The sequence below is a fragment of the Brachyistius frenatus genome, unplaced genomic scaffold (genome assembly GCF_029030835.1).
Source record: "Brachyistius frenatus isolate BFR_SWC_R1_liver_20210118 unplaced genomic scaffold, ASM2903083v1 Contig_22, whole genome shotgun sequence".
NCBI lineage: Eukaryota > Metazoa > Chordata > Actinopteri > Embiotocidae > Brachyistius > Brachyistius frenatus.
Window position 1 is genome coordinate 339,965 of NW_027210621.1, and position 284,926 is coordinate 624,890.

General features: G+C 42.4%; 19 protein-coding genes across 33 annotated transcripts; 10 read left to right on the top strand and 9 right to left on the bottom strand.

Moving 5' to 3' along the window:
* Positions 1–5,227: 5,227 nt before the first annotated feature.
* fgf20b (fibroblast growth factor 20b) lies at positions 5,228–8,066 on the bottom strand. Its single transcript, XM_069696770.1, has 3 exons — positions 7,115–8,066; positions 6,738–6,841; positions 5,228–6,549 (listed from the first exon to the last, which is right to left on the bottom strand). The coding sequence occupies exons 1-3, from the start codon at positions 7,398–7,400 to the stop codon at positions 6,304–6,306; spliced, it is 636 nt and encodes a 211-aa protein (XP_069552871.1). The 5' UTR covers positions 7,401–8,066; the 3' UTR covers positions 5,228–6,303.
* A 92-nt stretch (positions 8,067–8,158) lies between these two features.
* micu3b (mitochondrial calcium uptake family, member 3b) lies at positions 8,159–29,141 on the top strand. Of its 2 annotated transcripts, XM_069696768.1 has the most exons (15): positions 8,159–8,484; positions 10,938–11,085; positions 12,881–12,912; positions 13,084–13,162; positions 16,189–16,236; positions 16,336–16,418; positions 16,508–16,576; positions 18,133–18,174; positions 20,028–20,123; positions 20,689–20,777; positions 20,982–21,153; positions 22,987–23,095; positions 25,603–25,760; positions 26,514–26,582; positions 28,054–29,141. In XM_069696768.1, the coding sequence occupies exons 1-14, from the start codon at positions 8,230–8,232 to the stop codon at positions 26,580–26,582; spliced, it is 1,449 nt and encodes a 482-aa protein (XP_069552869.1). In that variant the 5' UTR covers positions 8,159–8,229; the 3' UTR covers positions 28,054–29,141. The 2 variants fall into 2 exon arrangements, with proteins under 2 accessions (XP_069552869.1, XP_069552870.1); XM_069696769.1 differs by lacking the exon at positions 20,028–20,123.
* A 2,573-nt stretch (positions 29,142–31,714) lies between these two features.
* On the top strand, positions 31,715–42,442 carry zdhhc2 (zinc finger DHHC-type palmitoyltransferase 2). Its single transcript, XM_069696771.1, has 13 exons — positions 31,715–32,244; positions 34,649–34,675; positions 35,869–35,963; positions 36,684–36,804; positions 36,973–37,042; positions 37,153–37,185; positions 38,265–38,385; positions 38,730–38,862; positions 39,491–39,617; positions 41,063–41,155; positions 41,390–41,508; positions 41,626–41,693; positions 41,773–42,442. Exons 1-12 carry the CDS (start codon positions 32,118–32,120, stop codon positions 41,664–41,666), a joined length of 1,107 nt encoding a protein of 368 aa, XP_069552872.1. The 5' UTR covers positions 31,715–32,117; the 3' UTR covers positions 41,667–41,693; positions 41,773–42,442.
* A 767-nt stretch (positions 42,443–43,209) lies between these two features.
* On the bottom strand, positions 43,210–52,389 carry cnot7 (CCR4-NOT transcription complex, subunit 7). Of its 2 annotated transcripts, XM_069696772.1 has the most exons (7): positions 52,231–52,389; positions 50,080–50,203; positions 49,797–49,990; positions 47,824–47,985; positions 46,595–46,739; positions 46,320–46,430; positions 43,210–44,881 (listed from the first exon to the last, which is right to left on the bottom strand). In XM_069696772.1, exons 2-7 carry the CDS (start codon positions 50,194–50,196, stop codon positions 44,750–44,752), a joined length of 861 nt encoding a protein of 286 aa, XP_069552873.1. In that variant the 5' UTR covers positions 50,197–50,203; positions 52,231–52,389; the 3' UTR covers positions 43,210–44,749. The 2 variants fall into 2 exon arrangements, with proteins under 2 accessions (XP_069552873.1, XP_069552875.1); XM_069696774.1 differs by lacking the exons at positions 49,797–49,990; positions 52,231–52,389 and having other exon boundaries at positions 50,080–50,167.
* A 1,362-nt stretch (positions 52,390–53,751) lies between these two features.
* On the bottom strand, positions 53,752–65,147 carry mtmr7a (myotubularin related protein 7a). The gene is made up of 14 exons (XM_069696775.1): positions 64,948–65,147; positions 64,552–64,674; positions 64,156–64,318; positions 63,782–63,939; positions 63,567–63,695; positions 61,165–61,299; positions 60,647–60,779; positions 58,433–58,542; positions 56,904–57,029; positions 56,545–56,594; positions 56,268–56,468; positions 55,877–56,011; positions 55,573–55,699; positions 53,752–55,463 (listed from the first exon to the last, which is right to left on the bottom strand). Exons 1-14 carry the CDS (start codon positions 64,969–64,971, stop codon positions 55,125–55,127), a joined length of 1,953 nt encoding a protein of 650 aa, XP_069552876.1. The 5' UTR covers positions 64,972–65,147; the 3' UTR covers positions 53,752–55,124.
* A 5,207-nt stretch (positions 65,148–70,354) lies between these two features.
* On the top strand, positions 70,355–82,669 carry slc7a2 (solute carrier family 7 member 2). Of its 2 annotated transcripts, none has more exons than XM_069696784.1 (12): positions 70,355–70,607; positions 71,933–72,310; positions 72,395–72,550; positions 73,937–74,102; positions 74,656–74,792; positions 74,876–75,098; positions 76,433–76,569; positions 78,486–78,588; positions 79,112–79,323; positions 79,447–79,613; positions 79,718–79,826; positions 81,032–82,669. In XM_069696784.1, the coding sequence occupies exons 2-12, from the start codon at positions 71,941–71,943 to the stop codon at positions 81,202–81,204; spliced, it is 1,953 nt and encodes a 650-aa protein (XP_069552885.1). In that variant the 5' UTR covers positions 70,355–70,607; positions 71,933–71,940; the 3' UTR covers positions 81,205–82,669. The 2 variants fall into 2 exon arrangements, with proteins under 2 accessions (XP_069552885.1, XP_069552883.1); XM_069696782.1 differs by lacking the exon at positions 76,433–76,569 and adding an exon at positions 76,033–76,172 and having other exon boundaries at positions 70,358–70,607.
* An 869-nt stretch (positions 82,670–83,538) lies between these two features.
* Positions 83,539–89,463, top strand: pdgfrl (platelet-derived growth factor receptor-like). Its single transcript, XM_069696786.1, has 6 exons — positions 83,539–83,767; positions 84,543–84,816; positions 85,023–85,174; positions 86,699–86,992; positions 87,490–87,626; positions 89,094–89,463. The coding sequence occupies exons 1-6, from the start codon at positions 83,713–83,715 to the stop codon at positions 89,280–89,282; spliced, it is 1,101 nt and encodes a 366-aa protein (XP_069552887.1). The 5' UTR covers positions 83,539–83,712; the 3' UTR covers positions 89,283–89,463.
* Positions 89,464–90,560: 1,097 nt separating this feature from the next.
* mtus1a (microtubule associated tumor suppressor 1a) lies at positions 90,561–116,103 on the bottom strand. Of its 6 annotated transcripts, none has more exons than XM_069696778.1 (15): positions 115,662–116,103; positions 111,877–113,861; positions 111,361–111,592; positions 109,197–109,442; positions 107,721–107,816; positions 107,270–107,386; positions 101,616–101,821; positions 96,317–96,383; positions 94,191–94,405; positions 93,836–93,941; positions 93,591–93,664; positions 93,385–93,480; positions 92,582–92,698; positions 92,390–92,487; positions 90,561–91,885 (listed from the first exon to the last, which is right to left on the bottom strand). In XM_069696778.1, exons 2-15 carry the CDS (start codon positions 113,749–113,751, stop codon positions 91,651–91,653), a joined length of 3,780 nt encoding a protein of 1,259 aa, XP_069552879.1. In that variant the 5' UTR covers positions 113,752–113,861; positions 115,662–116,103; the 3' UTR covers positions 90,561–91,650. The 6 variants fall into 6 exon arrangements, with proteins under 6 accessions (XP_069552879.1, XP_069552878.1, XP_069552877.1 ...); XM_069696777.1 differs by having other exon boundaries at positions 107,721–107,813; positions 111,856–113,861; XM_069696776.1 differs by having other exon boundaries at positions 111,856–113,861.
* A 2,465-nt stretch (positions 116,104–118,568) lies between these two features.
* sybl1 (synaptobrevin-like 1) lies at positions 118,569–123,344 on the bottom strand. Of its 2 annotated transcripts, XM_069696787.1 has the most exons (8): positions 123,207–123,344; positions 122,614–122,795; positions 122,316–122,373; positions 120,772–120,909; positions 120,526–120,616; positions 120,056–120,123; positions 119,841–119,933; positions 118,569–119,614 (listed from the first exon to the last, which is right to left on the bottom strand). In XM_069696787.1, the coding sequence occupies exons 2-8, from the start codon at positions 122,757–122,759 to the stop codon at positions 119,546–119,548; spliced, it is 663 nt and encodes a 220-aa protein (XP_069552888.1). In that variant the 5' UTR covers positions 122,760–122,795; positions 123,207–123,344; the 3' UTR covers positions 118,569–119,545. The 2 variants fall into 2 exon arrangements, with proteins under 2 accessions (XP_069552888.1, XP_069552889.1); XM_069696788.1 differs by lacking the exon at positions 123,207–123,344 and having other exon boundaries at positions 122,614–123,199.
* Positions 123,345–123,924: 580 nt separating this feature from the next.
* Positions 123,925–131,949, top strand: polr1d (RNA polymerase I and III subunit D). The gene is made up of 6 exons (XM_069696789.1): positions 123,925–123,965; positions 125,583–125,622; positions 126,786–126,883; positions 127,261–127,337; positions 129,241–129,323; positions 131,623–131,949. Exons 2-6 carry the CDS (start codon positions 125,584–125,586, stop codon positions 131,668–131,670), a joined length of 345 nt encoding a protein of 114 aa, XP_069552890.1. The 5' UTR covers positions 123,925–123,965; position 125,583; the 3' UTR covers positions 131,671–131,949.
* Positions 131,950–136,521: 4,572 nt separating this feature from the next.
* Positions 136,522–147,462, bottom strand: LOC138619950 (endothelin receptor type B-like). The gene is made up of 8 exons (XM_069696785.1): positions 147,332–147,462; positions 142,958–143,478; positions 141,771–141,883; positions 141,416–141,620; positions 139,291–139,440; positions 139,044–139,177; positions 138,835–138,943; positions 136,522–138,639 (listed from the first exon to the last, which is right to left on the bottom strand). The coding sequence occupies exons 2-8, from the start codon at positions 143,345–143,347 to the stop codon at positions 138,499–138,501; spliced, it is 1,242 nt and encodes a 413-aa protein (XP_069552886.1). The 5' UTR covers positions 143,348–143,478; positions 147,332–147,462; the 3' UTR covers positions 136,522–138,498.
* Positions 147,463–170,697: 23,235 nt separating this feature from the next.
* Positions 170,698–174,481, bottom strand: cysltr1 (cysteinyl leukotriene receptor 1). Of its 3 annotated transcripts, XR_011310842.1 has the most exons (4): positions 174,452–174,481; positions 174,093–174,278; positions 171,266–173,024; positions 170,698–171,199 (listed from the first exon to the last, which is right to left on the bottom strand). XR_011310842.1 is itself a non-coding variant. In XM_069696689.1 (3 exons), the coding sequence occupies exon 3, from the start codon at positions 173,016–173,018 to the stop codon at positions 171,972–171,974; it is 1,047 nt and encodes a 348-aa protein (XP_069552790.1). In that variant the 5' UTR covers positions 173,019–173,024; positions 174,093–174,278; positions 174,452–174,481; the 3' UTR covers positions 171,236–171,971. The 3 variants fall into 3 exon arrangements, 2 of the variants coding, with proteins under 2 accessions (XP_069552790.1, XP_069552791.1); XM_069696689.1 differs by lacking the exon at positions 170,698–171,199 and having other exon boundaries at positions 171,236–173,024; XM_069696690.1 differs by lacking the exon at positions 170,698–171,199 and having other exon boundaries at positions 171,236–173,027.
* Positions 174,482–199,152: 24,671 nt separating this feature from the next.
* lpar4 (lysophosphatidic acid receptor 4) lies at positions 199,153–205,645 on the top strand. 2 transcript variants are annotated; one of them, XM_069696791.1, is made up of 4 exons: positions 199,153–199,352; positions 199,422–199,498; positions 203,568–204,351; positions 204,463–205,645. In XM_069696791.1, exons 3-4 carry the CDS (start codon positions 203,776–203,778, stop codon positions 204,949–204,951), a joined length of 1,065 nt encoding a protein of 354 aa, XP_069552892.1. In that variant the 5' UTR covers positions 199,153–199,352; positions 199,422–199,498; positions 203,568–203,775; the 3' UTR covers positions 204,952–205,645. The 2 variants fall into 2 exon arrangements, with proteins under 2 accessions (XP_069552892.1, XP_069552891.1); XM_069696790.1 differs by having other exon boundaries at positions 199,153–199,498.
* A 6,013-nt stretch (positions 205,646–211,658) lies between these two features.
* On the top strand, positions 211,659–217,912 carry p2ry10 (P2Y receptor family member 10). 2 transcript variants are annotated; one of them, XM_069696792.1, is made up of 5 exons: positions 211,659–213,127; positions 213,316–213,528; positions 215,473–215,737; positions 215,827–216,007; positions 216,596–217,912. In XM_069696792.1, the coding sequence occupies exons 3-5, from the start codon at positions 215,562–215,564 to the stop codon at positions 217,523–217,525; spliced, it is 1,287 nt and encodes a 428-aa protein (XP_069552893.1). In that variant the 5' UTR covers positions 211,659–213,127; positions 213,316–213,528; positions 215,473–215,561; the 3' UTR covers positions 217,526–217,912. The 2 variants fall into 2 exon arrangements, with proteins under 2 accessions (XP_069552893.1, XP_069552894.1); XM_069696793.1 differs by having other exon boundaries at positions 213,468–213,528.
* A 688-nt stretch (positions 217,913–218,600) lies between these two features.
* On the top strand, positions 218,601–224,133 carry gpr174 (G protein-coupled receptor 174). Its single transcript, XM_069696794.1, has 3 exons — positions 218,601–218,770; positions 221,269–221,701; positions 223,257–224,133. Exons 2-3 carry the CDS (start codon positions 221,498–221,500, stop codon positions 224,058–224,060), a joined length of 1,008 nt encoding a protein of 335 aa, XP_069552895.1. The 5' UTR covers positions 218,601–218,770; positions 221,269–221,497; the 3' UTR covers positions 224,061–224,133.
* A 276-nt stretch (positions 224,134–224,409) lies between these two features.
* Positions 224,410–230,978, bottom strand: LOC138619958 (integral membrane protein 2A-like). The gene is made up of 6 exons (XM_069696796.1): positions 230,603–230,978; positions 230,002–230,139; positions 227,707–227,886; positions 227,492–227,602; positions 226,269–226,413; positions 224,410–225,815 (listed from the first exon to the last, which is right to left on the bottom strand). The coding sequence occupies exons 1-6, from the start codon at positions 230,672–230,674 to the stop codon at positions 225,721–225,723; spliced, it is 741 nt and encodes a 246-aa protein (XP_069552897.1). The 5' UTR covers positions 230,675–230,978; the 3' UTR covers positions 224,410–225,720.
* A 16,531-nt stretch (positions 230,979–247,509) lies between these two features.
* tbx22 (T-box transcription factor 22) lies at positions 247,510–253,733 on the top strand. The gene is made up of 8 exons (XM_069696691.1): positions 247,510–247,648; positions 248,101–248,314; positions 249,634–249,735; positions 249,812–249,986; positions 251,640–251,804; positions 252,634–252,698; positions 253,016–253,101; positions 253,189–253,733. Exons 1-8 carry the CDS (start codon positions 247,510–247,512, stop codon positions 253,731–253,733), a joined length of 1,491 nt encoding a protein of 496 aa, XP_069552792.1.
* Positions 253,734–262,717: 8,984 nt separating this feature from the next.
* Positions 262,718–268,258, bottom strand: LOC138619960 (charged multivesicular body protein 1b-like). 2 transcript variants are annotated; one of them, XM_069696799.1, is made up of 8 exons: positions 268,144–268,258; positions 267,774–267,871; positions 267,538–267,684; positions 265,420–265,488; positions 265,217–265,324; positions 265,040–265,083; positions 264,638–264,710; positions 262,718–263,530 (listed from the first exon to the last, which is right to left on the bottom strand). In XM_069696799.1, exons 1-8 carry the CDS (start codon positions 268,148–268,150, stop codon positions 263,483–263,485), a joined length of 594 nt encoding a protein of 197 aa, XP_069552900.1. In that variant the 5' UTR covers positions 268,151–268,258; the 3' UTR covers positions 262,718–263,482. The 2 variants fall into 2 exon arrangements, with proteins under 2 accessions (XP_069552900.1, XP_069552899.1); XM_069696798.1 differs by having other exon boundaries at positions 267,774–268,258.
* Positions 268,259–269,813: 1,555 nt separating this feature from the next.
* On the top strand, positions 269,814–278,210 carry LOC138619959 (mucin-5AC-like). The gene is made up of 3 exons (XM_069696797.1): positions 269,814–270,241; positions 272,785–273,099; positions 273,468–278,210. The coding sequence occupies exons 1-3, from the start codon at positions 270,227–270,229 to the stop codon at positions 276,825–276,827; spliced, it is 3,690 nt and encodes a 1,229-aa protein (XP_069552898.1). The 5' UTR covers positions 269,814–270,226; the 3' UTR covers positions 276,828–278,210.
* The last annotated feature ends 6,716 nt before the right edge of the window (positions 278,211–284,926 follow it).

Consider the following 284,926-nt stretch of genomic DNA (forward strand, 5'->3'; position numbering starts at 1 on the left):
TTCCAGTATGGCTGCAGACTCTCGTTTTCCCTCTGTGGATTAATAAAATAATCTAATCTAAATTAATATTTCTATACTGTATATGAGTATGTTTCTGTGTATATGTGTTACGTAAACTCCTGGAAGAATATCTGCTGCCCTGCAAAGTGGTTTCTGATTCATATGTCAGATTAAGCTAAATGTTTATTAGACATTTGTTTTACACACAACATTTTGTATTTGATTACCTCGTACATTATTGTGTCCACATAATTTTTTTATGAAGCCAATATATACAATTCTAAAATAAGTCTCATCTCCCCAAACAAAAAAAAGTGTGAAATCCTCATCACTCGTATATTACGGTTGCAGTGTTTAAAGCTTTTTATTCAATCATAGCCAATCTTCTAAGTGAACATTATATCCATTTTGCCCAATATCATTCAGCACTGAAAAACATCCAACTCATATCTGAAAATGTTTCAGTGCTGCACACAGTTAATATTGTATTTCTCTGTGGGATCCATCCATCTTGTTTATGAGTGCGCTGCATCGTTAACGACTGCTGGTAATTTCAAACGGCTCGCCAGTGTTTTCACTGCTGATTGAATTGCTTCCAAAGTCTACAAGAATGTTAAAAGTGGAAGCTATGGAAATGAACCAATTGACCTTTTTTCTGACCCTAAAGATCTCCACGCCCTGTGGGATCACAAACTGCCAGGCAGCACCAGAGTCGGGAAATCAAAGGGATCTATGCTGTTATTTAGTGCAGCGGCTCCCTCAGACTTTCTGCCACTCCCCCAGCATGGATTCACACACATTATTGTCACACAGCTGTCATGTATAAAATTTAATGAGAATTATAAACCACATTGGCAGATTTGATGGCCTATCTTGGCATGGCTGTGACCAAAACCCACCAGTGAACTATATATATTTGTGAGTTTGTTTGAGTGTGTTTGAGTGTGTTTTGCATGTGCCCTGGTAGAACGGTCCAGCTGAGCAGTCCAGCATGGCTATTATGTCCTGTAGGGATAACCTGTCATGCTGCTGAGAGCCTAATTGATGCCTCATGCTTTTTAGGGGGCAATTATAGCGTCCAAATGTCAAGACCTAATTTGTGACTCTGTAATGTGGACACATGGGCCAGAGGAAGGGGTGACACGTCTGCTCCGGAGGGACTCACACCCCGGTTTGGTCAGCAGATGTGAGGGACGGAGGGGGTTGGAGGAAGAGGCTGGTAGAGACGAAGAGGAGGTCGTTTTCAAAAACCTAAACTGACAAAATGATCAGAAACACATAACACTTTAAGCTCAATCAGTGGTGGAAGAAGTTAACAGTTGTTTTTCTCCCTGCATTTGACACGTAAAGATAAATGTATAGAAGTATAATCAGGAGAAGTGTACTTAAGTGCAGAATGTAAAACGAGTCATCATGCATGATGTCTCATTAAGAATCGATAAAGTAATATAAATTAACCATCTAATATTATTACTGATGAATTAAATTACATGGAATCTTAATGCACTGTTTTTTTTATGATCTACAAAGAATTTTGATGTCTTTCAGCAGATTTTTTGGGTTTAACAATCTGCAGCTTTGTTTTGGTTCACTCTCAAAGCTTTTTTTTCTCACTTGGCTTCAAGAAGCAGCGAGCAGCTGCTGGATCTCTAAAACGATTAACTGCAGGTGGAGCTAGTTTGAAGTCCTTCCTTTACAATTTTATAGCCAGAGACAGCAGATAAATGTGAGGGGTCGTCAGATGATTACTGAGAGAAAAAAGAACAAAAAACAAAGTTCTGATTCACCAAGTTATTTCAGTATTTGGACATTTTCCCTCATATTTGACTTTTCCCAGGATATTTGGATTATTTGAATATCCAGAGAAATGAAAACATATGAGGTTCAGATTGAAAAATCACTATTTGGCGGAGCTGTTAACAACTCATAGTCAACGTCTGAAATGTGACCCTGACTTTTGGAGACCGTTGGTTTAGTCTTTAACAATGTGATGTATTTTAAAAGCTCTTTATATTATCCATTGTGTCAAATCTTCATCTGAAAAGTTACGAAAGTTGTCAGATAAATGTTGTGGACCAGAAAGAACGATATAGAGTTGAAGTACAAAGTAGCGTGAAATGGAAATAAGTATCTCAAAATTGTACTTCAGTACAGTACTTAAGTAAATGTACTTCATTACTTTCCTCTACTGGCTGGTGAACACAGCGGAGCATTTTGTTTTGTCTGCTGGATGTGTAACATGTGAACAACATTGTAGCTGGCTGAAGTGAAGCTATAATCTTTAACAAATCATGACATTTTATGAACTGATTATTTGTTTACTATGCAAACATCTTAATATGCAAAATGACTACAACTGTTGAATGAAGGTAGTCGGACAAAAATGAATATATTTAGCATAAAAATGTAGCAGGTAGCAAGGTATACTATAAAATGAAAAGAAAACCCAGTCATTTCTTTGAACATGCAGCGTGTAATGTGCAGCACACTCCCCGCATGTCTTTTATAGCAGCTCAGATTCTTCGGCTCAGCCTCCTCCAGGTCTTCTGTGTTCACATCCCTTTAGTTAAACACAACACTGTCAGTCACTGGCGGTGACTGCGAACGCACCACTGTTTTGTTCACGATGGGTGTCTTGTTAACTGAGAGACTAAACTGTGCAGAAATGACAGTGCCCTGGTTTCCTCTCTTTTTGTTCCACACAGCATCTAAACATGGCTGTTTTCTGCCCAAGTCTCCATGGAGATGCAAACAGAGGAGCATATTTTCCACTGGAGCTGACAGCTTGCGATGTTGGGTGTCAGTAAACCAGGTATGCTGCTCTAATTGCCGCTTACAAACAGTAGACCACAAAGTCCTCTCAGCTATGACACTAAAGATTATTGAACTTAAACAAAATATAATACAGGAAGTGAGAAAGATTATTTTTTATATCAGGCAACAAAACATGAATGATGGATGGATGACAGGTTGTTAGATGAATGGATGATATTTGGGAACACTGGCTGCAGATTTTTCCAGGATGCCTCCCTCTCTCTCTCTGGCCTCAGATAAAAGCCCAAAAGTATCAAGTGGATAACGCTATACTTACACTTCTGCTGTAATCCCTATAAACACACATGCAGCTAATAATTTGTGCGCACAGCAATTTACTAAGGAATAAACAAACAACAAAGAGCCTGAAATCAATAGTTGCAGGATTGAAATGACACAAAGCTGCAGACACCATCCCTGCGCAAACACACTCTTAGAAGTGGCCACAGCTTTAAAGCAACAGGTGAGCTTCTCGGCACCTCCCCTGTCTTCCCCGAACGCAGCCTTCTAAATATAGAAATTATGCTCTCTGATAATTCGGGGCAGACAACAAAGCCGGCTATATTTCCAGCCTCCTTCTCCTCCTCCTCCTCCTCCTTCTCCTTCTCCTCCACCTCCTCCTGCTGCTGCTGCTAAGTCATATCCCCAGCTGACAAACAGCAGGGCTGAGATCAGAGTGTGAGAGCTTGAGTGCTGAGGGAACACCTGCGCTGTCTGACTGGACTGTGAAGATAGACAAGGAAGATCACTGACTTCCACACCTGCCCGTGGACCTATGCCATACACACACACACACACACACACACACACACACACACACACACACACACACACACACACACACACACACACACACACACACACACACACACACACACACACACACACACACACACTTGATTTGGTTTCCTCGAGAGCCCTTTAAGGCCGCCGCTGAGGAGGTGATGAAAGTCAGGGAGCGTCCATTAAGCGTGTGAGACGCCCCTCCAGAGTGGGTGCGGATGAGGGGTTTAAGTGTTTTCAGCGAGCAGCCACAGACCACCTGGAGGAGGAGGAGTAGTGGGAACAAAAGCATCTGTCTCAGGGCCAAGTAGACTCCAAAAACATCGGTTAAACAAGTGCCAAAGAACACTTCTGGGCATCAGGTATCACAAGCCAGGATTTCCAGCGTGTTTAGAGAGATGACCTTCAAAATGTCAAAAGGGGGGTGGGGGGTTACGCTCTTAGATTTGCACAAAGTCTGCTTTTCATGGCTACAAAGGTAATGGCGACGAGCCCGGTGCTGAAACTTTAGTCTTGTTGCAACAACAGAAACAAGAACAAAAAAAAAAGTGCAGGTCAAAATCATGGACAAATTATTATGACAACATTCTCTTCAGCTCGGAAAGATGGGATGTAACAGGCATGACTCACGCCCGGCCTTCATTTTTCTGCTTGTTAACTTTTCTAGGAAGCCAAAGAAAGACAGGCAGAGACAGTCTCGCTCCAAAAACAAGCAGCAGAAATCTGTTTCATGTTGTAATAGGCCTGCCTGCGTGTGTTTACTCAATGGACAGGGGATGTCCATGTGTGCGCAGGTTATAATACACTCCGGGATGCTGTCATTAATCGACAGCAGAAGCGTGTTGATGTTCAAGGTGTGAAGGTGGGAAAGTCCCACAGTATCATGCTGAAGACAGGAGAGAGTTGGCAGTAGGGTTGACTATCCATATTGAGACACCCCCATTAGCTCACCATCACACACACACACACACACACACACACACACACACACACACACACACACACACACACACACACACACACACACACACACACACACACACACACACACACACACACACACACACACACACACACACACACACACACACACACACACGCTCAGATCACAGACTGTGCTTTCATGCTTCAACACGGATCTGCTCCCAACCGTGGAGGAAACTGTGCACAGATATGAGATGGTGGCTTCTTACAAATAAATCCCAAATTCAGCTCCCAGTTAAAATATAGCTGAGTGGTTAATGTTTCTTTGGTTTAAAATGATGAGTAATAAATAAAGACAGTATTTCCATTAAATATGTTTAACATAAAGACACAAAAAAGAATAAGACACCACCTGAAGACATCTTGGCCTCATTGACTTCCATTGTTTATGTCAACAAGTCTGCAGTCCTCAAATTGTCAGCAGGGGTTACTTCATCCTTATCGCTGCGACCTCTACTTTTATACAGCTGCTAAACTTGCAGGGCCTGAACTGAAGGTCAGATTTTATTTGGCCCTGATCGTGTTGTTGCATTCACAGCGTTCAGGAGGGAGGCTTTGAAGTTTTATACCGTGCATCAGGTCTACGATTCGTCTCCCGGCCTAATGGTGTCCATAAAGAAAGACAACATTGATCTCGTAAGCGGGTTTATATGTTTAAACTCTGAAAGGCAAAGTCAACCAGTAAAGTACACATCTTTACAAAGTTATTTTTAAAACGAATATTAATCATATGTGGACACAGTGAGAAAGAACAAAATACCTTCATCTCTGATCCTATAAACTGATAAAAAAAAATAATAAAAAAAAATCATTGTGATCAGATTTTGATAAATTTATTGTTTGTATTGTCAGTTTGTTGACTTTAGATTTTTCCTTAGAAAACATGTAACAGTGGTTTGGTTATGTTTACCACATCAAAAAGACAAATCATGTAAAAAATTGATTCATAGTTGCCACATTGTGATAAAATGCATCTCAAATATGTTTTTTTTTTTATTTTTTTTTTTAAAAGGTTTGCCAATATATTTTATATTTTTGGTCACATTACAGTACATCAATGGCTGAGCTTTTTTTGTTGTTGAATAAAAGACATAAAAGTACAGTGTCTCAGTTTTTATATAATTGATACAGTTTCTAGTGGTTTTTCTATATTATATGATTCTAACTGTAAAAATATATTCTCAAATAAATAAATATATAACATAAATATATGTATCTAAACTGAATAAATAAATTTGTACACTTTGTTCCTTTCAAACAGGTCGAGACACAGGTAAGAAAAAAAAAATACAGAATTCCTTCAAAGTCCTTCTGAACAAACTACATCTTTCTGACACAAACAGAAGGAGCATCTTGAGATGTTACAGACTCCCACAGACTTCTCGCTCGCTGACATCTCTGTCCGACAGACAACAGAGGAGATGCTCCACGACCATTCGGCTGCGTTTCCTATTTGCCTCCAATTCCACACAGGTACTTTTAGGGTCGCCAGGCCTCTGAAACAAACGACCCCCTCATGCCGAGCGTGCAGACATTCTAGCCCGTCTTCCTGGCTGCTGAGAGATGGCCCGTGCATTCCTACAAGAGGCCCCGGTGCCTTTATCCCTGCTGCTCGGGCTGCTGTCCTCCAGCCTGCGCCGGTCACATCCCCGCCTGCGTCCCTCTTCCTTGCCTGCCAGGGCTTTAAGCAGCTATTCCTGATCTGGACTGAGCATCCAGGTCTCAGCTGTGTCCCAGGATATCCCTGTACAGCTCTGGCACACGATCGGGGTCCACAGGCCGGGGCAAGAAGTGGGTAAATTTCTGGTGCCGCCTGGATTTAGTCCCGTCCCTTGGAGTTCCATCTTTATTTAATGCCACAAAGTAACGCGTCCCTTTGTCTCCGTGTTTGTAGAGGTTAGACGAGTATGTGTTGTACCAGTTCTCCTCAAACTGCTCCCTGAAGACACATTCAGCTGTGAGCTTTTCCTGGAAACAAAAGGTACGGCACAGGAGAAGTTGTAAGCATATCATATAGAAACAGAAAAAAAAAAAACATTTAACTACTTATTTGTCTTAAAAATGAAATTCTCCAAATGTTAAGAGTGGGGAAAAAAAACAAAAAACCTCTCTGTTAGTCATTACAAGGTTTAAAATGAATCAAACCTGGTACTCACAGAGCCGTACAGCTCTCCTTTGTCGTTCATCCCCAGATAGAGTCCACTGTCCACCCCTCTAATGCTTATCAATCCAACAGCAAGGCTTATGAATTCCAAAATACCTGCAGAAGAATAACACAGTTGTTCTGTACAGACTTCAACAAAGATGAAAGAGTCCGATCAAAGAAGCTCAACAATCCAAATTCAACTCTGTCAGCAGCAGTTTACTGCAACAATCAAGACTTTTAAGGAATCAGAAATAGACTATAACTTTCCTTCGACTCTTTCATTATTTCCTCCTTCCTCCTATTTGTTTTATTATAACTGTTGGTTTATATATATATATTTTTCTTTAATATTTGAAATATGTTAAAAATAATAATCTAAGTATTTACCAAAACGACTGTGGTCCTTCCTCGTCCCCTGCACTGTGCCATCCGGAAGTATTTCCAGATGAAATCCAGTTCTGCAGTATAACTGTCTTCTCCTTAGAATCCCTTTTAGGTGCGTTAAATCCGCCGTGGTGCTCCGGGAGAGCCTGTCCCCAGGTATGAGGTGCTCCCCCAGCAGCGTCGGACTGTCCCCGAGGGGGGTCAGGAAGAAATGGGACCCGAACTGCGCGACACCGTCAATGCCGTGCAAGACGCCTCCAACTTCCCCCAGAGCAGCAGCAGCAGCCATCGCGTCAAAGCTCAGCGGGTAAAGTTCAGCGAGGAGGTCCGGAGGGAGCGCTCTTGCGTAGTAGCCTACCTGGTTTCCACTGTCACTTAATGCATGTTTACGTCCCACTCCTCCGTTACTTAGCACTTGTCCAAGGACACGCGGACGCGCGGATTTCTCTCCCCTGACATGAAACACTCACCAAAATCTCAGCTGCTGGATGCAACGATTGTCTTTATTTCACCGCTGCGTCTTCATCAGTTTGAGGTGGTCTGCAGTTGCTGCTCAGATAGCCCTCATGTTGCATACCTGTCCACAGTGGACGGTGATGGAGCCGCTGTGGAACCAGCAGAGGAGGATTGGGGTCGTCAGGGCTCAGTCAGCGCTGCAGTGCAGGTAAAGGAGCTCCTGGAGGTTTTGCGCTCAAAGTGGCAGGAGTGGTGAGGCAGGTGCAAAACCACAGGACTATAGTAATGGGCGGGGCTGTCACAGTTGAGACGTGCCCTGGCAGAGATTTTTTTTTTCTTCTTCTCCTGAGGCATAAAATAAGAGAGTCACAGGGGGAGAGAATTGTTGGTGGGCCGGGGGGCTTAAACACATCACGTAAAATTCAAATGAAACCTGCAAACATAAAACAAAAGGCACTTTAAATCTGCCCACTAGAGATGAGATTTAATTCAGCGTTTATTTCTGTGTTTAAATCACAGATTTCAACAGTTCTTTCACTCCTGCGAGTTTGTCGCCCTTTAATCCCTGAGCTACTTGAAATTACCCACGGCATTTCTCGCGAGCTCGGAGCAGCTCTGCCCCGCTGCGTGCTCTCGGTTCCAACACCTCAGCGTGAACAGCCATGGCTGCACTGCGCAGGCTTATCCCTTCATTCACTAACAGCTCCAGAACAGGGACGTTTACGCCGCGGAAACAGCAAACGTCCTCAAAGGCGACAAAAGCGCTGAAAGTTGTCGCGGCTGGAGCCTGCGTCACCGCCGCGGCCGGTGCTGCGTGCTACTGCTGCTGGTCGGTCGGCAGGCGCCCCGGACTCACGAGCCACGTCGAGGCTCGGCTCGTGCATCTGGCTTTGCCATCGGTTTCCGCCACCGATAAGGTACAGTGGGACTTTCGTCGAGCCGTGTGCGTTTAGTGACAACATTCAGCTCACGACCATCTGACTGAAACACCTTCAGTCGTGTAAAAATGCTTCAGGCTCAGTTTTCTCTTCTATAAATAATAATAATAATAATAATAATAATAATAATAATAATATCAAACAGAACCACTCGTTGTTTCGTGCACGTGACATTCCAGCCATAATTACTGTATGTGGCGTCACCACAAGGAGCTATCCGCGACCTTTGGTGCTGAAATGGCACAAAAAAAAAAAAAAAAAAAAAAATGGTCAAAGGCGTCTCAGATCACGTGACGCGGTCGCGGTCATAACTGAAGGTTTGGCCTTCTTTTGATGTGTATGGAGCCTATCATAACGAGTGCTGGCTTATTGTTGCTTTATGTAAATGAAGAGGTGCATAATTATTACAATTTACTTTTATACATGCATTAGTCAGTGTTTGCATGCTTTAGGGGGTGGACAGAATAACATGAACACCTGTCTACATATGGCAACTAACTATTTTTAATATTTTGGACATTCTCATTGGATGGTATGAAGACAGACCGGAAGTGAGGGGTGAGAGAGGGGTAAGGCATGCAGTAAAAGGTCTCCAGATGGTAATTGTATATTTATTAGGTTAGGTTAGGTTAGGTTAGGTAGTTACTTTATTAATCCCCGAGGGGAATTTTTTTTTTCGCTACAGCAGCATACAGAAGCAATAAGATAATAATAGAACAATAGAAAAGCAATAAAATAGCAGTAAAATAGCAGTAAAAAATATAAATATAAATATAAAATGCACAGTATATATAGTATATACAGTACAGTATATATATATATATTATATACAACAATATACAATTATGTTTGAGGTCATACTTTATCATGATGTTCGTGTATTTAAAATGTTTCCTTTCTTTACTTCAAATGTCTACAGAGATAGGCAAAATATTGCTCAATACACAGCATGGCCAGAGTTCAGTGATAATCTTACATTGCTGAAAAATGTAATGGTATAAGTGGGACTGCAACTAATAATAATTTTCATGATGGTTAATCTACTGAATAAAATTAATTAACGGAATAGGTTTTTACTTCACTGACATCACTAATCCACAGAGCTTGAAAAGACGGCTTCAGATTGTCCCAAACTTAAATATATTCAGTTTACAATGATATGAAATGGATAGATAACAAAGTGGAACAGCAGGAGATCCTCACAGTTGAATTAATCAATAAGTTGATCAACAGGAAATTGATTGGCTACTAGGGGATGTGGATCATTTGCAATGTACATGAAATTCAAATTATTCATCAAGCATAACATTTTTATTTTTCATTATAAAGAAAATTTTTCACAGCAACTTTTAGACAAAACAAGGAAACTGCAGGCTTCTTTCTGTCTAGAAACATGTGAGGAGCACTTTTCACTATTTTCTGACATTTTAAAGACATACTTATTATTCATTAAAAAAAAAACCTAAGAAACAAACAAATGTTGCCACTTTAGCTTGATAAATACCTTTTTTCAGTTCATTGATTATTCAATGTTTTGCTGATTGAATATCTGTCCCTATATTAAATTCAGCATTAATTATAAGCCTCACACAGGTTCTTGCAGCACTGTTGTAGCTGTTTGTAAATCAGGTGTTCATGTTATTTTGTCTAACCCTTTTACATTGTGCCCATTGCCCTTTTACACACCAGCACTTGTAAATCTCTTCAGCTCAGACACATGTTAACACCGCTGACATGTTCACAGATCACAGGGCACATAAACAAACAAGTAAACCATGTCTGATTTGCACACTTCACTCCTCGCAGAGAAAAGATTGCTCGTCTGACGTCGGGGGGTTGAAGGGAGGTAAAGTTGACTGGTGTCCACAGAGAAGAGGAATCCAGGGACACAGGAAACTGGACACTGGACACTGGGGCTTGGCGGAGGGGCTGATATTTGATGAGAAGCGGGGGTGGTTGGAGGGGGTTTAATGGTTAAGCAGAGGGGGGCACACATTCCCTGGGTGTTTGCTCTGTGCCCAGTGGACCTGGCAGTATGCCACCTAACAGAGAGATCCACTCTGTCCTCACCAACCCGGCCTTCTGATCTGGCTGGGTCTGAACAGTTGTAGGGATATTATCTGCCGTGCAGGGATGAAAAATAGGGCTGACATAACATGCACCCCATTACTGAATTAAAGCACGGCCCTCTTTGTTGTTCCATGTGAGCGCGGCTTTTCATGACAAGAAAAGCTTCTGTGGATTTCATAAAGAGCATCTTTCAGAAAGTATTATCACTGCTAGTATTCGCAATATTTCACAAAGCTGTGTGTGTGTGTGTGTGTGTGTGTGTGTGTGTGTGTGTGTGTGTGTGTGTGTGTGTGTGTGTGTGTGTGTGTGTGTGTGTGTGTGTGTGTGTGTGTGTGTGTGTGTGTGTGTGTGTGTCTTTCCAGACGAGGACCTACGGACTGGATGATGGAGATGTGTACATGTCGTCCCATGAAAACAGATTTCGTCTGTTCAGTTCAGTGGAGGTCGAAGGTCAGCTCTACATGACGCCGCTCAACTTCATCGAGTCCCTCACTCTGAACGAAACGAAGAGTGAGTCAGCCTCTAACACTCAACTCATCTCCACAACAATAAACATCCTTTAGAGGAAGAAAGGAATCATTGTTGATGTTCAGGACTTAAACAGTCATTTAGTCTATTAACTTAATCAGTTAATTATTCAAAAGTTTTAGGATTTGCTTGTTTTTCTGTCTTTCTCTGAATGTTTTTGTGATTTCACGCTGACTCAAGCAAATTAAATACGTCTCCATGGGCTTTGAGACCATTATAGACGTTTGTTTGTTTTTCTGTTATTTTAGATTTGTGAAAATAATCGGTAGATTTATCAAAAATGAAAATAATCACTGGTTTCAGCCCTATTTTGCCCTTTCTTGATATCAAGGAAATATCAAGGAACTCTGGAGCCACAGGAACCAAAAACAAATTGTTATTATGCAAATTGGCACAACAACAGATTAGAAAATGACAGGAAAAGCGTTTATTGTTTGGTACGCAATTGTCACACAAGAAACATCGACACAGAGTCATCGAGTCAAGTCGAGACATATTTCCTGGTCCACTGAAACGTACTGTCTCCAGAGAGCAGACTTCTCAGAGGTCAGGAGCTGTAGCTGACAACTTATATCGATTCTGTAGGATCGTTCCAGAGTTCCTGGTCCAGTTCCTGTGGTGGAAACGAGCTAACTCAGTGTGTCTAAAAGCAGGTGATTTCAGTAGTCAAAGCCTAAAGTGGCCTGAGTAAGGACAGTTGATATCAGTTAAGGAGTAGTTGGCTGCCATTTCCTTCACTGCAGAAGCTACACTGCCTCTGTAACCTTTACTGCTCTGTGATTGAACAGTGTCATTTGTTTTATTACATACCTGTGAAGTCATCAGATAAATCCCTACTCCTTCATCCTCTAATTACTTTGAATTATGCAATGATTTAAAGCAGTTTTAACAAGTCCTGGTGTCCTGATATGTTCTGTTTGCTGAGGGCCCGTGAAGTGTCATCGGACAATAAGTCACGGCTTGCAGGGCCTCAGTCATAACACCTGCATAAAGATAAACATCTTTGCAGCAACCTTACTTTTATGGCTCATTTATGTGGCAACAAACTTCCAGCGACCCACAAGAGACCAAACAACTTAGCATGGATGCCATAAATGTAACGATAAGACAATCCTCCGATTACTGTGATTGATCGTGGTGTAAAGTGTGTGACCTGCTGTAATGTTTTGGATGTGGCTTCACTGCCATGTAATGAGGAAGGTAAACGGGACACGCTAATTCAAATAGCACACCGTTGGTCTTTATTTTGTAGCTGCTAATTGCTAATTTGTTTCAATATCGTAATCGTGGTGTTTTATGATTACAGTGTGGCTGTAAAAAGAGACATGTTGTGATGGTTTACTGGCAGAGCCTGAAGTGAACCATTTGAGTTAATTATTCATATCTGATCCATGAGGTTTGCGTGTCATGAAACATTAATTGAAGGCATTAAAAGCATGATGTCTGCGTTGAAGATGATGTCTCCGCTCTCTTCGGGCCACTACATGGTGATCATAATCCAGACTCAGGCTTGGAAATGTGTCAGTGGAGGTATTATCACTGCTATCGAAGTGATTCCCAGCCAGGTGTTTTTACGACACGTCCGTTTTATCTCCTGCTTTATTGGCCGTCGGAATGCGTTCATGGAAATACACAGCTTTTGTTTCTGTCCACATAAACAGCTGTTTTTACTTTTGTTTCCCACTTCTATACTCCTGACACAGAATTCATCAGGACAACAAGGTTTTAAAAGTTGAAAGGTAAATCATCTACTAACTGTTCATCTTGTTTTGTTCAGGCAAGAGAGGACAGAAGTCCCTCACGCAAAAGGTGAGTCGCGCTGTCATTGAAGCACTTGATGCTGTTTTACAGAATCTCCTCCTTGTCTGTGTAAAACCTCTGTAATTACTGTAACGCTGGCAGACGCTGTATTATGTTGATAGTGATTACTCAGGACTCAGAAATGAATGAGTGATCGGGGATTTTCTTCTGTTCTCGCAGGAGTTAGACAAGATGCTGGCTGATACCCCGCCTGTTTGGAAAGGATCATCTAATTTGTTTAGAAATCTTCGTGAACGAGGTAAAGAAGCCGCTTGTTGTACTCCAGCTCTCCACATGAATCTCTTGAATGGAAGTCATTCCCTTTGTGATCTTGTTTTTTTTTTTAAAGCGTTCATATTAAAGCCCTCCCATGTCTTGTTCAGAGAGTGCTCTGTTTTGTGTGTCGTCTCTAATCCTGAACAGAAAGTGTGGGCTGTAAATGGTATCTTATCTTTACATCGGTCTGGTAACCTGTTGATTGATTCTCAGGTAACCTCTGCGGGAGGGAATTGTTCATTGATAATATACAAAACGGTCCGTGTGTGTTTCTCTCATAAAGAATCCTGTAACTATGAAGTTCCTGGAAACTCACAGATAAACTATAATTTATGCTAATTGTAGGGTTAGGAGAAACTTCTTTGAAAGAAAAACTCCTTTAAAACCCAAGTAAATAAATTATGAATCCTCCATTTATTTTTGGAAGTTTTACAGTCCACATGTTGAATTATGTGCTTGTCTGAAGACAAACTTCACATTTTTGCATATTAAGCTGCGCTAAAAGACTCGCTAGGTTACACTAGCAATTGATTGGAATTAAGTGATGTGATAATTAATGATGAGTATGTGTATTACAGTTATTTCATGAGAAAGAAAGGCTAACAATAGTGCTGATAAAACTTGAATTAGACTTGTTCTAGCAATTTTGCATCACAAATTTCTGTCAAATGTCAGATTGGAAAGGTAGAAATGCTTCCTACAGCTAATGACAGTATGTTTTCCACCTTTTTCCTAATTGTATACCATCCACATTTAAAACGTGCAGATAAATAATCTACAGCTCTTTTTTGTAACCAGTTTTTAAGCAAAATTGCCACATCTTCCGGGTTCAGCTACTCAATTGCAATGACGTTCTGCTGGAAATTGGCCCATAAGATGGTTAAGTGAATATTCTTAGGTTTGACACCAACAAGACAACAATTCAAAGATCTCACAGACGGCTCTGGAAAAAGTTGTATGTTCATATTTTGCTCATATCTGACATTTTATTGGCAAAAAGATAAAATAATCATGTGATCTAAAAGTTTTAACAGATGTCCCTTACAGAAAAAACACTTGAATTTCACATGCGCAAAATCTCATGTGACCACATTCACATGTGATTGTGCACATGTGAAACATGTATGTTGCTCGTGGGAAACGTGGTTTTGGAACATTTCCGTGGTGTAATGTGTGAAGCCCACGTATATTCCCCTGTGAAAACTTTTCCAAATATTTTCTCCATATTATCATGTGCTGCAACATGTGTTAAACATGTGTCATACATGTGATCACATGTGTCCCCCATGTGGGAAACATGGTTTACATACTCGTGTTTTTTTCTGTATGGTCTGTTATGTGTAGTCCACGCTGGTGCTCATCGAATCCAGTCTGCTCAAAGAAGCCGGATGCAGATTCAGAACTTCAACATTCAGACTCCTTGAGCTTGTAAACAGTTTGCGCCGTAAATGAGCGCCGACTCGGCACATGTGGAGCCTACCTGGACTTGTTTCAAACGCGAATCTGATTTCACCTCATGTGGGTTGTGAAATTGCTGCACACCTCAGTTCATGGTAACATCGCATGAAGGCAAACTGAAGTTGTCAGTGTGAGTGAAACTCTTTTAAATGTTCCCACCTGGGCCTGCACACTCCCGGCTCAGTAGGTCAGACGAGCCAACGGAGCATCAGATCTGACTGTTCGGCTCTCCCCTCTGTTGCTTTAGCTAAGTGCCAACGCTGGGATTTGGGGCTTTTAATCCTGCTGTTAAACGTTGCAGCTTTGTCAGGGAAAAAAAGGACGGGATTGATCTGTGAACAAAGCGTTGCTTTAGAGAATGAGGGAGCTTTTTGAACCCAGCTATGTCGAGACATGTCCCACCGGCCACCCCCCTGATCACCGCGGACATTATGAAGCCTAAGAATGGCATTGGATTACATCTCCGGGACTGCCACTCTGTATGAAGTGTTTCTGTGGAATTCTTTGTATTGTCTAACAACATCTACTTGAGCTCAGAGGCTGAACTGTGGAGGGGGGGGGGGGGGGGGGGGGGGGCTCGCTTCAGGAGTGAAGGTGTGTGGTATTGGTGAGACATGGCAGGAATCTTAAAAAGTTTTTTTCTCTCTTCAACCCATTTAAGCCTTAAAGGCTTTGAAGGTAGAGATCTGTTGTCATTATAGGGCCGTACCTGCCACACTGAGAGAGCCGGGTGAGGCCATGGAGCACTTTGTCACGGGGAATTTTTAGATGAACTTAGAATCGTAAACACAACTAATTATCTTTTCACACCTCACTTTTTGAGGTATTAGCAACATAACTCCGGCCTCTAGAGAAAATGTAAGACAGTAAAAATGATATCTTTGTATGCTAGTTTTGTTTTTTGTTTCCCCTTCTGTGTTCTTCTCTCTGAAAATATCTCCCTGCAGCAAACCTGAATTCTTTTCCCATAACACCCGAAGCAGTCACCCAGAACTATCTGTGCTCGATTCTCTATCTTCCCGAGCAAACAAAAGCTTGGGAATGCTTTCAGAGGCAGAAGGGAGAAGCCTCCCGAGTCGGCTGAGATGTCGCCTGACACTTATTCTTCCTGTCTCCATGTCACACAACAAAGGGAGCTGAAGGACGCGACACAAAAACCTGAATCGTCCGTTTTCAATCAGTGACAGATCACTTGAGAATGTATTACACCTTGTTACCCAAACACGATCAGAAGCCACAGGCCTTAAATTTGTTTGGGTTTGTGTCCAGATAGGTCAGCTCAGTTGTAAAGCTTGTGTTTGTGTGAGGGGAACACCAAGCATGAAGTAAAAGGCACCTTTTAAGATGTTATCAGTGAGTGCAAGAAGATTACTTATGTCTGAAGGCGTGCCCTGTTTCTTTGCATTGGCTTACTCATCTCGGCAGCTTGACTTTGAACATCTGTAAACACCTCGAGCTAACTGGTTGATGCTATTTGATGCTGTCTTGGGTGTGAAAAGGAACATTTGGTTTTTGTTTCTTGGCTTGACTCGTTTTTTTTCTCTCTTCCAGGTGTCATCAGTTACACTGAGTACCTCTTCCTGCTCTGCATTTTAACAAGTCAGCACATATTTGAACTAACTTAAACAAAACAATCTTAAGATGATTTAAGAATTAAAAGTTTGCTGTCCAATATCATAAATCTTTGTTTGATTTCAGAGCCCCACGCAGGCTTTAGGATCGCCTTCAACATGTTTGATGCAGATGGGAATGAAATGGTGGACAAAAGGGAGTTTTTAATGGTATGAATCTCATGTTCATCTTCAGATATAATAACATTCATTTGATCTGCTGTGTTGTAATATCCACAATTACGCCTTTTCTCTTATAGCTGGAAGAAATCTTCCGTAAGAAAAAGGACAGAAAAGAAGTTACTGAAGAGCAAAGAGTGGACCAGCAGGTATGAGTTTCAACTGCATTTTTTTTTTCATCTTTTTGCTCATTGTTTTTGGTTTTCTGGTCTTTAAACTTCTTTCACTGGTTTTAACAAAAACACTCATAAACATACTATATTGTACATACCAGGGCTGGGCAATGTGGGCAAAATCCCATGTCACAATATTTCTGAGTTAATATTGCACCTTGATATTGCAACAATATTGTTGGGATGACTGTTGGTGGTTTAACACATTTTTACACAATGAGAATTTTGATAAATAAATGGATGTGATGGCTGAATGGGTAAAAGCAGATAATAGAACAGCTAAAACAGTCTGGTAAGTTCAGAAAATTATATCTGTAATGCAACCTTCAAAACCAGGAAAAGACAGCTCTTATACCTTATCAGGACATTACTGTATCTAGTCTCTTATCACCATATTAACATACAGCAGTATTAATATGCTGTCCAGCCTGACTGCCCAGCCGCACATAGACAGCCAGCAGGTAGCATGTTCATTTGTAGTCCGAGATGTTCCCCAACAGTTTCGGGGGACCAAAACAGAGCGAAAAGGAGAGTAACTATTTGACTTACATTACAGGCATCAGGCGCTCATAACACTTCATATTACTCTTGTACTGCTTCATTTTAATTGAATTTTAGATGTTTGTTGGATTGCAACAAGGTGGTAAAATGTCCCAAAAGTTATGCGTCCAGGCTGTTCTGCTGCCTCCAAGAGGCAAATTCCAAATTATAAAAGGCTTATGCTGATTTAAAACTGCACTAATCGATTGTTGCCATGAGAATTGGGACCACAGAATTTTAGCTAAGCTGTTTTTTTTTTTTTAATGGATTTTACTTTACTGTTTTGGTTCAGTCTCGTTTCAAGGAACATTACAAATGGACGCTAACGTGTCTTTGTCTCTGCTTGTGATGTTCACTAAAACCATTACTGTTGTGTTCTCCTTCCCCTGTTAGCAAAAAACAGTGTGAATCTTAAATTCAAAGTTAGATCAAACATTGTTGGTTTGAGCTGGCAACACTTGCTGTAGTCCCAGAGAGAACAGCGACTGCACAGAGGTAAATGTGGTCATACAGGGTAAAACATGCCTGAGGCTTTCATCTCTGTAGGGTTGTCTTATGCTGCATGCAGGTGGATGTAAACAGGCAGAGCTGAATAGAGCGATAAGAGCGACTCTTTGAGGTTCTTATCACATGGAGGAGCTTATTCTGCTCTGGGACAAATGTTAGCATCTCTGGACGGTCTTGAATTAATCTTAAACCCGTATAACTATCAAAAAGATCATTAGAATGGGCACTCTAGATTGGGACATGTAATGATGCTTTGCAGAAAGACAGAGTTTAGGACGAAGACTCTGCATTCATAAGCTTAAGAATAAGAATAATCTTGGCTCATTGCAAAGTCAAGTCATATAAAATTGAAGTCTTTGACTTAAAAAAAAAATCGATTGATAGCTTGTAAACTAATTTCCAACCGTCTTCCTGTTCAAAAATACTTTGTTGATTGTGAGCGAGTCCTCCGTCGTGCATACACCTTTTTCTCTTTTGCATTTCAGAGCCTGCAGCTTTACGGTCATCGCAAATCCCAGCCACACAGTGTAGGTATTGTTCTTTTTCCCTGAAGGAAAATGAACAGTTGTGCTTGTTGCATGTATTTTTTTTTTTTTGGAATGTGGTCTTGCTAAACCGAGTCAGCATAGAAAACATACATGTATCTGAGGGGCTGACAGCACCCACATTTGTCTCTGTTAACACCAGATAACCTCATTCACTGAAATTGAAATGCATCACTGTGTACTCCAACATTATCTGACATATTGTCTGTGTGTATGTGGTAGTGCAGGGAAAGGAGGAGGGACGGGGTGTGTGTGTGTGTGTGTGTGTGGGGGGGGCCGCAGGTGATTTATGTACTTGCCTTTTGTCAGTGTTCGGCCGCAGATTCCACCTCATACAGCTCCTTTCCTGAAGACTGACAACGCTTCTGCACCCAGAGCCTCATGTTTTATTTTTACAGTTTCTTGTGCAGTGGTATTTGGGCTCAGGTTACCTTTTGAGATGGGTTTGACCATGAAGATACCAGTCAGGGAGGAGAAGCAGCAATGTGAAAGCCACTCAACACACACATCGAAGAGCCTACAGCTAACAGAGGGACAGGCCCCGCTTTTCAGAGTACTGTTTGAAGACTTTACCTTTAGGTGTGTCTTTTTTTTTGTTTTGATTCCCTCTGCCTTTCTGGAGATTTCTTTCCAGAAACAAGTTCAAAAGTTAAACCTTTCAATAACATTTGAAGACAGGCATGTCTTGAGTGCTGTGGTTGGGCTTTCCCCCAGCATATTCTAATTACAAGCGTATCAGGATCTTTTCATGGGATGAGATGGGAACAGTGCGGTGCATTAAAGAGTTGTTCCGTAATTAGCTGTGGGATTATGCTGTAAATCTCCCTCTCTGGTATAAAGAAATGAGGCGCAGAGGAAAAGCTGTTTCATCAGCTGTGTCACGTTCCCCCTCAGGCTCGGGAGATGAAAAAAATAAAACTGAATAGGATAAATAAATATTATGAAATGAAGCAAGCCATACTTAAGAACACGTGTTGGCAGCAGCTGGCTGTTCCTGGTTGGTTGTGCCCAAGTGTTACTTCTGAATGAGGTGATGTCGAGACTTGAGAAGAAATGATAGGCTGAAAAAACACAACGAGTGAGAGGCACCAACACAGCTTGGTTGAGAACCGGGAGTTGAAATCATAGTTTTACTTCACTGCTTGGACGTCAGATTTCCTCTGATCTTTTTAGTGCAGATGACACCAATTACAAGCAAATTGTTTTTTGAGAGTTGTGTTTCAGTGTAGCTGTAGTTATAGTAGCTCCACAGCAGCTGGAAAAGTGAAGGGAGCAGTGTAAACTGCAATAATAATAATGATGGTTAATCTGAGATCAGGATGACCTCATTGAGAAAAATAGCACAGAGCGGCTTCCAGACAGCATCAAGCAGCCAACACACAAACCACCGAAAATGGATCAAATAAAAATCTTTTGCACAACAGTACTGTGATGGAAGGTGTTTGATAATCTGCATTTAGGCTGGATTCAGTTACATAGTTGACCTGACATGAGTCCTCCGTCAGGTCTCACGCCTTGCAGGCTTTGGACATGTATTTGCCGTGTTGGCTCATGTCATGCCAAGAGGCTACATTGCATGGCTGCAGAGCAGGCTCATGTCAGAGCGGAAGGGCCTCTCACATACACTGCTGTCAGCCTGTGCACTGTGTCTGCATGTGTGTGTCCCTCTGTCTACGTGGGCTTTACGTTCACCCGACTCTTCCTCCTCTTTCTGTTCGGCCCTCCTGCCTGTCTCACTGTCGGAGTTTGTTCACCCGCCTCTCTCGCGCTAATCTTGATAACATGTACCAGATGTATTTTGTTGTCTAACAGCTGTGCTTCAACTGCTGCCACAGGTTCTTAAAAAAGACGGTCAGCATGTGGCGGCCCGAGGCATGTGGGATGTTCTCAGACGTGGCACGAGTCAAGTTCTGTTTTCTGATCTCACTGAGGTAGCCAGGCTCTCTTGCTTAAATGATCATATGACAGTCCTACACGCCACTGTATCACCCTCACTGTTATGTTTCTCCAAGAAAGTCCTGCTGGTCCGTGTTAGTGAGAACATGGGAACATGTTCTCTTGTCTGTCTGGTTAGTGAGAGTGAATACTCAAAGAGAACTACGCTAATGCTTCCTCTAACAGAAGCAGCATCTACAGGAAGATGTGTAGCATGTTCAACCATCCTGTTGCATGGCGCGTGTTTGTTACATGCAGAAATGAGAAATGCCAGCCCACTGTTTGGTTTCAGTCATGCTGAAGAATGAAACATTAACTCGGAGTAATTATATAATAGCAGAATGTGGGTATGGCCATTAACTAACATCTTAAAACCTTTAGCATGTAAACTTTGTTACCGTGACATCTTGTATGTTCCAGAACAGCTGGATTTTTAGGTTTAATCATTGCTGGTTAGTTGTATCACTGTTGGTTTTACAGAATATATATCACATCTGAGGTGGATATTTATTAAAGCTCTAAGGAGTCACAAGACTGTCAACTTTTGTTCCTCTTTTATAGAATGTGGATGATAAAACCGAGACGACGCTGTTGGTGCATTTCTTCGGGAAAAAAGGCAAAGCGGAGTTGAAATTTGAAGATTTTTACAAGTGAGTAAAGAAACCTTTTGCCTGCTCTGTGATTCATGATAACGTCCCTGAGAAAATGATTATTTCTCACTGTAACATGGCCATTAATCACTGTGACTGTCCAGCAGCTAAACCTTTAGTGACTGTGTTAAGTGTTCCTTTGTGCGTGGAGCTTCTGGTGGTGGCGTTTCCTGTCAGCAGCTGCCTTCTGTCTCACTCCTCCAGGTTCATGGACAACCTGCAGACAGAGGTGCTTGAGATAGAGTTCCTCTCCTACTCCAAAGGCATGCCCACCATCAGTGAGGAAGACTTCGCCCGGATCCTTCTTCGCTACACCAATGTGGACGACGTCAGTGGGTATTTGGAGAACGTACGTCACAGTTTGCCAGATGAAAAGGTGCGCTTTTCCCTTCAGCTTCGCTTTGTCATCACACTCTGACAGTCTGAAGCTCAAAGTACAAGTGGTGGAATAAATAACAGCTCACGATATGATGTAATCTAATTCAACTTCAGATACTAAAGCTTCAGAGAATACAGGAGATTCGTGATCACTTCTCACCAGTGTTATGAGATTCACAAAGGTTGTAGGACTCTTAAATTGGACCATATTATATTGAAGTTATTTTGTCCACACCTGTCACATTACCTTGCTCTTACATCCTATAATTCTTCCTTCAGCCCACAATCAGCTAACACGCAAACACAGACATCATTCCTTCCTGAACATATATGTTATATGTTGTTGCTAACTGACAAACCACTGCAGAGTCTACAGCTACAGTATAGAGTGCAGCAGCTCGGTGGTACCACACCCTCGCTGACACACCAGCAAGTCACTGCACCCAGCCAGGAAGTGACTCCAGGAAGTCACTCTGTCCAGCTGAGACATCATCCCAACACACAACTAAGAATGAAATAACAAAATGTTGTTTTTACATTTTGTTTTTATACACATTAAACAAACAAAATATAAAACGTTAATTATTGTGCATTAAGGGTGCCACTAGGAAGTTTTTTTAAATTGTTTTTTTTAATTTGTATTACTACTACTACTACTACTACTACTGGTGATTACTGCCTGTAGTTTCGTATTTAGAGTACAGACATAAGAGAGGTATTACTTTTCTTGTCTAATTCCCAGAATGAAAGTGAAGACATGTATGATTTATAATATTAAACTGTTCCTTGAAATGCCACAAATCAAATAAAGCCCCAAAGTTTGGAATTTGGAATTTTTACTTTTGTCGTAATCCCACTGAAAACAGCTGAAGAAGACACAACAATGCACAGAGTACATGAACTGCAGCGGTCCCTGAGTCTGTGGGGGGTTTCCAAAGCTATTCAACTTTTTAAGGAGACCTTCTGAAAAAGCAAACTGGAAGCTTCATTTTTCTACAAACACGAAGTTTACATCCTCGCGTGGCTACATGTGGCTTTAAGTCTGACACCATCTGTAATAATTTAGTTTTATGTGACTACAGGAGCATTCCTCTGTTTCTTCTGTGAATTAGCTGTTGAGTGAAGCAGCCTCATTTTGGCTTTAATTTGTTTTTCCTCTTGGCACGCTGACCCGCATGAAAAGGTGCCAGCAGCTCCTCAGCTGCCTCGAGGAGCCTGTTGCTAGATCTCCATTGATAATCAAGTGGGTCTCATCATTAGACTAAGAGATATTTTATGGGTCTCACCTTGTTAAAACAGCAAAGCATCACAGATTAGTCATTACTCCATTTGTCAGGGCTGTGTGTGTTGTCTGTTCGGCTGGGCCTCCGGCGAGAGAAGCAGCTAGTAGCCCCAGGACGGTTGAGTGGACATCAATAGGCTCAGTGTTTGAGTCATCAGCCAAGCCTGAGATGTTTGGGGATTCGTCACTTTTGTTTTTGTTTATTCAAGTATCAGGTTAATCTGCCTTAGAAAAGTCTGCAAACGTCCTGACTTCTTCCCAAAAGCTACAATCCTCCCCCTGCTGCTGACAGCTCAGCGTGTCCATACTGCGCAGGGACAATCCAGCCGTGTATACTCTGCGTTTGGGTGTGTTATCTATCTGATGGCTTCAAGGTCCCACGCACACTAAAGGATTCCCCGCAAGATGAAAGGAAGCAGATTATGTATTGTGTGAATTTTAGCACTATGCTTGGCTGGATTGTTGACACATGCATCCTTCTTAATGTGGCTGTATAATATTATATTCATACATAAAACCATTGTTTTATTGCTGTCCTGTTATTTGCAGGGGATCACCTTTGAGGAGTTCAGATCCTTCTTCCAGTTCCTCAACAACCTGGAGGACTTTGCCATCGCCATGCAGATGTACAACTTCGCCAACCGCTCCGTTGGTCAAGGTAAAGACTCAGTTTGGTGTCAGACAAGTTTCACAACACTTAATGCTGAAGTAGTGGATCGTTCAGTTTGGAAAGTATTTGACTGTTTTTCCTTTTCATTGCTTTTTGTCACAATATCTGCAGAGATGGCTGCCTGGACGAACCGTTCTGTCATTTCCATGCTCTGTTTATAAAGTCAATAATTTAATTTTCACAATTAATATGTACAGTACATTATGTTGCACACCAAACTTCAAATTTTCTAATTGTTTACCAAACTGTTCAGACCTCCTACCACTATGTACCAAACCATATTTCCCAAGTACCACTTCCCACTTCACTTCACGTTAGAAATGTCGACACTCTGTGACCCAACTGCCGATTCAGCATTATAATGGCTTCCTGTCAGGTCCAGTGTTGTCACATTTCCTATCAACTGTTTTTTGGACGTTTTGCCATTTAAAAATACCACTTTGCTCAAATCAGATGGAAGAGTCCGAATCTTTCTGTGTTAAGCTAACATTAGCGTTATCTTGTGTCAGACGTGACATGACGTCACCTCACGAGGCTGATCATAGGGAAGTTTTATTTCTGAAATATTTAAATGATCAAACATTCATTTTTATATGATTTTCATGAGTAGTCTGTAGATGAAATGAAATGACAATTTAATGTGCAGTTCCTGTAGACCACCAGGTGGCGCTTCACCCATCACCACAGTTTGAGAATCAATGCTTGAATGAATTTATAAATAGATGCACTTTGGAAAACATCATTCCAACAAGACCTCTGTATGTGTTTGTGGAAACATTTGCTCTGAAAATGACTCTAGACAAATGTGTGCAAAGTTAAAAATGTCATTTTGTTGTTCGATACCTGACAAACCTCTTTTAAACAAACTGTTAAAGATATTGAGTTTCTTTTTAAGTGTCTAATTTACTTCCTTAATTAATTTCTCATTTTTGGGAGTATCATCCACATGTCTCCTGTAGAAGTTACACTACGGGACCAAAAGTATGTGGACATCAGAACATTACACTCATGTGACTGCATGAACATCTTACAGCAGCCTCCACTACTGTAGGAAGGTTTGTTACCTGCCTGCAGGGATTAACTCCCATTCAGCTACAAGGATCATTAGTGAGGTTGACCAGACATGTTTGGCAACAACGCTTCTTTTTAACACAAAGGTGTTAGATGGGGTTGAGGTCAGGCTCCATGGAGGCCAATCAAGTTCTTCTACTTCAAACTTCAAAGAGTCTCCGCCAACTGTTGCCACAAAGTTACCTTCTGTGAGTTACCCTTACAGAAAACCACATGAATTTCTCGTGCAAAAAGTCAGATCACATGTAACCACATACACGAGTGTGTAAATGTGAAATTTCACCAGTATGGTTTTGGAATATTTTCATGGTGAAATGTGTGAAGCGCAAATAGTTTCCCATGTGAAAACTTTTCCACATATTTTTCCTTTATGTTGCAACATGTGGTAAACATGTGTCATCACATTTGATTGCGTGAAAAATGTATGAAACTCGTGTGTTTTTTCTCTAAGGGTAGAATATTCATGCATGCTGATGCATTAAGTTGATTGGAACAATAGTCTTGTCCCAGATCAAAGGAGTGTAAAAACAACATGTATCTACATACTTTTGGTAAAAAAAAAAAAGTGTGGATTTGGGTGGTTTGAGTGGCTGTGACTCAGATGGTGCAGCGGGTTGCCCACTAATCATAAGGTTGGTGGTTCAATCCCCAGTTCTTCCTACCCGCATGCCAAAGTGTCATTGGGTAAGACGCTGAACCCTGAGTTGCTCCCGATGGCAGGCGAGCACCGTGCAGCGGTCAGTGGTGTGTGTGTGTGTGTGTGTGTGTGTGTGAATGGGAGACAAACTGTAAAGCGCCTTGACCTTCACTAACAAGTGGAGCCTTTGAATATTTAATGAAGTTCTTTTTACATCCCGACAATTGTCATTCGATCAGGAACAACGTTTGGTGTCTTTGACCGTCCTCAACCTGTCAACAGCAGGTGTTATTATACTACCTACAGTCCAGCAGATTGGACTTGAAACTCTTGGTCATCACTGCACACGTTACCCACCTGGACTGCCCTCCTTCATCTCCCAGTTTGAACAAAAATGGCCTTCTCTTCTGTTTATTCTTTTCTTCTCTGCATGTGCTTGCATTTGTTTGGTCTTTGCTTTTGGTCCTCATTTCAGGAAGATTTAGGAAACACTGTTCAGAGTCTGATGGTTTCAAAACAGCAAATTAGTTTGCAAGAGGCAACATTTCTCATCATTAAGGAGGGTGTCGTTTCCTTCTTTAGAAAGAATCTGCCTCTTGATCTCAAATCTTTCAGTCAGCTGCACCAAAAATGGGCTTTTATGATTTTGTCTTATACCTTCAAATGTTATATTATTCAGAGTACTAATGTTATTATTGGTACCAAATACATGACGTCCTCTCCTCTTGAGGTGTTGATTTACTCTTCACTTCTCACCTGATCAGTTTGTTTTTATCTTCCCTTTCAGAGGAGTTCACCCGAGCGGTCTACGTGGCCACGGACATCAAGCTGACCCGCCACCTGGTCAACACCGTCTTCAAGATCTTCGACGAAGATCACGATGATAAACTCAGCCACAAGGAGTTCATTGGCGTCATGAAGGACCGGCTGCTCCGTGGTGACGGGGTGAGACAGCTGACAGCGTTTTAAACGCCATTCATCTGTTTTATGACACAGAAGGTGACAGAAGAGATGCAGCCTCCCAGTCCACTCTCCTCCTTAGTGGGCCTCGGAGAGCAGCTCCTCGATGGACTGACTGATGTGAAACAAACTGGCATAATAAGTCTTTCTGTTGGCCATTTGTTGATGTGTAACCTGTCAGTGTAGAAGGGGCTCATAGATGGACACATGGATGCAAGTATAAAGCACAAACAGGCAAATATGGGTTGAAGCTGAGCTCATATAAACATGTTTATCGTCAAAACAGTACTTTTAAACAATTTGGCCTACTTAAGCATCTATTAGCAACAAAACACCATGTGTCCTGTTTAATTAGGACTTTGAGTAAAGACTAATTATGTATCTTTTTTTCTGTAGGCAGTGGTATACTTAAATACCTCCACATCATCATACCTAAATTACACTTCTGCCTCTTTCTGTCACTGAAACACATCTGAGCTGAGTTGAGACTTTTGTGGCGTTATACTGCCACCTAGTGGGACATCAAGAAAACCGGACTTCTCATAAAGGGAAATCCAGTTTGACTTTCTCTCTCTATCTCTCTATCTCTCTTTCACACACACACACACACACACACACACACACACACACACACACACACACACACACACACACACACACACACACACACACACACACACACACACACACACACACACACACACACACACACACACACACACACAAATATATTTACAGGGCGTGAGAGGGGAGGAAAAGTTCATCTCTTTCAAGTCCTGCATGAAGAAGGAGCTTTCAGGCAAATAGGTAAAAATCTTTTCTCACACCGTCAGCATTTTCTGTTAAATGGGACAAGAGTAAAAATGTTTCTGTTACTGCAAAGTTGAAAAGTGCAGGGACTTCTTTTTTTTTTTTTTAAACAGCTCTCTAACAGAGTTTCTTAGGCACACTGTAGTAGTATGTAATCAGTTTTTGGGACGTGTTTGAGGCCCACACTCTCCTCATCTGCAGCATTAAGTTACACTGTAATATTAACGCCTGAACAACTGCCACCAGATACCAGCTTAGACCTGCATACATGAGCAGCGAGCAGTGCAGTTTAAAGCCCCATAAATGTTTCAAAGGAAATGCATCTCTCAGAGGAGAGGAGAGGAGAGGAGAGGAGAGGAGAGGAGAGGAGAGGAGAGGAGAGGAGAGGAGAGGAGAGGAGAGGAGAGGAGAGTTTGATATTCTTCCCTGATAAAAACACTAACAATGTCTATGTGGAGAAATTTGAGAACTTTGAGACAAAAGAGAAAATAACCTCTATTTAGCTGCTTTATTGTGCGGTTTGATCAGAATGAAAGAACAATGAAGAGTTAGTATTTCACTTTTGAATGCAACCTCAGCAGTGAAAGGAGTAATTGGAATTTTGTTTTATATATATATAGATTATAAGATTCATACCACTCCCATATTTTTTTTATAAGAAAGTTGAACCTCCAGTAAACAGCCAGTTAACTTAGTTTAGCTTGGCACAGAGACTGTAAACAAGAGGATGAGCTGGCCCGGCTCTGTCCAAAGGAAACAAAATCGAACCTCTAGAGCTTTTTAAGTAACTTAATAAATCGTGTCTACACCAAACCAAAGTGTAGAAACGACCATTTGTGTTTTTATGGTAAGCAATGTGTTTTTATTGTCATGATTATACATAGGTTTTAGCGTATGCTAAGCTAACCAGCTGCTGGCTGTAACTTCATAACTACTGTACAAACACGAGTCGGTATCTCCTCATCTAACTTGGGCAACTAAGTGAATACATGTATATACACTTTGTACTATTTCAGCATTTTAATGTTCACAGTAAATTATTTTTTTCCTACTCTGTGCTCCCATTTTCAGTAGTCGTATTGATGGAACATTACAAGGTATTTGCCCCCAGTGATATTTTTATTTTTAAGTTAAAGGAAATAACTAATTTTATAACAGGTTTGTGGGAGTTGTCAGTTTTTAACTTTAGGTATGTTCACTGCAGAGGACCCAGATTTTTTTGCAAACTTGCAGAACTGCAGCTGCAGTGTGCACCATGGCTGTTCAAGAGTTGCAGGAGTTTTTGTTTCTTACTATTCTAGTTTTTCAGGATCTAATTTCTGCCTCATAAAATGCAGGAAAATCAAAATTGCCTTAAGCTCCAGGAAGGAAATAGATTATTCATCCCTGTTTGTCTTTCTAATGACAATGCAACTCACAATGTGTCCCACTTGTCTTATTTATCATTGTCTCTCTGTTTTGTCTCCAGGTGAAGATCCCAGCACCAGTGCATGTCTTACAGTGTGGATCAGCTGTGCCTTTTTTCTACTCTCTACCAGGACAGAAGGGTTCGTGCATGCCGAAGCATCTTATTGTGCTGTCTTACAAGTTTGAAACTAAACAGGATGTGGCTCAAACAGGAAGTTGTCAGCTTAATGGAAATCTGTTGGAAGTGGTCAAACAAACATGTTCGGTCCATGAAGGACGGACAAAATCCACTTAACTCTGTTACAGGACTCTGAATTGCACTAATTATTTTATCTAAATGCTTTTGCCTGTTCCAGCAGATATTGAACTATTTATTGTTTCTAACTGTTATTTATTTATGGGTGAACTCCAGGTTGTGTTACTACTGCTCTGCCAGTATGTTGTGTTTGGTGTGATTGACTTCCTGTCCCGAGCCTGACTCGGTGGCAGCATTGCTTGCATTCTTTGTCCTTTTGTCAGCTCTGCAGCCCCCCCCCCCCCCCCGCACAGATCAACTCAGGACAGCGCCTCCCCTCCTCCTCTTATTTCATCCCCAAAGCGCTGTAGCTAAAACCCTCCAAGACCCTCCAGAGCCAGCAGGCCTGAACACACTCCCTCAGTATGTGGCTTTTTCACTGTTTAACTACAGGCAGCTGAGAGTGTTAATCATTTCTTGGCTCGTAAATAGAAGCGCTATTATGTCACTGGCAGGGATGACCTCTATATCAATAAATATGCAACATATTGAAGCCATATGTCTCTCTTGGGACACTAAGTCTAAATTATCATTGGTTTTAAAGGCACATGTTAAATGACTTTTAGACTCTGTATGGATACACTCACTGTGTATAACTGAGAAAATCTTATTGTCATAATATTTGCTTTGGGGCGAGTTGTGTACTGAAAAAAGACTGACTATATCAACATGTGTCATACTTTGATATTAACCAGACTAATGTGTTTGTATTTCAGGCTACTTTCTGTTTGAATGTTGGATGTTTGGATTAGTTAGTCTACCTCGTTCTTTTAAATCAGGCCTCGACTGTTTCACTGATGTTGGACAGCAGATGCATTTTTCATGATGCAGTGCAATAAATATCAGATCAAATATTTGGTTATTTTGTCTTCCTCTTTCTTTCACAAGAAACACACCTGTCAGTCATTTCTTGCATCGTTGCAGCTGTGACAAACCTCTGTTACCTTCTTTTCTTCAATTACAAAATTACAATGGACTGATGGCAGGACCACAGCAGAATAAATTAGCTGCTTTAATCTCAACCTGAAGGCAAATCATTAACAGTATTAATCATCAGGAACCTGGGGCTGTGTGGGTGTTTAAGACTTTAATCAGGGACTTTTTTTTTTTTTTTAGCTTTAAATGATTCATTCAGCAGGGTAATAATTGGTTCACTTTCATCCTGAACTTCACAAAGTAACATGACGGGGGTCCTTCAAGGATTCTGTAACAGATCACTGAAATAGAAAGAAAAGTGTCATTACAGTGTTCATCCATTCATTCTCAGCCAGTCATCAGTATTGTTTAACCTCTCAGTGAATAAGCCTCAGTGTATCTGGTAAAAGAAGGATCTTATTTATCCAAATGATCCAGCAGTACTTTGTATTTTTCCTGGTTGATAGTAAACTAAGAATATTATAAATTGTTTGACTTTACACCATTTGATGATCGTGATTTTTGGAATCCTTAAACATTTTCTGAATTTTTTTGTGAAGTGAAAGGAAACAACAAATGCAAATACTTGCTTGCCCATTATATCTGTGCATTGTTAATGATCTTCCTATGGACAGTGGGAAAGTAGAGGTAGTTTCACCAAATATTTCCCTCTTTAGTCTGTTTTAATACAGGGCTTCATTTCCTTTCATGTTCAGATAAACACAAATGGTGCAGCCTTTGAATCTTTTGGCCTTAAAGTTGCAATTGCACAAAGTTGGAGATATGAACATATGAAGAAAAACATCATTTAAATGGAAGCAGAAGCTGAGATTTCCTGACCTTGTCCTTGTTGAAGCTAAAAAAAATTACTGGTTTCTACAATTCTTATCTTTTGTCATACACTGCACCTTTTGTACCTTGTAAATGTCCACATCTTTCATACACAAGTTTGTAAATCTACTGTAAGTCTCAACCCCTGAAATAACTGATGACATAATCAGGGTAATTTTCGCAGCCTTTGAAAATCAGTTTTAGAGCTGCCATGGAGATTATACAGCTGTTTTCATGGCCTGGCACTTGTCATGTCAAATAAATCAATCTTTAAAGTGTGTTGTAAAGTCACAGGGGAATATTCAAATGTTTCCCCCCCTTGTTTTACGGAAATGAGCCACACTGAAAGCTAATTTTTTTTTTTTTTTTTTTTTTTATTTTATTCACTTTATTAATCCCCGAGGGGAAATTTCTTCGCTACAGCAGGGGGGCTCTCAGGGGGGAGCTGCTGCAGCAGGCTGCCACTAGCGCGGCGCCAGGTAACCTGACCTGAGGTGCATGTTTTTGGATGATGGGAGAATATTTCCTGCCTCCCAGGACTTTCTCCATAGAGATTTTAATATTCTTCCATCAATACAGGGGTTAGAGAAAAACACAGATACATGCTTTCTTCCATCTTCTCATCAGCTATTCAAAAAAAATGTGATTCAGTCTGTCGTGACTTGGAGACGCGATACAGTGTCCTTCGGTGTCAGGCTTCTTCTCTCTTGCTGCTTTTCTGAAGGTTTTGATGACAAATGACAACAACAACAGTGATGTTGGCCTTAACCTGTGTACTTGAAGTGTTCAATTGTCTGTGTATTACGAGCACATTCATTCAATATTATTGTCTGGAAAACTTGATTACTTTGACGTGTAGTTTTTGAACAACATCTAGTTTAGTTTGGTGACTCATCAGTCCTTCCTCTCGGTGTGCATATTTTGGTGCATATTGTCAGTTTATTGCAGCATACCACCCACAAACCTGGAAACAGGCATTGAACCAAAGATAAAACATTTCTCACATTCTTACAGGATTTGTGAAAAAAAATCTCTTCAATCTTAAATGATTCAGTAAAATATGATGTCAACTAGCACATAATACAGAGCGCAGTCTAGCAGGAGGGTTTGGTACAATAAATATTACTGCAAGACTGCAAAATGTTTTGCAGGTGCAGATGAGTATGAAGCAGCAGACACAGGTGGATCCTGCAGACTTCCACTTTTACAGTGAGGGAAGGAAAATACACAAGAGCAGTGTGGGAGGATGGTAGGAGTAGTACTCAGAAATATCAAAACAAACAAACAAACAAACAAACAAACGATGGGGGGCTGACTCACATCACTTAAACTTGACAGACTGCAGTGGTACAACTGACCCCTTTGTCTTGTGGAGGTCTTTGTGTGTGTGTGTGTCTGTCTGTCTGTCTGTCTGTCTGTCTGTCTCTGTGTGTGTGTGTGTGTGTGTGTGTGTGTGTGTGTGTGTGTGTGTGTGTGTGTGTGTGTGTGTGTGTGTGTGTGTGTGTGTGTGTGTGTGTGTTCAACACCCGGGAGTTTGAACTTATTGAACCCATCTTCTGCGCGCGCTGAAAAATGTGCCAGGCTTGCAGCATCCCGCGGACGTCATGGCAACCTGTGGGGAGGCAGCAGGGGCGGCGCTGACTCTGAGTGCTGAATGTGTGTGTGTGTGTGTGTGTGTGTGTGTGTGTGTGTGTGTGTGTGTGTGTGTGTGTGTGTGTGTGCGTGCGCGCGCGCGCGTGTGTGTGTGTGTGTGTGTGTGTGTGTGTGTGTGTGTGTGTGTGTGTGTGTACGCGCGCGCATAAGCGTGCATGAGCTGTCTGATATTTTGTTGTAGTCTGTACTAGTGGCTGAGCAGGACGATCAGAGGGGAAAGCAGTGCAGCAGCAGAAGAAGCGGCGGCGGCGGCGGTGGCAGCATCAGAGGCGGGCGGAGGCTGGTAGAATGTTGCGTCTGAGCTGCCGATTGGGCTGATCAGAGCCGGAGCTACGATGCAGTGACAGTCTACAGGAACACACGGACACACGTACCCGCACCAAGGGAGAGTAGCACACGAATGCGCACGGGAAATGATTCGCTCCTAGACTATGGCACCGTCGGGCTCGCGTAGTATTAAGCGGGGCTGTCAGAGAGTTTTGTACTGGATCCCGGTCCTGTTCATCGCTCTCATAGTGGCGTGGTCATACTACGCATATGTTCTGCAGCTTTGCATAGGTAAGAACTGGCTGTCTGGGTACTATGAGGATCTGCGTGTGTGTGTGTGTGTGTGTGTGTGTGTGTGTGTGTGTGTGTGTGTGTGTGTGTGTGTGTGTGTGTGTGTGTGTGTGTGTGTGTGTGTGTGTGAGAGAGAGAGGAGAAATGCCTCCTCTAACTGGTGTGGGTTTTTTCTGTGATGGGGTGGAGAGACATTTGTGTTTCAGCAGTTTGTGGACCAGGATGATTGTTTTCGGGGGATGCAGAAGACTGGCTGGTTGTTTACGCAGTGTGTAAACAGTCACATGACAAAAACACTTCAACCAATTGACAGCATATTGTTACAGGGAAGTGCCAATTCTGTGGGTTTTTTTTTTTTTTTTTTTTTGCATGACATACAAATAACAGACAGAAATAGAAAGATTGTGCAGCCTGCTTTTATTATGAAGGAGCTTTAAATGAATTTTCATGACATATGCATTATCACTGGATGTAAGAATGGGATTAGACCCTCTGATTGCACCACTATGACTCTATCAGCACTATCTTAAAGTCTTACTGTAATAGCTTCAGCCTCATGCAGTTGGTGAGCATCATTATCTGAATTTATGTCCTCTAACACAAACACCAGCAGTATTATTGTTTGGCAAGAAGTCTGACTGTGAAGGCTTTTGAGTCGGGCCTGTCTTCCTCCTTTACTTCCCTCCGGCTGCTGAACGCTGGATGGTGCAGTAACAGACTGAGAGCCTCCTCGGTGAACAGTGAACACAGAGTTGACCTGGATAGTGAGTAATGGTTTCTTGGATGTCTCGGAGGAGTCTCAGCAGCCTTCTCTTGTGCTCCATTTGGCAGCTTGTCAGACCACTAGGAAAGAAAATCTCCTCTGTCAAAAAAGGGGGGTGAAACGGAGACGGTTTAATGAGACATAACGGAGGAAAACACAGGAAGAGGGTTTGATGTTCTCTCCAAGTTTAGCCGCAGGTGTACATCTTTAAGTTAGATTTATAAACTGCAGGTGTCACACTGCCATGTCATGGGCTCATCACAGAGAAACTGGCCAGCGTCTATCCGAGGATGAACCTTTTCTAGAACTACAGATCACCTCGCGTCTGCTGCCACCCACGAGATATTAAAACCTCTCGGATTACTGCAGGGTAACAATCAAGCAAAATCACATTTTGATCAGACTTTTCTGAAACCGTGTTGTTTTGTCCTGTTAGAACAAGAGGGAAATTGTGATGCACTCAGGTCACACAGGACGGCCAGATGAAAATAACAGCAGCAGGGCAGGACGGCAGCTGCTGAGGGCCAGCATGTGCTCTGCAGACAGACACAGAGGCAGTTGTGTGAAAGTATCGTCAGATGATACTTCTCGCTCGTCAGCTCAGTTAATCCCATTGTCTGGCTTATATAATTCACCCCAAGCAATCTGCCATTGACCCACTTTCTTTGAAAGCACCGAACATCAGACTTTGAACAGTCGCTCCTCTTTTTAAGATTGTTAAAAATCAGGTGGTGTGTGACTTCTTGGAGGCATTGAGTTGTTGGAAATGTTGTTCCTCTGTAAAGAGGAGAAGGGAAAGCTGATGTGCATTATAGGTCTGACCATAATGCTTTCATAGACACATTAATAAACATCCTTGCACATGCCCTTAATCACAGACGCACTGCCAGACTCTGGGGCTTTTATTTTGGCAAGGCAGCATGCTCACGAGTTTTGGCTGCATGCCTTGATTCAGCTCCTTGGCTCACCTTTTCTCAGTTGTGTGTGTGTGTGTGTGTGTGTGTGTGTGTTTTACAGGCTAATCGCTGAAGATGGATGATTCTTTTATCCTCAGCTAATCATTTCTTAGATATTGGGACAACAAATATAAAAACAGTGTCAGCTGCTCTTCCAACAGGTCACTGTCTCTTTTCCATGTTGAGTTCAGGTTTGCAGGTGTGTGTTTGTGTTTGTGTTAGTGCAGGTTTTAGTTGATGTTCATCAAGGTGCTGATGTACAAAGGTGCTGCATCACCCGCTCCCCACTGTGGGAGTACACACCCACACACACCTTTTGTCTGTGAACAGTAATGCTTGGCTGTAGAGGAACAATGAGTCAAACTATTTGACTGGGTGCGTGTTGGTATATTGATTTTGTGACTGTGATGGCATTGGACACAGGAATGAAGGTTTGCAGAGTCAGCATTTTTCAGTTTTGCTGATTTAAATTCAGACTCTTACTCGCAGTCAAACGTATTGACAGGCGCAGTCAGATAAAACCACAGGCAGGTCGTCCCTGGGTGTTTTTTTTATTTATTTATTTTTTTTAAACCAAAACAAAGCTTTCATTTTCCCATGTTAACCTACATTTTTTTTTTTTGGTAGTTCAAATTATTTAATTCAACACAACCCTGACCATGTCTTTTTATTTTTCATTTTTCAGAATCAATTGAAGACACAGGAGAAAAGGGTAAGTGTTTTATAATGCTGTTTAACATCAAGAAGAATCACAAGTATCTTCAGCCTTTCTGTATCTGTTAGATAATGAGCTGCGAGGAGGCCAGAGGAGGGTCAGCCCGTGCAGAGGCAGACCCCATCAAAACATTATAATCAGCTCGTATCAGCTGGAAGTGTGTCACAAGATTTCATTAACTCAGCTGCTCGGCTGTGTGTTTGAAGGCAGGCTTTCATTCAGCCTGCATTTTGTAACCAGACTGTAGAGATGAGTTAAAAGAGACCAGATCAGGACAGCTATCTTTCATTTTTAGCCATGCTAGCACGCAGCTTCAGGGACTGCTCGCCACTTTGGTCTGGACAAAAATATCTCCACAACTACAGCAGGGATTGTACAGAGTAGACATCTAGAGCCCCAACAGGGTGGATCCTACTGACTATAGTGATGCCCAGGCTTTTCCTCTAGAGTCACCAACGGATCAAATGCAACCTATATTTAGCCAATATGGTTCAGTTTATGACCAAATGTTTACAAAACTAATGACACTCTCATCAGTTTTGGATGTCTTTAGTTTTTATTCGCAAATGTTAGCATGCTAACACATTATACTTAGATGGTGAGTGCATTCGACATTACACCTGCAGCATCTGGATGTTAACGTGGTCATTGTGAGTGTGTCTCTGTTCAGGAAATATGAAGAGCTCCCTTGTCGAGCAAGCTAATGATTAAAATATAATATCTAAACTTCAATGTCATAGTCAGAAAAATGCAGTTTTGCAATGTAATGCAAATGCAGTACACAAAACCAAGTCAAAATCAACAAGAATGATAATTAATTAGAATTATGCCATGGCTGCTTAGAGTCTGAGGTACTTTGGAGGTGTATGTACTACATGAATATTTGCCCCAGCAAACACTTTAAGGTATTAATGAAAAGTGTTTAGATGCTGAAGTCATGAGTGAGTAAACCTTGTGTATTTGGTTTGATTTCTTTTCCTAGTTTTTCCTTCATGTCTACATTGACCCATTGACTAATAATCATTGAATATTAATCTTCATAAAATGATTATTTTCCAATAAAAAGAATATAGCTGACTTTGAGTCACGCCAACGCTTCTGATATTCAGTGAAGCTGCAAACTGCGAAGAAGCGGTTAAATGCACTGAAAACCGATGATGATGACGTTATTTCTGTTGTTTTGCTTGCAGTTGTCTACTTGCTGGTGTACCATGTCATTTTCATCATGTTTGTGTGGGCGTACTGGCAAACTATCTTCACTACGCCCATGAACCCCCTGAAGGAGGTGAGTGTGTCTGACTGTGACGCAGTGTGACCGGCTGGGATGATGAGGCATGGTGGGAAGCAGAGATGTAGGTTACAGCTTCCCTGTGTGATTGAATGCTGCATTTAGACTGATAATACTTTCCAGTGGAAGTGCCTGGAGCTGCACTCTAATGGCTCTGATCCTGACCACAGCACTTCAGCTCTGCAGGCTGAACACATGCATCTATCTTCGAGAAAAGGAACCTCTGCATTTCAATTTTCTCTGAGATGAAGCACACATACAGGCAATAATCACCTCATATAAAAGCTTTCTGTAATGAGATGCGATCGATGGATCACTTGAGGTTTCGGAGATTGTAATAAAAGTCAAAATTCATGTGTGCTGTGCTGTTTGTTATCATCACAGTTATTTGTTTCCAGTGTTCAATCATAAATCGCCTCAGTCGCTGAAAGTAATATCGCAGCTCTGCGCTGCTTTGCTCCTATTTGCCCGCTGGGGCAGAAAGAGCCAAAACAAATGGAAGAAACAGAGATACTCTTCACTGCTTACTCAGTTGAGATCCGTAGAAACAGACGTCCCTGCATTGCTGATTCTCACACAGCACACAGCTTCTCTGGCAGAATAATTGAATCTGTTTTGACAATTGCAAAGACATGGTAAAGTGCACTGATCAGAGATTGAGCCATTGATAAATCACAGGTGTGGTTTGTCTTTCCCTCTGTGTTCTGCCCTACATAGTTTCACCTGTCACACTCTGACAAGGAGCTGCTGGAGCGTGAAGATCGGGGAGAGTCTCAGCAGGAGATCCTGAGGAGGATAGCCAAGGATCTGCCCATCTACACCCGCACTAACTCCGGAGGTACAGTACAGTACACAGAGCTGCTGGTGCAGGAAAACTGGAGCAGTCGAGACTGACACGCTGCTCTCAGAGCTCATCTCAGCCGCCGTCACCTTGTTAGTCTGTGGTCAAGAGTTAGGAGCGGCTGCTGCTGATGGCTGTGTGATTGAATTGACTGTGTTCCCTCAGCAATCCGTTTCTGTGACCGCTGCCAGCTGCTGAAGCCTGATCGATGTCACCATTGTTCAGTCTGTGATAAGTATGGCTCTCTGCTCATGCACCTTCAGAGAACAGACCTCACGATGTATTGCACTGAGGCAGATAGAGTTAGATTGAATTACACTGACGTCTCCACCTGCTGTGTTACAGATGCATCCTGAAGATGGATCACCACTGCCCCTGGTGCGTAGTGATGTTTTTTTTTTATTCACCCGGTGTAAAGATTTTAAACAAATACGAGTGACACTGCATTAATGTACCATTGTAAGCACATGGTGTTGTTACACTCCTGCAGTTATATAAATTCAGCTTCTTGAAAGCCCCTCTGTATTCAAGCTTCACAGTTTTCTAATCCAATGCGTCACGTTCACCACACGACCCAGTTACACTCACGATAACGAGGTTCTGTAAACAGGCCTCATATACACACACAAACACAGTGTGGTACTCTAATCTACGAGAAGAGGGAGTGCCAAAGCACTGATCACAGTGAGACAAAACCATTCTGATTTCAGCCTGTGTCATTTTTGTTCAACGTGATCAGCCTGTCTCATCTCTTTGCAATAATGTATGAAATCAGGTGTTCAGACCAGGAAGAAAAATATGAGAATCAGGGATAATCTCATTTTTCATTAAAGCAGCATTATTTAGCTGTCTTATTTTATTGTGCTCTTCAAAAAAGTCAAGTGTGAACATGTCCTGAGAGAAAATTGTATGTACAGTGACGATCCCTGATTGGCTGAAAACACCAGGTCCTCTATTTAACATGAAACAAACCTACCGATCGAAGGCTTTCTTGTTAGGATCGAGACTAGTCCACAGAGCAGCAGTGGGATGGGTGCCGGAGAACAAGAAAAGCAATTTGCATACAATAAGAAGCACCTGCAAAGTAGAATCAGGCAAAATACATGAGGAAAATGAAAACCTCTTGTTGGGTTAAAATATTGCTAATAAAAGCTTAAGAGATTCCAACATACGTTTACCTCTCATTTGTATTTATGTTTTATTTTTATAATTTCCAACAAATAAAGCAGAAAAATGGAGACACATTTATTGACCAAGTAAACGAACAATCACTTTTAATATGCTTCATTTCATTGTCTAAAATCAATAACCATGCTACTTTAACTTTATGGGGGAAAACACCGTCCCTGTGCTCAGCTAGCTGCATTAAAGAATTTATAAAAATCGGTGTGTGCATGTACATTTACTGCTGATAACATTTTCCATCACCAACCTGCATCCTCTTCTTTTCTCTGCAGGGTGAACAACTGTGTGGGATTCTCCAACTACAAGTTTTTTATGCTCTTCTTGTTATATTCGCTACTTTACTGCCTTTTTATAACTGCTACAGACCTTCAGTACTTCATTAAGTTCTGGACAGTAAGTATTATTAATCCACCACAATATCAATCTTTCATTATATGATGTCGTATTTTTTTTAGTTAGCACAAAACATCTTTAATCACAACTGAATATTTATGTTTATATGTGCTGTTTGATTTTTTCACAAGGCTGGAGGTAGAGCTCATTTCCGTCTGAGAGAATACGTGGTATGGACCCAGCAGCTAGTTAGTGTCACCACAGTAGAAACAGATAACAAAGCTTCCCTTAGAATAGTTAGTTGAACTTTTTCTCAGATCCTATCGAGTAGCCTAATTCGTAGATGACACCGGGTGACCTTCCTTTGTTGCTGTATCTGTATTAATGTGTTGTTTCGCCCTCAGAAAGGACTCCCAGACACTCAGGCGAAGTTCCACATCCTCTTCCTCTTCTTCTCTGCCTCCATGTTTTCCGTCAGCCTGGCTTCTCTCTTCACCTATCACTGCTGGCTCGTCTGCAGGAACAGATCCACCCTCGGTAGGTGGCGTGCTTCATGCCTGCGCGTGTGTGTTTGTGTGCTCTGCGTTTGAAGCGGTGTTTGAGCAGCCTCAGTTGGACATCAGCTCCCTCTTCTGTGACTGTCTGCCTGCAGGCTGCTCACTGTTTGCACAATGTCGTCTTTTCACTAATGATGAAGGATGTTTCATTGCATTTTTGCCACCGTCAGTCACCATCCTCATCAGCAGCGCAGTGATTTGATGAGCCTCTTCGGGCCGTTATCAGACGGAGCTCTTTCTCATTACGTGTGCACAGTGGCACACTTTGTCTCTGTGCGTTGAGGAGAGTGGATTATCCAGAGGAGTATGTTACAGTGCAACGCAAAGACACAAGGCTCAGAGCAGTAAGCAGCTTAGTAACAGATACTGATATGCCGTTCAGAAGGAGAAGTCACACCTGGTGAAACAGTCTGAGATCTACTTCTGCAGAACAAAGACACTTTCATTCACAGTTGATACAGTTCGGCAGGAAAGGCTCCCGTGTTGATCTGTTGTCTGAATGAGCTCCTGTTATCAGTCTAAATAACAGACTGACTGAGAAGGGAGCGCTGTATTTATTCACCTTCATGCCAGACTGACTCTTCTACTCCATATGTCTGTTGTTTCAGAGGCTGTGCGTGCTCCAGTGTTTCGTCACGGCACAGATAAGAGCGGCTTCAGTCTGGGCTTCAGTAAGAACTTCCGGCAGGTCTTTGGTGATGAAGTTAAATACTGGCCTATTCCCATTTTCTCCAGGTAAGATCATCGGTTAAAGGCAGGTCTAAAAGTACTTATAAGAAATAAAAGATGATTAAATTCCAGCAAAACATGGGCAAATCATTTTTTTTTACTGTATACTGAAGTATAATCAGGTCAAAGACTTCAGGCACTGCTTCAAGATGCACTGCTCTGCAGTGTGCTAATCTGCAAAATTATAACCAACTCATGACCTGTTGAGATGCTCACATTTGGATTATATGGTGCTGTAAATCTGCAGTTCGGTCCTTGTGCTGTGTTGCTGATTAAAGCATGACTGAAATATGTCTAAACATGTTGTCATGGGGATTATTTAGTCTTTTTACTGCCAACTCAAGTAAGGGTGTAAAAACAGACTCCTGAAAATCAACTGTGAATAATGACGTACATTTTTACTTCTATGAGTTAGTATGAGTTATATAATGCATTTATGTCTATGGAGGACCTTTCGGTCCCATTGTATTAATAACACAGCATCTGTATACAGTACAATTACATTCCTAAATGGTGACAACATCTGTAGTACATAAGGTCATTATGATGCCTGGTACTGTTATTTGCAGCATAATTCAAAAATGTCCCATCAATTCCCATATTTCATATAAATTATAAAGTCACAATTTAGTCATTTTCCAACATAATCCAACTCAGCCCGTCAAATCAGTGTTGAATGAATGAAGTTAGTATTCAGGTCAGGGATTAGAGAGTTCTGCCACTTAGTTAAAAACAAAATGGTTCAAAAGACGGAGAGTCCCAGAGGAGACAGGAGAGCATTCAGCAAACACAAACATCACTGCTGTGAATTTGTACAGAATATTATGCAATATTACCAGTTCATTCTGACAGAATGAATGATATTATGAATGTACAGCTTTTTTTTAACAGTCATAGCCACATTTTAAAAACATAAAGTCCAGACTTTTCATTTTTTTAATCTATAAACAAAAGATGCTGATGATGATTCTTTCCATGCTGGAGAACAATTTCTTCTGAGGACCAGTGACATTTAGGTGAAACTATGTAACTTTTGAAATGACGTAACACAACGTGTGACATAAGTGAAATGTTAAATTCAAAACCCTCACATATATCAGTACAATCAGAGGTTTCACTGCTTCTGCTTTACTTATTCTGATGGTTAATGTCAGCTGTAAAATTGCATAACTTGCATTGCAGAATAATTTTGCTGACTTTCTGACTCGTCTCTACCTGTGCTACCATTACACTTCATTTTAGCATTTACGATTATCCCATAATAGCCACTGGTAGCCACGGTGACCGCTGTTCAGCTTCCTACAGCTTTAACATTAACTACAGTCTTTATTAACTATCATTTCCACTTACATGACACATATAATCTACTTATAGTCTTGCATAAATTGAACAGATTATTAACACTTATTGGATCGTAAAGCTTCTTTCTGTCTTTTCTGCTGACTCCTCAGTTTAGGCGACGGCTGCTCGTTCCCAACCTGCCTGGTGAACCTGGACCCTGAGCAACCCTCCTCACCCACAGGCTCCGACCCTGCCAACAAGGGGTGAGGAACCACAAGAACACACACATCCATTCAAAATACTGCACAGAAACCAGAGTCTGTACTACTGAAGGTCAGCCACCATTAACTGTGTAGTTTTACTGAAGCAGGAAAATCACCTTGCAGCAGTTATATTATGGGCTTGCAGTTTAAAAAAAAATACATGATTTCATTAGAAAAAGTAAAACTTGTTTATTAATTCTTGTTTACATGGCCGGTTTTATTTGTGTTTTTTAGTGCAGCAGCAGAGGGCCGCCAGTTCCCCTCCAAACCTCTCCGAGAGAGTCAGAGTCGGCTGCTCAGCAGCACCCCCTCCTGGTCAGAGAGTGACGGTGCAGCGGACAAGGACAGGAAGGGCAAGATCATCTTATATTTCTTCTGAATTTCTCTTTAGCTTGTTTGCTGACATTACATAACAGCAGATGTTTCATGACTTTAATGATGGATTTTCCTTCATCTGTGTGTTTATTCAGGTGCAAGTAACCCGGGGATGACCATAGAGAATGAGGCGTGACCACTGTTACAACATCAAACCAGAAAAGTAAGTTCACAATTATACAGAAAATATCCACACGACCAGGTTTAAAATCCACATCTGTACGTTCTGTTTCACCCTGCAGGTCTATGCTGCCCCCTCCTCTGTGTTTGTGCCTATGCGAACGTGACGTGGTGGTGACATCATAGATATTTGTTGTTTTTATACTGCACCCTATTTCTGAGAGTTTTACATGACTGACATCACAAACAAAACCAGAGAAACAAGAAGGATTATTCACATTTATTAGTTATTATCTGCTGCTGTCTGAAACATGTGGATTGAAATTAAAATTGCATTCCAATAATAAGCTGATTTAATTTTATTTGTACATAAAACAAGCACAGAGCAGCAGTGGAGGAGTCGGTGTTTTGTATCAGTCTGAGCTGCTTTTGTATGTTACAGTTTCAGAAACTCTCAGAATGATCTACAAGTTTTATGTTCTTGTCATAGCTTAGCACTTCAGTAAATGCTTGTATGAGTTTGCCAAATGTTTGCACACAGAGTATAGATTAGTAGTGTTGTTAATGTGCTGTATAACTTACATTCCTTTAGCCACTTCTTATGTTGTTGTTCGGTGAAGTTTTTTTCTTTGTAGGTGGGGCTGGTTTTCCACCCACCGTGTTGAGTATCGTGGAGCTTCAGATGATGCATGCGCTCATCTCAGGATGTCAACACACACACACACACACACACACACACACACACACACACACACACACACACACACACACACACACACACACACACACACACACACACACACACACACACACACACACACACACACACACACACACACACACACACACACACACACACACACACACACACACACACACACACACACACACACACACACACACACACACATTGATGTGGTGAACAACATGTTCTCCACCTTTTTGCTTGGGGAAAAAAAAAAAAAAAAAAAAAAGTGTAGTCATTAGTAGTTACATTTCAATAAGGGCTCTTCTAACTCTTTAAAGCATGAGTGAGGATGTTGCTGTCCCACTGAAACGCCTGAAGGTTAGTGGTGCTCTGTGCTGCGACAGCGCCCCCCCCCCTCCTCCTGCCAAATATCTGAACTGCTGTCTGGTACACGTCAAACTAAAGGCAAACGCCTCCTGACTGTTTGTTCTCTGGAGGCTGGGCAAAAAGACAAGAGAAAAAGAAACAAGCCTCTGTGTGATGCTGCTGCAGATCTGCTCACCATCAAAAATCAGACACTGTAGTTTTTTTTTTTTTTTTTTTATCTCACAACGCCGATGTTGTGGAAGTAATAGAAATGATTCAACATTCAACATCACTGCGTTTAAAGAATGTATGCTTGTCTCATAAAAAAAAGCTTCATGGTGACAGTGGTGTCAATCTATATTTTTCTATTCTTCTATCTGTATGACTCGCGAGACGACATGGATGTTCGAGGTGATGTACTGTACAGTTGTGATGCCTTATAAAAATAAAATGAGCTCATCTTCTGTCTCATTCTTTTCTACGGAGTCATTAAAAGATGTAAAGATCAAGATGGTAGAAAAATGTCAAGCCTTTATTTACAAAATAACCTACAAACATTACTCTTTTTTTTATTGCATATTCTTCTTAGACTCCTTTACAGTGTGAAAAGATGTGCTGCAGAGAGAATAAAGTGTTTCAGTTGTCAGTTTCTGACGCTGAGGGAGGTTAAGAAGTTGCGAACCTACACTTCAACACACACCTATGCAAGTCCAGGATGCTATTCAACAACACTGCATTTATTCAAATGTTCTAGTACATGCGGCCGTTCTACGCAGCATGAATGAACTGGAAGGAAATACAGGAAAAAAAAGCACTCCGGTGTCATTCAAAGGCCAAAACTACACGTGAAATGAACTCTGCCAGAACGAACAGATGCCTCTTTAAAAGCAATCTTATTGTTTTTTCAACAAGTAAAATTTTCTTCTTCTTTTATTATAACACAAAAACAGTACACAACCTTCAGCTCAATTAAAAGTGAATGTTTACTCTCAGCAGAGTAGGCTGACCTCAGCATGTCCCACAGCTGGTGACTTGTTGTCTTACTATATCCTTATTAATCGTGTCTTTAGGGTCTGATGAGTTTGATTGGTCGACCATGTAGAGTGGTGATGCATCTGTTCGTGTGTGCTTGTGTCGATGAGGGAGTTTACATGCACAACTAATAAACATCCCTCCAATGTAAAGCGTTCGTCTGCTTCTAGGTACATACTCGTAGTATTTAGTATGCGAGCATTCGGAGCATTATCATAAATGCAAACAGAAAAACAGTAAATAATAGTAAAGAAAAGGCGTTCCTTCACGTCAGCATCCCATTCAGGAGCAGAATGTTTGATAGTAAAGGCTTCTCACAGTGGGACTGGAGCATCTTCACGTCATTATAAATATGATCTTTATAGGAAAAGTGCACATAAACACACTCAGTGAGAGTTCCCTTTCTCATTATCTGACAGGAAATGCAGCGACACTCATCTTAGTGTTGAATGGGGCGGCTACTCAAAGTCACATGACCAGCACAATAAATTAAAAGTTTAAAAGATACGAAAAGAATGCTGCTAATATTAAGGCTGAGCGTGGTGAGAATGAAGATTTACATGTTCGCAATGTTAAATGGGAACATAGAGAAGGCAACAAAGAGGAGAGACACCAGAAACATTTTCAGCTTTCCATATAAAATCAGGTTAGAGCTTTAAAGTGCAAAACATCTCTACAGAACACTTTAGGAAAACTAAAATCCCATCTTCTCAAGCATGTTAAACTGAACTGAACCAACCACACTTTCTATGTGCTGCCTCGTAGGAATAAAAGACTAAACTCACACATGCTGCATGTGTGAGGACAGCTGGGATTCTCTGACCGTCGTCTTCAGTCGTCTAAGGTGAGCAGAGCCTATGAGAAACAGCTTGCTAAACGATGCATATGTATGTGGGTTTTTTTTTTTTTTTTTCTTCTTCCGTTATCGTTGACACCCGGCGGTCGGAGCTCGGCCGCAGCGCCGCACCGACTGTGGATGTGAACCGCAGGATGGGAAGAGTTTCAGAGAGGTGTCACGACTGCTGCTTGTTCGCCTCCTCTTCGTACGCGTTTCCCGTTCCGTTCTGGACGTAGGCGGAGCCCGAGCCGAGCCCGTACAAGTGACCACAGTACTTTGCATCGTCAATATGATCCTCAAAGAACATCTGTGGGAAGACGCGCACACATTCATTCAACATGTTTACACAATGCTTCATGCATTTCTCTTTAAATTAGAACTGCAACAATTAGTCAGATTAATTGATTAGATATTTAACAAGAAATTAATCTGCAACTATTTTGATGATTGATTTATTGTTTTAGTCACAATAAAAACGTCTAATATTTTCTGTTTCAGGGCCTCACGTGATGATTTGCTGCTTTTTTTTGTCATTTCAGACAGTAAACCGGATATCTTTAGTTGAGCCTGTTGTCCGATATGAAAACCTTTTTTTTTACAGAACAGAATGCAAAAAAAAGATACCCGGGGTAATCTACAAATTGTTTGATTTGCGTTTGTTTTATATTTACAGTTATTTATAATTATTTAATTTCCTGTCCTGTTTCAAAGCACTGATGTCGTTATGGACAATAAAGTTTACATATTGGATCTCTGTCACAAGTGTTTTGATCCATGCAGCATTTTGTTTTTTTACATCCTAATATCAGTAACGCCTTCAGAAATCTAAGATCGATTGGGCTCTAATCTTTTGGTTTTCAGGTGTTGGTCGAATAAAATCTACAATATATTTATGATATTTTCTGACATTTTGTGGGCAAAACGATTCCTTTAAATCAGTGAGTTTTATCCTTTGGAAACATTGACAGATTCATGCCTATGACATCATCATCTGAAATACAGGTACTGATGTGTTGACCATCACTCTGTTTGTAGTATGTTACGCTAGAAAGTGATCTGCACAGGGGTTACAGGTTTATTATCACAATTTCAGCTTTCACAAGGAGATTAGCACACAGACACTTCAGAGGAGAGTTTCTAGAGGCCAAGAAGAGGTGAGTGACGGGCTCATTAGTTCAACTGCATCAGTCAGTCTTTTTTCAATAAAAAAACTAAAATGTAACAAACTTTAGTTTAACATTCAAATGTCAAATGAGTACGTTTAAAAATAGAGGACACATTAATTGCGGCCCTCAGTTCAGATTTGTGACATGTTGAAAGAAATACGGAAATGTTTAAAGCTTTGATCAAAAAGATCAAAGAGACAAGGTTCTTATTTTGACTATTAATGGCTCATGATTTAGCAATATTCGAATAGCCGTTTAAAAAACAACAACAATTAGCATATGTGACTATTGTTCTTCCTTATTTCCACTGGTTTTACCAGCTCCTGGTTGTAATGTGTTACTCCCATCAGTAGGTGTCAGCATAATGCACCAAGAAACTGTTTGCCCGCCACCATTAAACAACATGAGGAGAAGAAGAATTCGTTGCTATTAGACTGCGGAGCTTTGCAGGTCAAACTGTGTGAACAGTTGGTTATTAGTCGATTAGTTCAGAGGAATTTTCTAATCGTACTTTTACTTGTAATGCCCATCAATAATTCAGACAACCTCCATAAATCCTCTCTACCTTGAGGCGCCTACCTCTCTCATCTTGAAGAAAGCCATGCCTGTGAGTAAAGAGTCGGAGCCGGCCTGGTGCTGCGGTCCGATCCTCTCCAGCTCCAGTTGCTCAGCGACCTCCTGCAGCCCGCCCTGAAGACGAAACACCACCAGTCACTCCGGATCAACGCTTGTAGGCAAAGTAAAAGCTGAGGGCCGAACTCATCAGAGACCACAAAGGAAATTAAGGAGTGATGCTTTAAATTAATCAAGCAGGAGAACCTCTGTGCTTCCTGCTGTAATATTCATCAAAGTACCTTCAGGTTCTTACAGCTCTTCATGAGGTACTTGACATCGTAAATGACTGGGAAGTACAAGCGCAGAATTTCAAAGAAGTCCACTTCCTCATGAGGCAGGTTTGCGTTGGACAGAATCTTGATCAAGTATCCAAAGTCGTAGCCGCTGTAAAAATAAATACATATAAAATACATGGATACAAACACATGCACGCGTTTTTAACAATGCATTAAAGAGCAAACAGCAGCAAAAGATTCTCTCACCTCCAGTCTGCCATGACACCAAAGACTGGCTGACTTTTTGTGTCTCTACATCCAGTATGTCAGACTACTATCCATGCTGGGGCAAATATCCACACAAAGCCGCTGCACTAATAAAGAGCATGTGTTGTTGGAAGTTGACTTTACAACAAGTGTCCTACTAATCTATGACTAAAACTGAAAAAAGATGAATAAGATGATCAGTTCATTCACAAGAGAAAAATAATCCAAAAGGAAAAACACCAGATCACCAGACAATGCTGAAAAATAGATATTCATCCAATTATCAAAACAGACAGCCAACAAAAACACAAAGGATAATGCCAGGTCGGAGATGTGTTCTAACAAAGGACTGACGTTTCAAACATGAACTCAGTTCGTCATGGAGACGCAGCAGGAAACTGAGCACGAAATAAAGCTGATCGGCAGCAGATTGTAGAAAATACTGGGGAAAAAAAGGCTTCGTCACGAAGACCAATAAACTAAAACAAAAAAATGTATTTACAAAATTTCAGTATATCATGATATTTACTAGTTTTAACATGTTTTTAGCTAAAAAAAAAAAAAAAAAAAAACAAACACTTCTGTGTAACATGTTATCTTCCTTACAACTAGACACAGATCGAATACAAAGAAACATTTGCCTGCTGAGTCAAATTTTCCGGTTACAAGCTGAAACACATCAATGTCTGTGTAGATGTGACAATAATGTACATCATACACTGAAAACTCATATGCTTTCAAACACGTAACACTGACGAGCTTGGACTAAACATATCATATGTCTTCTACAGTATCTGGACAGTCATGAAACCGGAGGTACAACAGTGTGTTTCTGATCACGGCTCGGTTCAATGACTAAGGAGATGCTGTACTTAAGACAGGCAACTTGTCACTTCTGTAAGCGCTGCTCTGTAACCATCTCCAGTGAAGCTGAGTAAAATAACGGACTGCACACAAAATAGCGCCCGATTGTGGACGCAGCATACCTGTGAAAGGACAGCCACTTGACCCCGTCACACAGCACCACTCCTGATGTCATCAGCAGCTCGGCAAAGTAGAGCGTCTCGATGCCTTCGTCCTCGTGCTTCTTGAACTGAATCCCTGAAGTGGTCAGGAGCTCGATGGAGTCCTGTGCGTACATATCTTCTCTGATGGGAAAGACACACACAAAAACACACTGTTATTATTTGTACCACAAACGACAATCAAATAAACACGAGCTCAGTAATAATTATATAAATAGTCAGCTGTGTCTGACATATTCAGTCGGTGTGTTCAGTTGGGAATTATACATTTTACCCTCAAACATCTGAACTGACAATATGCAATTTTACAAAGGGGTATGAACAATAATCACAGTAAAGTTTGTAATCTTTTTGTGTAGCTTATCCCTTAGCGTGTCTTATCTGTGTCTGCTGTAAACAACCTGAGACACTCTCACGCCTAACGGACAGTTTTATTCAAAATACAGTCCAGACTGTGATTACCTGGACAGTGACACATTTCGGTTCTTCAGGCTCTGTGCTTTAGTACGTTCAATTAATAGATCAAATAAAGTGATGCTACATTAAAGTGGGAAGTCTCAGCTTTAATTTGAGCAGGTTTACAACAATACTGGCAGAACTGTGTGGGAGATATAACCCGACACTTAGTGACTAAAATGCAAATAAAGAGAGGACCATGTAAGTGAGGAAGATAACAATGAAGCTACAAAAGCAGAAATAGTATTAAGACAAAAACAGTTGTTTGGAAAAACAAAAAATCAACATTAGGATTCATATAAAAAAATAAAAAAAAGCTTGTGTGCATGAAAACTAGAAATTGGGAAGTGATCCAGTAGACAGAGGAACACAAATCTTCAAAAACAAAGTGGTGCAATAAAGTTTTGCAGATGGATGAAACAAACTCCATCAGTATCAAAATGATGGAAAAAGCAAAGTGTGACGACAACAATAATCAGCTCACGACACAAAGCACCACGTCATCTATCACACATGGTGATGCTTCTGTTATGACTCGCACATGTATGACTGCCAGTGAAATGGCACAGTGGTATTTATTGATGATTTCACTGCTGATGGAGGCAGGGCAGGAGAATGAATGCAGAGGTTTACAGGAGTGCGCTCACACTCGGCCAAATGCATCAAAACTTAAAGGACAACCTTTCATCGTTCAGCAGGAAAAATGTAAATGTACAACCAAAGAGCTCTTCAGGGTGGAAGAGGTGGAACAACCTCGACTGGCTGAGTCAATCACTTCATTTCAATCCAACCGAGCTGTATTTTATCTGCAAAACAGGCAGGAACTGTAGGCGGCTGCAGTGGAGGCCCGAGAGAGCATCACCACGGAGGATACTGAGTGTCTGCTGACGTCCGTGGGACTTCACAGTCTCTGACTGCAAAGGATTTCCCACAGAACACCAAATACAAAGAATTTGTTTGACTTCATGTGTATCTGTTACTTTTCAACCACTAAACTCGGGGCACTTTGAGTTGAAAGAGCTGCATCTCCCACACTTCTTTCTGTAGCGATACAAACCTGTTAAAAGTATAAGATAAGACATGGCACTTGAATGTCGTGTCCATAATTATATGTCAAACTGAACACACTGAAGAACAGAGCCTGAAGACCAAAACATGTGTAACTGTCCAAATAAGGTCAGCGCTGTCCTGTAGCACCTCAAGCCACGCCCCTTTTCAGTCGAGTCTTTTATGATTGGCTGTGGGAACGCCCACTTTTCTTCTCTCCTGTGCATCGTTTTTATAACTCAGATAATTACAGTCTGGCCTGTATGATCATACGGTACAGACATGTTCCTCTGGAGGTTGCGCTGCTAAAACCATTAATTCTCCGTTAACTGCATTTCTCTCAAGTCTGAGCTACTTATTGACATGCCAGAGATCCATTTGATGCCATACAAGAAAAGAACAAAGTGAGAGAGACAGGAGAGCAACCTTACGTGAGGTTGAACTTAAAATTGAACTGCCATGTTGATGTTCCTGGAGGGTATTCCCCTTGTTCGTTCATAAATGTGAGGCCCAGCTGTATTATCTTGAGCAAATCCACATTGCAGCGCAGTAATTGGTACTGATAGTCAGCGTTGCTTCTGAACTCTCCGATTGGTCTGGCTACAACACCTGGAAACTCTGTGTCCTGCAAGAAGACAACTCATTGTGAACAGTGGAGATCTGGGTGTGTCAAGAACTGCAGGGTCGGACAGCGTCTCTCAGCACGTCACTCACCATAGCAATGTAGTTGTATTTTCGGATGACATGTCGGATCCTCTTCAGCTCCTCCTCCAGGTTGTTGGCCCAAACCTCACATATTCTTTGGCTGTGATCCACAGTAGCTGCGGGCATAGTGCCACTTCATGCAGGAGAAAAATGCATCAAGTCAGAGGGTTTAAGAAAACATCTGCATCTCCACAGAGTGGTGTGATGGATCGTTTTCCTGAACACAAGATAATATATGAAGGTGTCAGGACAACGACACCTGAACACACCATCCGAAGACATTCAAGAACTGCTGACAAACCATTTGGCTGGCAACATGCAACCTTATGATAATAATAATAATAATAATAATAATAATAATAATAATAATAATAATAATAATAATAATAATAATAGAAAATAAATGCAAACTGCTGTGGGTTTCAAATCACATTATCCTTAACACTGATGAATCTAATTCAAATCCCAAGGAGCTGTTTGTGCTTTCTGTCGGTCAAATGGGAAATTAACAAATGACTTGAATGTAAGCACGCAGAGCGACATGCAGCTGTCTGGTCAGGACGGTCAGGACGGGACGGTCAGGACGGTCAGGACGGTCAGGACCAGGACGGTCAGGATGGTCAGGACGGTCAGAACCAGGACGGTCAGGTCAGGATGGTCAGGATGGTCAGGACGGTCAGAGTCAGGACGGTCAGGACCAGGACGGTCAGGATGGTCAGGACGGTCAGAACCAGGACGGTCAGGACAGGATGGTCAGGATGGTGATGGTCAGGATGGTCAGGACGGTCAGGACAGTGATGGTCAGGACGGTCAGGATGGTCAGGATGGTCAGGACAGGATGGTCAGGATGGTCAGGACAGTGATGGTCAGGACGGTCAGGACCAGGATGGTCAGGATGGTCAGGACGGGACGGTCAGGATGGACAGGATGGACAGGATGGTCAGGACGGTCAGGACGGTCAGGATGGTCAGGACAGTGATGGTCAGGACGGTCAGGACAGTGATGGTCAGGACGGTGATGGTCAGGGCGGTCAGGACGAGCTCAGGACAGTCAGGACGGTCAGGACCAGGACGGTCAAGACCAGGATGGTCAGGACCAGGACGGTCAGGACAGTGATAGTCAGGACGGTGATGGTCAGGTCAGGACGGTCAGGACAGTGATGGTCAGGACCAGGACGGTCAGGACGGTCAGGACAGTGATGGTCAGGACGGTGATGGTCAGGACCGGGATGGTCAAGACCATCAGGACAGTGATGGTCAGGATGGTCAGGACCAGGACGGTCAGGACGGTCAGGACAGTGATGGTCAGGACCAGGACGGTCAGGATGGTCAGGACCAGGACGGTCAGGACGGTGATGGTCAGGACGGTGATGGTCAGGACCAGGACGGTCAAGACCAGGACGGTCAGGACAGTGATGGTCAGGACCAGGACGGTCAGGACAGTGATGGTCAGGACGGTCAGGACCAGGACGGTCAGGACGGTCAGGACAGTGATGGTCAGGACAGTGATGGTCAGGACCAGGACGGTCAGGATGGTCAGGACCAGGACGGTCAGGACGGTGATGGTCAGGACAGTCACGGTCAGGACCAGGACGGTAAGGACCAGGACGGTCAGGACAGTGATGGTCAGGACCAGGACGGTCAGGACCAGGACGGGTCAGGACCAGGACGGTCAGGACAGTGACGGTCAGGACAGTGACGGTCAGGACCAGGACGGTCAGGACGGTGATGGTCAGGACCAGGACGGTCAGGACAGTGATGGTCAGGACCGGGACGGTCAGGAGCAGGACGGTCAGGAGCAGGACGGTCAGGACCGGGACGGTCAGGACCAGGACGGTCAGGACAGTGATGGTCAGGACAGTGACGGTCAGGACCAGGACGGTCAGGAGCTCAGCCGGCTGCTCTTTAACATTAGCTCTCTGCAGCACTGGGGCTAGCTAGGTAACAGTTAGCAGGTGACAGACGTAGCATTGGTTGACACGCGCAGCGGGGACAGCAGCGCGGGCTGTCCCCGCTCCCAACACCCCCCTCAGGTGGACAGCTCCCTCGACACATACAGAAAAGTGCGCGCAAGACATGAAAGAAATGAGTAAGTAGCAGCACAGACCCTCTCGGTGCCACTTTGATCCTGCAGAGGTGAACGTAGCTCCGTTAAACTCACCGTTTCCACAAACCGGGCGCGCGTGTGTTTTCAGCGCGAGCTGTCTGAAAACTATTGATCTGCTCTGCGTTATTGTGTCGGGACGTTTTCCGCTAACTTTTAAATAGTTTATATTCAGCCTCGTATTGATGTCAACTCACAGCTGCCATCATAGCAGTGCCTACAACACGACGTCATCACGTTAAAAGAAAACGTCATATGCGTATGTACGTATGTATGCAGTCTTCTGCACCATAGACATCTATACATATATACGTATATATGTATATAGACATAGACATATATACATATGTATTTATATATGTCTATACACACAGACATATATACATATATACATATATACGTATATATGTCTGTGTTATGCACTCAGTCCAATTTGTTGAGTTTCAGTATTTTCCATTTCAGCATCCTCAAAAAGAGAAATATTTGCTGGATTGGAAAGAAAAAGAGTTCAGTTTAGATTTCATATTTAAAAACGTTTACATTTACAAACCTAGATTAAAGTAGCTGCCTTGGGTTGCTGTTTGAATAATTATTTATTTTATTTTATTTTATTTTATTTTATGTATTTTGATGTCTGTTGTTTAAGGTGTATGGAGAGCTGCTGCATACTAAATCTAATTATCCTTGTGTCTAATAACATACTTGACCTGATTAAAAAAAACAAAAAAAAAAAAAAAAACAAACAAGAAACATTCATTAATCTTGACTTTAAAAAACTGGACCAGAAAAGTACTTGCTCTTGTTTTCCCGTATTTATTAGGTGCACACTATTATTCTTGTCCATATTAATTAGTCTATTCTTGCAGTTTTACCTTCAGTAAGTACGTTGTTAAACACTAATATATTTTGGAAAGACTACGATGACAAACAAAAAGTCCCACTGTCAAAAAAAACAAAGAAAAATCCAAAAAGTAGAAATCTTTTTACTTGCAAATAATAACTGAAAACAGACAAGTGGATGAACCACAGAGTTGAACTGTTGGCTTTAAGGTTTGGCTCATGGCAGCACAGCTGTCCAGATGTTCAGCAACAGGAATTGGAGTGCTGATTCCTGAAATAAGGGACACTGAGTCCCTTTGTTGCCACTGACTGAACCGGATTGATGATATAATCAAATTCTGGTGTTGGGTTATAAATTTGAGCATGAAATGTATTGTTACTTTCAAAAATTAGCTGATATTCAGATATTGTTTGACATAGTTGCACCTCTCTTGCGTCGCGGTGTGTATTTGAGCTCTACTGTATAAATACATGTGTGGATCTGTCAGGAATGTCAGACTGTGCAGCCTTTTGGTCAACCTGAAGGAGTTTCTGACTGGGAAAGGAGAATTATTGAACTGAATTTGTACAGTGTGTGTGTGTGTGTGTGTGTGTGTGTGTGTGTGTGTGTGTGTGTGTGTGTGTGTGTGTGTGTGTGTGTGTGTGTGTGTGTGTGTGTGTGTGTGTGTGTGTGTGTGTGTGTGAATAGACCCTTTCAAAGGTCAGGCAAGAACGCAATCAAGAATTATTAGAAGAATATGACAGACAATAATGTTTTTATTTATTTCACAAGAAAACTGACACAATTAGTTTGACAAATTTGGCTCTTATTCCAAATGAACTCAGCATTATAAAGCTATAAAGCTTTTTTTTAAGGACAAGAACAGAATACATTATGACTCTGACATTTAAGACCCTCTGACAAACATAAAAACAAGCTTTTCATAGTACAAAAATATCTTAACATGCTTTGTCTGATAATCTTTGCATTGTTCATTTGCAGAAGTGCAACTATATTAATGTTTACTACATTATTAAAGAGAGAAGTTTTAATGCTAATGGTAGAGTTGAGATAAAACAAATATTCAACGCTGGTAATCTGCTGCCCTGAGCAGCATTATATTTGTATAGTCACATGCTTCAGTCTGACGGTTCGGTGGTCCAAAATTATTTACTCCATGCACAACAACTAATCTGGTGTAGCAACATTGTATAAAGTCACTCTGTCTTAGGTTTTCACATCCCTTTGTGTTAATATCTGATGATATCTTGTAATCAGTTGAAATGTGCAGGTGTGGATTGAACGGTGTCAATCAGTGATCACTCACCACTGCTGATTATAGTGTCGTGACTCCAAACCTCAGTTGTGGTGAGCTGAGTGAGTTTACCTCACTTCATAAATGAAACACTGCTACACTGACATTTAAACACAATTTTGGGAAGAACAGGATTAGTGCTACGTTTTAAAGCCAGACTGAAAACTTGACTGTCGGATATCCGCAGCATTTAAAACGAATTCCAATTAGCACCAAGTGTCAGCAGCGTTTTCTGTACAATTTTCAACCGGAGTCTGTTTTCCCCCCTACATTTAATTTATTGGTTCTTTTATCTCGTGTGATTGTTTGATGTTGTTCTAATTTCCCTGTTTATTAATCCATTTCTCAGTCTTCAAGATCATTGATTCTACTATGATGATTTGATGTCTTTATACCTCGTTGATAACGCAGCTTAAAAACTAACATACCCAAGAGCTTTTTGGCAGATCTCTGCGTAGCAGCGGCTTAATGTCTTTTTATCCATGGAGTTTATATTGGAAAGCCAAATGCTTAATGAATAAATTAACTGTATAGAAGACCATAATTCAAAGCAGGCACATTAATGTCTCATTCACACACTCTGTTTGGATGTACATTAAGTTGTTGGACGTAAAATGTGTTCAGCTACAGTAAACAGCTACTAACCAGTATGTGTCGCCACACCACAAATAAAAGTGCAAGTCAACTGTGTAACCGAAATACGACTCTCACAAAAATTAGCCAACAGTCTGGTTAACCGATGAATGTAAAGGTAGTGTTTGTTCGGTGTCGCTCAGTGGACGGCTGGTCAGTGCTGCACTAACATGCCACATTTGCTCAGGCAGCAGAGTAGACAGCCTCATCTGAGTCTGGGTCCCTGGTGCTGTCCTCGCTGAGAGGCGAACGACAGCTCAGGTCAGCGATCCCGGACTCCTGGTCGCTGCCGTTGGAGAAGTTGGGGTCAGATGTTTGGTTGGAGTCGAGCGGGAGGATCAGGCTGTCGTCAGGTGCTGTCGGCTGGCAGGGGCTGCTGCTGGTGAAGCTGTCGGTGTAGTCCTGAGGAGTGTTGGCCAGACCGAGGTCGTTACCGAGAGCCCACACTGTGGGGCTCTTATCAAAGATAGTGGCTTTCCAGCTCGCACTCCACCCCTGCTCCTCCTCCAGATGAGCAATTTTCTAATGATAATGTAAGATATAAAGACCACAGTCATCTTCTATAACCAGAAAAACAAACCAAAGATATATTTTCTCATGAGAAATGATTTGAATGATGGCCCTGCTGCACCTGTTTGTGTGAAGCCAGCTGCTCCTCCAGCTGCTGCGTCTCCTCTTGGATGGCCCTCAGGTAATCTTCCACAGACTGTCGAGGATGCATCCCGCGGTCAAAGCGGTTGTATAACCCTCTCCAAAATCTACACGATGGAAAAATGAGTCAGTGAAATTAACCTTCAATTAAGCTCTATATTTTCCCCCACAATAGTTAGACTTTTAGACCATGAGCATTTTTTTTGTATTACGTTGCATATTTAACATGTGTATAGCAGGATTCAGACAATGCAGTGTTGTTTCTGCTGTTTGTGAGCACCTACTTAAAACAGTAGGGGGCAGTAGAGGGCCGGAGGAGCCCTTGAGTCTGGCTGTGGTCCGGCCTGTACAGAGGGTTGATGAAGTCTGCACGGTTGGTCCACAGATAACTCCACAAAGAGGGCGTCCTCTCACGCACTCTGCATGGATGTTAAAGGGCCGTCAATCCAAAAAAGAGCAGCAGAGAAAAGAAATGTTCATTATCTTTTTTATTCAAAAAAACACAACTGACATGTGTATTTTTGCTTCTAATCAGTCGTCTCCATTTGCATGAGCCCAGTGATTTAATGGACCTCTGTCTGTCTCCTCTGTTTAGCAGTAAATCTTCTCTCCCACCAGATGTCTGTGTGTGAAAAGAAAGCAGAAACTGATGGCGGCCGCAGGTTGAAATCTCACCCCAGCTCTGTCCTCTCCCGCTGGTTGTTGCCAATGAAGTTGCCGTACTGGCAGGAATAGATGTGGCTGTGAATGGTGATGAGGAACCTCTCATTGAACTCAAAGGCACAGGGGAACTGCTCCATCAGCTGCCACACACACTCCAGGAACTGATCGACGACGGGGGACACCTCTTTAGGGTCGCCAACCAAGTGGTTGCATCTGTAGAGGAGGTGGATACAATTACATCAAAACATAACATCCAAATCACAGATGTCATGAATGCAATGAGTCCAACCTGTGGGAGAACTTGTGCCCAAAAGTGACCCAGTCTTTCTCGATGAGAACCTAGGTACAGAAAAAAAAAACACAAGGAAGATGATTAAAGGTTCAGACCTCTTCACCCCGTGAAGTGAGTTTCCTCTCACTTTAGGGGCAAATCTCAAAAGCAGGCGTCTCTATTATATATATATATTTTTTTTTGTTGTTGTTGGTGTAATTCAGGTTCAAGTGGATCAGAAGGTTTTGTGACATTCATACTGCTGCTTCTGAGGTGTAATCCTACACCGTGACTTAAATTAAAGATCAAATGGTTGAGTATTTCCCCTCGGGGATTAATAAAGTAACTACCTAACCTACCTAACCTAACCTATTTACCATGAGTCCTCGGAGGGTCCTGTAGTAAGGATCCAGCAGCACAGAGGCCACTGAACACACCTGGGCTGTACGGTCCCAACCGTCCGAACAGTGAACCAGGACACTGACACCCTCCTCTGCAACAGCCTGCGTGCATGCACACACACACACACACACACACACACACACACACACACACACACGCACGCACGCACGCACGCACACACGCACACACGTAACAAATACAAAACACCATAAATGAGATGTAGTTATTTTCATTTTATGCTGCTAATTCTTTTTCTTTGTGATTATATTGTGTTGCATTTTTACTATACATTCGTTTTATACATGTAGAGCAGTCTGAAACAATAATGTCTGAGTAATTAAAGGTCCTATATTATACAAATTAAGATTTCCATGTCCTTTCTGATTATACTGTAAACCAGGTCTAGGTGCTATAAGAATGCTGGGAAAGTTTTAAAACACAGAAAGGCACACAGCCCATATTTAGCAACTGTGCCTTTTGAACTTCTGTAGGTTTGTGATGTCACACACTCATGTCATATGCGTGCTCTCAACAGGAGAGCTGTCTAACCTTTAAAGTTAAAGAAAATACAGAGTCTCAGAGTTAGCAAGTTACCGAAATAAACCTGTGGTTGGCCTGGGTGTGTGTGTCACTCAGAAGAGTCAGCCAATCAGGAGAGAGGTTCATTGATATCAATGCACCTTAAAGACAGACTCAAAACAAGACTTTTCTTGGTAGAGCTCCAAGCTGAAGTTTAAAAGAGAGATGTAAAATGACCCATTGAAATGGGTTTTGGTACTTAAAACACAGACATATCTTTTTCAAAACTGTAAATGAAACACAGGAAACGTGTAGAATATGGGACCTTTAAAAGCCTTCTGGTGAATATCATCTACGAGAAGAAGAAACATTCAGTCTCCTGATCAATGCAAATCCTGCCTCAGTCAGTTGAAACTCAGACTGACTTATCCCCAAACTCAACTGTACTACTTTGAGTATTTGATTGGTGGAACCTGAGAGCCAGTACCAGTGTCTAAGAGGCACAATGTAGGAGGTTTACTTCCATGATCCAGCCAGAGGGGAGTGATATGAATAATCACCAGAAAGACTCCTTTTCATCTTTTTCAATAAACAGCAGATGATTGGTAAAATAATGTCTTTCTGTGCTTAACCTTAAAAGGTGCAGTTCAGTTGTATTGTCATTACTGATGCTGCTGTTTTCACTACAGTTGAATTGTACTATGCAGCTCTGAGAGGTGTTTCTATATCCCGCTTTTATATCTATGAGGGGTACACTTAAGGATTCACTTAAGGGCTTTTCTATCAGATTTCATCGCTAAACAGACAAACAATATTTGTATCCCTCTCTCTCTCTCTCTCACACACACACACACACACACACACACACACACACACACACACACACACACACACACACACACACACACACACACACACACACACACCAAAGCTTATATTGAGTGCGGCGGTGAGACAGACAGTGGGGATTAGCCTCCAGACTGACCTTGGCGATGAAGATGCCTGCATCCAAAACAGCTTTGATGTGCTTGAGCCAGCCTGAGCTCTCCAGACCCTCCAGGAAGTCGGACATGGACGGGGAACGCAGCTCACACACTGTAACCACAACACAGCTGTCTCACCCGCAGGAAACACGGAGCATACCTGATCACTGGACTTTATTAAACCTCAACATTCACTTTACAGCAGCAGTGACAAATGGAAACAGTCTGTGCATGGCGTGAGAGAATAAGGGTCACATCAGGGTGTTTTGTTGTTCTTGTCATGTTTTGGTTCATGTGGTTCCTCAATCAATTGTTTTATACACACATTAGTGGCAGCAGCTCGGAAATGGACAATGTCAGTCTGTCAGTCGTCAACCACTTCGCTCCAGAATGAAATATCTCACAGTGTAAAATTTTGGACAGACATTCATGATCCCCAGAGGATGAATCCTATAGACTTAGCTAATACCCTGATTTCATTCTCTAGCACCACCAGCAGGTTGACTTTTTATATGCATATCCACTTCTGGGCTTACTGTAATGTTTGTGTTGTTAAAATTACATTACATTACATTTAGCTGACGCTTTTATCCAAAGCGACTTACAATTAGTACATTTCAACTATGAGGGTACAAATTCAGAACAACAACAATCAAGAAAGTACAATTTTCTTCAAGATAGCCAAACAAAAGATTTCCCCTTGGGGATTAAGAAAGAGAAAGAAAGAAAAGAAAGAAAGAAAGAAAGAAAGAAGTTTATTGTATATACTGTGCATTTTTATATTTAATATTTTTTACTGTTGTTTTATTGCTTTCCTGTACCTATAATGCTGCTGTAGCGAAATATTTAAAAAACTACCCTTGTGGGATTAATAAAGTATCTATAATCTATCTATCTATCTAAAAATCTATCTGTGGGATTAATATCTATCTATCTATCTATCTATCTATCTATCTATCTATCTATCTATCTATCTATCTATCTATCTATCTATCTATCTATCTATCTATCTATCTATCTATCTATCTATCTATCTATCTATCTATCTATCTATCTATCTATCTATCTATCTATCTATCTATCTATCTATCTATCTATCTCTAAGTGACATTTTAAGTGCTACTATTCAAGGTAAAGTCTGAAGAGGTGTGTTTTTAGTTTGCGGCAGAAGATGTACAGACTTTCTGCTGTCCTGATGTCGTTGGGGAGCTCATTCCCATTCCACCATTTAGGAGCCAAAACAGCATGATGACTGTAAAGTTTATTTTTCCATCTTCAGAGTTCAACATAAATATTTGCGAGTTCACTCAGGGGCAGAGTGACATGAACCCATTTCTGCACGGTTGACTTTTCTTTTTGGTGATGACAATTTATCACCCCAATGCTCATAATTCACTTTTAGATGAGTGAAAACATCTGCTCACTCGTTACTCATTAAGGTGTCGGCAGAGGTGACAACATGTTTTGTGCTGACTCCACATCAGCTTGCTGACCTGTAAGAGCACTCTGTGGTGACTGATAGCAGAGGAGCAGGTGAGCGGGTTCATTCAGCCTTGGGTTTTATAACACCTAGGAGAGTGGACTTCCACTTAGAAGAAATGTTTGAGTTAATGCTGCCAGGCGGGGAGGGGGCTTAGAAATCCGACTGAAGTGTGCAATCGAGCAGAGAGAAGCAGGCAGACTCTGAAGGGCGAGTGCGGTCTCCAGCATTTAAAAACTCGCCTTGTTCTGCCAGGGGGCAAAGAGTTATCACAACTAAGAACAGCTATAACTTTTCAGACTTGAAATCACATCATTCTCACGCCCTCTGTCTCTCTTTGGGGGATAATGTCCGGGGATTGTCCACTGCAGGAAACCAAAATAGCTCTGAAATAAAATCCAGATGGATTCAAAGTCTTCCTAGGAGCACCCCTGCACAATACCCAGAAATTCTCCTGTGGGCTCATTTGAGGCCTGATTGCAGCACAGTTCAGTCTGCATGACTGCATATGAAAAACCACAGGGGAGCGTGGGGTCCCGCTCTGCTTCAGCAATGTGAAGAAGCAGCCGATTTAAACAGACAATGCCAGAAAATATATGTTCTGCTCCGCAGACACTGATGTGGTGGCACATTTGTGACTTTAATGAATGCACTGCTGCGGCCTCCAAAACTCAATCTACAGCAAATAAATCTATGATCAGTCTGAAAAATCCTTTTAAGAGGACGTGGTAATTACCTTCGAGCATTTTTTGTTGGCTGTTCCTCATGACGTGGATGTTCTCGATGCCGAGGAACTGGAATTTAATGTTGGAGTAGTTGTCTTCATTTTCGTAGCCTTTTCCTGCAGCTCGGTTTGCAATCGCATTCAACTAGAAAAGACGTGATTGTCAATCCATTTCATTTCAGTTCACACACATGACCACACAGCCAGCTGTCATAAACATATCCACAACATACCACATTAACGTAGATTTACAGAGTGATACATGATCAATATTCCAGGAAGTTTAATGTCTGTAGTTGAGTTTCAAGAGCAAAATCATTTCTTTCTTTTTAAATGATGGTTTCACAGACATGCCTGTGGATATTGATCATGTTGCAGCCAGCACAGAGCCAGGATGTTTTTAAAGCCTTTGCTGTGAAGACAAGCAGCAGGCAAAACGCAGGATGGACAATAAAGCCCACCTGAACATACAGCGCAGTACTGTAAGGTTTGTATTTTTGCAGGCCGTTCCTTCGACACAAAGGGCTCACCTTAGGCCTGGTGTCCACCACATACATGAAGTCGCTGCGGGAGTTGGACCTCAAGATGGCCTCCAGCATCTGCTCGTCCTCCAGGCAGCGAGCGCTGAAACCTGACAGGGGCTGGCTGCTGCGGCAGATGGCAGCCTGGGAGGAGGCGAGAGGCACTTCATACAGAACCTTTCCGCATCAGTTGATTTTGAGGGAATTTTTGCTTTGCATAACATTTCGTGCAAAAAAAACTCAGAAATGTGAGAATCAGGATGAATACAAATTCACATTACTTTTTCTTTCCCTGCACATTCAATTTAAATTAATCAACCACAAGGTTTCTCATATCTCTGTTTAGTAGCCACAAGGGGAAAGCACAGAGATCGTTGTGTGATTCTCCCTCCTGGCTCATGAACCCGAGTGGAGCCCTTTGTATGAACTGAGCTCCACAAACAGGACCATCGACCCTGGGAAGCTGACCTCACACACACACATACACACACACATAAAGCACTCCCAACTGTCAATTCAAAGATTAATAGGATACATTATGAAAGCTCAGGCTCATTCCTCATTCAAATCTGATATATGGCTTTTGTAAACATGAATAATTGAAGCGAAGTTGTAGGGGATGGCAATGATTCATGTTTTTATTTATGATGAAAAAAAGATATCTGTCTTCATTCAAGACAAACAGTCTTGTGTTGCCCAGCTGTGTTGTAGGAGAGGTACAATATCAGAAAGAATCTCCTAACCTACATGATCACTCTCAACCGAACCAGTACTGAGCGATAGTGGATGTAGGTCTGAAAAGTGAAGCCAATGCAAAGTGCAATAAAGCTCAATACCACTGAGGGCCACTAGGGGCAGACTGCAAAACAAAATTCTGACTCCGAAAGACTCCCACTCAAAAAAGGGTAAATTTCTCCCATGAAGTCAATATATTTTTTCCCACATGTCATTAACTAAATTCTCTTTCCGATCCTTCTGATCAGTGTTCTGGGGGTCCCTTCAATAATAATTCCATAATGAATTAGTTATTAGGCGTCGAACAGCGCCATGTTTGGGGGGCGTGCCTGAGGTGCAGTCAGGTTTTTGGTAAAAGTGGGCAGACATAGTGACCTCGTGTTCTTAACAAGCAGAAAGCGACAGTGACGTCACCAATTGGTTTGTAAACAGCTGTTATGAATCCTTAAATTTGGATTTGGATATTGGCTGCAGCTGTCTTGCTAGTTCAGAGTGGTTTGGAGCTGGAAGTGACCACATTTGGACGAGATGGTGGGGCGAGTGCGGATCTGACTCCGTCTGATTGGAAACCTGATGACACTATGTTCACCGATAGCCGTGACCTGACTGCACAACAGGCCTGTCAATCAAACAGACACGCCCACAAAAACACAACTTTTTGAAGCTTATTTTCTAATAAATGACAGGATTATTTTCACTCCCAGTAAAACTAATTAGAAGGAGTGACTTTAGCTAGCAAACCAAAACTAACTTGTGGAAAATATTTTTTGACTTCAAGAATCATGGGACTAGTTGAATGGGAGTCTACCAACCTCTCGGTGATATTGCAGCTTAAAGCACTTCTGCATCGGCCTCATTTTTCAGACCTTGAAACTACGTCCACCTTTATATACAGTCTATGTTCAAAGTCAGGTCCCCCTTCGCTCCTCCCCAGCTGGTCTATATATGATAACCTTTGGCTTCAAAAAAACAAGACGGTAACGGCCAAAATACCAGACCGTCGTCTTTAAAGCAGCAGATCCCAAACCAGTGGATGACGTCACGGTGGGTCACCACTTGCACTAAACCAGCAGCCTGATATGATGTTTAGAGAACACATTTTCTAGGAATGTTATGTTCTATATCAGACAGACAGATGATATACAGATACAGAACCTGGAGCTATTTCTTTACCATTAGTTTGTGGATGGATTTGCCTCTGTCAGATGTACAGATGGAAGTTGGGATGGAAAACTTCCTGAATGTACAAAAATGGCAAGAATACATCTGCTGTCAGCGAATGTTTACCGTGGGGGGTTCGGGACTTCCAAAACTCCCTTTCTGGTTTGCATCTTTTTGTGAAACAAAAACTTTTGGCTGCTTGAGGAGGGAGCAGGGCCCAAACCAAACTTTCTTACAATAAGTCATTTCTGTAACAAAAACTGGGCTGAGCGACAAATCATTTATAAATTAATAAATCATTTTGAGCAAAATATTTCCCCCCTACGAGCTTCATGTCATTACTGTGCAGGACCAAAGTTGGAGAGATTGGTTGTGTTGGTGTAGTTGCAATCCCTCTACTGGCAGTCTCAGAGACACCACAGACACGTCATGCCCCTTGAATTAATATGAGTTGACATAGTAAGTCTGCGGGAAAAAAAAAAAAAAAGAAAAAAAAATTGTGCAGTCTCACTTACATGATTTTCTTTGGCGAAGTATGACAGGGCAGGAAATCTGCCTCTGCTTCTGAACTTGGAGCTCCCCACGATGACCGCAGGTGTGGCAGACTCGGGTACAAACAGGTCAGCGGAGTAAGTGTCACTCACCTTTAAAAAAACGGCACAACACAACTCCAAGCAACCGCGATGTCCATATTAGGATGAAATGGTACAACTGAAGTCAGCTCACTGACCTTGTAGTGTCGGTTGACGGGGGAAAGTTTCCACAGAGAGTTTGGGAGTCCCATTCTGCTGTAATCAGCCTTGAGGTCCAACAAGTCCCATTCCTGTCGTCTCTCCTCCTCATTAACGTTAGGCTTGTAGGAGAAGCAGTACAGCTCCTCATAACTCTCTGCAAGGCACAACACAGGCTGACAGCTGAAGTTTGAGTAGGTTAGGAGTAATACATTTCTCATGTCAGCAGGATATTTGTTATTGTACAGTGTACATTTAAAAAAAGCCACATTATAGACAGACAATTTCAACGCTGTGACTAATGTTTAAATGCTGTCTGTTGTGTGACTACGTTCCCAAACCAAGCCTTTGCCGGCATCATGCCACAGCTCACCTGGCTGGGAGAGACGCTGCAGGGACAGGTGGACATCGTGACATTCCCGCTCTCGAGGGACGATGAAATGAAGAACCTGGAAGTTCTTACAGTGGATGAGCAGCGGACATCCCGAGGCAGCGGCAACTTGTTTCTCCACACTGCACACCAAACTGTGAAGCACCTGATGGCAGTAAAACAGAAATGTCTTAAAGTATGTTTTGTGTTGTAAACACAGTGTGCAGCACAAAGTATGGATGTACACAGTGACAAACAGAAGTCAAAGTAAAGATGTATTGTATTTGTGTCTTTCACTGTTCTGGAGGTCAGTGTGGAGGAGGACAACACCTCAGCTGAACACTTCCTGTATTGGTCCATTTGATTTATGGTCCCACAGTGCCTGGAGATGACACCTACCCATGTCTCATTGCGCACTCCACCCTCGCTCTCCACGAAGATGCTGTGCGTGGCTGTCAGGTACAGGGTGCCCACCCTGCTCCTTCTGGGGGAAACTCTGTCGAGCAGCCTGACATTCTCCACCTGGAAGAGGAAGGACAGCATGAACCAGCCTCATCCTCAGCTGCACGTCCAAATCAGGTTTTGACACAGCTGCACTGACAGTGAAACACACCCAGCTCGTCATATGTGGCAGCACGAGCCCTGCTGCCAACGTGGCCAACGCAACACGCCTTTTAACATGAACCTGTTTGTTTAATTATCGCACTTCACAGTCTGTCATTGTGAGTGAACTGAGGCTGAAGTGAGGCTCAGTGCGGAAATGGAGCTAATCACTGCAGTCAGGTCCTCGGTTACCTTTGGTAGTCTGATGTGCTCCATCAGCAGCTGTGCTTCCTGCGACTGCTCAACGTGTCACAATACAACTAATCACAGTACAACATGTGTACAGCAGTGTTACAATCATAGACTGTGTGTAAAAGCTGTGGGTTAGCGGAAATGGTTAAGGCTGCTCGTCAGAGGCTCTCAGGTAAAACAGCCATAACATTTCCTCAGCTGTCTTCTTCACTGGCGCTGCACCGCTGGGTCCTAAAGCCCGCCTCATGCCGAGCCGTAGCCGAGACCAAATGATAAAGGTTTGTTCTGGCTGCTGATAAGAAAATGATCTTTTTCAAGTCATGTAAGAGTAAAATGTGTCATAACTGCTCAGCTTCTGACATTGCTAATCAGATATAGTGGTTCATTATTTTGTTTATAGAAAAATATAGTTTGACAATTTTTTTACAAACATGCATAGGTGCAAAATATCTTAACTAAAAATATTTACTCAAGTACTGTACACAAGTACATTTTTGAAGAGCTCATAGTTTGATTATTTTCATTTGATGCTACCTTATACGCACAACATTTCTTTTGACTTCTTTCTACTCCATTACATTTATTTGACAGCTTTAGTTACTTTTCAGATAAAGATTTGATTCAATGGATAATAGTAGGCTATTACAAGCTTTTCAAATATAACCCATTGTTAAAGATGAGCGCAGTGATTTCCAACCCGTCTGGCTTCAGACGTTTTATAAAAAGCAGTGTGTAGTTGGAGTCACATTTCAGATGCCTATGAGTTGTTAACATCTACACCAAATAGTTATTTTCCCCCCCCCATTATAGTTCTCACATGGTTTTATTTCAGTAAATGTTCAAATGATCCAATATCTGTTGATGGAGTAGTTTTAGACTGCTGTATTGGTTTTTCAACTAATGTAAAGGATCTGATTACTTCTTCCACCACTGCAGAAAGGACACTTAGTTACAAAGCATATTTAAAGGATTCATCTAAAATTATAATAGAATTAATAGATCTATTGGTATAGTAAAGAAGGTTAATCATCTAGTCACCACAAACTGTCTTCACACTCTGTATTGTAATCTAATTTATCCTTATTGCTCATATTGTAACATAATTTGGACAATCACTTTTCCTACAACCCTCAATCAAATCATGATCCTCCAAAAACGTTTTGTTAGGAATGCAAACTGATCAGATTCACACAGTCCATCTCTCCTTTTTTTCTTTTTTTTTCTTTCAGAAACCACAGATTCTTACCATTTACAATATAAATGTTTTTCAAATATGTATTCTTATCTATAAAATATACTCAAATGAAGGAAATATTTCCAAACAGTTAGACGTACTTTAAAGCAAATTCACAGGCTGACTCTTACTCTACCTGTCAAGTCTCAGATCTTCATCCGCCTAAATGTATCACCTGCAGAGGTCAATTTTCAATTGGATACAGGGGTACCAAATTATGGGATGACCTCTCCTATCTGACAAAAAGCTCTTCCTCTATTAAATGCTTGAAAAGGTGCTTTAAAAAACATTTTACTTCTGTTTTGTAACTGCAACATAAGCATATACTGTACACTCTTATCCATCACTATACTCATATCTTTTTGCTTTTATATTGACTTTATTCTTTTTGTTGTGATTGTTGTAACTTATATTCTGTTGTTATTTGTTTCCATTATTGATATATATATAACTTTGTATTTTCTATAACTGTGAATTTTTAACATTATCGGGCGGAGGCTTTAAATAAGCCCACTGTTGTTGTTGTTTTTTGCCTCGCCCTGCACTGAACAGATTTTTTTTAATTTTGTAAAATCTTGTGTGTTTTTAATTTGTGCAAAATAAATCAAATCAAAATCAAATCAGAATAAGCTGGTTTGGACAGGCCCTGTGGCAGTGGACTGGTTCCAAAAGTTTCTGATTAATTTATTTTGTTTGCATTACTATTTTGATCATGTTGGGTGAACCTTGTTGCACTACACATTTTGGCATGTCATGGCAGGAAAAGCATAGATGCAGTTGATAGAGTTAAAAACGTTTGCATTCTATTTAGTTGAACCAGTTCCAGCGTCCTGTACAGCACCTACTGACTCACCGGTATAACTTACTGAAACACTTGATAAAACTGACCCATGTAAATGAATGTAATTGCAGGTTGGTCAAGTTTTAGGCATAAAATGAGTCCATATGTATATCTTTTTTTACAGTGAAATATTGTACCGCCTGGCTCTGAGTACCAAATATGGGGAGTTTGCTTAAGTGATTGTTGCACTGTTCAACAGAGCGTGACCGTATTTTGAGAAGCTCCTCAGTACAAACACAGACTGGATCCCATATGATTTAAAATGGGATGTAAGCCTACACACCATATTATTCATTTCAGTTCATTAAGTTCTTCAGACATCTTTATAGTTTTGTGGAGTTACACCAAATTTCAATGTGCTATTTTGTATTGTATTTTTTGAATCTTCAGCAGCATTTTTCACACCATTGAGCAGAGCAACCATCCGCTGCAGACCAGGAGCCAGAAAAAAAAGAAAAAAAAAAGTAGTTAACTGAGCAGAAGTGATTTGTGACTTACCGACTCCTGGCAGTCCTGCTGCACGCCTTCTCCTTGTGGGCTTCCTTCATGTATAAGGAACCAAAAACAAGCTTTATTGTCCAATAATAAAAAATAAAAAACAAGGAAAAAACAACAACTCAGTCCTGATGATATCTCATTGAGCTGATATCTCACCTCTGCAGAGCTGAGCAATCACATTATGTACATATCATTAAGAAAATCTAGCCCTGATGACTCAACTCATTTGCGTATGATTGATATTTGTTTTATCACTGATTCATGTCGAGTGAAGATAATTCCCAAAAAGATATAAACGTAGGAGGGTTTGAAATTAAGTATCTGTTTAAGGTTGTAAACCTGCCATATAATAGCGTCCACTTTTACCATAACCCCCCATAGTGTGGAATTAAGTTTTGGAAATCATCGTGAGGGATTTGAGGCGAACTCACAATCCACAAAATACTTCAACATCCCAGATCATTTTCAAAGGAATTCACTACTGTTGCCAAATGTGTTGACACAAATAATTGATAGCATTCAATATAATTTATATTACTCTCAGATTAAAGTCATTCATCAAGAGAGTGTAAATGTGTCTTTCTTTCTTTCTTTCTTTCTTTCTTTTTCTTTCTTTCTTTCTTTCTTTTTCTTTCTTTCTTTCTTTCTTTCTTGTCAGATCTTCACTTAGTGAACTGTACGGACCTTGCCACTGACCCACATGTAGACAGGAAATCACTGTTAGCAGAGGAGGGAGTGATTCTCTTCAGCAGTAGTCTTCACATATAATGCTTTATCCTCCTACCTAATAAAAAGAGAATTAAGTCAAACTAAGAACAGGTAATGTCTTCAGGCTTTAGTCCCCAGACGGTTCCTGAAATGTAATATGAAAAGGCTTTGTACAATTGCATTAAATTCAGCATCTAACCCATGAGTTGCTGAAGTTGGGACCTGGAGTTCAGGTCTGTATGTTCAGTCTGGCAGCATCTCAACATTGGATTTGTGACATTGAACCTTTATGACTCTTATTTCTTGATTTTCTATATTAATTTAACCCATAATGCTTTGTATAAGCTCTCAATAGATCAGGAGTAACGGAAGCACTTGTTGTCCATTAACTCGAGTCATCTGTTGTGTTTTCCTTTATTTGCATCCTGTATCGTCCATCCAGTTAACTTTGGCATGTCCACATAAACGTATTATTCTTTTGTACAGTTAAGATCTTAGTGTTTTTAATGTTCTAAATCTGAATGTCAGTCTCACTATTGTCTGCCATATCAGTAATTGTTCACTCCAACATTTCCTGGTGACAACAGTGTTAACTGGAGCGAGCAGTCCCGGTGTCTGCAAGGCAAACACCACTCAATCTGTTGACCATATCCACGTTTTTGAAGCTAGGTCACTCAGCCATTGAAGGGCAAATGCATTCAATTGGTTTCACACAATTAGCACATGTCAACAATGAAATACGGTGAGCCAGTGACTCTTTTCCAGCATTTCCATGGTTACAGTGCAAACTACGTGTGATGAAACTTCATGTCCATTCTAAAAAGCAAGTACAGTTGTTTTTTAGTAGGGGATGGAGGCTTGATTGGATCAAAGTAAAAATACAATGTATTTCTAAAAATGCTGTTTTTACAAGTGCTAAAAATGTAATAACAGGCTGTATGAAAGTTTGCTTCAAACTTACAGTTGATATGCAGCACCAAATACTGTCTGGTCCTTGATTTAACTTAGTCGTATAGGAGGGCTCTTACAACCGGCATAAACAGTTGTGTCTCCAGTCAGACCACCACTAAGGAAAGCATTTGCTTTCCCATCAGCATGCAGGTCAGATAATCAGCCCCTGCAGCCAGGGTTTGGTGGGCAATCGTCCATGATATTTAGCTGCTTGGCTGGATGGACAAACTCAGAGAGAGTTGGCTGTTGTCATGCCGTCGACTCTCTGGTCTGAGGGCTGGATGGTGTTTCCAGGGGCCAGCTGCCACCTTCCCACTGAGGTCTTAAGCTGGTTTGAGCTGGTCTTGGCAGAAGTGCTCTCCTCTGCAAAGTCAACCTTAGTTGTAATTCTCAGGTCATGTTTGATGGAAAAATTAGACTTTTTTCCCCCCTTGTAGAGCTTGTAAGCCGGTGAAGTTGCCGTGGCAATGCCAGGCTTTTTGGTGGTGTACCACAGTGAGCTGTGGTATTGATTTTATTATGTTCATGGGTCCAATAGCTCAGGGTACATTGAGCAATACCTGCCTTCCATTAAGAGGACTTAACCTCCTCAGTACTATCCACCCTTCATTGACCAATCAGCACCCATGCTTTTAGCAGCAATCCTGTGGGCTGCACTGGGTAAACAGTGTCTGTCTCAGTGTTTGTCAGTGAAAGTTGCCTAACCATTTATCAGTCATCAGAAGCATGTGGACAGCTGGGATCTATTTAGCCTGAGTATGCATTAGAAATAAAAATTTAGACCAAAAAGATTCCTCCCCTCTTTCCCTGTCTGTCTTGCTGTGTGATCTCAGGATGAGAGCTTATGGTGCAATGTTGCCTCCACAGAGTTTCACTGCCCCAAACCACAAGCATGGAGGTAAAATGCCCTCCCCCCTCTCCACACACACACACACACACACACACACACACACACACACACACACACACACACACACACACACACACACACACACACACACACACACACACACACACACCCTCGCCCCCACCCTAATTCCTCTGGGTCCCTTCCTCCCCTGGTGCCTCCCTCCTATGGGGACGTCACTCCCCTGGCCGTGGCGGGACTGGAGACTGAGTCTGGGGGCAAGGCTAGGGCAGGTCCTATTAAGAAACACTGGGGACAGAGGGGAGGAGTGAACGTACTGCTCTGCACAGTTTACGTGCCAGCACAGTGAATTAGTGTTGAGCACACTGGAGAGTTTAGAGACTGCAGTTCGTCGGATCAGTAGATGTGACCTGACGTTTTTACCTGCAGCTTCATGTGCAGCTGATCCACTGAGGCTCCCTGCACAAGCAAGCTGGAAGGAAAGCAGTGAGACTTCCAGCAACCTCTGTGTTTTTGTGTCTGAACTTGGACCCGTCACATCCATACAGTGTCATTCTGAGGTATGAGCATAACTCTAATTCAATAGAAAATGTGTAAAGCTTTTGCTAGGATGGTTGTGTTTACATTTAGAATACTGATGCAGAAATGTAAAAGTCAAACTTCATATCAGTGAGGATTTTTGAGAACCTGAGGTCAGACAAGGTCTGCAGAGAAATCCAGCATGTTCAGTTTAAGATACTGAATGGTGCACATGTTGTCAATGTACAATGTGAAATATATGACATTTTCTGTGACAGGCTAAATTACTACAATTTGTTTTTCCTTTGGGCAAAGCTGCCTTTTTTACTTGCCAAAGTCTGCTCTCAATCTCCACTGTGTTCACTTTCAATGCACTGTATTTATGGAGCTGCTGTATTACACCCTACATTGTAATGTTAATGAGCTGTCAAACTCCAAACTCATTTCTCTTGGAGTAAAAATCCACACTGCAGTGGAGATCAATGCACATTTGGATGGTCGTCAGTGTTAATTTACTGTCACAATAATCAAAGTTTAGGTTCAAAGCAGGAGCCTAAACTTCAAAGCAAATGACTACTATAATGACCATTCACTGAGGAGCAGGAGTATTTCATCCTCATTCATCATATTGTATTTGTGCATATTTTAAGCAGCATCCCCATCAATCCTTTAAATGAAAAGAGACATTTTTATTTGCAAGACAAGAAGACTGCAGTTTCTCTTTTTATAGCCTTTATTTGTAATTAGTGCACACAGCTACTGGAATGCCTTTATTGTGTCATATCGGTGCATTCATGGTCTCATTATGAATGTAGCTCTTTCAGTACTTAGATAATACCATAATCCCAAACAATAGAGTTTAATGGGACCCTTACTGTATGAACTTTACCACACTACAGTACTTGGCAGCATTCCCTAAAATGCACGTTTGTTGGGTTAACATCCCTTTCAAACCTTCTAACATCTCACATGTTGTGCAACTGACTTTTCAAGAGAACGCGCTGCAAGAGCTCAAAATGCAAAGCAGGTGGAGCTAAATCAGACTGCACTGATAGATCTGACCTTTAGTTTCACAACTCCGGCACCGTCTGCTGAATTTTTTAAATGTGCAAATATTGATGCTGAGATAAAGAGTAGTGATTCAGTGAGATGTGCTGCCTGGTTTTGTTTCCTCTTGGTTGCACTATGATTTTAGAAGATTGATGAAAATATATATTTCTTCTCTGTGTGTCTGCAGTTTGGAAGCCTTCATACTGCATGCACACTGCACCTCTATATATACACATATCCATTCACATCACACGCTACAGCATGAGAGCACACTGGTATTTTCAAGCTTTTCTTCTCCCCTTCTCTCTGTCAACAGGTGTTAACATGCTGGAACAGGTTCTGTCATTCGGCCGCTCCTTGGTGCGCAGGAAAGTGGTCGATCTGAACAACCTGGAGGACTCCAAGCTCTGCCGCTGCCTGGGAACCGTCGACCTAATTGCTCTGGGAGTGGGCAGCACTCTAGGCGCCGGCGTCTACGTCCTGGCTGGAGAGGTGGCCAAGGGAGACTCGGGCCCCAGCATCGTCATCTCCTTCCTCATCGCTGCTCTGGCCTCCGTCATGGCCGGCCTGTGTTACGCTGAGTTCGGTGCCCGCGTCCCAAAAACTGGCTCTGCCTACTTGTACAGTTATGTGACTGTAGGGGAGATCTGGGCCTTCATCACTGGCTGGAACCTCATCCTCTCTTATGTGATTGGTGAGTTGGTTACAATCTTTGAAGTGCCTCTCATTGACAGAAGATACTTGCTCTCCACGGTGTCTGATCTTTGTTTTCTTACAGGTACCTCCTCAGTTGCCAGAGCTTGGAGTGGCACGTTTGATGAAATGATCGGAGGACACATCGAGATATTCTGTAAAACCTACTTCAGCATGAACTCTCCTGGTTTGGCTCAGTACCCCGACTTCTTTGCTGTTTGCCTGATTCTTCTGCTTTCTGGTAAGGCAGCAAATAAAGGCTGAAAATCCCCAAAATTCAAGTTGATATGTTGCTGCAGTTAATGAATGGAAAAAAAATAATTGGTGCATCTTGTTTTAAACGCCCAACAACTCAAACCGTGAGCCACAGCTGGCATAATCCAATAACAAGATGGCAGGATGTTGTGTTATCAGAGGTTAAGGGGGCAGAGCACAGCACCCAGGAGGGTCATGTGAGTCCACTGGGTGCCCAAATACACTCCAGTCCTTTTTAGAAAGGCCCCCATCATCCTGCTGGTCTTCAGAAGCCCCCTGGATCTCGTTCCCAGTCACACAGTCATAGCTCAGCAATGCAACAGCTTCTTGACAAACAGAGAAGGACCACTGAAGCAGCTCAGTGTCCAGATAGTATCTTCAGTAACTTGGGCAGCTCTGCATATTCATCTCCTGTGGTCCAAATTCAAATTGGATACATTTTTGTTACATCCCACCTTCATGACCCTCGGGCTGAAACCAAAGACTTTATCATGTGTTTCATCTCTTGGCCTGCCAATGCAATAATTACATTAGGTAAGTGTTACACAGAAACAAACCACTAGTGTTTGGTTGATTTTGTGAGGATGGCAAATGTAAAGCTTATGCAACAAAAAATTAAAGCCAAAATAAAAAAGTTTCTTTGAGAAGAAACACAACCTTTTATTTGCTGTGGTCTGGAACATCCCAAAATTATTTTCCATGTTTTTGGAGACATTTATTGTAGCTAATGGGTGTATTTATAACACATATTTCTGTTCACTATGAAGTAAGTATAGATAATGGATGGATGGATGGATTTCTATACTATTTGCAGATATGCAGACTTGTGACATGCTCAATTGATTGATTGCCATTAAATTTGAAACAGACACTCCTCGGGCTAAATTGCTTTACTGTAACTTTAGTAATCCTCCACTTTGACTTTCCATCAATAACAGTCATAAGTTTAAACATTTTGTTTCCCCTGTACACTGAGACGGTGATCGTGGTAAATATTACATTTGCTTACCATGCTGATGTTAGCATTTAGCTCAAAGTATCACTGTGCTCGGGCTTCACAGAGTTGTTAGCATAGTTGTAGACATTCATACTTGTTCACATGTGAGCTGTTGTAATTGAATTGATCAAGTGGGCTTTTTTATGAGCAGCATGATCAAATGTAAAAATATACACTTGGTGTGAGCTGGACTCAGCTCCTGAAATTACTAGGTTTTAGGGTTAAGTAATTTTAATTAATAATGGTATTTAAGAATCAATAATAATGAAGCAGGCATTAACTGATTAAATTTTTATTGAAGTAGTGACTGACATTTTAGTTAAACTACAACAAACAGCACATTACTGTCCTGAGCTCTGTTGTGTTTGTGTCCAGGACTCCTGTCGTTTGGAGTGAAGGAGTCAGCTTGGGTCAATAAAGTCTTCACGTCTGTCAACGTGCTCGTGCTCCTCTTTGTCATCATCTCCGGCTTCGTCAAAGGAGACACACACAACTGGAATATAACTGAGGAATCCCTTATAAATGTCACCGTAGTTACACGGTAATTCATTCATTTGATCTGAACAATATGTCTATGCAGCCATTCAAAAACAGGCACATGGCTGTGATGAGTGTTACTGTTCAATCCGATATCCTGCTGAAGTGTAATACACCATCAGTCCTCTAGAGGATACCGTGTCGGTGTCACATTTCGCCTCGTTAAGGCTTAAAAATAAGGCGCCTCAGGATTAGGCACCAAAAACTACGTGGTTGGGTTCAAGAAAAGATTCTGGTTTCACTTTAAATAAGTAATTTTGCAAGTTACTTAACATACATTATTTCAGTTAAATACATTACGTTATGTGACTAGCTTACTTACGTTACTTAAATAAATCCACTTTGACTTGTTTTTGTTCCCACTCCAACATCCACTTTACTTTATCATTTTTTGTACGGCCTTGTCATACATGCATGTAGTTTACTGGCCTCGGTGAGTGAAAACATGACACTGACACGGTATGTTGTAGTGGACTGACTGGTGTACTACATGCGTGAGCATGTGACGGGGCTGTACAGTTGGTTATTGTTATTAAATGACAGTGTTCGTGTTTCAGGAACTTGTCAGCGACGGCCAACGTGAGCAGTGATTACGGAGTCGGGGGATTCATGCCCTTCGGCTTCAGTGGGACTTTGGCCGGAGCTGCCACCTGCTTCTACGCTTTTGTTGGATTTGACTGCATTGCAACAACAGGTGAGTCATTGATAGCTTGTGATTAAGTGTGATTTATCAAAGCACAGTATAATAATATGTATTTGTGTGTCTCTGTGTGACAGGTGAGGAGGTGAAGAACCCTCAGAGGGCCATTCCCATCGGCATCGTGGTGTCACTGACGGTGTGTTTCCTGGCCTACTTTGGGGTGTCGGCTGCGCTCACCCTGATGATGCCCTACTACCTGCTGGATGAGAAGAGCCCTCTGCCCATGGCCTTTGAGTACGTGGGCTGGGGCCCGGCCAAGTATGTGGTCGCTGCGGGTTCACTGTGTGCCCTCTCTACCAGGTAACCACTTTGTTCTTATGAATAAAGCTGAGGACATTATAGCAAATATCAACATTTATGTTGTAAAATGAAAACATTTAGACAGAACATATATCATTTCTGATTGATGTAGCTGTTATAAATTGGAGATAATTGGAGATTGGGTCAAAAAATCTGACCACATATCTCTGTGTGTGTCTTGTTATTGGATTGATTCCTGTTGTTTCATTGGGCCGGTGATGGGTGCAATATTTATTCTCTCTGTTTTGAAACACCTGCATGTCTTTGTGTTTTAATATTTATAATTCAAGTCTCCTATATAATGAGCAAGTTTGTCACAGCAACATGTTGATGTGGTTTATTATTCTGAGGTCTTTCTTCCCTGGAGGTTTTATATTTCCCATCAGTTGTCTGTCAACGAGCCCTGTTTGATATCATTCATTCATTACCTCATCTCATTATCTACATTAACGTGAACGTTGTGAAATTGGACTTGAATCAAATAAATGTTGTATAAGTCAGTGGTGACAGTTGAAATTTATACAGTTACTGTGGAAACTGACTGCCCTTGGCAATTTTGCTAACTGTTATGCAAGACAGCCAGTTGTGAAAATGTTTTAATGCAGTTTTCTGCTTGAAGTGAATGTTTACCCAACAGGGAAATGTAATAACTCAAGGTTTCATAAAACCCCTTTATAATCTGTTGGAAACCTACTTTCAAAGTTGAAAAACAAACTATTACGAGATCAATAATCTAGTAAATTTTCCAATCATTTAAATTGAAGTAAATGAATGGAGGATGAATATGATATTACTTACAGGAAAGAAAGACTCTCATTGGCCTTTATCATACTTTGGTGCTTTGATGATGTGACTGTAGGTGTGTGATTGTGTGTCTGGGTTCGGGGGTCTTGACTAACGTGTTGGTCTTGCATGTCTCTGCTGTCTCATGCAGTCTGCTGGGCTCCATTTTCCCTATGCCTCGTGTAATCTATGCTATGGCAGAGGATGGGGTGCTTTTCAAAGCCTTAGCCCGAATCAATCCTAAGACGAAGACCCCACTTATTGCCACTATGAGCTCCGGTGTAGTTGCAGGTGAGGGGAGCATCCGAGTGAGATCACTCAGCTAATCTTTCTCCACCAATCAATTGTGAAAGACACAGTCGAGTTGATGCAAATGAATTGGTTAATTATTTTCTTTACAAAATTGGCCTGTTACACTTTCTGCTTTAAATGATCCAGTTTACTGGAGATTTTTCCTCCGTATACACCTGTTGTTCTTTCACAGTTGTGCCGGTGTCTTGTTTTCTTTCCCAGAATGCCCTGAACTTAACCATGAACCCTCTTCTCCCTAGCCTGTTGGGCTCCATGTTCCCTCTGCCGCGCATTCTCTTTGCCATGGCACGAGATGGTATTCTGTTCAAATTTATGTCCAAAGTGAGTAAGCGGCAGTCGCCTGTGGCTGCCACCATGGCGGCAGGCACCACTGCGGGTAAGCTCCTGGACCAGGACTCGCCTCTCATGGGGTTGTATTGTGGATTTGTTTTTGTTTTTTTATCTGTACACATGATCAGATGGTGGTGGTGGTGGCTGCATGATAAACGTGGTGACGGTGTTTCAGAAAGCATGTGACAAAACCATCACACTCATTACAATGAATGGTGAAGGATTTCTCCCTGTTCACCGCACAGGTCCACAAGTCCAACTGGTTTTTAGTCACTTTCTTGACAACAAAAGAAAACAAATTAGATACTGGAAAGTAACTTAATACATATACGCTTATGCGCATACTCATACCCCACTGTGAGCTGTGATAACTTTGGGGGTCCTCTGACCTTTCATCAAGTCACAATTTGATCTTGTCCAAAAACCTGCAAAATATTCCCATTTGCTTCAGCCATACATTGTGTTTATTGATACTAAAATTGTAAAAATGCTCAATATTCAAAACTAAAATGCTGAACATGATACACATTATAAGCATGAGCATGTCGGGATTGTCGTTGTGAGCTTGTTTTGCTGCCTTGAAATGGAACTGGTCAGCTTGAGGTTACGGCACAAAACATGATGTGCACGGTATGCTTGGAGTTCAAGAGGTTAAGTCTTGAGTAGACCGTTGCTAGGCAACAGCAACTTGGACGATGTCTAGAAGCCACAGAGGCTAATAATTCAGCAAGCCTGCAGGCGAGTAGCATAATGCAGGAAATGCAAAGGCAGAATGACAGAGGGAAAAAATGGTTCTGTTGGAAACTGACATCTTCCTCAGACATATTATTAAAGTACAAAGAAAAACCTGATGCACCTAAAATTGCCCTTCAGTAAGTGACCATCCAAAAATGAACTTCGATGGCCTTCGTCGTCAGACAACACATCACAATCCGAGAGCTCAGAGCTGTTCGATAGGGGCCTTCAGATTAGACTCTTCTCATGAACACAATCAACTCGACCTCATTTGAAGGCAGCATTACGCTAATGTGTATGCTAATGTTGGCTCAAAGCACAGACAAGTACAACGTACAATGTACCTCTATGCCTTCAGACTCTTAGTGTTGTTCTCAATACACAGGTTGATTTGGCTACTTTTAGCAAAGTAGTTTTCAACACAATCACCTCACTTCCATCTATAATACTCTTTCTACTCCTACACATAAGACACACACACACACACACACACACACACACACACACACACACACACACACACACACACACACACACACACACACTAGCGTACGTCATCTTTAAGGATAAATTAAAGAAGGATTTTGTAGTCTTTGTGGACGGATGTAGCGCACATACACTCTAAAGAATCTTTACTTCTAAAGCTCCAGGTGTACATTATGCTCACTGTGCTACAGGTGTTCAGACTTGCAGGGTGAATGACCTGGTACAGTGTCTGGCAGATGTGAGCCCAGGGAGGGACCTAACATACCACCACAGGCCATGCACTGAGCACCTGGCAGCACCGGGCAGGGGAGCTTTCACTGCTATTTTTGTTTTAATGTAATGTTGTGAGGAGCAGCGGACATACCACTGCTCTGTGTTTGAACCACGCTGCTGAGATCAGCTCCATACTGCAGTCTGGTGCTGAGATACACAACGGAGAACTGAGAGCAACGCCGCAGTGTATCTCACATCAAACGACACTTGGTATGGAGGTGGTTACAGCTGTCATAGCAGATCAGAGGAACACGATCAGTTTGGCTTCATTGTGAAAACTTGTCTGCATGAAATTTAATTTGCATCTGTTCACTTTGATGTGCATTTTTTGAATGATGCAGAAAACTTTTCTGTTTGTCATTGCAAGAACATTAATGTTGCACTAATGTATGTGGGTGTAAGTAACTGTGTGATGTTCTTATTTCTTAGGAGTGTTCTTTTAAAGGTGGTATTTTTTTCTTACTGCAGCCATCATGGCTTTCCTGTTTGACCTCAAAGCCCTGGTTGACATGATGTCCATTGGCACTCTGCTGGCTTACTCGCTGGTTGCTGCGTGTGTACTGATTCTCAGGTGGGTAACTCAAAATACACTCAGAAGAATATAGAAGTTGTGAAACATTGTACAAGACCTTCCCTAACAGCTTTTCCAAAAGCCCACAGGCATGATTACCCCGTTTGTTATTGCATCACACTAGTGATGCAAGAGCTGTGAATGCTCCCATTGTATGAATGTTAAGTGGCTGCTTGAGTAAATGAAGGTGTTTACTCAAGTTTCTTGCTAAACTCCGGACCTGCTGCACACCTCTGGTGCATACAGCACAGAGACTCATCACCACAGCCTCAGTAAACACAGACACAGTGTTCCTTTCCTGTTTTTTACATCACTTGTTTTGTAAAGTAAAAACAAATACCTCAAACTATTTCAGACTTCAAGTGGTTTGGTAGAAGGTATGGTGTTTATAGACATGCAGTATGCTGAGAACCTCAGATTTACTGACCTAGAAAACAACAATAACTGAGTTCTGTGCCTTAAAGAACAGCAGTGTGGCTTTAACACTAAATAAATCTCAGATTTTGATGTCTCCATCCTGCAGGTATCAGCCTGATTGGAGTCTGGGGCGGCAGGCAGGTAAAGGTGAGAAGGACTACCTGTCATCCAATGAGGGCGAGTCAGACTTGACAGAGTCCGAGTCTCACCTCAACATGCTGAAAGGTGGTAGCTCTACCCTGCAGGCTGTCCTGCATCCTCCTGTGTCGCCCTCCGAACATTCGTCCAGTGTGGTCAACATTTCCATCAGTGTGCTGGGTAGGTGGTCTGGGTCAAAAGCCTTTAACGGTTCTCTGTCTCAATTATTAGCTTTTTTTCCCTAGTCCATCTTTCAGGTGTCTATATATGTGTCACAATCAAGTGTGTATCCTCCAACCACAGTGCTGGTGGTGTGTGTGATCAGCTATCTCACCACATACCACATCAGCGGCATTTTGGCTCTGGAAGTGTGGATCCTGGTGCTGCTGGCCGTGTGTCTCCTCATCTTCAGCGGCTGCATCTTCATGGTTTGCAGGCAGCCTCAGACCAGCAAGAAGGTCACTTTCATGGTATGTAGCAGCTCAATAAGATCTCTGGTTTCACACCAGGTCCTGTTTAATGTTGATCAAACACATTAAAATTCATAGTTTTGGTGTGATTGTTGCCATCACAGGTCCCCCTGCTGCCCTTCCTGCCTATTCTGAGCATATTTGTCAACATTTACCTCATGGTTCAGCTGAGTGGAGACACCTGGATACGTTTCTCTGTGTGGATGGCTGTTGGTGAGTGGCTCTCAACTGCAGGTCCAAAAATGACTTGGAAATATTTAAAGTTACAATTTCGAGGATCCCTGTTTAGTTCTCTTTGGCGGCATCTATGGCGATCAGTAGTAATTGCAGCTGTGATTTTGGACTCAACTTCCCAGAGATACAAACATTGTCACCTGTGTGACATCATTCACTTGACAGCTGAAGTGTGTGTTGAAGAGCGTTAGCTTGCGTTAGCTCCACGTAGCCTTTCTGGCAAACAACCACTGCTGGAAGCTGCAAAACGCAACTAACTTTGTGTCACTTGTCATTTTTCCCGTAAATGTTGCCACAGCTGGTTCAGATCATAATAATCCAAATCCAAGGGCTTTAATCAGAGGGTCAGAGGCTCAATCACCATTGTGTTACCTCATTCAGTGATAGTAACGTAAAAGACATTTAACATATATGAAAATCTTTGAATTTATTACTTTAAAGAAGATATTTCACGTTTTGAAAAATTTGTTTTTTATAGTTCGATAAAAAGATTTTTCAACCTTCTCATATCTGTGCGAAGAATATGAAACTCCCTCTTTGGGACCAACATGTCTTCACACCTAAACCAGAGAAGCAGTTATTTAAATGTTGGCCAGTATCAGCAACAGGCCTGTTGGACGTTAGGGATCATTGTAACAATAATAAACATGTGGTTGAATTGTGAAACGGTCACCAGATTTAGGCACCAAAATTACTTGGTCGGTTTATAAAAAGATCATGATTTGGGTTAAAATAACTTTGTTATGTAGGTTACACAAAGTACAGGATGCAACTTATGTTTTGTATGTGATTGTGTACAAAAGCAAGATTACATAATTGTCTATGTGACATACATTAAATATTGTACATTAAATATGTTGAAATAAGTCAATGTTGACTGAGGAGTTGGGAAGTGCGGTGACTTCTGTGAGGTTGCTAGATGTTTTGACATTTCAGTTTTTGTGCAGTTAAACAAATTAGCAACGATATCTTAATCAGAAAGCTTTAGTGGAGCTGGTAAATGAAGTTTGTTACCTTCGAGCAGAGTGGCAGTGAGGCTGCTGGCTGATTTATATTTAATGGACAGATATGAGAGTGGATTCATTCATTACTCTCGCTATAAAGTGAATACAATTTTCTTCAATAACATAAAGTCTTGTTTTTTGTTAGTATCTCACATCTCTTTTAACATTTCTTCATCTCAGGTTTCTTGATCTACTTTGGCTACGGCATGTGGCACAGTGCGGAGCGCCAGCGCCAGCGCCAGCTCCAGGGAGCCCTGAGCAGCACCGCCCAGGAGAAGAACAAGCCCAGCAAAGCTGCAGAGGGAAAGGACCAGGAGCGCTTCATCTGCCCAGAGAAGACCAGCCAGTGTTAAAGTTTGCCAACTCATTCACAAACTCTGAGGCGACAGATGCATGAAAGCACACAGCAGCTATGCCTTGATGCACCTGTTCATACAGCTTCACCGCGTGTGCTTCACTCACGAGCACATTCAGCCTGCAAAGGCAGCGTCAGAATTCTGTACCAGCGGCCGCACGATGAGGAGCCGCTCCGTCACAGGGACGGGACCACATCCTGCAGGTCACGTTGTGCTTCATGGACAGCATGGAGGCAGAACTCAACAGACAGGTAACACACTGGAGAGTGATGTTCATTTCCCTTTACACTGAAGCAGCCAATGACCAGCTGCAGCAAAGCTTTTCTGTTTCTTTATGGACTTGAGTTTTTAGTGCATGACAGATATTTCATCTTATCGCTTGTTAATTTCTACGTTTTCGGCAGGTTTGTACAGGAAGGTTTTGAAATCTGTGCTAGATTTTGATTCACCAGTGTTGAGTGTTTGGTGCTAAAAAAAAGCACCAACATTATAGGTGCAAGATGTGTTGTCAGTCCACTTGTCTAAATTTATTTTAGAACTATTTTGCAATTATTGTTTCATACACATGTGAAATTGTCTTATTTGTATAAAAACAAATCATGAGTAGAATAATGTACAATATGTCAAATAGGACCTGAAAGTCATGTAGGTATTATGTAACAAATCCCATTAATCTTTCCTGTAGCTCCTGTAGCTGTTGTTGTGGTCTTATGTAGCACAGTTTTTTTTTTTAAATTTTGAGTTTGTTTTGACTATGAGCTGTTACAATCTGAATATGAAGAGTTATTTGATACAGAGCTCTTCTTAAAAGGTATTTGTGGTTTCTTTTTTCACTCTATCATATTATGAGACGCTGTATTTTCCTGTTTGTTACATATTTTGTGCTGTTTTGACACAGTTGCTGTTAATATAACCTTCATGAACTTGTTCTCTCATGACCAGAATGCTTTCACCACCTAACATGAAGCACAATAATTATTTACAAGTTACAGTATTATACACAGTAAAATAGATCTGTCTTGCGAAATCATGTTTTCACAGTCTGGAGTCATAACTTTCTTTAAAACTGGTTTGTGCTGAACTATGAAGATTTCATGTTTTCCTTCCTCCAGGCTTTTAGGAGCCACCACTTCTTTTTTGCTCAATGATTGAAGTAGAAATATATTTAGTGTCTGAGATCTCACCTACACTGCCAGCGTTTTACACTTTCTGTTGTGCAGAAATCCCACATTTTTCAATAGGTGAGACTCTGAGACTGTAGGTTGTTGGTAACCGGGAGATCAGCTCTAAATAACAATGGAACAAATTCAGGAGGGTAATCTGCTATACTGAACCTCTACTCTAGAATCTTCCAGCAAGGTTAAGTAAATACTGTAGAGGTACCCATGATGTAATGACGCAGTGTCACTTGTTACCAACAGCACAAACAAATACAAATAAATAAAAATGTATTTTCCTGTAATGAAGTGTTAGACGTTTTTTTTTCAGTCATTTTTTCCTCATGAAGATTTGGTTTGTGGTCCTGCTTATTTGGAGAGATATATCAAAAACTATTAAACAGATTTCCATGTTACAAAAAAAGTTGACTGAGCCAAGAAGAGGCTCATTTTAACCTGAATGTATTATCGCCATCTTGTGGCCATTGACGAGGAACTTTATATTTTCCCTCTGCTTGTTTGACCTTATCCATAACTGTTAACACATTATATATTAGTTGGTAGACTTGCACATATCAACATCAGGTGCACCATACATTTAAATATCTATGGCTCAGTGGTCATGATTCTTGCCTCCTGTAGTTTATGCAGTTTAAGTATTTCTTCCAGGATTTATACATTCTCCAAAAATCATACACAACACACGTACACGACATTTATGATTCATGAAGACATTCATTAAGGGCCTGCTGTTTTTTAAAGATAACTTTCTGAAGTCATACGTTAATGTGTGTGGTTTTTTTTTGTAAACTAAATTAAAATAAGAAAGTACAGAGTTATCAACCTTCAGGCATTTATTTGTAACACTAAACTGAATTGCAAATAGCAGAAAACACTGGGCACGCCTCTTTTAGTACTCAGTCTGTGTAAGGGGCGTAGAATGGGAGATGCATTAAAGTAGGTCTCACTCACATACTGCCCATACGTACATTGAAAGAGTTATTAGTAAGGAGGCACGACGAAAACTGTCTGTTTCAAAATGGATGGACTTGAACTGCTTATGAAGTCTTTAAAAGTAGTGTAATTCACCCTCAGGTCCAGCAGAGGGCTTCAGACTCCAACTTTCTGCTCCCTTGGTCTGAGGAGAGGGAGGAAACAGTAGAGCTCTGAACTTATTTTCCTTCTTCCTCTCAGTCTGTGAGGAGGATGGAGCTGGAGATCTAAACAGGGCAGCTGGAGCCTGCAGAGTTCCAGCGAAGCTCCAAGTCTGACCTCCTTTTTCTCACCGAGCCCTCTCATCAGACCTCCCTCACCTCTCCAGCCCTGCAGAATCCTCGCCCCTCTGACCATGAAGCTCTGGGTTGTACTTTGCCTGGCATTGCTCTGGGTAGAGCTCCAAAATGGTGAGTGACGCTTGTCCATGTCTGTCTCGTAGATCTGTAGATTTGTGAGTGAAGCAAAATGACTGTTAACATCATCAAGACAACTTGGGCTGTAACCTGGAAGTAGAGGGAGGATTAGATCATGTGAGGTAGTGTAAATACTGGCTGGAGGCACCAGTCTGTGTAAGAGGCGTAGAATGGGAGGTGCATTAAAGTAGGTCTCACTCACAAACTGCAAAGATTGTTTATTTAAAGTCTGTGTCGTTTCATCTGCTCTCTGGAATATGCAGCCATGATTTGCTATATTTGCATTTTAAGCATGTACAATGAAAAAGCGTTCATTAGAGTGGAAGTTGTGCAACTTTTTCCAAAGCGTTTTTGCAGACCAACTCAAACCAGCTGGGTATGAGGCATGCAACAGACGTTTCTAATTATCTGGCCCTTACTGCTGACCTTTCCTTGGAGCGCTCATTAATGCTGCTCTGAAGAATAAAACAACGGATTGTGAAAGTCTACACTACAGACTGATCTTTGTTCTGGTCTTTAACAGTTTTCTGTGCCCACCGAGGAAAAGAAAGCAGAAAGAGGCTTGATTTTGGACATTTTTGTGCCAGTAACACGGATTTCACACTTCCTGTTTCACTGTTGTCACAGCTGGGGAAAGATAGCAAACTTGAACACCAGCCTCTGCTGTTTCTTTCAGGAATGAGAGCTGCTGATACAACAGAAGTTGAGACCTATACGTGTTGTCTTTATTATTACTTTCTCATTTCCCTGTCTGTGTCTGTGCATGCAGGTGCCTGCCAGCAGATCAAGAGAAGAAAAGACGCAGGAGAGAACCACATCCGGCCGGGTGGGAAACGGGTGAAGGTGCGCCCCTCTAAAGTAAAAGATGGAGGAGGTAAAGGCCAGTCCCTGCTCACCCAGGTGTTGGACAAAGGTCGCTTCCTGCGTCTGGGCCAGAGCACAACTCTGACTCCTGGGAGGAACATGGAGCTGCGATGCAAAGGCAGCAACATCGGATGGTCCTACCCGACCTACCTGGACACCTTCAACGACTCGCGCCTCAGGTGCTGCATGAAACATAAGTTGTTTCATACAGTGAGTTGTTCCCAAATCCTGTGGGAACAAGTTATTATCTTATGCACACAAGATATTTAACTTGTTCCTGCAAGATAGTTGATGAAAAAAAAAAGAAAAGAAAAAAATCTCACCTTTTGGGACTTTAGTGCTTCCATAAGTTGTGAGTGTCTTATGTTTTGTTTTCCGCCTGCAGCATCAAGCAAAGTGACAAGTACAGTCAGCTGATCCTGACGTCGCCCTCTGCTGCGGACACGGGGATCTACAGCTGCTGGGTGATCCTGTGTGATGGCTCAGAGTGTGAGAAGGACCACGATCGCGCTTCTGTGTCCTACATCTATTTCACAGGTGAGTTTTACAAAGAGCATATTAAGATGCTAATTAATGAATGATAAATGATTTACCAATGAATGCTTTATTAAAAGAGATAAGATCAGCATTAAAATAATTCAGTGCAGGTTTTGACACTATTTAAAACTAGTATCACCTCTGTGGAGGTTTCAAGCTGAGGCTATACTGAAAGGTGTTGTTAAACCACTGCAGACCACTGATTGGTCAGAGAGAAACACTCAACACAGAACATCCTGCACGCGTCATCTTTAAAAAGCCAAGCTTCTACAGGGGCTGTAATTGTGTTTATTCCCTAGACTACGTGATCAATGGCAACCCACAGCCTCCCACCAGTCTCTTGTCTTGCTGCCTTCAGCCTCTTCTGAAACACATTTGTCTTCTTGTTGTGATAAACAGTGATATACCGAGATTAAAGAGCAGCATCCCGTCCATATCCTCCATCCACTGTGTGCCGTGCTGATAATGACGTCACCACAGTTAAATGTGCCATTGCTAAAGTAATGTTGCTGTATTGATCGGGCACTATCTAGAGTGGAAAACTAAATCTAGAAAAGTACCTACAACCATAAGGGAGTGAATGGAGTCGAGCTGGTGGGGAAAAGAGCTGTCGGTGGCCAGAAACATGACTTCCAAAGCTGCTGACATTTCTCTGAGTGCTGCGCAGCAACTTAACGAGGTGATTTTACTGTATGTTCAATTACTGTTTACTATTTTGCTTTACAGTTCAAGTGGTGCTGTAATAGTGGATGAGCAAAGAGCAGTGTAGTAAAGTGCATAATTGCCGTTCTTGTCGCTTATATGCAATGGAGAGGAAACGGTCGGCTGATGTTGACCTTTTCCGCAGGAAATTTTGACTTGTGATAGCAGGAAAAGAAAAAGTGAAAAGAATTTAGTTAATAACAGTTAACTAACATGATGGTTAAAAGTTCAGTTAAATGCCTTCAGTAAGCCATCATCTAAAATACCAGGACTATAAATGAAATGTATTCATTTTTATATCTTGAACTATATTTTAATGTTATCAACTTGTCTCATTTTGTATTTTATTCATACTATTCCAGTTAACTCCCTCAGCAAGTGATGTTTTCTTCCCGTCTGTTGGAAAAAAATGCTTCTCAGTAGTTGGAGTCGTCAGCTGGAATGAAAAATTCTATCAAAATGATTTTAGTTGGCCAACCTTCATCTGTATGCAGTCATACCTCCAGGGTGCAGTGATTACTATCAAGTGGAATAAAACTGACCATTCCTGACAACCAAGACTAATTTAAGCGTTTGGTTTTTGCTGTCAAGCCTCAATGTTCTGTTTAAAAAAAAAAACAAACATGATTATTGTTGTTAGTGACAACTTAAAAACTATTAACACAAGTATGTCTTATTCAAGAGTGCTGCTGTGATTTATAACTGTAATTTTAAAACGGTCTTCATTGAGGTGTAATTAATCCAGAAGAACTGCACATCTGCACCTTTCCTCCATTGAAGAAATATTTACTGTTTGATGCCTCACATCTTTCCTCCAACCAGACAAAGAGAACCTCTTCGTCCCGTCTGCCATCCACTTTGAGATCGTCTACCTGCGTCCAGACAGGCCGGCGGTGGTTCCCTGTCGTGTGACAGATCCGCAGGCCAAGGCGTCCCTGCACAGAGAGGTTCCTCCGGAGGAAATCACAGCAAACGGGACTCTGTTGACCTTTGACCCCACCAAGGGGTTTGTCCTGCCAAACCCCAGCCCAGAGCATCAGGGGGTTTTCTACTGCAAGGCTGTGACCAAGGGCACCCCTCAGATCTCCACCAAGTACCAGCTGCTCTATGTGGAGGGTGAGGACTCAGACATCACTTACAGTAATACAGTAACGCTGACCATTTTCCTGTTTCTAGAACTGTCCAACCATTTACCTCGTCAACTTACTGAGCCTTCTTACCGAGAACTACCATGAGAGGTGTCCCACCAGGTCATGAATCAATTGCTGGTAACTTTGCTTCATCGGAGTCCAGGAAAAGGTTGGATTTCAGACATGTCAGAAGCCTCCTCGCTGCTGAGTTTAGTTTACGCAGACGTTCGCCAGCTGAGATGGAAACACAGTCTGGATTTTGCAAATGGGAGGAGGTGAATGCATGAAATGGAAATAGTGTGTGGTTTAGGTGGTGGTTTTAAACCGAAGCTGCTGTGGCATGTTTGACTGGCAGATGGAGCGAAATAAGGACTGGACCGATGATGGAAGTTTTACTTGTTTAAATACCACGAAGCTGCTGATTTTCACCAGGTAGATTTCACCGTCTGAAAGAGACACAGTAACTTCTCTTCTTGTTCCCAGTTCCCAGTGGACCACCGTTTGTGAGCCTTGAATCCCCTCCGGACTCCGTGAGAGGAGGTGACGATGTCAATTTAACCTGCACTGTGCTGGGAGAACCAGAGGTGGACGTGAGCTTCACCTGGTCTTATCCTGGTCAGGTAAGAGGAATACTGGACTTAAAAACTAAAACCAGATCTGATCCAGTTGATACAGGACATGTCACTTCAGTTCAATTATATTGTTCCAACAGAGAAATTTACTATATTTTGTTACCAGAAGTTTACAAAACCAAACTATATGCTAATATAGTATATCTAATACACATACCGGAAATGTGTAAACACACAGTATGCTCATTCAAAGTTATATACTACCACTTTGTCAGGGATTAATAATGATTACCTTATGCATTTCAAAACTATTTATCATAAATAATTATAGGTCATTGATGCTGTTAGAGAGAAGAGTCAAGGTCAAGCACAGGAGTTTTAAATTAAGAAAAGTGATCATTAAATGTGCTAATTGATAACTGATAATAGTTGTCTTAACTGTCTCACTATCTTTAAATACAGGAACAAATATTTGTTAATAGTAAAACAAAATAATGTTTAAAAGGTCTTCAAAAGGTACTTTTTGCTATTCTTCATATACCTATTTATTTTGTATTTTGTTATTTAGGAGAGAAGTAAGCAGAGAATGAATGATTTATTTTTACCTTATGTTAATTTTGTTTAAATCTATTTTGTATATCCATTATTTTAAACTTTATTCATGACTGATGTGATGTTTCAAGGACAGAATAATCATTTTCTAAGATATTCTTAGTAAGCTATCTTAAAGAATAATTAGCATGCAAACATAATCGTGCTATACGTGTTCACTGTATTCATTATAATGACAAAGAAATAAAAAAACAAAACATAACCGTCCTGTTGAAATCTCCAAACTCCAAAAAAAAACCCCGACTCTGTACTGTTTGTTATTTAATCAAGTCACTGCATTTATACTAAATGTAAGATGTGTCTGATAAGATTTAATCATCTGTCCAAAAGAAGTTAAAAAGCCCATCGAGGTGCTGCACTGTCGATGAAGAACCCCTCCCTGCCATAAACAATATTAATTATTAGGAATTAAACTTTTCTTCAGATGTTTTTTCCCCCCAAAATGTTTGATTATATTCTTAAAAAATTACATCTACTGAAAAAGTCAATTCTGCTTGAGGTTTCAGGTCAACGGTTGGCTCCAAGCTAGTTATGATGTCACAGAATCATGATCGTATGATTAATGTTGTTAGTGAAAACTTAACAACCCTGTTATTCACACATAAGTACGTCTTGATGAAAAGTGCTGCTGTGATTTATAACGTAAGAGCCGTATGGGTGTAACATCTTCACGCAAACATGCAGGACCGTTTTCACGGAGGTGTCATAAATCCAGAAGAACTGCACAGCTGCACATTTCTTCCGTTACATTATCACATATTAAAACTTAAGCAAAATACGGTTTTATCCAGAGGAAGGCTTCTCGTTGATGAATTACTCCCAAACCAGTGGGAATGATGGAGCAGTCATTTTATAACCAACACCTCACGTACTGGAACATAATGATGTTTGTTTAATGCGCAGGACAAGCGTCCTGTTCACATCCAAACCTCCTGGAGGCTTGTCAACAGAGGTACGGGCTACACCACGCGGGTCTCACAGAGCGTCCTGACCGTGGAAGACATGGAGACCATCGACTTCGGAAACTACGAGTGCAAAGCCAAGAACCAGCGGGGTGAGACAATCGTGGCGACCAGTATCACCTCCAAATAGCTCCGACAGTGAGGCCTGTGATATGGTTACGTTTGAGGGTTGAGTGTTTTTGACATGTTGAGTGAGAACTGTAACACACCAGCCAGTGAGAGCAGATTAATTCAACATGTATAGACTTCTAACGGTGTATTGTTAGACTGCAGATTGTGGCCAATAAAGATTTGCCGAGTGCTTTATTGAAGACTTCATGTGGATTTTTTTTTTTTTTTAAAAGCCTTCGGTTGCAGCTGAATTTAAAGTTTTAGAGCAGCAGAGCGATACGGGAAGGATTTCAAAAACAAAATATATATTTTGCATAAAGATTCCCATGCAAAACAAGACTCGAAGGATGTGACCACACCACGACGCTCCCACTGGCACCCGAAACATGAGAGGATCCATTCTGCAGCAGGACAATGAGTCCAAACACAAAGACGAGTGCTGAGCTGCAGGGTCACCAGACCTAAAATCTACTGAACATCTCTGGAAACATCTGATAAGTGAAAAGTGTTTCATAAAATGCTTCATGCGATGCTCTGCAGGAGCCTGGGTTTAACATTTTCTCAAAAAACTGCACAGCTGATGACCAAAAAAAAGAAAGTTATAATTTAGGTGAACACAAAATTGACCAAAGAATTCAAGTTTCATTTCAAATCCTAATTTGAAAATCAATGTTAATTTCATTAAACAAGAAACAAGAGTTCCCGGTAGTGGAGTCATAATTTCAGCCCGTCATTCTGGCAGCAGCAGACTGGTGTAAATCTGGCGCTGTGCTGTGTTGGACACCCGAGCAAACCGCTCTGACTGATCTCAGTGAGCCTTTACGCTACATTTATATAAAATAATGACGGTGGAAAAAAAAAAAAAGCAGCAGCAGCCGTCACGGACTCGCTCCAACTTTGTATCATGTTTGAAGGGGAGAGTGTAGTTTGAAGCCGAGTGCCAGGTTGACGTCTTAATGCTCTCCGTATGTGGAATGTGATCTGCGGACCCGCTGCTTATTTTGGTCCGATGCAGCACTTGCAGCAATTTCCACTTTGCTGAATAGCTGCTGGTGATTCTGAATTCGAAATATACTTTGGATTTTGAAATGAATGTTTGCGGCTCGGAAAAACATGAGCAGATATTTGACTCTAGCACAACAGACTGATGGTATTTTAACTCCACAGACTCTACAAGGGAAACCTGCAGAGTGGAAATGTCTTTGTTAAATAAAAAAAAAAAAGACTGAAATGTACCATTTTAAGAAAGCCGTGAGCAGAACTTCACTAGAACAAAATAATATGCAGATCTCTGACGGACCATTTTACAGCTTCCCAACTTTAATACAATACTTTATTCATTGCATATTTCAAACAGGGTCAACACACCTATAATTTCACTTCCACACAAACGACTCCGAGACATTAATGAGATGCCGTGTCTCTGACATGTACAAGTAAAGCTGCTTCTGGTCAACTATTTGCAAAGACCTTAGCTTTAAAGCTGCATTAGGAGACTTGAGTAAGGGATGATTGACAGACTCAAACACATGCACAAACACTTGGATTGGTCCCTTGGTCAAAAACAAAAACATAAAAACAGAGATGTTAGAGGCCACAATCCTTAAACGTTCAATGTCAACATAAAAAAAATACCATCCTTCACAAAAATAACAAAACTTTAAGGAGCTTCTGAACATGACCATCAGGGTTTTGGGCAGGAAAACGGCCTAAATATGAAAATGAACTCTTAAATAGGGGTGTGTACAGCCCCGGTGCTGACTAGCGGTGGGATGCTATGAAGATTATGACTGCTGCTCCTGCGTAGGTCGCAGTGAGAAATAACACAGGAATCCAACAGAAGTGGATCCAGATTCTTTAGACATTTCTAATGAAAATACACCCCGAGGAGGGACAGTCATCTGTTTTCATAGCTATTCTGATTTCAGACTTTCCATGGCCGAGGTCTCCAAAGACACAAAAAGCTGTCACTCCCACTACAAGGCTAAATCTGCACGTGTATACACATGCATGCACGCGTGTACGTCTCTCCACTGCATGTACTGAATGCGTGCGTGTGCTGCGCTTCAGGGAAGACGAGCCTCCGACGACACCCACAAATAACAAAAATAGTGTTTCATTAGATAGAAGTCCTGAGATTTCCTTTTTCTCCATCCAAAGTATCAGATGTGAAAGGCTAAGAACAAGGCGGCCTTGCTTATGAAGTGCTTCTGTGCAACATTTCCTTCCAGTCTGTAGCATCTCTGTACAGAAAGTGTCCATCCGACCCCGAAGGAGCCAACGGCAGACTGTTGTTTTGCTAAATGAACAGGAAACAAACATGGCTCTTAATTCCAGAGGGCTAACGCCAACATGACGGTCTGCTTCCTGGAAGCAGGAGCCCATCGTTATCTGGGCGAGACGGGAGGGCTGGAGAAGACGTCGGAGCTGCGAGGCGATTGGAGGCTGAAGGAGTGGGAGGGGGAGGCGGAGGGGGAGGTGGGGGAAACCTTGCGGGGGCTACTCAAGTCTCCATTATGGAGCTTCCACATCAGCTCCTCGTTCTCCATGGACAGACGCTTGTTCACCTTGGACTCCTTGTGAAGAGACTCCTGCAGCACGGCCTGCTCTGTGGACAGCTGTCTGAGGTGCAGCAACACAACAGAGGTTAGAAATGACCTGAGAACTACTGACATGGAAACGTTCACCAACTTCATTACATCACTGGTTATTTGATTTAACTGAAATCACACTGTACCAAATAAAATAAATAAATATCTCAAATAAAATTAGGATGACAGAAGCCAACAGATTATTATAGTGTCAACAAATCCCACGAAAGACCAAAATCGCCGCTCGATTAATCTTCCTGTCGTTCCTGACTTCAGCTGCCCGTCTGGTATTCTGTCAGGAGGAACCAGTCGGTCTGAGGCCATGTTTAAAAACAGAACATGTAACCCGGCGTAATACCGGGACTCAACGGTGAATAGTTTTAGCAAAATAATGGAGGTCTGTGGCACATAGTGGGGAGCTTGACGGTCAACGTGTTCCCTGAATAAATGCACTCATTCAAAAGTTGAGTTCGGTGGAAGCAGCGTGACTCGGCTCTCTAGACTCTGATACCGACCTCGATGGTGGTCGACTCACCTCGACAGAGCAGCGTGTCTCTCCATGCGAGCTTTGAAGTCTTCATTCTCCTGCTGGACCTTTTTAAGGCTCTCATCCAACTTCACAGTTTTCTCTGTCTGGAAAACATAAATTAAACAGACTCGTGTTTTTTTTTTTTTTTAAGTCAGTATCATTGCTTTTCTTGCTGGCGTCATCCGTCTCGGCTCTCACCAGTTTGTCGATCTCCATCAGCTTCTTCTCCTGCTGGTGCAGCTGTTTGTTCTTGATTTCCAGCACCACCTTGAGACTCTCCAGCTCCTGCTCCAGGTACAGCATGTGAGAGTCCTTCTGAGGGGACAAATAAAGAGTGGCACGATGTTCACGGTCTGTCATTACTCAGAAAGCCTCGTACACGTCACGTGGCCAGAGATCCAGACCACGCAATAGAGGGCGCCATGCAGCCCTTAGAAAACATGGACTGCTCTGAACTTGCAGGGACCGTGAATGTGCATGTCCTACTCAGCAGTGTTGTGTATGAAGGTGATTAAACCTTCTAAAACTACACACGATCGATATGTAACACCGATTTAATGCTTATGCTGCAATTCTTATTCATCTATTAATAACAAATACGGTAGTTACCTCGGTTACTGTGCCAGGCCAGCATGCTGAGTACGCGTGGCAGCCACTTAACACTAATGACGAGCGGCATGTACAGCAGCACTCTGGGAAAATTAAAATCTACACTGTGAGCAGGGAGGGAGGGCAGCGGTGGAGTTTAACCCACTCCTGATCACACCGTCGTACTTAGTAACTAAGGGTTAATAATTAACTTACCAAACACAAAACATGGAGTACTTAATGAAGTTTTTCAAGGGAACGTGTTGGTTTTTACTTAAATCATCTCTCTTGTAATCTCGTGTTTTTTTTCCACCTTTCATGCTCAGAGGTCAAACAACACTGGGGTCATGAGACGTGCGTAAAGTGGAGCTCTGAGTGCAATCTGTGAGTTTATTATAGCTTATTAAGAGTACCTGACTCTTGTCAGCCATTTCTCTCCTCCTGTTCTTCTCTGCCGTTAGCTTCTCCATCAGGATATTCTTCTCCACAGTCATCGCTTGAATCTGTCCCTGTGGATGCACACAGCACAACACAGCCGCTGAGAAAAGTCAAAGGTGTTCCTCTTGTCGTTACATGCTGCGTGTTGGAATTTCTTTAAAAAGCCCAAAAGAAAGCTTACAGAAAGAGCAGATTCAGCATCTTTTAAGCTCTGGTCCAGAGACTGCAGCTCCTGACTGTGGGCTTCCTTGAGCTCTGGAAAGTTTACAGGTGGCGTTAAAACATTTCTGAAAACTGAGGTCAAGACAGTTGATGCCATGATGCAATGAAAAAACTAAAAGGGAACAAAGATGTTTTGGGAAAAGTCGTTTCAAAAGAAACTCATTAAACTCAGCCGAGTGTTTTGGTCCTGAACTGTTCACTCACCTTCCAGTGACACTTCATACTGCTGTTTAACACACTGCAGCTGTTCTACGTGGCTGCTCTCGACCTCCAGCTTCACGGCTTCATGACTGGCTTTAAGCTCTCCCATCTTAAACACCACAACAAAGGATATCGTTCACTTTCAGCAATCAGGATTACTGATCTATTTCCATGCATTGGACAACAATAAAGACAGAATACTGCCGCCGCGCTCTTTGTTAGTGTCCCAACTTTTACACAGAAATCAGCATTTTAATGAAGGTAACAATTAAATGAATATTGGCTGTAACTCTTCCTGAATAATTGAAAAAAAAAAAAAAAAAACAAATCTGAGTTAACAGTAGACGCTGGGACAAACCTGCTGTTGCATTAGAGTTCTGCACTTGTCAGCTTCCTGCTGGTAGGTGACATGAACTTTGTCCCACTCAGCCTGGTAGAAGGCCTGCAGCCGCAGCTCCAGCTCAGCCTGGTCCTTCTGGTGCTGCTCCTGCAGTTTGTGCAGTGCATCTTCCAGAGCGACACGCAAGTCCTCCTTCTCCTTCTCCAGACGGTCTGATGAATGGACGGAGCAAACTGGAAATAAAAAGAGAAGACGGCATTTTGTTTTGGTCAGAGAGGGGGACAGTGTGCATCGTGTTCAGTGTCTGTATGCAGCTGTGCAGACTGCAACACTCACCAAACAAAGTCAGAGGAGGAATTTAATTAATAACGGCTTGCGTAAGAAACCTAATATGTCCACTAAGGAAACTGTTTAGCAACGTCCTCCTTGATGTAACTGTGTGACACCAAATGATCTCCAAGAAGGAATGGAAAAACTGACTTTCAGAGGGAGGTGCCTCTTGAACTTGACAACCTATGTCAACTACACTTCAGTTATTTATAGGCAGAATAAGATATAGAAACAACTCTCAATTCTTTCTTTTTATATCTATCTAAAATTGGTAATATAGGATAATGTAGAAGAGATTTCTTTCATCCGTTCAAAGCTGATAATTTTCCATTTTCATGATGTGCAAATTTTGTTTTGTTAGTCCAACTATATCCCAACTGTTTCCACTGCCAAGTGTTTATATCTGGTCTGGAGTGGGTGACGGTAACAACTCCATAACTTGTCTCCCGTTGAAGTGGCTGATATCCATCAGCTGCCAGTGAACTTACACTCACCAGCAGAGTAACAGCGATGGTGCTCAGTCTGAAGACAGCTGTGAAGAACAATAAAGTCTTCTGCCATGTCGAGCAGGTGATTTTCCTTCATATGTTTGGTCTCTAACGCGCAGTATGACAACAAACCACAAAGAATTTGAAGCTACGTATAACTTCAACAGCGGGTTTAAAATAATACGGACCGAGATGTTGCTCGGCTCTTTTCTTTATTCGGTGTTCTCAGGGCATCCGAACACACTGATGGTACAACTGACTATTTCCCAATGAAGGCTCTCTTACGATCAACAATAAGAAGTGAAAGGCAAATGAAGGAATTGAACTACATTGCCTGAGCATGAGGACTCACCTTACACAGAGTGGAATAATGGCAGCAGATCCAGGATCAGATGCCAAGCTAACATAGGGACTATCTATCAGGCTTTGGCACGCAGGGCTCAACAAAAGGAGCCCGGCATTCCATAACCATGTGCCTTCCTCGTCCAAATCTCCCTCACAAAACACCTCATGGCTCAAACGGTTTGGGAAAGGAGGACGTCGTTTATCTAAAGCAGGCTGCATTTTGATGTTGGGGGTCTGGAGGCATCACGGATAACGAAGCGGGAACATCCCTCTTTGTTTTTGGAAATGCGAGACCGACATTTATTTCTGTGCAACGAGTGAGATCAACGTGGGTCTCATAACCGTCGTGACGAATTTGTTAAAGCACAAACTTAACAGCGCTCGGCATATAAGAGCGGTCATGTGGAAGTCCCGAGGCTGTGAGGGAGGGGAGGAGCCATAACATCGTGGTGTCTTCAGAAAAAGAGATGAAAGCTGGAGCGTGAGCGTACGGCTATTCAGCACCGAGACCGGACATTAAACATGGTTCATTATACCCGAGTCTTCAAACAACCTCAGGTGAGGCAGTCCACGAGTGGGGTCGGAGGTCAGACTGCTACGATCTAGGGAACGGGCCGACACCACGCCACTCAGCAATGTGTACTAACACACACACATGGCTGTACAAACTGGTATCTGATTTTCAGTAAACAAAGCGGTTAATAAGGAAGCGGAGGAAGACCTGCAGGTGGGCATCGGCATGAAAGAGGAAGATATTTTAGTCACGAGATCATTTCGATACCACTTTCATTGACGGAGACGGCGTTGATCTTTCACGGCTCGCATTCCCATTTTATTAAATAAAGATTGAATCATTTTTTTCTATACAAGCAGGATCCAAAACAGCCCAGACAAGGGTGGTAAACCCTGTACCAGGAGTGTGTACGTTAGTGACGACCACTGTAGACACTGACAGCATGAGACCAGGTTGACCTGACTTACCCAGCTCTCCTTGAAGATTGACCAGCTCCTGGGACAGCTCCCTGCACTGCCTGGTGGCTTCATCGCGCTGCACAAACAAATGGGAAGAGTCATGCACGTGCTCAGTGTGTCAATATTACTGCAATCTTGTGGGATCGTCATTTCAACATAGCAACAAGCTTACATTGCCACAGTCAGGATTACAAATGGGCAACGCCAGTCATGCTATAATGACACAGCCATGAATCCAGTTATCATACCGAAATATTGCGGTGGACTGACAGCAGCTAAACAAAAGAAAGACCGTAACCAGCGATGATGTGATGAGGAGTGAACTAAAACTTCACATTCAACTAATGTTTGCAGTTTGAAACATGCTTTGTGTAAAGCGAACTCCCTCACTTCTTCCTTTGTGAGTCAGTTATGCAGTGGAAGCGGCTGCGCTATAGCTGCAGTGCTCCTGCCAGACTTCAAACTGACGCATAGATGATCCAATAACTGTTTCTCTCTGTCTTCCACTTTTTTTTCATTCTATGCTGATTCACATCAACAACCTGCTACTCTGCAAACTACATCACACAGCCATAACCTAATTATACACATGAGCAATAACAGACTAGAAAGACAAGACAAACTTCAGCTCACTGATCAGTTTACATTAGCAAACAGGTTTCCACCCTTCTGTTCTCCAGATCTGCATCTATTGCTCACTGCAGAGCACAACAAAGTAGAAACCAGTTACCCTCTCTGCAGCGCAGGGAGCACCGAGGCATGCCTTGCTGCCAGAACAGCCCATTGTCCTGCCTCAGCCCGAGGCTTCGGTGCCGGAGTTTCCCCCGGTAGCTATGGAGACCCAGTGCTCCAGGACAAACAGTGGTCCAGGTGGACACACCACCTCCACGCGCACCTCCTCCCAGACTGCTCCGACTACATCTGAGACGGGACTAAAAAAGCCACTGCACTGGCTGGAGTGAGTGACTGCAGAGAGGATTACCGTATTCCACCTAAAAGAAAAACAAAAGGAGGGAGGCTGCAGTGTGGAGAACAGCCTCCTCACCAGCGGGGTGGCGTCCCTTTAAGACGGCACTAATAGCAGCCGGAGTGGAGCAAACAGATAAATTGCAGAGCTGCCTGACATCAGGCCGATGGAAGAAGACATTTACTGTGCAGTGACCCACCCAAGGGAAACATGGAGAGACTTCACCATCCCCCCACTGCTCATCCAGGCCGACATTAAATCATCCCTTCACCCCTCTGCACCACTGGCTTACATCTGCTGTACAGAGACAGGCTGTGTTGGTACGGTTTCTCCAATATAAGATGATATAATCCTGTCACTCGTCAAATTTCCAGCTAGTAAGTGAGAAACACAATTTACAGTCGACGAACTGTCAGTGAATCCAATTTTGTTTTTTAAAACAGTCACTTGTTGACCAACCTCCTCCTACGTTAGTACGACTGCGTAGGAAATACCACACACCACTAACTGCGTTTGAAGATGGCCTTTTTAGTACATCGTTTTCATTTCTATATTTTAACTTTACGGAGTACAATATTGATTCCGTCATAAACTGCTTCTCAGTTTATGTCAATTAAAAGGTAACGGTGCACTAAAGATATTTGATCAAAAAAAATTTAATAACCATAAAATACTTTGCATCACAGTACCGAGCAAAATAACTTCCACATTGCATCCCTACAGTGAAAAACCTCTTCATAAAACCTCTTTCATTAGTCAAAGTCATTTTATTCCTATAATACATGAAATGGCAGACTGATGTGTGCATTTGCCTGCACATGTTTTAGCCATTTTAATTTGATCTCATTTTATCAGCTGGCAAAGCCTCTGCACCGCTGAGGTCGTCCGGCCCGGTGCAACGAGTAGAAATGTCCCCCGTGTGCATCAAGATGATACCACGTCAGGTGTAGAATAACACTTGATGGTGAACTTGGATCAATGAATAATTGCTGCAGATCGAGTTCCACTTTCTGGGAAATATCACAAATATCAGCGAGCAAGCAGAGCAAAGCAGGATTGTAAATTATGTTTCTGATATTGTGGATTGAGTTGACATTCCTACACCGAAACGAAACACATTTCACGGCATTTTCTCTTTGAGGAAGGTATGCAAACCAGGTCCAGCGCTTCGACACGACGTCCAAACAGATGATAAGAAACAGTGCACAGGCCTTGCTTGGTGTCTGGCTGCTGTTCATGACCACATCAAGGCAACAGCTGGGACATTCTCACACTATGATGATAAGGTTCAGCCTCCTATTCTTGGTATGACGATTGGCCACACACACATACACGCACGCATATATATATACACACACACACACATATATATATATACATACATATTATATATGTATATATATATATACACATATATATACATATACATACATATATATGTATACATATATACACACACACACATATATATGTATACATATATACACACACACACACACACACACACACACACACACACACACACACACGATTAACAAATCTGGTCATTTTGTATTTGAAATGATTCTTTTTAGACTGAATGCAACTTCTGGGTACGTGTCTCGCACACTGTAGGTATTTAGTAGAGTCATGGACAGCAGAGGGGTTTAAAAAAAGAAGCAGGACAGGCAATAGTTAAAGTTGAGTCGCTGGGAGGAGGCTTAAACAGCTGCTTTTCTGTCAGAGAGGAACAAGCATGAATATTTGTTGATGCATGCAGTTTCACAACCTTGCTGCCCAAACAGAGGAACGCGAGTCATCGCATAAACATTGGAGACTTTGGATCACACTCTGTTTTAGATACCAGCGGTTGGCATGAACATTCATTTATACACATTTTGCACCAAATTAGTTTTGTATGACAGCATACAGTGGGGTCCAAACATCCGAGACAACACGATTGAACGTTTTTATGGAAACTTTCACAAACCTTAACAATCAGAAACTCTGAGAATTTACAAACTTTTAAAAATACCAAGATTTATGATGAATAAAATTAAGATTTAAGATTCTGCACAATTTCAGCAATCAAACCGAAGCAGATTTGGAGTTGTCCAGATTAACACTCATGTCAAAAGGTCAGATTCAACTTTTCATTCAAATTTAAAAGTTGATATTATCATTTGTATCCAAACATTGTTTTAATCAAATTTGAATATTAAATTTGAAACAAATGCAGACAGAGTTATTATTACCAGAGGCCTCAGAATTACTTCACAGTAAGTAAAGAGCCCAAATGTTCCCAGCACTGAAGCTCCTACAGGTTCATACTGGACATGAACTCCGTCGGAGCCCCAGATATCCAGAACGCTGTCGCAAGATCTGTCTGGTGTCAAACTCTGTGGGGAGTTTTGTTGAAATTTAGGCCGAAACACACGGGGGACTTTCTTCATTACAGCTGAGAGAAGCAGTGGCTTCATTTTCTGAATTGGTTGTCAGTAGCAGACTGCTCAACAGATGCAGCCGTGTCTAAACTGTGTGACCCATTGCTCCACGCAGCTGGAAGAACTGAGGCAACCGTAGGGATTAAAACTGGGTCGATACTGTTGCGTTTTTCTCTGCATTACATGGTGTCTAATATATCTGCAGCACCAGATTTATGAGTTAATGTGCCTTATTTTTACGACCCGATATGTTTAATGGATTTAGCCTCAACACTCGGGGCTGTGTGAGGCCTACCGAGAGTGTCAGATAAGGTCCAGTGGAGATGCTGCAAAAGCAGGTTTCCAGCAGAGGAAAAACATGGCCTCATATGACAGAAATAAAATCTATTTATGATCACAAAATAAGAACGGATAGAGAGATAATTAAATAAGATAACAATTTAAGAATGAAATTGGAGGGCAGTGAATATCATCTTATGTCTTAGATAGTGTAGTATTTAGACAAAACATATGAGTTATATCACACTAATTATCTTCCATCATCAAGTACTGACAACACATGTGGTGTAATATCACACAGGGACATTTCTAAAGTTAACCAACGGCCTGAAGGAGCTTGTGACTATTTTTGTACTCGACTGTAACGTAACAGAATGTGTGTTTGTCCTGCTTGGGTTTACAGACAGATGAAAACATATAGCCATTTTCATTTGATTTTACTCATTTAGACCGAAGGACCTCTGAGTGCAAGTCCAAACATCACATGATTTTGCTTTGACAACAACTAAATGAGGGAGTATGAATGTTAGGGCTGAGTTAGCCGTGAGGATAAGACTGTTTGTAAAGCACTGTGGGAGGAATAATCCCTCCGGGCATCCAGTTCCTGGAAGCCCAAAAAAAAAACCAAACAGCAAGCTTAAACATCAATATTTAAAGAGTCATGCATGTCTAACTAAATAACCCTGAAAGGTGCAGCTTGTAAAACTGAAATACTTTTTCTTTTTTTTTTTTACATATTGGACCATAAATTCAGGTCTTCAAATGATTTTAGTTTTGCTAGGAGATCATGATGCACAAAACATTTAGATTTAAAACTGAGAAATCATGAAGACACGGTCAAACAGATGAATTTCTCTTCGACCCAGAGTTGCTGCAGTTGTTCAGGGGATGACAACAGCACGACTGTTTTGTGTTGGATAACGACCAAGTGTGTGAGCAGCCTTTCATACCATTACATAAATACACTCCCCATGCTGTTGGTGGAAATAGAAATACCATCTGGTTTCCCTCGTATCAACACGCAGGACTCAACGTTGTCACACTTGTAGTTATAGAACAAGGCAACGAGATAAACTGACGTCTGTGTAAATATAGTCTAATGGAGGATCCTTCTTCCACTGAGTACATGAACTCTGAGGGAAACCGTTTTAACAGTGCATGGCACTTTTTAATCTGCGTGTTTACATGCAAGCACTTTCTTACATACTGTTAAATATTAATTTTACTGTAATATCAAACTGAAATCTCCTTAAAATGAAGATGATAAATGTGTTTTTTTAATTTTGTAATGGACATGTCTTCCACTTGAATTGGACAGGTACTGAGAGTTCTCAGGTAACGTGCGATACCTTCATTGTCCAGGCTAATTTTGGGTGATATGTTGGTAATGTGAGCCATGTTGTCGACCTATCTGTTATAAATCACACGCCAACAGTTACCAACTGAACTAGAGCTGTAATCTCACAACTGACAGGCATATAAAATACAAGTCTTTGATGTTGAAAGACTTTAAGCTACAATACAGTTAATTATTTGTGCTCTTTGTGTCTATTAGATAATAAGAGTCCAAGTTGTTCAAATACAAATCTTAAAAAAAACAACTTAAAATTAATTCTCAGAGTATGTAAAATCTTCTTACCGCTGCCAAAGTTTGCTGCAAGACGATGGCGACTGCCTCAAACCTACAGTTACTGGAAGTCAGGAGTCCTTCGAGCTGCCCGATGTTGTTCTCTTTTGTCTCCCTCTGCGTGACACCAGCTGGTACCACACCCGCAGGTCCATTAGTCTGGTTCGGTTGGGATGCTTGCTGCTGGCAGGAGCTGGCCTTGGATTTGTTCTTGTTCACTGCCAAAGAACGCAAGTTGAGTGTTGTGAGAACATTAATCATAAACATACTCTCCTCCATAACACTGTATACAAGTGGCTCGACAGCGCTACCATCCAAGCCACACACTCCCGTCAGCTTTTTATATGCAGAAACCCCCAAAGCTTTTTGAATGTCTGTAGTCTAGAACGTCTTCATCCAATCAGCCCCTCTAATGAGTCTCTGCGCTGCTCCTCTGACAGCCCAGACATCAAAACAGATCCACTGAATGCAATTTGTTTTCCATATTCTCAATCTAGTGCTCTGCTGGTCAACAAGGAGAGCTTATTTTAGCAAGGCCGTGCTACTCTAGCTTTGATTTGCATCAGCTTTATAAATACATCACTGATATATAATAGCTACCATCAATCCTACTAATGAAGAACACATCGTTTCCTCCGCTGCGATGCTGAGATGTCAGAATAAAGGAACACCTCACTGCTACACTGTTCAGCGGAGAGGAGGAAACAAGGACATAAGATCCACACTGAAAACGTGTTGAAATGTTTCTCGAAAGCAAATTTTGCTCTGAAGACACCGTGTTGTGAATGTTACGTAACACAGCAGTGGGATTAGCCTGAGAAATATCAGGAATACCATCTTTAATTGAGCAGCATATAGTGTAGCACCGGCAGCCTCTGGGGACTCACGCATTTACATGGCAACTGTTACAGACATTAAAGATTTATAAGCAAAAAAACAACTTTTGATATACTGCACTAATTGCAGGCACATTTGTTACAGTAAAAGCAACGACCAATCTTCGTTAAAGATATGTAAATCTACTGTAATGTACTGCTACTATGAAGACTTAGAGACGCCCATGAAGTACACAGTCACGTCCTTTATGAAGCACAAAACATGGAACGCAGACAAGTTCAATTTAGATGCACTAAGCAGGTTATCATCCGGGAACATAACATCCCAGAATAACACCTGCATGTAACTATGAAATATAAACATCTTGCAATGTTAAATAATGCCACATGTACTCTGATGCCTTTCAAATTAAAAGTTTCTGTTGGCAATGAAGAAAGGGTATTCAAGTTAACAAAACCAATTGATAAAGTAAACAGTTATATACAAAACACGATGGCAAAAGACTCAAAACCGATATCCTGCATTAATGCCGCCAACTTGAGCTTTCACATTTCTTTATCTGGACATGCAGCTCTCCTTTAAGATCTTTTATCTTTGTGATTCATTGCCTAAGTAAACTCATCATCATAAAAGACCGGCACAGCCGGTAATACAAATATTAATATTGTACTGCAACTGGATCAGCCATACAACAGTCAAGACTAACCCACACGTTATCACTATTCAAGAGTTTAATTAGAATAATTTCAGTCGTTTAGTTTGGATCCTGATTCAACTGTTGCACAGAGTCATGCTTATAATAACACCTCTCTATTTTAAGACTGAAATATGGGACTCGGACTGTTCAAGAGCAGAAATAAATGCTCACAATCTCCTCATATCATACATTTACTTTGAAACTGGCAGTGATAGTTCCAGTCAAAAGTTTGGACACACCAACACATTCAAGGGTTGTTCTGAAAAAAAAAAAAAAAAAAAATAAAAAAGGAATTATGTAGAAAACAAAAAGTGTTAAGCTAATTATGTTTATAATTTTTGATTCTTCAAAGTAGCCACCTCTTGTTTTGATAACAGCTTTACATACTCTTGGCATTTCTTTTCAGAAGCACATTCCTGAGACTTGTCTGCTACTTGAACTTGTGGGGAGCATTGATGTGAGCTCTAATCTGAGGTGCTGTTCATTTTTGATTATGGAGGCTGGTAGATCTAATGAACATAGTTCAGTTGAGAGGTTCTTTCCATAATGCAGATTACAGTAATAAAACAGGGATATTTGCTGTATACCAACACGACTTCAAGACAACTGATGATCTTAAAAACATTACGATGACAAGAAATTCCACCAACTGACTGAAAATCATTTGAGTGACCATGAAGTGGGTGAAGATACTGTCAATAGTTTAAAAAGATGTCAAAATAAACAGTTGCTACTATGAGAAATGTAAAATATCAAATTAATTTAGCTTATTAAATACTTTTTTGTTTAGTACATATTTCCATGTATGTCACTTCAAAGTTTTAATGTCTTCAGTGAAAGTAAAAAAAACAACAAAAAACAACAAAAAACAAAACGGAATAATTTTGACACTTACATTTCTAATACAATTTGAGCTTTCAATCATTTTGATGATGCTGCAGTTCCATAAATCTGGGAGGTTTTTTTTAAATTATGATGCCCTCTGCTGGTTGTGCAGTGAGACACCTTCTGAAGTGCAGCAACATGCACCACAAACATGCCTTCATACATGTGACTTACTCAAAAAGCTGATCTACTGCAGAGTTGGAATACATATATATCCAAATATATCATGTTTGTAAAAAATAAGTAGCGTCTTATTCCACTGTGATTTAAGTGTAATGTGTTTTTTATTTATTTATAAATATTATAATCTTATACAAATTGAGGCAAATCATAAAAAATACAAGACATCATAGCCACGTTCACTGTTGCCCCTTTAGACATAAAGAACAGCTGGCTCTGCTTCTGCAGCCACGACCAGCAGTACTTCTGCTGAATATTAAAAATTCATACTCTCACCTATATAAATCATTCAAATTGAGCTACAGAGGTAGCCATGGTACAGACCTTTGATAATATTTGAGATATTGGTAATAAACTACAGATTTGAATACTGAATCAAATTAAATGTCAATTCTGTCTGATTTTCAGGCTATGAAAAATAATGTATTAATCTCATTCAGACATTTATTTCTGTGAATAAAAACCTGAATTACACCGAGTAACTTTAACAACCCGAAAATAAATATTCACAGTTAGGAATTAGTATCATTGCCTTTTGAAACATAATGTGGTTTTGTTTTCCGTAAAGACAAAAAAACTGCACTTTTCAAATGACATTCGACTTTACATAATCAAATCAACTCTCCCTTTGACAACAGGCTCTCTCAACTCTCTCCATGGCAACAGAAGACCTGCAGCTTATTTTCATCCAAGTGTCTCAGTACAGAGGTGATGGACACATGTTGCTCTCGTTTCCCTTCAGATATCCTCTCAGGCTCAAAGAATCATTTTGTACTTTGTACACTCCAATATGACACTTAAGGCCGACTACTGAGTGATTTAGTGACTCCACGGCTTTGTGCTCTGCTGCTGTAAGGAGATATCGCATCACGGCACAAAGCATGATGGGTGATGAGACTCCTCACAATCAAGCAATTGTTGTCGTGCTCACTTGAAACAATAACAGACATATAATTCCCAATGTAGAATGAGAATTACTCTGAGAACACGTATCTGCAACGTGAACAAGTGTTTTAATTAAGAGATGGATGGGACACGATTTAAATACGTCATGAAAACCTGTCAATCATGTAGACAATGGCATCTTTGTTTAGATTAATACTGAAGGCAAATAAACAATCTTACTTTTATTTAGACAGATATAATCCCATTTCATTATTAAAACCACTGAGGTCTTTGTAAAACTAAGTTACCATATTTGGTCAAAACATTTAGGAATGCTTGAAGTAATGTGGGACCTGCAGGTAGTACTGTACTGTACTGTATTCCCACAATACTGTTCCCCAATCACAACAAGGCTCCCACAGCTCAACCTAGAGACCAACAACCAAAATATCCTTGGACATTTAAGTGAAACAGGAGAACTGGATGTCCCACTTAGCAAGACTAAGTGTATTTTTGACACACATGTATTACAGATGTGGCCTCAAAACTAATGAAAGCCATCCTGAAATGTTTAGATGACTCCAAAAGAAACACTTCTGGTGTTTGTTTAAAATGTGTCCGAATTCAAGACTCGTATCCTAAAATAGTTGTGCCTAGAGTCACACGTTTTGGTAGTCAAGGTGAGTAAAATGAAAGCTGAACCTCCTGCTTTGCCAACAAGTAAACAGCTATACTAAAAATAGATTTCAGAGACAGCTAACTGCACAGATATACTTGAAAGACAAACACCGATAGCAGAGTCTGAAAATCATAACAAATGTCATCACAATGTTAGCAGCAATATTTAACACTGAAATAACTGACAGACCTGCTTGGAAAACCACAGTATTCTTCCTGCATCCCGACAGCAGCTGAAGGCTTCGGAGTAAACCTTTGGCTGTCAGACGCACGTGGATGTGTGAAAGGGAGAGCTTCGGAGACCATAACATCTCTCAGAAACGATGCGATAGCCAATGCTTTCAGCCAGCAATTACTTCATCAAAAATCGGTGTCCAAATGTAGACGCTCGCTGCTGGCTACAAACCCATAGTGCACCTCAGTGTATCGTGACATGGTGGCAGTAGCACTGACAAGGACTGGCAGAAAATAAATAAATAATGACATAAAAAGCAGTAGCAACAGTTACTCCACTGAGACGGCCACGAAAGAAGTGAGGGCACGCAGTTCGGCATGGCGGGTCTCCCAACTCAAAATCTAATTCCCAGCTGTGAACGCTCCAATATGCAGCAAGGGCCAAAGGCTGCCCGGTGGTTTGTAACACAGTCTGATAGATAGGATAGAGGAAAAATTAAAAAAAAAAAATCCTTTAATCCTCTTGGTAAAGCCGGCGCTTCAGCTATTCACCAAACACATGATGCTCTCAAAGCAGAGTAAAGCAGCATCTCCAAGCTTGATGATGGCGGTGCTGTAGCAGAGCCAGGATGCTAGGGAGAGAGCAGAGGGGGTGGGGTTGTGTGGGATAAGAGGAGTGGGAGGAGCAAACGGCACAACAGCAGCCAATGGGAATCTCTTCTGGCCCCTGACTCTTCCTCTTATTTACTCTTTCCTGCTGTCAGCAGCAGTGGGATAGCAGCAGATGATGGACTGCTCATGGCAAGGTTTGTCTGATAACTGAAATGAAAACACGGCTGGCAAAGGTTTCTGGGAAAATGTGTCCTCCACTACGACTGGGAAACATAATTTATGTAAAAAAATAAATTAATAAAAATCCTCATTTGTATTTACGGTTAATTTTTTCAAAATTTCCTTGATCAGTCAAAGAGGACGGTGCTCTGAGTTCATGAAAATACAATTTTATAATATACCAAGTTTCTATTCAGAAAAATAAACATTGATTTCAGTGTTTCAACAAGGATGGAGTTGTTGCAGCGGCGGTGAAGCACAAAAAATTGCTGGGGCGAGGACTGTTGGGAGAGGACTGCTTGAGAGCCATGCTGGAGAACTGCTGGGGGGAGCAATGCTGGACACCTCTCTTTGAGGGTGCATGTAGTTGCTCCTTCTTGCAAGAATAAAATGTCCGATGTGTTTGATTTTGAAAACAAGCCTCTTGAGTAATTTTTCCAACATTATTAGAAAAAAACAACCTGTATTGAAAACACAAATGAAAGGAGAAAGCTCTTACCAGGTCCACCTGAAGTTGGTCGAAGTCTTGCCGAGGCGGCTCTTTTCAGGGGACTGACTGTAGAATTTGATGCTCCTCTGCTCGTGGAAGCAGCAGACTTGCATGATGGAGTCAAAGCTGTTACAAGCAGAGGATCCAGGTGAGTGAATGTGACCCATGATTAAGCAGGAACACTGTGAATTGCTGACAGGTTTAAAGTGGAATTAATTCATGTGGTTTGATCAAAGGTCAATTGGCCAAAAAAGATCTAACTTAATCTCATCTAATCAAGCTCAAACAGCCCTCATCAAGTATTGTTACCACACAACACAAACATTGGGGAAATGAGATTTGAATCCAATCACAATTTATAACAAATGACTTCAAACTAAAAATAAATAAAGGAAGTATCAGAACTGCAAGGGTGTGTGTGTGTGTGTGTGTGTGTGTGTGTGTAGAGGTGTGATCTCACTTGGTCCAGTGTTTTTCCCAGGGGTTGCGATGAGCCTTGCTTTCAGTACAACAGATTTGAATGGGCTTGGTTTATGTGCCGCTCCTCCAGAAACTGCTGGACAAGTAAAGATGTGCTGGTTAAACCCTGCAAGTTATGGCATGAAATTCTGAATGTGTTTTACAGCATTTGAAATAACCACAATACCCGTCAGCTACTGATCCTGTACGGCTATCATCACCACTGACCTCAGGTAGTGGGTCACCAGTGGATTGTATGAAAGTCATGTAAAGCTACTTAAATGGGAAACGGACCATTTCTGATACTGCAAGTGCAACCTCGAATGCAACAGGGTAAATAAAAATATGAATGTGTTTGAATATAAAAATGAATGTAAAAGAAAATGATTTACAAAGGCGATGTTAATCTGGCCATTATTACAAAATGTACCAAAACACTATGCACCAAATATTCCATAGAAACTAATTGTCAACATCTACCAGGCGAAACAAATGGTTATGTCCTCCAAACTAAAAGGATTATAGTGTCCAAAACAGTAGATACTTCCTCACGGAAACCCCACTTATTAGTCAACTACCAGTTTCACTTACTTCTCCAGATCTTTCTATTGTATCCATTAAATGCAGCTAACAAAGGGATGATACAAAAGCGATAGGATCCAATGAGCAGGCAAGTCAAGAGGGTGAGATCACAGTTGGATGCTGCATTGCCGTGTGCGAGGAAAGAAGAGCTGTTGAAAACATGAGCTGGAAATTCAGTCCAAGTGCAGCTTCGAAGTCCAGTGTAACCAGCCATTGGTTTTAATTTGAAATTGGGAGATTGCTCTTTTTATCCACCGCGGACTACATCAGTGGTTGTGTCTGTCTGCTCTCTCTCCTCCAGGCAACGCTGTGTGTGAACTAGAGTGGAATGGAACCAGTTGCCGTGACAACAATGAGGGCGGGGTCCACAGTTGGGAAAAGAGGTCCTCTCAGCCAATCACAGACCTGCATGCTGTTGAAAATTCATGGAGGAAAAAAGCTCACTGTATACCAGTGGTCCTTTCTTTCATACAATACCCCAGCAAGTAGTAAGTTCTCTAGTCAACCATTCAAAGCTCAGTTGCAATACAGATGTATGTGTACAGAGTTTCTATTTCCTTTCAGATACAATTTATACTAAAGAAATCTATAAAATGTCTAGTTTTTGAGATGTCATGCTTTTATAACTTGGCAGATGTGGAGGTATTACAATCAAGAGGAAAATTTGCCTGAGGAAGATTTACATCCAAGACCAGGCCTGAAGTGGGTCACGATTTAAAACGCATCCCCTCCCCTCCCCTCCCGATCCAGATGTGACCTATAAAACCACAATGAAAATCACAGCCTGATCCTTAAAAACAGACTTCATAAATATGATTATAGCCTCATGTAATAATACCCTGTAGAGACTGAACATCCCATTTCTAAAAACTATGTCAATCCTTATTAGCCTCACCTTGTGTATTCCCGGTGCCCTGACCCAGCTCACGGGTACAGACACTGAGAGCATTGGCTTCAGTAAGGGCCCTTGATGGCCCCAGGGCTTTGCGTGGTTGTCTACAAGCAGGAGTAAGAGGAGGGCCCATAAGAGACGGGTGAGTGGGAGTGTGAGGAGGTCGACGTCCATTCAGCTGGGGCTTAACACTTGCTCCTGAGGCAGCTCCAAGGGATGGCTCTCCTGTTGCCTGCCCGCTGTGGCTGCCTGAGAAGCGATTGAGGACAATAAGTTCAGCAGCATGAACCTGTTTATTGAGGACAAGTTAAATGGTATGTACTTGTATAGCGCTATCACCTTACAGTCTCAAAGCGCTTTTACATGATTCAAAGATAAAAGTGTAATGATTCATTTCCAGTTGATATTTTAGATCTGTGAGAGCAGGAGTAGGTAACAAATAACATTTAAAAACACAGAAACTAGTTAAGATCCCTGAAAGATTTACCACGGAAATAGAAGTTGGACAGAACTTACCGATCTGCCTCACGACAGCAAACATTTCAGATATATCACAAACCAAAAATTGCAGTTTAAGCTAAATATTGTACCCGTGAGGAGTGCCCCCCGTTGCTGGAGCATGACTGCTACTGTATTTTACTGTGCTCAGGGCAATTGTTACAAACATTGTGCTCTCACTTTAAAACTACTGGCGAGTTCAAAACCTCCCTTTCCTTCCCCTGCTTTTTTCCATTCATACAGATGACTTCCCATCAGAGAAAGAGTCTCCCTTCTTCCCCACGACTTTCCTTACTATGGAGACCAGTAACGCAGAGGGAGCTGTCTGTTTATGCCAAAGACTTGGACAATAGACCGGAGGTGATATCTGTATCCAAATGTTCCTGTGGAACATGGCTGAGTTCAACAAGAGGGAGGCAACAGGTCCAATTAATTAACTGCTCAATGGGGGAATATGTGACAACAACCGATATCATTTTCTGAAACAATTGCTGCAGGCTAAATAAGTTAGAAATGTTTGATAGTCATTTGAAAGAGAAAGCACTATTATAACACTACAGTAGTGGCTTGATGAATCCGTCTGTATCTAAACTGGAGGACAAGATGTCCCCCTCCCCAAAAACATCAGGTCCGTTTTCATCCCCAAGTGGTCTTTCATGCGAAATCAAAGTCAGCGTCCCTGCTGAACTTGTGGGTGAAACAGCCTTATTACACCAGTGTTTCCAATACAAATATTTTACTTGGGTCCAGGTAAATTGACGGCCAGTCAGGTATATTTGATGACCCATTTTTGCATATTTTTTTTTTTTATTCATTTATTAATCTGTCTGAGGACAACGTGACATCTATGTCTGGAGGTAGCTGTCTGTCCCCGCTGCAGCAGACACTCAAACACAGAGACACACATGCTCTTCAGGCAGCGGCGGAGAGAATAAATGTCGAGACATCCAGAAGGTCCGTCACATACAGGTGGAGGAAATGAAAAATGTCCGACGAGCTCGAAGTTCATGTGTCAGTGCTTCAGTATGAAATCAGCCTGCAGCCACACAGAGTCAACTAAAGCACACCAACGTGGGTCAACTATTAAAACCAACCATTAACCAGCTGATGGTTAAGGAACTATCTCATGAACTCAATCTGAAATGGTCAGAGCGTCATCTAATCTGTCAGTCAGAAATTCAGTTTGAGTTTCATATCACTCAAGAGCAGAGCGGACCAATTGTTCAGTGATGTGGGGCCTGAAGGTAAATCACTGCACAGTAGAAACACTGTCAAATAAAAAGTCCTGTTTAAAATAATGCTGCTGCAGTCTGCTACTCAAGAATGTTAGTTTATATACAGAACATGATGTGGTGTTTTTTTCTCTAAAGAAGAACCAATGAGAGTCATTACAGTATTAAATCAATAGGCAGAATCATTAACATTTCCCTGTTCCTCACTTACTGCAGATACAGAAAACTCAAAAAGCAATTTACTTAATTTCAGCTAAAAAAGTCATGATTAAAAAAAAAAAAACAACAACAAAAAAAAACGGTTGAATCTTGTCTCATCTGTATGTTATGTATTTATTTTATTTTTTTTTTTTAATCAAATTATGGAGAGTCGTATCACTTGCAGTATCAATAATGCAGTATTGCAGAGTAATGAGTAAATGAAAGAAGAGTCCTACCTGTATTGCTCTTCTGCTTAGACTGAGGTGTCCCTACAGCTTTGAAGGTCCTCCAGTCATCCCTCACCAGGGTTTCCCGTCTCAGCCTGGGTGACAGCGTGGTTGTTCTGGGACTAGCAGTTGGAGGCTGAGAGAGTGATGCTACTCTTGCTTTTCTAGGGGATGGTCGCACTTGAAATCTACTCTTACTGTCCTCCCGTGGGGCTCCGACAGTTGTCCTGCTGGAGTCTCCCTGAAAAGACAACACTTTGTCAGTCTCTCATCTCTAAGAAATGGGCCGTCATTGTTCACAACACGCCTGTCGGTTCCAAATCAATTCTTTCTCTGTCCCACTCAAAGGTGTTGTAGCCCTTTCCTCCAAAATATTTAGATCTAACATGGCGTATATTCAAGTTTTTACAACATACTCTATATTATAATATGAACAGTGGTTTCAAATACGTAATTGGTTATTATGTTTAATCACTTCTATTCAAAGTTCATGCATCTTCTCACCAACAGGCTGATCTTCCTTACATCTCTTGAGCAGTTTTCAGTAGGTCCATTTGTTTCTTCAGCCTTGATGGCCCGTTTTTTCTGGGAAGAGCAGTTCAGGTTCCCAGCTTTGGGTTGGACCTGGACGTTGTCAGCTTTGGGAGTGGTAAAACTAGTTGAGAACCTGATGGTTGTTCTCTTCTCCTTGGATGGCCTAGATGTCGACGATGAACTCTCAGATAAGCTGATAGGACGTGTCTTATGGACAGGAGGCTTGTTCTGACCTAAAGCGGACCTGACCTCAATTTTTTTCGACTCAACCTTCTTTGGAGCTGGTTTGAGATCTATTTGGCCAATTCTACCAAGGGATTTTTCTAAAGATGAAAGGCACAAGGTCTGGCTGCCAGCATGCTGTGCTGAGGCGTCTGATACTTGGCTTGAAGCTGCCTGCTCTGTTTCAGAGCTGTCCTTACTGCATTGGACTGCTGAAGCCTGGTCATTCGCAGCCAGGTGGTGGTCAGGTGGGGAGGCTCTGCTCTTGTCCTCTCCATCCGCAGCAGGACGCTCACATGACTGATTCATTGTAACCCCCAAATTAGCAGCTCTCGTATTCACTGGTTGCCGAGACTCATTTAACACTTTAGTGGCGGCAGATATAAATGTCATGCCACTCCCTGGCACCATCAGTGAATGTGGAGCTCTTGTTATGACTTTTGCTTTTACAGTACTGAAGTCTGACTTGGGATACTTCTTAATTTCTATTTTCTTGATTTTGCTGGCTGAAGTTGGAACAACTGCAACCAAATGCTGTTTAGGAGTGACAGAGATTTGCTGCCTGTTAACAGAGGGGAGGCCTGGGTTGCTCCCATTTCCAATGCAGGGAGACTCTGAAAAGGAGAGAAGGCTGGGTATCTTGTTTCCACTGTTTTGTACTGGAGTGGAAGTATAAATATCTTTATTACTTTCCTGAATAGCTGACAAAGCAGACACAAAAACCTTGCCTTCTTCTGGTGTAATTGCTTCCGAACGATTAGGCAACAGCACCGTTTCTCCAGAAGCAAATGTATTCCCTTTTACGCAATCTGGGGATGTTTCACAGATAAAGGTCATCGACAGTTTCGCTTCATTCTCACTTGGCAGAGCAATAAGAGAGTTGGCTGTTGCCTTGTCATTTTCCTCAGGAAGGGGCTCCCAGTTGTCCCCCTGAGTGAAAGTCACGCCGAAACAAGTATTGCCCGTGTTATCCTCAACTGACATCCGCTTAGATTCACCAGGAGATGCTGGATGGCCTGCAGCTGGAGAGATGGATGGTTCATCCATGGAGGACATTACCAAAAGTGACTCGTCCTCCAGACAGAAGCTGTTGCTTCTCATTACCTTTTCCCCAGAGCTCACGGAGAAGCACTCATCCTCAATGGATCCTCTACAGGAAACCTCATATGAACTCAGTTGGCTGTCCCTCCCAACAGAGTCTGGAGACATCACTTCACTGTTACTTTCATCCTCTATGTGGTTTTTAAAAGTCTGGTCCTTCTCAGATCCAGCGTCTTCATTGCTCATCAAGCTCAAGCTTTCATTCCAGAAATTCCTGCTGCCATTAACGGGTGTGGCAAGAAAAGTTTGGTTCAGGTTTGTGGTTGCGCCACAGGACACATCACCCTGTGTTAAGGTGGTGTCGCAGAGGTTATCCACAGGGGGGCATTCGTTATTGCAGCACTCCAGTAGATTGATGTCCGGGGAGCTGCTGGCTTCGGTGTCACTCTGGTAGGAAATAATACTGTTGGATTCAGGTGATGCAGACATGGATGAGTTGCTGTCATTCTCAGGGGAGAGGGGCAAGAGCTGCAAGCCTCTGCAGGCCAGAGGGACTGTGCTCTCAACGTGGTCAGTGGACAAGTTAAATGTCTCGTTAGACATTTTAGAATTCAGATGGGATTTTTCTTACTTGGGGAGATTATGTTCTGTATAACCTTACTTTTGACTTGTAGCACTGAAATCCATTAAAATTGCTGATCATGGAAGAAGATCTGTAAAGAAAGGGAAAAGGTCGCACTTTTATAAATATACAGCTACAATCTATAATATAACTACAATCTTTGTTGATACCTTTGTAATTTCCAAAAATGTTACAAAAGAAAACTGAAAAGGAGACAAAAATGTAAGTTTCTGTATAGTCATGAGGATTTTCAGAAGGAAAGCGTATTTTAATCCTCCTTAATATGTCATTGAGGAGAATTGAAACAAAAAAATTAAAAATTAAACAATACTTTCTTTATCCGCACCATTGTCTTTCAGTATCATTTCAATATAAAACACATTTCAACAAATGCCAAGTGTGGGTTAGTCACTATAAAATTGTATCATAAGAGTTGGAGAATTGTCAAATTAGAGATCCAAAAAAAAGCAAACCTTAGTGGGATCAAAAAGGTAGCAGTTTTCAGTGAGTAAGAAGATTTTGGACAACGCTGTGTTACTGTGGCTTAGTTTCACAGCAACATAATGATGGTGAAGAGACTACTTTATAACTCCCCAATGGGGTATACTTTACATTCCAGCTGAGAGTGAGAGAATATTACTGCCATCGTTAGTGCTAATGTCTCTGCTGAATCATGGTTTCATAAAAGCCATGATTGTCCGGATGGACCACGGTCCACATTTGGTTTATATGAGGTAACCAGCTGTCTCACTGCTTTGTGCTGCACTGTTGTGTTTATTTAAACATGCTAGACTGCAAAGCTTGCCAGCCACTACTACTACTACTACTACAAAAGCACCACTGTGGTACGTACCGTCCGAGAGTAAGCTATCAAGTCACCAACAGCATGACAATGCTTCAGTATGCATCCCCTTGACATACAAGTGCATTTAAGAAAACTTAACACTGTTACACAAATGTAACAGTATAAACTTACACAGAATAATAAATGATCTAAACCGTTAAACGCTCAACAGTCCTGGGTGGGAATTCATAAAATGCAGCATGTAAAACTCGTGTTTCCATTTTCAGGTGGGAGCCGCCGAGCCTTTGGCTCGTCTGTGTTTTACTGCAAAGATCCATGTTGTTAATGCAGCATTATCAAAACAGAATCAAGCAACTGTATTGTCTGGGTGTCAAAACAAGCCTTTTTTTCACCACTGTGCATAGGAGGGCCAGACAAGGCTCTACGTCAAGTATGACATTACTTAAGAGTTAGAGAGTCAAAGACACTTGCAGTCACTAGAAACATGACTGTATTGTAGCTAAAGGCCTGAAGAGAAGTTCAATACGCAATATATCTGACTCGCCTTTACAAATTGATTTTTACTTTTCAACAAGACCTACAAATGGCACATTACATGTGTTAACTCAAATGTATCGACAGTTCTTCAAACAAGGGGAGTGAAAGCTACAGTTCCTTTTATCAACATTGCCAGTAGTCCAAATCTGGATGAATCATACATTTAACAACCAGAGACAACAAACACACCTTGCTGTACATAAAAATCTCAATGTTCAAATAAAATGTAGGGCCTTGATAAGTTGCTGTGAACATTGAACCTTGGCCAGAACTGCCCCTCCCAGGCCACTGCAGTATATTCTCATGTAGAATAACAGTAAAACAGCAGTCCTCCAGCTGGTTACAAACATGACTGGGCATGGTGTGTTATGTAAAGTACAGTTGCACCTGACACAATTCATGACTTGACAATGTTTATGGAAAAATAAAACCATGAGATTTAAGCTACGAGACACTGAGCCAACAGAGAGAAAGAAAAAAAAAACTGGTCTACAACACTTACTTTTCAATTGAAAGGTGTTCAGCTACATATGAAATAACTTATAATACCTTCAGCTGTGTCCTCTCCATCCAGTGTTTGCAGTGAGGAAGAAAATGCCTCCGCAGTCAGCTGCGTTGTACCATGTCAGAGAACACTCATGTTTTTGTAGGTTCACTTGGCTCATCTTAGCCTTTCAGAGACAATCCCATTACTGATTTCCTTCCAGGGCACTAAATCCAGCCAACTGATCAGACAGTGGTGGGAGAGTCGGGCCCCATCCCATCACTCCTCCCTCCTCGTGGTCAGAATCAACCGTGCGTCAGTAACATCACAGCCTGAATGAGGGTGCCCGCTGTGCAGGCGTTCGCTTCAGCTTTTTCCCTCCCCTTCCTGAGGTAACGTGACTTCAGGCTACAGGCCTGCTGCAGCAGTGGAGCAGCAAAATCTCTCTCACCAGCTCCTGTGTCAGACAATATCAGTAATTTGCACCGCCCTGCTCTGCCTGTGCAAACCTGTCAAGGTCCAGCTCGGGACTGTGCTCAGTGTAGAGTTTCCTTCCCGAGTTCCCAAATGGAGCAAGTGAAGAGGAAAGCAACATGTTACCTTATCCATGCCGAGCCCAGCGGAGGGGGAGTGGCCGTGGACTGCCAGACTGAGTTGGCATTCATTGTTGCTAAGCAGCCAAAGTCCCTCTTTTGTGAGAGAATGGATCAGGAGGCTTCTGTAATGGGATAAATGAAAAGAGGAGCAGAATGCCAGGGTGCCTTGGTGCAGGAGAAACTTGCACTATGTCCATTTAAAATGGCAAATCCCTGAAATACTTTATGTTGAAACTCACTATGAAATGGCAAGTCACGTTACAGTGTCAGCAGCTCGTATGTTTTCAAAGCTCTCCACTGACAACATCCCTGTTTGATGACATGGCCTCCTGCTGTACACAAACAGCACGACACCCGATCCAGGCACTACAGCAGTGATGTGACACCAGAGTCTAAGACCCCTAAGACCAATGCTATTTCTGCTTAACCTATACAGGGCCTGTGACCCCGTGACCACAGTCTAATCTTAACTGACACAAGATGTAAATCATGCTCCAGAGGAGACTTATCAGTGCCCCAAGAGTTAGTCTTATATCCTCTCAAATATGGTATTAAGTAAGGCTTGAAACATTTGAGCTTTAATCTTGACGTAAAGCAGTTAAACAAGAATGCAGATGTGACGTCCATTTTCAAAAGCAGCTTTGAGACTTCGCAAAACACCTCAGTGATGTACTGTATGCTGCCGCGTCAATATTTTATATCTCACTGTACATTCAAAACAAGTACGATGGCTAACAAAACTCAGTAAACTGCCAAAACTCAGTAAACTGCCAACCGCTATGCGGTCTACTGGACTCTGTGTTTTGATAACAATTCAAAACCATATCACCTTATCACACAACAAACTCAAGTTCTGTCTCAGATTATGTATCATCCACGAGGTCTTACAAAGTACCTCTGATTATCTTAGAAATAATTGAATGCAAGTTACACTCTTTTAAATTGAATCACATATTTAAAAAAAAGTTGCTGTACACGCAATAGTACAATGCTCTTCTATTTATGAAGCCCCTCAGGCACCGTGCAGAAAGCCTCAAATGACCTTTCCCCGCATGGGTGACTGGACATATCAGTGTCACACAGGGAGCAGTTAGGAGTAGGAGGGCCGGCGCAGCGCTGCCTCTCAAGGCCACAGGGCAGCAGGTCAAACTGGGGGACACCAGTCAGCATGGTGCAGTGACAAGGCTGTCCTTTGAGAGGAGAGGAACAAAACCACACTAATGAGCCTGGTCAGAAAAATGGCACAGAAGCATCTTTCAGTCAGTTAGCAAGAAAAAAAAAAAAAACCTCAAGACAAAGCTGCAAGCCTTTCTCCCTCCAAGTCAAAAACAGACACGTCAGCAGTTGTGCAAATCTAAGCTGGATTCATTGACTTTGTCCACTTGAACTAAGTCCATCCACTGAGGAAGGCCACGTCATCTGGTCGAAAGCTCTGCGTTGTGTTAATAACTATTCATGTTCAGCTGCTGTTTCTACCATCATGTACATCTCGGTATCAGTATTTGACCGTCACTTCAGAGACTCACGTTGGTCTTGTTGTGCTGCACAGCTCCGTCTTCTTACGAGGGAAGTTAACACGTCATGATTCAACCTGTGGGATCAGCTGGTCAAAACGCGTGCATCGTGAAGCCTTTGAACAACACGTGTCGTCGAGTATTAGTGTTTGTAGTACCTGACTCGTCCCCGCTCCGTGAGGCCTGGAAACAGGACAAAACACAGACAAATACTCGTTCGTGTCCTTGTTTATGTGTTTATGATCCGATAACAGGACACCGAGGAGCCTTAATTATCCGGAATAGTACAAACACCGCGGACTGCCGCTAAAAAAAACAACAACTTCAAACGTGAATCTCAACGGTTGAAAACAAACAACAACAACAACAACAAAAAAAACCGCCGCAAAACTAAGTGACGTGTTGCTAGCTCACTGTTAGCTAGCAGTGCTTGAGTTCACGTTACTTTCTATCGGTCGGAGTAACTTTTGGTACAAAGAGCAAGAGCACAACTTTTAATGTTAAACATATAAAACTGCCTTACCAATTGGCCGACATTTAAGGTCCCAACAGAGGACTACAGAGTAAACGAAGTGAACGAGATGACCGATTAGTTTCACCTGGTCGTTTCCGCCTTTTTCACAACATCCTCATCAAAACCACCTTCAGTCGGACATCCAGGAGATCCGACGGATCGACGGATCGACTGATCGGACCGGAGTTGGTCAAAGCAAGTGTTGAAGTTTGCTTGAACTTTGACCCCTGGGGATTCACAATGGTGGTGAGTTGGCGTCCACAATTGCTCTGAACAGCAGGAGTTAGTCAGGTGAACAAAGAGGTTTGTTTCCCTCCAAAACAACAATAGAAAACACGCCATAACACCTTTTTTTTTCTTGGTGTAAAGATCAATCACCATCCGAGTTTATTCATTTCAATCTGGATGTACAATAATTAAATAATTACATGATCATGAGCCATATGATGCCAGGAAGAAAATATATGTACAATATATATATATATGTATATAAAAAAAAAAGTGCATTGTGTTAAGAGAAAGAAAAAGGGATCACTCTGAAAGGGAAACAGAAACCTCCTACGGTGATTCTCAAAAAAACAACCCTGACTTGCTTTAAAGGAAATATTGTGTATCAGTAACCGCAATCAAATATACAATGTTTATTTAGATGATCATATCTGGTATTTTACAACATACATTTTAGGAGACACTACTGTGCTTGGTGATAAAACATGTAAATCAGAAAATCTGTATACTGCATCAGTTTTTGTCAAAAGTTAGTAATCAGTTATATAACAGATGACCAGACACTACATTGCGAGTCCTTCTTGAGGGATCTGTAACGCAAAATGGATGCTGCTTACACTTGCAGGCCCTCCACGTCTCTGTTGACATCAAAGATAAAGCAGCACAATAACAAATTAAACTTTGCTATCTTTATGGATCATTCTGGTACCAGTCTGAATGGATTAATTACATATATAGGTGCAGGACAGTATCACAAACTGAAACACCAGGCCACTAAGTGCATGAGACAGGATGAATGGAACAGACTAACATAAGACAGGGTTATTGTTCCACATCAGTTTTAGGCCACATGGCTGCTGTCCATTCGTTTGGGCACGAGGTGGGACTCCCGGTCCAAAAGGCAAATCAAATGTGCAGAAGAATCAAAGTTGGGCCGAAGAAGGAGGCAGGAGGAGGAGAAGCATGCGTCTTCCAGCGATGGTAAACCTAGAGGAGTTAAAGCAAGGAACGTTGCATTTCCTTTTGTGTCCATTGGCAAGCAGAGTTGAACAGGCACCTCTCCCCCTCGTCTCTTTTCTCTTTCGTCCCCACTCCTCTCATTTACTGACACACGAAGGCCAGTTGAGGCCTCCGCAGGCAGCAGAAACGATAATGTAAAGGACCACCTGAAAAGAGAACAGATATGAAGTTCACCTCCGGCACAACTGTCGGCTTCATCCCAAACCGAGACATACGGTGGAAACAACACGCAGGAGGAGCTTCTTCACTGTTAAAAACAAACCACTAGTAGCAAAGTAATCTGTGAACGATTTATGTCCATAAAAAATAATGATAGATGTACACCGTTTGGTTCCATTGAAGGAAGCAATTGTCATTTCTGTCTGCACTCACCAGGCACACCACCACAATGACAACAGTCAGCTTGAGGTTCTTCATACACATGGCTCGCGCAAGGTTACGACTCGTGGTCTTGAACGTGACCGACTGGAGGAGGAAGTAAAGGAAAAAAAGCATCAGTGACAATATTTGTGGATGAGTAGGTCACTAGATTAATTAAAAAAAACAAGAAGTATGAGCAGAGTGGAACGGCTGGTTTTTAAACTCACTGAATCAACCAGATTTTCTGTTTTGTCAATCAGCAGCTCAAGCTTCTCTCCTCTCTGAGCTACCAAGTCTGTTAAAAACAATCACAAGAGCCAACATTAACATGGGAGACACAAAGGTCCAGTGTAATGAGATGCATGTCAAAAGGTTGGTGAAATATGACTTGACATTTGAGATAATAATCCTCCGGTTTTCAATGGTTTTAAGTATTAAACGGTTGCCATAATATTTGCTTTGGGCTTGAATAAATAGCAGTCCTTCACAGGCACAACATAATGAGGAGGTCACTCACTGATGCAACCACAATCACACTGCATCTATTCAAGACTGGAAAAATTTCAGTCACATATTGAAAGCTTTGTCTGATTATATTTACTGCACACTTGGTTCCATTATCATCTCAATGACCCGTGTGAAAAAGAGATGTATTAAGAATCACTGTACAAAGAGGAAACTGAAGACAGAGGCTCACCTATGTTGCGAACCATGATGCCCTTCAGATCGTCGACTTGCATCTGAGTCTCAGTGACACGATCTGATCCCCGTGGGTCTGAGTGGTGTTTCTACAAAGAAGAGGAAAGACATAGAAAAGGATATCAAATGAGGATTTAATCTGTATGATGTGTCTGTTTTCCCAGACGACAGATATGAAAAGCTGTCACACAGCCCTCACAGGAAAACTCATGCTGAGCATACTGAGCATACTTGTTGAACTCACCATCTGAGCTGCCAGTGTAGAGGAGAACTCGCTGTTCATGGCGTAGGGGAGAGCTGTTTGTGCTCGTGACCCGTATGTTGTCTGGAAGCGCTTCTTGACTTCACTGAGGAAGCTGAATGCACGCGACCTCTCAAAGTCCTTTGGCAGACAAGAGGTAAATAAATACAAATTATAAATAAACAACAACTTAAAGATGTGTTAATGAATGTATTTTTGAGTGTGTAACTTTGCTAACTGCTTCCATTAAATGAAGAGCAGGTCCCACTTTTATCCTTCAGATAACCAGTACTGACAGCAGTAACACTAGTTATGGAAAAATAACACTGTGTACATCAATCAGCCACAAGATTAAAAGCACCAACAGGTACAGTGACTAAAATCGATCATCTTGTTACAATGCCATCTGTCAAGTGTTGGGATACACGAGGCAGCGAGTCAACAGTCAGTTCCTGAAGTTGATGTGTTGGAAGCAGAAAAAAAAATAGACGAGCGTGAAGATCCAAAGTCAGTGAACTGGTGACCGAGTGCCCAGGGCTCAGTGATATGCACGAAGAGCGATGGCTGGCCCGTTGCGGTCCGATCCCGCAGAAGAACTACATCAGCACAAATGGCTGAAACCCTTAATGCTGCCTATGATAGAAAGGCGCATTGCAGCTTGCTGCGTGTGGAGCTGTGTTGCTTCAGACAGGTCAGAGTGCCCACGCTGACCCTCATCTACTGATAAAAGCACCCAGAATGGACATTTGAGCATCAGAACTGGTTAGTGGAGCAATGGAAGAAATGTGCCCGGTCTGATGATTCACGTTTTGTTTTACATCAGGTGGCCGACCAGTTGGGTGTGCACCGCTTGTTTTAGGAAGAAATGGCAGTCGGATGTATTCTAGGAAGAAAGCAAAACGGGAGAGGCAGGTTGATGCTCGGCACAATGTTCTGCTAGGAAACCTCGAGTTGTGGCATTCAACACGTACCAACCAATTGAACATAGCAGATCCCGTACACACCTCCAGTATCCCTTGATGTTCAGCAAGATACTGTGCTCTACTACACAGCAAAAATGATTCAGGAATGATTGAAGGAGTGTGACGTTCAAGGTGTTCACTTGGCCTCCAAATTCTCCAGATCTCAATCTGATCGAGTGTCTGGGACATACAAGAAAAACCAGTCTGATCCATGGAGGGTTTGTCTCGCCACTGACAGGACTTAAAGGATCTCCTGCTAACGTCTTGGTGTCAGATACCAAAGGACGCCTTCAGAGGTCTTCTGGAGTCTTAACAGCTTCGAGCTGTTTTGGCAGCAAGAGGGGGATTTACACAGTATTGGGATTTTAATGTTGTGGCTGATCAGTGTATTTGTCCATTTTTTTTTTAAAGTGGCTGGAAAGCTTACATTTATGTCTAAGATCTAATTCATTTTCAAAATCTAAAGAAATTGCTTTGACTGAATGAATCCACGCCCCGTCATGTAATGCCATTTCAATGGTTTACGAACATTTTACAGATGACATCTACTTCCTGACATACAAATTCATGAATTTATATACTTACATCATCAGTGATGCACAGGTATATGATTCTGTCATGGCAGATGTAATGAAAGAGATAGCTAGAAAAGAAAAAGTTGGTCATCAGGTGTGAGTTATTTGAAACAGAGCATTTGGGTATTTTGTTGTAGTTTTTTTTTGTTTTTTTTTGTTAACAGTGGTGTACTTTCTATGACATTAAATACACTACCCGTGGTGCATTTACCAATATGATATAAAGGACCAACCGGAAAAGACATCAAAACAGATGTGATCACGTCACATTGAGGGCCGATGTCATGCAACACACACAGTCGTCCTACCTGCCGTGGCTGTAGGTCAGCTTGTTGTTCTCCGAAGGGATTTTGGCTAAAATCTGTTCAGTGACTTCCAGGAAGTTCCCGCCACACCAGGCATGCTTGGCCAGGATCGTGGTTCCACGAGCCACCACGGCAAACAGGATTGCCATGGCAACACCTGGGCTCTCGTCGGCTCTAATGTCTTGCTGACGTCACAAGAACAAAAACAGTGAGTTGTTAATGGCAGAGCCGAAGGCCAGCAGGAGAGAGGAGAGGAGGAGAGGAGAGAGGAGAGGAGAGGAGGCTGCTCAACACAGGGGGTCTGGGAACACCCTTTTTAGGGGGACGCCACAATTGCTGCATAAGAGAAGGAAATGAAGAACTCAAGACTTTTGACTAATCGCGTCAATTACTAATAAACTAATTACCACCGACATCATCCAGTTGTCACGAGAGACGTAAAACAAACGCGAGATTAACGACAAGCCAGCAAATAATGTTGTTGACCAAATGTAGAAAGCAGCGTTAAGAAGCCGTTTTAACGCGAGAGCGGTTCCGGTTCCGAGTGACTGAACTAACACGCTTAACAGCGATATATATATGAACAAATCCAATACCTCGAGTTGTCAGGGATTTTTTTCAAAATCGCTCATTAAATTCAGATTTTCACATCTAAAAGAGGTTTCAGCTGCTAGCAAGCTAGCTAATCCCTTTCGAGTGACTTCTGGTTTGCAAATCCTTCAGACCGGAAACGACTGCAGATGTCTTCTGGGTAATGTAGTTTTTACAACATGGCCGCCCTTCCTGCTCAATGCAATCGTTCCGCTTTTGGAACTACTTTTTTTTTTTTTTTTTCCCCACGACGTATGACGTCACATGTTTTCGTCCTTGCGTCTCACGGCGACACTGCGACGAGCCGCGTGACGGAGGGCTCATTCTGCCCCGGTGTTGGTCTTTCAGGTGACTCGTGAATTACACGTACCTCGCAAAAATAAAATTAAAAAATAGAAAATAGGTGCTTTTGAAAATGGAGACAATACATAACTGGTACCGCATTTACAGGCGTATCTAAACAAATCATTATATTTATGGAGGCTATTTGCACTGCTCTTATACACATGAGCGCTCTACATGTGCATTTGGATACTGTTTATATAAACATATTGAACAGTGCTGCTTTATCTTTTTTTCATGACGTTGCTCACACCTCACCTGGCAGAAAATCAACTCTCACTCTACAGATTAGTGACAAAGCGTGAAGACACATTAAAGCTGTGCATCCATACGCCTCCTCCTCTTCCTCCTCGTCCCTGCCAGACAGCGTTGAGGACTGAGATCTGACGTCATCCATTGACCTAACGTAGCAGGTAGTGATGGTGAGATGAAGCCTCATGAGTAGTGATGGTGAGATGAAGCCTCATGAGTAGTGATGGTGAGATGAAGCCTCATGAGGCATCGAACCACTTCAGTCAATTGGTTCGAGAAAGGGTTCATTACTCGAAGCTTCATGTGAACACGAAACCACCTACTGGCCAAGTGTATAATCACAGGCAGCTGTATCTGAACCACATGTGATGCATTGAATGTTTGTGTCTGTTATGGCTGTTGGGAATGACTGAATTACAAAAATGTATGACCAAATAATTTCTGTACATAAATTATCACATATGTGCATAATAAAATATTTTTTGAATGTATTGTGTGTGTAAATTTTCCCAAAATGGTAGTATCATATGATATGGCAGGTTGTGTAATCATGTTTTTCTGTCACTTTAGGAAAATGGCATGGGCTTAAGCAGGCAGAGGACAGTGGAAGTGCTTGTGGAACTAGGAAGAGGGGACTGAATATGCTTGTGTAACTTGGACAATGATGTACAGGACAGGGGACATTTTATTCATTTTTATTCAGAAATAACAGTTTCTCAACAGTTTTTGGTTTTATGGATGTCCACATGTCAGAAGTAAGGCTAACAGCAGCCACCTTTTCCACTTTAGCCTTCTCCTTCTCCTTAGCTGACTCATACTTGGCCTCCACCATGGCCTTCAGAGCCTAAAGGAAAAAATATATAGTGCTGAACTGTGAGACACAATAAAGTACTCATTTGTTTCATGCATGCACCCATACATACCTGCCTTGTAGGGAGGACATAATTAGGATCCAGTTTGGACACAAATGCCCTGAATCCAACATCATCCACAATACTGAAGGGCTGTGTGTCCATCATCACTATCATGGAGACGAGGGCTTCATCCAGCTCTTGTTTTCTGGTGGCTGGTTAAAAGAGAATAAATACAGTGTCTGTTACCTGTCTTTATTTGCACAATAAACAAAAGTGAACAGGGAAAAATGGTGATGGTGCATTTGTAATATTGTAATGACTTCCCTTGGCTGGGTGAAGCTCCAGTTTCCTCCTTATTCTCATGCAAGGCACGGTAACGCCTCAGCATGGATGAGGTGTTGTTATTGTACCCCAACTCCTTGGAGCACAATAAACACCTCACCTTTTGAATAAAATAAGAAACTGTGAAAAATACAGTTCTTGATAAGCAAACCTAATGTGTCTGAAATAGAGTTAGATTTAGCTTATTAGGAGTTATTAAATCAAAGTGTTCCCATACAGGGGAAATCCTCCTCTTCCCAGCTGGCTCCATCTTATCACCTCCTTCTCTCCTCACTCTCCTAAATCTCCAAACTATCTCTCTCTCTCTAAACTCTCCAAACTATATAAACGCGATCCAAACTATATCCAAACTCTCAACTGACCTCAACTCTCCACCAACAACCCACATTTTGAACGGAGCCTGAGGGGTTTATATTGCCGTCAAACCTCCCGGCAAAATCTGAACCACTTCCCGAAGCAGTCACGTGGTACAGCCGGGCAGCGAGGCTTCTGACGTCATCATTTTAGGCTCCTCCCCTAAATGAAGCAAGCCTCGACACGCGCTTCGAAGCGTCGGCTCATCTCTAACATCACTAATCACTCGTAGTGAAGCATGGCTGGGGAAGGAGAAAAGAAACCTGTCCTCGAAATGGTAAGAAACAAAACAAAAGCCTTGCGGTTTGAAGGTTACATGTCTTTACCATCGTTGTAACTCCTGTTTGGGAGAAAAATATTCAACCAAAGAAGCGAATAGCATCATGTCCGATGGCCTGTGAACTTCTCACGTGGCTAGCTTTCAGCAGCTAGCATTGAAAACGTTTGTATTTCACCCTGACGACACTAAAAGCTATTCTTTTTTAATGCAGCCTTAACTCTGGACTCAGACCATGAGCTCATATAATCAGGTGTATTGTGTAAAGCTCAGGTTAGCTGCTCATCTACTTCATATCTGCTGCTTTGTTAGTCCACAGCTTGTCCCAGAGTTTGTCCACTGGGGGGCATTAGGTAGGTAGGTAGGTAGGTATATACCTTATTAATCCCCGAGGGGACATTTTTTCGCCACAGCAGCATACATACAGAAGCAATAATAGAAACAATAAAATAATAGAATAGCAATAAAATTAAATAGCAGTAAAAAATATAAATATAAAATGCACAGTATATATACAGTACATTATATATCTATATATATTATATACAACAAACCAATAAACACAGTCAACATATATATATACACATATGTATGTATATATATATACATACAGTACAGTATATATCTATATATATAATATACAATCAACCAAGAAACACAGTCAACAGTGTTATTGTACTGTGATGGATTTTGCCAGAGGTGAGTTATTGTAAAGCCTTATGGCAGTGGGCAGGAATGATCTCCTGTATCTGTCCTTGTGACAGCGGAGCTGGAGGAACCTTTTAGAGAAAGTGCTCCTCTGTCCCTGCAGCAGGTGGTTGAGAGGATGGACAGGATTATCCAATATGGACAATAGTTTGTTCAGCGTCCTCCTCTCCACCGCCTTTTCCAGACTATCTAGTTTGTAGCCGATGATGGAGCCGGCCTTCTTAACCAGTTTGTTAAGTAAATTTGAAATTATTTGAACAGTCCTCAGTGCTCTGCTGGTCATGAAGCCATGCTTGTTGTCATTTTGTCTGTGAGACTGTAAGTATTGACTGTTTTGTTGGCAATGCATGATAGTTGTCTTGGTGTGACTGATTCTTCTGGGAGGGACTTGGGAGATGTTTCTGTTTAGAGTTGGCAGTGTGATGTCTTAATGAATGGTTCCTCTGCGTCTTAAGGTCCAGGCTGACGGAGGCGATGAGGGATGTGTGACTTTTGTGCTGCATGACGAAGACCATACACTGGGCAACTCCCTCAGATATATGATTATGAAGAAGTGAGTGGTTTGTCTTCCAACTAAATGTTGCGGATTCAGCATGTCTCGGTCACGAGCTTGTCCTGTTGTCCCTTCTTTTCTTTTTTTTTGTCCCGTTTTGCGTGTCAAATTCAAGAGTATGACCATAACCTTATTTGTAGTTTGGCCCCAGCGGGAATTTCCCCTCTTTAACTCACAGAGATGCTTATGGCAGTTTATAACAAGCTTTGTGACTCCTCTTTTGTTCTCTATGTTTTGCTTCTCTGTCAGTCTGCCAGGTCAGCTGGGATGAGTTAATGTTGAGAAAAATTTAACAATCGCACTTCCACCCATTTTTAAACAAAACATCGATAACAATCACAAATCTCACTTTCACTTTTCCTGTTTTGGTTTGTCAGTGTGGATGTGGAGTTTTGTGGCTACACCATCACCCATCCATCTGAGAGCAAGATCAACTTTCGGATTCAGACACGAGGTTAGAGACGATCCTTTAACAGACATCCGTTCATCTTCTTTTTCTTCCTCTTATAATGGCATTTTGATTATGTTCATGCTCAAGAATAAACATTATCAGACTGTCTTGCAAAGTAAACATGTTGATGGGAGTCTGGTGCCTTCACTTATTTCACAGAGATACATAAGATGAAGTAACACACATGCACATACCTCCTGCTAAAAGTTATAACCACTTGCCTCGTTAGAAAAAAAAAAAAACACTTTGCCAGCGGATTAAGCAGCCACATCACATGAAAGGACCCTGCAAGACTACGAAAACAACTTGTTTTTGTTGTTGAACTAAGTTTGTGGACGCCTGGAGCATCTTTCCTCATGGCCTCATCACAGCAACACAGATTTACCTTTCAGGCACGAGGAAAAACCCAAGTTTCCACTGACCTTTTAGGCAATCAGCTGTTTCTAAATTTATTCTTGTCATTACTGTCCTGCTCCATGACCACCGTGGAAATGCTTGGTGGAAGTCATCAATGTCAATCGATAAAAGCCAGCAAGACTGCAGCTAACAATTCTCTTCATTCATTTGTTTTTAGTAACACATTTTTTGGTTAATCAATTTGATTACCAGAACAAGACACTCCTGCAGGGTGTTACCACAAATTGTTCGCTTCATTTGATCCATGTCTAAAAGAGGATGCAGAAATATGCTTATTAAAGTAAGCATATTCAATTTGTAATGTTAAGAAACTGAACTTTTTTTTCAACTTTTGTACAGTTGAAAAATTAAAATGTGCTTTAAGCGCCTCAATTCAGTTTTAGAAAGACTTTTTCAGCAGGTGTTGTATTTTCATTTGCATACATGTTATTCCCCATGTTTATTCTATTGTTTCTATTATTGCTCCTGTATGTATGCTGCTGTGGCGAAAAAAATTTCCCCTCGGGGATTAATAAAGTATATACCTACCTACCTACCTAGTACGCACTATTACATATTATTGGATGCATACAGTGGAGACCACTAGTGATCACTAATATTTGGCATTTAATTTAATAAAAAAGACATAACAAATGATAATGCCAGTGTAACATTTGAGTGAAAAGTTGAACTAGTCTCAAAAATTGCAGTTTGTAGAATTTTGTGAATTCTTTTTCTTTTTCTAACTACTGCCAAGTGAAGAGAGTCATTTGCAATCCCTTCTTATTAAAAAAAAAGAAAAAAAAAAGCATACTGCACATCACATAAATAGCTGGAAACATTTCAGTTCTCATATTTTTTTTACTTTAAGACCCATACACTCAAATTACAAAATTCTTGAGTCATTAAAGTGACAAAGCGTCACAAAAGAGGCTGTGATGTGGGACAATCAAAAGGTTTTTAGACTGTTCCTACTGCAAATGGAGCCCAGCACAGTGATGCAGGCAGAGCAGGTGGAAGCAATGCCCTTCATCAGCAAGTTATATTGTTATTATATATATAGTCCAAGTCGATTCGATGCATATCTCAAATGAGTGATGTTTCATTTGCAATTGTCACTCAAATTATATATAAATTGGTCACTAGCTCGCATATGTTCATGCATCATATGGAAGTATGGCCTTTGTTTTGAAAGAAACACATTAAAATGAGCAAGAGAAAATGACTCCATTTGCAATTGTGTTGCCACAGCATCACTCTGCTGGGTTTTGCTCTCTTAAGGCGAGAGTTCCTCCTCATGGCTGCTTTCATTATCAGCACATGTGCAAAATGGAGGATGAGTATGAAGAGGGTGTGCTTAGACAGCTGTTATGGGACTTGTCAACATTCATTACGCTAAATGAAACCTAGCGACGATTGGCTCACTGACTGCGTGCATCATCTTCAGTTGTTTTTGTCATCACTGTTCGAGGTGGTCGTTTTCATCAGAGGTGTCTACTGTCTGTTTCAGGCGGACTTTCAGCCACAGAGCCACTACGGAGGGGCTTGAATGAACTCACCGATGTTTGCCAACATGTTCTCAACACCTTTCAGGTAAACCTTTGTCCTTTAATACTTCTTCACTACAAATAATCATTTTCCAATCTCTAGTAAGTGAGAAGATCATCACGGTTGTTAGTCTGTGTAGTGAACTCTAAATAAACTCCATATTTCTGTAATGAGGACATTTCTCAGGCAGTGTGGCTCAGTGTTGTGTTTTAAATAGTTTTTGGACAACAATGTTGCTCTATGGCACAGAGGAGAAAACCAATCGGGCTTTATATGCAGAAGAAGACTGGTTAGTAGGATTTATACATTGTTGGTTTTGGTGATTTAATGGGATTTGTTGACTGTAAGAAAAATATACAAAATTAAAACTGCAAGCAGTGATGTACGGGCCCTTGCACGCCGCCTGCCCGAAGCCGTCTCCTCGAAGCCGTCTCCCCGAAGCCGTCTCCCCGAACGTGCGGCGCGCGAGGGACCACGTATCCCTGCGTAAAGGTGCTATTTTTGTCTCGTTTTCTGTCTCCAGCAGGGGGCGCTGCCGAGCCGTTTGGCCACGCCCGCTCGCAAAACACATTTCAGATGTATCGTCTGACCACGCAGGATGTATGTGACACGTTTCGTGAGGTTTCAAGCATCCTTTGACCTTAAACATCAACTTCCTGTGTTACGGCGAGACATCAAAATTTGTCACAGCGACGCCCATTGATAAAGTCGAACGAATGTCTCAGTATATCATCAACTACATGTTCAGGTTATTGTGACCTGACTTTACGTTCATGGGATCAACCGGCTCGACGTAGAATGTGAAAGTATGAAAAGTGTAATTTCCGGTGGCCAACAGGGGGCGCTATGACTATGAGCGAATATTACCCCACAGGGGTCTTCAGGGCGGGCTGTTATCATACCTGTGATGTTTGGAGAAGGTCGGTCCGTGTACATAAGATTTAAAGCAACTCGTAGTTTCATGGCGAGACGCTCAAAATGGCCACCACTACGGGCACACACATTGACGAAAACAAATTATTTTAATAACTTTTAATCCCAAACATGTTTTCTATCTCTAGAACCTAAATTCAAGTCGGTCCGACAAAATCCCTCGGAGGAGTTCGACAAAGTACAACGTGTCAGAATCGCCCAAAATGGCGACTAAATTCAAAATGGTGGACTTGCTGTCAAGTTGACGTAACGGTGCAATGTAACTTTTTTTGTGCGTCCAGGTGTGATGCACCTGTCCACCGGATTTGGTGAATTTAGGTAAATGTGGCCGCCGGGGCATCTCTCCAGGGGGCGCTCTCGAGCCGTTTGGCCGCGCCCACTCGAGACTCCACTAGAATATGAAATTTTTCGCCGGGAGACATACTGTATGTGTGTCCACTTTCATGAGATTTTGAATATGATAAAGCCTCCAAAAAGGCAAATCACTTTACGTAAGGAGAAGAACGACCAAGAAGGAAAAGAAGAACATCTTTACGAAATACAATATGGCTTTCGTACCCTAAAAACCAGACTGGACTGTCAGACCACATTCCTTCACGACAGGCCCGCCTCATGAATGTGAACGTGTCACAGAGATGAAGTTCGGGTGGTGTCAGGAAGGCTCGTTTCACGCACACACATTTCCCTTTTAACAGCATGGTGTCAGTGTGCGATCAGGGTGTGTCGCAGCAGCACCTCCTCCTCATCATCATACTTTTCATACTTTCACGTTCTCCGTCGAGCTGGTTGACCACATGAACCTAAAGTCGGGTCACAATAACCTAAACATGTAGTTGATGATATATTGAGACATTCGAGCCGTTTGGCCACGCCCACTCGCAAAACACACATCACATGTATGGTCTCACCACGCCGGATGTATGTGGCACGTTTCGTGAGGTTTCAAGCATCCTTTGACCTTAAACATCAACTTCCTGCGTCACGGCGAGACATCAAACTTTGCCGCATCGTCACGGCTTGATATTTGTGGGAAGAGATCAACTGAAACCGGGTCGGATGTGGCTTCAGCACCTCCTGTTGTCTCGCCGGCTCTGCAGGACTTTTGCTCAGAGCTTCAGTTTTCTTCACTGTTATTATTGTTTATGTCTATTGTCTGTTGTTACATTGTTTGCATTGATGTTCGCTCAGTCTGTCTGAAGGACGGACCAATCAGCGAGTAGCGTTGGTGACTTATTGTGAAGTTCTAAATGTATTTGCAGCGGTGCCGATTGGTTAAAAGCGGCCGAGCCAGAGAGTCCAGAATACCAGACTCACTGGTTCAAAATGACAGCTCACAAACAAATGGAATGCCAGTGACCACTTGTTCTCAATGCCAGTTCTGACCACAACTCTTTTATTTATTTTTTTACAGGCAAGAGTGAACGAGTTCAAGGAGAGACAGGAACAACCAATGGAGTGAACAGCTTCACGTCTGTGGCACGGCAGAGAAGTTCCTACAAACTAGAAACATTTGTTCCATCAGTATTTCCCTTTCTATAAAGCTACCGGCTAAAGAACCGATCGGCAACGCCTCCGACCCCTCAGAAGAGTTTGATCATGACTCACTCAAACATTTGTACAGTTGTATTTTTTTTATATTGTGTTCAAAGAGATTTATGATGTATGGTAAATGTATATTAGTCTTGTGCTCAGTGTTCCTGAACTGTTGGAATCAGGGAAATAAATCTAAAACCTTAAACTGGACTGTTTATTTTCATTTTTCAGGGGAGTTCATGGAATCAAGAATCTCTTGCACTGTTCACTCAGCCATTTCACTTATGCTGTGATATTCCTTCTCAAAATAACTCGTATAAGACTGTTTTATAGGATGTCCAAACATAAATGATGACTCTCTCAAACACCAGATTGTCCTCATCTGTCTTTTGAAGCCGTGTTTAATGAAGGAAGGAAGACGTAGAAACTGGAATGTCCCTATTTTCAGAGGGATGTGGTGTGAGGGACTTCATGCAGTGCCAGGAAGACAGCGAAAACGAGGGGAGAGAAGTCTGAATAATAAAGTTGAAGTTATTTGAGGTTAATCCCTCTGTCAGTCACATGCTCATGCACGCTAATCTCTGGGTACGGAACATACAGTGGGTACGGAAAGTATTCAGACCCCTTTAAATTTTTCACTCTTTGTTTCATTGCAGCCATTTGCTAAAATCAAAAAAGTTCATTTTATTTCTCATTAATGTACACTCAGCACCCCATCTTGACAGAAAAAAACAGAAATGGAGAAATTTGTGAAAATGTATTAAAAAAGAAAAACTGAAATATCACATGGTCATAAGTATTCAGACCCTTTGCTCAGTATTGAGTAGAAGCACCCTTTTGAGCGAGTACAGCCATGAGTCTTCTTGGGAATGATGCAACAAGCTTTTCACACCTGGATTTGGGGATCCTCTGCCATTCTTCTTTGCAGATCCTCTCCAGTTCCGTCAGGTTGGATGGTGAATGTTGGTGGACAGCCATTTTCAGGTCTCTCCAGAGATGCTCAATTGGGTTTAGGTCAGGGCTCTGGCTGGGCCAGTCAAGAATGGTCACAGAGTTGTTCCGAAGCCACTCCTTTGTTATTTTAGCTGTGTGCTTCGGGTCATTGTCTTGTTGGAAGGTGAACCTTCGGCCCAGTCTGAGGTCCAGAGCACTCTGGAAGAGGTTTTCTTCCAGGATATCTCTGTACTTGGCCGCATTCATCTTTCCTTCAATTGCAACCGGTCGTCCTGTCCCTGCAGCTGAAAAACACCCCCATAGCATGATGCTGCCACCACCATGTTTCACTGTTGGGATTGTATTGGGCAGGTGATGAGCAGTGCCTGGTTTTCTCCACACATACCGCTTAGAATTAACGCCAAAAAGTTCAATCTTGGTCTCATCAGACCAGAGAATCTTATTTCTCATAGTCTGGGAGTCCTTCATGTGTTTTTTGACAAACTCTATGCGGGCTTTCATATGTCTTGCACTGAGGAGAGGCTTCCGTCGGGCCACTCTGCCATAAAGCCCCGACTGGTGGAGGGCTGCAGTGATCGTTGACTTTGTGGAACTTTCTCCCATCTCCCTACTGCATCTCTGGAGCTCAGCCACAGTGATCTTTGGGTTCTTCTTTACCTCTCTCACCAAGGCTCTTCTCCCACGATTGCTCAGTTTGGCTGGACGGCCAGGTCTAGGAAGAGTTCTGGTCGTCCCAAACTTCTTCCATTTAAGGATTATGGAGGCCACTGTGCTCTTATGAACCTTGAGTGCTGCAGAAATGATTTTGTAACCTTGGCCAGATCTGTGCCTTGCCACAATTCTGTCTCTGAGCTCCTTGGACAGTTCCTTCGACCTCATGATTCTCATTTGCTCTGACATGCACTGTGAGCTGTAAGGTCTTATATAGACAGGTGTGTGCCTTTCCTAATCAAGTCCAATCAGTTTAATTAAACACAGCTGGACTCCAATGAAGGAGTAGAACCATCTCAAGGAGGATCAGAAGAAATGGACAGCATGTGAGTTAAATATGAGTGTCACAGCAAAGGGTCTGAATACTTATGACCATGTGATATTTCAGTTTTTCTTTTTTAATAAATTTGCACAAATTTCTCCATTTCTGTTTTTTTCTGTCAAGATGGGGTGCTGAGTGTACATTAATGAGAAATAAAACGAACTTTTTTGATTTTAGCAAATGGCTGCAATGAAACAAAGAGTGAAAAATTTAAAGGGGTCTGAATACTTTCCGTACCCACTGTAATTTGAGAAATAAACAAACTGACTCAGATTTAACAAAATATGTACAATATGGCAGAGAAACTCAGTCTGGATGATGTTCATTAATCAAATCAGTGGTTCAATGTTTTGGAAAAAAAAGATATTAACTTGCAGTGAGTTAGTTGAGAAGATCAGTCTCATTATTATGTCTACGTCTTAAATATGAAGCTACAGCCAGTTTAGCCAGCAGTTGCTTAGCATAAAGACTGGAGATGGGGGGAAACAGCTAGCCTTTGTCCAAAATAACAAAAGGTTCACCAAATAATATGTTACATGTTGTTGGTTTCATCCACAGACTGTATAAATGTGGACGTAGCTTCAGGGTCTGAAAAATGAGGCCGATGCAGAAGTGCTTTAAGCTGCAATACCACCAAGGACCACTAGAGGTCGGCTCCAAAAAGCCTCCAGCTCCATAGACTCCCATTCAACTTCTCTCATGAAATTCAAAGTCAATACTTTTTTTCCACAACTTATCTTGGTTGTTGCTAACTAAAGTTACTCCTTCTTAGTTTCCTGGCTTTCCATCTGAAAATAATCCCGTCTTTAATTCGAAATCAAGCTTCAAAATGCTATGTTTTTTCTCATCTAACTCATAGCAAGACACCGTAAAAGCAAAAGTCAATATAGGCAGTGTTATTTATGAAAAATGATTTACTCAGTATTTGCAACATTAAAGTTGCACAGTTTATTATGCTCCTCCACCCTACTGCTAGAAATAGTGAAACCTCGGTGGAAAAATTTGCCATTGCCGGTCCCGGCCAATTAGTGTTCTGCGGTGTTTACAGGACACCTTTTAGTATCAGCTCAGTTCACTTGGAGCCTCAATGGATGTGATATCAAAAATAGCTCCAGGTACTATCACAACTTTTTCCTCATGGAAAACCGAAAAGGCGAGCAGAGTTGAGTCGAGCCGGTACCGGCAGTGGGAAAGGGGCTTTCAAGAAACCCGTTTGATTTTTTTGAAACAATTGTGGGGTGTTGGTAAATGCTATGTACAACAGGACCATAAAAGTCATTCTGTCAGTTGCTAACATCGACTAGTGTTCGACATTCTTAAACTGCTGATCATTCCAGTAAAACTCTTGGGGACACTGAAATGAGTCCGGGTCGAATTTATTGCGAAACTTTCATAGGTAAGAGAGAGAATGTGTTGCATCCTTTTTTTTTTAAAAAAAAGTCTGTGTTTAATGGAACTGGATGAGTAATGAAGAAATACTGTATTAATGGCAGGGTCTAAAAAGCCAGTTTTAGTTTTCAAAATAATTGTATTTATCTTACCCAATGGGCCACCACAACTTTGTGCCAGCTGTGCTCAGAAGGGAAATTCTCAAATCCTCCCAACTCTCCAAAAGCACACCAAGCACAAACACATGCCTTCAAACATTGTTTGCGCTTAAAAAATTATTATTTACAGAAGCGGTGAGACTCTGAAGTGCTGCTGTGAATATACGACTCTGTCAGCAAACAGTAATTGCAGAGCGATGCTTGATGCGGTTTCGTTATTGTCACAAAGCTCAGAATTTAGTACATGCGGGATGAAGCTCCAGCTCATACCAAGTTTTATTCAAAACATATTGTGATGATATTTCAAAGGGTCTGCTTTAGCAGTTTGAAAATAAATGACTTAATATCAGTAACATTTACTTTTCTTCCACTTTTTTTTTTTTTTTACCAATAAGCTTTTCAATTGCTTTAATAATTAATTTTAATGCTATTATTCTGATCTTTGTTTATCTAGAGTTGAGGCTTAGAGGCTACAGTGAATCCCTTCGACCTCAAACTCAACTATTTTTCAGACAACAGCCAGTTCTTTGTGATTTGTAAAATTTCAAGGAAAACCCAACAACATTTCTTCTCCATTATGCTCAATGATCCTCAATAGACGGACTCAAACCTCAGAGGCAAACCTTTAGATTGATTGGGGCAAAATAAGAAAATAAAGTAACTGCTAATTTATTGCCTTGAGGAACTTGCAAGCTGTTTCCAAGAAACAGTTTCGCTGAGTGGAAAAAGACAACCTGTGAAATCTGTGACTTGAACTCATGTAAAAGATATTCTCTGATGTTTAATTTGCAGGAATTCCTCAGAACCTGCTTCTAGGAACCGAACTAAGGGGGTCTAGTTGTCTGAAGGAATCGTCTTAACCAGGAAAAGTAAAATGTTTGATTTTTATTTTTTATTTCCATAGAAATCAGACGCTAACCAAACGTAACCTCTCCCCGAAAAAACAACAACAACCAAAAAAATGAGGTCTTTGACACAATATTTAAACTCTGACGTTCTGTTGATACAGAGCTGATTGTTTTGTTCAGTAGACACCGCTCTGGGAGAAGCTATGGAATTTTTGGAGTATTTTTGAAAGTAATATATACGGCAACTGATGTAACAAAAGAAATGTTTTTAAAGTATGTTACATTATCCTTTTTAAACACCATACTTAATGTGTGTAACATTGCATCATTACCAGGAACCAGGAAGGACCTGTGATGTACTTAAATTGCTCGGTAAATATCTCAAACAAGACAAATGCTATAAAATGATATTTATTACTGCATTCTCTGACCAGATAAGTACAGTAGAAATGTAATTAAAAAAATGTAATCGGATATTTAACCTCAAATACCTGCTACATGATTCAATTTGAAGGTCCATCAGTACAAAGCTTCCCAGAGCTTCCAGCACACAGTGGCTTTCAGATGCAGCCGAAGCAGGGGACGATTGTATAAATAGATATGATGAGTTTAATGAGTCACATATCGCATAATTAGATGATTTGAGCACAACTCTAACAGTGGCAAAGGAAACACATCCAAACATTAATTTATTAAACATAAAGTTGCTCCATTATATAAGTCTTCAGTGTCAGTGAACACGTTGTCTGATTTCTCAATTTTAAATTGAGATTAAAAAACAGTGAAAAAGTTTCTAACTTAGGCTAAAACAGAGCATATAAATGTTGTTCTTGTATCATTGGTTGATGTTTCAACTGCTGCCAGTGTTAAGTTTTATTACAATAAATTGCAACAGGCAGGTTTTCACAAATTACAAGACTATAATTATACAATACATGTGTTTGATCTGGTGGAAGGTTAGCAACATGACGAGTTTATTTTTGGTACTATAGGATTTGTCACAAGTACGTGACTGCAGTGTGCTTGCAGCTTCTTCTGGTTAGACATCTTAATTCTTACTTAAAAAAAACAGAGTGAGATTCTTCTATAGCTTCTTCTCTCCTTCTCAAATAATATCGATGAAACGCGTAATTCAGTTTGAGATCCTGGATTTTACCTGGATTTATCTGTTTACTATATTTATCTATACAGAATACATGTGATCATTATGTAGTTAAAGAAATGTAATCTCCACTAAAAACCACCCAATAGCAAAATTCAGCTGTACACAATTAGTTTTTCCTTCCAAGAGCTTCAAAATGGTTCATTTAAAAAAAAGCATGTATTCCTTAAGCCGCTCTCAGATGTTGTTTCCAGAGTAATTTCCAGCCACAGGAACATCTTTGTAACGTTACCGGACACTGAAGTAATAAGTGGACACCACACTTTGGAAGAGGGAACAAGCTCTTCTTTTGTTTTATGATATCTTCTTAAAAAAAATAGAAGCTACATTATAAGAGACGAGTTATTAACTTTGTACACAGGGAAAAGGGAGTCCACTTACACTATTACTGCAGTAATACTAATAATGAACTCTTCTGTGTAGCAAAACGGGAATCATCTAGGGTTTGTCAGTACTCTTGGAGAACAGCTGCCCTCCACATGACTGAAAGCAGCAATGATCTCCAAATAAAAACATTTCCGCTGCTCCACTCTCCACATGACTGGAGGACGCCCTGGAGGAGGAGGAGGCCATTTTACTTGGGTGTGATGTCACCAATCAATGTGGGCATCGAGCAGTGACGACATGCAGCTGAATGTCGGAAAATCAACTGCAGATGTTATGTATGCAGAGGCACATGGAGGCCTTTTTGGAAAACATCCCGGGGTCACAGTTTCCCGCTAGCTGTCCCCTTGAGGTATTAAAGCTTCGACAGGTAGTACTTAACAGTGCTTATCCATACATGAAGCACTAATCCTAGATATGATCATAACCCTGCAATCTACATGGAAATAATACTGTACATAAATTTACAAGGGTCTTGAATAAACATTCTTGATAAATGTATTTACCATATTGGTCCACTGAGAGCCTTTCAGTCCGCTACACAGGCCTCAGTGTCGGAGTATGAACACAGTTATGTGGCTTTCATCATAGCTTTTAGTTTTACTTCTTGAACAGGTACAGTCCTGATTGTTCATTCATCAGTTTGGGTTGATGTCTGAGTCTTCCCGTCTGCGGTGAATCCTGTAGAGGAGACCTTCACCTTTCTCCCTCCTGACTCAGGTCCGATCGACAGTATGTTGGCAGTGACACCGCTGTTTGTCCATGATTGGAGCGTTGGTTTGGTGGAGGAGGTGTGCAACGCGTGTGCAATAATTAGTGTGTGTGTTTATGAGGAGCTTGTGTATTTCTGGCTGGAGCGGGAGCTGGAGCGGTCCAGTCCGTTCCCGTGGCAAGAGCCCTTCCAGCGTCCTCCTGAGCCTCGCTCGTCCAGAGGAGACGTTCTGTAGCACCAGCAGCACAGGCAAGACTACAACACACACACACACACACACACACACACACACACACACACACACACACACACACACACACACACACACACACACACACACACACACACACACACACACACACACACACACACACACACACTTATCAGCTATTTGTTGAATGTGTTTTCTAATAATACCATATTTTTTTGTGCCAACGTGTCCCCTCTTACCTGGAAACAGTTTTTGAACTTCTGGCTGACAAAGTAGAGGGCAATCGGGTTTATGCAGGAGTTTAGGGAGGCCATGTTGATACCAATGTAATCCATCACTAACAGGAAACTGTCAGGGAAAAGGGAAACGTTTACAGTGGGGTCTCCAGGAAGCCACAGGATGGAGAACAATGGGCTGTCGTGGAGTTTTCTCTGTAACTGTCATCTACCTGAGCAGCTCACAGCGGTTGGGGTCGTTCTCGTCGTAGACTGTTTTCTTCAGAATACGGCTGAGGTGAAGGGGCAGCCAGCAGAAAGCAAAAATCAACACCAGGCAGAACACCGTCTTTGCCACTTCCCTCCGCTGCACCAAACACACACACAAACAAAAAAAGTTACACCACTGAACACCTCTGTGTGTCCAAGTCGTGTGGACGCAGTGGTTCTGGACGAGCACGGCAGTCATCTCATGTTTACCTGTTTCATGTGGTCGTTGAGTGCTATGCGCATGCCTTTTTTGCGACTGAGCATCTCACAGGACATGAGTGTGTAGAAGATTCCTGTGCAGGCAAGTGGGACACAAAAATAAAAACCAAACAGCCACCAGTCTTTGATCTCCTGGTAGAACTGTAAAGAGAAAAAAGGCCCAGTGAGAAAAAGTGCAAGAACAAATTCAGTGCTGCAGGTGTTTATTCACAGAAATGTTCCCGTCCAAAAAGACATTGTACAAAGACTCAAAGCTGTATAAGTACACTTGCAGAACTTAAAATTTGGTATAAATACTTAAAATGTGGTTTAGACTTGGTTTGATTCAACACATTGTTTCTATGTACCCATTTGCCATTTGGAAAAAAAAAATATTTGGGCTAAATTGCCAGGATACAATATAAAGGACAGCAGCTTTTCATCCACTTCAGTTCTTTCTGTCTTTGTAATTTTTGTCTCCCTGTGGAGCTTCATGAATGTGCCATTAATATCATTAAAAAAAACAAATACAATCACATGATTTGCCCTCAAAGAAATGCTTCACTAATTACTTGTTGGCAGAGAGATGAAAAGAGATCCTGATTACATAAACCCTCCATTTGTCCTGCTGCTGTCCAGCCACTTTGCTTTGACGTAAACCATCAGGTGCACGCTGAACACAATCCAAGGTCGTGCTTTCCCTCAACGTAGTCTGAACAGATCAAATCAACATGCAGGATAATCTTGACCATGTGTCTGTGGGACAACAATCTCTATCAAACATTTTGAACTGATATATACTGACACTACGCCAAGCTAAAGCTGTTCTTGTCATATTTCTATGAAAGCGGTCTTGAGTTTATCATGTTGTTGAAGTTCTCAACTCAGTAGATTTACTCTTAAACATTTCCACATGAAGTGAAAGCTTTTTTTCCATCCACATGTTAGATTATCAGATTGTGTATGGTGGAAATAGCAATGCTGGTCAGCTGATTCTCATTTTTGTTTGACGCCAAAATATCTCAACAACTACGAGATGATTGCCGTGAAAATTTCGACAGCCTTTCATGATTCATAAAGCCCCGGACTGCTGATGTGATGGAAATTTGAATTGTTCTAAATCTTTGGTTTATAACCACAGAGCTGCTGAACTCCTTCCCATCAGCCTCAGTGGGACTTTGTGCTTAGAGCTGTCTATCCAGTGGTAGCATGTTAATCGGTGACCATGGTAACAATACTATAGACATTAGCTACTGCATGTGAGCTTGCTGTGTTAAGTTCTAATAAGCAAATATTATCCAGCTAACATGCAAAACTAAGATGGTGAAATGCTGATAGTTATTAGCATGTAACTTAAAGCACTGCTGTATAGCTTTACACAGTTGCTACTGTATAATGTATATAATGTATAATAATATAATGTATTATAATATTAACATATTAACAGTACTTTTAAACTCAGTATCCTGATATATTATATGCACATTTAATTTAACTTGAAAGCACAAATCAACCTTTTAGTTTTCGGCCTTTTAAGCCACATGACACCAAGAATCCTGCTGGCCTCCTGCTGTGCTTTGACAAAGAATTGAAATGAATTACGTGCTACAGCATTGCATTTAGTAAAAATAAAAACATGTGACCTTTACTGAAGTATGACCTTACATATTTATTGAAGTACTTGAGTACTTCAAATGTATGCATTCTCAGATGCCTGCAACTTTCTTGGCCACACATTCTGTACTTTTTTCACTCCACTAACTTTGTTCAAAAGATATTATTACCATTTACTGTACAACTTAATTTTATTCACTAAACTTATGATACAATATGGTGTATTGTTAGATTAAACCACACAGCAATAAATAATAAGTTAGCTCCACTTTTAACTTGATACTGCATTAAACACCATTTACATCATGATCATTGATGCATCAGAAATCAGAAATACTCTTTATAAACTCAATTTCAGTCAATTTTCTTTTAGTTTTGTACTTTTCTTTCCTTGTATTTTACTGGATTAATCTTCCAATGGCATGTTGTAAATTTCCTGTGAGAAGATCTTCACTTTCACCAAATGAATCAAAGTACTTCTTCTATCACCTCTAACCAGTTATATGTCTAATGAAGTGCCTACCTTCATAAAGCTGGTGGTTTGCTCCGGATGCAGCAGGCAGATGCGCAGCTTGTTGCCTCTGTATGGCATCTCCATCATGTCGAAAGCCAGCGCCTCGGGGACCGCCAGCACCACAGCAAGCAGCCAGATCAGTGTCACCTCCACGGCTTTCCACAGAGGGATCCCCATCCCCTTCACCCTGCTCCATGACGTCACTGCGTGGTAGCTGGCAGATACAGACACGTGAGTGAGTCAGACACTGTGTGTGTGTGTGTGTGTGTGTGTGTGTGTGTGTGTGTGTGTGTGTGTGTGTGTGTGTGTGTGTGTGTGTGTGTGTGTGTGTGTGTGTGTGTATAAGGAGTGATAGTGTGCTCACCGGTCAATACTGAGGGCACACAGGCTGAGGACGGTGATCCCCACTGAGGCTTTCTGGATGAACGGCATCAACTTACAGACGTACACGCCAAACGGCCAGTCCTCCGCTATTAACTGCACAGAAAACCAGCGGAAGGAGAAGACAGGGAAGAGGGAGACTTGTAATGAACACAGATGTGTTTGAGGTTCATATAGGGGTCCTTCCTCCCCCGTGTCTTCCATCATTAATGCAGCTGCTAATGCCAAAACCAATAACAGCGTGTTCCTCCTCACTGCTGTAGTCCTTCTCCCTGGGGAGGAATTTCTGTTCAGAGTCAGGACAGTGAATGTGACAACAAATCACACTGCACATTTTATTACTGCGAGGTACTTTACACTTTTCAGCTGCTTACCTAAATCTACTGTTTCTAGCATCTTGAAACAATTAGAGGTTGTATGACCTTCCTACTTTTGAATGTTCTTCATTCCATCTTATTATCATCTTGGAATACATCTTGATACTCATGACATATTTAATCAACAACAATCCTATCAGATTTGGAAAATAAGACAAGTATCACATTGTTTTACCACTTTAGTTTTTGAACTTCAGACTGGCACACAGTTATGATTGACTGACTAGATGGATAACATTATACTCCACCCCATTAGATATTTCTACTTCACACACAAGGCAAGTGAATAAAAGACATTTCAAACACAACACTTTGCATTTAATGAGTTTTATTTGTTTTAGTTCAAAGGATTCTTCATAGTTGAGGTGGAAGGAAGCCTGCAGTCTATTCCCAAAAAGGAAATTGACAAAACCACAATAAACATACTGAATGTAGAGACAAACCACAGCAATAAACTTCTAAATGAACGACAGTTAACCTCAGGATGTGCAACGAAAGGTGCTGAAAACAGCTCTGCCATAACTGTGAAAGTGCAAGTCAGGGAAACTGCTTCCAAATTAAATTCATACTAAATTAGACACAGACCCAGGCCTTAAATTAATTTGAAATTATGTTCTTGCATAGTGTGTAAAAGCCCTGAGTTGTTAAATCAAGATTTGATATCATGTGCACAACCTCCATCTTATTTTAAACATGCTGATGAGTGTTTTTTCAAGCCTCCTGTCACATCCAACAAACAAAAGAAACACTGGAGACAAACACAGACAGACACAATGTGCTTAAATGTGCTTACCTTGAACACATTGATGGGGATGGCGATGATAATATATAGCAGGTCGCCCAGTGCCAGACTGCCAATCAGGACATTGGGTCCATTCCTCATACACTTGTTCTTATAAATGATCCTGAGCAGCGTGGAGTTGCCGATGATCCCCACCACAAAGATCAGGCAGGATATGAAGGTGTTCACATACTTGAAGGCGTACTTGATCTCCGTGGGCTTTATGCACATGGGGGGGTAGGAGCTCCTCGGCCGGACTGGCGGCGGGGGCGGCAGCAGCAGGACCGAGGAGTTGCTCTTGGGGGGGTCTAAAGCTTCAGGCACACCCTGGGAGTCACGGACGAACCTGGAGGCTCCGACCCCAGCGGCCATCACGACGCACAGCAGTGCGATGGCCCTCATCCTGACACGAGCCTCGCACTCACACAGCAGGAGGTTGGATCACTCAGAGGCACGCAAGCGTCTGAAAGCACACACATCCACAGACTGGGCCTTGCTCTGTGCCCGGCAGCCTGAGTCCAAGATTGTTTGTCCTGCAGAGAAAAAACATCAACCATCAAAAACAGAATGCACGTGAATGTGTTTTACAAAGTAAAGGTGGCACAAGCAGGTTTTTCTTCACTTAATCTAAAAATATGTTTCCAATAAAGTTTAGATGCTGGGTAAAATCTAAATTAAAAACAGGATGAGATGATTTGTAAATCATGTAAACCCATATTCAATTAAAAATGGAGACAAAGACAACATATCAAATGCATCAAAATAAAACGATATTTTCCAAAAAACCCACAATTTTCAACATTTAATATGTTGTCCTTGTTCTATTTTCAACTTTTAAATTTTTTTGTGTGCATGATTTGCAAATCAATACATTCTGTTTTTATTTATATTTCATATAGTGTTCTAACTTTTTTGTGAAACCGGATTGTTATGAAAAGTACGACTGGCATTCACAGCGCTCTCAGGATGAACTATAACTTTGTGATTTTATGAGCCTCTGACTTTTCATCTAATGCCATCATCGGGTCAAAATTCTAATCTCTCCCGTACTTTTTCTTTTCACCAATTACCAGCCAAACAAATAATATTCGTGTCAGTTTAGATTACGTTCAATGTAAATTTGCAAATGTTAACCTGCTAAACTTAGATGGTGACAAAAGTAAACATTATGTACTTAATTATATTGTTATAATTTCATAAGCACAGTCTCACAGCTGATAGCTGTAGCCTTGTTTATTTATTATTAACCTGGTAATAAATCAGGGAGGCTGCTAAGGTCTTTTTTTTTTTTTTGCCAACGAGATAAAACTATTTAACAATCACAAAGTTTCATAAGCAGCAATGAACTAAGAGCAAAAGCATCCACATACTAATGAGCCAAATTTGCATCATCCCTTAAGCTGATTCCACTCTTTATCAGACAGATGTAAATGTTCAAAAGAGGTTATATTAAGTATTAATGGCACATTAAGCAGGATTCTTGATGTTTCATGAGCAGTTCTTCTCAAAGCAACAAGTGTCATGACAAATTTCAACCCACTAAAATATAGTAACATGCACATGTACTGTATTGAAATCATGTCATTGTAGCAGTATTAGAGCAATTTTATATTATATAAAATTTTTTTATTATGAAATAAAGGATTATGTCTGGTGAAGTAAAACTGAGCAGGACAAATGGAATAGTGATAACTGAGGTTAGGCGAGGAACAACGTTTCTGTGTGTCGAGTGTGTGTGTGACACACTTTCTTTCTTTTGCTGTCAGGGCACTCTGAGCCTTTCAAGAATCATGATACCCCAAAATGGCCCGGGGCATCATGAGATAAATGAGCTGATTGATATCTGGAGACACACTATCAGGATGCACAATGACACACACACACACACACACACACACACACACACACACACACACACACACACACACACACACACACACACACACACACACACACACACACACACACACACACACACACACACACACACACACACACACACATCTCTCTTCCTATCTGAGGCGGATGAGCAAACCTCTTGACACGATGGTTTGAAAAAACAGAGGTTTGTGGACAAATACTTCCTTTTTTAATGAGAATTGTTGTTATCGAAGAATACTCTACCATTTGCAAAAAATATCATGCTGAACCACTTAAACACCAAAGAGACAGACAAACACACACACATAATCCCTCAAAGACAACTCATCGTCATAGCTGCATGTGGCTCAAACACACTGGCTTGTTCTGTTCACACACACAAAGAGGAAAAATCACATGGATGAACTCACACACATATCACAAGAAATCAGTTTAGAAAAATTTGGCCATCATCCGTGCTTATCCTCTCCAACATGTGAATGATGCCTTTGTATTGTATAACATGGCAGCTCATTAGGCCATGTTAGAGCAGGATTGTCTGATTTGATTGGAAAGCAAGAATTTTTAATTGGCCTCATCCTCTTAATCTAATACATCTTGCTTTGGAAACCCATCTCCGACCTTTAGCTACACTGGCTCCACATCTTAGAGAGGGAGGTGGAAAGTTGGCAAACAGCAGAGAGAAAGAGGGGGTACGTTGGCGGGGTCAGAAAGAGTGTGTGGGAATAGGAGAGGGAGAAGTAAGTGTTGAAAATAAACAAGCAGAAAAAAGCAGGAAGAAACTAAAGACCAAGATTTTAAAAAGTGACAGCTTGAGCTACTGTACTGTTTAGAAGAACAATGGCAGGAGAAGGAATGCAAAGGAAAGGCATCTGAAAAGGGGAAAGAGACAGAGCTGAGGTACAGTGCCTGAGAGGGCCGGAGTCATGAGAATGACCTGAAGGCAAGAGAGGTGTTAAAAGATTGAGATGACAGGAAGATGCTGGAAGGAGACACCCTCACCAGCAGATGACTGAGAATACTGTTCCAAAAGTACAGTGTGATCTGAAACTTCAGCAAATTTACACACTGGACTCTGTTTTATTTGAACAAACTGAGAAATAAACACACACAGTTTAGCTTTATGTCCAAAAGGTTGACATTTCTGAAAAGAAATCTTCATATTCTGGAGGATCTGAACACGACACAACCAAAGTCCTTAGATTTGAATGGAAGAGATAACATGACTTTCATCCAATGCTTTTGAAAAGAGGAGGTTATATTTTGTTATTTGTGGACTTGCCCTGATAATTTGTTGACATTAAAAGTGCAATTACCTGGTCAAATCTGGCAAGATTTTAAAACCATAATGATTTCCTGCAGCAGTTTAGAGTAAAGATTTGGTCAGTAAATCTTTCAGCTGTGTTCAAAAAACACACTACAAATATATTGCAGGAAAACTATATTATAACACAATGGGTTGAAACAATCTATGAGATTTGGTAGAAAAAATGAAGTCCATGGACTGTTTGTGAAACTTTGGCATCATTTTCTTTTTGTTCCTGTTGTTTGGAACACCTCAAAATCTACCAGCAAACACAATGCAAAAGCCATTACAATGTTGTTTATCAGGATGGGAAAGTATAAAACGAATGACTCGAATTGCTAAAATAACGCATGTGACAATAAAGGTTTACAGTCTTTGTATTCTTTATCAAAGTGTGAAATATCGTTTTTCTGCCAGTTCCCTGCAGATTAGTGGTCTCGGCCGTAAAAAGATCCAATAAATCCTCTCTGTATCGGACAAAAAAAAACCAGTCAACATAACTGAGTTACACTCTTCATTTAAATGTGTTATTTTGAGGGCAGCAACATTTCACGACGTGCCAGACTTCCAAGCGCCTTCGGAGCGCTGCATGATGAAGCAAAGGCATGTACCCGTAAAGCCCACAGAGCTGCAGTGGCGAAAAAGTGTGTCTAAAAGTGCTGCTATAGAAAGATCAGCATCAGGATGCAATGATTCGTGCTGCAACAAAGACTAACGCTCATTTTCATCTGCTTAACCGCACAAAAGGGCATCTCAGAGGCCCTGCAGTCCAACAATGTCGTCAAAGAAGATTATAAAACATTCAACAAGTCCAGAGGGACAGCTTGAAGGGGTTTCAGTGGCGGTAAATAACAAATTGTACAGGGTATGAACAAAAAAAAGCGAATCATTCAAAGTTGTCATTCCGCAGTCAAGGAGACGTGACATGGCTCACGATCACATTTCTACTACACTCACAGAAAGATAGGAAACACTTAAAACCATTTTAGATAGCAGATAGATAGATAGATAGATAGATAGATAGATAGATAGATAGATAGATAGATAGATAGATAGATAGATAGATAGATAGATGTTTACCAAAAGAAGTAGCCAACAAAAGTAATTATAATAAATATTGTTGCACTCTTGCACATTTTAATTAAGTTAAATCAAGGTCAATGACGACATCACTTTAAAACTAGTTTAACCGGACTTACCGGAGCTCGGTGTTGTGACTTGGCCCAGGTCAAACTTTCCGATCAATATTCCAGCAGAGTCCCTCTAATTGGCCTTTTGGATTATTTTGTATAGTTAGTTCCAGGAATGAACTTCGACGGTGTACCCGGCTGTACGCCCTCCGCTCCTACTGCGCTCTGAACCTCCGTCAGATTAACGTGGGGTTTTATACTCAAAACCCGGGAGGCTGCAGCAGCAACCAATCACGTCCCAGACACGACCACCCTTCCCTTTCTGCTGTAAAGATGCAGTTCAAATTTTCCTAAAAAAACCCCTTTTTGTTCAAGCCCCCTTTCCTGAAATTGTCTAACGCTTCACTAGTTTGAGATTTTCCACCTACATTAACTGCTTATTCAGTTGTTGCATCTGATATTACAAAAGCCGAGAGAGTGTGGGAGTTTGGTGTAAAGCAGTGGACGTGTGTCAAGGGAATCTTTCTGCCTTTAGCTATCTCCTCTGAAGGATCTGACTGCAGAACACAAGATCCACACAATCGCTGACATCTGCTTCCACCAGTTTGAAAGCACTTTGGAAAACTGTTGATGTATCTGCTAGCTGGCTCTAATTCAGTTTAGTATCACTTTGCATTTTCACCACATGTGATGGAGGAATCACAGACTGCATATAAAAAGGGGGAACATTGTCCTGTTGAACACATTTATTGATGTAGAGTTATTTTGCAGGAAAAAAAAAGTATCCATGATGCACTGATCAGACATTATAAAGTGGTCCCCAGATTAGCACCTGCAAAACAGTCGCAGATTGTCTAATACAGCACATTTAATAAAAAAAAAAAACTTTAAAGTAACACTGATAGGAGACTGTGTTGCCACCTTTGACTGTGTGTGTTGCTGGTGATGAGGTGCCGTTCAGGCTTATATCAAGAAAGCTCGCACATACACCACTTTTTCTCATACATACACATAAAAACCTTGTGCATATACTACTTTTTGCAAGCACACACCCCATTTTTTTCTCACACAAAGGCCTGCATACTACTTTTTTCTCATACATGAACAACATTTTCTCACACATAACACAAAAAAGGTCGCGAATACACTTTATCCTTGCACATGCACATACATTGCTTATGCATACAATACTTTTTCTAGCAAGCTTTTATTGTGAAACATGGATGAAGAAAGATGCGAGGTAGAAGTCGTGTGTGTGTGGTGTGTGTGTGTGTGTGTGTGTGTGTGTGTGTGTGTGTGTGTGTGTGTGTGTGTGTGTGTGTGTGTGTGTGTGTGTGTGTGTGTGTGTGTGTGTGTGTGTGAGGTAAGAAATAGTGTGTGAGTGAGCAAATATTTCGAAATGAAGAGCCATGCAAACAAGTGGGTGAAAAAGTGGTGCATGTGCGAGCTTTCTTTATATAGGACCTAAACGGCACCTCATATATAAAGATCACTGGCCTGATATTTTCTTGCAGTGGTGCACAGTCACATCTGCTTTCATCTGTTACAGTTACTTAGAGGTTTTAATGGATATTTATTCGGGGTTTTGTTGCAACTTTGGAATATTCTATAATGTTCTGAGTATTTAAACTCCACTATACACTCATGATACAAACAGACACTGTCTGCTGACACAAAGTCTAAGTGTTAGTGTGTGTTTGCACCATTTGCACATATGGTCTGTCTTAATCACCCCATGTATAAATCCAAAACACGTATTACAGATGTCAGCAATTCCTAAATGATTTGATCTGAAAAATCTACAATAATGAGGCGATCATTTCTCACAGTCTATGACACAAACGTGTAAACGCATCCACTGACTCATGCATTCTTCATGTGTAAAGAAAGATGTTACACACCACAAACAGGAACAATCTCTATCCCTGACACCACTGCTATTAAACCACACACACGCATGCACGCACGCACGCATGCACGCACACACACACACACACACACACACACACACACACACACACACACACACACACACACACACACACACACACACACACACACACACACACACACACACACACACACACACACACACACACGCCCAAACAAAGGACCTTTCTGTGGAGTCTTGTTAATGACACCCATCCCCTGCTCTATTTTGGGAGGTAACTATTCCTGGTGCATCATTATTGCCATTAGCACAGTCTCATATGATTAAACCACTAACAGACATTATCACCATTAACATGGCATTGCTCTGCACCTGTGTGTGGTTGTGTGTGTGTCTGAGACAGAAGGGAGGATGTGCTGTTCTCCTTCATGCTCTGTAGTCTACTTGGCCTTGGCAGATGGACACACTTGGACAGTTACTGCAACCTCTTCTTTCTTCCTCCTCCTCTTCCACAGGAAGACACCAAACTTTGAACTTGTGCTGATGCATGTACTGAAATACTTTATTATAGTCTATAAAAGTTATTTTTCTTACCCCCACAAAAAAGACCTTAGGCTAAAAAAAACAACAACAAAGACTGATTGAGAGAGGGATCCACTTCATGCCTTTGAGCTGAGCGAACCACTAATGAGCATGACGTGGCTCTATCTTCAGGCTGACGTCCAGTGGGAGAAACCTGACAAATATTTCTTGGATAGGATGTTTCTCTCTGCACCACATGGCTCCTGGGGCATGCAGATGTCGTCCTCAAACTTGTAAAGGCTCTGTGTTTCTAACACCCTCAATAACCCACACCCTCTAAACTGTCAATGTTGTTTTAATTTTACTGACAAGGATTTAAAGAAACCTTACAGAACCAGAACTTTTCTATCACTTCATTTGTCCCTCAGTTGGTTACCCATTAGAGTTGTTTTAGCTGGAGGCCACAGAGGCACCCAGTTCATGCTTCTTCCTATTTGTAATGTGACAAATCAAATTTCAACATATTATGGTGTGCCCTTCTTTCAGACAAGGCACATGACGTTATACTTGTTTCTTCTGTTAACGTCACCTGCTCAATCTTTTCAAATTTTGACTTTCTTTGAAAAAACTCCACATAAAGACACAAAATGTTTCTTTGAATCATTTTATACACCTTTTCTCCCACAAAATCAGAGATATTTGGCATTTTTTCACAATGAGGGGTCTTGACTACAATTAAGTAGGTAGGTAGGTAGGTAGGTATTTACTTTATTAATCCCCGAGGGGAATTTTTTTTGCTACAGCAGCATACATACAGAAGCAATAAGACAATAATAGAAACAATAGAATAGAATAGAATAGAATAATATAATAATAGAAAAGCAATAAAATAAAATAGCAGTAAAAAACTATAAATATATAAAATGCACAGTATATACAGTACATTATATATCTATATATATTATATACAACAAACCAAGAAACATAGTCAACATATATATATGTATATATATATATATATATATATATATACAGTACAGTATATATCTATATATATAATATACAAACAAACCAAGAAACACAGTCAACAGTGTTATTGTACTGTGATGGATTTTGTCAGAGGTAAGTTATTGTACAGTCTTATTGCAGTGGGCAGGACTGTGGGCAGGATTAGAAAGAAATATTTGTGGTTTTGGTCACACAGCATTACTGTTTAACCCACCACTGGATGATTCAGTGTCTAAATAAAAGGTATAGTGAGGATTTATTTCCAGTGGGTCAAATACAATTTCCTAAATATAACAAATCATGATGAGTGTTGTACACCAGACACAGTGGTCACCATCTCAGATCACATCAAGGCGTTGTTGTTGTGTTAGTTCAGTCAGTGGTCTCATGCCATGGCTTGCACCCAAACTCACTGTCTCCATGGGAATACTTGCTGATACAATGAATTCTCTGGCCCCTGAACCTTAAACATCACATCTAAATTCCTCACCTCAAGCTTTGTCCCCACGGTGACACGAGTCCTCGTGGTATAACTTCATCGCCCCCTTTACGCACACACACACACACACACACACACACACACACACACACACACACACACACACACACACACACACACACACACACACACACACACACACACACACACACACACACACACACACACACACACACACACACACACACACACACTTCACGCCCTTCACGCTGTAACAATTTCCACACACCCTGGCTGCTTTGCAAGAACAAGCATTTTGCATATCCTCCTCAAGTCCCATGACTTCCCAAAACTACGTACACCAGCGCTCTGCCCCGCGGCCCGCCCAACAAAATACACACACACACACACACACACACACACACACACACACACACACACACACACACACACACACACACACACACACACACACACACACACACACACACACACACACACACACACACACACACACACACACACACACATGTTTGTGTGATCCTTTGCATGAGATTCTGAAAGCCAAACAAGGCTATTTTCTAATAATCCCTATTTCTATTAAAATAGTTCTCACACTAAAAAAAGTGTTCTTTTTTTTTTTTTTCACTTACCAGTGAAAGAGACAATTTGAACAAAGTTCATATCCCAATGTAATCATTATCACAGTAAGCTTTTTTGTTTAAAGCTTAGGTAGGCAGTTTTTGTTTTTGTTTTCTGGCATTATTGGGCAAAAAATTTGTAATAACCTTTCAGGATATTGTATTTTAAATTGTCTGAAAGAACCGTAAACCTCAGCACCTCCTCTTTAGAAAAGTCAGTGACCAATAGTGGCTCGTTTCAGAGACAGAGCGCTCCTATTGGCTGCTCTACAATCAGAGATGCATGTGCACATTACATCCGATGCAAGCCAAATTAAGTGGTGGTAAATCCTGGAAAAAGAGATGTGAATTCAGCATTGGCATCAGTTAGGAGATGGAAACCCTCAGTTCAATTCTCCTCCCTCCAAGGTACATGGATAGTGTTGGATTAGGACTCTTTCCTGGCCTCCGTTCTCACCCTGAGGTGATGGGAGACACAGGGTCGTTTAGTCAGGAGCGAGACCTAAACCTGTCACGCAGTGGAACAATCACTCACCTCAGGAAACTTGTACAGAAATCATGGGGAGTGTGACAGAGGGGAAAAACTAGGGGTGGGTGAGCAGGCAGCACATGTACACACTGTTATGTACAAATTCTGCTGTATTTTTCCTCCTTTTCCAGAAAGCTGCGGTCCCCAACTTTAAGCCAAAGCAGTCAAAATAAAGAGCCCCTCTGTCATCACAGAGCAAGAGTTACAATATGTAATAATCATTTTGGGTTTCACTTCAAATCAGTTCAATTTATATTGCGACAAATGGCAACATATGTCATCTCAGGCCACTATGGTGATGAAAAGACTTTCCATTATTGTAGACAGAAACCCTAGAGTTATGAGCGACAACTTGGCGACAGAGGAAAAAGCATAATCTATTGGAGAGAGAGAAGACACAAAGTTAACGGCATGTAATAGTGGGCTATAAAAGCATGTGGAGACAAGTCCCCAGCAGCTAAAGCCTGCACAGTTTAACTACATGATGGTTCAGGAGGACGTCCAGCTTTTTACGCTGCAGGCAGTAAACTGATAAGTGAAGAGCTGGATGGACAGATCGGTCTGTTACCGGATTTCAAACTAATTCTTGGAGCTGAAATAAAGTTGAAAAAGTCAGACGAAGAGGAAAGGAAAAGATGATCATAATCCTTCCAAAAAAAACACCAGTGAAACTTATTTTTTCTGTATTTCCACCTGTTGCTCCTATAATATAATACTACCTAACAGGAAGCAGGAAAACCATGAAGAAAACCTCCATGTAGAATTTGAAATACATTTTTTCATATAAGCATCTGTGACTGAGGAGCTTTTATTCTCCTTTCAAATAAGGAAAATACTTCACAGGTCCAAGATTGATTGTACATAACAAAATATTTAGATTACTCAATCCTGAGCTGTTTTCCTAATGCTATAACCTAAACACTTTGTACATAATATCTTGAAGATATTATGAATGATGGGGTGTCCATGCCAAATATTTACCAGAAAACTGTAGTTCAGGATAATTCAATCAGGTTAGAAACGATCTTGCTGTTGGTGTGGAGCAAAACCACATCTGGTAGCGATCTGTCGCCTCGCTCTGCGGTCTAGGTGTGCCTCTATATGTGTGTGTGTGTGTGTGTGTGTGTGTGTGTGTGTGTGTGTCTGTTGGCATGGTTCAGTTTTGACGGCTACATGATATAATCACTGAGGAGAAGTGTAACCTCAGGGCTATTACGAATAGCAGTGCTGAAAAAAAAAATGAAAAGGGGGGGGGGGGACCTCACATTGTGTGGAGGTTTTCTTTTTTGAGCTTGTTTGACAGATTTTTCCCCTGGCTAACCCGGAGATAACCTCAAAGACACACCAAACATGCACTCACACACACACACACACACACACACACACACACACACACACACACACACACACACACACACACACACACACACACACACACACACACACACACACACACACACACACACACACACACACACACACTTCATAACGCCCTCCACGCTGTAACAATTCCCACACGCCCTGGCTGCTTCTACCCTGGGAACAGGAACAGTGACTTCCAACTGACATCAACAACTGGGAAACCTGCTGCACACATCCGGTTTTCTTATTGGCCGAGCAACGTGTGCAGTGTTAGTGTCAGGGCAAAGGGACTACTTTCCCTGTTTAGAAACAATATAATGGTAAAAGAAAGATAGAGTCAAAGTCAGGATAGGTGGGTACTTCCTCTACGCTAAGGCCCTGTGCAGGAAACTGCTGATACACAAAGACAGCAGTAGCAATGGATGCAGGAAGATACATTCAAGGGTTTGAATATGTTTCTTGTTCAGTTGTTTACAGTTTGAATATATAAAGAAATCCCCTTCAAAACCCCTTTAAATATGTTAGATTCAGAATGACGTGTTCCACCTTTTCTTGGTTTTTTCATACTTTTTAAAATTAAATATTTAATTTGAACACGATCTAAAACTGGTGTTGCTCTTAAATGTATTTTCTATCACTGAATGTAACACAATCTGACCATTAATGTTTCCAGTCTACATGACTTAACCCAAAAGTCAAAGGTCAGTTGTTGCTGACTAATGGTGTGTTCAGACCTAACGGGAAAGCAAATTATTCCGTCGGAGGGATTACATAGACAATCAATGTGAAGACACAAATGTCGGCGGGCGACGCGAAAGTACTCAAATTCTGGGCAAGTTAAAAATATTTAACTTTAGCGGCCGCACTCGCACGAGTAACTCAATGTGAAAATTTGCCTCACGTTTGATCTGAATACAACAATAGAGGTCATTTTTCCAGCACATTGTATGGCTCAACCTGACTTACCTTGACTACTATGTACCTTTCTGGAATTTATTTCCACCAGAAATAGTGTCATCTTAGTATATCTAATCATCCTAATGATTTCATGTAAATCTACTATGACATCATCTTAAACGTGACACACGTCTGCTGAATCATTTCCTTGGCTGTGACTACCAGCGGTCTGTACTACGAAGCAGGATTTGCGGTTATCTATGTAACTTCAGGTTAAACTCCGGGTTTTCAGTATTATGAAGCTGGTTCACTTCTTACCAGGATGCATTGCCATGGTAACTTATGCTGCAGAGCTAACATGCTCCGGAGCAGGTTCTGTTCAAGATTTCAGATCACTTTGTTTAAAAGTAACGTCTACTGACCAATCAATTGTCTCTGATCCTGTCGAGCTTGTTTCACGGATACATTCGCGAAACAGTCAGAGACCATTTCAGAAGCCGTCAAACCTCGCTGGCTTTCCCTGCCGAGTTTTATGAGATATAGATTCTATTTCATTGTGTATTTTACTGCTATCATCCTACAACAGAGACTGACTGAAGCTCTGAAGCTTCTTACTTGTTGTATGTAGCCTATTTTATAGTGAGCCAATTTACCGCTTTAAGTTATGTTTGTATATTTGTTTCATATTTGCTCTTCAGTCCGTTTTGAAATGATAAAACTGAAACTGTCATACATGTCATGAAAATACATCTGAGAATACATTAATTTCTCTCAGAGCTAGACTGCGAAACCCTAGTTTGACATAGCGACTTGTTGCTTCGTGTGGCCGTTTAGCGCGTTCTTGTTTGTCTGGGTTTGTTAAGCCAGATAACGGAAAGATACAGTACAGGCCTTATAACTGCCCCCGAATCCCGATTTGTTCTGTTAATGTTATGTCCTCAGATAATGAAGGGGTGACCCACCCTATTCTGCCTCTGACTGGTTTACCCTCATAGTTTTACCTTCACCTTAATCAATACTGCAACGAAGTTTATGCGTGGTCTAAATATGGGTTTCTGGGTCCAAATCAGGTAGTAACATCCTCAATTGACCAAAGTGTGGTTTGGTTGGTTGACATTAATCGAGTAGTCCAGTGAATCCTTCCTCAGCGTGATGCAGAAAAACTCATTCATGCGTTTGTTACTTCCAGGCTAGATTATTGTAATTCCTTGCTGTTAGGATGTCCAAATTACTCATTAAAAACCTTGCAGCTGATCCAAAATGCTGCAGCAAGAGTACTGACAGGATTTAGCAAGAGAGATCATATTTCTCCAGTTTTAGCTTCTCTTCACTGGCTTCCTGTGAAATCAAGAATAGAATTTAAAATTCCCTTGATGACTTACAAAGCCCTACATGACCAGGCTCCATCATATCTTAGAGATCTTATAGAACCATGTAATCCTAGCAGAGCACTTCGCTCTCAGTACGCTGATCTACTTGTGGTTCCTAGAGTTTACAGAAGTAGAATGGGAGGCAGAGCTTCAGTTTTCAGGCTCCTCTCCTGTGGAACCAACCAGCTCCCAGTTTGTGTTCGAGGGGCAGAAACCCTCTCTAGCTTTAAGATTAGACTCAAAACTTTCCTTTTTGATAAAGCCTATAGTTAGGGCTGGCTCAGGTGGACCTGAACCAACCCTTAGTTATGCTGTTATAGGCCGAGGCTGCCGGGGAACCTCGTTACATGCTGAGCTTCTTACCTCTCACTCTTTAACTCTCTATAACTCATATCTCACCATCACATCTTATTAACTTCATGCTTTTTCTCTCCCATAGTTTCTGCTTCTCGTCTGTTGTCTCTCTCTATTCAGTTCCCTCGCTCGCGTAGTTTCTGTTCTTTCTTTTGTAGATGTCCCGGCCATGGAGCTGCATGTCTCTGCTCTGTGATTGTCAGGCCCACCAACAGTTCATGTCTTGTACCTCTCTGCTGTCCTTTTCTCTCTCTGCTCTCCTCTCACCCCAACCGGTCGAGGCAGATGGCCGCCCACCTCTGAGCCTGGTTCTGTCGGAGGTCTCTTCCTGTTAAGAGGGAGTTTTTCTTCCCTCTGTTGGAGGTTTTTCTCCCTTAAAGAGGAGTTGTTTTTTTTCCCCCTCCTAGCTTACGTGGGAATTGTTGAATTGTTGGGTTTCTCTGTATAATATTGTAAAGTTCTGCTGTAAGGACATTAAATGTATTAAGTAAATAAAATGACCTGCATTGTGATTTGGTGCTATATAAATACAATTGAATTTAATTGAATTGAATGAAATAAATTGTGGACACTATTATTTGACAATGAATGGTTTATGCAGGATGTCCCGTGTCATGCAGTAATGACTCAGCAATGCAATGACACAATGACAGTTTTTCTCTGTGACCAATCAGTAGTCTGCGGTGTTTTCACGTCACCTTTTAATATAGGCTTGTAACAGTACGTGAGAGGAAGTTGATGAGAGGAACGACGGAAAAAAAACTTTATCTACAAAGGATAGTTCCAAACAAAATAAACTTAAAGAAAAATGAGAGAGTTACATGAGGACTTCAAACAATGCTTCTCTAAAGGAACTTCAAACTGACCTCTGACATATTCTCCGGCAAGGAGCAGGAACTGACTGGGAGATCGAGTCTCCTGATTCCATCATGGCTGCAGACAGGGCTGGTTGGGGAACCGGGAGCAGGTGGGGTGGGCGTGGCAGGCAGGAAATCTGTTTTGCAACCTGGTACTAACACTTACTATTTTGAGTGCATAACGGGATACCTGGATACTTGTCACAGTCATTTGTTGCCATTATGGCTACTACTACTACTACTACTAAAAGGATGAAAGTATTTTGAAACTGCGGTGTCTGAGGAAGCTGCAGCTGTCATTGTTCACTATGTACTTCTAAACTGCTGCTGGACAGAAGCCATCAGTATGTTTATTGTGTGTGATAAACAAAGGGAAAGAAAAAACGTTTAAAATAATTAAAGCTGGCAAACATGTTGACATCTGGTGCATTAAAATTCTATGGATATTTCAAGTAAGTGAAGACCAACAATGTGCGGTTTGAGACAACACTTGACTGTCGAAATTCAAGCACTACAGAAGTAAGTGCACTAAAACAGTATGCAGCATATAGTACTGTATGTGAGTGTAGTAAGAGAAGTACATAATTTGGAACACAGCCACAGACAGGAACTCTGGCTTGTAGGGGGAGCAACACAAGAAACAAACCAAACAAAGGAGATGCAGACAGACCAAAACCATGATACGGCTCAGCTCATTGGAAACCGTGACACCAAGAAAGTGCCAGGAGGCAGGTACAATCTGCAACTTTAGCCTGATGGAAAACAAAAAAAAAAAGGCAAGGGCAGTCGAGTTAAGTTTAGCTGTACCATGCAGTGGAAAAGCAGTGAGAGTCTGAAAAGGCAGGACAGAATGAGACAGAAATAGAAAGAGGGACACAGTAACGGACTGGAAATGGACAAGATTCCAAAATGAAACAGAAATACTGTGCTTCACCAGTCCTCCTGTGAGGAGTGAGCTGGCTGCTGCAGGTGCTGTAAGCAGCTCTGTCGGCTATATTCCCTCAACTCAAGATTTCATGCTGATCCACAGCTGGACTGAATAAAAAAAACATAAGAGCCTGAAAAAACATTCTCATGTGCATTAGATATCACGATTTTGCTTCCTCCCTTAGTGAACCGAGAAAATTCAGCATGATCTCCTGCTGCTATGTAAGGCCTGCCTGTTCTCCTCCCTCTCCTGTCTGTCTTCCTCCTGCTATCTGAAGAATTACCACACATAGGCTGAATGACACGCTGCAGCGGGGCCTCTGTACCATCTGTACGTTGAAAAGCTATTCATCAAACCCTATTGAGGTGGCCTATGTTAAAATTCCTGCAGACTTAATGACTTTACCAAACTGGCCTGTACATTGTGAAAACTGTCACTGACATTAAGAGCCGTAACTGTATTTTGTTGACTATATTTGAGGAAATGTATTAGAGGACAAACATCCCCAAAGAGCAGTTACTGATTTCTTTACTGAAAAAGAAAATGTAAATTTTTAATCATCATGCAGAACAAGCCTCTTAAAATTTCCTAATAAAGTCCAAACAAAGACAAGAAGTAGCTCTCTGCTGCAGCTAAGGATCTACTCACAGGGAAACTAACCGAACAGGCAAGGCAACGGTTTGGTTACCCAACTAGCAAACATCTAATTCATTTTCAGTTATTAAAAGCATGTATTACTTTTCGCTTCATATCTACTTCAACAGAGTTAAACAAATATCACAAACAAGTTCTGCAAGGCGGATGTTTTTGTTTAATCTAGGGAAAGATGATAGGCGTAGATCTTTTCTTCCACTTAATTTGAAGAAATAAAACATTCTGCACCAGCATGGCAATGTTGATGAAAGCAGCAAATTGTATTGACTGAGTCCTCGGTCAACAAAGGAGCGTAGTGACTATAGTTAATTTTTTAGCTGCCAGTCAGCCTGTCTTCATTGTTTGTCTTTGTCTCGTGCTTGTCCTCACTGTCACTCGATAACTATCATCACACGTACTTTTCTCCGGTTTCTGTAGAACTCTCCGTACCTACAGCAGGCTCAGGGTTAAAAGTCTCGTTGAAGGCTGCAGCGGACCGTGACTTTATGAAACAGTTACTTAACACAATTATGATCACCTGTCAAATGGTTTAAAGCACATATGACAACAGGAATGCTGTCAACAGGTAAAATCTGCCTCTAAAAAAATTTAAACCTTCGCCATAAGTGCCTTTGGTAAGATTCATGCACCAAGCGTGATCTGTCTTTAGTTTAAATAGCCACAATTATCAAAATAAGACACATTCAGGAAAATGCTTGGATTTCCTTTTCAGGAGTTTGTCTGTGCCTGCAATGCTTTTTGTTTTCTACTTCTTAGTATGTGTGTATGCCCCCTCCACAGGAGGTTCAGCACATGGGACCGCCTTTCAAACAGCAATCGGGTCTTGTAAAGGACAGATGTCTTGCTCAAGGACATAGGCAGTAGATGCTTGCAGACAAAGATGCATTAAAAGTCTTTCTTCCTCCAGTTTAAAGATGGTGCCTCTGCCTACCAGGCCACCCTGGTGTGTGTAAATGTGTATGTGTGGCCACCAGTGAGGAATGTTGAGTATTTATCCGCCATTTGCCTGCTGTGGCCTCTGGTGTGTTTGCAGTGTGTTTGTGTACGCATGCAAATCTCCAGGTCATTTATGCAACAGAGGGGCTCACCGTTTCTAATGAAGCTCTCATGCGTCCAATTACCGGCTGGCAGACAGTGTAATTGGGGACACAAAGCTGCCAGTTGTTCTTCCATTGGATAAGTGTATGCCGTGTATCTGCCGCAAAGACATTTAACAGTGGCTGATTCTTTTACACGACGAACAAGGAGGTTAAAGGACAGGAAGATGACTGGATTCATAAAACACACATCTCCACACAACTGAGTGGGATCCAAACTCTGTCTTCCATGATTTCACATTTACCCAAGAGGCTACACATAAATTTGTTTTCAGATTGTGATGTGACAGCAGAACAATGATATTGGCACAAACCGATATTACACGTCTCCATGCTTGTGAAATTTCTGCATCTTTTCTTTGCATCTGCACGTACTGTATGGGATTTTAGCTTAACAAAGCCAGGAGAAAAAGAAAGGTTGTCTGTTTTGAAATCTCTGACCTCTTTGGCTGCTCGTACAACATCCCATAAGAATTTAGGTTCTCGCTTTTCAACATGGGTGCTTTGGCGGGTTTTTGGCAGAGCTTTCAAACCCAGCTGGACATCTGCTTCACATTTTTTGTTCCTCTGCGCCACCGACTGAAGGTCTCTGAAAACAGCGTGGAGCATCATCACCATCATCGTGGCCTGAAGAGGAGAAGGCGTTAAACTCAGATTTAGAATTTGTGCAGGAATTTGCCAAAAACTATTGCTTTTTTTTACATGCCCTCATGTCTGTAGGGTTAGAGATAATCTCTGATGACATCATATCATCAACTCTTGTTCCCAATCCAACGCTAATTTCCCATGTGAGTTTTGCAATGGGAGCAACAAGCAGAACTAACCTCAAAAAGACATCACGCCTTTTCAGGGGTAAGATGTCATCCTGCTTTCAGACTTCTTGTCTCCTCTTTAACAAATACTTAACTTGAGTAAATCAAATATTTCCCCCCGTTGTTTCAAGTTGCTTCTGAACTCCATGAATCCAGGTGAAAAGTTTCTCCTGAAGCGAATTGAAGTCAGTGTGAGGTTGAGAGCCTTGTCATGCTTTTATTTTTTATGGTACATTATTGATTACAAGCTCTGTAACAGTCTTGTACAGGCAGAAGCTATTTTAGTTAACTATACATATCAATCAGTAATTATTCAGGCGTTATCACAAAGGGCAGTGAAAGCAGCTGATTAACCGTGAGCTATGTTCCTGTATTGACTCTTCATCTTGACTAGGTTAATAATGGCAGTAGGATAAGAGGTGCTGTTGTCAGTTAATTGGAGAAAATGTATCAATAGGCTGCATTGATAAGGCTGTGGTGTGAGCAAGGAGCACATGCGGTACCACGCCAGCAGCATGATTTTGGCCCCTCAAATCTGCAGGGGAGGCTTCCTGTACACTCGTTGGGGATAACAAGCGGCTCATTGTGTACGTCTGAGGGCATGATTGTGTGTGTGCATCTTTGTGATGGTATAAGCGGAGGGTCGAGGACAGCCCTGATGAGGAGACTGTGACCAGGTGTCATGTGATGGGAGGAAGCGAACACAATGGGCACTTGAAAAAGAAAGTAAACAACACTGACCCCGGTTGGTGTCTTCTTCTGCATGCAGACTCACTGCGGTGACCCCTCACCCATCCACAAAGAGTCACACATGTCCACAGGAGATCGACAGCTATATAATGACCCACCACTTCAGGCCTGCAATGTTTACACTTTGTTTAAATCCTACAGGACATATATGACTAAAAAACTAACGATAAATAATAATGATGGTTGCTTTCCACTTGAGGGAGGTCCTGCTTTTGTCCATGCTGATTCAATGTCATAGCTTCCTGAGACACTTAACGGAACAGAGCCATAATTAAAACACTGCATTACCTACTGTGACATGTCATAATATCTGCCGTAACATAGGTCTATCAAATTTCCTTGTTTTGATTATGATTTGGGGATTTTGGATATTTGAATACTATAACTTATCAACTGAAAAATAATCAAATACAAACAAAATTATTATTTTTAGGCTAAAAACCCTGAAGCCAACAGAGGTGACCTGATTGAACTTTTGACCTGACTTCTACTTCCTATTAGCCAGAAGTTTTGGTGAGTTAACATTAGCAAAGTGGAACCTGGCTAATTTATTACTCTATAAACGTCTGTGTGTGTCAAAACCTGGAAACACAAGTGCCTTTGAAAAGGAGCTGCCTGTGGTTGCTGTTGAAGATGACAGCATTGCTGGACGGACACTTCATCAAAACTACCCAGTGACACAGTATGTCATCAATTTGTTCGGCAGTGTATCCAAACACGCAGTGCTTTGATAAACTACTTCAGCGGCAGTCAGGACTCTGGATCCAGTAACCAGCGCTGTTGGCTGCAAACACTGAGAGTCGACGGGCCCTGAACACCAACAAAATCACCGCTCAACCATAACAACAGCAGCCTACATCATTTCCCCCCTGTGTTTGACTGTTTTAAATTCAATACATTTGAAGTTTGAGGCACAAATTCTCTCTGGATGCTCATTTAACATGAGTTCTGCGGAGGTGCAGGGTCCTGTTTATTGATCAGTCCAGGTGTTGATAACTGGCAGCATGAGTGTCAATGACATAACACCAGCAAAAGAAAAATGTCTGGTGCTGCCACTGGGCGCACCTACATCTTTTCTACATCTCTTTTCATTTGCTGTATTTCTTTTACCCCTAAAATCAAGGCTATATTTTTTAATTTTCTACCTGAAATTTTTTTTCCAAATTTAGTCCAAAGGCCAGAATGAAAACCTGAGCTCTTATCTATATAGGCCTGAGGAGACTTTTGTAATACAATAAGCCTCCTTATCATTAGGTCTGAATGAGATCTGGAAAACTCAAAAACTGGCATTTTCACTGTCCCATAGTTGAAAGTTGAAATTTGACAGTAAATAACAGCCTTATAACAACGAGTCTGTAAACACTGATGTTATTGAACCTGGTCTGAAAATTCTCAACTGTACTTTGAATAAACTTGATGCACAAAAAATATTACATTCATTTCAGTCATAGCAGTACGAGGAAGCGTCTTCAGTGAATGTGCCACACTTGGCAGCCTCTGCGATGGTTTTGGTTTTATAAAAAATACAGTTGAACTTTTCTCTGAAAATAAGTCATATTAAGACATATTTCTGTAGATTTAAAAGTCTGGCTTAATGGTCACAAAGGAACTTTTGGTTAACCCCAAAACGTTGTCTCACAACATTCTTCTGTTGCTTTTTTTTTTTTTTAGCAGTTTCCTCACTTGCCAGATATTATATTCTGTAAAACAGAAGCTAGATATTAAGCATTTTTCCCTATGATAATATATAATAATATACTATTATATTAATATATGTGCTGACAGTAAAATATCTTATTTAGTTTTACTTAGTAAAAAAAATACTCACGTAGATTTGTCATTGCCAGCTGCTATCTTTGATTGAATTAGGACAAAGATAACTTGAGACAGATTAAAAGCTTTGTCATCCTGCAGCAGACCGACTGTTTCCATCCTTAAGGATTCTGGACATTTTTATGGAACAGCAATAAGTTTGACCTTTATTGTCAGTTCCCCCCCAAATATCTGATTGATATGTATTTTAATGATAATACTTGAGAGGCACTGGAACCAAACTTCAGATTCTTAATTCACTAAAATGAAAATTATAAAAAAGATCACAATCATTTAGTTATCATAAATATCCCTAACTAACGTTAGACTAATGTCTTCTTTATTTCCACTTCTAAATTATTCTACTTCTGTAATTCTTTTCTCTGGTATTTCCGTTTTATTTTCTTCCTCTCTCCTTCAAAAATGGAAATACATGACTGATGATTCTGTTTTTCATGTCATTTAAGTTCACCACACTGTCAGTTGTGCTGTGATGCCTTCAGGAAGTGGTCTTTGGAAGCTCCACATGTAAAACAAACAGAAAATAGTTTGGTTCCGTCCCATACACTATAAATCCTGTCAGCAGGAAACATCGGCGTATGTTGGCACTTTTTACTGCACAGTTCTTGCACAAGTGTCCTCTGGCAACCAGTTATGACGTATTACGGATGTCGTTACTTGAACACACATCAAGGTTTTATTTGTATGAATGATACTATCGTAATTGTGGTTTCTTATCTGCTAAATTACGTGCCTTCAGCTGCCCAGTAAGGAGTTCCTGACTTACGTAGAATGAATGTAAATGTGCTGAAGCGTTAGCAGCCTTCAACCACTTCCTCCCTCCAGTATGTCATACAGGGAATAGCATTTATTTCTAAAGGTCAAAGCATGTTGTTGTTATCATACTCTGTTTTGTTTTAAAAGGGTATTTTAGTTATACCCTATACTCAGGATATGAAGGAATATATATGCATACAAATATTTATCATTTTTGATGAATGTGGGATTTTCTTGCATTTTATCTGGGCTCTTGCTTCAGTTTGGCTCAATATAGTTTTTCTCCAGCAGTTCACAGTTTGTAAAGCATTACAATTACTTGTGCTTGTGCAGTTACTTGTGTAGGTACTCCTTTTTTTTGCTGATGGTTTGCAAATTTGAGAATGAAATGATGCTTCAGTGGTTAATAGTGATTCTATTGCTTTGGCTACAACAACCTCTAAAACCCATTGAACTGCGTGAGACATGCAGTCTTTTCCAGGCTTAACATAAGTTTTTTTCCCCTGCTTGATGAAAATGTGACATTTTATAAATGTATGTTTTTAATAGTAGTGACAGGCTTACATTACAATTAATGAATCAGCTGTGGAAGAAATATAACAAAATATGGCAGGCTAAAGGTCTCTGAGCCAAACCTCAGGTTTCTTCTCAAAAGCCAGTACATATTTGCAGTGGTGTTTTTGGTCTGGATAAACCATAACAGGCTCCACAAACACAGTGAGTATGTAGAGCTCCTAACCATTTTACCACGGGACAAAACAAGGCTTCAAACAGTCTGATGCACTTCACTCAAAAGACGGCAAAACAGAGTAAGTCTAACTCAGCAGAATGACCCAGTTTCATTACACACCACTGGACGTGTTACAGTGTGTTAGTGAATGCTGTATCACTGCTCTCCTCTCACTATAGCTCCAAATCCTTTTTTTCACCTCATTGATTTACAAAGAACTTTTCTGCCTCAGACTCAAACTAATGGCTGCAAAATGATCATTTCTTTTGATCCTGAACAAAGAGCTTTCTGTTTGAATAATCATCCCCAAACTCAAGTCGATGCCAAACATCCACTTACAGTTTTGGCTTGAAAGCCTTCTCCTCACATCTGGAGAGGTAAACACCACAGCTGTGGACTCTTGCTGAGATTAAATAGACGTCGATAACACTGACTTGGATGGCTGAATCAGAGGAGAGTGAAAAAAGGTGAATGACTCAATGAGGTATTTTTCTTCATTTTTGAAAAGATCAAAAGATCACTCGTGTTAAAAAAAATAACACAGGTTTTTTGAAAATAAGAGTTGGCAAGCTTTAGTTTTCTATGTAAATTTCATTGTGTTTCTATTTACATTGTTGATATTGTTTTTAGAGAAGAAAAGCTGTGGCAGGACATGTACGAGGAGGAATGACTGTGGCTTCTGCTCTGAACAGCTGCACTGCAACCACAAGAGAAAAAATAATTATCAGCTTTAATTAATTTGAAATATTGCACAAAGTTATGAAAAAATTTTAGGGAGGGATTGACAACAGTAAGATGCTGAGAAAAAAGTTAGTTGTGCTGTAAAATGTTTTGATGGTTGAAAGGCCTTTCAGCAGAAGCAGCATATTTTCAAAATCTTCACACTTTAGGTAAAATCACATAAGCTAAAATCAGGTCGATAAGTAGATACCACACACACACACACACACACACACACACACACACACACACACACACACACACACACACACACACACACACACACACACACACACACACACACACAGGAAGACCCCAATTGTAAAAATGTAACGAGTCTGAATCTACTCTCATTTTTGATTTGCTAGGAAACAAATGCCAGAAGGTTTTCTTTGATTTAGGAGAAGTGTTGAGCTTTAAAGAGACAAGCAAACTGAGGGGCCTTTCTCTTTGTGTGCGTCACAGCGTGGCCAAAAATACACCGTTAGCCCAAAATAGTCTCAATTAGACACACAATCACTGTCGCTGACACTGTTCCACTGTTCACAAGCTTCCTTTTAGAGACAAACTCTTGAAGCAGGGGCTCGGCCCCTTTGTAGGGTAAGCAAGTTCAAGCTAAACCAACTGGCATTTGTTATGGTTAGTGGCACATCACGTGTCAGCAGCGTGAGAAGTGCTATAGTCTGTTTTTAATGTTTAATGGTCTACTGATGGACAGATAAGAAATTACCTGACACAGCTCGAACCTGGTGGTTGTTCAGGCTCCAGCTGCTATTTTTTTTTCTCGTAATTTCCACCTGAAAAAGCACACCCAAATTCAATCAGTAACAGCTCCATAATCATAAAGCCAAAATGAATAACCTTGGACTGTAATGCTAATTAAGTAACTGCGAAATACATGCACGGCTGTCTTGATGCGTGTCGTTAAAGATGACATATGGGACACTTTGGGGAAGTTTTGAAATGCAATACAGTAAGTCTTACTGTCCAAATGAAGAGGCCCTTGAGATCTACCTTTTAACCGACTGTGAACAACAGCCTCGTAATAATGAGTCCATTGACACATGTTACACAACTTTTTTCTAAATATTCTTACCTGTAACTCCACCAAATATGAAGCAACAAAAATTATGTACAACAAGGTTGCATCCATTTTAGTCATACCAGACAGACTCTCCATTTAAGCCACTCAGAGGACTTTGGAAAGCCAACTGTGCCACGTTCTGCGTCAGCGACCTTCTCAAAATATTCATGAAAAATATGGCTTTGTCCGGGATGGAAAAGGTTGTCGTGTGTGAGCTGCTCGACTGATTCACTGTCCTCCATCTTGAACTCAAGAGCCCCTGTAAACCCACCGCCTGGCTTTTTCACCCTGCACTCTGGAAGTAAATAAAATAATGTCTGCATGAGGCCTTTGATATAGATTGAGTGGCCATATACAAAGTGTGTGTGTGTCATACAAACATGCACTTATTAGAAACAGCAATGCCTCGCATTGTTTGCCTTTTTCGCATATTAGCTACTTGAAGTTACGTATTGTGGAGGTGCGTTTGACTTGACCAAGCCACTTACTGAAAAATATGAGCTTCAGTGTGAAGCAATCATGTGATGGGATGTCAGTAAAGGGAACAAGGCATGGTTGTGATTCCTGACCAGACTAACCTCTGACCGCTTCATACCTAAGGATACTAAAGGAACCACAGACAAAAGATCTAATGTTGTAGATTTTTCTTCCTCTGTGGTCAAGCAGACAGTTTGGATTTTTTTCTGTGTGCACTCTGGTTCACTGGCTGCCTGCTACGTCCCCCCCCCCCCCCCCCCCCACACACACACACACCCTGCCTGTCTGAAATGGATGATTTCCTGTAGTTTTCCCTTGCCTCTACTCTTTGGTAGAGGATTATCTGCTGGTATCAACTGCGGCATAGGAGATCATGAAGATTCCCAGACTATAAATCTGAATAGTAAAGCTGCTCTAATTAATTTTATGGATGAATTATCATCTGACCCTAGTTCCCCTCAACTCTATTAATCATTTTACCATCTTTCAAATGTGTGTTTGAGTTTATATTGACATTTTAATATGGTTTATTCTCACTGATGCTAACAGCAACATTTTCAGCAGACAGCTGTTTCAAGGGAAAATGTTTAACCATCCACTAACCACACAGGATACAAAGTTAGCATCTGAGCTTGAATACGTTTTTAAAGTCATCAGATATTACCTTGTTTATAGTCTTGCATAGCAAGATACGTAAATCGTTCAGGTATAAGGTAAATTAATTTAAAAAAAACGCTCTGGATTGATTGCATCTTTTTTTTAAACCAATCACAATCGTCTTGGGTGTCACCAGGTCTAGGATGCAGCAACGGTACCCTTGCGAAATAGTGTAGTGTGTGGCAACTTGTTTTGCATATGGGGAAGAGATCCCTGGTTTTGGATTGGTTAAAAACAAAATTGGTACAAAGACTGAAAAGAGCCCAGCAGACCTGCGCTATTGCATATTTAAACAATAATACACGAGATGCTTACGGACCTCGGCGCTGACCGCATCACTGAGGTGCCAATAATCACGTTAAAGCACACCGTCGAGGGTAAAATTAAGATTATACAGCAAGCTACCATCTAAAAGAAATATGTATTAAACATGTGTCCATATTTTGTGGCAATTCGCCCCCAAAATATAAAACTTTTCATTAGCGTGATCTCCGTTTTCATGGCACTATATGGGGTATGACTAACAACTGGAAAACAATCAGTCGCGTCAGTAGACGCGAGTGCAATGTAATCTTTATTGCTTTCCAGAGATCGTTTCTCAAACTGAATAAATACAGCACATAGAAACACCAAACTGCTTAGCTCGCTCAACCTCGTTGTAAATAAGATATCCGCTGAAAAAAAGATATCAATGGAGTCATGTATTTTTAAGATTTTAGCACCAGTGTCATGTGTTAAATCATAACCAGTCAAGTTGGCCTCCGCTAGGATTTTAAGTGCTCAGAGCGACAAATAAGGACCAAAAGAGACCCGATTTTGCCAAATGGGTCACATTTAATAGACCTATAACAAGTCAAAACAACATTATATTGCTCAATTCACATTGAGGAGGCGGAGTGATATTTCTGGTGATGAGCAGGGTGTGACGTCATGATGATTTGAGCATGTGCAGTTGACCAATCAGATCGCTGGGTCGGAAATACTTGTATAATTATAATCGAATCAAAACTAACATCAACATTAAGTCATATTTTTGTGTTTACGTTGCTGGCTCAGATGTTCTCATTATTTTGAAAACGGTAACGCAGATAGCGGACCGGGAGGAGAATGCCAACTGAAAGTGAGCGCATGCTGGTCTTACTTTTGTCAAATGACCAGATATGAATCTCAATGAATGGGGCTCTCCCCTGCAAACTTTCAACAGAAAGCTTTTGCTCCAAATGAGTTTTAAAGACGGAAGGCATAGCAAAATACATTATGGAGTAGCGTCATGGTAAATATAAGGCTTTAAGGTACACTAACATTCACTATTTTTCATCAGTGTGTTCACACTGTCAAGTACAGAAACATGCAGTGCACGACAAGTAGCAGGATAATGCACTCAAAACAACCCAAAAAAGAAGTCCGCTGGACACTTTCCACCTTCCATGTTGTCTCCATAGAGGAAGGGAAGGAGCCACAGATTTAAAGAATGTTCAAATTAAGGCATCTGAGGAAGCTGTAACTGTTTCTGAACACAAAAATGTTTATTTTTCACTGACGCAGCTGGACAGAAGAATCAGTGTGTTTATTGAGTGTGTTAAACAGAGGACATGAAAACAGGTTCATTTCTGGGTAAAATAATAAAATCTGCAAATATGTTGGCAGGTGATGTGTTCACATGCTGAGGTTATTTCCAGTCAGAGCAGAACGGCAGTGTGTGATTTGAAACAACACTACTCTTCCTGCACTACTTAAGCAAGAGTCAGAACATGTAAGAGGCCTATTTGTTAGTGTACTAAGGGAAGTACTGTATGTCATTTGGAACACAATACGGTATCAGGAGTTGTGGATGAGTGAAGAACTTTAGGGTGAAATTTGGACAATTATGTTTTTTATTTCTCATGATTGCTTCAACTTTATGATAGCCCAATGCTAAATTTCCAGTCTGCCCCCTTTAAGGTTCTTTATTGACCGACCAGAGCAATAAGACGTCCAACAAAGAAAAACTCTAAGCCTGTTTTGATTTTTGTTTTTTCTCTCCAGTGATTTCTCTTTACAAAGCAAATTAAAGTTAATCAAAACCTTCAGTCATCTTTCTAAAGTATATTTTGTTGGCTACAGAGTGGATTTCAAAATATGATTGAGAGGCTAAGTGTCTGCAGTAAGAGCAGCTCTCCTGGAGAGCTCTCTTTGACTGCATCTGATCTCACGTGGTGAGCATTAACACACAACGGAAAACCGAGTCTGTTACCCAGAAGGAAAATAAGTTTTAGTCTTGAACTCTCCCAAAAACTAATCAATGCTAAGTTCAGATCACTTAAAGGGTGATAAAGCTGGAGGACAAATGAAAGAAACAGAGACATGTTGATGATATCTCTGTTATCCATACTTTAGAAATAAAGCAGTAGGAGTTCAGCAGGGACTTTCCTTACTTCCTGCATAGTGAGTAGCTTTACTGTGAGGTACACTAATACTGCCTTCACAGCATCCCATCTCTAAGATGGCCCTGCTTTGCAGACTGAAACAAACATCTTTTTGTGCAAATGGAGTACGCAGCTGATCATGTGCTTGATATTATCTGTTTATGAAGCAGTAATACAGTGGCCTTCTATGTTCTAATCAGCAGGGCTGTTCTCAGCAGTCTGGTCTCTCAGTGTTGTTTTGTATTTCTAATTAACCTGGAAACCAGATATATGTCTCAGTGTTGTGTCTCTATGGAAAGTTGAGGATGGGATCTTATCCTATCTTTTCTCTTATAGCTTTAAATAATATGTTTATATACCATACCAACAGTCATATGAGTGACATAGTCGGCACAAAATGTATTTGTAAAGAATAAAGATGCTCCAAAACTGCCTGGAATGAAAACAGCAACTCATTGTTTTTCATGTTAAAGAAAATGAGATAAATAATAGTGTAGCACTGGAGATAATGACCAGTTTTAATACACTAAGAGAGAAACTAACACATTATGTGCTGGTGTGACCTCTAGTGGTCAGAATGTGTAACTTTTCATGCAGGCAGTCTGGATTGTAATGAGTTTCCAAGACGTAAGGATTACATATGATTTTACACAATTGACACATTGGATTATTTATTAATGCAGTTATTATACATAAGATGAAAAATAGTTTGTGTACCACAATAATACAACAGCCCTTGTTCAGGGAAGGAATAGTTGGACCTATAGGAGAAAAAAAAGGTTATTTTCTTTCTTGCAGAGAGTTATATGAAAAGACTGATACCCCTCTAATGTATCTGCTGCAAATATGAAGCAACAGCCAATAGCCACTGTAAAAAAAAGACCGCATGAAAACGGGGATTGTGAGTGAGGATTAAACAAACTAGATTCAACACACTGATTTGTGATCTTTATATGTGTTGGTTGGTGGATTTTGTCACCATTAGACGGAGCGAGCCTGGCCCATTTGGCTGCAGTTTTATTTTACTCTACAAATATGAAATCTTCTCATCAAATAAGCACATTTTTCCCCAAATGTCAAACTACTCCTTCAAAAAAAATTCCCCTTGCGGGATTAACGAAGTAACTACCTAATCTAATCTAATCTAATCTAATCTAATCTAATCTAATCTAATCTAATCTAATCTAATCTAATCTAATCTAATCTAATCTAATCTAATTTTAAAGGCACACTCCCAAATCCCAATTTGTATTTCCAGTGTATAAAAATGTCAATTGAGCGAATAATCATTTCCAAAAAATATACAAATGATAAAGGAATACAAAACACATGAAAAAAAAAAAAAAAAAAAAAAAATCAAAATTCTGTAGAATTAAAAATTATACAATTGGAGACTATAATAACACATAATAAAAACTGGAATACAAGTTAGAAGAATAATAATAAAGAAAAGTAAATATTTCCAGTATTTAATATATTGTTGTAAAGTATTTGACACTCGGCAGAATTTAATCCTTCGTCTGCACGTTCCACAATACAAGACTTTACCTTCATAACTTTATGAATTAAAATTAAAAATTAAAAGACCCATTATAACATTATTATACATTCATTCAACACTGATATAATGTTTATATTTGTAATGCAGCATTGGAACACAATATTCCACTCTTTGTATTATACTTACAATACAGATCAACATCACTTAAATATGGAACAAATATGCACTCTAATAAATATCAATTTGAATGAAAAACATCCTCCTGAGACTAGAGACATGTGTAAACCAATAACATATACTTCTGTATTAATACATCTAATGTTCTTCTTCTATTCCCTAATTTCCTTGCCTGACTGTCAGTGAAGTTACTCGTTAACCTGAGTTCTTAAACATGTCCCAATCTACTTGATTGATAACCCTTCTGCCTGGTGTCATTTAAGTGGCCTTCAGCTGGTTTTCCTCAGACTCAGACCCTGTGATGGCCTGTAGCCTGGCTCTATGGTGAATGGTGCTGCTCTTCACCGACTTGCGCAGGGAGGACAGGCGGCTGCGGAAACCCTCTCCAGAGAAGAAATAAAGCAGCGGGTCAAAGCAGGAATTGGCAGCAGCCAGGCACAGTGTCACCACAACAGACTTCTGCATGGCAAGCTTCTCCGAGCAGGTGCTGTCAGTCCGGGACAGGAAGCTCAGGTGGACGGTGCGCTGCACGTGATAAGGCATGAAGCAGATGAGGAAGGTCAGCAGGACAATGACAATCATTCGGATGGCCTTGGTACCCGTGCCTCGCTGGCGCCGGGAGGGATTGTTGCGGGAAAGCAGGGTGCGGACTATGCCGGCGTAGCAGACTAGGATGACCAGGAAGGGCAGGACAAAGCCCAGCACCAGTGACAGATAGTTCAGCACGACGAGTTTTTTTACAGCTCGACCGCTTGGAGGCTCAAAGCATTTGGTTTCATTCGTGTACACGTCAAAATGCTGACCAGACATCAGGAAGGGGGACGATGAAAGACAGATAAACACCCACACGCCCCCACACACCAGGCGTGCACGGGTCTCGGTCATCAGCCGCAGGTTCTGCACAGGGAAGACAATGGCCAAAAAACGTGTGATGGACATTACAGCCATGAAGTAAATGCTACAGTAGAGGTTTACGTAGAGGGCATAGGAGCTGATGCGACAGAGGAAATCCCCGTAGTGCCACTGGCCCTTGTTGACATAGTAGAGAACTCGCAGTGGCAGCGTCATAACACACAGCAGATCAGACACAGCCAGGTTTAACATGTAGACGTGAAAGGGTGAGCTCTGGCGGTAAGTTCTGATCAGCACCACCAGGGCGAGGCCGTTCCCCACCAGGCCGAAGACGGTGATGAGGGAGTAGGACGTGGAGTAGACCTGGTTCCGGAAGTTGACGATGGACGGACAGTCGGTAGAGTTGCTCTCTATGCCCTCTGTCAGATTCACCTGCTCCATTTGTGGCCACATCTGCAGCTGCTGAGACAGAGAGAGACATGATGATGTGTGCAAAAGCATGAAAATGAAAGCCTGCGGGTAGGTCAACCCCACCACAGAAAATATGTAAGAAAAAAACATGCAGCTCTGCAGAGGGTGCTGACTGATGTGCCAGATTGTTTCAGAGATACTGGTGTTTTTTTTCTTGCTGTGCAGACTGAAGAAAACACAGAATACGATAAGTCACATAACAAATGTTCTTGTTTTTTCTTGGATTGAAAAATGGAAAATGAGTAGTGTTTGATTCAGCTGTAGAAGACGCAGTTTGAATATTCTGATAAACCAGATGCCAAATTGTTTTTATTTTGCCATCTATACATCTATAACTCACCTCTGGCAAAATCCATCACACAACAATAACACTGTTGTCTGTGTTCTTGGTTGTTTGTATATAATATATATAGATATATACTGTACTGTATATACTGTGAATTTTATATTTTATATTTTTACTGCTATTTTACTGCTATTTTATTGCTTTCTATTATTCTATTATTATCTATTGCTTCCTGTATGCTGCTGTAGCGAAAAAAGAATGTCCCCTCTGGGATTAATAAAGTAACTACCTAACCTAACCTAACCTAACCTAACCTAATCTATGCATCAGGTGTTGAATAATTAAAGGAGTTGCAAATTTGATGCGTTGACTGGCAGTCTCAACTAAAAAATACAAAGGCAATATGTAGAAATTTGTTCTTACTTAATCTAAATATAAAATACATTCAGTGCAACAGAATCTCATGCACTTTACTGGACACTTGTTGATCTGTGTCTCTTGAATGCACTTTGTATTTTACACTGTGCGCTGGGTAACATAAACAAATACTAAATCATTCATGGATCAATTCATACTGACAAATGCATTCTGTCACTTTAAAAAGTACACCCTGGAATGTTTACACTGCTCAAACATGGACTGGTAACATAACATCAGAGTGACGTGATCGCTTTACTTCTCTGTCAATCACTACACTCAGCAAGAGTGAAACTATCACGAAAATACAACTTTGACTTTGATCGAATCAAGCATGGACAAGTTTCTCCTACCGCTGAATTCCTGCCTGGTGTCAAAACAGAGCAGCCGGCTTGTTGATTTTGTCTCCCGGTAGATGTGCTTCAGAGCGTGTCTTCTCTGCCTCATCTGCCAGATGTCACAGCAGTAGTGGGGTGGCACTGCCTCTTCAGATCCTCAGCTGCTTGCAAGCTCTTCAAAGTAGGACTGGTCTCTCTCTTCTACTGCGCAGCACAACAGCATCAAACCCAGTGACATCACAAACACACATTCACGGTAAATAAAGTTGAACTGAGCGTGAAAAAAACAAGAGGTACGCCAAACTGAAAGCCGTGCTTTTGTTAGTTGGTGCTCTAAACAATGATAATCTATTTGCAGATTCACCTGAATATACCTTAGAGATACCTCCTCTGCAGTTTTTTTTCCAACCAGATGAAGTGCATTGTGACACAAACTGCTTCTCTTCTCTACATTGCATGTTTCGTTTCTGCTTCAGTTGTTAGTGTGTGCTTGTCTGACCTGTTTTACTCTAATTACATGTTTAGTTAAAGGCAATGTGATACCAGTGTACATAATACCTGCCTGCAACGCTATACCTTCTGACAAGTGTTCACACGGGAGAAGGAAATAATTATTTTTGAGTATTGCAGAGCTGCATTGTTAAATCATTATATCAAATGTATCACTGAAGACAGCCTTGCAGTTTTTCTGTCCTAACAAGTCTATGTAAGATGAGATGTATTACTCGTGGCTATAAAGATAAGATGATAAAGAAAAGAGAGAGAAAAAGATATTTGAGTCAACTACAGTAATCTTTATTTCCTGCAGCATTTCCTTTATATGCTGCTAATGAGTGTGCTTTACAGTTAGTTAATGGAGTGCGGATACTGCAGGGGAAATGGGCTAACTCATTTTCACAGCTTAAAGGCTTTTGGGTTGGAAGGACAGAATCATTTATCTGTAACTCATTTAGTGTTTAGGCAACAGCAAAGACCAACGTTCAACCACACTGCCACTCAGGAGACATCTGCATCACAGACTCTACTGGATAAGCTTGGTAGTACATTAAGGGCAAGAATAATTGCAGGAGAGCAGAACAGACTATGTGAAGAGCTCTGACCCTTTTGAGAGCTGTTGAAAGTGCATTTATAATTCAGAGTAAACCCATTATAAATTCCCTGAGCAGTCCCGCTGAGCCCGGAGCCATAGTGCTTTTATTTCTCTACACACACACTGTACATTTACTGTGGATAACTTGTCTTTGAGTGGCTTAATTATTTATTGATCGCACAGTGATTGAGGTCTTATTGTGGGTAAGAGATGCTCTTCCCAGTCAGAGCACTTAATAGCACAATCAAATACACCAAGAAAACTTCATCAATCTTCAAGGTCCGTCAAGCAAATTCCACATAAACAGCAACTAATTGAAATACACAGATTACAACTAAAAATAACAACCTGTCTGCATTTACAGTGGGTACGGAAAGTATTCAGACCCCTTTTAATTTTTCACTCTTTGTTTCATTGCAGCCATTTGCTCAAATCTAAAAAGTTCATTTTATTTCTCATTAATGTACACTCAGCACCCCATCTTGACAGAAAAAAACAGAAATGGAGAAATTTGTGCAAATTTATTAAAAAAGAAAAACTGAAATATCACATGGTCATAAGTATTCAGACCCTTTGCTCAGTATTGAGTAGAAGCACCCTTTTGAGCGAGTACAGCCATGAGTCTTCTTGGGAATGATGCAACAAGCTTTTCACACCTGGATTTGGGGATCCTCTGCCATTCTTCCTTGCAGATCCTCTCCAGTTCCGTCAGGTTGGATGGTGAACGTTGGTGGACAGCCATTTTCAGGTCTCTCCAGAGATGCTCAATTGGGTTTAGGTCAGGGCTCTGGCTGGGCCAGTCAAGAATGGTCACAGAGTTGTTCCGAAGCCACTCCTTTGTTATTTTAGCTGTGTGCTTAGGGTCATTGTCTTGTTGGAAGGTGAACCTTCGGCCCAGTCTGAGGTCCAGAGCACTCTGGAAGAGGTTTTCTTCCAGGATATCTCTGTACTTGGCCGCATTCATCTTTCCTTCAATTGCAACCGGTCGTCCTGTCCCTGCAGCTGAAAAACACCCCCATAGCATGATGCTGCCACCACCATGTTTCACTGTTGGGATTGTATTGGGCAGGTGATGAGCAGTGCAAATTTCTACATTTCTGTTTTTTTCTGTCACGATGGGGTGCTGAGTGTACATTAATGAGAAATAAAATGAACTTTTTTGATTTTAGCAAATGGCTGCAATGAAACAAAGAGTGAAAAATTTAAAGGGGTCTGAATACTTTCCGTACCCACTGTATATGTGGTAGACATCAAAGGGTGGTTGAGTGCACTTTCACGAGCTGTTGTGGTTACTTTGTGGATCATAATTGCAATGATCTGAATAATCCCTAATGTGTGTTGGAAGTCGAGATGCTTAATACACTAGTGCATCATCCCGGCAAGTTTTTATTTGTTGGTGCATTAACTCCAGTTACAGTGGATTTCACAGTAGCTGAGATAGCTTGTTACTTTATTTTTGTTTACTCACATCAGCATTTCTTGGTAATTTGTTACTGTTTGGAAAAAGTTGCCAGTCCAATTAGTTTTAGTCAAGATCAAAGAAAATAACATTAGATTTTTTTTAATTTCAAAAGAATTTGTTGGCATGGTAACAGGCTTTTGAGCAAAGCCATCCTTAGCTGAAAACAAAACATACATGGGGTTATTTACATAGGGTATGCAATGTAACTTGAAGTAACTTAAGTAATGTAACCTAAGTATGTAACATTAGTTACAGTATTTAATCTTATCCAACATGGTCCTTTCCTAAAGCTACCAAGTACTTTTGGTGCTTCAGCCAAAATAAACTGCAACCGTATTGCATGCAACCCAAACCACTGACTTTTCCAATGTTGCTATTGGCCTTCTCATTTTGACGTGAGATTGGGTTGTATCAGCATTTCATCAGTGGCTCCGTTCAAGTGGCACTGACAAGATTCTTTTTGAAATTGGTACCAAAGTGTGTCATGAGAAACTGGTTTTCATGCTGTCTCCTATTGACAGTCAACACTGGTTTCTCCTGAACATGAATACAATCTTTCCCTGAACCCAACCATGTAATTCTCGTTGCCTTAGTTTGACTTAAATAGCTTCAACTGACTTTCTTTTTTGCAAACTTTTGCACACAAGTCAGATATACTGTATGCATTGTCTTTTTAGCTCTGTGTTTGGTCTTAACTAACTTTAGAAATAAATTTCCGTCTACTTTGCCGCTTGATGCTCTGCTATAACTGGCTGAATTCTCCCTGCTGTTTGGTGCTGGATAGGTAGCAAACATTGGGTAGTGTAAAGTACCTCAGAAAACCAAAACAACAAACTGTAAAATACTTCATAGAGCTGAGAGGAACTGCACAGACAGATGATTTATTTTTGGGTTTGAGCAACCCCTTTCACATCACACACCTGCTTTAATGTTATAGGGAAGAATTCTTAATTTTAAACTTTTTTTTTCTGGGCTTTAAACCGAAGAGATTTTAATTGTAGAGGTGGCTGATCAGAAAACACTCCAAGGAGTTGTTTTCGAAGCTACTGACAAACCTCATGTGTTGTCATTAAGGTATGAGCCTTGGTTAACTTTTGTTTACTTCACATAGACAACCTGCATATTTGAATCAGGCTCAGCAGCTCCTCTGCAGCTGTCCAGTCCTTTCATGGAAGTGAGAGCAGCCTCTTCTCTTTGTCCAAAGCTAACACAAACCAACTGTCAGTGTAATTTATTTAATTATTTCTACGTTTTTACGCTGTTGGGAAGTTGTTAAGCTCCCCAGCTCTCTTAGCCTTATTTAATTGCAAATATAGAGATGCAGCAGGATTAAATACACAGATTTATAGAGTTGGGATAAAAAAAGTAGAGTTTAACAAAAAAGTCAAACAGTGTTAATATCTGGGTGGTCTGCTGACTGCTGTAACGTACAATGGAAATACAATTTGTAATTTAAATGGTCCTTTCTATTGGCATGAAAGAGCTGGTGACACCCTGCAGACTAAGATGTTTAAGTAGGTCACTTTATCTTTGACATCTATTGTTCATCTCAGCAGTTTAGTGGAGCAACAAACAACATCTTATGTTTTTGTGGTTTCCTAGTTGCTGACATGGTACAATCAAAATTCATGCAAGCTGGTCTTTGGACATTTTTTTTTAGACATCCTGGATGCTTCATGTCAGTGAAAACACATCTGAGTATGCACATTTATGTACAAAGTGAATTTTATACAAAGAATAGCACGTTTTTAGTTAATTTAGCAAAACATATCAAAGAATTAAAGCCACAGTTTAGTCATGGCACAGTAGCTTGTAATGATATTTTCAACTGGTCCTTCGCTGCTTAATGTGCTCTTATGAGGCCCGCTGGGATTGCAGTAATGTTTAATATTTTACGATATTTACTCTAAACGAATAGCTTCAGACCTTGTTTGGATGACCTCCTACACCTCTCCAACTTAGACCAAACCAAAATAGCTGACAAACACGCACACACAGATAAATCCATTTGACAGTGTATAAAAAAAAGAAAAGGAAGGACTGTGCTCCTCTCTCCTGAGAGCACGTACCATTTTATGAGTTGTATTTTTATGAGTGCTAAAAGAGCGGCAGCTACAACTTGGTTTCAGTGGCAGTAAAGCTGTCAACATTGACTGTATTCAGACTCTGAATCATTCATCAATCTTACCCAGTCGATCTCTCAACCTTTGTATGAAGTCATCCTGGCTGGTAGTAGTAGTACTTGTAGGAATGTGAGGTATCATAGCTGTATTCCCATCAATGATCGGGGCAGAGAAATTGATCTCACTGATCTGTAAAGATAATATCCTTTTTATAGTATGTGTTTACACTGTACGCACAAAGACAGCTACTGAAAATAGAAAAATACGTGGAACTGTTAGTGTTTTTATTGTGTGCGTGATTGTTGTCACTTGATTACAGATGTCCTGCAACATGCTTTTAAAGTTTTATTTTGAATTACAAGACTTATCATTTCATATTTAATGTGCAGAATCTGGGCCAAATGCAAAATACACTCCAGTTATACATAAAGTTTTGAAACTGGTATATTTTACAGCAACTTATTTTTTCCAGTGAACATACTGTAATACAGGCAGCAATTACATTGGGGAAACATATACAGGTGTTCTTGAGATATCACGTTCACGAGAATGGGACGGACAAACAGACGTATGAATGAACGGACAACCTGAAAACTTACACATGAAATGTGTAAATACAGCATGAATGGTGTGTCTTCATAGTGACCAGCATTAGAGCTTAAAGTGAAAGTAGTGAGATTTCCCCGATTTCCCCGAAAGTTGCCTCATGTTCACAAGATTAATGCAATGATTAACTATAAATGAATGCCAAATCTTTTATGTTGAACTACTCTGCAAGACTTAACAGCTGAACTATTTAGTGGCACAATACCCACGAACGTGTGTGCACACGATCAGGATGGTAAAACTTTTGCCTCAGTTTGAGTCAAGAAAAACCCTGTAATATATGAGTTTTTGTGTTTTGTCCTACATTCATTCATTAAACATACATTCTTTGTAAATGCTAGTTTAGTGTTTTATCCCTAAACTGTAGGTTTTATACCCTCCACCTCCTCCTAACACCATCATTTCCTTCTCCCCCCTTCTCCCTCCTGTTAGATTTTGCAAAGATGACAGATCTCATACAGAAATACTCATGTCTTGTGATACACTGACTCACACCTGGCCTCTTAAACACTGTCGTGTGTGTTATCTGCACCAAAGTCAAAGTAAAACCACCTGTTCCCATCAGAGAAGTGTTTAACGCTTTGTAAAACAGTGTGAGACGGTTGTATGAATCAGGTCCAATGATGCTTACTTTTTAAAATTTTTATTTTAGTTTCAATTGGTAACACTCACTCTTCAATTTTCGTGAATAAAACTTACATTTGAGGGGAAAAAAGGAAGTGTTGTCTTTATTATTCATACAACAAAATTAGACAGTAAACGGTGATGGTTTAAAGTGTTGCTGGGAAGTGCAGCAACTACTGAATTAAGCAATGCAACTGCTGTTGAGTGAGTCGAGTTATTAGTCAGTTTTAAAGAGAGTCGTATTGTTCGGCAGCGATTACAAAAGTGAGTTTTTATAGAGATCACACCCTAGTTGTCATGGATGCGGTTTTGTTTGACCCCGCCTGCGTTAAAACAACATCCACAATATTGACAACACATGTGTGTCGTTACGCTTAAGTTGAATCAGGGATACAAAGCAGACAATAGGATGTGGAAAACATCTCACTTTCTGGGTTTATATGCTGTTGTGTAGTTATCCTTTTGATGAAAATTCCTTAAGAGCAGTTTCTTGATCCACATCAGAATGTACGCAGCATTTATAAACAACTGGCTTCCTGACATTACCTTGCCCACAGAGACCTCCTTTTTTGGCTCTGTGTATGTCAGTCAGACATACAAGTCTACACTGATGCGAGAGATACAAAAAAACCTCTGGGGCACTGATGACTCCCTGTGATTCAGATGTAGTCTGACTTTCCTCCAGAGACCTGATTACATTTGTACACAGTTTAAGCTCCAGCAACCAGCACTGACAAATAGAAGAGAGAGGGCACTCCTCAAATAGTTTTCCTGTCAGCCCTATGGAGGCCAGGCTGGCATGAGGTACTAACATGGAAAAAAAAGGATATCAGTCCATATTCAAGTGAATCAAGATGATGACCTTCAATCTCAACCTCCTGCCTAAACACAGGTGAGTCCCACACAAACACAATTACGTTCTCAGTTTAAAGGCAGATAGATAAGATTATTAAATGATCAGCTGTTGAACTGTGAATGTTTGACTGAAGGTTTTTATTAAATATTAGGAGGGAGTGGAGAGAGCTGTGGAGCTACATGTTTAAATCTAAACAAACTAAGATGTTAAATCAAAGAGTTAAATGTGTTAAATTCAATGTAATATCCACAGGAGCTGGTAAAAAATGCTGTACAGATGTTATGTTACCTGACTTAAAATACACTTTTCTGATTATTTATAATTACTGCCATTGACTTGATATGTTCTGTTATCCTTTTGATTTGATTTTTTTTTTTTTTTTAAGTCAAAAGCATGCCACACATGTGCTTGTTCAGTGGATCCTAACTTAGATGAGGCCAGATAAAGTTTAAATATCAACTTATAAAACTGAAGAATTTATTGATGGCTTGCTTGCATACCATCAACATGGTTATAAAACAGGAGGAAGGTGTAAAGAGGATTATGCGTGTGTGTCTCTGGTGGAGCGAACAATATTTACACAGCTAACCACCAGGTGTTGGACTTTCTGCAGATCACATCCAGTTTTGAAGTCGGTCTGGGAGATGAGCTGCCAGTGCTGGCCCGGTTCACTCACAGAAGGAGGGCTCTCGCCCTCTAGAGAATGGCTACGCCGGTTCTTGCTGCTGAAGCTGGTCACAGTGTTGCTGTTCCCCCACGGAGCAGGCCTCTCTCTGCTGGTGGGCTGTATGTGCAGCCTGCGGGCTCTGTTGCTGCTGCGCTCCCCTCACGTCTCTACCAAGCCCTCCACAGTGTTCCTGGGCCAGCTGGCTCTCACAGACAGTCTTGTATTGCTGCAGTGGGCTCTTCAACTCGGAACGATGATGGGCCGGTGGATGGTGGAGGCGGGCTGCGAGGCCGAGATGAGCCTCATGAAGGAGGGTCAGTCAGTTTGGTGGAGGCAGGCTGTGAACGTGCTCTGTCAGCAGCTGCTCGATGCTCACCACCTGGCCTCTCTGCTCCTACTGGGTCTGCTCGGACTGGAGGCCACACTGGTTTCACGCTGGCCTCTGCAGACTCGGAGATTCAGGACTTCTCACTGGGCACAGCTCAGCTGCAGTCTGGTCTGGATACTTGTGCTGCTTGAACTCGTGTCTGTGCTATACTCAAAACTCCTGCAGGATTTCAGTTCTCAGATGGACCCCTCAACACTGCAGGACATTCAGACTTTCTCTGTGGGCTTGGTCCCTCATCCCTCCCTGCCTGCCTTCCCCCTCTGCCTGAGGAGGACATTATGGCTGGGGAACTCATGGCTGCATTATGCCGTCTTCTATAAAAAACCACAGAGGAAGAAGAGCTCGTTTCACTAACAGTCTGTAAAAAAAACATTCCACTGTCTATTGCTTGTTATTTTTATATTATTTATGTATATTATTTATGTAATAAAATATGATTTAATAAATGCAGTAGATAATACATACATTTATTTAATGTGCATAATACCCCAGCAGCACTTCACAATTACAAAGAATACATCGAACAGAACACACAGCAAGTGAAAGAATTGATAAAAGCTAAAGTAAGACAGCCACATTGAAACATCAACGTTAACATACAGCATATACAGCAGCAGAAACAATTTAAAATTTTGAAAAAGATAACCACATTTAAACATCAATGTCACGAGCTGGGATCCCGCCTCGGCTGGGGGCGAACCTTCATTGATTGGGGGAGATTAAGCCAGGGTGAGAGTTTCGCGGTTTGGGGGGAAGGCTTAGTCGAGGATCCATTGCGGCTCCCGGGCCTTGCAGATCCCCGAGATCTCCATGTGGGACGGAAGGATAAAGGCTATGAAACATGATAACCATAAGTGAAACGGTTTAACAAGAGGGAGGGTGGGTGGGATGCAGAAAACGTGAACAGGCCGAGGTTTAGAGTGGGTGGATATTTATAGGAGTGTGGCCGGAAGTGGGGGAGTGGTTGAGGCGTGGTCCTGCTCCTGAAATTCAGCTAAAACTTTATCTCCAATTAAAAACAACGTGTGCTATGGAGAGGTGCTCAGTGCATCATAGATCTGTAGGGGGTGGTTGAGGGTCACCTGAACTTCAAGAATTAAAGGATTTGGTTCAACAGCTGTGGTCTGAAAGGGACCAGCTACTGCAGGAGCAAGAAGCAGCCAGTTTACCTGAGTTGGATCCAGAGCCTAGGAGCCTGGTGGGTCCCCCACACTTTGTTCAAGATGATCCTCACCCTGTTGAACGTTTGCTCTATATCCCTATGCAACAAAAATGGCCGAGCTTTCGAGGGACATCTGGATTCCAGTGAAGTATTGGGTCGAAGAAATGAGGGTGTGGTGGCGGGGTATGGTTAGCTCAGCTGCAAGGGGTAGAGAGTGGGAGGAGTGGTTCAGGGAACGGTGCTGGGCAGGTGTAATGAGCGCAGCTGAGCCGAATACGGACTGATGAGCACAGCTGAGCTGGATGTGGACTGATGAGCACTCCCCTAATAAAGGGGAGCAGGGAGAAGGAGGAAGAGGAGGAAGCGGTTGCATGAGTACATTGGTGTATGGGCCGGGCAAATAAAAGCATTTTACACCCAAACGTATGGCTGAGCGCGTCATCTGTGTCCAGGAGAGACCCCGGTAGCACCAACCTTGCTACAGAGGGCTACTCTGAGAACCGGACACCTTAGACCTGTTGATCAAGCTTATTGTATTTGTGATCATCTTGAGGGGGAGGCCAAAAATTAGATTAGGTACTGGCCTAGAGTAGAAAGGGAGGACCACAAGACGATTCTAACTATTCTTCAAGATTTGTATGGTTGTTCTAAATCTTGTGTTTCTTTGCAGCAACGTTTCTTTTCCAGGAAGCAGCAGGAAGAATAATCAGTTCAAGAGTTTTCACATGCTTTATGCTGCCTCATGGAAAAAGTTTAACGTTGTGCAGTTTTTCCACCCTTCTCAGAGATCAGTTTGTTGAACATGTACTTGACACTGATCTGTGTAGGGAGTTGAAACGTCTAGTACGGCCCCATCCGATGGGAGCGAGAGGGGCGACCTGATGGGCCTTAGGGTCGGAGTTATTCTGTCCCCTCTTTTAGTGCTATGTAGTACTCTGAGAGAAAGCCACCTACTGGTTCTAGTAATACAGAATTGGGAGAGTTGAAGCATATGTTAAAGAAACAACAAGAGCAGCTTGATCAATTGGCATGGGGTTTATTAGTATTACAGGCAGCCTCTTGGCCCCCAGGTAAACCAAGATGCACAAATACGGTTATATGTAGGCGGTGTCAAAAACTTGGGCACTATGCTAGGGAGTGTCATAACGAATGTGTTGATCCCCACATTCAGCAGCCCAGGGTCTCAAACCTCCTTTTAGATACAGGATCTAAGGTTACCACCATTGCTGAAAGTTTCTTTCTCCAGCATTTCCAGAGTGCCCTTGGTCCTGTCGTTGGCTCCAGCTATGTGCTGCTAACGGGCTAGAAATTCCCAACGTAGGGTATGTAGAGCTGGACGTTACAGTCTTTGGCAAGGTTCTTCCACAATGAGGTATCCTGGTCGTCAAAGACCCTACAGGCCAAACATCCTTGGCAGGTGTTCCTGGTGTCTTAGGTATGAATGTACTTAGGGAGTGTTATCACCAGTTGTTCAGTCAACATGGTCCAGATCTTTTTGAGCTCCCCATAGTGCAGCAGACCCCTCCCTTGTGGTAGCAGACGCTACATCATTGCCACCATGCTCAATCTTGTGCAACTGGAGCTAAAGCAGGATTGGCTCAGCTGAGAGGTAGACACCCCATCACCATACCAGGGGGAACTGTTAAGTGAATCACAGCTACATGTTCCTCTCATTTCAGTCCTTTTGCATCCTCATCATCCAATAGGGGTTTTGCGTCAGGCCCAGATTGTAAGTCTACTAGAGGGAGTGTCTGCTGTAGCATCTGAGTCGGGTGGGTTTACAGATACACCTTCTACACAAAAACCCAGATTAGCCCAGTAAGAGAGAAAATTTAATCTATCTTTAATCTCCACACTTCTCGAGTTAGATCAGAGAAAGTTTAGATCAATGCTCCTTAGAGAGATATATGCCCCACTGTCTGTCAAAAAGTGGACAGAAGAGTATAGTTTAGTATAGCCAATACCGATCAGTTTAAAAAAAAATGCTTTGATGACACTGATACCAATCTTGGAGATCAGCTCGGGATGTCAGTCACATCACTCAACCTCAGCCAACATGATACAGAGGACCAAAACAACTCCCTCATTTCCTGGTGTGAACTTCTTGAAAGCAGGGACCTGCTCTGTTTCATTCAGTCCTTGTTGGTGTTTTGTGGGATTTGAATATCCATGTATAAACGCTTTACAATCAGCTAGTTGCTACCAGTGCATCTGAAGCAGCTATTACTTTTTCCACTTTGGTCTCAGACTCAGTGATTTGCTACCCTCTGGTCACTAAACGCAAATTCTTGTACCATTACTATTGAATGATTTTACCAATTATTGCACAATCCATCCACGCATAATGAGAGACATAGTTTAGGCAAATTTAAACAAGCTGTTTGAAGAAAAATGAAACACAATCTGTAATTTTAACTTAATTTAAAAATAAGATACAATAAATACAAAATAATCCAGTATCTGGTGAGGTCTTCGCAACAGGAGTCCCACTGTTCAAACGCTGAGCTGCTGCAGACCGTTTCACACTCTTCCAGACCCATGAGCTGATCCCCATAACCCTCCACCTCCTTCCCCCCATCCCCGATAACCACAGTGCTGTCCCCACAGAGACTCTGCCGGTGGCTCATGTCTCCACAGAGGCTCTGCTGGTGGCTCATGTCCCCACAGAGACTCTGCCGGTGGCTCATGTCTCCACAGAGGCTCTGCTGGTGGCTCATGTCTCCACAGAGGCTCTGCCGGTGGCTCATGTCTCCACAGAGGCTCTGCTGGTGGCTCATGTCCCTGGCCATCTGAATCAACAAACTTGCTGGTGGTCACTTACTAAATGTTTTATCTTAGTGTGATCACTTTTAGGATTATAGGTTTACACAGTTTAAAAAATGAAACAAGCATGAGAGAGACATTGAGATATCTGTACTTTCCAGTGTGCGATTCATTGCCTTTTTGTAGTCCAGTTTTTATTGGACAGAAAAAGATTGATAAATGTTATTAATACAACACAGCTAATAATCTATGTATCTTCCCCCAGGTAATGTAGCTTTGTTTTAACAGCTCCCAGTTTACTTTTTACAGCACGACCGTCTGCAATTTCATTTGAGGTTCAGAATTCTCGGTGTGTAATTGTGTTCAATGTATTCAAAAATTTCACTGAGCAATAAAAAGAAAAGTAGTGTTCATGGTGTGTCCACAATTTTATGCTAACAATGCAATCACCACATTTTCCAAACATTGAAATGCCCATTCAGTTTAACAGCTGCTGGTTTTGATGCAAAATTATGTTGATTAAGTGTACAAAATCTACTGATCGCTATTTAGTAAACCATGGTGTGTACTTTATGTAGAGAGTAGTGAATGAGTCAGAAATCTGTAGGGGTTTTTTTGGTCGCTAACTACTTCTGCATACTCACCAATTTCAACCATTCCAATTTTAATTTGTTCAACTATTTCAAGACATTTACACTAACATTCAACTTTTTTCAAACATTTATCATTGTCAAAATATTGAGCATTTTTTAACATGTTTGTAACATTTGAGTGAATGAGGAGATTCTTCAACTCCTCTAAAACTTGATGTCATTGTCACAACAGCAGCCAGACATCATTTCGCTCAGATTCCTCATGTTTTCCGTCTCCCCGTGTTTCTTTGTCTGACTCTGATTATTTGTCTAACGTGGGCTGAGCCGTCCTCTCCTGAGTCGCAGCTCCGCCTCACCTGCTCCTAATCACAAGTGACAAAACTGCCCTCAGTGTACTCATCAGCCTCTCCTGCTGAAATGATCTGGTCCTTTAACTACTCTGTGCCAAATTAAATCATGACAGGTGGCAGTTTTAGTCTTGTATAACTTGTTTTTTTTGTTATGCTTTGGATTGCAACCTGTTCAGTCATCAGCTCCTGTCTGCCTCGCCCCATATGCATCTTTGGTTAAGTTTATTTATAAAATGCATTTATTTTTGTTAAATCCCTGTGGTGACAGTACATGTTCCATTGGGCATTTCGACTACTAACGGCATTCTCCTATTTTTGAAAGGTAATGAAATGTAATCTTCAAGCCTTTGGTGCAGATCCCTGTGAGAGAGGAACGCCCCTCAGCTTGATCAATATGTTCAGGCTGAGAAAGTTTCTTCATAAAATTAATTTCATAAGTCATAAAAGGGGGCGGGGCTTATGGGTCATAAATCATTCAATTAAGTCAGAAAACACTTTTTGACAGAGTGGGGCATATATCTCTCTCTCTCCTTGAACATGAGACTGTATTTGCAACTTCTGACCTTAACTGGGGTTGTACCAACCTTGTAATGCATAATATACCTTACTTGATAGTGTCCCTATTAGGCAGAGGTACAGACGGATTCCCGCCTCTGAGTTTGACAAAGTTAGGGCCCACATACATCAGCTGCTAGACAGCCAGGTCATCCAGGAAAGTTGTAGCCCCTATGCCTCTCTTATTGTCCTGGTGAGGAAGACGGATGGGAGCCTGAGACTGCATAAACTGCAGACTGCTAAATGGCAAGACACGAAAGGATGTCTTTCCCTGACCTCGGATTGAGGAGTCTTTGGATACACTGTCAGGAGCACAGTGGTTCTCTAACATCAATTTGGCCAGTGGCTACCATTAGGTCACAGTCACAGAGCAGGACAAGATGAAGACTGTTTTCTTCACCCCCTTTGGCCTTTTTGAGTTTCAAAGGATGCTTGTACAATGCTCCCAGTATGTTGCAGCGACTCATGGAGAGGATGTTTGGTGACCAACACTGCTGCTCCCTGCTGCTTACCTCGATGATGTTGTTGTGTTTTCTTCCACAGTGGGTGAGCACCTTAGTCGCCTGGACTTGGTATTGGGCTGTTTCCAGAAGGAAGGATTAACGGTCAAGCTCGAGAAATGTCATTTCATGCAACAAGAGGGACAGTACTTGGGTCATGTAGTCTTTGCTGCAGGTGTTGCTATAGACCCAAAGAAAATTGCTGCTGTGGCTGAATTGGGCTGCCCCAGGTACAGTGCCTGAACTCAGGTCTTTCGTAGGTTTTACCAGTTACTATCAAGGTTTTGTTGAGGGATTTGCTAAGCTCACTGGCCCCCTTCACAAAGCAGTTGCTGATCTTCAAGGCAAGAAAAACCACAGAGGCCAGGGAGTTGCTGTGACGGAGGCCTGGACCCCCCAGTGTGAACGAAACTTCAGAGAGTTAAAGGCAAGGTTGGTGTTGTCACCTATTTTAGCTTATGCTAACTTCAACCTTCCTTTCATTTTAGAAGTGGATGCCAGTCATGATGGTCTGGGGACGGTCCTTTCCCAGGAGCAGGATGGCAAGGTTAGGCCCATTGCCTATGCCAGCGGTAGCCTTCACCCTGCAAAAAAAAATTCCAGCTCCATGAAATTGGAATTCCTGGCCATGTAGTCTTTGCTGCAGGTGTTGCTATAGACCCAAAGAAAATTGCTGCTGTGGCTGAATTGGGCTGCCCCAGGTACAGTTTTGTGAGTACTTGCTGGGTTACAAGTGTCTTGTATAAACTGAGAATAACCCACTCAGCAATTTAAGCACAGCCAAGCTGGGGACTACAAAACAGTGCTGGGTGGCTGAGCTGGCAGTCTTTGATTACACTGTCTGCTATCGACCAGGACGCAGCAACCAGAAAAATCTATGCAAAATCCATCTAAAGGCAAGGCAGTTGCTGGGCCAGCTCGCCCCGGGATGGTGCTACCAGAGGCTGTACAACAACGGGCTGTTGTGAAATCAGGGTTGACTGTTCAACATTCTATCTCTGCAGTTCCCGAGCGATCAACTGAAGACCTGATAGCATACCGTCCTCCTGTTTTTTTTAGCTGCAGTGGATGCCAGGCCATGTAGAGAGACAGAACCTCCACCCTGCAGCACTAGGGTTGCTACGCCAGTGGGGTCGCCACACGATCAGAAATGGACTCCTGTATAGGACGTACCAATGGCCTGATGGTGGAGAGGGTGTTTTCCAGCTGGTCCTTTCTGAGAGCCTGAGAGGGGAAGTGTTCCAGCAGCTTCACACATCACGGTCATTAAGGTATTGATCCAGCAGCAGTGTTATTGGCCAGGGATGGGAAGAACAATCAAAGGCTGGTGCCAAGCCTGCAAGAGATGCAGTGTTGCTAAAAATACACTGCTCCAGATTAGAGTTGCTATGGGCCACTTGCTAGCCTCAGACCTAACGAAATACTGGCCACTGACTTTTCATTTTTAGAACCTGCTAGAGATGGAAAGGAACAAGTGTTGGTGCTGACGGATGTCTTCTCCAAGTTTACCCAGGTGGTCCCTACCAGAGACCAGCGGGCCTCCACAGTGGCAGATGTGCTAACGAAGGAGTGGTTCTACAAATTCTGTGTCCCAGCCCGACTGCACTCTGACTAAGGACGCAGTTTCAAAAGCACAATAATCCAACAATTGTGTGGCGTGTATGGCATCAAGAAGTTTAGAACCACACCATACCACCCACAAGGAAAAGGCCAATGTGAACGCTTTAACAGGACCCTCCATGATCTCCTTCACACCTTGTTAGCTGAACAAAACCACAAATGGCCAGAGTATCTCGAACAGGTTCTGTTCAGCTATAACACCACGCCTCACCAAGCTACAGGTCAGTCTCCCTTCCTTCTGATGTTTGGTCGAGAACCTCAGCTGCCTGTAGACTTCTTGCTCGGCTGCGTGGCAGAGCCAACTGCAGGGGAAGTTTGTGACTGGGTCCGAGAGCATCAGCGGCGACTGCAGGTGGCGGTGGAAAATGCCCGGGAAAGGATGAAGTAGGTTCTAGCAAGAGCAGACCATCAAGCACAGGAGGAGGTGTTACCCTCCAGACAACATGTCTATCTTTGGGACTACTCCATTAGAAGAAGAAATAAAATCCAGGATGCTTGGGCCCCTGAGGTTTTCCAGGTAGTGAAACCCCCTGAGCCAGGGGACGCAGTGTATGCTGTTGCCCCACAAAGAAGGCCAACCGAGGTACGACATGTTCACTGCACCATGTTAAAACCTATACCTGTTTCCAATTGTGATCCTACACCTGTAGATGTGCCTAACCCAACTGCAACAAGCCCAAACATCGAGGAGCATGACCTATGGGTTGTGGTTGGACTTGCAGCTGGACCAAAGAACCCCTGGCTTATCAGAGTACAGACCCCACCCGTGGATGACCAGCACCCCACAGTACCTAGTGCAACTTTGCCTGAGGCCTCTGCAGGCCCTAGTTCCTGCCCAGCCTCTGTTCCTAACGGGGTAATAAAGTCTACCCGTGAGAAGCTGGCCAACACTCAAACCCGCATCATTTTCCAGCAAGAGTAAGGAGTAGCGCAAATGGGGCTAAAAATTCCCAGATGCTAGGCTGTGATTCCACCACAGGATATTTTAGACCCTGGTGTTAAATAAGTAAATCGTCAGGTCGCCAATTAAAAAAACTTGGGGCAGAATGTAGCCAGTGAGGAAATGTCCCTCCTGAGCTACTATTGATTCAGGCAGGCCTTGGCACCTCCTACTTCCTGGGTCAGCCATTAGGCAGGGTATAAAAGCTGCACAAATGAGCTGCTGTCAGCCTGCTTGTCCCTTTTGGTGTCAGAGTGCTACATTGAGGATCACATCGCACTCGGCTTATGTTTTAAAGCCACATTGTATAGTATTTTTTTTTTTATAGTTGTAGTTTCTTCAGGATTTGCTTTAATAAATTGCCTTTTATTTTACTGTTATATTCTAAAAAAAATTTAAATAATCTTTATAATCTTGTGGGAATCCTTTGTCTCAGTTCATTACTTTCCGTCACTTGTGGATCTGTGGTTGTTTCATCCAAAATCTAAAAGGAAATAACCAACCCTACGGTACTGGTGGTCACACCAGAGCAACTAAGCAGCAAAGCCACTGAGTAAAATGAATGCAGCTTTTTGTTTCAACTCAGTTTTTCATTTGTTCTCCTTTTTTTCCCCTTTTAAATGTTAGTCTCTGCTTCAATGAAGAGAGATGCGTCCTCAGTTTACCATAGAAAAATACTTTGAGTATGATGAATGTGTTACAGTCGATCTATTGATATTATGAAATGTTTCATTTATGTGAGATTTTCAACCAAAGGTTTCCTCTGTTTACATTGGAGAGGCTTATGAAGGGATCTTCCATTTTAAGTGAGATTATGACACGCTCCTCATGTAAACATGGCACATCCTGCTGTCTCAACTATTTAATCTGTCAGACAGCCAAGGAAATCATGTTAAAAAAAACAACAGCTAATGAATAAAATGTTTGGGGTATTAAGTAACACACGGCAGCATAAGTAGAATTTTATTTAACGTTGCTCCTCAGTGTAATGTCTATTTAAAGACAAACATGTCCCGATTGCTGGCTAACAGATGTCCCTGTTTAAGTTTTCTGCAGCATATCATCTGGACTGCAAAACTGATAACATAATATACAAACTGCAATGGCTCTTTTTTGAATGGAATGGCCTCAGCTTAATTTGTTTAATGTCTTCCATCCACGCAGTTACTTAGCTTACTACTTTACAGATAGTACAAACATACACACACACACACACACACACACACACACACACTGAGCACTTTCAGCCTATACGAGTCAAGCATAGGTCTGCTGTGGCCTTGACTCAGATATCAGCCACTGCGATCATCCTCGCACAACACAAATTTGTCACTGAGAGACATGAAAGATGAAAGATAAACATGTGAGTAATCTAGCTGCATGCATGTGTAAGGGTGGGAGTGAAACCATGACGTACCTACATCACTCACCACTGCTGCTGCTGAGAAACATCTGCTCTGACATGTGAAGGAAGATCAGCAGCTCTTGACACATCATATAGTTTAAGGTTCAGGTGAGCTTCATTATACTAAATTAATATTTTACTCTTGCAGTGTGAGGTGTGTCCAGCAGAAGGAGGCACAGAGCAACAGCTGCTTTATCCTGCTGTAAGGAGTTCTTGACAAAGTGCAAAAGGCTGAAGAGGATGGAGCCAATTAGCAGGATTGCCTCAGTGTGTGTGTGTGTGTGTGTGTGTGTGTGTGTGTGTGTGTGTGTGTGTGTGTGTGTGTGTGTGTGTGTGTGTGTGTAGCTGCAGCTTCAAGTGTTCCTGGAACTAATCAATTAAGGCTGAAAACCAAGGAACAGCAGATTGAAGAGAGGCCAGCAACACTGGTGGCCACTTCCTTCCCATGATGCTCTCTGTTTGGCAGTGGTAGCTCTACACGGTGTACTTTGGCACCATGGATGTCATTCACAAGGAAACAATGTGGGAGGTCAGGCTTCAAGATATAACAATAGGTCCTGTTTGTGCTCCTCGACAAGTCAAGGTTCATTTGTCCACTAATGATTTGAAAGGATGAGAGCAGAGAACCTTGAATTGTTATAATTAGATACAAAACGACAGGAAGTGAGGGCACATCCTGTGTTTAGAGATCAAAGTCCAAAAAATAATTAATTAAAAAATATATGAGGACAAAAAAATTATTATTGTCATCACAAACAGGTTATTTCTCATGAATGAAACATTGCAGCCCATATTTTGGCCAATCATTACGATACTGTACTGAATGTACTCTTGCTTTTACATGCAGCTCAATACCGCCCCCCTTTGGATTGTAGAACTTTGTCATTGCATTTACCTCAATGTTGTTAAAATTCTTCTTTCCAGAACAGGAGTGAATAATACCCAGTATGTACCATGTGCTTACTTCCTGTCAGTAAAAGCTGCATTCTCTCTAATAGTTGAGATGTTTATTTCCCCCCTTTCTGTAATTTTCTGTAATAACACCAAAATATGACAGATTCTTACATATGTATAGATTTTGACAAATAATAACACACATTTATCCCTGTGAACTGTATCCTGATCCATTGACAGCTGAATTCAGTAAATTGGTGAATGTTAGTTTTATGTTGTTTTGCTGGCATTGTGCAATACTGACTAAATACTCTGTCGACATGTTAGCAGCTATCAGAGACTAATCGGCACAGGGGCTTCGAGCTAAATGATAATGTCAGCATGCTCACATGCTCATGGTGGCAAAGTTAATATGCTAATATGCAGGTTTAATGTTTACAAATGCTCACCATCTCAATTTAGCATGTTTGCTAATTTGTTATTTAGCAAAAAACACAGTTAAGACTGATGGGAGTGTAAACAATTTATACCATAAGTCAAAGTTGGTTAAACAAAAATTTTGAACAATGATACAACAGCAGATGCAAAGTCAGAGGATCAGGGAAGTTATTATGGTTTATTGGAGTCATGGCATGAAACAAGTCAGATGGCAATACATCTGAAGACTACATACTTCAGTCTGAGCCACGTGGCAACAACCACGGCTTGAAACAGATGAAAAATGTGGGAATACCTGAAAGTGCAATCAAACAAAATAAATGAAAATAAACGTACACTCAAACAGCTTCAACTTCTCTCATGAAATACTAAATCAATATATTTTATGATATCATTAGCTAATTTAACTGTTTTTGATCAGTGTGCCGGTGGTAATTTTTTTAATTATTCCATATTAGGCCTCAAAAAGAGCTATGTTTGGGGGTGTGTCTGGTTTAATTGAAAGGCTTGGTCTGGAATGATTGACAAGTCATGTGGACTACTCCGACCAGGAAGGTCATTTACCAGTGACGTCGACTAGCATGTAAGTTTTTTGTTTCAGTTGTGATGTTATGTCGTCAATGTCAATGTGACCTTGTTGGTTTAAAGAAATACAAACAAACTAGTGATTTTTTTTTTTTTTTCCCTCCAATACCAGAGTGATACACAGATGCAGACAGACTGTTCTCCAGCTCTGGCCCAGTGCGGTAGAGACAGATCTGGCTATATGGCACTATCCATTAGCACTCCAATCAGGTTTCAAGTGTCACTCTCTGCACCATATGTGGGAGGTCCTGGCTTCAACCGGAAAAGATCATGTGGACTATAAAGCCATTTTCTGCGCTTCAATGTGGTTGAAATCCAAACCACTGGGTGACATCATCACTTGCAACATCCATATATTCAGTCTATGGCCTGGACAGAGCCATGGTGCTATAGCACACAAAAAACACAGGATTTCTTGCAGATGCATTAACTTTTATATTTTTTCTGGCTACTTTTACGTCACATAAATGAGTGAAAAAATAAATAATAGTAAATGAGCAGAAGACATTTCTGAGACATTTCAGTCAGTTAGTGTAAAATTATGTATAGCTGGAAAAAAATCTAGTTGTAATGAGAATAATAATAATAATAATAATAATAATAAGGGGTAGAAAAAATGGATACTTTATTATTTGAGTCATAGGGGGACATTAAAGGATTTTGACTGTATGACCTCAATTTATCTAAACTCATACAGCCCAGTAACATAAGTCCTTTATCTGCCCTATCACCACAATCACGCAGAGTAGAATTAAACCGAATTCAATTATTTACTTGAGTTTTACCAATCTCCCTCTCAACAAGGCTATGCTTGGTGAGGAATTAATGAAATCTTTGACAGCTGACTTTTTACTTAATGTAGGCTGAGGTGACGTACATCAGCGCATTATGTCCCAGCGACAAACAGCTCTGTCTGCACAGGCCGGGGTCAGTCTGGTCAGCCTGTCTGCCTCGCCTCAGTCTGGAGAAAGAGAGCTCACTCATGGCTGCTCATGCTGCACCTATCAGTGCTGTGGGGTAAACAGCTCGTACTCAGGCTGGAGCTGCAGAGTCTGTGGTCCCCCTCTGTGGCCTCAGTCCCAGCCAGCAGCATTGATCCGGGCTCCGCTCCGCTGTGGATGAACTGGTCTGTAATCAGGTCAGAGCCGAACGCTTCCTAACAGGGCCTGAGGTCAGCTCCAGACAGACTCACACACACACACACACACACACACACACACACACACACACACACACACACACACACACACACACACACACACACACACACACACACACACACACACACACACACACACACACACACACACACACACACACACACACACACACACACACACAAACTTAGGACACCCCACTGCAGTCATGTTAATATCAGTCCATAAACCCTATAAAGCTCGAGACTCCTGTGTTATACCGCCTTGCTGCTTTTGTCCAGCTCTGTTGTCAGGGCAGAGGTATGTATGGCACGACGGGGTTGCCCCTAAACCCTCCTGGAGCCAATGAATGAGAGGATGGACAGAGGCAAGGGGAGGAAAGCAAAGGAAATACACTCATCATCGCATTAAAGGAGAGCCTGGACAGAGGGGTCGAAGAAGAGAGGAGGTGGTGGGAGGGAGGAGGGTGGAGGAGAGGGGTTGCAGTAATGGGGTCTTTGTCCTGGTTGGTGTGACTCACAAAGCCTTGGCCGGGGCAGCACAGCTTAGTTACCGTTACCAAACACAGAGGAAGAGGCAGGAGGAGGGTGAGAGTGGAAGGACTGGGGGATGTTTCTGAGCTCCAGTCAAACCTTACATGTCTTTTAGTTAATCCAATCATGAGGTTTCAGCTCTGCTTTTGATGGTCTGCCTCCAAGTTTATTAGATTCATGCATCGCAGACAGACGTCCTTACACCACAGTTGTTCAACCATCTTATTATCACCTTAGTTATCTATGGAAAATGCACATTTAAACATTTTGAGCCCCCTAGTTTATATTGTCAAGATAAAATGTGAGCTTTTTGTAAGATATTTTACAAATACAAGAATAAAAATCGAGATTTTAGCTCCACTAGCTGCATTAATGCCATGTTAATAAGATGATTGGTTGGTTTGCTGCTCTACCCAGACATAAATATCTCAAAAATAACCTCCCTCAGGATGAACTAACTTTGGTCATCCCTTAACTTTCCATGTAGCGCCATCATCAGGTCAAAACTGCACTTCAGTCCTGCAAAATGATCAGTCCTTCCAGGATATCACGATCTTGGAATTGCAATAATTAAAGTAAATTCAAGCTATCTCTGCGATATTTGCTGGAGCTTGTCATTTTGCAAAATTCCCACGATTTTTCCACAAAAGATGTCCTCAACAGAAGCTCCTCTAAAAGCATTACGGCATAAAGTAACCTTTCCAAACAAAACTCCCTTTATTAACCAAAATAACTCCTCATGTTCAACCAGAAAGGCTGTGCTCTCTCTCCTCTCCATAAAAACAAAGCGCATGCTGGCTGGCCGGAAAAAACTGAAAACCGTTGGCCTTTGTGGGAAACGTGGTCTTTTCATTGGAATGAGGAATATGTTGCATTAGTTGCACTTCCAGCTTAAAAGACTGCACTTAATAATAAATATTAAATAGAAAGCATGTAAAGCCATCATTTTTACAGTTGATTTAGTCTTTGTATTCTATATTAGTGTCGCTTTAATACTGTCTGCGTGTTTTGTAAAGCTATGTAACTTTCATTTATTTTTTTGTCACTGTGAGGCTTAAGTTGAAAAAAAAAAAACTAAAATATTTCTTTGATGTGTAGCATGCTTAATATCAGAAAGTGATTAGATATTACTCTTTATCAGGTAGTTGTTTTAAAAAAAACTAACTTGCAATTTATTATTATTTCCACAATTAAACTGCAGAAAACTCACTTAAACTGAGCAAATTACATTGCAATTGTTTTGAAAAGCCAGAATTAAGCATTTTTGATCGCAACAATCTCAAAAAAACATTCCCATCAGCTGCAGCTGTGTGGATTGTATGTTTAGTTCTCATTCGCAAACATACCAAACTAAGAAGGTGAACAATAAATAATGTAGATGCTAAACATTAGTGTTAGCATTGTTTCTGTAACAACGTTAGTATACTGATTTTCACATTTTGCTTAAAGCACAATTGCTGTTTAAAGTACATCCTCACTATTCATCGGACACAACTTTGTTGTTTTCATTTGACAGTTAAAAGGCAAAGTCTGCTAGAAAAGTTCAACAAGTGTGAACCTTCACTTTAACTTGAATGCCTTTTCCCTCCCACACTGACATCCACCTGCATGTTCAAGCGTGTCAAGCAACTAAAATGATGTCTTCCAAACTTAATCCGAAACAGGATCACATGCAACAGTGCCACATTAAAGCTGACTCATGGGAAGAAAATACAGAAATCATGTTGTAAAACATCATAAAGGAAATATGTTTTCACCACAGTGCGTGACTCATGCTTCTTTAAACACATGTTCTTCAACACTAACAATTTAGAGAGTTGAAGACATCTGGCCATCTGTGAAGTGTTGTGTGTGTGCATGTTAAACGTGTTTGTGTTTGTGTGTGTGTGTGTGTGTGTGTGTGTGTGTGTGTGTGTGTGTGTGTGTGTGTGTGTGTGTGTGTGTGTGTGTGTGTGTGTGTGTGTGTGTGTGTGTGTGTTCATATGTTTCTGTCTCAGTTCAGCTTATGCAGTAAGCAGGATGTCCTGTCCTCCCTGCTGCTATTGTGGAGCAGTCAGCCTCCAGACCTTACCCCCAAAGACCACTTCCTCTCTGTCAAGTGCCTTCTCTTTCTCTCTGTCACACACACACACACACACACACACACACACACACACACACACACACACACACACACACACACACACACACACACACACACACACACACACACACACACACACACACACACACACACACACACACACTACAGCCCCATGCCAGCCTGAAGACAATGGCAACCAGTCCAACACCGCCCTGTCACCTGGTTAAAAATAACTCTTTTGGTATCCTCAGACATTATGATTGTGTTCTAACAATGGTGTGGCGGGACTTTGATCAGCCAAAATAGCACTATGCTGTTATTCTGAGGTATCACACACAGCAGTTTACAGTGTATTTGGCCTGTGTAGGCTTTCTGAAGATGTCACTTCAATGTTGAACTTTAATTATAACTTTATTTTCATAGAATCTGTTTCATTGCAGATTTGTCAAGTCTGAAGCCAGTCAGTAGTTGAGATGATATCCGTCACTCCCTATGAGGCGTTCAGTTATTCTTGGGTACACACAAACACTTCATGTCACTTTAAATCATTTAATTATGACATTTTACAGGCTTTCATGAATCTCACGGGTTTGCTCTGCAAAAGGCCAGCATTATGATAATAAAGTTAAAGAAAGTAAAGAATTTTATATTGTATTAATCATCTATGGAACATAGTCAAATGTGTGGTGTTTTGTCCTTGCTTCTATGGATGTTTTGCTGCTGTAAAAAAAAGTCTAAAGGTCACAATGAGTGTCAAATATCCACCCACAGGCTTTTGTTTTGTGCTGCTTTGTTAGACCCTATAATAATAATATGAAGAAAATATGAAGAAAAACTTGAAGACCGTAAACAGTGACTAATATTTACAATGAAAGTGTTGCTATGTTTATGGATTAAATGGTATTTCTTAAACTTCTTTAATTTTCTATTGACAGTGGTGGAAGAAATATTGAAGGTATGCAGTCCCCTTAAACCTTTCTGCCCACATTACTCAAATTTCAAATGGATAAATCAACATTTTTGTTCATAAACCTTGACTCAATAACCCATAATGGTGAAAAGTGAACGATTTTTTGTTTGTTTATGTTTTACAGTTTTCTTTAAAAGTAATCTGGCTTTAAAACGATTCATATCATACATTACCAGTAAATAAACTTAGATTACATCACTGGATTGCTATTAACTACATTAATTTGTAAGCAGCATTGTGATGCATCTGCTTGAGATGATTCACTGTGGAACTCTTCAGCGTCCAGAAGAACAAGAAATCCTGCAACAGGTGGTCTGAGACAACATGAGGAGACAGAGGACACTGGGGCAGCCTGCACATACAGAAGAACTGAGGTAAATTACACCCCACCGAAGTAAATACCGCATGCAGGTGTTGATGGACAGCTTTTATCACTTAGCCTGCAGTACAGTGGGCCTATAAAGAAGGCCATATGATAGACAGGCAGATGGACTTGTTGTGAGCTTTCTGATGACACCACTCTGTGTCCTCCTCTCTCCCTGTCCTCCTCCGCCTCCTCCTCTTCCTCCTCCACAGTCCCCTATTCACGCTGTCCCTTCCTCCCCTCTCCCCTCTCCTCCTCCTCCTCCTCCTCCGCTGCCCAGCCGAGGTGCTATTGTCTGGTTTCCTGTGACCGTGCAAGCAGCAATACGCTCTCTCTCTCTCTCTCTCTCACGCGCGCGCGCGCGCACGAGCAGCCCAGAGGATTTGTGATGCGCGCGGTCCCATTCCTAACGGACGGAGCGAGTCGTCGGGATTAATGGAAGAACTCACACCCGCAGGATTTACATACAAGCTTAAAAACGGTTCCGCGAGTTCTTCACGCGGTTTGGGCGCAGTTTGACTCGGTATAGTGGGGAAACTCCGCGCAGGTAAGTTTGCAGACTGAGCAGCGGCAAAACACAAGAGAGTGAAAAAGGCTGAAGATGTTCTTTTGACAGCTGCGCCGCTGCTCTGCTGCCAGACTGACAAACATCAGTGAGCAGGAGGTGAGCTGTCACCATCCACTCAGCTGCCGGTAAGTTCGCTCTGCTTTGTCTTTAGTTCATGACAACAATTTTCTTTTCAGGTGACAAAAACGTGTTAACTAAAAGCTGCTTGAGCCACAACTTTTGACATTAAAAAAAAAAAAACCTGTTAGCCAGCTAGTTGCGGCCCATACAGCCCAGTCATATCTGTAAAACAGCTTTAAACTAAATACAACTACAAGACTTGTGTTTACAGGATATATCTATCTATCTATCTATCTATCTATCTATCTATCTATCTATCTATCTATCTATCTATCTATCTATCTATCTATCTATCTATCTATCTATCTATCTATCTATCTATCTATATATATATATATATCTAGAGAGAGAGAGACACCCAACATGTAGGTGAATAGGAAGGGAACTATTTTGTTTGGTCATAAGAATCAAATATTGTAAGCCTTACTAAAAGGTTGTTTGGGTATATTGAAGATGTTCAAGGCTTCTAACTAATGGATATTAATGGTACAAAAACAGCTTTCAGTGTGGGCTAACTGTCACATATACATGACAGTATATGGCCTCAAGAATTAGGAGCTGATTAAATTCCAGTCTTGTCAACACCTAATTTTTCTCCACATTTTTGTTCATAAAACAGTTTTGTTTCTAAAAGTGAATCCTTATTGTCTCAATTGATTCATAGTTTGGCCTATAAATTGTTATGTAAATGTCCATCATGTGATCCCAGGTCTTACCAATTGCTTGTTTTGCCTGAGCAACAGTCAAATGATTACAACGGAAGAAGATTATAAACCTGCAAACATATACATTTGTTTTAATAATTGCAAAGGGGAAAGATTGTTGTGGCAGCCTACAATCAAGATAAACAACACAGACGTACAGTACCCACTCAAGGAAGCCACAGAAGATAACATTAATTACAATAAGATTAAGTAAAAATGTACAATAAAATAAAGATAGCATAGAAAATATTACAATAAAATGAAAATAGATGTGATGAGGTAGTTGGAGTCAAATTGTACACACCTGTAAAGTGCCCGTGTGCTGCAGCAGTACAGTATTTGAACAGTATTTCATGTAAAAATATTGTTATATGTTGTTATTATCAAAGAAAAAGTTTGAATATTTGCTTATTTAACTTTCTGCTCCATTGCATGTTGAACATTATGAACCTCATTAAGTAATACTTGGAGGACTTAATATTCATGTGTTCGTAGTGTGACGTTATTCTTTGAAACACTGTCTGAACAGTAACTCTGAGCAGGAAGCAGCGAAGATGTCCTTTTTTTATGGCGACACCGTGCGCCTGCTCGTCCTCCACCTTCAACCCTCGCTGCCCTCTGTCTCCCAGCAGGACAGAGAAAGGAACAGCTGGATGTGAGCTGAGCCCGAACTCGATCTGTTCTTATCAGCGGGTCCCGGAGGCCTGTTTCTGTCACTGCTGCGGCCCGACTTTAGGGGGGGAACCTTGTAACTGTGCAGCTGTCCACGACCTGCACATGAAATCACACACACACACACACACACACACACACACACACACACACACACACACACACACACACACACACACACACACACACACACACACACACACACACACACACACACACACACACACACTCAGGGCTGAAATCCCTCGGCAGGACTTGTAATCCACAACATGCTTAAATGTGTCTGTGCTCCCCAGCTGCAGTCGAGGTGGTGCTTCTTACTTTCAAATATAAACTGTGTGGCAGCCAAATTAAATGTTCTATAGACTCGGATCTCTGCAGAAACAACATCAGCTGAATATGAAGCCGGCACTGTCAGGGGTCCTGGGCCTGAGCCACAGTACACAGAACCCTATAGTGTGTGTGTGTGTGTGTGTGTGTGTGTGTGTGTGTGTGTGTGTGTGTGTGTGTGTGTGTGTGTGTGTGTGTGTGTGTGTGTGTGTGTGTGTGTGTGTGTGTGTGTGTGTGTGTGTGTGTGGGAGGACTGGCACATGTAAGTGTTTGCCTGCTTGTGTATTCACGTGTGGAGACTTTTGCATATGTAAAGTGTGTTTGTTGCAGATGGGTACAGTGAGGGCATTGTGGAGGCTGTTTGGGAGGCGTGTGAAAACGCAGTAAAGATGTCACACTGCAGCTGGCACAGGACAGGCCTGATGGACTGCTTACACTCACAGCGTTGCCTTTGTGTAGTTAGTGTGCGCTGAAAGGAGACGGAATGAATCTCTGGACTTTTATACGCCACGCCAGAAAAGCCGACCACCTCGCTGCCGGCGTTGCGTAACACATGATAAGGCCCGACTGGCCTGTTTAAAGCGGCTGCTTGCAGCAGTTCAGAAATGTACTCCTGTTAAGTTGGAGGGAGAATTTAGCATAAAAAAAGATAAGATGAATCAATAATAATAGTGCGGCAGAGGTGTTTTTAGGTCAACCCCCCAAAAAGCTGGGTCCTCATTTTTTATTGGAATACAGTGTCAACAATATATTTCAAACTACACAAATTGGTAATCTCTAATCGCAAGGGGGCGTAATGCTGTTTTCAGATTTTTGAAACCTCTGTTCTGGCACCATATTCATATGTTTTTACATGTTTTATTTATAAGTGAGGGAAGTGAGAAAGATGTTGGCTTGGAACACTTCAGACTTCTATTTTGGCTGCGAGTGATTCAGTCAGACCGTCTTTTGTTCAGCTCTGTGAATAATTCCAAACACGTCGTGTTTTGGTTCGCAACCAATATAACAAGTTCAAAAAGTATACATTTTTCTCAGAAACAATTCGTCACTCTAAAATGTGCATTCTCGTATGACTCTTTGGGCAACTCTTCCGCGGTACATAAATAAAGTTCATTGTGGATGTGGAATATAATGTGTATTCATAATACACAACATACTGTGACAGAGATAAGATAGTCAGCGCTCCTCAAACTCATTCTGCTCCGGTTCCTGTTCTGATATCACTCATTCAAATCGTGCTTCGAGTAAACAGCTGGAAAATACAGTTGTACATTGTCCGCTATCTGTAAACTGTTAATATTTGATTAAACTATTGTATCTGCTGAGCAGCAGTGTTCTGTGATGGTGGGAGCGCCTCTGCTCTGCTTTTCCACCAAACCAGCCCGCTGAGTTCTTTACTTCTTCCAGCTGGAGTTCAGCCATCGATTCTTCTCCGTACTTCTATGGCTGGAAGTGGATTTCACATTCAAGCTCTTTAACGCTGCTTCATGAATGAATGAATCAGATTTCAGGAAAGTTTTCTCTCCGCTCTGGTGCATGCTCCTGTCTCTGCACTATTACAAGTATTTACCTTTGATAGTCCCGATGATAACTCGAGTGCTGCATGCCACACTGCCGTGGGAACCAAAGCCACCTGACCAGATGAGAGTTTTTATTAATATCCACCAATAACACGTGAACATGCACATACGCATCCCTGAGTATCGTTCGAATGCATAGATCTAACATCCGCGCATACCGTTCAAATGTCAGTAATATAGTTTTCATTCTTGCTTGCTTTCAATTATATACATTGTGAAGCGGGACATTTTTCTACTGGATACAAGACAATTCATTGATAACATTTGTAAAGATATTCCAACAGAAACAGTGTTGAGATTTATCATCTAGTTGGAGGTTCTGCATCCTGAGTTGTTGATATTATAATGATATTAAATAGAAAAGTGGATGATGTAAAATGGTTTTAAATGGATATTGAATGCTACGTTTTGGTCTGTCAATATCTTATCATATCATGATATGATACTAGATATAGTCTTGGATAGAGTAATATCTCGATATTGCATAATTGTTGTCTTTTTTTGGTTTTAAAGGCACCATTACAGTAAAGGGATGTTGTTTTCTGAACGTACCAGACAGTTCAAGTCATAATATCCAGATAACTGATGATTTTATATCAAAAATCTCATTATGAAAATATTTCGTCCCTACGATATTGTTGCAAAAATGTCAACAAGTTGACTTTGTGCTTTGTTTGATGGTGTTTATTCGTGAGCTTCATGTAGGGAGATCTGGAACAGCTGACTTCTTCATCTGTAACTTTTACAGTGAGGAAGTGACTGAGTGCTTTTTCCTTTTCTCTCCGCAGGAGCAGCGACCGGCCCTGCAGCCGTGCATCCTGAATGTCTCTGCCTCCGTTTGTGTTATCTGAGGGTCCACGATGACTTGGCGGGGGCTCGACTGGTGGGTCCCCTGCTGACACCTCCGACCCCCCTCCCCCCCAGATATCCGCTCTGTCCCGACGGCTTTTGTGAAACCTCTTTTTGTGGCGACCCCTCCCTCTCTGAGCTGTCATCATGGCCAGCCTGGTGCTCAACGAGACCGGAATGGAGAATTGTGGGATTGACGACTCCTTCAAGTACAACTTGTACTCTGTGGTTTACAGTGTGGTCTTTGTCTTGGGACTGATGACCAACTGCGCTGCTCTCTTTGTATTCTGCTTCCGGATGAAGATGCGCAACGAGACCACAATGTTTATGACTAACTTAGCGCTATCTGATTTAGTGTTTGTTTTTACGCTGCCGTTCAAAGTCTTCTACAATGTTAACCGCCACTGGCCCTTCGGGGATGGACTGTGCAAGATATCAGGAACCGCCTTCATCACCAACATCTATGGCAGCATGCTCTTCCTCACCTGCATCAGCGTAGACCGCTTCCTGGCGATCGTCTACCCGTTCCGTTCGCGCTCCATCCGCACGCGCAGGAACGCGGCGATGGTGTGTGCGGCCGTGTGGCTGACCATCGTGGGAGGAGGGATATCGGTCACCTTCTTCTCAACCATCAACAACACAAACAGAGCCACCGCATGCTTCGAGGGCTTCTCCAAGAGCACCTGGAGGACCTACCTGTCCAAAATCACCATCTTCATTGAGGTGAAGAGAGACACATTAACTAACGCACCACTTTGACCACTTTTAACCAAACACGTAGCAGCAGGGTTCCACTCATATTCATTTTTGTTACGCTTGTCTTTATGTTCCCAGATTGTGGGCTTCCTCCTCCCCCTCCTGGCCAACCTGGTCTGTTCCTCGTTGGTTCTGCGGACGCTGCGTCGCCCGGTGACTGTCGGTCACGGCTGCGACAGCAAGAGACGCGTCCTGCGGATGATTCTGGTCCATCTTGGGATCTTCATCATCTGCTTCGTCCCTTATAACTCGATCCTCTTCCTGTATGCGCTGGTGCGAACCCAGGCCCTGGCTAACTGTGCTGTCGAGCGCTTTGCCCGAACCCTTTACCCCATCACTCTGTGCTTGGCCACTCTCAACTGCTGCCTGGACCCTGTGGTCTACTACTTCACGTCAGAGAGCTTCCAGAAGAGCCTGACCATGGGAGGCAAAGGGCCCGTCTCCCGCCCTGAGAGCATCCCCCGCAGCGACACGGAGACCCAGGACACAGCAAACACTCTCCCCAATGACACACAAACTCAGGCCAGCAATGGAAAAGAGACAAAGACAACTGAGAGTCAGCTGTGACTCGACAGGGAAGACGGAAGGTAAAGAAGGACGGGCTGGGTTCGACAGGAACCCTGCGTTTGAAAAATAAAGCAATCAGCTGTTTGGTCCTGGAAGTGGCAAACGCATAACTCACCAGATTAGTTAAGTCCTGAGGTAAATCCTGAGGTATGGCCTCGGCTTTATGGATTAATCCACCGCTGGAGAACTCAGGAATGTATCTGTGTTTGTTATGAGAGAACACTACAAGGACCAGAGACCCAGCCACACCGGGACTATTGTGATAGTCCAGAGACACACAGAGCCTCTTAAAGAGACTGCAACACATCATCACTCAGGCTTAACACACACACACACACACACACACACACACACACACACACACACACACACACACACACACACACACACACACACACACACACACACACACACACACACACACACACACACACACACACACACACAAACGCACTGGATTGTGGATAAGATGGAGATTTCCCTCCACACTGTTGAGACATGCTGTTAAGTGCTTTTGTAACACAAGTCCTTAAATTGTATTGTCATGAAGTTAAGGCTTTCACCGTGCATTATATCATCTTAGACATTAATGTTATGACACTCTTTGATGTGGTGAGACCTATTGTTTCTACTGCTGAGTTAAATGTGTCTCATGTTGAAGTTTTAGGCCACTAAAAGTCTGTTTTGAATTGTTTTTGTGGCGGGCGGCTTTTATTATTTCTGTCCTCCGGTCTCGTGCCTGTCCGTTCGGTCAAACCTCATCTGAACTGTCTTTGTCATCCTGATGAATGTGAACTCATGGAGGAGGTTTTCTTCTTTCACTCTTGGTTTTCACAAAGTAGCCAGTGTCAGCTTGTTCTCGGTGCAGAGGGCAGCTCCGATTTAGTGGAGGACGCTGGCCTGTGTGCTGTGTCACAGGCCAAATGCTTATTATGACCGGAGCAATGGTCCATTGTTTGCTTCTGAATAAGGTCTCTCTGTCTTAATCTGGCCTGAGAATGCAGATCTGCTCAAAGTCTCTTACACACAAGCACGGATGAACACTGTTGACTATTTACCCAAAATCATGGTCTTACACTGCATGAGAAACAAAACAATAACGACTCAGCAGATTTAGGAGCTAGAGTATTGTTGAAGTTGCTTGTAAGAATTTGCAAACATTTGTTGAATACGTTTATCCGAAGTGCTCTGAGTTTGAGTCTGAATCAGTCCCAGTGGAACATAACACCTGCTCGCTGCAGCTCGCGTTTGTGAAATAAATCAAAAAGATTTAGTGGTGAATCTTCTGGGTCTGGTTCAACGTTGGGAAGGTTTGGAACAAATGGAGGAACCCATTGTAGCTTTTCAGCCGTGGTGCACCGTCCACTCTTATTTAACTAGCCTACAAAAGATGCAAGGTTTGCAGCTGTGGTGGCGGGGTGTGGTTAGCTCAGCTGCAGGGGGTAGAGAGTGGGAGGAGTGGTTCAGGGAACGGTGCCGGGCAGGTGTAATGAGCGCAGCTGAGCTGAATACAGACTGATGAGCACAGCTGAGCTGGATGTGGACTGATGAGCTCTCCCCTAATAAAGGGGAGCAGGGAGAAGGAGGAAGAGGAGGAAGAGGTTGCACGAGTACATTGGTGTATGGGCCGGGCAAATAAAAGCATTTTACACATGAACGTACGACTGAGCGCGTCATCTGTCCAGGAGAGACCCCGGTAGCACCAACCTTGCTACAGTGGCACCCAACGTGGGGGCATGGACACAGGTGAACAGCAGAGTGGAATGCCGACGCAGCCGACCGTCGCGTTAGGGCAGTTGCTGGACGGGATCGCGGCGATGCAGCGCGATCAGGCGGAGGCGAACCGCCAGCTCCTGGGTGCGTTGCAGGCCCAAGCCGAGCGACAGACCCGCGCCTGGGAACGGCTAGCGGCTCGGCCAGCAGCGGCTCGGCCAGCGGCGGCCCCACCAGCGCCAGGACCGGAGTCCTTCAACCGGGGTGGCCATGCACAAGATGACACCGGCGGATGAAGTCCAGGCCTTTATGGACATGTTCGAGTCAATGGTGGAGGCGTGTGCCTGGCCGGCGGCGGAGTGGGCGGTGCGACTCCTGCCTCTCCTGACAGGGGAGGCGCAGACAGCGGCTCTGGGGCTGCCTCCCGGGTCCAGACGACTGTACACGGATGTGAAAAGGGTCATTATGGACCGGCTGGGCCTGTCCCCGGTGGACCACAGGATGAGCTTCCGGGAGGCTAAGCTGGGGCCCGGGGACTGGCCATTCGCCTTCGCTCAGCGACTGAGGGACTCGGCGACCAGATGGCTGCAGCCGGAGAGTGCCGGAGGAGCGCCGGCGATGGTGGACAAGATCGTGGGGGAGCAGTTCACTGCCGGCCAGGACAGCGGCATGGGTCCGCTGCCACCGTCCGGCGACGCTCGAGGCCGCCGTCACCCTTGCCGAGGACCACCTCGCGGTTCATCCCAGCGGGCAGGGGGATGGCAGTCGGCCGCCAGCTGCAGCCCGACCGATTCCTGCGCCACGGAGGAGGATCCAACAACCGGGGGTGGCTCGGGCCCTGCCAGCTCCACGGGCACTAACAACCCCCAGGTTCACCGATCCCACAGGTCCGGCCGGCCCCAGCACCCTTCCCAACCTGCAGGGGGTTCCTCAACTGCCAGGGCAGGAGTGTTGGAGGTGTGGGCAGCCCGGACACTGCCGGAGGGAATGTCCGTTAATGGAGGCGGGACAGACGGTTCGGGTTGCCGGCCCTCCAACACCCTCACCCGGTCCAGGAGCGACGTATCGTTCCGGTAAGGATCCAGGGGGGTACACATCAGGCGATGGTGGTCAGGCTGTATGCAGTCGCTGATCCACCAGAGCCTGGTTCGGCCCGGGGCATTGGTGGAGGCATCGTGGGTAAGAATTAAGTGTGTGCATGGGGATGTTCACGATTATCCGGTGGTGGCCGTAGAAATTAGATATGGGGGAAAAAAACATAAAGTGAAGGCTGCGGTTAGCTCCCGCCTTACCCTAATCTTGGGGACAGATTGGCCTGGGTTTCATAAATTAATAGGGCAGTGTACGGGGGTGCGTTCACGACCGGCAGGGACGCGTGATGTGCTCAGCGATGATGCGAGGTTGGCCGACGCTGCAGAGAGGGAGGGGGAACCAGCGGAGACTATGTGGAGACTCCGCTGGTGCGCTCTGACGCAGCGCTGTCATATCCGCACTTCTCATTGATTAGGGACAGACTGTGTAGAGGGAGTCGTGACACTCAAACAGGTCCAGAAAACACCCAGTTGTTGGTGCCAAAAAGCCGTCGGGAAATTATTTTCCAAGCGGCTCACTATAACCTGATGGCTGGCCACATGGGATATGAGAAAACTCTGGACCGTATAATGGCCCGGTTCTACTGGCCGGGCATTCGGGGGGATGCGCGCCGTTGGTGTGCATCTTGTCCAGAGTGTCAGCTGGTGAACCAGCCGGCCATTCTGAGGGCGCCTTTACATCCTCTACCCTTGATGGAGGTCCCATTTGACCGTATTGGCATGGACCTCATCGGGCCATTTCACCGGCGTGCACGCGGATATCGTTTTGTGTTAGTCCTGGTGGATTACTCAACACCATATCCCGAGGCAGTGCCGTTGCGCAGCATTTCGGCAAAGAGTGTTGCTCTGTTTCAGGTCATCTCCCGAGTCGGAATCCCGAAAGAGATTCTGACTGACCAGGGAACCCAGTTCATGTCACGAACACTGAGAGAACTTTATGGATTACTGGGCATTAAGTCTATTCGGACCAGTGTTTATCACCCACAGACTGACGGGCTTGTGGAGCGTCTGAATAAGACTTTAAAATCCATGATTCGTAAATTTATACATGACGATGGACGTAATCAGGATAAATGGCTTGATCCTCTGTTGTTTGCAGTGCGGGAGGTCCCCCAGGCCTCGACGGGATTTTCTCCCTTTGATCTGCTGTTTGGCAGGAAACCACGAGGGGTGCTCGACCTGCTTAAGGAAAACTGGGAGGAAGGTCCGAGCTCCGGCAAAAGTGAAATTCAATACGTCCTGGACCTGCGAGCAAAGCGCAACACACTGGGTCAGATGTCACGGGAGAATTTGCTCCAGGCCCAGGAACGTCAACAATGGCTGTACAACACCAAGCTGAGCCAATTCACACCGGGAGAAAAGGTACTTGTATTGCTTCCTTCTTCCAGCTCGAAACTCCTCGCCAAGTGGCAAAGGCCCTTTGTGGTCACACGGCGAGTAGGGGACGTCGACTATGAGGTGGTGCGGTCTGACAGGGGCGGAGCTACACAGCTCTACCACCTCAACCTCTTAAAAGCATGGAGAGAGGCGGAGTCTGTTTCTCTGGTGTCCGTGGTATCTGAGAGAGGAGCTGGGGCCAGAGGTTCCAAAGTCCACCAATCCTGCCTCGCTCCCTTTCGACGCCCATCTCTCCGGGACCCAGAGAACAGATGTGGCCCAGTTGCAGAAGCAGTTTGCTGATGTGTTCTCCCTCCTGCCAGGACGCAAGAACCTCAGTGCACAACATTGAGACATCTCCGGGTGTGACGGTGCGGTCGCGACCCTACAGGTTACCTGAACACAAGAGAAAAATTGTTCAGAGAGAATTGGCGGCTATGCTGGAGATGGGAGTAATAGAAGAGTCCAACAGTGCCTGGTGTAGCCCCATCGTTCTTGTTGTCAAGAAGGATGGATCTACTCGGTTCTGTGTGGACTATCGCAGGGTGAATGATGTGTCACGATTTGATGCGTACCCAATGCCCCGGGTCGACGAACTCCTGGACCGACTGGGCACTGCGCGTTTCTTCACGACACTGGATTTAACCAAGAGCTACTGGCAGATTCCTCTCCAAGGAAAAAACAGCCTTCTCCACTCCGTTTGGGTTATACCAATTCACCACACTTCCCTTTGGGTTGTTTGGTGCCCCAGCCACTTTCCAACACCTCATGGACCGAGTGCTGCGCCTGCACGCTGCATATGCGGCCGCCTACCTGGATGATGTCATCATCCACAGCACCACCTGGGCGGAGCATGTGCAGCGGGTGGGCGCAGTGCTGGAGTCCCTGAGGCAGGCCGGGCTCACCGCCAACCCGGGGAAATGTGCGGTTGGACGGAGGGAGGTACGGTATCTGGGGTACCACTTGGGCGGCGGGCAGGTGCGCCCTCAGGTGGACAAGATGGCGGCTATCGCGGCCTGTCCGTAGCCCAAGACAAAAAAAGAGGTGAGGCGGTTTTTGGGGCTGGCGAGGTATTACAGGCGGTTTATCCCGGGCTTCACGGAGCTGACCAGCCCCTTGACCGACCTGACCCGGAAAGGTGCCTCAGATCCGGTCCAGTGGGCGGAGCAGTGCCAGCGGGCGGTTGAGAAGGTAAAACAGGCTCTCTGTGGGGAACCACTTCTCCACACCCCTAACTTCTCTCTCCCCTTTACTCTGCAGACTGATGCGTCGAACAGAGGGCTGGGGGCCATTTTGTCCCAGGAGGTGCGGGGGTGGACCGCCCTGTTGTGTACATCAGCCGGAAGTTATCGGAGAGGGAGGCCAGGTACAGCACAGTGGAGAAGGAGTGCCTGGCCATCCGGTGGGCGGTCGACTCCCTGCGGTACCACCTGCTGGGATGCTCATTCACCCTCTGTTCAGACCACGCTCCGCTGCAGTGGCTCCACCGCATGAAGGATGCCAACGCCCGGATCACTCGGTGGTATCTGGCGTTACAGCCTTTTAACTTCAAGGTGATCCATCGGCCGGGGGCGCAGATGACTGTGGCCGACTTCCTCTCCCGCTCTCTGGTTGGGGGGGAGGGGGGGGGGAAGTAGGTTAGGCCGGATGGCTCCCCGGCCTAAGTCGGGCGGTGGGGTGTGGTTAGCTCAGCTGCAGGGGGTAGAGAGTGGGAGGAGTGGTTCAGGGAACGGTGCCGGGCAGGTGTAATGAGCGCAGCTGAGCCGAATACGAACTGATGAGCACAGCTGAGCTGGATGTGGACTGATGAGCACTCCCCTAATAAAGGGGAGCAGGGAGAAGGAGGAAGAGGAGAAGCGGCTGCACGAAGACATTGGTGTATGGGCCGGGCAAATAAAGGCATTTTACACCCGAACGTACGACTGAGCTGATCTGTGTCCAGGAGAGACCCCGGTAGCACCAACCTTGCTACAGCAGCCAGTTGGGAAACAGGACATGATGGTAAAAATAGGCCCCTAGATTGATTCAAATGTGAACTTTCCTGTTAACAACCAAGCGAATGAGCTTGATAGCTGATTAAACGAGCTATCTTCATCTTTTCCAAGTCTTCAGTGGATGGAAGGATAAACAGTAGCAGAGGGAGAAAACACCACAGCACAGAAAACTATCGCTACTGACGAGCTTCAGTGTCTTCCCATCTTGCTAGCATCTTAGCTGAGCTCTTCCAGTTCAGCAGTTCACCAACTAGTCCTGCAGGTTGTGCCCATGTCACCAAGCCTCCAGCAGTAGTGCTAAGGACCAGCAGCAGGGTCATCTTTCTATGTCTGTGTGCATACGGCAGGCTTCTGCTGGAGAAGGGAGCTGATTTCTGTCTGTAGTGTTTCCCACAACGCTAGTACAAGCTGTTTATTCAGAGTTAAAGATCTGTGGCCTTAGTTGGGAATGTAATCAGCCTCTATAGCTGCTGTAGTGGGATGTACAGAAAATGTAGCTGTCCTCCCAGGCCTCTCTGGTTGTGTGGATGGGGTCAAACGTGTAGCAGAGAGGAGGATGACCATAAGGGAGTGGATTGAAAGAAGGGCAGGACATAAGAAGTGTGGGAGTGCAGAAGTATGCAGCAGCTCGCCTTTACCCCTTCAGTGGTTTATGTCCAGAATGGTGCTTCAATTTTGCAACAGAAGACACTGATCTGCTTCCTAATGTGTCTTTAAAAGGAGCCGTCTGCCCTTCTGAATGCAGAAGAACATATTTCACAATGTAGCTGGGTAAACGCTGAGTAGTGGCCTGTTGTGACATCTAGTGGCCGCAAGTTGGAACAAAGACAGTTGGAGACAGCAGACTAAACTAAACACCACTGACCTTTCACTTTTACATGTGAAAGGTCATTAAGTTCTTCTTGTTTGTTGCTGGTCTGCTCGTTGCAGCTCTGTATTGACCTGCGTGTATGGAGGTCATCCAGACTGTTGCAGTAAGTGCCTGGCACAGCGTGAGAACCTGCATTAAGTCATCTTCTCTGGGTGGGACCTCATGGTGTGAAACTAACCAGACGGATGAACTTTTGCTGAATGATGGTTTTGCATGCTCGAGGCACGTGAAGACTTTTTCTTCAAGATGCAACACGGGTAAAACCTCAAACACGTGGTTAAAGCACAACATAACACTTTTCAAAGCCAGTAGCTGCTAAAAAATGGAAATCAAATCCAGTCTTTTTCAAGCTCCAGGATTTAAAGCTCATCACCTACACCTTTCAATATTTCTGTTATGATGAACAACTAATTTAAAAAAAAAAGGAAGTGTTGCATCTGATTGCGGAAGCAGATGAGTGCCTGTAGTTTTGGCACAACTGCAAACATTGCAGGCTGCCATGAGACATGTACAATTTCATTCCTGTATAGCAGTGGAGATGGGTACATGCACAACATTCCTCACCTTATATAACACCTGATTCAGAAATCTGCAAAAGTTTCAGAGGTAAGAAAATCTTGTCTCCTCGTTTGTTCGTCTTCTTTTAAAATCAGCTCTTTACCAGTAAGTGTGGTAATTTTGCTTCTCAACCACATGTTTGCCTACATATCACATCTCCGAATTTTTGGCTTAGTTGCTAGGGACCCAGTGACGTAACAAATGGCAGAAAAACACTCATGCGAGAGGGCAGAGCTTCCCTTTCCTCTCATCACTCTGCAACCGAACGTCAAGTCGCATGTAAAAACAGCCCACACGGATGCTACAGATTCAAACCACATCACTGATGGGTTGATGTGGACTTTACATTCACACATTGACAGGTTCTGGTTTCTGCTGCAACAGTGCACCAGGGAGACACTGCTGCTGCTGACCCTGTTTGCTATTGTACATCTCGAGGAGGTGGAGGAGTGTGTGTTTTGCAGAGCAGTGTGAAGCTGCTGGAGTATGCGGTCGCCGGTGTTCCCTGCAGATCTCTGACCTCTCCCAACCGTCCGTGCTGATCATTTAGAGAGGAGGCACAGAAAAACAAGGTAATGATGCACTTTTTGTTCATAGAAATAATGTCTGCAGGACCGTCATGCTGTCATGTCAAAGTCATGCCTCACATTTTGCTGATGACGGGGTTTGTGATCAAATCTTTCCTTTAGCATTCAGGAAATGGACAGTCTACACCTTTTCTCCTTATCTCACCCCTGTTCATAACTTCCTTCAATTCAAGTCTCAGGGCAGACTTGGACAACTTTCACTCTGACGTTACTCAGGTAACGTGAGGCGGTCTGCTGGCTGAGTGTAGCGGAGCCTCAGTGACCAGTAGGATAAACAACGGTTCCAAAAACATGTCCCTCTTTCTGTTCCTCTTGTGGTCGGCAGAGGAAGGGTGTGGACTTGTCTTGATGGCAGTAGGAAGGGTGATGTCTCACTGATAAGCAGCGTAAATGCTCCCTCTTTCTTTCACACGTTTCCTGCTGCAACCTTTAGAAATGTCTGATTTATAGTAGTTGTTATCAGTACTTTTAACTCTGTTTAATGTGGCACCTCGCAAATAAAATATCAAGCTATAATTTGATGAATCGTGAAATAACTGGAGAAAAAAACTGCCGTGTGAGCTTACTGTGCATTTCCTGTTTCAGTTGGAACTAACATACATTTTATATTTAATTTATTTCCTCTCAGAAACTTTATGTAATATTTGGGAACCACCTTCTAATAATTGCAGTAAATTGCAACTAATGGCTTTATTAATATTTAATAACCGTTTAGATATGAGCCATCAGTACAAACAGATTTTGGGATGCCAGGTTGTGAAAAATTGAACTGGTGACTGTTTGTTTTCCACCAGCATGAAGACTTGCTTTTATCTCGGGTTCATTAGGAAACCACTCAATGTGGGTTCTTCGACCACTCGTCAGAAAGAGGCTGCATAAACTCTATTTGTCCATAAATCCCAATAAAGTTCACAGAAGACCAATTAAAAAAAAAATCAATTTTTCAAAATTAAAGCAACAAGTCAAACTCTTAGACGTGGATCCTACTTATCACTTCATGGTAATGACATCATCAGGGTTTTTATTTTTTGAAGCAGACGTGTCTTCAAAAGCAAAAAGATGTCTTAAATTGGTGGAATGTCCTTTTAATGAGGTATTAACAATACATTTTTTTGATTTTGATACACTTTATTAATCCCCGAGGGGAAATTTCTTCACTACAGCAGGGGGGCTCTCAGGGGGGAGCTGCTGCAGCAGGCTGCCACTAGCACAGCGCCAGGTAACCTGACCTGAGGTGCATGTTTTTTGGATGATGGGAGGAAGCCGGAGAACCCGGAGAGAACCCATGCAAGCACAGGGAGAACATGCAAACTCCGCACAGAAAGGCCCAGGACCGGATTCGAACCCGGAACCTTTTTTGCTGTGAGGTGACAGTGCTAACCACTGCACCACCGTGCTGCCCAATTAATTACATGTTCTACTTAAAAGCAATAAAGCACAAAAATTTGAATTATAGCGGGTTTTTTTCAGCAATATTTTAATGAATTTTGCTAATAATTGAAGTTAGGACCCCAGAAGAGTCCCTTCTGTCTGCATTTGTAAATGTAAAGAAGTTGTTAATAACTGGATTTGAACACAGATGACCTGCTGCTCTTCTGCACAGTTCAGTATTTCTTAAAGAATCTTTGATCTTCATTAAACACTGGAGCTGTGGTTAAAAAGATGAAGTACGTGTCACACTGTAGATGGGTGAACACCTGCCAGAGAGGGTTGGGGGTGTTGCTTTGCCAGCTGCGGAGTCCGATTCTACGAACATAAACTTTCAGTTTCAACTTTTAAGCCAACAAGACAAGAAGTTATTACAAATGTTACAACTAGCTTCGAATGATACATGAGATCAAACCCCCTGCATTGCTGCTAATAATACTGCAAACGATTGTGAGATGGTACAATGCTAAACATACAGTAGAAATCCAATTTATTTATGTTTAACTGTTTCTTTAGATTTACCTGATTTTCAATAGGACTTTGGTGTGACATTAACCATACTGGTGTGATGATACTGTCGAGAACATCTTCATAGTGATGTTTACATTGTGCTGCATTTACCCAGTTTAGAGTCAAACAATTCAATAACAACAGAGCTAACTTTGTAAGTGGAGGAAGATTTTGCAATTCAATCAAAAGCCACAATATTAATAGCTTATAACCAATCTATGATGCATTATTAACTAATTTATTACTTTTAAAGATCCATTAATAACAACCTTTAAAGCGCACCTTATGAAAGCAGTACCAACAACTTGGTAACCGATAAACTGTTATATGTATATGTACAGTATATGGATATACACTTCCCATAACATGAAACTCTGCCTTTTCTTTTCCAGGTGTTATGGGTGTCTTCATATAAATATGAAGAACTGATCAAAACAAAGGTCTGTTTAGTTATGCCATCAGTGTCATTGTGAGAAAAACAATGAGTCTGAATACTCCCAGGTTGGGGGACGGGTCCCCGGCCAACCACTGTGGCCACAATCTGACGAGCTGGGAAGAGAGCATGGACACGATGTACACCTACTTCTACCTGCTGCTCTTCATCCCCGGGCTGCTGCTCAACACCACGGCTCTCTGGGTCCTCTGCAGGCACATTAGGTACACACACATGTATATCAAAGTCAGACATATACAAAGCATCAAATATGTTTTGGCAGTAGCTAACTCTCCTGTATGTCGTTAAACAGCAAGAAGACCAAAACGGTGATCTTCATGATAAACCTGGCCCTGGCAGACCTGGTCCACATCCTGTCTCTGCCCCTCAGGATCTATTATTACTTCACACACACCTGGCCCTTCGGACGGAGCCTCTGCTTGTTCTGCTTCTACCTGAAATATCTCAACATGTACGCTGCTATAGTGTTCCTGGTAAGCAGGCTGTTTAGTATAACATACTATAATATAATCCTGGAATGTCCTCATGATACTCACAATGAGGAAACAAGGAAATTCAAATGAAAACTTTACAAATTCTTTTCCACTTCGTCAAACATCATTGCACAACTTCTTTTTATTTTATTTTAAATGTCACTTTGGGACATAGACTGTATAAAAAGTTGATGTACCTTCCGAGTCTGAAAAATGAAGCCAATGTGGAAGTGCTTTAAGCTGCAATAACACCGGGTGCCGCTACAGGTTGTCTCCAAAAAGCTTCCATAGACTCCCATTCAACTGGTCTCTTAAAATTCTAAGTCAATAAAATTTCTCTACGAGTTATTTCGGTTTTGCCAGCTAAAGTCACTCCTTCTCATTAGTTTTCTGGCAGTCAGCTCGACCAAATATGGTGACTGTGGAACTAGTAAGATGGCACCATCCAAAATCCTAACTTGAGACAAACCGGTGGGTGACGTCACCGCTGGTTGCCGCTTGCTTTGGGAACAGTCCCAGTTCTCTGAGCTGTTTTACTTCCCGTGCCTCAAAATGTAGAAGATAATTCTCATGTTTGTATTTTTTCAGGTGTGTATCAGCTTGCAGAGGTGTGTCTTCCTGCTGGATCCGTTCTCTGCTCGTCGATGGCGGCGGCGCTACGATCTGCTGATCAGTCTCGTAGTGTGGGTGGTGGTCGGTCTGGCCTGCTCGCCTTTCATCCTGATGCGCAGCAGCAGCAACAGCAGCAGCAGCAGGAGTCTTGACGTCGGTGTACAAACAGTCACTAACATGTCCTTCACTCTGGGTGACATCTCTACCCAACAACCGTTTGGTTTCACTGAGCTCTTCACACAACCTTTGAGTTCAAGTCCCGGCAGTCTGAAGCCAGACTCCCACAGAGAGGGCTGCTTTAAAGACCTGCCCATGCGCCACCTGCCTCTCCCTCTGGCGGTCACCATGATGGTTCTCGCCGAGCTGTTTGGTTTCTTGATTCCTTTGACCTGCATCAGTTACAGCTCCATCCACATCGCCCGCTCCCTCAACCAGAGGCAGACCCAGGATCAGCAGCCCCCCCTCACATCCTCATCACGCTGCCGGCTCCAGTCAGTCACCTCCAACAGCCTCGCGGATAAATATCAAGAAAAGCAGACAGACAGTGAGAAGCAGCGTGCCCTGCTGATGGTGCTGGGCTGCTTCGTTCTCTTTCTGTTCTGCTTCACCCCGTACCACCTCAACTTCCTGCTCTACCTGATGGTGTCGCAGGACATCGTGTCTCACTGTGCGACCAGCCTGGCCGTGCGTCAGTTCCACCCGGTGTCTCTGTGCCTGGCCAGCCTGAGCTGCTGCCTCAACCCTATCCTTTATTACTTCCTGACGGCTGAATTTCGAATGCACCTGACCAGGCGCACCTCCTCCTTCTCCTCCATGCTCCTCTCCTCCACGATCAACTCCCCGACCCAGTGTCCTGCGCAGCACAGTCTCATGAGGATAGAGAGTAGCAGCTCCGGCAGGGAGTAGGACTTTTTTTGTCTCCCTCTAGTGATGACAGAGCTCAACAGGACAAACAGATCCATGATGGACTCTGGTGAACCTGAAACACAGACTGACAAGAGCCAAGCGGGACAAGATGATTTAACATAATGCAGTTGCCTGAATACCTGCATGTGAAGAGCCTGGATGCTCTAAAGTCAGGAGGACATTGCTTTAGAATTAAAAAATTAAAAAAAAAAAAATGCTGAAATGAGTCCATGAGTGTTTTGAAAGTTGTGTTAATTTTACTTTGTGTGTCTCCTGTGTACAGTCTGAGTAAAACACAGCAACTTAAAATAAGCTATATCACATAAGCTGTGTGTACGTGCATGTTCACTTACTGTAAATAAAAGCTATACTTTCTGTCTGATCTGCTCCTGTGGTCTCTGTGTGTCTTTGTTTGAAGCTGCTTGCATGGTGAGGTTTCCTCTGGGTGTCAGGCAACAAATAAAAAAGAAAAAAAACAGGTGCCAACTCAATTTTGTTGTACTTCCTCTTCCCATGCAAAATGGTGAAGACAGCTGGCGGCATTTGAAGCAACTCGGAGAAAAACCAGTAACTGCCAGGCTCTGAGGTTAGCTTTTAAACTGACACACAGCACAGCACCACGCACCAACCTCCTCTCGCATCTGCCAAAAGCCAAATCAGGGCCAACTCTTGAGGCTACACCCGCCTGCGGGCAGATAAACGCAGCCCACCTTAGGAAAACGTGGTGTCTGATTCATCAACCGAAACATACCCACGTCTTTATCTTTCTGCTGCCACACTCTAGCATCCAATTTCAGCTTTTATTAAGTCACTGAAAACATCACATTATCTGAAACCAAAAGCAGTTTGGGTTCTGTTTTTCTACTGTTGATTCTTATCTTTTGATATGTCACAGTATTTTGATCAGTCACACACACCCGAAGAGGCCGTCCATGAGGAAATAGTGGCCTTGAGTGTAATAGCAGAAGTCATGGTGTCAAAACTTATTGTAAACCACACCCCTTCACTCACAGGAAACCCTGTGAGGGAGAGAAAATCCCCAGCACAGCAGAGAGAGACACAGAGAGGAGATACAGAGACTAATCGTAACAGGAGAGAAGAGAGAGATCAATGTGTGAGGCAGAACAAGAGATAAAGAGAGGGAAAAGAGTGTGAGAGAGACAGTGAAGTGTGTTAGAGGAGGAGAAGGGAGGCGATGGAGGAGTGTGTTGACTGATGCTTCACCCGACGGCTTTGAAGATTGAGGTGAGAGAATACACTGTTATAGCTGATAATCAGAGAAGCAGTGAGTGAGTTAATAACTGCTGGATGTTTTGAGAGTGGAGTCATGTCTCGTGAGGGACCTCGTATGTTTCTGTAGTGTGAGGAATGTCTGATATGTGGAGGGTGTGTGTGTGTGTGTGTGTGTGTGTGTGTGTGTGTGTGTGTGTGTGTGTGTGTGTGTGTGTGTGTGTGTGTGTGTGTGTGTGTGTGTGTGTGTGTGTGTGTGTGTGTTGGCCAGAGTCAGGGTGTCTGTATGTGTGTTCCCTCTCAGTGTCCAAGTAAGTGCACTTTTAGGGGATCATGGCGTGGTTCTTGTGTGTTGGGACAGCACACACGTGGAGGGACCCGGGTGGGTGCTCTCGGCCAACGTTTTGGGTGCTGGTATGCCTCACGCATACAGCGGCAGATGTCATGTGTGAGTGGAAAAGCGGTAACGCGCCAGCGGCCCACAGAGAGGTGAATCACAGCAGATACAACGATGTGTTTCCATTGGCGAGGTCAGAGGAGTGAAACTGCTCAATGCTGAGGTCGGGGTGCTGCTGTGTTTTAGAGAAGTTTGATTTAACCTGAATCCTAACCCTGTTTTTAACCCAAAACTGAGCTGAACTCAAATCTCATTTATTTACACAAATATCAACCCGTTCCAAATACATACAAACTTGTTTCTGTCAGATGATGTGAAGCTCCTGGACGTCCCAGCGGCGATGGTTTTGCTGGGTCATCATTGAGCATACAGATACATCTACTGTGACTGGCGGAGGAGGAAATGAGTGTTGAACACGCTGATTGGTCGTCACTGTGAGATCAATTAGACAGATTAAAAAGAGGAGAGTCACATTAAGACATTAACATCAAATTCAGCGGTTACTGGAGTTAAAGTCTACTGGGAAATCTGTCTAAGTGCTGAGAAGCAAAATCCCCTCTTTACTTCTGAAAGTTCACTGCTCGTTCATGCCTTTGATGGGAAACTGTTCTTCAGCGTGCAATACGGTACGCCCTAAAGCAGAGGTCTCCAACCATCGCAATCCACCTGTACGTCATAGGAGCTCTCTGGGGAAAAAAAGTTGGAGCCCCTTGCCCTAAAGCATCGTCAGTCCACAACATCACAACAGCCCGATTTTGGGCCCATGGGCCAAGTTTGGCCCACACCTTCTTTGTGCTGGCCCTCACAGCGTTTGACAAGCTCATGCTAAATCTCCTTCTTTTTAAGGGCTGTAAAATTGTAACTGGAATGACTTCAAATAGTACATTTTGTGCAGCTAACAAGTATACAATAAGAGTTTTATGGCCATGGACAATGCTGCTAATCCTCCCTGTTCAATTCCATTGGCCTTTGTCTTCATTATGAAGAATTATGGTAATCTCTCTCTCTCCTTTTAAAGCTCATGTGCTGCTGGTGTGTCCTACATCGCTGACTTTGGGCTGCCAGTCAAGATAAGAGATAGAGGCAGTGGCATGCTAATGAAAAAATGTAGCAAGAAATTGTCTTGATGACAGTTTTGACAGTTGCAGCAGCAAGTGAATAAACTCCGAGTTGCACCAGCATAAACCTGCTCATGTTTACAGTGTAGGTGTATCACACCTACAAGTTTAAAGCTGAGATTCAGACATCACTTTGTGTTTCCATCTGAAGTAACAGTTCCTGTCTGAAGTTCATCTCGGTTTAAGGTCACCGGAAAGGTTTTTCAAATCTGAATTACTTTCATTTTGTGCTGCTGAATGTGTCAGAAAACACCATGTGGGTGTCACTTCAGTTTTGAAAACCACCAGAAGAGTTGTTCATCATATCTAAGTGAACACAGAGAAGGCCGGTATGTCTCGGCCTGACCTGTGAACAGCTCGCCTCCTCTATGTTAACCACACTGGTTTCAGAAATGCTTTGCAAGGTATTTCACACCGGCTCACTGTCGGCTACTCTGCAGGTAGAGATGCTGAGCTGTCGTATGTGGGAGACTGTAGCAACACCATTGCATATTTCTGTAAAAGCCCACTGCAGGAAGCTGGAATCACAAATTATCTATAATGTTATGCATTGTTAAAACACACTGTGTAACCTGTCGAGGCGTGCCTGGCAGTTGCCGGTTTGTTTGAGTGTCTGATTTCGATAAATTTGATCTGTACCTGACTGAGAAAGGTTCTTTCAGAATACCTGCTGGCTATCTGCATAACATGCAAAACTTGCTGCCATCAAAACCTGATTCATAAACAAACAGCCTCCTGCTTTTGCTCATCCAAGCATGCACTGGGCAGGTGGCAGGTGGTCAGTTTATTGCAGTTAGAGCTGTGTCACCAGAGTACTGTAGTGTTTCCACTTCATCTTCCACTTCATTGTAGACTGTACAAAGAAGCGCAGGCAGAGACAGGACTACTTTCTAAGAGGTGACACGGCTGCCAACATTCAGACTTCTTCTTTCTGGACACATTTTTCACCTCTTACTAAAATGCCTTTTAAAATAACCCACTTTTCTCTCTTCTACCAGAACAACATGGTCTCTGGGGCGACGGCAGCCTGAAACACCGACAGCTGATACCTCTGGACACAAACTTCACCAGAAGACATCATTTCTCAGTCGGGCATGAGGCAGCGAGGTGGTGGCACCTCCTCCTCTTCCTCACTGTAATGGACAGCATGGATGCTCCAACCAACCCGTCACCCAACTACGAGCAGGTTTCCTGATATAAAACTTCCTGACAGCAATTGACGTGAAGATGAACTTTGGTAACCAAAGCTGTGAAAGCAGTCCCGATCTCAGGCCGTACCAGCACCGCGTGTATGCAGTGGTGTACAGTGTGATCTTAGTCCCAGGCCTGGTGGGTAATGTGCTGGCACTCTGGGTGTTCATGGTCTACATCAGAGAAACCAAGAAGGCCATAGTGTTCATGATGAACCTGGCTATGGCCGACCTGCTGCAGGTAAAAATCCTTCCATGTCTTTTGGGTTATTTATCTTTCTATTAATCACTTAACACTTGGACCCCACAAACAAGCATTTACAGTAGAGCTCCAATGTTTCAAACCCTATAATGTAGTTATATGATGATAGTTAAATTCTTAAACCTTGTGTTGTGTAACTTTTGTCTACCTCCTCTGCCAGTAACAATAACTGCTAAAGCAATGCTGGCACATCATAGGCTGCACTACTGGCTTATTCTGTCCGTCGCTACTGTTGCGGCTGTAAAACAGTGGACACACTTGAACACAATTTTGATTGATTTGGTCCGATAACATTACGAAGGTCTGGAAGAGCAGCCACATTAAACTATTTTATCCCAAATTCAAGTTCGATCGGGGCCAAACTGGAAGTTATCTGGCTCACTGGTGGAAGTCTGCTCTGCTCACAGAGGATGTCCACTATGAATTCACCAGGCCAGCGCGGCAATGTCTCACTACAGATCAGATTTAAAGACTATTTATAGTGTAAACACTTTATATTCCGTATACAGAGACATTTGACTGGTGGTGACAGGTTTAATCAGCATGGTGTGAAGGGCTTGAATGTCTTGCTCTGTAGCTTTAACTCGACCACAATAAAGTGTATTATAGTATGTATTTACTATTTGACCTTTAAATATATTAAACTATTTATCGATTGTTTATATTCTTTTTATTAATACTATATCGGGGAGCAAAAGCAGAGTGTTTAACGCTAATAGTATGGACAATTTACTTGGGCTGGTGCTCTTTATGGCACCGACTTAAATGCTTTGGTATTATTTGCTGTGGAAAAATGCCTTGTCATTCGGTACCACAATTCAATACACACGACATCCACATTATCATCTGTCTTAAAATGCTTAACATCTGGTGGTCCACCCAAGCTTAAATTAGAAAAGCCTTATTTTGCATTTTGGCCTCATACCAGGTGCAGTAACATAAAGCTTCTCTGTGTCCGGCCGACCACCGCCTAATGTCGCCTGATAGAGTATGAGGGGTTTTAGGAACATTGATAAATTGTGACATCTAGCAATATCTGGCAGGCGTTTAAGGGACATCTGTTAATTGTAGCCACAGAAAATAAGTTACACTCTCCCCCTCTAAACTGCATGAAAACTAAAGATTTGTAACATAATGTTTTATGTAGCTAATTTTCTTTTTCTTGGATGGATTTTATAAAATAGATATTAATTAAAAACTTTAAAAAAAAAAAAAAAAGCACCATTCAGTGGACTCAAGGTTTTAAATAAGACTCAAGTTCTCTTAGTTTCTAAAATAAAGTGCTTATCGACCACTTTTTTACAGTCGGACAGGCTTAAAAACATGTGAAATAATCCTTTAAACAACTGGTTATTGGAATTGTTACTTTATTTTGTTGTTGGCCAACAAACTGTTCAATTCACTGAGAACAATAAAAGCAGCGAATTGCTCAATCTGGCATCACAATAAGAGCAAAGTATCCAAACGTGAGATGAGTGTTCTTCTTCTGTATTTCTTCTCCTGCAAGCACCGTGACTCCCTGGTTTCTCCTCAGGTGCTCTCCCTGCCTCTGCGGATCTACTACTACCAGAACAACACGTGGCCTTTCGGTCATTCTGTCTGCATGATCTGCTTCTACCTCAAGTATGTTAACATGTATGCCTCCATCTACTTCCTGGTGTGCGTCAGTGTGCGTCGCTGTGAGCTCATCATGCGCCCGCTCATGTACAAGTCCTCCAGGCGGAAAGGAGACTGGTTCATATGTGGTCTCGGGTGGATGCTGGTCTGTCTCTGCTGTCTGCCGTTCCCTCTGCTGAGGAACCCCAGCGCTGCATTGAACACAACCCTAGGATCAGACCCGGTGTGTTTCTCAGAGCTGCCTCTGAGGACTGTCAGCACTCCAGCAGTCTGGACCCTCCTCATCACTGCAGAACTGTTCGGCTTCATCATCCCCCTCATCTTGGTGTTAGCCTGCACATGTATGACCGCTGGGAGTCTCCAGCAGGCGAGGGCTGAGGCTGTTCCCGACAGAGGGGAGAAGCGGCGGGCGCTAAGGATGGTGCTCAGCTGTGCCGTAGTCTTCTTAGTGTGTTTCGCTCCTTACCATGTCACTATGCCCCTGGACTTCCTGGCTAAGGCCAACGCTCTGAGCAGCTGCAGCCTCAGGGATGTGATCCTGAGATGTCACCCCTTCACGCTCTGCCTGGCGAGCCTGAACTGCAGCCTGGACCCACTTATTTACTACTTCTCAACACACGAGTTCTGGAGACGCCTGAGCAAGGCAGAGATAACAGACAGCGTGACTTTCAACAGGCGCCTGTCCCGGTTAACTGGAAGAGAGAACTTGGAGAACGACTAGACTCGTCTCTTGTCACTGTTGCCGAAGGACCAACAGCGAAATCTGAACCACTAAAACCCGAGATGAAGTCCGTGTATTCCTACACAAGTGTAAAATGTCGAAATATGAGGGTTTCAAAAGGATCTTTTTTTTTTTCCTATTTATTTCATTAAAACATGTTTTTTTATACATTTACATGACCCTTTTGAAGAGTGGGCTGTTTCTGTTGTAAAAGATGAAACTGTCATTAGTGCCAACGTCTCCAATGAGCATCAGAAATGCAGAAAACAGGAAAACCCCTGAACCAGCGATGAGAAAAAGGGTTAGTGTTGTCTTTCACTGGTGCTACAATAACCAAACTGCCACAATATTCAGTAGGTAAAGAAATGCAACTTTATTCAACAACAAAGTGAAGTTCGGTTCAGTAGTTGCACACAACATTGTTTGTTTTCTAATTTTCTAGAGTATTCGGTTAAAAAGCTAATACAGAAACCATCTTTAGAGCTCATTTCCTGTTGATTGTCTCTCTGCACAGGCATCAAGTAGGAAACCACTGAGAATGAGTTTTAAGTTATTTAGCAAAGACATTTCTTTTTTTATAACCTTTTCTTCAGGGATTTCCAAATTCAATAGTATTGTACACAAACAAATGTACGCAGATTCTTGAGAATTTTTAGTTCTTCAAAACTTATCTCTCGTGTTTATCACAGCTGTCTCAGCGAAGGTAAAATCATCTTATGAAACTACAAATTCATAAATAAGAACTCAAAAGTAGAAAACGAAGTGCTTAAAATTCAAATTTGGTGGAATTTTCCTTTAGCTTATTCACGCCTTCAGTTCAGCCTTCAAGTCACAAATGAGGTTTTTACACAAACACAAAAACTGCTCATATAGGGTGCTGGAGGACTGCTCATCAGACCATTAGTTACACTAAATCATCACACTGCAGGACAGCAGAGGCCTCTGGGAGCAGCAGGGCACTCTGGGAAATATCTACAAAAGTGGTGACCGAGAGCTCCAGTCTTGTGCATCTCTGTTACCATCTAATAAAGTCAATGACAAGCATGTTCCATGCTGACTTGTGCACTTATCACACCCTAACATACAGTATATCCTGTCAGAGCTGCTCTATGCAACCCGTTAAAGAGTGGTGACAAGAGGCTGACACGACAAGACAGGTCTGATATGGATGACTCCTCAGGTTCACTAGAATATTCAGTAGAACGACTAATAAATCTCGTCTGGAGGTGATTGGATGTTGTAATACAGTAACATCAAGAAGATCAGTCTGCAGGAAGATACAGCAACAGAACAATAAACAACAGAACAAAGAAAACTTAGTAGATGTGAAGTTAGCAGGCTGACTTAAGTTATCAGTACAAGACTAGCTAGTGAATACTTGAGCAAGAGAGCGAGGACCTGTGCAGGTTGAGGGGAATACAGCGGGGAGGGGGGGGTAGGCTTTAATGCTGGAACTTAAATTCACTCAACACTAGATTTAAAGCAGAGGAGGCAAAAAAAAAAAGTTTTATACAAAAGTAACTTTCTGCTGAAAGTTGTTCCCTCCTTTACACACTCGCTCCTTCTCTCTGTCTCTGTCTCTCTCTCTCTCTCTCTGTCACTCGGGCTCTCTCTGCCACTCTCTCTTTCTCTCTCTTTGGCCGATGTTCATGCTTTCCCATCAAGCCTTGCAGATCCGGGTCTCCGTCACAAACTTGTTCTCAAAGTGGTGGATGGTGAAACACTCGTCTGCGGAGCGTTTCTGGATGCCTCCACCTGACAAACACCAAGACACAAACAATATTCATGCACATCTGATACAGTTCTCTTCAATCAGACTGAAATGTGAATTAGGTCGGTTTGTTTTGACTCGTTTTCTTCTTCGGTTGTTAGTTGTAGTCCCATTTGTCCTGTCCACATGCCTCGGGCCTTTCTAAGTCTAAGTCTGAATCAGGTAACGACGTCACCACAGCTGGATAAGCTAAAGTGTAGAGGCTGGAGTCAGCTGACGTTAGCTAGCTGGGACGACCACGACACAGAGCAGGTATTACCATACTTTATATGATATGGAATTAAAACAAAAAACTCTTAAAATTAATAACAATATTTCCATTATAAAGTGTCATCGGTGCATCATAACGGAGCCCTACAATCAAACGACATGTGTGTGCTTTACATATGTAAATAACATAATAAAAAAGTTTTCTTGTGTGTTCAGCACGTCGGCACCTGGCAGGGTGGAGCGACGCTGCATCCTGTACGTGTCCTTCCCATCACACAGCCGGCGGATGTAGAAGCCCAGAGGCTTGATGTCATCAATGCGCTCCGTCACCACCAGATCCTCGTGCACCAGGTAGCTGCGGTATGAGTCAGACTGGAAGAAAGAGAAGAGGAACCTTCATAGTACATCGTTGTACTACTTCTTCAAAAGAACAGCAGATCACACTTCGAGTGACGATGTCTCTGCCCTGCGCTTGTCGTCTCCACCAACAGTTCTTCTCTTCTATCTCAATGCTTTCCTTTTCTCTCTCTGCTCTCCTCTCACCCCAACCGGTCGAGGCAGATGGACGTCCACCTCTGAGTCTGGTTCTGTCGGAGGTTTCTTCCTGTTAAGAGGGAGTTTTTCCTTCCCTCTGTTGGAGGTTTTTCTCCCTTAAAGAGGAGTCCCCACCCCCACCCCACCCCCCCCCCCCAAGCTTATGTGGGAATTGTTGAATTTCTCTGTATAATATTGTAACGTCTTGCTGTAAGGACTTCAATGTGTCAAGTGCCATGAAATAACCTGTCTTGTGATTTGGCGTTATATAAATAAAATTGAATTGAATTGAAGAGGAAAACAGCGGAGTGTGAAAACTAAGAGTGGGCAGGACTTTGTATAATCTTATGAATCATCCCCAAACTTCTGCATTTTTTTAAGCAATTTCATGCTTGATGAGGAAATGTGCTAATTTCTGCAACACCCACCAACAATACCATCTGGCATCCCACATACTGTATCGCTTCCTGTCAGTATGTTGATTTGTGTATCTATAGTTGTTTTAGCAGTCTATTAGGAGGTCATACAGATAGCAGAATAACGATATACAGTTGTGTGGACTTGGGACACAGCTTTAGTCTTGTTTACTAAAGGGTTTAAAGAGTACAACTTTACTTTTAAGCCGACTAGTAATGCTCTACTGACACCTGCTTCATGTCACATGTATAAAGAAAAGGAAAGAGAAAAAGCCTTTCTAGGTGATGTGTGCTGGAATTTTACAATTTAACAGATTTGCACAGGATTAAAGCTCAGACAATCTGTGGATTGATTATAAATCCCTGGATTTCACCAGGTAATATTTGGTCCTTTATATCAGAGCTCATGCATGAGTTTGAGTGAGAGAGCTGTGAGTGTGTCTCCCAGCTGAATGCTCAGATGCTCTTAGATGTGAAGACGCTGAGTGGACCGGACTCACCATGAGCTGCGAGAAGAGGTCGATGAGGTCCTGAGGGGGGAGGACCACCGAGGTGTTCAGAGGGATCACGAAGCAGGTCCTCAGAGTCAGGTCCAGATACGCCGTCAACTTCTACTCACAAACACGTGATGTCATTGTCAACATATTCAAACCTTAGCAGGAGGAGAAATCATCTGCAGCACTGAATCAAGAGACTGAGTGTTCCCCGTCCTCACCCTGTTGAAGTCATGGAGGATGTAGGCAGGGTCTCCAGGTCTGAAGTGGGGAGGGGGGACGCTGATGACGGCCATGCTGTCAGAGATCTCCACCTCCTCCTCCACCCGCGGCAGGTAGTACGGCTGGCTCTCTCCTCCGGCCGACATGTCGCTGAACTGCATCGCGCCATGATACAGCCTCTGGAGAGGGATCACGCAAATAAATCACTCAAAGATGAATGAAGACAGAAACAGCAGCTAGGTATAGTTGGCTGGCTGACAAAAAAAAATGGGGATTAACAAATTTAAGGTGTTATTTAGTCATATATCTTTTTTTTTTTTTTATCCTGTGAGGAGTTTAACTGAAACATTTGAATCACACACACACAGGATAAAAAAAAAAAACACCCAAAAAAACATGTGCCATCTATAGTAGGTACGGTGGAATTTGTAATCAGTGGTAAAAGAAGTGTCTGCATCTGGAACCACAAGTACCTGAACTGGTCTTAATGTGGATTCACACAGCCAGCAGTTTCTCCGCTGTGTCTACCTGCTCTGTCGCTGCACCAGTTTAAAAACTCCCATCCTGCTGCAGCAGCTGTGGAGCCTGATGCTGCCAGATCACAGCTGTTGGGTTCCTTCAGTTTCAATCATGACACAGACAGGTCATGGTCTGTAAAGAAGCACTAATTAAGCTTAAAGCTACATTGAAGAGTACTTGACTGAATTTTGTTTCAGTGTTTTAATGTACTTTTTTGTAATGTGTCCTGAGCAGTGGTTGATGAAGTATTATCATATATACAGGTCAATTACTGAAGTGAAAATACTAATACTTAACTGTATAAATACCAGTAAAAGTCCTGCTTTCAAAACTTTACTAAAGTAAAATTGTGGAAATATTATCAGCAAAATGTACTTAAAGTATCAAAAGTAAAAGTACACACTGCGATAATATGCATTTTACTACTATAGTTATTTAATGTTGTGGTCACTTGAACTACTTTACATACTATTGGTTAGTTTAATTTACAATAATGCATCTAAAAGAGCTAAGATCATCATATATTTCTAGTGTCGCTGTCCTGTGAACCACCTGAATCTAAAAAGGTCAACAAGCTCATAAAACTGTTCTTTGTCTGCTCTGTGACGATCGACTTTCCATCTGATCCAAGTGGCTTTTTAAATAGTTTATTCAACTTGAGAAGAAGAAGAATATCCTCAACCTATAAAATAATTATTTCATCATTCAGGTCATCCGAAAAATTCAAAATCACAAAATTTTGAGACAGATGATTATCAGTGGACACTGAGACTAGTAGAGTAAAAAGTACAAGATCTTCGAGATCTCCGAGTAGAAGTATACAGTAGCATAAAATGAAAAAATACCCAAGTACAAGTACCACTGGTACTGGATATATTTTGCAATGTGATGAAAAATATATCATTGTCAATACAATGGTATAGCTGGCATTTGAGCAAACAACAGACATTTCAGGTAAATAAAACGGTTGCTCATGGCAACAAGTTCCTTTGATTAAAAATTTAAAAAATTGTATTTGAATTAATGTTTTTTTTTTAATGAATTATAGTTTAATGAGGCATGTTGGCCTAATGTTAATTATAAAACACCCCGACTGTGTACATTGAGACCACACAATAAAATTAACATGAGACTGAACACAGTTCAAACTCAAATAGGTGGCGTCTGCACTTTCTCTGAAGTCACAAGTGAGCGAGAGCTGCACGTCTGTGGTCAAAGAGACAAAAGAAGGACATTTATTTTCCTGAATTTTCTTTTGGTTTCAACTTGGCTATGAAAAAAAACTATCAGAAGATTTGAGGAAGCTCTTCGATCCAAATAGATAAATGTTTCCTCAGTGAAGCAACACTTTGACTGGAAAGTACAGCCACTAATGTCTGAAAATAAACTCCTGTCTGGAAGAAAGTCCGTATCTCAGCACTTCTATTGTAGGCATGTGGCTTATACAAGATGTATTTTTAATTTGCTATCTTTATTAGTAAAGAAAAGTGCTGATGCAGATGAGAAACACAGAGAAAAAAAAGTTACATCATGCAACAAAAATCAAACCCTGGACAATGCAGTTACTGTACATAGTTGATACCTCTTAAAAATTAGGGTGAGAATTTTCTATACAGTTACTTAAATGTGGGAAAGAAATGTCATTTACATCCCATTATTGTAGGCTACATCTCTATGTATTGTGATACGTTTCGAAATGCAGATTATACGAATATTACCTGTTACAGTATGTAATCGCAACGTCACGAATCATACTAATATGTAAACACACGCACCTTGGGGGTGAAATATCGATAGAGACACGCTCCCCCCACGATGAGCCCGCTGAGGATGAAGGCGATGCCGAGCAGCGTGAGCAGACAGCGACCTGTGGAGCCCTCAGAGCCCCCAGGAGCAGAGGCCAGCTCAGGATCCTACACACACACACACACACACACACACACACACACACACACACACACACACACACACACACACACACACAATACTGTCAGCACTTCTAAAGCGAATTATAATATGATCCAATGCACTCAATATCAACATCAACGTATACAGAGCTTTGATTTCACAATCCTCTAATCCCACCGATCTTTGCCCTCTGCAGAGCAGCTGTGTAGGAGATGGGCGGTCCCTCCGCGTCCCGCATCAGGTGCAATATGACTCCATGCATCTTCAAAAATATCTACAACTCTATAAATATCACATTGCAAGGCCTTTCACGCGGGATAATACATAAATAAACACATGAATCCTCACATTTATTATGATTTAAGTCCACGGTGTCCGCTGAACGCTCGCGGCCGGTGCAGGCCTGCTACGAGGCTCAAATCGGCCACCGGGGGTTCGGACGCAGGACATAAAGCCCGTATATCTCACCTTTTCTGCAGCGGGCACCTCTTTGCCCAGCGCCTTCTGCGCCAGAGCCGAGTTAAATGCAATCTTCACCATGCTTGACGTGGAGACGTGAGCTCCGGGTCTCTCGTGCAGACAGATGAAGGTGGAGAGTGTCGGTGCGGAACTGCAGGCTCCGTGTGTTCTCCGCAGCAAAGCCCTGTGACGCACTTTGCAACCTCGGCTTTATCTAGCACTTCCGGTGGCCGCGGGGGGATTAAAGATGACAACCAAAAAAAAGAAGCTGGAGAATTTACTTCAATCTCAAGTTATGTGACGTGAAAACATGCAGCAGATGCCTGGTTTAATTTAGACAACCGTTATAGCTGCTCTAACGTGACCACGGAGATGATTTATTGCACGAGTATCATCTATTGAGAGGGAATTTGTGTAGCTCTAGTGCCATCTAGTGGCCGCATGTGGAAACAAACATTCTCCCCATCCAGGAGAAATCGGCTTTTATTCAAGAGACTCCAAACACCACAAGAAGCATTTATTTACACTTTGAGTTAAACGACACTCAGAACAGTACAAGATGTGAAAATGGCTCAATCAATCTCTCACTGTAATGTAATGAAAATAATATCTGGAGTGTATAATGTGGCTCATTCATCTCTGGGAATATTCCACTCTGTGAATAGATGTCCTCCTGCATGCTGGGTACTACCTGCCAGTGTGTGTGTGTGTGTGTGTGTGTGTGTGTGTGTGTGTGTGTGTGTGTGTGTGTGTGCGCGCGCGCCCACTCACACCGACACGCACAGTACGCAGCCTTCACGGCGCTGTGTGGAAACACAGGCCGGTGCCAAGGCTGTACAGTACGTCTGACACACATATCCTCAGTGCTCTCTCCGTCTCTGGCGTGTGGTGGTCGTCTGCTTCCTCTGCTTTCACTCCCCTCAGTTAGGGCCGCACGTATGAGTAAATAAACACTTAACTGCCGCAGCGGCGCTCCGATTCCACGCAACTCGGTGGCACCTCTCCAGCCCTCCGCACTGCAACTGTACCACATGCATCTCCCGGTCTCACAAACACACACTCTGCGCGGCTATGATATTTCCTCCGTTAAACAGACAGATTGGACCGGTAATCACCACTGAAAGGTACATAAACAGAGCAGCTGATTTCTGTACCTAACTCCCCCTCCGCGTGCCCCCTCAACACTGCCTCCGCCTGAAAACCCTAAGTGGTCCTGAAGGCTTGTTTATGGGCTCGTCTTACGCTGTGTTTGATCTGAGAGCTTGCCCACACATGCATGCGTGGACACACACATACTGCAGCAGAGGGGCAGAGCCAGCATTAGCAGTAATAGCTGAGATGATAAACAAAAGACTTAGATTTAATCCTGAGGGCTTCTCAGCATCACACACAAAAGAGGAAGGGGGCGGGGGGGGGGGGGGTTGTGGATGATTGGGGGGGGGAGCATGGAAGCAGGTGGGGGGTGAAATAAGAGTGATTCGGGGAGAGGGTGAAGTGATGACTGGGAAAAACACGGAGAGGGAGTTACTGGGAGAGGCAGAGCAATCTGCAGCGTCTGATGCTTGGGTGAGTTTTCCGAGGAGCTGATTAACGGCAGATTAAACTCGCCGTCCGTCCAGTTTACGTCTCAAACTTTCTAACAGGCCTGCCGGTGGAGAATTTCTTTGCAGCTCAAAACCGAAAAGAGCAAAAACATCACACACAAGTGGACGCCCATGTTTTTGTGCACAAGCACACGGAGGCAATAAGCATCATAATGGTGGATGGCAGGCGTGCGTGCTGGAGTTTGAATGCCAGTGTTTCTCTGTGGTCTGCAGCAGCAAACGTCCAATGAAAGCAATAAAAAAAAAAAAAAAAAAGCACTCAGGCCACACTCATGCACGTGTATACACAGACGCACTCTTTGCCTGCAATGTCAGCAAACTGCGAAAGTCTGTAGGGGCATAGCTGGCTTCATAAAGTGTGAGAAAAAGACGCTCTCATGCATGACATCACCCGCTCACTAGCCAACAAATATGAACGCACACACAGACGCACACCTCTTAGATTTGTCATCAATTTCAATCCCAGACATGTGAAACCGCAGGTGACAAATGAGTTTGTCCCTCTCGCTGCTCCCCAACTGTACATGTACACACACACACACACACACACACACACACACACACACACACACACACACACACACACACACACACACACACACACACACACACACACACACACACACACACACACACACACACACACAGTCCCCAAAACTGCTATGGTAACAGCTGGCCACAGAGTTGTGTTGAACCAAAAACTTAGACTCTGCTCAGTGCTTCATAACGTCACCGACATGTCTTCATGCGGATCCACATAATCACCATGTACCTCAAGTGAGAGAACATTTAGTGGTCAAAGACAGAGAGAGAGAGGGGGGTGGAGAGGGGAGGAGAGAGAGGGGGGGAGAAAGAGAGGGAGGGAGAGAGGGGGGGAGAGAGGGAGATGAACAAACATAAGAGCAGATCTTTTGGCCAGACCTGTAGCACCATCACCATCACCATCAACCATCACCACCACCATCACCATCACCATCAACCATCACCATCACCATCAACCATCACCATCACCATCAACCATCACCACCACCATCACCATCACCATCAACCATCACCATCACCATCAACCATCACCATCACCATCAACCATCACCACCACCATCACCATCACCATCAACATCACCATCACCACCACCATCACCATCAACATCACCATCACCATCAACATCACCATCACCACCACCATCACCATCACCATCAACCATCACCATCACCATCAACCATCACCATCACCATCAACCATCACCATCAACCATCACCATCACCATCAACCATCACCATCACCATCACCATCATCATCACCATCACCATCAACCATCATCATCACCATCAACATCAACATCACCATCACCATCAACCATCATCATCACCATCAACATCAACATCACCATCACCATCAACCATCACCATCACATCACCATCACCATCACCATCAACCATCACCATCAACATCACCATCAACATCACATCACCATCACCATCACCATCAACATCACCATCAACATCACCATCAACATCACCATCACCATCACCATCACCATCAACCATCACCATCACCATCCATCACCATCAACATCACCATCACCATCAACATCAACATCACCATCACCATCAACATCACCATCAACCATCACCATCACCATCACCATCACCATCACCATCAACCACCACCACCATCAACATCACCATCACCATCAACATCAACATCACCATCACCATCAACCATCACCATCAACCATCACCATCACCATCACCATCACCATCACCATCACCATCACCATCACCATCACCATCACCATCACCATCACCATCAACATCACCACCACCATCAACATCACCATCACCATCAACCATCACCATCAACATCAACATCACCATCACCATCACCATCAACCATCACCATCACCATCACCATCACCACCACCACCACCATCAACATCACCATCACCATCAACCATCACCATCACCATCAACATCACCATCACCATCACATCACCATCACCATCAACCACCACCACCATCAAAATTAGCGCGCATCACAGTCTCATGATCCTTCCTGCTCCACCACACACACTTCTGGCAATCGCATGTGGCTTTGAGACAAGGGTGACAAATGAGTCTTTCCTGTGAGTATCAGCTTCTAAAGCTACCTTCGCTCTCTCCCAGCCTGCCTGTCTTGTGGTCTTCATCCTCTCAGCTTGGCTCACCTCAGGGAAATGGAATAATTTCATGCTGAAGGAGTTCTTCTTGTGGGGCTGGTGGGGAGGTATCAGTAAAGATGGAGCCACAGCTGTTCACAAGTGAATGTAGAAACTGCTTTATAAGTCACTAGTTAGTTTCAGGCGAACCCATAAAAGGCCTTAGCTAATACTGTGTAAACCGTAGGTAGGAAACACTTGAAGAAGTGTTCAAAGATATCAAATATGTAAACAGGAAGTCACTTTCAAGCCACCAAGTTATGCTAAAAACTGTAGCATGGCCTTCAAAAATTATATTTTAGAGCAACACAAAATGTGTCAGTGCTTTGTAAACGTATAGTTATAAGTATAGTTTTATCTGTGTATGCATACATGTTTTTTTAGAGTTACTATTTGTGCAGATTAAAAATGATAACTCAATATGTAATTGCACTAATTTAGCCTGTGTGCTGGGTCGTTTAGCAAAATGCTACTAGTATAGTTTTTTGTAGTTTAAGAAATGTTGCGTTATTTTGGTGAAAACCACATTAATTAAATGTTGGTTCCGCTCACCTCTTTTACTCTTCACTTCTTGTAGGAGCCAAATACGTGGCAGGAATAACGATAACTGTTGCTGTTATTCCTCGTGTGGACACCAGGTGTCGCTGTGCTGATATTCACAGCTCCGTGAAACAGACCTGTTGGTCAGGTGTTTGACCCCGGAAGAACAAAGAGTTGTTGAGCGTTGTGGAGGTGAAATATGTCGACCATGCTGTCAGTTGAGTGGTGATTTATCACAGGAAACTTAAACGCGGGTCGTTAATACACTGTGGAAACAATACAAAGAGATTGTCGTCTGCATTTCGGCACGTTTGTAACGTAACGTAGACGACGAGGAGAAGTGGCGCAAGCTGTTTGGATTTGTGCTACGCTCATACACAGGTGTGTAATACACAGGTGTGTAATATACAGGTGTGTAATACACAGGTGTGTAATATACAGGTGTGTAATACACAGGTGTGTAATACACAGGTGTGTAATACACAGGTATGTAATACACAGGTATGTAATTCACGGGTATGTAATACACAGGTGTCTAATACACAGATATGTAATATCTATGTGGAGCACTACACTGTTCAATAGACATTGAAATTGTGCACAGAGCACATTAGTCCAATGGGAGTAAGAACTGTATTTTCACCAAAGGTTAGACTGTTATCATGACAATATCTATTTATTTATTTTTAAATGCATTGTGTGTCATGAATATTAAACACAAAACATTGCTTACACTGGTCAGTCAGAGCATTAAAACCACTGACAGGATAAGTATTAAGTATAATATAAGAGACTCATCCAGCTCCACTGTCACAAGAACTGATACAGGAGATCATTCCTGCCCACTGCAATAAGACTTAGTAATGAGACAGTAGTTCAGCTCTGGCCCAATCCATCACACATCAATAACACTGTTGCACTGTTTGTTTGTTTAATTTATTGCAATATTGTTTATTTTAATTTAATATTATTCTATTTTTATTTGTATATAATGTGCATTTAAAAAAAATAATAATAATATTTAAAATCTATTTTTTTTCTGTCATGTGTACCTCTACATGCTGCTGTAGCACAAAAAAAAAAAAAAAAAATCCCCCTTGCGGGATTAATAAAGTATCTGTCCGTCCGTCCGTCTATAATAGCCCAACAATAGAAGCGTAAAGGGAGGCTGCAGCTCAGACATTAGAGTGGGCTGAACACTAATCAGAAGGTTGGTGGTTCGATCCCCAGCTCCTCCTGTCAACACGCCTAAGTGTCCTTGAGCAAGACACTGAACCCTAAGTTGCTCCCGATGGTGTACCATCGATGTGTGAATGTGCTCCTGATGGCAGCACCCTGCATGGTGATCTGTCTCATTAGTGTGTGAATGGGAAAACCATGTTAAAGCGCTTTGAGACCAAAAGGTGATAAAGTGCTATACAAGTACAGACCAGTTACCATTTACCATAGAAGAAGTAAAGAGGTGGAGAAAAGACAGAAAATAATAAGATGATGGAATGACAGAATCTTTAAAGCTCAGGAATGAAGGAGGGGACAAAAGGAATGACTGGACGAAGGTGGGTCACACATGTACTTGTACATACAACTCAAGGTAAGCAACTGGCACAGGTAGAAAGAGAAAGGTGGGAGAATGGAGGGGGGTGAAAAAAACAGAGGAGGGATGGAAACGGACGGATGTCTGTTATGTTCCTCAGGGTTGAACTCTGGGGAAATGACCTCATCATGAGACTGCTACAGAGCGCTACAGCCATGTTGACTTTGCATTGGGAGAGAGCGCGCGCACACACACACACACACACACACACACACACACACCCCACACCCTCTCTTGAATTGTGGCCAATAGCATCATAGTCTGGGCGAATCACTTCCAGATTCAGTGACGTCACCTTCGTCAGGTTCACAGGAGGAGCAGAAAACACACACACACAGACACACACACACGCACACACACCTACACACACACAGCACCTTTCAACCGCATGGCAACAGACTGATCTGTATTTTTTTTCTTCAATTATGACACTGAGGCCGTTTCAAGGCTTTTTATTTCCTAGACTGAACTCAGAGAGGAACCATCCTCACATCGTACTGCGGGTACAGCAGAGGACTGACAGACTTAAACACTTATGGCTGAAAGCCATCAAGCTATTGTCCCTGCTGGACTCTAAAATGCCCCTAATAAGGTTTTAGTAGCCTGCAGAGGTTGGTGAAGAGGCCATAGAAAGGCCATTGGTTTATATCAGAGGATGACGGGAAATGTGGGAGGAGGAGTGACACTGTTTTTCTCTGCTGTTCAACTACTGTTGATGTGCCAATGACCACCAACCACTACAGCAGACTAATCTGTGGTGGGTGGCAGCTGTACTGTGAAGTTCTCAGGTGTCAGTGTGCTCAGTATCAGATAATAATAGCTCAGTGTTAAGCCAGTAAACGCTGGTATTTATACTGAAGGTAAATGTATTATCAAACTATAAAGCCATAATAACTGATTTACTGACCACACAATATTCATTCGTTGTAACTTAAACCACACATAAAGGATGTGTGTTAAAGACCTGTGTTCCCATATAGTTGGAGTGTTTTTCTGATTTCTCTTTTCGTAACACATTTTTTAATCTCTAAAAAAAGTTAAATATCTTTGTCAGGATTGTAAATTTTGAATGTTTGGTCACTGTCATGAATGAATGGTCTTTTACAGGCTACAGGGTTTTACATGAACCAAAATACTTAGAAGCATCATTGTGTATGAGTATAGTAATATGTGTGTGTGTGTGTGTGTGTGTGTGTGTGTGTGTGTGTGTGTGCGTGCGTGCGTGCGTGCGTGCGTGCGTGCGTGCGTGCGTGTGTGTGTGTGTGTGTGGGCGGGCAGGGGGGATATGAGAATAAGCTGCTATAATTGATGACCTCCTCACCACCACCCCTGTTTCTCACCATGTCAAAGTTCACCATGCCAGAAAGAAGACAAATGTGATGTGATACACTGTAGATGAAAGTGATAGCCTGTGTGTGTGTGTGTGTGTGTGTGTGTGTGTGTGTGTGTGTGTGTGTGTGTGTGTGTGTGTGTGTGTGTGTGTGTGTGTGTGTGTGTGTGTGTGTGTGTGTGTGTGTGTGTGTGTGTGTGTGTGTGTGTGTGTGTGTGTGTCTGATTGTCTGGAAGGACTTTCCTGCATTTCAGAAGTCTAAGCCCTAGTCAGGATGTAGTTATGGAGCGCTAATTTGAGAGCTGTCTGATTGCGGGCTTTCTGTGGGCCCCCACCAAACACACACACACACACACACACACACACACACACACACACACACACACACACACACACACACACACACACACACACACACACACACACACACACACACACACACACACACACACACTCTTTATCAGTCATTAATCTATCAGGTGTCATTAACAGGGGAGGATGGGCTGATTGGAACCAGAGGGAGACAGAATGATGTCACACAAACACACTTCACTGCCAGAGCTCTCATGTGTCTCCACGTCTCCCTTTCATCCTCATCATCAGCACACACACACACACACACACACACACACACACACACACACACACACACACACACACACACACACACACACACACACACACACACACACACACACACACACACACACACACACACACACACACACAGGCATGTACATTTGACTGACATGTAGACAGATAAAAGTGAAAAAGCAGGCTTGCAGGGGAAACACTTATTCATACTGCGTCGCTCCTCTCCAACTTCTGAGGAGAGAAAAACTGACTACAACCAGAATGACAAAGTGATTCTGTGTGAAGATAAATATGTGTATGTGTAATGAATGAGCCTGTTTTAAGAAGTAGGGATTGTTGCTTCTGCTCCAGCCTGTCGCTGTGTCTCTTCCTCACGGTCCACATACGTGAATACACTTCAAACACATGCTACACGACTATCTTTGGAGGACGAGCTATTGTTTTGCAGTGACAGTAATCCTTTAAAGAGGTGCCGTGTTTCCAGGCTGAGAACGGATGTCTTTATTAACACTGACGGAGGCTCATTATCTGTAAATACAGGCGGGAGCCACTAATAAATCATTTCTCATGGCCTTGATAGAGCACTAACCGCAAGGCATTAAGGCATCGTGAAAGCAAACCACACGTTGGCAGGCGAGCCCTGAGCGTGTGTGTGTGTGTGTGTGTGTGTGTGTGTGTGTGTGTGTGTGTGTGTGTGTGTGTGTGTGTGTGTGTGTGTGTGTGTGTGTGTGTGTGTGTGTGTGTGTGTGTGTGTGTGTGTGTGTGTGTGTGTGTGTGTGTGTGTGTGTGTGTGTGTGTGTGTGTGTGTGTGTGTGTGTGTTACCATGCTTTGGCAGGCAGGATGATGGGGCAAGAACTGGGCTTTTGATTGAAATAGCATGTTGTCTTTTGAGTTCCCATTTCGGCAGCATTTAAATTATAGTGTCTCCACGGGGCTGCAGAAAGTCTCTTGGGGTGGGAATAAAGTCAGAAAGGAGGGTTTTTTTTTTCTTCTGTACATGTGAGGATATTGTGGAAGTGACTGAAGGGATGTTGAACGACTTCAATTTTTCTGCTGAATTTCGGCTTCAGTGTTGCAGTAGCAGGATTAATTAGTTTCTCCAGCTTCTACATTAGTGTCAGAAGCTTGTCTGGGAATTTTCATGTCTGCAGGTGTTGTGTCACAGTGTATCACTGCTGATGGCAGTCAGTGAAATTACAAGGGGCCTCAGTTAGTTTCCAACAGCTGCTTTTAAATCTATTAAGTTTGTGTGTAAAGTCCCTCCTAAGTTCTTGGTAAGTAACTGTTCCTCGTACAACGAGTGCTTGTAAATTTGAACTGGTGTGATGAATGTGCTCTTTGGTAGCGAACACAAAAAGTTCAAAAAGAAGTAAAGGGCCAAGCACTCCTCTGGCAACAGAATAAAAAGGTTTTACTCAGATCTAAAAGCAAGGAAAATGCTTGGATTGTAACCTCGTTCAGTTTTAACAGACAAGCATTGTTCTTGTTTTTTGAATTTCACCGTGAAATTTCAATCTGAATAAAGGTTTTGAATTTTTTTTGACCATTTCTCTTTTTTGAAGGGACTTACTAAATTGTGTACTATACATTTAACTGACTGTCTTGTTTGCCAAATCAGCTTAAAAGGAGTTGATATGTTACACATCCTGGTATCACACAAAAGCATGTGATACACCTGTCAGTCCACTACAGGATACTGACATGTCAGTGTTGCGTTCGGCCTCGCCTCGGTGTAATAAGCACATGCATGTTGGACCAGCTTGACCAGGAATGAAGCAGGAAGGTAACGTGACAAAATATGAATGATTATTGAGTCCACGTAGGGAGGAGGTCTGGTGTTCAAGTCTGTGAGAAAGCAGTTACTTACATGACGTTACATATTTAACTTGTGTAACGTATGTTAAGTAACTTACGTAAGATTATTGATTTAGACCCAAACCACAATGTTTTCTTAAACCTGACTGCTTCAACCGAAGGTACCTTACTTTTGTCTTTTACTGATTTATTTTTTGACTCACCTGTTGGAGAGGCAAAACGTGAATCAGCAGAATCAACAGTGTAAACAGGTCACTGTCGCATAACAATGTTATCATATAAAGTCTAAAAAAAAAATGTTTAAGGGAGCGAATGTCATATCAAACTTAACTGCTGATCCTCTGTTTGAGGATGACGCGTTCTATATTTGTCTTATTGTCAACACGTTCCATGAAAAGACCAAAACCATCAATGACTTGATTCTGTTCACAAATTCGGACTGTGTCCAAAGTCTGTGTTTTCCTTTGTGCCGCACAGCTCCATTACTTCATTATGAAAAGTGAGGTCACTGTAATTTAGAAACGGTAATAACTGTAAAAACTATGTGTGGTGCAACCTATTTTAATAGTTTCTTACCTTCACTTTGTAAATACGTTATAGCCTAAGTTTGAATTCAGGAAGAGCTCGTACAACCAGTGACATCTGAAAAGGTCTCAGAGTTTCTGTGGAGAAGGAAGACTGGAATAAAAAGACATCTATTGCAAAACATTTCCAATTGGAAATCTCCCTCTACAAGCTTGTTGCCTAAACTATTCATGTACAGTACGACCCACCGTTGAGGCCTTTTTATCGTTGTAACTTTTGGCTTCAAAACACTGAATCTAGTCTCTACTGTCGACCCTAGCTAACTCGAGCCAGGCCAGACCAGCCAAACTCTGACAGTTTAACCTTCCTCAGAGGTCACTCCTATTCTTACAGCCGCCGGTCCAGCACAGCCTCCTGCTTCGGCTTGGGCCAGCCCTGCAGAACCAATCATACCCCTATCCAGGCTCATTCTGCAGAGATGTGGAAATGAAAGGTCCGATTAGGGCCTGCTGGAAGTATTCAGCGTGCAGTCCCCACCCCGCCCGGCCCATCACCCCAGTCGGCGGCCCCTTCTAACCAGCCCCTCTCCCCTCGGCCCTGCGCTGCTCAGAGCTGTGATTGGCATGTGAATTACAGTGTGTGGTGATGATAATAAGAGTGCTAACCGGGGCCAGGCCTGCGCCTTCCAGCCAGCAGCCAATCCCAGCTGGCACAGGCTGAAAGACAAACCGCTGCCACCATCTGAAGAGGCAAATAAAAATGACAAGCTAACTGTTAAAGAACTGCTGATTTTTCACATGTTGTTTTAAAAGCTTTTGTGGCTCTGCCAGGTTTTTTTTTTTCAACTCTCTCTCTCTTTTCTCCTAAATTTTCAGTCTTCTTCCCCCCAACCACTTGCAGATATATGAAACCCCTCATTTATTGGCAAAATCTAAAAATAATTCCCCTCCACTCCGGTGCGGCTTTGATAAAAAAATATTTGTGTTCACAATGATTGTGCTCAGTCGGACAAAAACAGATAAAGACGTGTGTGACTGCGAGGTTCCTCAACAAGCTTCCACCACATGCACGCAAAACGATGGATTTCCCCTAAATAATTATTACTTCCCCTCCCCATGCATGTTAACAACACCAAAAGGAGCACTCAACACATTTCAAACTCCGGCTTAAGTCAGCTAACAATCTGCAAGTGTGTTTATGTTGGAGCATTGTTCACTTTTAGGCATTATTTTATCTAAATAGTGTGCTAGTTACACATTATGTTATTAGGAAATTACACACTAACACCCTGCGGATTAGTTTTCCACCCCTCGACATCCTTCTGGGAAGAAAAAAATTCGCATTCCCACAGATCTATTCCCAAATCCCAACTCCCCAAAGCCCCACAGATCACGGTGCCCCGTTCAATCAGTGTCCTGCTTGGCAGAGCCGTCCGTCTGGGCCTGTCCGAGACGAGGGGAAAGACGCTCGGCTGAGATCCTCACATGCAGAATCTGACTCTCATTATCAATTATGGCTGTTTTTGTTTCTTTTTACCGCAACCATTAACCACACAGTTACTGGCAGACAGAGAGGGAGAGAGAGACAGAGGAACAGAGAGACAGAGGAGGAGAGAGAAAAGGCAATTTTCATCAAAAAGAATTAGCTCTCCAAACAAGTGAGATGGATGTGCCATAGAGTCAGATTCACAGTTGGCCTCATGAAAGCGTTGTGGACAGATGAAGATCTATATGTGTTTAACAGGAAGAGGGTGAGTAGCAAAGGGATAACTCAAGGCTTAGGAAGAGAAAAGAAGGAGGGAGAGGTAGAAGATAATTCACAACACGCTTGTGGTGAGAGGAGGCTGCATCTTGGCAGAGATGTTCCCCTCCTCCCCTGTTTTCCTCTCGCCCTCATCCTTTTGTTACCCACCCGACCAGGCAGAGGCAGTGGGAGTCAGTAAAGGCTGGATGCCGTGGCACATGAGCCATTAAATCTTCCTACACTGTGGGCAGGGGAGAAGGCGGTAGTACCAGGCCTCGTGCCCGGGATCCCCAAACGCTGCCAGCCCAGATCGAGCTGCACGGAGGGAGAGGAAAGAGACCTAGAAGCACAGTTTTACCTCTAATATGACCCCAATAAAGCCCTGTTAACGCAACAACAGCAAAACAGACAAAAGTAAGGTGCAGAAAACAGCACTTATTTCATTGATTTTTTAATTTTTTTCCTTCTCACTATAGCTCATTAATTTGCACCAGCAAATACATTTTGGCACAAAACTAATGGCACATCATGTAGAATGCTTGTGCCAAAGCTTGACTGACAAATATCCACTATGGCCACTAAAATATGTCTAAACATTGTTAAGGGTTGTGTGTTTAGGCACTCACAGCATGTGGTTAAAGCTGAAGCATGAGAAACTACCTGGGTTTACTACAAATTCGACATAATTTCTAGTAGACAGGATTGTTTATTACCAAAAAAGTTCCAAAAACCTTGGATTTTAAACTTCCCATAATGCAACTAGGTCTTATATGAGACCATCCCTGCCTGGTAAATGTACATCTTTCAGCACAGAATTTCCTTTCTTGCAATATTCAAAGTCAAACGTCACAGTACTTCTCACCTGCATTTCTTGATACTGATTTAATAAAGTTTTTTTACATGTTGACATCAGAATACTTGTCTGAAATGCTTCTTATATTTGAACCAGAGCTGCTTTCAAGCTCCTCTAACAGGAGCCTGTTAGTAGTTCTGAAATGAACAAAAACATTTGGCGAGGCAGCGTTTTGCTATTTCTATGCTCCAAGCCGTTCCAACAGACGGCCAGGGGGTCGAGGAGCAACTGAGTGTTGATATCTTTAAAGGCCAAGGCTGGGAATATTCTGCATTTCATACTGTCAACAAACTCCATGTAAAAGTAACCCAACAGTGCTTTTCTCTGTTTCCTAACACTTGTTCAACTGCCCCTATCTGTCAGTGTCTCTTGGCTCCAGGCTCATTGATTCCTTCTGATATGTAAATCTTTAAAATGAGTCATGGATATATAGTTAATTTTTGTAAAGGCTCAGTTTTAAGAAAATGGACATGTACAGCAGTAAAAATGTCATTGGGGGAAATGTTTTCAGCTGTGGTGCTCTGGCAGCCTTTGTTCTTTATAATGGAGGAACATATCACTCACTGCACCAGAGTGGTTAATTGATGTGTGTTTTTAATAGTGTTGGACAACAAAGGAGGTTTGAGGCACAGAGGATTATGAGCTGTATCAGGCTTTGGTTACACAGGCAACACTTGTTAGTGGGATCAATTCATCAGCTTTGGTCCTTTCATTGCATTTGACATCAAGGCAGCAGCCTCCTCTCCCTCAAAGCTGATTGGAGGAGAATATTTGGATGCCTTTCAACAGCAAATCAAGGGGCACGATGCAACCGTGTTGGCAGACACAGTCAATTAACTCCTACAGGCAGAGAAGGATGTGATCACTGACGCTCCTGGTAGGGCTGTGAAAGAAGCAGAAGCAATGAGGAGACTTTGTTCGCGCACAGCGAGGATCCCTGCAGGGAGTCCGCAGTCTGAGAGACACTGTGGACCTCTGACAGCTGAGAGAGGGACAAGATGGAGGTTATGAGTAGCAGATGTGATGTTGCACATACACACATCACGGAGCTGATGACATGTCAGGGTCAGAGGAATTTGTCACCCTGTAATCGGGCATGTTGAGAAAAACTTTGACTGGTTCTCTCTCTTTTCTTCTTCCTTCACATCAACAGTGGACGGACAGCAGAAGCATTAATATCAGTAAATAACAAACAGCTCAATATCCTTAATACCCCCTCAGTTACAATATCCAATGTTTGAGACCAGCATTGGAAACAGTTAGCACATCAGCGTCTCAGCAGGGAGTGTGTGTACTCCAGGTGAGCCTTCACTCATGTCCACTACAGAGTGCTCACGTCCCATTAGTGCCACAACACACTAAGTGTGCACAGCGTTGCACATTCAAACACTCTACAAATGTCACAGCAGACTGCTGGTGGAAGTTTGACATTTGGCAGTGAGCGGGCATCCGCTCCAGCAGCCCATGCCCAGAATAACCCTCACACACCCTCACACACACGTATTTACAAAAGCACACACACTTACTGCTCAGCATCAGGATCCAACTTAAAACAAACCATCAGGGGGCCCCGTCACATCCATTCAGCACTGAGCTGCAGACAGACAGGCCTGTTTATAAACACTCACACACACACATATTGCAAGTTGTGTGCACATATACAGTACAGACAGATGCCTACCGTGAGTGTACGGCTGGTCGTGATTAGTGTTTGGGCACCGGCCTGCAGCTCCAAACATACACACACTTCAGCCTCAAAAAACAAGTTACACCGAATAAACAAAGACTTTGTATTGAATCAGAAAAAAAATGCCAGTTAAACAAGAAAAAGGCAGATTTTATGAACCGCTCAAGGTAACTTGTGTTGCATTTTATTTGTGCTTTTGTGTGTTGTTGAGGCCTACCACTTGGCTTCAATAGCAAACCAATTATTCGCAAATGATTATTAATTAGGCTACAAATCAGCAGCATGCCAGCGAGCCTGAAGGCGCAAAATGATGGGAAAGCCTAATTGCAGCTGGTCATCCAACTTCCGCATTAATGGAAACCTGAGGCCCCCTGCTAAATTGGATTTGAGTCTCTTGTTTCCGCAAAGCGTGCGTGTTGTGCTTAATAAAAGGAAACATGTGTGCCAAATATCCCTGAATGGGACGAGCGCAGATTTGCACTGGATTACGAATCAGAAAGCAACGAGAAGGAGCTTCCTGTTGTGCTTTGCTAAACCAGGCGAGGCGATCACTAGCTCGCGCGCCCGTCATCACTCCGTTGACATCCCATAATCCCATGAGGAAGATTTATGAGCTGACTGCCGAAGACAGCATGGAAAAGCAATCTCTCAAACGTGTGTGAAGGGAAACTACACAGGCTATTTCTATCAGTTTGTCGCGTCTTATTTCAATAAGCAGCAGCAGCAGCGGGCCATGTGTGCGCACAGCCAGCCAGCTCACTTTTTTCCTGCAGCAGCTTGAACCATGGCGGGTGTTCGAGATGCACTTAGTTTTGGAAGAAAACGAAAAGTTGGGGAAGAATAAACACGAATCCAGGCCACGGTCCTAAAACAGGTTATGATGACAGGGAACATGTGATTCCGGTTGGTCATAGTTCTCCATTTCCCGGCTGTTGTCAGAGATTTCCATCACCAACCAAACCAACCGTGCCGTAAACACAGCCCTCATTTGTTTTCTCCTCAGAGCAATTACACCATGTGATTAAAAAACATTTTAAATAGAACCTTCACTGACTTTTATTTGTGTAAAGCGGATCTATTTCATGTCGAGTAGTAATGTAATAATCCCGAGCTGTCATTACAGACCAGTTTCCCCCTGTGCGCAAAAGTCCATCTGATCTCCGCATTTATGAGAACCAGACTGGCGCACACCCTCACCGGGTACTACAACAGAAAAAAAAATCCCACTTCTATACCGGAGAAACGGGAGACAAGAAAGCGCTTTAAGGAAAGCCTTCAAATTAATATAGGAAATGTTAGCTTCAACAGAAAGGCTGCGAGTTTCACGGAGATATTTCTTTCCAGATGGTCTGAATTAAGAGACTTAAATATTTGTGCCTTGACTCCCAATCCAATACCCCCAAAACGCATTCTATTTATCTGCCGGCTGTCTAAATGGAGGGAAGCAACTTGTGAAACAATTGAAAGGTTTGTTCCTGCTAAAAAAATGTTGCCTCAAGGGAAGATGTCCTTAACAAAATTCACATTAATCGCGTTCTGGACTCCAGGCCATCAACACTGGTTTTATTGTTAGTTTGTGGAATGATTCTCACACATTTTATTTCAGTAAGTGATTCGATTTTCTTTAGATTACTAAATGGCAGTAACATGTTCATTAACCATCTGTTGAACTCACTGATTTCTACCTCGTCATCCGAAACATCGTGCGTAAAGATGCTCCTGCTGGTTCTCTTGAACACTCAAATGCCACTGAGACCAAGCGAATACTGCAATAAATATCCCTCATTCATTGGCCCTCGTTGATTTGATTAAACATTTCCTTTAATATTAACAGCATTGAATTGTATATTGAAACAGGTGTCCCCTGTTGATACAGCTGAAATATAATCATTGTCATTATGTTGTTGTTTCCTTTGACGTGTTAAAAGAAACAATTGCTTGAAATGTGATTATTTTCCTCTTGTAGTGCAATATTTTTTCTGTTTCATGACATTTTTATTTTAAGATCGAAATGACTGCTTGGATGGATATTTTTTGCAGCGCAGGCCCATGTGAAGGAATGCACGCTGCACTCTTCCCTCCCTCTCTGTGACGCGCTGAGGGGAGCCAGAGTCCGAGGAACATATCCTATGTGAGCCAGAGAGGGAAGGGGAGACGTTGAGACGGGTAAAGGGGGAGAGAGGAGTATTGTAGTGAGGAGAAGAGGCGTGCCACTAATCAAGGATTTTGGATGAGGGGCGCGAGTCTCGGAGAACACATGGGAACGCACCGGATCAATTGCGCAGCGGAGAAAAGGGTCTCCCTTATGTGCTGCCGCTGATGTTTATTCTGCCCCGTCCTGTTCAGACTGAGCTGGGACACCGATCCTCGTCCGGCCCAACGTCAAACTTCAGGCGGATATACTGCTCGTATATACGGTGTCTTTCGCCAGGATGCAGGGCCTGAGCTCCCGGGCTCACGCGTTTTCTGTGGAGGCGTTGGTCGGGAAGCCCTGCAAGAGGATGAAAGTGTCAGAGGAACACGAGTCAAGTTCAGGTGGAGACACCGGTGGCGAGAGAAGCATCTTCACCGGTGAGACACAAGGACACGGCTTTTGAATTTTTAAGAACATCCCGCTGCTTTTAGTTATAACCATTTTAAGGACAGCTTGGAAACACACTGGCAAAATTGCAACTGCAGTTTTTTTTAAAAATTTAATTTAATTTATCTTTAGTCCACACTCGGATTTATGTAGAGGTCACAATTCAAAATCTATTTAATCAATTAAAATCCAGATAATAATGATTAAAAAAAAGTTATATGTATTTATCCAGCACAGTGGGGGAACCGTATCCTGATTTATATATTCACAGCTTCATCAAACCAAAGAAAATCATCAAAGTTGCTGCTCACTCCTAAACATTTTGAAATAACATAATTTGATGGATTTTTGGATGGTGGCTCCTTTTTACAATATCTCACTATATTCCTTCCTTTTGCACTTTCAGTCCAGCACGAATATCCCACCAGCCAGATGAAGAGAGCAGGTTCAACACCGAGGAGGCTGGAGGACACCACCTGTGACCCGCTGAGACAGACGGTGAGATCCGGGACCGAAGACTCCGGCAGCGAGGACAGCAAGCCGAAGGAGAGCGACCGCCGGCCGGACAGAGAGGTCCGAGTAGAGCTGCAGGGCTCCGAGCTGTGGAAGAGATTCTTTGAGATCGGCACCGAGATGATCATCACCAAAGCTGGCAGGTATAAGAAGGAAGGATTTGACAGAGGTCTGTAGCGGTTATTGTGAAAGCTTTACTTCTTGCAAACTGGCCTTTAGGCTCCATTTACTGATTTAGTGCAACAAATCCACCATGCAAAATTTCTAAATCCAAATATATTTGGCCTATACGAGTTAGATGAACAATAACCACATACAGGGAGTTACTCACCTGGCCTATTCATATCACCTCAACCTATTATTTGAATGTGCGTATTTTTTAAGTGTCAAAACAGTTCAGCCAAAACGGCACACAAGTCCAACATAATGTGATGAGATTGGGTTCAGGTTAAGAGTAGTATTTTGAAAAAACAAAACAAAACGGATACTTTATCTCAAAATGATTGAAACAATAAAGTTTAGTCACACAAAAATATGAGCAAGCCTCATAATTCGCACCCGGGTTTTACTGTTTAAATGGGGCCTTTTGTATTAAAAAAGAAAATAATAATAATAAAAAAAAAGAAACGGTACACAGTGTCTAATCTGCAGTCTGTACAATTAAGTGTTAGTTGTTGAAGTGTCAGTTCTAAATCTAAGATAGAGTGGTCGTCATCAATAACATGATAATGAACTGCTATGCAGTCACAGGTGCCCGTTTACCGAGTGTAAAAGGCTGCAGCCAATCAGAAGTGAGCAGAGGAGCTGACACTTTTATATTACTGTCCAAACAAATGAGCGGGACAGCGGAGTTATCCGTCAATAAAGCAGAGTCGACAACCAAAACTGAGCGTGTTTATATTTACTCTATATGTTTTTGTCTGGCTTCTATTTTAGACTTTAGCGCAGAAACCTGGGACGAAAACTAGATACTCTCGAACTGAATTGAACCTGTCACAGGATGACTGTCAATAAGGAAACCTTGTGACACGGAGGTATTCTTGGGTACAGGTCGATTGAATTAACTTTATCTTTCCGTTTCAAAGAAATAATTTTTGTGGTCTGATAATTGGCCATGTACGTCCCCTTCTGTTTTTCCAGAAATGAGTTATTGGGACATGACTACTTGCTGAAATCGAGGTACCGTTTATTCAATTACCGAGAGCACGTGCTATAAATCTCGGCAGGGAAGATACCCTTGTGAGTCGTGGCCCCTCGACGTCCCTGAACTTCCCTCTGAACCTGGCCGATAAAGGCAGCGAAGTTTCTGCCTGAAGTTTTTCTACTTTATGTCTTGTTGCGTTATTTTATAATGTGAAATCCATGACTACTACATACAAACGTATCGGTTTAAAAAAAAAGTTTTAAGCAGATTTCTTATTTCTAACGAAAGTGCTGCGCTTCTTTTCTGTCTTTTCATTAGGAGAATGTTTCCTTCTGTGCGCGTCAAAGTGCGTAACTTGGACCCCAGCCAGCAGTATTACATCGCAATGGACGTCATGCCCGTGGACTCCAAACGCTACAGGTTTGTGTGCACTAATTATTCTAACTCAGAATTGACCTGTTTATCCACTGACGTATTGACTTGCATCCCTCCTCAGATATGTGTACCACAGCTCGCAGTGGATGGTGGCTGGAAACACGGACCACTCGTGCATCTCTCCGCGGCTCTACGTGCATCCGGACTCACCGTGCGCGGGAGAGACGTGGATGCGACAGGTCATCAGCTTTGACCGCGTCAAACTCACCAACAACGAGATGGACGACAAGGGACATGTAGGTAACCGACGAGCTGCTTGCTCTTTATCTGTGCTTTAAATACTGGATCAAGGCTCAACATGCTGTGGGCCTGCAGGGGAGACTTTTTCGTGGAGTGGGGGTCAGATCAGGTCTACATTTATGATGGGATTTTCGCATATGGCTGATCATTTCTTTTTTTTTTACTTCCGAGTGTTGATGTTGATATCAACCTGTATATAATGTGGAGCATTTACAGGGGTCAATCTTTGAAAATGTATGCCCTCCCTAAATCGCTGCCTATCAATAGTCTAATATTGGAGTGAGGAAGGAAGTGGAAATCCTTCCCGGCTCCTGAACTTCCTGTGAAAGGTTCAGTGATGTAAAATGCGGTGGCCAGGGAAGTGATAGGAGGCTTTTGTCTTGATCCTTCCGAATACCTTGGGGTGTGTGTGTGTGTTTGGGAGACTCACTTTTCTTAAATAGCAGGAGTGGAGAAACTGTGTTTGTGCTTGAGCTGAAAAACGGCCTCATGATCCCTGGTATTGCTGTGGTCAGTTTACTGTGGTTTTAAATACACGTAAAGAGCTTCTTATTATCCAACCTTTTTTTTTTTTTTTTTTTTAAGTTATTGCTGTTTGACATAAAAATTGGCAGTGGAGCAGTGTCCTGCATTTTCTAAAATAATCTGGTACTTCCACTCTGAAACCTCATTTATATTACATAACCACATGATTTTATTTGGATTCTCTCTAAACAGGTAAAAAGGAGATTTGTGGGTTAAAGATCCCCAAATTTGTCGAACTTTCATATAGTTTACACTATTTTACTGGTTAGTTCACAAAATATTTGACCAAATATGCAAAATGAAAAAATATTACAGAACCACAAAATGTTACAATAAACTGCAACAATTAGTTGTACTTTAGTTTTTGGCAGTATGCAAAGTTTATTGTTTCATTTCTTATTGCGATGTCAAATTTTAAATCTGATTAATTTCTGTGAAACATAAGATAATTATCATTTATTAATTTAATCATATTTTATGTTTTTTTGTTTTATTTGTTGAATAGACCTTTTTTATCTAAATCCATATTACTTTTAATGTGCAGAAAAGTCTGTCTTAATGTGTTTTATATTCTGTGGTCAACTAATTGATATTAGTTTATGATATTGTTTTGAAGAATATTTTATTTCATTATTATATTATTTTCATGTGTCATCTACCGTAGATTATTTCTCTAACTGTAACGGAAATGTTTTCCATCCAACACTAAAAGCCACTTCTTTCTTAGTTTTTTTTATGGATTCATATTTTTTAAATCATTTAAAACTTTTAGCAAAATTCACAAACTATTGGACCATTAACTATTTACCATAACGCTAAATCAATTAGTGAATATATCAATTAGTTGAGCAACAAAACATTTTGCCAACTATTTGGATATTCGATTAATTGTCAAATTAAAACTGAATATCTCCCTGTTGTCTGCCATTAATACTGAAGAAGCAATTTGATGACACACTTTATAGACCAAACAATTAATTGAAAACATCATTTTTGTATTTATACTGACAATCATCAGTTGTTGCAGCCCTATATGTTGGTTTCAGAAGTTCATCTTAAAGATAATAATATAATAGAGGTCCGCTTTATAAAATTCTTTATATCATCTTTGTCTCTTGATCCAGGTCATTCTTCAGTCGATGCACAAGTACAAGCCACGTGTGCACATCATCCGGCACAACCCTCGGATGGACTTGTCTCAGATCCAGTCGCTGCCTGCTGAAGGAGTGCACAGCTTCTCCTTCCCAGAAACAGAGTTCACCACCGTCACAGCTTATCAGAACCAACAGGTAACGCTGAGACTAAAGCGGACCGGCCCGGACATGAGTAAAATACTTTGTAACATAACTACGAACAACAGGTTCATGTTTAGAAACAATGTGCCCTGAAGACGATATGTTCAAAATGTTGCTTATTTTCTGAATCAAAATGTTCATATTTTTGACCAACAATTAAATAATATTTAGTAGAAATCAGTCAACAACTTGATATTACTGATTTTGAGTCTTATTCTTCTGGGTGCCAGAAATATTGAAAAAGCAGATGTTTGGTCATCGACACAGCGGTTGTTATGATGATCCAGTCAGCAGCTCGTGCTCTTTGACCTCACATAAAAATGTTTGAATCTCCAAGTCGTGAAGCTGATGAGGCCCACGTCCAAGCGGTCTCAGTAAAATCATAAATTTGCAGTCTGCTGATTTTCTGCTGGGCTCAGAGAGGGTGTGTGTGTTCCCGTGCAGGGGACCTGACCCCGCTGTTGGCTACCATTCCTCCAGTAACAGAGCCGTCCACTGAGACTGCCAGCTCTTTTCATCAGGGCTCATTTTACTATCAGCCAGCGTATTATTACAGAAACTCAATAACGAGCTGTGACTGCGCAGATTGCTGGAGTCCACAGCCTATTAAAGCACCGAATAAAACTGTCCGACCCCGAACTCCGTCTCCAAGAACCCTGTTTGACATGGCTGGTCGCCCTGGGTGCTGCTGGGAGAAGCGGTCCCGGAGGGGGAGCTCTGCCACTCTCCGTGCTGTTGTAAAGCTGAGCTCATTGTTAGCTTAACACGTCAGTGGTCGACACGTCTACTCTAACACCGTGTCTGCTCCTCTCTCCCGGGCAAGATAACAAAACTGAAGATCGACAGGAACCCCTTCGCCAAAGGCTTCAGAGATCCAGGAAGGAATAGGTAAAGAACGAACACCGAACATTTTGTTAGCTCAGAAAGTACTCCACCAAAGGACCCAAGAGGGATTTTAAGTTCAACCACTGAAATTTGAAGCCACATAAAACCTTCAAATAAAGCTGAACTGTGTAGTGCAGAATTTCACACCTCTCAGAACCAATATTTAAATACCTGGAATAACATTTTTCACTGCTTTTACAGTATACATTTTTATATGTGTGTGTGTGTGTGTGTGTGTGTGTGTGTGTGTGTGTGTGTGTGTGTGTGTGTGTGTGTGTGTGTGTGTGTGTGTGTGTGTGTGTGTGTGTGTGTGTGTACAGGGGGGTGTTGGATGGCCTGTTGGAGTCATATCCCTGGAGAGGCCCACTCAGCTTGGACTTCAAGCCGTTTACCATTCAGCTCCAAGGTACTGAGCTGCAGCTCTTTTTACTTCTCTGGTCCAAACTGAGATTTTTGCTCTTTTATGATTTTAGTTTCTAACGTGTGCCAACAGGAAGCTCGGGGTCACCGACCAGCAGTGTGAAGAGCCTCCTCCCTCTCTCCTCATCGTCATCCCTTCACCCGTTCTCCGTCTCAGCGCTCTCCTGCCAGGACGCTGCTCTCCACACCCTCGCTCTCCCCCTCTACAGCAAGACGTCCGCCGCCTCCGCCTGCGTCTCCCCGCTGCCCAGCAGAGCCTTCTCCTCCCTGGGAGCAGATAGACTGAGAGGCCTTCCCCCACTGCCTCCTCTCACAGACCTCCCGTTCCTCTCTGCACTGCAGGGGAAGAAGCTTCCCCACTTTAGGGACCCGTGTCTTCACGGATCTCCGGGGAGCCCCCCTTGCCTGCTGCCCCTCCACAGCCCCCTCGGTCCTCAGGGGTCCCCTCTCTTCCCTCATCTCTCCGACACCGCGGGCCCTTACTGCCTTTACCGCTACAGCTTCCCCCTGAGCCCCCAACTCGCGGCTCTTTCCCGGCACGCCAAACTAGCCGAAGACACCACAGACTGTCTGCTGCGCCAGTCTCCGTGGCACCCGACCACCAACCACTGCCTCTGACAGCTGGACCGCACTTGCGGGCTTCGGCCCATTGAGTGTAACAAGCCAAAGTTTATTGCAACAAAACAGAGAGGGCTTATTTTCTATTTGAGCGAATGGGGCTATTTAAAAACTTTGTATACTCTGTGTTGGATTCACCAGCACAAAAAAATGATCCAGACTCAGATCATTTTTACTGTTCACATTCACCTAGAGCCAAAAAAAACCGCCCTCTGACTAAACAAAAAGATGTGATTTTTATTTGGGACAGAAAGCAGAGTTTTATTTTTCTGCACAACATCTTTTTTTCTTTTATATTTCAGTCCCACAATTTACCTTCTTGAAGGGCTGTAATGTTGTTACCAAAGAGCATCAGCAATAGGATCTGAGGTATGTAACATAACTATTAATGATCATGACAGTTAAACCGACCATAACTGCCCATTAAAGTATTTTTCATATTTTATTAATATCAAACATGTTCAAATTTGTCTTTTTATACAGAATTTATAAGCAAACTGAAAGAGGAAATACATTTCCCACGTTTTCAATTTGTATTAACATGAATACGCAGTGTGATTCAAAGTAAACAAAACCACATATGTGCTTAATGTGCAGCAGGAAGTAACTTTAAATAAGAAATGATGATTAGACAAACATTTTGTTGCAATTATCAACTGGTATTCACTGAATGTGAACAAAAGCGTGTCTTTTTTTTTTGGGAGGACTCAGCTGAATCTCGGTGTCAGGCTTGGCCACCCCTGACCAATAAGATGAGCTCATCAGGTCTTTTTAGAGGAAGAACAACAGCTGCCAGAATTCAGGCAGCCAGTTTCCATCCCTGTGCTTTATTACCAATAATAGGACTAATCAGAGACGCATGGAGGTGAAACGGTTTTTCTATCAAGACCTTTATTAGTTTGTAACGAGGCTGGATCGAGGCTCCCTGCTCTCTACAACGGTCTAAAGCAGCCGCGTCATCACTGTAGTGTTGTAACGTTGTTCCAGGATCAACAGAAAATCGATGCTGCTGTGTGAAGACTTGACTTTTTGAGTCATGTGGAAGGCTTTCAGACTCAAATGAAAACCTCTCCACATAATGCTGTGTTTTTTTTGTCCGCACCAAAGGGGTGCACGCCCGTTCAGCCGCTGATGTGATAATTCCTGCCTTCAGCTCAGACTCAAACCCAGCACCCATTCCTCCCCCCCCCCCCACCCCACCCCGTTCCTCCCTCTCTCCCTCCCTCCCGCTAAAGCTAGGAACAGCGGTTTAGGCAAAGCGGGGGAAATGGCCTGTTTCCCGACAAACGGTCAAAACCAAACACCAATTTACTTGTCATGGTCGAGCACGGCAGTGAGATAATGTGCACTGGACGTGGAAATAGCAGGAAGGAGTTAATTGAGGAGCTCAGGCAGGGGATGGCCCATGTTTCGGCGAGCGGTCAGGTGCACCGGCATCAAACAGCCCGCCCTTTGTCTGCAGACACACGTAATCTGTGCCGGTTACTCGATACCGGCTGTCATCTCCACGTTTGCCTACGCAGGACAATCATTTTAAACTCCCGACTAATTCCTGATCTTTCAATTAGACAAATTGCTTTCATACCAGGAGAGCTGAACTCTGCACCTGTCACTCTCCGGTGTAGTAAAGCAGGCACACACACTTGTAGCAAATATGATGAGCATCAAGCACCTGTAATGATTAGTGGAAACACGACTGCGCTGTATCGCAGAAAACAATCCGTTTGAAAGATGAGCTTCTGATTCGTGTCTGTGCATACAGAGGATACATTTTGCAGTAGTGCAAATGTTGCCTGATAAAACAGTGTCGCAAAAAATGAAGTGCCACTCTGCATCAGCCTTTTTAGTAAAATGAAGCCGTTTTGGGGAATATTCACTTTCTTAGATGAAAAGACAACGACAGCAGCCGACTAGTTCATAGATTATTTTAGATTAAATGAATTTGGCATAAAGACTAGAAAAAGGTAAACATTTTCTGTCCAAATGTAAGAAAGTGTCCCTACCAGCACCTTTAATGCTCACTAAATCACATACTCTTTATGTCATTTACTGCATTAAGTGCAAAATTGACAGGTTATTTTTTATTTTATGTGGCGTGCTATTTTTAGATTTATTTTTTTGGGGCTAGGTGCAATAACTTCCTTAATTTTTAAATTTCAGTTTTTTTGTATAAATTAAAAAAATATATATAATGTGCTTATTAGTGAGATGCAGAGGTGATATGTTTGTTGTTGTTGTTCAGCCTAGCAGTTTTCCAGAATTCAGTTTTTATGGTGAGCTAACTAGCTGCTGGTAACAGACAGAAGTGGCAGTGCCGCCATCTTTCTTATCTAAAGCAAACTCTGTCTTCATATTTACAAAAAAAAAAAAAAAATCCATGTTAGACCCCGAAGTTGACCATCGGGTTAACCTTTTATCAGTCTGTTCATGAAAGTCCTCCACTGTTTATTCATCCACATTGTGAATTTGCCTTATAATGTGTTAACATCACGCTCACGTAGGTGGTGGCTGAAATAACATGGAAACTGTGATGATTCAACTCTGTAATAACACGAGGACTGTTCTGCAGTGATTGACGGGTAGTAAAGGGAGAGAAATTTGACCCTGAAGTCATTTGTTTCCAATCATGTGAAATGGCATCCTGCAACAGGAGAGAAGCTCGGCAGAGAGTCAGGACGTGTAAATACACTCTGCCTTCATTAGATTAACATACATGACACACACACACACACACACACACACACACACACACACACACACACACACACACACACACACACACACACACACACACACACACAACTCCGCACAAACACGCATACGTCAGTTATCTCCTAATAATAGTTGCCATACTTTTACCATGAGCACTCAGTTGTACACACACACTACACACAGCCCTCTGCCCGTGGAGCTCCATGCCCTGCAGCCTCACTCGTACTGAGCTCCGTGCGTCTCCTGTGAAGGTTTATAATGGACGCTATTTTCTCTGCAAACTCAATAAAAGCTGGTTATTTATCAGGTCAGATTATGGGACATGACTGAGCTCAGCTGTAAAGTTGAAAGTGAAACCAGCTGTGGCTGAAATTGAATTACGCTCGGTGAGTAATGTGAAAAGCAAGAGCAGTTTAACAGTTATTAAGCGCTCCTCCACTGCCCTATCGAGCAGACATTCGCCACATAGTCACAGTGAAAGTGCTCCTCTCAACGTTATTTCCCTTCTATTTTATAAACAGCTTCTGTTGCTGAGAACATCAAAACGTTCCCACTCTTCTCTTGGGATCTCTCGGCGTCAGATAGAACGATGACAGACCCGCAAGTCTCCACGGATCTGCGTTTTGCTTTGTATACGTGTGTATTCCTCGTGTGTATTCCTCGCCGTACGGCTGCACGTGTGGGTGGACGGGGGTCACTGGGGCAATGCACAGGCATGCGCTCTCTGACGAGCCCCCGTCCTCCAGGAGCAGAGGTTAGCTGAGTGGAGGACAAACAGTTTTAACATGTGGCCTGGCAGCTGGCCTGCATGTTTGTGTGTGTGTTTTGGGGTTTCCTCAGCGTGCTCCATCTGGGCCTCAAACTCATGCCATTTATCAGAGAATGTGTTAATCACCCAAACAGCTCTTGTACTCTCCCTCGCACCTCAACTCTGTTTGCAGCTTGTCTCCTTCATTTTTCTGATGCAAACTGTGAACAACTAATTACCTTTACTCAATCAGTACACTGTGTTATATTTCTGAGGGAAATATTGTACATTTTCATCCACAACATTACTATATTTATACTAAAAGGAGGCTTTGCTTTTGTAGGGTCATTTAGAGGGTTTTTAAATGTTGCATTTACCTTTAGAAGTAGATACATTTTCTCAATCCTCAAATAAAGACTTGATTTTCTTTGGACAGAAACAGTTTGATGGTATGTGCACAGCTTGTTGTGCATACGTCTGTGCTTTTACTGGTTACATTACCAGTACCACTTTTACTTCAGGCAGATGATCATGTTTTACCACGGTTAAAGTAATTGAATTACTTGTGTTGAGCTCAGTGTTTTGTCATCATTGCAGCTTTGTGTTTCAGTGCAGGGTGGCTGGAGGAGGGCTGTCAGCACTCAGCTTATGACCAACAAACACGACACACACTCTGACCCGGGCTGTCCGTCATGAGGAGACGTCTCTCCTCCTAAGAGAGAGTGTGTGTGCTAATTTCTCCCCATGTCTGATCAGCCAAAAGGGGATTCTACAGGTGTGTGTGTGTGTGTGTGTGTGTGTGTGTGTGTGTGTGTGTGTGTGTGTGTGTGTGTGTGTGTGTGTGTGTGTGTGTGTGTGTGTGTGTGTGTGTGTGTGTGTGTGTGTGTGTGTGTGTGTGTGTGTGTGTGTGAGAGAGACAGAGAGAGAGAGAGCTTCTGGCATTGGTTTTGTTTAATAGAGGCCTATAAATCAAGCCTTTTGGAACAAGAGATGTGAGATATTCTTTTTCTCTTTGCCCCTATCTCTGACAGAGGGATAGATCGCTCTTACCTCTTTTTGCTTCCTGTGTATGACAGGTTATCACTCCTGGGACAGATACAGAAAGAGGAGAGAATAAGAAAAGAGGTGGAGGGTGATTGAATGAGAGTGATGCTCCGTGGCTGATGTATCGGATGGCAGACGAGGGAATGGGTTGGAGAGAAAAAAAAATGATTTAGCGCCGGCCTGTACTATCCTCTCCTCTTATCCCTACCTCGTTGCTTTCATGTCTCTACCAAGGGTCGACCCGCCTGCTGCCCCAGATGGTGCTGTCTGTCTGGGCTGCCCTCTACAGGATGTGCCCCTCTCACCCCCACAACTACAGACCCATACTCGCTTAATTGATTTCAGGGGGGAAGGCCCTATTTCTCTTCTGTTTCATACACACACACACACACACACACACACACACACACACACACACACACACACACACACACACACACACACACACACACACACACACACACACACACAGAGAGACAGACAGCTTGCCAACAGCTAGTTCCCTCAGTGCACACACACACTTACACGCGGCTGGCGCTGTGCGCTGTCAACGCTAATTCAATTTGAGACGCGGGAGTGTGACTAACAGCAGACCTGCAGAGTGTTTTACCATATGCACCACACACACTCCTAACAGATCACTCCTCGCACACACTGCTCTGTCATATCCACTGGTGTTAAACTAATGTAACTCCACATGTTTAATTCCTGTTGGTTGTTCTCATCTCTTCCTGTTTCCGTCATTGTCATTAGACAGTCACCTTGTCAACAACTATTAGCACCTTTTTAACCCCTTCGTCCTAACCCAGGATTAACAGCTGAGTGAGACATACTTTAGTTTCAGCATGTTAACTCTGTGATCATTTTATGAAAGCTAGTAGGTCCCAGAAAGACAGTAAATATAGTGTTGAGTGATTCAGCAAGGGTTATTTCTCATTGCAATTGCATTTATTTTATGGGCCTACATTTTCTCAAGAAATATAGCTAGACATCACGTTTCACTACAGCAACACTTTAACAGTTCAACAATAGTTCACTATTTTTGAAGTAGCACACAATATGTGCATAAAGTATAGAAAAACATTCTACAAACAAGAAATGAAATGGATTTCAGAAGGAGACTGAGTGTGTCTGAGACACTGTAGTGCTTTGAGCTAAATACTAACATCCAAATGCTAGCAGCTATCAAAGACTGTATATAAAAGGGTGGCTACAGTTTAAATTTTTTTTTTTTTTTAAACCTTTTTCCCTATTTTAGTTTAGCTTGTTAGCCTGGTAACATTGGCTAATTAGCACCAAACACAAAACACAAGGGGAGCTGGTAGGAAGGATATTAACTTAGTGGGCATTTGCACAAAAATAAGCATGTTGGGTAAGTTCAAATTTGGGCTTAATAATTGACGCCAACATAAAAGACAAAATACAGAAAAGGAAAATGAATGAAATTGTGTTACAGTTCTGAAGCAGATGGGCTAAAGTTTAGCCCGAGGCAACATTTCCCTGCGGGGTGATGAATTATAATGTAAAATACAAATAAAGGAAGCATTTATTTGCATTTGTACTGTGTTGACACAAAGACTGGCAGACAGCGTACCGATAAAGAGTAAAAGACGAGGCTGCACGTCCTCGTTCACGGGTTGTTTCACCGTAAGAGATATCAGGGGTGAGGCGAGGGTTAAGTTGAGGGGGGTTAACAGGGTAAGGAGAGGGGTGGTGGGATCAGGTGTGTGTCTGTGTGTGACAGGGGTTGTGAGGGTGCGAGCAGGAGATTGGTTAAATCTTTATGAAGCGTGCTCAGGGATCGACAGGGCCAGCTGTATCGGGGCGTGTGTGTATGTCTGTGGAGGAGACAGTAAAACTGATTAAAAGCAGCGTTAACACATCTGACAGGATACAATGGTCAAGAGGTGAGTGGAAACTGGGGGAAGCCTTGGTCTGGAACGATTAGACACACACACACACACACACACACACACACACACACACACACACACACACACACACACACACACACACACACACACACACACACACACACACACACACACACACACACACACACACACACACACACACACACACACAGAGAGAGCAGTGGCAGCAGATGGAGACTCGGGAAAGCCCTGGGCAGCAGCGATTGGTCACACATGCCCATCGATATCCGAGTAGAACCAATCAGCTCGGCTTCCTGTGTTTGACCTGACCCTTCACGGCTGATAATTGAATTTTTCAAATGGGAAGCTGAGAGTTGGATGGAAGACAAGCAGTGCAGAGGAGGAAAAAGAGCCTTTGCTACCTCACTGTATAAAACTTTTCCATTTAAATAGTTAATGACACTTTTTACTGCACTCACAACTTGAGTGTAAAAAGTGGGGATCAAAGGTCAATTCTTCAAACAATGCTTAACGACACCACAAATGATATGAACAACAAAAATATGTTCGTGAAATCGTGTGATATATATAAAAAATTCCAGAAGTTTGTTCATTTGATTTCTTTTTTATAATTTGATTCTTTCTCATTATAATAAGATAAAGATTTTTATGACACTTTAGTTTAAATAAATACATTTGGTGACACAATACACAGCAGACCATGATCTCTTTAAAATGTCTTAATAGTTTTGTAGGTCGCAGTCATTTGGGACTAGCTGTAGGGAAAATTTTATTTTCTGCTCAATATGTGCTCACAAACATATCTATTATTTTATTATTTCATTATTTCATTAATCAATTACCAGTTAAACTTTGAAACATCAAAAAAATAGTGATAAAATGCCAAAAAGTCCAAAACTAAGATATTCAGATTACAATTATATTAGCTGGAACCAGACATTGCTTTTATTAAGTTTTCCAAATTTGACTGTAAATTACTGAAACAATAAACTGATTAGAGTCAGTTGTCAATTATTTCTCTGCAATCTAACGTATTTAATCAAATAATTATTATTATTTCAGCTCTAAGTGCAAATAAATATACATTTTCTGATACATATTTTTCTATATAACTATGATTTTCATAAAAGTTTGACTGTGTGCTATGGAAATATGGGAAACTTTCTGGTTTCTCTCTATTTTCAGAAAAGTTCCATATTAAATAGTTCCAGGAGACTTCTTGGAGATTATTCGGAACTTTTTCAGAAGTTATGAACCCATAAATTCATGTTACCTCAAATTGCATTCTCAAGATAAAAGTTTGGGATTTAGCTTTAATGTTTCTTTCCCTACTAAACCCCAACTCATAAGTGTCTGAACATACCGTTTCATATCCTGTGTGTGTTTCACATGGAGGTCCAACCTATCCCTCTTAATGTAATTAGAGCTTTTCCACTGAGCCAGCGTGTGCAGCTCGGAGCAGAAGCAGACTGGCCGGCCACGGGGACAGGACCACCGGCCCACCGGCCCACCGGCCCACCGGATCCCGGCCTGTCAGCAAGTACCACTCCTCAAGGAACCGGGACAAAGGGGTGATGACGGCGCTGGAGGGGAGAGCGACTAGGTATCAACACCTGACACACACACACAGACACAAACACAGGTTTCCCCCACAGCGTTACTCACACAGGAGCCATCGCCTGCACATCTGGTGGAAGCATCCCTGCACATGTTTGGATGCAACACAGCAGAGAGAAAAATAGGCCATGACAGACTCCCCCAGCTTTAATCATGTTGAAAGAGAAGAAGTCGCCAGTGAAGGTTAAAAATATTGTAAAAGAATGTATCAAACGGATTTCGTGGCTCTTACAGCAAAGACACATGGAATTTTAATTTCAGATGATTTAACTGGAGGCAGAAATGACTGACAGCTGTTGGATCGCTGGGGTCAGCACGAAAAGGAACAACCGAGGACTTAAAGAAGCGTGTGCGTGCTCCAACACACTGCAGACATCGTACTCATCAAAGCGTCCGGTAATAGGCAAAAAATAGAGACTTGTGTCAGTCTGGGGGCAGTGATGATGATTGTGGATGTAGTTAAGTGTGTGCTGATGATGATTGGGAAGGACACAAAAAGGGTCAGAGGTGGCCGAGTGTCACTCCGGAGAACTCCCATCAGCTACACGGCTCCCAGTGTGTTCATGTATAGAAATATGTGTGTGCTTGGCGGCACCTGTAATGGCTCCCAGCTGAGATGTGCATCCCCCCCGGGACACGCTGAACTGTGCGTGTGTGTGTGTGTGTGTGTGTGTGTGTGTGTGTGTGTGTGTGTGTGTGTGTGTGTGTGTGTGTGTGTGTGTGTGTGTGTGTGTGTGTGTGTGTGTGTGTGTGTGTGCGTGTGCGTGTGTGCGTGTGTAATGAGGCCCTGGCATGCGAGCTGCAGAAGACCGCTTCCTCTACAGGTGACACCTTTGACCTCTCATCTGTTCTCTGTTGGAGGAGAGACTAGCGGAGGGGGTCAAATGAAAAGTGGAGGGACAGACAGGCGTGTAGCGAGGTGCATACTTCAACCAACTGCAAAATTACATGGAAAAAGTCTCACAAACACGAATTATAAACTCTTTTAATGGCTTTCTGTCTGTGCATACAAGTGTGTGGTGAGGCCTGAAAGTGGTTACTGCTACGCGAAGAAAGTCAATAATATTCCAGCCATCGCCAAAGAATACTCAATACTAATCAAAATCAAATAAATTGAATAAAATAACTAAATTACAATAATACTTTGGGTAAAATATATACAAAAAATAATAAATAACTTTGTGTTCCAACAGTGCAGCCAAAACTGGAAGCATAACAGAGATACCACAAGTCTCCGCATCCTCAGTCATGCAGGAACGACAACACAGTTAGCATGGCATGCCCTTATCAATATCCAGTCAGTCAGTATATAAATAAATAATTACACAAATAAATAAATACATAAATATATTGTTCTTTGCATTTTATATATTCTGCAAAACCAGTTTGGACTGAGGTATTAGCTGCACACAATACACAATTAGTCTGTAAATAAACACATCAGCAGTTGTAGTGTCGTATTGCTGAGCTTCTAAATAATAAAGAGTTAAATCAACATTATTAAGTAGCGATGCAGTTAGAAGCAGGACTGCTAACGTGATTTTTTTTCAGCCCTTTTCTGCTGCGACAAGTTTCCTTGTGTTTCTCTCACGAAAACAAACCCAGAGCACAGAGGGGACGCAGCTTTGCGGGCACATTTTCTTTTTGCACCTTAAAAAAAAAAAAAAAAAAAAAAAAAGTATTTCCCTCTTTTCCCTCCCTGTGTCTCCTCTCTTCTTTTCTCCTCAGCGTCACTATGACACTTGGTCTCGCAGCCTGGACAGCCTCTGAGAGAGCTCGTCCTGGGTGACAACAGAAAAGACAAGAAAGGTGGATGAATGAAGGGGATGTCCAACCGAAAGTAGAATTAGAATAGAAGGATTTGGTCTCTTCGTCAGCAGTGTTGGGAAGGTTATTTTTTTAAAATGCAATAAGTTACAGATTAGCAGTTAGCCTGTTAATAATATATTATGTATATTTTAAACTGGGCAATACAATCCTAAAAATAAATTTAAACTCAGCAGTGTAAACCTCACAACAGGACTCGGCACTGATTACTGTCAAACATGGAGTCAGAGTTCTTCAATATAAACTGAACTAAAGACTGAAATGTTTTGATTTGAAAGCACTCGACTCATCACAATGAGACATTATTTATCAATTCAAACACACTGTCAAATGAATGGAGCCCGTCAGGATGAAGACAGAAGACATTCCTGTGCAGCAAAAAGATGCAAAGCAACTAAATGAATATTATATTCTACATACAAGCTTTTTACAAAACAAATATTTATTTGGATGTAACTCATTTGTAATCACCAACATTTTAAAAAGTAACTGTAATTTAATGAAATACTTTTTCTCATTACAGGTATGTTTATTTTGTAATTTAAACACAACATTATGTAAGTAGTTACTCCCCATCACTGAAAGGATAGTCCAGACAGTATATGAATATTTTTTTTGTCCTGATGATCAAAATATACACAAAAGAATAATTAAATCTATGATATGAGTGAGCTTACAAAACATCTGCGTTTCAAAACTCCACAGACTTCCTTCTTTCAATAAAGGATTACTGACTAAAATCATAGAAAATCCTTCCCGGATTAGTAAATGTCTGAAGTCTGATTACAAAAAAAAAGGCATTTGTTGGTGAAGGAGCTCTTGAAACCGTCAGAATCTACAAACTGTACATAAATCAAGCTGACCTCGGCTACTCTTCCACAGTAAAAATGTTAAGGAGACACTTTTCAGCTGTTCAGGAGGTGAGTCAGTCAACCATGACTTTAAAGTTGGTGTGGGCGATACATGTTCATGTGAGACGCTAAAGATAATGGGCCGATTCTGTTCTGGGATGTAAAACACCTGACAGTGTGATTGCACAATGATAAGAGTGTGTGTGTTACCTGCTCTGTTGATGCCACAGACGAAGCCAGTGAGGCAATTTGGCCTGGAGGAAGCTCCAGGTTCAGATCCAACCTAAAAAAACAAATGAAGGGAAGACACGAAGTAGTTTCATCAAAACTCGTGTTCATCTCAACAGAAGAATAACAACACTCTGAGCTCACAAGCAGCTTATTTAAAATCCAATTATCAATGTTAATGGCCTTTTTGTAATAAAAGGCAGTCTGGTAAACAGTTACAGAGATGCGATCCTCGGTTTTAAATGAAAGTAAATCAAATAAAGATTAAATATAATCTCTTTTTAAGTGCCTATTTTATCTTTCTATTTCAACAAGTATGGCACAGCATGTTTTTTTTGTGTACTATAATAATGATTTTGTTGTCATTATTGTTATTTATCTTACCCTGCTTCATCAGCCATCTCATGCAGCAGCATATCCACTTCACTCTAGGGACACCACCAGCAAATATGGATTAAAGACAATATATTTTGAGGGCTTTTTAAAATGATTACTCAAGCAACAAGCAGAAAAAAAAAACACCGGCGTTTCTCCTGATTGGGAGAAAATGCTGTTTGTTACCTGAGGTGTTGTCAGAGTTGTAGTGTTGCCCATCGTGTCTTCCATCTGAGCTGTCTGCACGTCGAGGGTCTCAAATTGATTTTCAAACTTGTCCATCAATGCAGAGATCTGTGCAGAAAAACATATACGAACAATCCTTAATGGACATATTTTGTTTAAAAATTGTTTATATGTCGCGCAGTGTGTACGGATTAACTTTTTACCTTCTCTAAATTCATGCTTTTCAGCGTAGCATCCATAGACTTGACCACCCCCGACATGGATTTGGATACCTGAATAAAAAGAACATGACTTAAAGTGTTAAGGCTGCTGTGGTCTTCTCACTGTTTACTGTTTTAATCTGCTCTGATCCAGAAAGCAGCATCAGTGAGATGGCTGTTGACGTGACACAGTTTAAAGTGCTGTATCCTGATCTCTCCACTAGGTGTCACTTTTTAACAAGACACTTTGTCATGACTACCTCTCATCGTAGAAGCTTTCCTAATAGTTTAAGGATGATGCTGATTAAGAAGGAAACTTGTCAAAACCAACCCACCGTTAGCTGAAGTAACTATGTTAAATGGGTTTATTATTAATGCCATGGCTTAAATGTTTCATCAGACAGCGAGCAACATACACCAGTGCTGAGATGTACAATCTCACATTCTGCTCCCATTTTCACAAACATTATTGAGTTCTGATCTATGAAACGATGCCTTTCCTTCAGTAAACTTTGAATTAAAGCACTTTCGAAGAGGCTGTCACTCTCCAAAGAGAAGGAAGGTAACAGCATGAGGTCTGAGGAACATCTAATGACATGATGTAATTGGTGTCTTTTTGTTTGCCTGTATGTTTGCCAGTTTTGCTGACTCTGAAGTGGTTTCACTCTGTGGGTCTTCTTCTGAAATAAGATGTTGTTTTTAACATGAACACATGCACAGTAACGTTTGTGGTAAACAAGCAACCCCAAATCTAATACGATTTTTGTATTACCATTGTGTGTACGATAATGGAATTTTGTTCAGATAAAATGTAGAAGTACATTACAATAAACACGATACATTAGAGATAATTCTTGTAAACACTCCCAAGAGTGAAAGAGAAAGTTTACAAGATGGCTGTGAGACCAACTAGGTTTGGAGGCAGTGTAAACGACAACAAACTGTGAAGATGGACAGGATGAGGTACGAGAATATGAGAGGGACAGCTCAGGTTTGGAGGCAAAGTGAGAGACGTGAGATTGAAATTATTTGGACAAGTGCGTAGGAGGGATGCTGGGTATATATCGGCAGAGGGACGCTGAAGATGGAGCTGCCAGGCAAGAGGAAAAGAGGAAAGTCCAAGAGGAATTTATGGATGCGGTGAGGGTGCGACAGAAGAAAATGCAGCGTTACAGGAACAGATGGAAACGGATGTACTGTGGAGGGAACAGCCAAATCTATGTGAATATGAATGTAAAGAGTTTTCACGTGTTCATATCAGTATAACCACTGACAGGTAAAATGTGATTTCTACATCTATAACAGGGAATACAGGGAGTCATTCTGTGATGTTTACACAGGAGTTAACTGGGTTAACTGACTGCTCGGTCTGCCGTTTTAGAAATTACAGCGATGGACCCTGACCATGCAGTGCAATGACCCCCACGATGAATCCATCTGTGGACCTTTGATGCTCTTTTCCTGTCCACATTTCCATTCATGTTTCTGATATCATAATCAAATTCGGACAAATAATGGCCAAAACATTAAATCAAAAGAAGTTCCACTGTTGAGCAGCTGGTGATATAATGTGTAAACTGCAATTAAGATAGGAAACCTGATGATGACCTATCACAGGGTTTCTGGGGGGCTTTGGTGCTGAGGTAGCAGTGGGGGTGGTGAACGTTACTTGACTAAAAACTGTACATTTACATGTAATTTTGGACAAACTGTCTGGCATAAAAAATAATAATCACCAAACACTGGTAAAAGAAAGCTAATAGTGAATCTATAGTGGCTAAGGTGCTGTGAAAAAACACTTGGGTGCTGCACCTAAAGGCTTCATAACTGTAGGGAAACTCCTGTGTCATCTTTATGATTAGACAGACAGACAGACAGACAGACAGACAGACAGACAGATAGATAGATAGATAGATAGATAGATAGATAGATAGATAGATAGATAGATAGATAGATAGATAGATAGATACTTTATTAATCCCACAAGGGGACATTTTTTCAACAAGGGGAAATGAATGGATGTGTGATTGCTGTAAAAAGGTTAAGTGTGTTTTTCACTTTTTTACATAACGCTGGAAAGCAAATCAAGCTTTCTACAAACCAGTAACCTGCAATCCTGACCTGGTTCATAGTGACAGCAGTCTGGACCCTCGAAGCCACAGCATCCACGCGGGCGCTCATCCTCAGGAAGTTGATGGACTGATGCTTCTGACGGATGCCGTTCTCTGCATGGATCCTGGCTGCCTCCATATTGCCTTTCTGGATAGCCTGAAAAACAGAGAAGCACATACACATACAGTACAGACTGCAGCGAACCTTTCTGCTGTCGAATAGATCTAATATTCAACAAGCCCAACCTGCTTCACTTTGTTTTTTTCTGCCTTTTCCTCTTTGTCACATTTCTTCGAGTTGCGTTGCAGCTCCTTGGCAGCAAACTTGAGGTTGAACAAGTGTTCTGCAAAACTGGTCAAGGGCTGATTTATGTTCATATTCGTTATGTATTCAAATCATACTGAATAAATACTGATGCACCAGCTAATTTAACCCAAGGCAGTGCAGTGTTTTCAAAACTAGTAAAAATGTAACCTGTCCTCGTGTTTCCTTGATCACACAGTGACTGGGCAGAAGTTACCAGCATGGTGAGCTGGTGACACCACGACGAGCTGCAGCTGCTGCCAGGCAAACGTAACTACCGCAGAGGACGTTCAACTACTCGTGAAAGGATACTCTCCATGTTGTTGAAGGTCTCTTTCCGAGGAAATACTCAGTTTGTTTATGTACAAATACAAAGTAGCATCCAGCCACTCGCTTATTTCCTCAGTTTGTTTTGATTTTTCGTGGCTGTATTCGCCAATGTAGTGACGCAAGAGGCTACCCTTGTGCGTACTTCCGCCTTTGCTCCGAAGAGTTACAGCGTCACATTTCTCTTGCTGTCAAAATCACTGTAAATGTGAAATAGCCTGTCCGTTTTCCATTCGGAAAAAGCTGTTTATTTATTTATTTATTAAGGCGTCGAAACGACGGTGGTAAAGTGGAGAAAATCGGTCTTTCTCACACCACGCATGCGCAGAACAGCAGCGTTGGCGGCAGTGCTCACCATTCACTGATTTCCTTCATCATTTGGGTGATTTTGGATTACACGTCCCGTCTGCCGGGTAATATATGATATCATATCCCACTGTAGCCATACAGGGTCATATGTGGACTGTTTTGTTTTCCCTATTGGTTAATGAGCGCCATTATTACGGTGTAACGTGGTCTGGGCCTACACACTGAGACTGGAAAACGACGCGTGAATGATCTCACCTGGTGTTTTTCTTTGATTCCGCTCGCTGACGCTGCTGGCTCCCTTTCATCGTCGTCACGCACGCGGTCACGATCTAAGCACGGCGTGCTCGCGCCTTCTACGTCACGACCGTTCGAGAAGTGGACAGGCGCGCGTGTCCAAAGCAGACAAGTTCCATCCAGGCTAAAAATAGTTTGTACCCGGTACCGGTGGGTTGTGGTACACGTCTGGTGACGTCATTTGTGCCTTTTATTGTGCGTGAAGGAGTAAAGTGACCTTTCCTACAGAGCCACGCGGTGTTTGCCTGAACGCTTTCTCTGATGTTTCTTTCACTTTATTTGAGATATATTAGGCTATGCAACATCTGTAACCGTTTGTTGTTGTTGTTGTTGTTGTTGTTGTTGTTTTGCAGAGTTTAGAGAAGGGGAGGCTGGTCTGAGTTACAGACACGATCACACGGAGAATTTCAGGATAGTTTGGTGTTGAAGAGATGAAACAAGAAATTGCAACATGAGGTGGAAAAGGATGATCGGTTATCCAGAAAGAAAAAGGTCCCCGTGTGTGTGTGTGTGTGTGTGTGTGTGTGTGTGTGTGTGTGTGTGTGTGTGTGTGTGTGTGTGTGTGTGTGTGTGTGTGTGTGCACGAAGAGGTTTTTTTTTTTTTTGGGGGGGGGGGGGGGTTAACAGCTGGGTCAGGGGGAGGGAGCATCACGGATGACTCATACTGTCTCTGCTGACACTGTATGGACACATCGCACCGGATATCACGATATATGCGTGAGGGAGAGGAAAGAGCACGAGACGTGTTTTCAAACAAATGTTCTCTAAAACCATCACGCAGGTCAACAAGCTGTGTGTCAGCAGAGTCCTCTGTGGTCCTCAACAGACAGCCCAGCCACGGGGGGGGGGGACAGGGGACATCTGAGGCGACGTGGTGGCAGTTAAAGCCACGACCAAACCCACCAGAGCAGACGGAATGACTTTCCGAGTTTCAAGACGTCCTTCATGCAGCTCAGGTCTTGGATTTTGCTCCAGTTCTAAACTTTTATTTGTCTCACCATGGGACTGTCACACAAACCCGAATTATCCCTGACACTTGTTCCCACCGAGACAACTCGCAACTCCACCATCATTGTTGTGAGGACACACACGCGCGCGCGCGCGCACACACACACACGCACACGCACACTCCCCAGTCATAACTGAATGACGGCAGGTCGCTATGGAAACTGCGTTACGCTCCGGGCGGCCGGAGGAGAAAACAAGAGCGCGAGGACTCGCTTCATTCTTCATTTCAGCACCACGCGCCTCCTGGACAGCGCCCGAATGAACTCGCGCACAGCTTGTAGCATTGTATGCTCTGTAAGTCGGGACGGAGGCGCATCAGCACCGAGTCTAACCGGAGTGGGACTTCAAAAGAAAAACAAACCCACGCACAAGACACGCAAACTCTCCGGACCTGCAAGCTCGGTGGATACTCGAGGTTGAATTCCGCTGAAATCCGAGGAGCCAGTCGCTCCCCCAAATGCCACAGCAACAGGTAAGACCCTTAAGGTCTGGGAAGTTGTTTTTTGTTTGTTTGTTTTGTTTTTTAATCCTGGTACTCAGAAGTACTGCTGCCCTTTTATCCTGCCAGAAACTTAAATGCGGTTTATTGCCTCCAGCGGGCACCTGAGGTGTAAGTAAGTGCGTGATGTGGTGATTAGAGTGAAAACCAGCAGGACTCTGGATCGTTTCCAGGAAATTCTGGACAGTAAAACTGTACAAGAGCCCGAGGTGACATCCAGCTGGCGGTTACTAACTAGGAAAACTTCCCTTATTTTTCAGAATGTCCTGATCAATTTATACAGTAGCATTTAGGAAACAAAATAGGCTATGTAGACTTAGTTTATTTCTGCTCACTAGATATTGCAATTACATTTTGCATGCCAACATAAGAAATGAATTGGGATAAGGATATACTGTACATATAAGTATGCTGTATAATAATAATAATAATAATAAAAAAGTCAGGGACACAAAGAGCTGCTCTATATCTACAGTTTTTTTGTTTTACATACACAACAGAATTGTTTGTTTTCCTGTCTTTCACTTCACCGATTTTAGACCCAGGACAGCAAAATGCAGTTTACAGGACATTATTGTTTGTGCTTGTTTTTCATGTAGTCCAGCGTATGGGAGAGCCTCTGATTTGTTGGCTTTTCAGTGGCCATAGATTATGTGCGAGCTGAGCCGATACGCCTGGATGAGTCACTCAGGCTGCAAGTTTGCAGAAGAGTGCGAAAGGGGAGGGGGAGATACAGGGGCCAGCTGGAAAACAGTCCCGCAGTGCCTCTCTGCCTCCACTACATATTGTTTCACTGCGATCCGTGTCAACATCTGGAGCTGTATTTAACGCCTCTGGATGTATGATTGTTTTGCAACGTGAAGTTCACCTTGTTAAAGTGGGACACGGGCAGATGCCTCATCCACAACTGTCTTTTAGGAACTCTGTGTTCTCAGACTCAACTTCTTTTATTTTCTGGTAAGCATACTCCGTTGTATTTTTTTTCAGCAGATGTAAGGTTGCCCTTTGTAGTTGTACATATGCTATAGAGCGTAGTGCTGCTTTGTTGAAATGCGTGCAACAAGGATTAGAAGATTCCTCCAATAGATTGTTGTTGTTTCAGACTGTAGCCCTCTGATGTCTGAAAAACTGATACCAGAAAGCATCCCATTACCGCTCATTAGTATCCCCATGTTTTGCCTGCTAGTATTGACAAATCATAGCAATCAGCAGCATTCAGCCGCAGCACTGAGTGACAACTATTGATTAAAGCAAACAATAGATCATAATGGGCTGCTATGAACCACAGTTGCACACTCAAACATGAGCACTCACTCCCTGAAACACTTTGACGGGTGCCCACAATCACACATCACATTACAAAGACTCTTTGGAAGGACTTGGTTCGGCAAATATTGTGTTGCTTATTGAAAAATGTGTCTAGTTAGTAGAGATTAATTGATGCAGAGGTTGTGTGTGTGTGTGTGTGTGTGTGTGTGTGTGTGTGTGTGTGTGTGTGTGTGTGTGTGTGTGTGTGTGTGTGTGTGTGTGTGTGTGTGTGTGTGTGTGTGTGTGTGTGTGTAACTGCCAGGAGGACTGCACATGTGAAAGCCAAACAAAAAATAATTGGCCGATATTAAATTCCACTTTGCTCCAATTTGTGTTATAGTTTTCAGTGGCTTTACATAAAAGCTTGTGTGCTCTGCCATGAATGTGTGAAAGAGTTATTGTTTGTACACACATCATGTGCTGCACACACGGACACAAAAACAGATGTGTGTCTTTAATTAGTGACGTTGGTGTGATTAATGCAGTCTGGTGGTGATGACTCATTCAGCTTAACCCTTGCTCCTCTGGTGGAAACAATCAATAAACAAAGATTTAACTTGTCCTTACATGTCTTATTATTATTATTATAATTATTATTATCACCTTACAACATCATTGAGTATAAGTACATTTTTCATTGTTTTCTATAATGTTTTAAAAAGAACTCAACTGGATCCTGATCCAGGTATTGTGTCTTACTGAGTGTAAAACTGAAACTACTGAGTGACAAATTTATGTGGTATCAGTTGTTTGTTTTTTCAAATACTAGAATGAGTTTCAGACTTCACAGTCAAACCCTTTCCCACAATTTGTTGTGATTTGGTTGAGCAGTGGAAAAATATTTATGCAAAGAACATCTATGTGGTTCGGTCCATGTGTCAGCTTGTCAACACAGCAGTTACATTAGCATTGTGGAAAAGCTGTCAGCCAAGCTGTGACTTGCAGACAGCAGACTGGCAGGGAGTGTTCATATGAGTGTGACTGAGTGCTAAGTGTGTGTGTGTGTGTGTGTGTGTGTGTGTGTGTGTGTGTGTGTGTGTGTGTGTGTGTGTGTGTGTGTGTGTGTGTGTGTGTGTGTGTGTGTGTGTGTGTGTGTGTGTGTGTGTGTGTGAGAGAGAGAAACGGAGAGAGCAAGAGAGTTAAAGACATAGCACATTTTGTTGAGGAGTTGTGATAAACTCATTGTCCTCCTCCTTCCCTCCCTTCAGAGCAGCAGCATGTCTGAAAGGAAATCCAGTCAGCGGTTTCACAGCCTGAATGCCGAGCAGGTGGAGGTTCTCCATCAGGTTCTTTCGGAGGTGGTTCCAATCCACGGCCGCGGAAACTTTCCCACGCTGGAGCTGCGTCCTCGCGACATCATCATAGCTGTGCGGGCAAGGCTGCAGAAGCAGGGCATCACAGTCAGAGATGTGCGGCTGAACGGCTCCACAGCCAGCCACGTCCTCGTCCGAGACAACGGTACGAGCTACAAGGACTTGGACATCATCTTTGGAGTGGAGCTGCCCAGTCAAGAGGAGTTCCAGGTGCGATTACTGTTCTTCTAAGTCACTTCATTGTTATAAGAGTTGAACATTGGGATTCAGTTTCCTGCATTGACCAGCCTTCATATATTATCCTTAAGCACATCACTCAATATGTACTGTCTCTGGTGGGTTGTAGTATTGATCCTTCTATATTGATCATATTATTTCCATTCTAACCATCATTTAATTGCACAAAGTTTAACAGTAAGGCTGAATCAATACTGCTGGTTTGAATATCTTTACTGCATTATGCAGTAAACTAAACGACAAAAGCGTCACAATATTCACTTTAATCGTACGAGCAAAATTGCGCTCAGATTGCAGTCATTAGTTGTAGCTGTCATGTTGTTGACCTCTTGTCCTCCCAGGTGATCAAAGAGTCCGTGCTGGGCTGCTTGCTGGACTGCCTGCCCGCCGGGGTCAACAGGGAGCGGATCAGCAGCGCCACAATGAAGGAGGCCTACGTCCAGAAAATGGTCAAAGTCTTCAATGAACACGACCGCTGGAGCCTCATCTCCCTCTCCAACAACAGCGGCAAAAACCTGGAGCTCAAGTTTGTGAGCACGCTGAGGCGGCAGTTTGAGTTCAGCGTCGACTCCTTTCAGATCATTCTGGACCGTCTCCTGGAGTCCTACATCCAGCAGGACTCACAGCACAAAGTGAACACTGTTGATGTTAAGGACCAGCCTGCGGAGAGTCAGACCGCTGCTCCAGAAACAGAGAAGTCCACAGGTAGAATCTTAGAAGGGGCTCAGATCAGCCGGACACAACAGAGAGACGAGGTGCATGAAAAGGAGTCTCAGACAGAATTCTCACAACAAACCAAACATTCAAACCAGACGAAACACTCCACACTGGAAAAGGACAGCAAAGAGAAAACACCTGCAGAGCTGAAAGAAGTGTCAGAGCAAAGAGGAAGCCTGAGTGAGACAGACCAGACATCTCTAAACAGTTTGTCAGAAAAGAAAGAAACCTCCGAGAAGGCTGAACCACCAGCTCAGACTGAACTCAGACACGAGTCAGAGCTCTTGGCCGAAACTAAATGCTCAACAAAGGTAGAACAGTTAGAGCAAACGAAGAAGTGCGACGACCAACAGCTAGCACATTCAAACCACGAGGAACTCTCTGTTCAGAAAGAACTGGCAAACCACGCGAAACCCCCTGATGATCAGGAGGAACTCACAGAGCAGATGGGGCAGTCGGAGACGCCAAAAACCACAAACGAAACCCAAGCAGAGTGTCGAAAGCCGGCAGAAGAACTTCACAGCACGGAGCAAACGGATAAAACAAACTTATCTAAGTGTTTCAGAGAGGATCAGAGAAGCAACGAGGAAGATAAAACTCAACACGTGTCCGCTCCAGATATTAGCACATCTTCACATGCAAAGATAGAGACGCAGTCAGACGATGAAAGGGAATCAGAAGCTGAGAGCAGTGAGGAGACGCAAGCAGAGAGGAAAAATGACACGGAGACGGCGGAAATCACAGACGAGATTTTACCATCAGCAGCAGAACATGTAGGAGACACACAGGGTATCGATCGCTCCTGCTCCACCTCTTCCACTCTTCCACTTTGCGACACGCAGCCAGCTGGCACACAGGATACACCGGAGATTCACAGCACACAGCACACAGAGAACTCAGAAAATACACCGGACACACTTGATGGCCTCAACCCTCCAGATACTCAGGATATCTCACCTGCACCGCCCAGCCTTGTTTCCGACAAAAAGACCTCCTCTCCTCCCTCTTGTAAGGCCTCGGAGAGACTGTCTCACATGGTGGTGCTCAAACACTCGTCTCCCAAACCCCCTCGGAGGATGTGCAGGAAGGTTACGCCCAATCCTTACCCCAGCCCGGTCTCTGAAAGCGAGTTAGATCCAAACCCTGAATCTGAGACGGCCTTTATCCCAAAGCAAATGGCTCCCGGTGCCCCCCCAACAACTACCCCACCGACCAGTCCTGTGAAAACTAATTCTGGGCCTGAACCCGATCCTTCCAATGACCTGCCCTCAAACCTGGACCTTACCTCAGTTCCTGACCCAGCCCCTGATATTATCTCCACCTCTGATGTGGATCCTATGTCTGATTTACCTCAAGACCCATCATCCCCTCAGCCAATCACAGAGGACTCAAGTGAAACAATGCAGAGCCTAAAAGAGGCCCCAACGACAGAAGTGTCTTCTGATGAGCAAGGCCAGTCTAACCTTAACCCCCCCGAAGAAACAGTCTCTGGACCCAAACAGTCAGAGCCTCTGGACTCTGTCGTCTCACACGTGGACACGTCCAGCTCCGACACCCAAGAGACTGAGCATACCTCAGACGCTGAGCTCGGTGACGAAGCTGAAACCAGAACCGAGCGACAGACCAAAAAGATGGACGTGAATCAGCTGAACGTCAGTCCACCAGAGACCACACGTACTTCACTCGCCTCCTCCCACTGTGTCACCCCTCCTGTTGCCTGTCTCACCCCTCCCATGCTCAGTCTCCCCACTCCCTGTTTAACTCCCTCACCCCCCAGCCTCAGCCCTCCCCCATGTCTGACCCCTCCATCTCACTGCCTGTCATCTACAATGCTGAGCACCATTAGCTCCGCTACCAGTTTTAGCTCTCCGCCCTTAAGTTTCAGCCCGACCTCGTCCTGCCTCAGCTCACCTCCTTACCTCACCCCACCTATGCTCAGCCTGAACCCGTCTCCACTCTGTCTCACCCCCCCTTCCCCCTGCCTCAGCCCTCCCCTCCTCTGCCTCACTCCGCCGGTGGAGTCGGAGGACCTTGTACCTCAGGTATCTTCAGACATGGAGCCTTTGATACTGAACACTGAGAGCGATGAACAGATTAAAGAGTCCTCCCCTCAGCCAGGAATTCCTCTCTTACAGTTGGAGGATAAAGAGGAACACGATTACATCTCATCGTTGCCTCCGGTTGCTGAGCCCGTCTCTTTTCCAATCACCATCCCTAGCGCCACCTCACATGTGCGGCCTCCCGCTCAGTCTAGAGCCTCAGGGGAATCTGCCCCTCCAAAAGCCGTTGAGGCATCCAACTCTGTGCCTGAGAACAAAGAGGCCCCTAAGGAAACCACAGACATGTCTGAACAGTGCGACGCTCCTCAGGTATGTGGCTCGGTCCCCACCGTGGAAGTCCTGGCGGAGAGCATGTACGGTGACTTTGAGGCGGCCATGGACCACCTGCGCTACCGCCTGATCGCAACCAGGAACCCTGAGGAGATCCGAGGTGGTGGCTTGTTGAAATACAGCAACCTGTTGGTCAGAGACTACCGACCAGCCAGCGAGACTCAGATAAAGACACTCGAACGCTACATGTGCTCGCGCTTTTTCATCGATTTCCCTGACGTGCAGGAGCAGCAGAGGAAGATCCTGTCCTACTTGAAGAACCACTTCATCGGCGAGGAGAGAAGCAAGTACCAGTACCTGATGACGCTGCGTCGCGTGGTCGATGACAGCACAGTGTGTCTGATGGGACACGAGAGGCGTCAGACACTGAACATGATCACGGTGCTGGCACTGAAGGTTCTGGGAGAGCAGAACATTATTCCCAACACAGACCATGTGACGTGCTTCTACCAGCCTGCCCCTTACCTTGCTGAGCACAGTTCCCCGTATCTGGCAGAACCCAGCTACTGCAGCTATTACATACCCCAGGGGGGATCGACTCTGCTCTACCAACCTTACCCCTTACACCTGCACCCGCAGACTGGACTAGTCTAACACAACATACACGTACTCACACAAAACACACAACTGAGCAAGGGGATGGTGCTGGCCATGAAGAAAGAGCGGGAGAATGGAAATAAATCCAGGCACGAACTGTTCGGTCTATAATAGACCTGTGGGGTGGGATTGAGTGGGTTTTTTCAGTAAACTCCCCGAGTACTCTGTAAGGTTCTAACATGATTATATGTAATTATCTGGGATTTGTGGGAAAATAATCATTCTTCCGATATTGTTAAAATTCCAGAAAATGCTGTATGCACTGCATGAGTCACAGGCCTTTGGTCTCCCTGGGAAACCAACAGTGCTGTTGACATTCACGTGCGCGCGCACACACACACACACACACACGTAAACACACTTCCAGGTTCTTAAATTCTTGTACACCCTTTTCATGTTCTTACTGTGTTGTTTTAATGGGTTTGTTCAGAGTGTGGACCTTGCCTGTGGTTGATATTGTGCATGGATACATTAGGACTGTTCTCTCACTGCCAAATACTGTGTGACTACTATGCTTCTTAAACAGTTTAATGTAACTTTGTTATTCATTTACTGAAGGGCGGTGTGCGGCAAAAGTCTACCAGTGTGTACAGTATTTTCATCAAAACACACAGGCATGCACAACACATACAAGCAAACTTGTTTATACTGTATGCACACAAAGTTAGTCAATGCATGAGTAGCTAAATAGATCACATCCTAAAGTCAAAACAAAGGCTTTTAATTTGTTAAAAATTGATCTATTTTTGCAAGACTTTCCAAGATAATACTCAGTGGTAAACAGACTGGTTAGTTCCTACAGAAAATGCCAACAACAATGCCTTTGGAATAGACTGTACAGTGTATTGATTACAGTATATTGTGTGTGAATACAATACATTGTTTTCAGGTAAAATTGTGTTAAGATGTTGTGCTTGATTCCTTTCCCTTGTGGAGTCCTTTCTGTAATCATGTGAAGTATTGTGTCATCTAGTGTTCATTTATCCAATGCTAAAGTTTACTCTATGGAGGTGGTCAGGTTATAACCATCTTTGGGTCATCATCTCTAAACGTGGCGGATGCAGATCTGTCTGAAGTGATGTAATTACATTTCAGCTCATACGACCTCTCTGAGTGTGAACCGACATGAAACAAGTTCAGATCCACCTCAAACCTGTTTCAATCTAAGTTCAAAGCAACAGCAACTCTGACCAAAGATGGTTCGGTAGGGAAATCAAGTGCCTCAATGTGAGACATCATTGGCATGTCTTTATCTCACTGCACTGGGGGTGTTAATGGGGTGGGCTGGGGCTGGGTTGGGTGTGTGTTCAGTTGTTGACCCCTGTTATTGCTGCCCATTTTGACGTCTTCTTTAATGTAGTCCTTTGTTGTAGTTTATTCATGTACATTTTGATAAAATAAAGTGGAAACTCAACAAAACTTCAGATGTGAGAGAATTTCTTTTTCAAAGCAGCTGCCTTGATTTTAAAGAGAAAAAGTACACCAATATCACTTTTCTTGCCTTTTTTGCATTCCCCCCCCCTCTCCCGCCACACACACACACACCCCGAAATGACATGCTGGACAGCCGACGTGTCCTCCCCATGATTGCGCTCTGCAATGATCCACTTAAGCGTGACCGTCAAATCACGATGGTGCCCAGGAGAGCGACCCAAAGCTGTGAAATTCTGTCTGTGTGAGGCCTCTTATCGCAAATCACCTGTCCTTCAGATGTGTTTGGACCCAGATGACGCACGGTCTGCGCAACACAGCAGGCTCAACAATGTGTAAATGTGAGGAGAATATGGTTGTGAGGTGTGAGACTGCAAAGGGAGAAAGGAGAGGAGGAGGGCAAAGTGTGTGTGCTGCAGTTGGGAATATACATGCAGAGGCTGCATCAGGTGGTCCTTTTCTCCGCGCAGTAATTGAGGAGACCTATAGTGTAATGAATCAATAGGGCTCCTTCCTTATTCCCTCATTGTCTCTATCGTTTCCTCCCACTCCACTCCACTGACAGGTCATGGACACAAGGGAAGATGGTATGTCTCTCTGCAGCGCGAGGTCGTATCGCCATGGACGCACCTCCTATTTACACATACTATGGGCTTGCACTGATGTGCGCAAGGTTGCATGCATGTGGTTCTGTGGGAGAGAAAGAGAGCATGTGATCTAATAGGGTCTATATCAGTGTCTCACAGACCTCTGAGCCACTCTTGTCCACTCGGGGTTTCCATAGAGACACAGACAGGGAGCACTGTGGGCGCAGAGAGCATGACGGAAGACAGGGAAGACCCACACACCAAACGAGGGGGAGAGAGATGAAAACAAGCAAAAAGAAAAAAGGAGGTGGGCGAAATGAACACGAGAAAGATAGTGGACAGAGAGATGGATGGAGGAGAAAATAGAGTTGAGGAGGAGACAGAAAATGTGTGAGTGAGTGTGTGTGGAGAGGGTGGAGTTATAGATAAAGCCAGGAAAGAGGAGCGGGAGCAGGGGAGTTGATGGGGAGAGCGTGGGAGGTTGTCAGGCCTTCTGTCACAAGGGAGTCACTGTGAGGTGGCTGCAGTGACGGCAGCAGTGATGTCAGAGCAGGAGCAGACACACACATGTGCGAGCGCATGCACATACACACAGCTGCATGCACATCAATTTTCCTAATGGCCTGCCCACCCGTCCACCCTCAACAAACATGTTCAAACTCACTGAGACAAAAAGAGAACATCACCCACACATCTGCCTCTCTCTCTCTCTCCGTCTCTCACGTGCTGACACATTTGATTTGACTATCTTCTAACTATCATTTTATAATCACCATGCAGGTTTGACAGATTTAAAAAGGCAAGAAGGCTTTCTGTTTTGCTCACTTTTCCTAATCTGCTCATACCTCAGAGTAAAAATAGGAATAGCTTGTGGGCACATGCAGCCTCTGCAGTCAAAATGAAAACAAAAGCAGCAAGTCGGGGTGAGCAGAGGCTTAACGGATGAAACATGTTGCTCTGTCAGAGGTGTGAAGTGAGATCATTATGGCTGCCGACCAATTTATTCCCTATCCTCCCTTGATTATATTCCCCAAATTAATTTCCCCGTAACTTCCTGTTGATTACCAGGGCCTTTAAAGTCTCATGTGACATCTCTGTTTATTGAAATGGGACAGTAAACATTCCACAAATATGTCATTATAAAATGTTTACTGGTTTATAGGCACAATCAATAATCATTTGTGAGACTTTTATGCTCCTTTGTACACAACATTTATTTTTCTGTTACTGATGAGCACCAGGCAATAAAATGGATGCATAGTATTCACCATTCATAATTTATTTTTCATTCACTACACCCCCTCACCCCCGCCTCCTTTAACCCCTACTACCCACATCCTCTACTCTTCTCCTCACCCCCTACCCACTGTGTGCCTCCCACCCACCTGCTTCCTTGACTGCTATGACTCAGTCCTCTTCCAGCTGAGGATATATCAGGATAAAAACCTTGATGAAAAAACAGCCATGAAAAGCATTTTACTCAAAAGAAATAGAGCAATTGGCAAAGAAAAGTGGCTGCTTCATCCTTAGTTCTAATGCTACCCACCACACCCACACAGCCTTCCCCCTCATCACAAATACACACACACACACACACACACACACACACACACACACACACACACACACACACACACACACACACACACACACACACACACACACACACACACACACATGCCGCCCCCACATTGAAATTGATGCAGTCTCACTTTATCCGCTAATTCATCCTTAAAAGCAAAATTGGGGAGGCAGTGAGGAGTGTTTCAAAAATAGTTTTTCATTTCTCTAGATAGAAGTGTGTGTCGTCACGACTCTGTGACATGGATGGATGATTTCTTAAAGGCGAACTTGCCAGAAACACGCCTTACATGGGGCCTGAATCAGAAAACCTTGAGGAATCAAAACTGTCCATCACATTACTTCGTTATTCAGCGTCAAACCCATCTGTGCTATTTTCCTGCTTAAATTGTACCACCATCACTTTAACTCCTCTTGCATCAATCCAAATTGTGCTCTGATGCAGAATATAGTGGGAGACAATGATGTTTCCTGAATAGTGTCTGCGACTCCTGCCTGTCTGTCCGTCTCTCAGGTATCAGATCTATTCAGGAACCTGTGGGTCACTGAGACCTTACTTTGCTAATTATGCAAACTAAATGCAGCATAATGGATCATAAGATTAGCCATGTGATGAAGGCACCCGCTTACATAAGAGGTGATCAATCAGGCGGACAGAAAGACAGATTTACAACAAAGTGAAGAGAACAATTTACTGAGAACGGCAGCACAGCTGTACATGCAGCTAGCTGCTGTAAGTTTACTCATTATTTTACTTCACACAGCAGCCCATGTGCCACTGTGTGGTTGGAAATATATATCTTCTGCAGTAAGTTGCCTTAAAATGAAGTACAAGTTAAAGGGAAACACTTTCAATTTTGCATATAAATGTCAGTTTATAAATCACAAGAAATGACATTGAAAATAAAAATCCTAAACAAAAACAAAAAAACCCTCAGGATTTCACTGGGATGTCATCAGGGTTATAACTGAAGGTGTGCAGTCTGAAAGAAGTTCATGTTTACCTTGAAGAAAGGATCTAATCAAAGATTGTATCAATTCTATTGAGATCTCGTGATTTCCAAGCTTTTGATTTTGACAATTTTTGTCACGTTCCTTTTTTACCCTTCGGCCTCAGGTGATCCTGCATGTGTCTGCCCTGTTGTGAAAATGTTTAGATTGCCCTTCTCAGACGGTTAACTGAGTCTATCCAAACTGCTGGAAAGTAACTAAAAGTACATTCACATAAAGTGCTGCAGATAAATACAATTTTGAAGTACTTGTGCTGTACTTGAGCATTGCTAGTTGCTGGTTACTACTAAGATAAAGATCTTACTGAGAAAACAAACAAACAACTTGTGACCTTTGATTAAAAAAAGGTCGTGTCTACTCTGTATTTCTTGTCTTGTTTCAGAAGCCGCTCAGCTGTTCCACCAGAGACATATTCCCCTTCTGACCTTCTCACATGGTTTTATTAAAATCTGCATACAGAACTTTTGTCTCTCCTTAAGATTAATTTCGGAAAAACATCAGGCCCTGACATAGCCTACTCTGTTGTTACTATGGCAGCTGTAAGACGGCGGATAAATTGTGGATAAATGGAAGATACATAAAAATGTAAAATCGTCACAACCCCCGTGAAATGACTCTTTTCAGTATCAGAAATTATTTCACAACAGCATTGATGAACAGTGAAAAGTCCCAAGTGATCACAAACTTGGGCAGCAGAACTGTGTTTTGTCTAATTTTGTATCCATTAACATACATTAATATTAACAATACAATGGTGGAACTAACGAGGGACTGTTTTTGGAGGGAGTATATTTACCTTTGGCACTCAAGATTAAATTTGACTGATAATACATTAATTATATTTTAAATGTAATCAAGCAAAACAGATGCAGTTAATTCTACTAACATATGCAAATTGTATCTTGATTAAATATTACATGCTGTGTATGTCCTCTATTTAACATGAGGAACTTGCAGCTGCTCCTGTTGGGGACATTTTGTAGCAGAGTCAATGACAATAAGTGACCACTGGTGTAGAAGAAACCTATCATGAACAGAAACAAACAATACTTCCCATTAAAGACACACAGCTAGTTTCCATCATGTCTGTTTTCTTATTACAGCAACAAAAGTGTTTTAACTCTCAAACAGTGCAGGCTGGGACTTCTGGCAGTTTTCTAGTTTTAATTTTAAACCCTTAAAAACTGAAATTAGTGAACTGAGTGAACCTCTGATTCATTCTACTCATTAAAAGACTCGACAACAAGTTGGAACAACTCGTATTTTTGTCTGAAATTAAGAAAGAAATTGAATTAAATTGAAATGAAATGAACCAAAACATATATTTACAATAAGTAAGAAAGATTTGATGTTGATTTCATTTTTTGTATTCCTGTACAATATTTTAAAATGTTCTTTTACAGGTGAAGGATGTCCTTCTTTCACTACTATTTATAGTCCAAAAGATCTTTTCTTTGTGTGAAAGACAGAAACGAGAGGCTGACGTCACGAGCCAGGTCCGATCTGCGTGTCTGAGTGTGCCTCTACGTGTGTTTGTATTTGGCGAAGGGGCTGTTTGTGTGTGCTGATGTTTATGCCCGTGATCCGTAGGCTGTTTGCAGTGAAGCATGTATTAGCATGGGACTGGAAGAGGAGGAGAGTGTCTCACTGTGTGTGTGTGTGTGTGTGTGTGTGTGTGTGTGTGTGTGTGTGTGTGTGTGTGTGTGTGTGTGTGTGTGTGTGTGTGTGTGTGTGTGTGTGTGTGTGTGTGTGTGTGTGTGTGTGTGTGTGTGTGTGTGTGTGTTTGTGTCTACACTGATTGACGTCACAGACGCCCACTCATTTCCATCTTGACTGCGTGCACGGAGAGAATAGATCCCCATCTGCATCCAGCTCTTCTCCCCTGCACACTTCCTCTCCTCCCTATGCCCCCCTCCTCTCCTCCCTATGCCCCCCTCCTCCTCTCCTCTTTCTCACCTCCCGGTACTTTCTCTCCCGCTCTTTCTCATCCTGCCTCTTCCCATTCACTCTTCTGCATTCCACTGCAACCAGTCTAGCAGATAAACAAGACAGTCGAACACAAACAGTTTAAGACAGCCAGACAGCAACATCCTCTCAGAGCAGCGTATTATAGATCCTTGCCACTGAACATCTGCTCACTTCGAGCATCACTGACATCCAGAGGACTGGAGGGAGGACATTTGACTCAGGGTTTTTTTTTTTCACGCAAAATGATGTGAATGTGTACCTGTTGGCATCTGGTGTGCATCTTAACATGTGCAAAATCATGACGTCTGCTCAACCACATTCACACAGTGCCATCCCTGCTGACGACAGGTCATCATCTAAATCACTTCCTCGCAAAAGGTCATCCTCATTCTTTACTCAGAGAATAGCCCCCCCCTCTCCCCCTCCCTCCACACACACACACACACACACACACACACACACACACACACACACACACACACACACACACACACACACACACACACACACACACACACACACACACACACACACACCAAAGCTCACAGGAAGAAGGCTCAGTCCTTGACCAGGATGATGTGAGAGGTGGATGTGAATGGATGAGTGTGTGGGGAGTCATGAGTCTGGAAATGCGTGGGATGACAGAATAGGATGTGCACATGTTTAAAAAAGAAAAAGAAAAAAGGGGGGCGAGCTATTTTAGTCAACATACTATTAGAGTTAGAGGAGACAGAATGAGAGTGAACACTGGGGGGGGTTCATGCAGGTCTGGGGCACAACTCCCTTGTGATTACTCAGACTAGACAGTGAAAAGACACAGAAGAGGATGAAAAGCAGACAAGGAGTCAGACTGGCAGATGGTCAGAGAGACAGATAAGCAGGCAGGCAAACAATGACTTCAGGAAGCAAGCAGACCCAAAGATAAAATAATATTGAAGTAGGCTGATTAGCACTTAGGTGATGGTTATATGTGGGCGCGTGTGTTTGGTCTGCTTCTCCGTATCAGAGCTGTTAACGAGTCAGAGGCCTGATCACAGGAGACAGGATTGAATGGACAGATCAATGAAAGTGTAGGAGCTGAGGAATATCACAGGGACTGCATGGATGAAAGAGGATGGTGCAGAAGAGAGAGGCCACTGATCTGAAACTTTCTTGTCTGATCAATAATGTATTTCCTTCAGTTTCCCCTCATCACTGCACTTTATCAATAGATCTCACAAAGAGGATGCTGGATTCATAGCCCGATAATCTGATCCTAATTAAACCATCTGTGGTAATTTGAAAAGTAAATGCAGTAAACAGATGATACGGAAAGAGGATTAAAAGATAACATGAAAAGAAATGTAGCTGAAAGAGATTTTTTTTTTTTTTTTTTTTTTTTTTAAGCCTTTGAAGAGATTTTTCATTAAGAAGTATAACGTTCGTATGCGCAGTGGTTTATATGCCTCAGGAAAAAAAAAACTTTAATATGGGAGCTAATAAAATAGGAGGTTTATCAAAGCTCCACAGGAGAAGAGG

Excerpts from the sequence above, each read along its gene's own strand:
- fgf20b (XM_069696770.1), bottom strand. The coding sequence starts at position 7,400 with ATGGCTGCTGCTGCTGCTCTGGGGGAAGTTGGAGGCGTCTTGCACGGC. Across the intron at positions 6,842-7,114 it reads GAAGGACCACAGTCGTTTTG|GTATTTTGGAATTCATAAGC; the intron begins GTAAATACTTAG and ends ATTCTTCTGCAG. Across the intron at positions 6,550-6,737 it reads AAGGAGAGCTGTACGGCTCT|GAAAAGCTCACAGCTGAATG; the intron begins GTGAGTACCAGG and ends TTTTGTTTCCAG.
- micu3b (XM_069696768.1), top strand. The coding sequence starts at position 8,230 with ATGGCTGCACTGCGCAGGCTTATCCCTTCATTCACTAACAGCTCCAGA. Across the intron at positions 16,237-16,335 it reads CCTGCTCTGCATTTTAACAA|AGCCCCACGCAGGCTTTAGG; the intron begins GTCAGCACATAT and ends GTTTGATTTCAG. Across the intron at positions 20,778-20,981 it reads AAATTTGAAGATTTTTACAA|GTTCATGGACAACCTGCAGA; the intron begins GTGAGTAAAGAA and ends TCACTCCTCCAG.
- zdhhc2 (XM_069696771.1), top strand. The coding sequence starts at position 32,118 with ATGGCACCGTCGGGCTCGCGTAGTATTAAGCGGGGCTGTCAGAGAGTT. Across the intron at positions 35,964-36,683 it reads CCATGAACCCCCTGAAGGAG|TTTCACCTGTCACACTCTGA; the intron begins GTGAGTGTGTCT and ends TGCCCTACATAG. Across the intron at positions 41,509-41,625 it reads AGCGGACAAGGACAGGAAGG|GTGCAAGTAACCCGGGGATG; the intron begins GCAAGATCATCT and ends GTGTTTATTCAG.
- cnot7 (XM_069696772.1), bottom strand. The coding sequence starts at position 50,196 with ATGCCCGCAGCTACTGTGGATCACAGCCAAAGAATATGTGAGGTTTGG. Across the intron at positions 49,991-50,079 it reads AATACAACTACATTGCTATG|GACACAGAGTTTCCAGGTGT; the intron begins GTGAGTGACGTG and ends GTCTTCTTGCAG. Across the intron at positions 46,740-47,823 it reads AAGTGGCTGTCCTTTCACAG|CGGCTACGACTTTGGATACT; the intron begins GTATGCTGCGTC and ends TTATTTTTACAG.
- mtmr7a (XM_069696775.1), bottom strand. The coding sequence starts at position 64,971 with ATGGAGCACATCAGACTACCAAAG. Across the intron at positions 63,940-64,155 it reads GCAGCGTCTCTCCCAGCCAG|AGAGTTATGAGGAGCTGTAC; the intron begins GTGAGCTGTGGC and ends TGTGCCTTGCAG. Across the intron at positions 60,780-61,164 it reads TGGTGGACACCAGGCCTAAG|TTGAATGCGATTGCAAACCG; the intron begins GTGAGCCCTTTG and ends CGTCTTTTCTAG.
- slc7a2 (XM_069696782.1), top strand. The coding sequence starts at position 71,941 with ATGCTGGAACAGGTTCTGTCATTCGGCCGCTCCTTGGTGCGCAGGAAA. Across the intron at positions 74,793-74,875 it reads TGACTGCATTGCAACAACAG|GTGAGGAGGTGAAGAACCCT; the intron begins GTGAGTCATTGA and ends TCTGTGTGACAG. Across the intron at positions 79,324-79,446 it reads CATTTCCATCAGTGTGCTGG|TGCTGGTGGTGTGTGTGATC; the intron begins GTAGGTGGTCTG and ends CTCCAACCACAG.
- pdgfrl (XM_069696786.1), top strand. The coding sequence starts at position 83,713 with ATGAAGCTCTGGGTTGTACTTTGCCTGGCATTGCTCTGGGTAGAGCTC. Across the intron at positions 86,993-87,489 it reads CCAGCTGCTCTATGTGGAGG|TTCCCAGTGGACCACCGTTT; the intron begins GTGAGGACTCAG and ends TCTTGTTCCCAG. Across the intron at positions 87,627-89,093 it reads CCTGGTCTTATCCTGGTCAG|GACAAGCGTCCTGTTCACAT; the intron begins GTAAGAGGAATA and ends TTTAATGCGCAG.
- mtus1a (XM_069696776.1), bottom strand. The coding sequence starts at position 113,751 with ATGTCTAACGAGACATTTAACTTGTCCACTGACCACGTTGAGAGCACA. Across the intron at positions 109,443-111,360 it reads TAAGCAGAAGAGCAATACAG|GCAGCCACAGCGGGCAGGCA; the intron begins GTAGGACTCTTC and ends ATCGCTTCTCAG. Across the intron at positions 96,384-101,615 it reads TGCAGCAAACTTTGGCAGCG|CGCGATGAAGCCACCAGGCA; the intron begins GTAAGAAGATTT and ends TTGTTTGTGCAG.
- sybl1 (XM_069696787.1), bottom strand. The coding sequence starts at position 122,759 with ATGGCAATCCTGTTTGCCGTGGTGGCTCGTGGAACCACGATCCTGGCC. Across the intron at positions 120,910-122,315 it reads ACCTGTGCATCACTGATGAT|GACTTTGAGAGGTCGCGTGC; the intron begins GTAAGTATATAA and ends TGTCTGCCAAAG. Across the intron at positions 120,124-120,525 it reads CATCATGGTTCGCAACATAG|ACTTGGTAGCTCAGAGAGGA; the intron begins GTGAGCCTCTGT and ends TGTTTTTAACAG.
- polr1d (XM_069696789.1), top strand. The coding sequence starts at position 125,584 with ATGGCTGGGGAAGGAGAAAAGAAACCTGTCCTCGAAATG. Across the intron at positions 126,884-127,260 it reads AGATATATGATTATGAAGAA|TGTGGATGTGGAGTTTTGTG; the intron begins GTGAGTGGTTTG and ends TTGGTTTGTCAG. Across the intron at positions 129,324-131,622 it reads ATGTTCTCAACACCTTTCAG|GCAAGAGTGAACGAGTTCAA; the intron begins GTAAACCTTTGT and ends ATTTTTTTACAG.
- LOC138619950 (XM_069696785.1), bottom strand. The coding sequence starts at position 143,347 with ATGAGGGCCATCGCACTGCTGTGCGTCGTGATGGCCGCTGGGGTCGGA. Across the intron at positions 139,441-141,415 it reads AAACCACCAGCTTTATGAAG|TTCTACCAGGAGATCAAAGA; the intron begins GTAGGCACTTCA and ends TTCTCTTTACAG. Across the intron at positions 138,640-138,834 it reads AGTTCAAAAACTGTTTCCAG|TCTTGCCTGTGCTGCTGGTG; the intron begins GTAAGAGGGGAC and ends TGTGTGTTGTAG.
- cysltr1 (XM_069696689.1), bottom strand. The coding sequence starts at position 173,018 with ATGTGGCCACAAATGGAGCAGGTGAATCTGACAGAGGGCATAGAGAGC.
- lpar4 (XM_069696790.1), top strand. The coding sequence starts at position 203,776 with ATGGCCAGCCTGGTGCTCAACGAGACCGGAATGGAGAATTGTGGGATT. Across the intron at positions 204,352-204,462 it reads AAATCACCATCTTCATTGAG|ATTGTGGGCTTCCTCCTCCC; the intron begins GTGAAGAGAGAC and ends TTATGTTCCCAG.
- p2ry10 (XM_069696792.1), top strand. The coding sequence starts at position 215,562 with ATGAGTCTGAATACTCCCAGGTTGGGGGACGGGTCCCCGGCCAACCAC. Across the intron at positions 215,738-215,826 it reads GTCCTCTGCAGGCACATTAG|CAAGAAGACCAAAACGGTGA; the intron begins GTACACACACAT and ends GTCGTTAAACAG. Across the intron at positions 216,008-216,595 it reads ACGCTGCTATAGTGTTCCTG|GTGTGTATCAGCTTGCAGAG; the intron begins GTAAGCAGGCTG and ends GTATTTTTTCAG.
- gpr174 (XM_069696794.1), top strand. The coding sequence starts at position 221,498 with ATGAACTTTGGTAACCAAAGCTGTGAAAGCAGTCCCGATCTCAGGCCG. Across the intron at positions 221,702-223,256 it reads CTATGGCCGACCTGCTGCAG|GTGCTCTCCCTGCCTCTGCG; the intron begins GTAAAAATCCTT and ends GTTTCTCCTCAG.
- LOC138619958 (XM_069696796.1), bottom strand. The coding sequence starts at position 230,674 with ATGGTGAAGATTGCATTTAACTCGGCTCTGGCGCAGAAGGCGCTGGGC. Across the intron at positions 230,140-230,602 it reads AGGTGCCCGCTGCAGAAAAG|GATCCTGAGCTGGCCTCTGC; the intron begins GTGAGATATACG and ends GTGTGTGTGTAG. Across the intron at positions 227,887-230,001 it reads ATCGATATTTCACCCCCAAG|AGGCTGTATCATGGCGCGAT; the intron begins GTGCGTGTGTTT and ends ATCCCTCTCCAG.
- tbx22 (XM_069696691.1), top strand. The coding sequence starts at position 247,510 with ATGCAGGGCCTGAGCTCCCGGGCTCACGCGTTTTCTGTGGAGGCGTTG. Across the intron at positions 248,315-249,633 it reads ATCATCACCAAAGCTGGCAG|GAGAATGTTTCCTTCTGTGC; the intron begins GTATAAGAAGGA and ends TCTTTTCATTAG. Across the intron at positions 251,805-252,633 it reads CAGCTTATCAGAACCAACAG|ATAACAAAACTGAAGATCGA; the intron begins GTAACGCTGAGA and ends CTCCCGGGCAAG.
- LOC138619960 (XM_069696798.1), bottom strand. The coding sequence starts at position 267,905 with ATGAACATAAATCAGCCCTTGACCAGTTTTGCAGAACACTTGTTCAAC. Across the intron at positions 264,711-265,039 it reads GAGATGGCTGATGAAGCAGG|GTTGGATCTGAACCTGGAGC; the intron begins GTAAGATAAATA and ends TTGTTTTTTTAG. Across the intron at positions 263,531-264,637 it reads CTGTGGCATCAACAGAGCAG|GACGAGCTCTCTCAGAGGCT; the intron begins GTAACACACACA and ends GTTGTCACCCAG.
- LOC138619959 (XM_069696797.1), top strand. Across the intron at positions 273,100-273,467 it reads CCAGTCAAGAGGAGTTCCAG|GTGATCAAAGAGTCCGTGCT; the intron begins GTGCGATTACTG and ends TTGTCCTCCCAG.